Source organism: Nannobrachium achirus (genome assembly GCF_963921795.1).
Source record: "Nannobrachium achirus genome assembly, chromosome: 13".
Lineage (NCBI taxonomy): Eukaryota > Metazoa > Chordata > Actinopteri > Myctophiformes > Myctophidae > Nannobrachium > Nannobrachium achirus.
In genome coordinates this window covers 2,577,249-2,829,250 of record NC_137833.1, presented here as the reverse complement: position 1 = coordinate 2,829,250, position 252,002 = coordinate 2,577,249, and the positions used below count along the sequence as shown (strand labels likewise).

General features: G+C 43.3%; 2 protein-coding genes across 2 annotated transcripts in view; one reads left to right on the top strand and one right to left on the bottom strand.

Moving 5' to 3' along the window:
- tarbp1 (TAR (HIV-1) RNA binding protein 1) overlaps positions 1 to 25,146 on the top strand; it is a 62,775-nt gene extending 37,629 nt beyond the window's left edge. Inside the window, exons 18-31 of the mRNA XM_080741058.1 lie at positions 2,307 to 2,489; positions 2,999 to 3,210; positions 3,588 to 3,659; positions 4,101 to 4,221; positions 7,272 to 7,382; positions 8,120 to 8,269; positions 10,089 to 10,175; positions 11,096 to 11,316; positions 12,316 to 12,397; positions 13,597 to 13,768; positions 17,169 to 17,354; positions 19,214 to 19,338; positions 19,794 to 19,930; positions 24,031 to 25,146. Coding sequence (XP_080597184.1) covers positions 2,307 to 2,489; positions 2,999 to 3,210; positions 3,588 to 3,659; positions 4,101 to 4,221; positions 7,272 to 7,382; positions 8,120 to 8,269; positions 10,089 to 10,175; positions 11,096 to 11,316; positions 12,316 to 12,397; positions 13,597 to 13,768; positions 17,169 to 17,354; positions 19,214 to 19,338; positions 19,794 to 19,930; positions 24,031 to 24,184 — 2,013 coding nt within the window. The 3' untranslated portion in view covers positions 24,185 to 25,146. The remainder of the gene's footprint in view (positions 1 to 2,306; positions 2,490 to 2,998; positions 3,211 to 3,587; positions 3,660 to 4,100; positions 4,222 to 7,271; positions 7,383 to 8,119; positions 8,270 to 10,088; positions 10,176 to 11,095; positions 11,317 to 12,315; positions 12,398 to 13,596; positions 13,769 to 17,168; positions 17,355 to 19,213; positions 19,339 to 19,793; positions 19,931 to 24,030) is intronic.
- A 31,462-nt stretch (positions 25,147 to 56,608) lies between these two features.
- On the bottom strand, positions 56,609 to 223,622 carry slc35f3b (solute carrier family 35 member F3b; the record flags this gene model as incomplete). The annotated part of the gene is made up of 9 exons (XM_080739995.1): positions 56,609 to 56,850; positions 61,040 to 61,129; positions 63,684 to 63,876; positions 67,585 to 67,710; positions 81,000 to 81,219; positions 92,679 to 92,893; positions 93,700 to 93,836; positions 220,768 to 220,982; positions 223,510 to 223,622. The coding sequence occupies 9 exons, from the start codon at positions 223,620 to 223,622 to the stop codon at positions 56,609 to 56,611; spliced, it is 1,551 nt and encodes a 516-aa protein (XP_080596121.1).
- Positions 223,623 to 252,002: the final 28,380 nt, after the last annotated feature.

The window sequence follows — 252,002 nt, the reverse complement described above, 5'->3', positions numbered from 1 at the left end:
TCCAGCCCATGAACTTACCCACACCGGCGCCGTCAGACGCGTGCAGCCGCGGGTCTGCCGCCTCGCCTGCCGCGCCGATACACCACTGTTCTATTTCTCCAGCGTTGCCGCGCGGTGAACATGTTCTCCCATGGTTCTCCCCGTCCCCACCGGGGGAAATGGATGTGCTGTGTGGCAGCGCGACGCATCCAGTTGGGGTTACCGCGCGGCACTTAACGTGCGTCGATACCGAGGCGCGACGCTGCGCAGCCGCCCGCGTCCAGTGTGTGCTCCCCTTAACACTGTGTAGCGTTGACATGATTTTCCCATCCCAACTAGGTTTGTAAAGCTCTGTTAACTCCTGTATCTGTGCTAGGGAAGGTAGGGCTGAACATTATTGTGTGTTGCACTATTTATTGTAATGTGATAAAAAGCATTAGTTATGGAATTTCAGCAGATATTTGCAGATCTGGGGGACATTTCTGTTCTTTCAATACCTGGTCATCAAGAAGTACATTTGTTTTAAGACAGTCTGACTGGCTCACTGAATTTGCCTATACGTTGCACGTTCTGTGTACATTCCAATGTCAGTGGTGAAACTACATACAGTATACAGGTATATATTTTGGGGCACATTTGGGTTACAATTTGTGGAAACTCAGATTAATATACGATCATCATTCTAGAATGTTTCAATTGTATTTGCTGCATTGTCTCTCTACCCCATTACGGTGTAAGTCACTATTGAGTTTGTTTAAGGACAAAAATCCCCTTTTCAGGTCAATCTCACCAAATATAATTCTGCTTTGAAAGCAGAAGCATTTGAGTTCATGTGGTTCAAACAGTCTGAGGTTGAAGTGAGCTGCCACCATTTTCTCCAGCCTTTGATGTGGGTGTAGGCAGAGAGACAGAGAGACCTAAGATGATGCTGGGATCTGAAGAATGGCATCATCAAAGAGAGACAGAGCTTCAGAGAGGGCCTTTCACCAAGTTGCTGCTGTGATGTGCTTGGAATCATTCCAGTTATTACATCACCTTTTCCAAACACCATTCTTTAATTGTAATTTCGTACAGATCTCTTAAAGACAGGGTGAAATCAAAAACATGTTTTTCACACTTTAGAGCATATCTGTAGTGATAATATGGCCATACCTAACACTAGATGCCAAAAAATAGAAAATAAACAATGTTTGTGTATATTTATATCAAAGGTCCCTAAATTCCTGTGAACAGAAATTCAAAAAGTGATGACATAGACAGGTCCGCCTGCATATAAATGAACCTTTGATTACATTCACCTGTTTCCCATTGCTGGCTCCCATTACTCCAATTACTCAGATTTTAAATCCCATTGCCTGAAGGGCTGGTCCCCTCGGATTGGTTCGGAAACACACGGGCTTCCTTTTCAAACTGAAACTTCAAAATAAAATACCCAAAATAGTCATTTCATTGGGTCTTTAAGAACTTTCCCCGCATCAATATGGGTGGTTCTGTCGGGGTGTTATGATGCTGTAGCCACCAGGCAGGGGTTAACCTTTCACTAAGGAAAGGATCCGAATGAACTGTCAGGACTCCAGAGTCCAGACTCACTCCTTTTCTGCCACACTCGGAAATCTCACCTCTTCAGACTCTACTTCACCTCAGGAGTTATTTTTCTCCTCATTCCTTTTAGTCCCCTTCTACGACCCTAATGCCTGTCCAGGTATTCTCTGGCCCAGTGCTAAGTGTGCACTGCATGCTGCATCTCAGGGACGTGCAGAGAATGTTAGAGAGGCAGGGGCTGACATTTCCAAATGGACGTTTTGGCGGAAATATCAAAAATAGCAGACCTTCAAGCTCTCGGTGCGATGCGTTGTGAGCTTGGAGGTTGGCTATTTTCGGTGCTTGATACCACACTGAACTAAGCATAATCAAGTCAATACTGGAGATGTGGCGTAACGTAACGGCATGGATTTCTACACAGAGAGGGTGAATATTTCAACATGCGATGCTGCATTCAAGTTGAGGAGAGTTTGAACAAGGCAATTCTCTTGAATTCAGGTATGGCATGGAAAGAGGGGCATTTGCATTTCTTTCACCATTGTAAAAACTCCATTTAGGGTTTCCTGCAGCGCTTTATTGGCCATGTGGGCCACCCGGCCTAAAATCTGTAGCACCGGCTACCACCTGGCCAAGCCTTTTTCCTGCAGGAAACCCTGCCATTCATGGTCTGGAGAGGGCACGTTTTACAGACTATAAGGGCAGGGGCTCAAGACTCTTTTGATGTCTATGTGTGCATGTACGTGCCTGTTCTCTGGCCCAGTGTTAAGTGTGCATCTTGCTGGCAGGTGGTGCGTGCGGAGGAGGATCTGTGTGCGGAGGCAGTGGGCGTCTCCTGGGAGCTGGTGCAGGGCCTGAGCACCAACCCTCATGACTTCTGGCCTGCGCTGAGAAGCTTCGTCTCCATGGCCTACCACCGCCAGCTGCTGGCTCTGACGGACAAACCCAAGTTCACTGCCGTCCTCAAGCAGGTGAATAAAGAAATGTTTCCCAAAAGATCACAGAGGGAGGGCGCTTGAGGTCTGGAGGAGATTGTCCAAAATGTTAAAACTTGTTGCAAAAAAATCTGAAGTTTTATTCAGCTTTAATCCATGGGCATGGTGACATGTGTTGTTGGGTGTGTGTGCGGCTGGTGTGTGTCTCTATGGTTGGGTGTGTGGTTCTCTATATTATATTCGTTCTCTATATTATATTTAACTCTATGGTTGGGTGTGTGTGCGGTCGGCAGGTTGCCAGTGAGCTGGTGGAGCTGTCTCAGTGCAAGACGTTCTCTATATTATATTTAACTCTATGGTTGGGTGTGTGTGCGGTCGGTGTGTCTCTCTTGTACCCAGGTTGCCAGTGAGCTGGTGGAGCTGTCTCAGACAGTGCAAGACGTTCTCTATATTATATTTAACTCTATGGTTGGGTGTGTGTGCGGTCGGTGTGTCTCTCTATGGTTGGGTGTGTGTGCGGTCGGTGTGTCTCTCTTGTACCACAGGTTGCCAGTGAGCTGGTGGAGCTGTCTCAGTGCAAGACGGGTGTGTTCAACGTGCTGATCCAGCACTGCTGCCACACCTGGCTGCCCGGTGCGTCCGGCCCGCCGCCGGGAGGCCGGCGAGACACCGACCAAACCTTCTCCAGCACCTTCGTCCACCTGGACATCCTGACCGAGGCCTGCGTCTACGGCCCCGTGTTCAGGAGAGACCAACGGTATGATAACCTTCAAAACACGTTACCCATTAAACCCCATTTCGATTTTAGATGGGTTTTTCAGAGCTGTAGGTTTTTCAGATAAATGTTTCCAGGGGGAGTCCCCCTAGCAAATGTGTTAATACAGCATCACTGTCAATTTAACCCCTTTATCCATATTTCTTTTACGTTGGCTGTTCAAAAATAGCAGATTTACAAGCGCACAGCGAGTCATGTTGTGCCACGCTGCAAGCTTGTACATCTGCTATTTATAAACATTTTTGAAAAATCTTGAAAGTGTTTGGACATTTTTTAATTATGTTGCATCTTTTAATAGGGATTCAAATTCCTCTCTCCTGCTGCTCATGTTTGGCTGATTCATCTTGGTTGTTCTGTAGGCTCATTCAGGAGGTCCAGACGTATGTGGAACAGCTGGGAGAGGAGTGTTCTGCTAACGCAGTAGTTACTGGGTGAGTCCATCAGCCCTTCCTCAAGCCCAGGGGTCTTCAACAGGGGGTTCGGGACCCCTAGGGGGTCCTTAGAGTTACTACAGGGGGCCACCAAAAATAGCAATATACAAAATATGTATTGGGGGTCCCTGCTTCATCTCTCTCTCAGCTAAGGGGTACTTAGCAGTGGTGCAATGGTGATTCATTGTTTGGGTGGGTCGCGAACGTCGCTCAACACCTACTATACAGGTCTATTGATATGCATATAGGCTCGTTTCTTTGTTAAAACAGTTGTCGAGGTGTGAACTATGGGTCGACCCAAGACTACACTGGTCCTTAGCCTGAAAACATTGAAGACCCCTGCTCAAGCCCTTTTTATTTTTTGTGAATTTCTGCCACTAGAGGGTGCTCCTGGCCCACAGGTGTTACAGAGCTGTCTCTTTCTGTTCTTGTTGGTTCCAGTGAGGACAGGGATGAGCAGATGGCTCGTACGTGTGTACTAGCCTTCCTCAGCCGTCTGGAGGGATCCAATCCACTGCACGAGAAACTGATGGAGGAGCTGGTCACCCTTCTCTTGAAAAAGGTGCTTTTGACATGTTAACAGTGTTTCTCAAACTTTCAAATTTCAAGATATCCCCATAACTCTTGACCGTGTACAAATGGAACCAATTGGTTCCATTTGTACACGGTCAGAGTTACAGACTTGTGTGGGTCAATTTAGACCCCCCTAAAGGGACCCACAGAGTCCCTGGAATCCACTTTGAGAACCAGTGCCTTAACACATCAACTCTGGCTGGCATCTCTATTTCAGCAAGAGCCGCTGATACAAACGACCTACGGCCTGGTCGCGACTTAGGCCACGACTTGGAGGTCGTAGGTCCCGGTTCTGGAGGTTTTGCGCGATCTCGGTCGTAATTCAGCGACCTGGGAAGTCCGCGATCGAAACTCTACGCTTGCTAAGGGAAGGGACGCGAGTTTAGAAACTCTACGCTTGCTAAGGGAAGGAGCGCCGCGATCGAAACTCTACGCTTGCTAAGGGAAGGGACGCGAGTTTAGAAACTCTACGCTTGCTAAGGGAAGGAGCGCTCGTTTTCAACAGCGTCGGCAGGTTAGCTACTCAGTGTCGGCAGGTTAGGGTTAGGGTTAGGGTTAGGGTTAGGGTTAGAGTTGGGGTTAGGGTTAAGGTTAGGGTTAGAGTTAGAGTTGGGGTTAGGGTTAAGGATAGGTTTTGGTGCACCTCGCGCGGTCCAAGTGACTACAATGGAGCGCTTCCTACCTCCGGTTCAGCCAATCACAAGCTTCAAAAGGTTGAATAGCGCTGCTGCTCTAGAATATTCTGCAAAAAGACGGCCCGGGGACGACCGAGGTGGCGCAACCACGGCCGGGGGTCGCGAAACTAGACCGGCCGCGACCTAACAAGTATGTACCGCGAACTACGACCTCCAGAACCGGGACCTACGACCTCCAGGTCGTGGCCTAGGTCGCGACCAGGCCGTAGGTCGTTCGTATCAGCGGCTGTCTCTCCTCTATTTGGCCCCACACTTTCAGACATTTTCTAAATCTTTCACTTTTTGTTGTTGTCATTATATTCAATCAATTGGTCAGTCGCCCAGATTTTATTTTCACAACACGAATACATAAAAAGGGGGAGGTGAAATGGCTTTCACAGTTACAGTTTAAAATAATTAGATTATAAAAGAAGAGAATAAAAGGAGCGTAACAAAGCCTGATGCTGCATTCACACTGGAAGCTACCAAGCCACGCAGCAGAGTCCCAGAGTCACTGTAGAAGTGCTGATCAACGGACTTGTGCACATCAAGCATGCGTCTGACGAGTGAGGAAAATATAAAGCCTTGGGTTAAAAGAACGTGGAACTGGCTGACTGAGATAGATTTCCCCCGTTAAAAGCAGGAAATGTGTGAAGAGAAAGGGGGAGTGGTGAATGGTAAAACCACTTGTTGTAGCTGCAGTGGAAGCCAGCCCAACGTGGACTGAAGCTTTGTACGTTTTGCTGCAAACGTCGGGCATGGCTTTGTATCTTCATGTCACTACTGGTTTCCATTGAAAATGATGAATAGCAGCCTCTAGCATTGTAGCTGGCAGAGTGGACGCAGCATGAGAGTAGCAGCATGTTAAAATCTGGATTGTGTATTTAAAAAGTCCTAGATAAAATGTAAGAGTATTCATTATAGTGAGAATGGATAAAGGCACAGGCGACTGCTTAGGTTTTTTTTCACCAGTATAAATAGGGGAGTAGATGGAGGCTCCGCCAAATCTCATTGTGGCTCTCAATAGCTCAATAGCAGATCTACAAGCACACACTAGTTTAAATCATTTTTTAAATGATAAATAAAAAACGAACGGTTTTGGACATAAGAGGTTTCCACCCGACAACGACGATATGGGTTTTATGTTTCAGTGGTTAAAAGAGGGACAACTATGATTTGATTGTCGAAAATGTATTCATTTATTCATTCAACTTTCTAAAAACGTCCTCTTAGGACTGCAGGACATGTTGTTGACCTTCAGGTATAAGGCACGTCTCCACAGGCTCCAATGGAAGCCTATCAGACAGTCACGTTTGTGTGTTTTATACAACGGTGCTAATCAAAGTCACGTGTGATCCCTGAGGATGGGTTTTCATTCACAGCATATCAATGTAGCAAGATAGGAACCACATTTAACCCATTTAGACTGGGAACTAGTGAAAAATAGCAGATATACAAGCTCACAGCACGGCACCGAGTGCCGCGCTGCGAGCTTGTAGATCTGCTATTTTTGAAAAATCTTTAAAATTTGTGCAAGTCTTTGAATATCTTTGACTGGATTCTATAAATGTCTTCTAAATCCTAAGGTTTTTAAAAAGCACATGTTTCTGTCAGTGGTTCTCAAACTTTTTCATGTCAACCTCCATCTCAAAATATTAACACATATGGTGCCAACCCCGAGTTTCCCGAGTTTGTATTGGTACTAGTGCTGTGCCAACCCCGAGTTTCCCGAGTTTGGGCCGTTTTTGAAAAAAAAATGTTTTTTGGACCTCCAGAAATGTTAGGCATGAACGCGATCGCGAAATTGCATGTTTAACCCCCATACCAACCCATTCTTTCAAACATGGCAGCCATGTTTGTTTACATCTGAAGAAAACATAATGGCTGATAAATCATGAATGCCTGAACGGAATTTCCAAGCGGATTTCTTTGTTTGAAAGCTGTGAACAGCATCTACACACGTGGTGCATCATCTAGGCATGGGCGTGCACTTTTTACACACTTGCACAAATACATGGAAGTCTATGGTAACCATGGCAACGCGGGACATTGGCCGGAAAAAATCATTGCAACATAAGTGTTAAGTATCAGGGACCCCCACAGAAGCAAATATTTGAGTTACAAATGTTCGCTTCAAAAAAGATATATTCAAACTTTTGCACACATTTTCATGATTAGAAAAAAAAAAGCAGATCTACAAGCTCGCAGCACGGCACTCGTTGCCACACTGTGAGCTTGTATATCTGCTATTTGTTAATAGATAAAGCATAACATATTGGTTAAAGTGGTTAAAATCTAGAGTGACGCAAGCAGGTCTTAAAGGGTTAATAACATCTGACACGTATCTCTCCCCCGTCCCCTCCAGGACAAGGAGATATCAAAGTCAAAAGTACGTTACTATACCAACTCTCTGCAACATCGTGTGAAGAACCGGGTGTGGCAGACACTGCTGCTGCTGCTGCCCAAACTGAAGGAGGTGAGACTCACTCATCTGCATGCAAAACATAAAACCAACTAGGGTTTAACTACCAATTATTTTCTTAGTGGTTATTCTGTCTATAGATTACTTATTTTAGAGTTTTAGAGTTATCGAATAATCAATAAAATTGTTTCATATATATTAATCAATGAATCAATTAACCTTAAGCGTTATTTTAACTTTGTTAACTTTTTGTACTTCATATTTTTATGCCCATATATGGAGATCCATGTCTGTAGAACCAGCCACACTGGTTAGACTGACATCTATAGTCTATAGGTTAGAAAAGAGATTACTTTTCGCCCTTAGGCGGCTTACTAGTATTATGCAGTGTTGTGTTGTATTAGCTGATCTACAAACCGTTGCGACACATTTTGAGCTTGTTAGATAGGCTATTCGAACTATTTATTTTTGTGTGCTCTGTGTGTGCGTGCGTGTGTGCGTGCGTGTGTGCTTGCGTGCGTGCGTGCGTGTGTGCATGTGTGCGTGCATGTGTGTGTGCGTGTGTGTGTGCATGTGTGTGTGCATGCGTGTGTGCATGTGTGTGTGCGTGCGTGTGTGCGTGCATGTGTGCGTGCATGTGTGTGTGCGTGTGTGTGTGTGTGTGCATGTGTGTGTGCATGCGTGTGTGTGTGTGTGCATGTGTGTGTGCATGTGTGCGTGCATGTGTGCGTGCATGTGTGTGTGCATGTGTGTGTGCATGTGTGCTTGCGTGTGTGTGTTCGTGTGTACAGGAGTTTGTGGTGACGGTGCTGAACCAGGTGTTGGAGGCAGGGTTCTGCAGTAACCAGGCCTCCGTCAAGTACCTGATAGAGTGGATGATGATCCTCATCCTCTTCCAGTACCCACAGCACATAGAGCGCCTGTGGGCCTGCTTCACTGTGGTGAGGACATGCACACACACACACACACACACACACACACACACACACACACACACACACACACACACACACACACACACACACACACACACACACCTACCAGTCACTTAAAGGTGTATTCAGTGATAATGAAAGTGGCCGGGGGTCATCTTGTCCCTTACTGGCCTTACAGCGTGGAAATGTTTAGTTTTGTATAGATTTTTTACACCATTATAATGTTCTCGTTTTGATCATTAGACCCAATCACTGAATATCGGTAGGCCAACGTCTCCAGCTTCAGGATATGTATGATACTGATTTACTACGAGACTGTGGCATTTCATGAGTTCAGTAGTTTACAATCTAGGCATTTAGCAGACGTTCTTAATTCAGAGCGACTGTGGTTCTCAAAACCTTTATTTTGACCATCATAACTAAACATCAAAACATAACTACGGCCATACTCTACCCTGATTGGTCAAGGACTGGCTGGCCACCTCTGAAAACCAAATCTAGCTATGCTCGTAACACGGGCCATGGTGGAAGTCCTTATATGGTCAGCACACGTTCTAGTGAGGAGAATGAATGGAAAATGTACCAATTATATTTTTATTTGAATGAAATACAATCACTGAATATACCTTTAAACCAGGGGTCTTCAACGTTTTCAGGCCAAGGACCCCTTAGTTGAGAGAGAGATGAAGCTGGGACCCCCACAACCCGTTAATAGATTACATATAGTTTCATCGTTTGACAGCACAATCATCAGTGTATGTTGGATTCATGTTTTCAGTTATCTAACCACTTGAACTGTCAATACTTAATAAACTTGACCTTTCGAATACAGCCTTTCTCCAGGAAGCCATGAAATACGCGACACCTCTGTACTTGCTCTTTTTCCCCTCTACACCAAAGCACTTTGCCAAAAATAGAAGGTCTGCACGAGGCGTTGTGAGCTTGTAGATCTTCTATTTTTGGTCTCGATTAAAAAATAAATATATAGCAGATATTTGTGTTGTGCTTGTAGATCTGCCATTTCTTGGAAAATATTTTGAGATGGCGGTCTGTGGCCAAATACATATACTTTTAGGGGTCCTTGGACATGAAAACGTTTGAGCACCACTGATATAGTAACGTATGTTTTTCAGAAACATTTCTTCGTACTGTAGAATCGGCCTCAGGTCTTAAATGGGGGGGGGGGGGGGGGGCGAGGGGAGACTGTTGATATAAGAACTAACCAGAGTGTGCAGACTTCTTTTCATGAGGTCCCAGATAAATCCTTTAATCTTTCCCCATCTCCAACTGTGATGTATTCATGATTTAGAACTTTGCTTTCCTTTGATTTGCTGTTTAGTATTTTCCCCCTGCCTGGTCCTCTGTGAACAAAATAACTGGCAAAACGAGCGAATGGGTCAGGCTGCCCCGAAGAGATGATTACCGTAATTGCCTGACTATAAGCCGCACCTGAATATAAGCCGCACCAGCTAAATTTAGAACAAAAAACAAATGTTTACATATATAAGCCGCACCTGACTATAAGCCGCAGGTGTCCTTCCTGCTTCCTGCTAGAGCGCCCCTGGTGGCCGTTAGCTGTAAAAATCTGTAGATAAATCCTTGTTAAAGACCATTGTAAAACTAACTAACTGGCCGTTGGCTGTAAACATCTTTATGTAAGCCGCACCGTTGTATAAGCCGCAGGGTTCAAAACATGGGGAAAAAAGTCGCGGCTTATAGTCCGGCAATTACGGGTAAGTATTGGGTTGAAATGACAATCAGTCATCTCTCATGAACTCAGGGTTTACTGTATTAATAATGCTCCTGTGCTTTGCTTTTGTTTCAGGATCAAGAAAAGACCAAGACCAGCATCTGCACCTTCCTGTCTGTCCTGGTTCATCTAAACATCATTCTGCCCTTAACTAAAGATAAGGTACATCATCCTGCCCTTAACTAAAGATAAGGTACATCATCCTGCCCTTAACTAAAGATAAGGTACATCATCCTGCCCTTAACTAAAGATAAGGTACATCATCCTGCCCTTAACTAAAGATAAGGTACATCATTCTGCCCTTAACTAAAGATAAGGTACAGTATGGTCTCATGTGATGTGATGTGTGATCATATTAACAGGACTAAAGCATCATATCTGAAAACAATTGTGTACTTGAATCTGTAGTTTCAACACATCAGATCGACTGTTTTCACTATTCGTCATACATGATGATTGTTAACTCATTTGCTGCCATTTAGCAATACCTTCGTACTCTCATATGCCCCTGTCTCCATAGACTTCCATGTAATTCATAGTGCACGGATCATGCACACCCATGCCTAGATAATGCACCACGTGTGTCCACATTGCTCACAGCTTTCAAACAAAAAAATCCGAATGGAAATCCGTTCAGGCATTCATGAGATACAAGCCATTATGTTTTCCTAAAATGTAAACAAAGATGGCTGCCATGTTTGAAATATGGGGTTGCTATGGGGGTTAAACATGCAATTTCGCGATTGCTATCATGCCTACTACATTTTTTGGGGTCAAAAACGGGAAATTCTCCTCATGCCTTAACATGGCAGGGCCGTACATCGGGATTTTTTCGGGCTCCTCGGCCATAGCAGCAAATGAGTTAAGATGATTGTGGTTGTGTGTGTGTGTGTGTGTGTGTGTGTGTGTGTGTGTGTGTGTGTGTGTGTGTGTGTGTGTGTGTGTGTGTGTGTGTGTGTGTGTGTGTGTGTGTGTGTGTGTGTGTGTGTGTGTGTGTGTGTGTGTGTGTGTGTGTGTGTGTGTGTGTGTGTGTGTGTGTGTGTGTGTGTGTGTGCGTGCGTGCGTATATGTGCGTGTGTCAGGCAGTGCAGTGGCGCAGGGCGCTGGACGTGAGCCTGCAGTGGTGCTTCTGCCATAACTTCAGCGTGCGTCTGTACGCGCTGCTGGCCCTGAAGAGAGTGTGGTCCCTGGCGCAGGTGCGCGAGGAGGCCCAGCAGGCCCAGCATGGAGGTGATGCTCTGGGGGGGCTGGCCTCCGTCGTGGAGACCTGTCTGAACCAGGCTGAGGCCATGCAGAACTCTGGGTGAGCATAGCAACCCATTTAGACCCGGAACCACTTTAAACCATTATTTTATGCTTGCACTATTGAAAATCACACCCGTGTGAACTGAGCGGTGGTCGTGGGGGGGGGGAGGGGTGCCTGTGGGGGGGGGGGAGGGAGGGGTGCCTGTGTGTGGGGGGTGTGGGGGGGGGAGGGGTGCCTGTGGGGGGGGGGGGGGGGTGCCTGTGGGGGGGGGGGGGAGGGAGGGGTGCCTGTGTGTGGGGGGTGTGGGGGGGGTGTGGGGGGGGGGAGGGGTGCCTGTGTGTGTGGGGTGGGGGGGTGTGTGTATTGCAGTTGATGCTCAGGGCGGGCTAGACTCAACAGCACCTCTCTGGTCACCCAGGGTACTCAGGCTACACCAGAGGCTACATACAGACAGACAGACAGACACACACACAGACACACACGGCCACGCTATGGAGACGGTGTGACCACCGCTCAAAAATAGAAGATATACAAGCTTACAGCACGGCACTGAGTCCGAGTGCCGTGCTGCAAGCTTATAGATCTGCTATTTTCGAAAAGTCGTGTTTTTCTTTTTCTTTTTTTTCTTTCTTTCTTTTGCAAATCTTGGAATATATCTTTTTAATAGCAAACATTTGTAACTCAAATATTTGCTTCTGGGGGGTCCCTGGAACAACATATTTTGAGATGGGGGTCCGCGGCCAAATACATGTAATTTTGGGGGTCCTTGACATGAAAACGTTTGCCACTGATTTAGAAGAAGGATTTGGAAGACATTTATAGAATTGGGTCAAAAATATTCAAAGACTTGCACAAATTTTCAAGATTCTTCAAGTTCTACAACTCGGTGCTGTGAGCTTGTTTATCTACTATTTTGTAATACTTAAAGCATAAAATAATACGGTAGCCCCCTCATTTTTCCCTGTGCAGCAAAGCTCTTCGGTGAAAACGTGTCTGTGGGTGATATTACTTCACTATGTTTGCGATGATGTGATAAAGTTTTGTTTTTCACTCTAGAAACGCCAACAAGAACTGGATCAGAATTCAGGAGCATTTCTTCTTCGGTGCCTTCCATCCTATCAGGGACTACAGCATCGAGGTGCCTCTTTATATCACGTCAAATGTGTGGGTATTAAACCAAGGGTCCTCAACAAGGGGTCTTGTAGATCGGCTATTTTCGGCAAAGAGATTTGGTTTAGAGGGGAAAAGAACAGAAGATGAACGTTTATTAAGTATTGATGGTTCAAGTGGTTAAATATCTGAAAACACAAATTGACATGAATCCAAAATACACTGATGATTGTGCTGTCAAACAATGAAACTATATGGAATCTATGAACAGGTTGTGGGGGGTCTCTGCTTCCTCTCTCCCGACTAAGGGGTCCTTGGCCTGAAAACGTTGAAGACCCCTGAATTAAACCCATCATTCACCTGTTACAACAACAGAAAGCGCAGTACTACTAATTAGCGGTTGTCCTCTCCTAGACCATATTCCACACTAATTAGCAGTTGTCCTCTCCTAGACCATATTCCACACTAATCAGCTGTTGTCCTCTCCTAGACCATATTCCACACTAATCAGCTGTTGTCCTCTCCTAGACCATATTCCACACTAATCAGCTGTTGTCCTCTCCTCCTAGACCATATTCCACACTAATTATCTGTTGTCCTCTCCTAGACCATATTAGTACCACTAATCAGCTGTTGTCCTCTCCTAGACCATATTCCACACTAATCAGCTGTTGTCCTCTCCTCCTAGACCATATTCCACACTAATTATCTGTTGTCCTCTCCTAGACCATATTAGTACCACTAATCAGCTGTTGTCCTCTCCTAGACCATATTCCACACTAATCAGCTGTTGTCCTCTCCTAGACCATATTCCACACTAATCAGCTGTTGTCCTCTCCTAGACCATATTCCACACTAATTAGCTGTTGTCCTCTCCTAGACCATATTCCACACTAATTAGCTGTTGTCCTCTCCTAGACCATATTAGTACCACTAATCAGCTGTTGTCCTCTCCTAGACCATATTCCACACTAATCAGCTGTTGTCCTCTCCTAGACCATATTCCACACTAATCAGCTGTTGTCCTCTCCTAGACCATATTCCACACTAATCAGCTGTTGTCCTCTCCTAGACCATATTCCACACTAATCAGCTGTTGTCCTCTCCTAGACCATATTCCACACTAATCAGCTGTTGTCCTCTCCTAGACCATATTCCACACTAATCAGCTGTTGTCCTCTCCTAGACCATATTCCACACTAATCAGCTGTTGTCCTCTCCTCCTAGACCATATTCCACACGTTTCCCAGCCTGTCAGAGTTGGCTGATGACGAGTGGATCTCGCCGTGGAAGTTTGAGAAGCTGGAGGGTTTCTCTGAGAGTCCCACGCTGCCACTCAGGAACCCCGTCCCCGACCTGAGCCAGCTGCCACCGGGAGACTGGGTCCAGCAGGACAGAGGTACAGTAGACTGGAGACTGGGTCCAGCAGGACAGAGGTACAGTAGACTGGAGACTGGGTCCAGCAGGACAGAGGTACAGTAGGAGACTGGGTCCAGCAGGACAGAGGTACAGTAGACTGGAGACTGGGTCCAGCAGGACAGAGGTACAGTAGGAGACTGGGTCCAGCAGGACAGAGGTACAGTAGTAGACTGGGTCCAGCAGGACAGAGGTACAGTAGTAGACTGGGTCCAGCAGGACAGAGGTACAGTAGGAGACTGGGTCCAGCAGGACAGAGGTACAGTAGGAGACTGGGTCCAGCAGGACAGAGGTACAGTAGTAGACTGGGTCCAGCAGGACAGAGGTACAGTAGTAGACTGGGTCCAGCAGGACAGAGGTACAGTAGTAGACTGGGTCCAGCAGGACAGAGGTACAGTAGGAGACTGGGTCCAGCAGGACAGAGGTACAGTAGGAGACTGGGTCCAGCAGGACAGAGGTACAGTAGACTGGAGACTGGGTCCAGCAGGACAGAGGTACAGTAGACTGGAGACTGGGTCCAGCAGGACAGAGGTACAGTAGTAGACTGGGTCCAGCAGGACAGAGGTACAGTAGTAGACTGGGTCCAGCAGGACAGAGGTACAGTAGTAGACTGGGTCCAGCAGGACAGAGGTACAGTAGGAGACTGGGTCCAGCAGGACAGAGGTACAGTAGGAGACTGGGTCCAGCAGGACAGAGGTACAGTAGGAGACTGGGTCCAGCAGGACAGAGGTACAGCAGACTGGAGACTGGGTCCAGCAGGACAGAGGTACAGTAGGAGACTGGGTCCAGCAGGACAGAGGTACAGTAGTAGACTGGGTCCAGCAGGACAGAGGTACAGTAGACTGGAGACTGGGTCCAGCAGGACAGAGGTACAGTAGTAGACTGGGTCCAGCAGGACAGAGGTACAGTAGTAGACTGGGTCCAGCAGGACAGAGGTACAGTAGGAGACTGGGTCCAGCAGGACAGAGGTACAGCAGACTGGAGACTGGGTCCAGCAGGACAGAGGTACAGTAGGAGACTGGGTCCAGCAGGACAGAGGTACAGCAGACTGGAGACTGGGTCCAGCAGGACAGAGGTACAGTAGTAGACTGGGTCCAGCAGGACAGAGGTACAGTAGTAGACTGGGTCCAGCAGGACAGAGGTACAGTAGTAGACTGGGTCCAGCAGGACAGAGGTACAGTAGTAGACTGGGTCCAGCAGGACAGAGGTACAGTAGTAGACTGGGTCCAGCAGGACAGAGGTACAGTAGACTGGAGACTGGGTCCAGCAGGACAGAGGTACAGTAGACTGGAGACTGGGTCCAGCAGGACAGAGGTACAGTAGACTGGAGACTGGGTCCAGCAGGACAGAGGTACAGTAGACTGGAGACTGGGTCCAGCAGGACAGAGGTACAGTAGGAGACTGGGTCCAGCAGGACAGAGGTACAGTAGGAGACTGGGTCCAGCAGGACAGAGGTACAGTAGGAGACTGGGTCCAGCAGGACAGAGGTACAGTAGACTGGAGACTGGGTCCAGCAGGACAGAGGTACAGTAGACTGGAGACTGGGTCCAGCAGGACAGAGGTACAGTAGGAGACTGGGTCCAGCAGGACAGAGGTACAGTAGACTGGAGACTGGGTCCAGCAGGACAGAGGTACAGTAGTAGACTGGGTCCAGCAGGACAGAGGTACAGTAGAGTAGACTGGGTCCAGCAGGACAGAGGTACAGTAGACTGGAGACTGGGTCCAGCAGGACAGAGGTACAGTAGGAGACTGGGTCCAGCAGGACAGAGGTACAGTAGACTGGAGACTGGGTCCAGCAGGACAGAGGTACAGTAGGAGACTGGGTCCAGCAGGACAGAGGTACAGTAGACTGGAGACTGGGTCCAGCAGGACAGAGGTACAGTAGACTGGAGACTGGGTCCAGCAGGACAGAGGTACAGTAGGAGACTGGGTCCAGCAGGACAGAGGTACAGTAGACTGGAGACTGGGTCCAGCAGGACAGAGGTACAGGGGGGCGTCCCCCAATTATTTTGGGGGGTCCCCAGACAATTAACTTAATGTGCAACATTGTTTTCTCACTCAACAGTAAACAAACCAACATAATGTTTAAGTACTGTATATAGATCTGCACATTTCTAAAGTGACATTTTAAGGACCTTTTAACACCTTGACGTCCGAAATAGAATGGTGGTTGGTAGATTAGCCGTGACATTTCTATTATTGTATTGTGATCTGAGACATAATATTATGTTTATAAACATGACCCCGCAGCCCCTCCATCTTGAACAGCGCCGCTGTTTTTTCTTTTTTTTTTTCCCCCAGGCCAGTAACTCACCATGATTTTCTCGATTTCCGTTGGGATAGAATGGGGGTTTTGGCCGATCGTCGATGTCCCCGTGCGTTTCGCGTGCGCGATCCTTTCACGTAAATGTCCCCGCAAATAGTCCATGTGTGACTGAAGAACAGAACTGAAAAGTTTCGCTAGCATAGCCCCAAGCATGGCTGCAGGAGGAGCTCGAGTGTGTAGACAGTAAACGGATGGGTGGAAGGTGCCTTGGAGAAGGAGAGGCGCTGACGTCACCTCTGCTTCATGCACGGTCTGCATGAGCTATCAGTGCACGAGTGGTGACTAGGGAAGGTTAGACGATCGCCGATTTTCGGATCAAAAGCTTTTATTCCGGTTTTAAAGACAAAGTCCGGGAATGTACGACGTGGCTGAGAGTCCCTGGGGGGATGTGCGATATAGTACGGTTTTAACATTAAGGGGCTCCCCTTGGCTTAGAAGGTGTTAATACCTCTAAAATGACAAATGAAACATTGGCCAAATTGTCAAATATTAGAGGCAGAAATTGTGAAAATAGACGATCTACATGCTCACAACGCCTCGCGTTGCAAGGCGTTGTGACTTGTGAGCATGTAGATGTTAGTATTGTCGGGGAGGTGTCTCTGTATGGTTTATGATAGTCAGTCACTCATATTTGATACAGTCTGTTTCTGGTGAAAATTTAAGTAATTCAGTGACAGTAACATTAGTGTTTTCTCACCATCATTTGGAAACTTCATATCCATATGAGTCAAACCGCTGAGATCATTTGTTTATGTTATTTGGAACACAGTTCTTATGATGCAATATGAAAAAAGTCTATGGGAATTCAGAATGAGGGAAAAAACGTGAAGCAGGTAGGATGTATAAATGTCTATGACGTCAAACTTTGTTACTCTATACCAAAATGTATAAAACTGTTGTTACCTGAGTAACAAAAGTATTGGCATAAAAAGTACTAAAAATGTTTGAAAATAGCAGATACTGACAATGCTTCTCGTGATCATTCTTAACTGTAATCATGCAACCTCATGGCATGCATAATCACGATCATACCTGGATGGTGTTTGTATCCAAGCAGGTGAACAGGACAAGGAGGAGCGCTGGGCGGAGGTCCAGAAGAAGATTACGCCCTGGCGTCTGGGCATCCAGGAGCAGGAGCCCGAGCTGCTGCTGGTGCCCCAGCAGAGGGCTGCCCGCCTGGGCAAGCTCCACGGAGCCCTCCTGGTGGTGGCCTCGCTCATCGACAAGCCCACCAACCTAGGAGGTCAGTACGTGATGTGACGATGTGCCATCTGCCATCCGTAGTGTCTGTGACAGATCAGTGATTCTCTACCTTTCCCAATGGATGGATTCTACAAATGCCCTCTAAATCAGTGGTTCTCACACTTTCAAGAATTATTAGCAGATGTACAAGCTCACAGTGTGGCACGAAGTGACGTACTGCTTGTATGTCTGCTATTTTGAATGGCCAAGGCTTTCCTGTTTTCAATGGGTTAATGTCAAGGACCCCTAATTTGATACACATTACTGTAGGCCACCGACCCCAATTCATATATGTATAGTATACAGTATATGTTTAAAATCCTCAGTGTTTATTTAACTCTGAGAATGTACAAATGTAACCATTTGGTTCAGTTTGTACACCTCGACTTCAAACTCAATGTTAACCATAAACTGATTGAAAACACAATCAGGTTCTGGTGACTGATATGGTCCTAAAATAAAAACTTCCCTCCACACATTAGATGGACAATATCAATCACCGGAACCAGGAATGAGTGTTTTCAATTTAATTTCAGTCTGACATGACATGGTTGAAATGTATTGAGTATTGAAGTTCAATGTACTTAGGAGGTGGGGTGTCTGTCTGAAGTTAATATCAAACATCTGAAAACAGCTGATCTATGAACAGATATAGTAACATAAGGTTTTCAGAATACTGTTTGGATTTAGAAGACCTTTGGTAGAATGAGCCTCAGGTCTTACTGGGTCAAACACAGCTGTGCCACCATAAGAAAACAATCTCTTCAGTCCTCTCTCTCAGTTTACACAGTGAATGTAAGGATGTCCTCTATGTGGCCGGGTATTGTCCCACTGCTACTGTACCTCGCATGATAAGCAGCGGAATCTATTTGAAGTGTGTGTGGACAGAGAGAAGGACCTGTGCTACAAATCAATATTGATATTTGATGTGCTCTTAGGTCTGTGTGCAGGGCAGGCAAAGCCTGTGTGTTGTATAAATATTGACTATGAATTCATTCACTCGATATTCCACATTATAGTGGCCTCTTTAGGACTATAGACCTGTATTAATGATCTATACCTGTTTAACGACAATCAGCAATGGTTGATATCTTTGGTAGGAATTCACACATGACTCATGATTGGAAAATATGGTCTGTCGGATGGAAACCCCATATATCCAGAACTGTTACTTTTCAGGATGAACCACTTTAAACATTATTTTAAATTGTGAACATTTGTGCAAGTCTATTTTTGTCCCGATTCTATAAATGTCTTATAAATCCTTCTAAATCAGTGGTTCTCAAACTTTTTCATGTCAAGGACCCCCAAAATTACATGTATTTGGCTGCGGACCCACATCTCAAAATATGTTGTTCCAGGGACCCCCCAGAAGCAAATATTTGAGTTACAAATTATATTCATATTATTAATAGACAGGCCCCCTTCCTATACAAACCTATTGTAACTTCAAACTGCATTTTAACCATGATAGATTCATTGAAAACACCCGCCCCGAATCTATCATTATCATGGTTAAAACTGAGTTTAAGGTTAAAATTACCCTAAGCATGCCTGAAACCCGAGTTAAAACTGTACTCGAATGTTCCCCTCAGATTAGGCAGCCTGGGGTTCAAGAGAGGTTAAAAGGCATTTTATTAAGTGAATGGGGTGTCAGGATCACCTTCAGAGAGCCTTCTTTGCCCTGTGAATCACGTGGTTTCTTTCAGGTCTTTCAGGACTATCTTTGCATCCAAAGAGTCTCAATTTTCATTTTTTTCTCTTTATGGATTGCATGCTGGCCTTTAGCACCTGTCTTCAGCCCTAGTGCTGTAAGCCTGGAGTTTAGAGCACCAACCTCCCTGCCTCCTTGTCCTCCAGGTCTGTGCAGGACGTGTGAGATCTTCGGTGCCAGTGCTCTGGTGTTGGACAGCCTCCGTCATGTCCAGGACAAACACTTCCAGGCCCTGAGCGTCTCCTCGGAGCTGTGGCTCCCGTTGCAAGAGGTATTAACAGCTGTCCATGACTCATCGTCTGGCTCTTAGAGAACATATACTATATATAAGTGTATAGAGGGTATCTGCACATTTCTAAAGTGACAATGTAAGGACTTTTTAATACCTCTAAAATTAAACATTGGCCAAATTGTCAAATATTAGAGGCAGAAATTGTGAAAATAGCTGATCTACATGCTCAATGCGAGGAGTTGTGAGCATGTAGATCTGCTATTTTCACAATAGAACTGTTATACAAAATGTAATTCTTCAACTTTTAGTGCTTGTCAGGGTGGGGAGGGGGTCCCCAGGGGGGGGGTCCCCAGTTCAAATATGATTATTTTGCGGGTCGCGGCCTGAAAATGTTGAGAACCACTGTCCTATTGAACGATGTACACACTATAGTTGAGTCTGACTGAAATGTTCAGACGTGTAAAGTAATGTTGGCATGTTTCTGGTCTGTTCAGGTGAAGCCTGTGGAGCTGCCTGACTTCCTGCAGCTGAAGAAGAGCGAAGGCTACTGCATGGTGGGAGTGGAACAGACGGCCAACAGCCAGAGTCTGCAGGATTACCAGTTCCCAGAGAAGACACTGCTGCTCCTGGGGTAAGAGAGAGGACATGGAACGGCACCAGATGACGTTCATGTGTTAAAAACCCATTTAGGCCTAGAATTATTGAATGCTTTAACCAGTGAAAAATAGCAGATATACAAGCTCACAGCGCGGCACCGAGTGCCGCGCTGCGAGCTTGTAGATCTGCTATTTTTGAAAAATCATGATTTTTCTTTGCAAGTCTTTGAATATATCTATTTAAAAGCGAACATTTGTAACTCAAATATTTGCTTCTGGGTGGTCCCTGGAACAACATTTTGAGATGGGGGTCCGCGGCCAAATACCTGTAATTTTGGGGGTCCTTGACATGAAAAATTTTGAGAACAACATGATTTAGAAGAAGGATTTAGAAGTCGGGTCAAAGATTGGGTCAAACATTTTCAAAAATAGTTAAAGCATAAAATAATGGTTAAAGTGGTTCAAATCTAACGCGACTCGGGCGCGTTCCAGGTATTTGAGAGTTAAAATTGTCAAGTCACCGACGGCGGCGTCAGAGTACAGGAATAACTCGGGGAAACTCGTGAGGGGGCAGCAAATGAGTTAAAGATACAGAGCCCAAAGGTGATATAGTGATAAATGAGTTAAAGATACAGAGCCCAAAGGTGATATAGTGATAAATGAGTTAAAGATACAGAGCCCAAAGGTGATATAGTGATAAATGAGTTAAAGATACAGAGCCCAAAGGTGATATAGTGATAAATGAGTTAAAGATACAGAGCCCAAAGGTGATATAGTGATAAATGAGTTAAAGATACAGAGCCCAAAGGTGATATAGTGATAAATGAGTTAAAGATACAGAGCCCAAAGGTGATATAGTGATAAATGAGTTAAAGATACAGAGCCCAAAGGTGATATAGTGATAAATGAGTTAAAGATACAGAGCCCAAAGGTGATATAGTGATATATCCAGGCCTTGGACCTGCCACACCGCCCTACAGCAAAGCAAAGAGATGAGTCGTCCTGTCATAGGATAAATAACTTGTACCGTGCCCTGACCACATAAGATCCCGGTTACAGGTTGGCTATAATACGTATGTAGAACAGCATGAAAATTATGACATTTTACATGACGATTAATTGTCACACGAATAATTGTGATTCAACGATTTCATTGTGTTTTTTCTATTGCACAAAAGCCCCCCCCCAAGTCCTGATTTTTATAATTCCCTCACAGATCTACTCTCACGGCCACTGCTTGCCCTGAGCTGTGCATGCTTTGCAGTTAACATGCTGTTACATGTTTATGTCCCCTCCTGGGAGCGTGTTCCCATGGGTGTTTACCAGAGAGAGAGAAATGCTTGTTGAGGCACGCCGGGCTGTAATTGGCTCTCCCTCAGGAAAGGACTTAAGCTGGTTGCACACTGCACTGCGGTCTTTCGTTGCGTTTTGGAAATCCGAAATCCGGAGGCCAGGGAGAGAGAGAGAGGAAAGAGAGAGAGAGCAAGGGACTCAGTGGCGACAGCTGCGAAAATCGGAAAAAATCAACCCTGGTCCGAAAAGTGTGCAAACGACTGACATAACGTGAGGTTGATTAATTTATTTACACGCTCCGAAATTCACTCCGGTTTGAACCTTCACCGTGCTCTGTAGCTTAGATCTCAAACGGTTTGGGTCCCCATTTCCCTATTTCCCTGTATGCCCATTTTGCTTAGAAAACCATATTGTGCTGTGGTTATGAAATAACGACCCTTTGAAAATTATTGTTATCGTCACATTTTAGTTTTAACAAAGATATGTATCACTTACAGTAACACAACAAATCGTATATGTCGGGTGGAAACCCAGCCCAAAACTTTTCAGGATTCAAATTCAAAAATTGCAAAAGCAGCAGATCTACAAGCTCCATTTTTAATACCTCTAAAATGACGAATTAAACATTGGCCAAATTGTCAAATATTAGAGGCATTGCGAGGCGTTGTGAGCATGTAGATCGTCTATTTTCACAATAGAACCGTGTTATACAAAATGTAATGCCTTAGATCTTAGTGCTCGTCAGGGTGGGGGGTGGGGGGGGGTCCCCAGTTAAAATATGATTATTTTGAGGGTCGCGGCCTGAAACGGTTGAGAATGAGCGCTTCTTCCACCAGTGCCCGGCTAGGTTGCATGCGATGCACTGTTTGTTTTAGCCCAGCTCATTCATAAAGGTGTGTTTCAGTTTATCTGTAATGAGTCCATTATGCTTCCTTTGTGCTCACAGCAGAGCTTGGTGTGTGAGCAGCTGTGCTGTCCCCAGCAGCACAGCATGCATGGCCCTGCTGCCTTAATGGACTATTACATTATTACCCTATTTTCTATCTCACCCAATTTACCTCAGGATGAATGGGGTTGGTATGGTATGTGTTTATTGCTTAGTCCCCAAAGGGAAACACGTTTTGCCACCAGAGCGAATACAAATACACAAAATCAAAGACAACATATAACAAACATACAATACACAACAAATAACAATAACAGACTTTACAAATTACATGACACCCTCCCAAAACCAAGCTAGCAATGTACGTTAACGTTAAGGAATCTAACAGCAGCAGGAACAAAGGATTTCTTCATTCGCTCAGTAGATATTGTAGACATCAAAAACCTGTTGCTAAACTTGCTACGCAGGTCATTAAATACCTTATAGAGAGGATGGCCTTCGAAGGAAAGAATAGTGTTCAGCAACTTGTCACTGTTGGGCAGAAACCTCTTAACATATACTAACTCTGGGGTCTTCAATGTTTTCAGGCCGAGGACCCCTTAGTTGAGAGAGAGATGAAGCAGGGACCCCCACAACCTCTTCATAGATTCCATATAGTTTAATCGTTTGACAGCACAATCATCAGTGCATTTTGGATTTTTTAACCGTCAATACTTAATAAACTTGACCTTTCACTGTACTTAGTCTGACCTTTATCGCCTCCAAAGCTCTTTGCCGAAAATAGCCGATCTACAAGCTCGTAGATCTGCTATTTTTGGCAAAAGTTCTCTGAATATGGACGCTAGGGTTCAAGTGGTTAATATAAAAAAGGAGGAAAAAACAAGTTTCTATCACACAAAGATGTTCAGGATCCCCTGTAGAAGACCCTTACCATGTTCTATGTTTTTTCTTCTTAAATTAACTATTGTACTTTATAAATTTGAATTCAGAAAATGAACAGTTTTGGACATGAGGTTTCCACCTGACAGGACCAGATCTTTCCCTTTGAACATTTCCTTCCAACTCCATGTGTGTTAATAGGTGTTGTTCAACAGTTAATGATGTATATTTTAATAAAACAATTGATTTTGTCTCCGGTAGGAGACTTGCAGAGTTTCACTCTGACCGTCATCAAATTAGCATTTGACAAAACCTCAAATTGGTTCTTGAGAAGAACCCTCACGTTATTGAAAGAGGCAGAAATCTTGGCGTCCATCGCTGTTCGGTCTGGATAGAAGGCGATTGTCTCCCCTTTGTATTGGTATGGGCCATGCTGTCGGGCTTGGCGTAGCACCTCAGCACAATCCTGGTCGTAGTGAAGAAAATGGCAAAACCTATGACAAAGCATCAAATGTGCCTTGCAGGCCTGGAATTTAGTCATTTTAGGGGCAAGGCCACTTGGGCTTCGGTGAGTCCTAATGTCAGGGCAGGAAGGACATCAAATAAAACTAGATTTTAGTTCATTGAAAGAATTTGTTGAATTTAAGGGATAGGGATGATAATCTAATCTTCAGTGAAATGGATAAATGATGGTATTTACAATCTGATCCATGCTCAGCCCTGCACCAATCAAAATCACTGGATTGGTTTAAGATGGGGACTCGGGGGAGTTCAGATTTCAGAATCTCAACAAAAGACACTGGTGTCTACATGACAAGAAGGAGACACCCGTCTCTACTATCTACATTGTGACCAGAAAGAGACAGGAGAAAGTGGTACTGTCGGCCGGGGCATTAAGGCCTCAGGGCATTCCATTGGTTTGAGGGGCACAAGGCCAAACTGAGGGGCAAAGGCTGCCATGGCCTCCGTGAAAATCCTGATGGCATGCATTTGTGGTACCAGTCTTCTGAGCTTTCCTTCCCTGCTTCTCTCTCTGTCTCTCTCTCTCTCTCTCTCTCTCTCTCTCTCTCTGTCTAGTAACGAGCGGGAAGGCATCCCAGCCAACCTGCTGCAGCTCCTAGACGTGTGCGTGGAGATCCCCCAACAAGGCGTGATCCGTTCGCTCAACGTGCACGTGAGCGCCGCCCTGCTGATCTGGGAGTACACCCGGCAGCACTTCACCTCTGGCTGAGCTGGACTCACAGCCTGGGTTTGGAAACACTGCCCTTCTGTGGCCTTAAGAAAGCTATCAACGCACAGTAAAGCCTCGCCACATCAGTAACGGAAGCGTTACTTTTGTCCAGCGAAAGCCCAAATTTGGTTTCTGAACAGCATAAAAACCACAGCAATACAGATTATTGTGAATCGGATCTAAACCAAATTCCCTAGGTTGCTTGCCACAAATAGCCGATGCACAAACTAACGATGCGTCGCAAATGCGACTTGAGATTTTTGCTGCTGTCTGAGTAACACTAATCTAATTTGTAAAAATAACATTGACAGGGAGTCAGACCTGAAGATCAGATTGGAGAAACAAATGGGATTCATTTGCAACGTGAACAAGGCCTTTGTTGCAGAGATATATCAGGCTTTAGTCTTACCTTTTGCAGACTTCACTCTCAGAAGTTATGCATTCTATTTGGTGAGGAGATTTGACCTCTTGTATCAAAACGATAACGCTACATAATGTTACGTAACTATGTATGTTAAATAGTTCTACAGAGGGTGGTCTCCCTGTCTCTCCCACTTTTTAGTGAACAGAAAATACATTTTCAGGTCGGGATACCATTTTTATCCCATCAGGAGGGAGAACTCATACAGGATACATGGGCAACTGGCGGCCCGGGGGCCACATGCGGCCCCCACCTTCACTTAATGCGGCCCACAGGTTAATACCAGAATACTGATATATTATTGATTACAATTACAAACATGATCTGCTTTAATTCCGTCAGTCTATATTAGTAGCTTAATGACTAGTATAGTAGTATTAAAATGTATTTTTTTTATCTGTTGTTTTTGTATTTAGGTTCATAAAGTTAACATGAGTATATCACTAAATGTGTTTGAAATTAAATCAAAATGTTACATTTCAGGATTCCAATTTAAAGATAACAAAAAATAATTCAGGATTCCAATTCAAAAGAAGCAAAAATAGCCGATCTACATGCTCAAAATGAGCTTGTAGATCTGCTATTTTTGCTTCTTTTGCATGAGATACTACTAGAATGACAAAGTAGGACGTAGCAATATGCAATGTGGCCCTCTGGAGTGAAGGTGGAAATATATTGGCCCTCGCCATCATCAAAGTTGCCCACCCCTGTCATACAGGATACAGTATCTATACATAAATGAAATGGAAGTGATGACTCAAAGAAACCGCAGAATAAATGGAACACTATCAAACTGAAGCTGATAAATGTGTATTCTGGATGGAATTGGCAACGCACCTGAAAATGTTTCCTTTTTTTAAAGAGCTACAGAGACAGGGAGACTCTCTATGATTGCAGAATATATGGATTTAACCTAACAAATACATACAGTAAAATCACTTGCACTACCTTTAACCACTTAAACCCAAGCATCCTTATTGTGGATAAGGCTTTCGCAGAAAAATGGCAAATCAACGAGCTTGTGTCGCTCGGTTAGTTTCAGCCAGAGCTTTCTCCACAATGGACACCAAAGAGAAAATACACTAGCATAGAGCCCTGAGGGACTCTCGTGTACCCATATATGGAGTCTAAAGTGGTTAAGATTTGGTCACTCGGTGCACAGTGAGAGGACAGGTGTGATGAATGAGTTGTATCTCTAGGGCCAGATGTGATTTTAATTTCCCCAAGGTGTGTTGCAGTTAATGGCCGTTCAACTCTCCACGTGGCTGTTAACCCATTTAGAGCTGGAATTGTGTCACTTTAGATTGTAACCATTATTTTATGCTTTAGAAATTAAAAAATAAATAGCAGATATACAAGGTCACAGTGAGCTTGTAGATCTATTTTTTGAAAAATTGTCTTTGAATATTTTTGACCAGATTCTATAAATGTCTTCCAAATCCTTCTTCTAAATCAACGGTTCTGAAACGTTTTCATGTCAAGGACGCCCAAAATGACAGCTATTTGGCTGCGGACCCCCACATCTCCAAATATGTTGTTCCAGGGACCCCCCGCCCCCCCCAGAAGCTAATATTTTAGTTAAAAATGTTTGCTTTTAAAAAAGATATATTCAAGGATTTTCAAATATGGCAGATCTACAAGCTCGCTTATATATCGGCTATTTTTTTATACGGTAGTTAAAGCATAAAATTATGGTTAACGTGGTTCCAGATTGTAATGTGTTAATCAGGGCGACAGTGGAGAATAAATACATACTGGATATTGGTATATTACATTAACATATTCCAGTGGGCTCGTTTAAATGGAAACTTGATATTCCTCTATCCTGAGTTTCTTGTTTGCATGAAAACTGCCTCTAAAAGACTGCAATAAATACACTTTTAGCTCTCGTCTTAGTTTAGGTATCGTTCATTTTTTAAGTCGTACAATAACCTAAGATATTTTGCAATGTTTCATATGCAAATGTAAATTATGAATTACTTTTTTTGAATAAATTGAACTATAGAAGGATTGGGTATTATGTTTATTTCTCTCTCTCTCTCTCTCTCTCTCTCTCTCTCACACGTCTCAATTTGCAATACGACACATTGTAGTATGATCAAGTTAATTTACACAAAAAATAAAAAATAACAAAAATGTAAAATATGGAGATTGGAGGTTCCTGAATGACAAACACTAAATAACTTTTCTGAAAACCCTATGTTGCCATGTTTCCATATTATACATATTCTACAGTTAAAATGTAAAATGACAAATTACACAGATGTTTTCCCAGTGGTAATGGGTTTACCCATTAAGACCTGCATGGGGCCGTTCTTACAAATGTCTTCTAAATCTGAAAACTCCTATGTTGCTATAATATGGGTGGTTCTCAAAACGCTTTCATGTCAAGGACCCCCAAAATTATATGTATTTGGCCCCATCTCAAAATATTATGTGCCAGGGACCACCCCAGAAGCTAAGATCTGAGTTTAAAATGTTCGCTTTAAACAATTTACTGTATGTATTCAAAAAATTCGAAGATCTATGAGCTTGTAGATCTGCTATTTTTGAATAGCTAAAGTATAAAATAATGGTTAAAGTGGTTCAAATCCAATGGACATGGATGTAAAGGGTTAAAGGTGGGCTGAGCTGTAACCCCTCCCCTCCCCCTCTATAAGACACACAGAGCCCAGGTGCCCTGACACTGAGACCCACCCGCAGGTGGAGATGAACTGGAACACAACCATCCTCCTCGTCTGAGGAAGGACCCCTGGGAGCCTGCTGAAAGAATGACTGGATTTTATTATGTGGAATTAGAGCTGGGCTAATTAACTTGAACATACATCAAAACCAATTTAGAACTAATAACCAACTTAATCTAATCAGATACCGGTAATCAAGAAGCAATTTTTTTTTAGTGTGTTTTGTTTCTTATATCAACGAATCAACATAATTTTCTTTAATAGTTGGTTCGTCTGACTAACAACTGAAGCCCTCTGTTATTGTACAATGGAGGCGTGCGAGAATAGCCGATCTATTTGTTTAGATCTGCTCTTTTCACAATTTGTATTAAAACTAATCGTTTTTTAATCATAGTTGAGGCAAAAGTTTTAGATATCTTTTATTTTTCCAAGATTTGTTTAAGTAAGAATAATCCTTCATTTTAATGTAAGCTAGGAAACATTTTAAAACAAATTGTGATATTGATCTGAGGCCTTTATTGTGGAACATGGACATTCTAAACGGTGTCTGGCTGGAGTCCAAGGAAGCCCTTGTGATGCAGTCGTTGAACATCACGTCTGCAACGGATGCTTTCTCACCCCGGACTAAACTCCTTCTGGAAGCCCTCATGGCCATGATGTGTATCGGTGCCATAACAGGTTAGTCTATATAAAACTATAACACTTGAATCAGGTTTTTTTTACATTGACATTTAAGTTCTTTATTAACTGGGCATGTTGTGCAATACATCTCTGGATCCGTCTTAATAATAAGCAACACCCTTATTAATAATAAAATCATTATTCTCACCATGCTTTTTTTTAACCACACAATTTAAGCATTTTTACATAAAGATTTGTTTTCAAATGATATCTACACACACACACACACACACACACACACACACACACACACACGTATAAAGAGGGAAAAAAACGCTGATATGCAGTTTGTGTGTCTGTCTGCGTGTGTGTGTCTGTGTGCGCGCGTGCGTGCTTGTGCAGGTAACATCCTGGTCATTGTGATCGTGGCTGTGTGTGTGTGTAGGTAACATCCTGGTCATTGTGATCGTGGCTGTGTGTGTGTGCAGGTAACATCCTGGTCATTGTGATCGTGGCTGTGTGTGTGTGCAGGTAACATCCTGGTCATTGTGATCGTGGCTGTGTGCAGGTAACATCCTGGTCATTGTGATCGTGGCTGTGTGCAGGTAACATCCTGGTCATTGTGATTGTGGCTGTGTGTGTGTGCAGGTAACATCCTGGTCATTGTGATCGTGGCTGTGTGCAGGTAACATCCTGGTCATTGTGATCGTGGCTGTGTGCAGGTAACATCCTGGTCATTGTGATCGTGGCTGTGTGCAGGTAACATCCTGGTCATTGTGATCGTGGCTGTGTGTGTGTGCAGGTAACATCCTGGTCATTGTGATCGTGGCTGTGTGTGTGTGTAGGTAACATCCTGGTCATTGTGATCGTGGCTGTGTGTGTGTGTGTGCAGGTAACATCCTGGTCATTGTGATCGTGGCTGTGTGTGTGTGTAGGTAACATCCTGGTCATTGTGATCGTGGCTGTGTGTGTGTGTGCAGGTAACATCCTGGTCATTGTGATCGTGGCTGTGTGTGTGTGCAGGTAACATCCTGGTCATTGTGATCGTGGCTGTGTCTGTGTGCAGGTAACATCCTGGTCATTGTGATCGTGGCTGTGTGTGTGTGCAGGTAACATCCTGGTCATTGTGATCGTGGCTGTGTGTGTGTGCAGGTAACATCCTGGTCATTGTGATCGTGGCTGTGTGTGTGTGCAGGTAACATCCTGGTCATTGTGATCGTGGCTGTGTCTGTGTGCAGGTAACATCCTGGTCATTGTGATCGGGGCTGTGTGTGTGTGCAGGTAACATCCTGGTCATTGTGATCGGGGCTGTGTGTGTGTGCAGGTAACATCCTGGTCATTGTGATCGGGGCTGTGTGTGTGTGTGTGTGTGTGTGTGTGCAGGTAACATCCTGGTCATTGTGATCGTGGTGCTTGTGCAGGTAACATCCTGGTCATTGTGATCGTGGTGCTTGTGCAGGTAACATCCTGGTCATTGTGATCGGGGCTGTGTGTGTGTGCAGGTAACATCCTGGTCATTGTGATCGTGGCTGTGTGTGTGTGTGTGTGTGTGTGTGCAGGTAACATCCTGGTCATTGTGATCGTGGTGCTTGTGCAGGTAACATCCTGGTCATTGTGATCGTGGTGCTTGTGCAGGTAACATCCTGGTCATTGTGATCGTGGTGCTTGTGCAGGTAACATCCTGGTCATTGTGATCGTGGCTGTGTGTGTGTGCAGGTAACATCCTGGTCATTGTGATCGTGGCTGTGTGTGTGTGTGTGCAGGTAACATCCTGGTCATTGTGATCGTGGCTGTGTGTGTGTGCGCAGGTAACATCCTGGTCATTGTGATCGTGGCTGTGTCTGTGTGCAGGTAACATCCTGGTCATTGTGATCGTGGCTGTGTGTGTGTGCGTGTGCAGGTAACATCCTGGTCATTGTGATCGTGGCTGTGTGTGTGTGTGCAGGTAACATCCTGGTCATTGTGATCGTGGCTGTGTGTGTGTGTGCAGGTAACATCCTGGTCATTGTGATCGTGGCTGTGTCTGTGTGCAGGTAACATCCTGGTCATTGTGATCGTGGCTGTGTCTGTGTGCAGGTAACATCCTGGTCATTGTGATCGTGGCTGTGTCTGTGTGCAGGTAACATCCTGGTCATTGTGATCGTGGCTGTGTGTGTGTGTGCAGGTAACATCCTGGTCATTGTGATCGTGGCTGTGTGTGTGTGTGCAGGTAACATCCTGGTCATTGTGATCGTGGCTGTGTGTGTGTGTGTGTGTGTGTGTGTGTGTGTGTGTGTGTGTGTGTGCAGGTAACATCCTGGTCATTGTGATCGTGGCTGCCACCAAGACGTTCCACTCGGTGACATCAGTGCTGATCATCAACCTGGCCATCAGTGACCTGCTGGTGGGGATAGGAGTCATGCCCTTCGTAGCCCTGTCCATCATGTACAACGGCTGGGTAGAATGCACCGTATGTTATGTTACTACACTTTAATTTACATGTACAACGGCTGGGTAGACTGCACCGTATGTTATGTTACTACACTTTAATTTACATGTACAACGGCTGGGTAGACTGCACCGTATGTTATGTTACTACACTTTAATTTACATGTACAACGGCTGGGTAGACTGCACCGTATGTTATGTTACTACACTTTAATTTACATGTACAACGGCTGGGTAGACTGCACCGTACGTTATGTTACTACACTTTAATTTACATGTACAACGGCTGGGTAGACTGCACCGTACGTTATGTTACTACACTTTAATTTACATGTACAACGGCTGGGTAGACTGCACCGTATGTTATGTTACTACACTTTCATTTACATGTACAACGGCTGGGTAGAATGCACCGTATGTTATGTTACTACACTTTAATTTACATGTACAACTGCTGGGTAGACTGCACCGTATGTTATGTTACTACACTTTAATTTACATGTACAACGGCTGGGTAGAATGCACCGTACGTTATCTTACTACACTTTAATTTACATGTACAACGGCTGGGTAGAATGCACCGTACGTTATGTTACTACACTTTAATTTACATGTACAACGGCTGGGTAGAATGCACCGTACGTTATGTTACTACACTTTAATTTACATGTACAACGGCTGGGTAGACTGCACCGTATGTTACGTTACTAACTATACTTGTATTGTATAGCCCAATGCACCGTATGTCATACACTACACCAGGGGTCTTCAACATTTTCAGGCCAAGGACCCCTTAGTAGAGAGAGCGAGATGAAGCAGGGACCCCTTCATAGATCACATATAGTTTCATTGTTTGACAGCACAATCATCAGTGTATTTTGGATGCATGTCAAATGTGTTTTCAGATATTTAACCACTTGAACTGTCAATACTTAATAAACTTGACATTCTTTTCCCCCTCTACACCAAACCTCTTTGCCGAAAATAGACGAGCTACAAACTCACAACGCCTTGCACCTTGTAGATCTCCTATTTTTGGCTAAAGTTCTCAGAATATGGACACTAGGATTCAAGGGTTAATATAAACAAAGAGAAAAGGATTTCTATCACACAAAGATTTGGAGGACCCCCTGTAGTAACTCTGAGGACGCCCTATGGGTTCCAGACCCCCTGTTGAAGACCCTTGCACTAAACACTTTAGTTTTATACCTCAACCCTTGATGTTGCCGCTCAGCAAAAGTAACAGATTGCTTTTCATGGTAACCAATCTGTTCGCCCTCCTGGCCGTTCACCCGAATTCTATCCGCTGGCCTCTCGGTGGGGTGGTTTTTGTATTACTTGTAGGCTTTTTGTTTTACTGAGGATAAGATGAGAATTAAGTTTAGGGTTAGACCGTTTAGAGTTAGGCCTACATTTTTGAATATTTTTGACCCGATTCTATAAATGTCTTCTAAATCAGTGGTTCTCAAACCATTTCATGTCAAGGACCCCCAAAATTACATGTATTTGGCGGCGGACCCCCATCTCAAAATTGTTGTTCCAGGGACCTCCCATAAGCAAATATTTGCGTTACAAATGTTTGCTTTTAAAAAGATATATTCAAAAATCAAGATATTTTCAAAAATAGCAGATCTACAAGCTCGCAGCCGCTGTGAGCTTGTAGATCTGCTATTTTTGAAAATATCTTTAATCTAGCATTAAATAATTCTAACCCTAAAAGGGTTAAAGCGCTTCAAGTCTAATGCTGTACCTCTCATCTCTTCCTAAAGAGGTTCAAGTCTAATGCTGTACCTCTCATCTCTTCCTAAAGCGCTTCAAGTCTAATGCTGTACCTCTCATCTCTTCCTAAAGAGGTTCAGTCTAATGCTGTACCTCTCATCTCTTCCTAAAGAGGTTCAGTCTAATGCTGTACCTCTCATCTCTTCCTAAAGAGGTTCAGTCTAATGCTGTACCTCTCATCTCTTCCTAAAGAGGTTCAGTCTAATGCTGTACCTCTCATCTCTTCCTAAAGAGGTTCAAGTCTAATGCTGTACCTCTCATCTCTTCCTAAAGCGCTTCAAGTCTAATGCTGTACCTCTCATCTCTTCCTAAAGAGGTTCAGTCTAATGCTGTACCTCTCATCTCTTCCTAAAGCGCTTCAAGTCTAATGCTGTACCTCTCATCTCTTCCTAAAGAGGTTCAGTCTAATGCTGTACCTCTCATCTCTTCCTAAAGAGGTTCAAGTCTAATGCTGTACCTCTCATCTCTTCCTAAAGCGCTTCAAGTCTAATGCTGTACCTCTCATCTCTTCCTAAAGAGGTTCAAGTCTAATGCTGTACCTCTCATCTCTTCCTAAAGAGGTTCAAGTCTAATGCTGTACCTCTCATCTCTTCCTAAAGAGGTTCAAGTCTCTCATCTCTTCCTAAAGAGGTTCAAGTCTCTCATCTCTTCCTAAAGAGGTTCAAGTCTCTCATCTCTTCCTAAAGAGGTTCAAAGTCTAATGCTGTACCTCTCATCTCTTCCTAAAGAGGTTCGGTCTAATGCTGTACCTCTCATCTCTTCCTAAAGAGGTTCGGTCTAATGCTGTACCTCTCATCTCTTCCTAAAGAGGTCCAGTCTAATGCTGTACCTCTCATCTCTTCCTAAAGAGGTTCGGTCTAATGCTGTACCTCTCATCTCTTCCTAAAGAGGTTCGGTCTAATGCTGTACCTCTCATCTCTTCCTAAAGAGGTTCAAGTCTAATGCTGTACCTCTCATCTCTTCCTAAAGAGGTTCAAGTCTAATGCTGTACCTCTCATCTCTTCCTAAAGCGCTTCAAGTCTAATGCTGTACCTCTCATCTCTTCCTAAAGAGGTTCAAGTCTAATGCTGTACCTCTCATCTCTTCCTAAAGAGGTTCAGTCTAATGCTGTACCTCTCATCTCTTCCTAAAGAGGTTCAAGTCTAATGCTGTACCTCTCATCTCTTCCTAAAGAGGTTCAAGTCTAATGCTGTACCTCTCATCTCTTCCTAAAGAGGTTCAGTCTAATGCTGTACCTCTCATCTCTTCCTAAAGAGGTTCGGTCTAATGCTGTACCTCTCATCTCTTCCTAAAGAGGTTCGGTCTAATGCTGTACCTCTCATCTCTTCCTAAAGAGGTTCAAGTCTAATGCTGTACCTCTCATCTCTTCCTAAAGAGGTTCAAGTCTAATGCTGTACCTCTCATCTCTTCCTAAAGCGCTTCAAGTCTAATGCTGTACCTCTCATCTCTTCCTAAAGAGGTTCAAGTCTAATGCTGTACCTCTCATCTCTTCCTAAAGAGGTTCAAGTCTAATGCTGTACCTCTCATCTCTTCCTAAAGAGGTTCAGTCTAATGCTGTACCTCTCATCTCTTCCTAAAGAGGTTCAAGTCTAATGCTGTACCTCTCATCTCTTCCTAAAGCGCTTCAAGTCTAATGCTGTACCTCTCATCTCTTCCTAAAGAGGTTCAAGTCTAATGCTGTACCTCTCATCTCTTCCTAAAGAGGTTCAGTCTAATGCTGTACCTCTCATCTCTTCCTAAAGAGGTTAAGTCTAATGCTGTACCTCTCATCTCTTCAGTCTAATGCTGTACCTCTCATCTCTTCCTAAAGAGGTTCAAGTCTAATGCTGTATCTCTCATCTCTTCCTAAAGAGGTTCAAGTCTAATGCTGTACCTCTCATCTCTTCCTAAAGAGGTTCAAGTCTAATGCTGTATCTCTCATCTCTTCCTAAAGAGGTTCAAGTCTAATGCTGTACCTCTCATCTCTTCCTAAAGAGGTTCAAGTCTAATGCTGTACCTCTCATCTCTTCCTAAAGCGCTTCAAGTCTAATGCTGTACCTCTCATCTCTTCCTAAAGAGGTTCAAGTCTAATGCTGTACCTCTCATCTCTTCCTAAAGAGGTTCAGTCTAATGCTGTACCTCTCATCTCTTCCTAAAGAGGTTAAGTCTAATGCTGTACCTCTCATCTCTTCAGTCTAATGCTGTACCTCTCATCTCTTCCTAAAGAGGTTCAAGTCTAATGCTGTATCTCTCATCTCTTCCTAAAGAGGTTCAAGTCTAATGCTGTACCTCTCATCTCTTCCTAAAGAGGTTCAAGTCTAATGCTGTATCTCTCATCTCTTCCTAAAGAGGTTCAAGTCTAATGCTGTACCTCTCATCTCTTCCTACAGAGGTTCAAGTCTAATGCTGTACCTCTCATCTCTTCCCCAGGACCTGTGCCTGTACGTGGGCTACACCTCGTCGGTGTACTGCACCGCCTCGGTGTTGACGCTGGCCGCCATCGCCTTGGACCGCTACTGCTGCATCGTGGACTGCCTGCGCTACGCTTCACGGTCTGTACTCATACTGAAAGTCTAGATCAAGCGGGCTTTTGCCCTTCTGCTCCACGGGAGGTTTCTGTCCTCCCTGAGCCCGCCTTAGGACACCTGCGTTACCGTTTGACAGGTGTACGCTGTGGCGCACCGGCGGCGTGGTGTTGTGGATCTGGATGCAGGCCCTGGCCACCAGCTGTCCCCCCCTGCTGGGCTGGAGCACCTTCAGCTACGTACAGCCCATGTACAGCTGCGCCGTCAGGTGGGCAAACGCTGGAACTGGACTATTACAAAGACTAAACACAAAGTAGGCCTATAAGCAGTATTATTTACAGATCCCTCTAAAAAAATAGAATGTTGTGTATTTTCCACCCGAGGTTTCCACCCAACAGAGTCTCTTTTACTAGGAAAGGTGCTGTTTTTATTTGGGGTATTTGCATCGAAATATACAGTTTTCTTTTTTCCAAAATGTATCTCACGTCACAACACCTCGCCATTCGACGTGTTATGAGCTTATAGGTCTTCTATGTTCAGTGCTGTGTTCTACCTGTAGCGTCTGCCCTTGTGAACCTTTCAAAGTAGCGTATTTGATAGGCATTATGCACTGGTGTATGCCCTGCCCACACGAATAGCCGCGGATCATATAGTATGCCCTCAAAAAAAGTCTAGAACACACCACTGTCTATGTTTGAATATTTATAGTGGGAAAAAGTATTATATTTTGCCTCTGAGATGTAGTGAACTAGAAGTACTTTTTTCATTTATTTGTAATCATTTTTGGGAAACAATTGGAAAATTAAATACAATAAAAATATTATTAAAATAAAAGAAACGTATCAGGAGGGCGTCTGGAGTCACCAAAAAAAAAAAGTTTGAAGTTACAACGGGTTTGTATAGGAAGTGGACGTGTCTGATAAAATGAATATCAAACGGTAAACATTTCCGTACTTGTGCAGGAAAGCGGGTTCAAATCCGGGGTAGAAGAAGAAAGTGACTTGTATGTGCCACTTTAATTACAATACCAGTTCTTTCCACCACTAACAGGTGGGCCAGCAGTCCCAGCTACACCATCTTCATGGCCGCCCTCTCGTACGCCGTGCCGGCGGCGGTGATCCTCTTCTGCTACGTCAATATCGTCCGTGTGGCGCGCAGGTAGGTTACTGTTGTAATGTTAGCGGTAATGTCCGCATTAAGATGACGTTCAAATTACATTTGAGTTCGTATAAGAAAATAACCTGCTCTGTTGGTAAAGGCTGCGATGCACGCTGCCTCCCCCCAATATGAGGATCTCTGTTTTGTTGTGACGGACCGTTAGCGCTCCGTTATACCATTATCAAGGATACAAATTATTACTACTTATCCTTTTTTGCTAAAACACGCTGTTTATAGCGTTGTTTTCCTGTTTCACTCAGCCACGCTCGGAGGATCCACAGCCTGGAGGAGTACCTGCAGAGACGCTCCACCAGGGACACCTCCCTGTCTGCTGAGCCCAGCACGGTGCACCTGCCCTGGGGGGACCACCATGGAACCCCCTCCAGGGACACCTCCCTGTCCGCTGAGCCCAGCACGGTGCACCCGCCCTGGGGGAACACCACCAGGGACACCTCCCTGTCTGCTGAGCCCAGCACGGTGCACCTGCCCTGGGGGAACCACCATGGAACCCCCTCCAGGGACACCTCCCTGTCTGCTAGGCCCAGCACGGTGCACCCGCCCTGGGGGAACACCACCAGGGACACCTCCCTGTCCGCTGAGCCCAGCACGGTGCACCTGCCCTGGGGGGACCACCATGGAACAACCCCCTCCAGGGACACCTCCCTGTCTGCTGAGCCCAGCACGGTGCACCTGCCCTGGGGGGACCACCATGGCCCCTCCTCCTCCACGCTGGTCTACCATCTCAGTGGACGCTTTGTGTCTGAGGTTTGTAGCCAGACTAGGGATGGGCAGGGGCATAGTTCTGCCGATTTAAAATGACTCCAATACGGAAGTAAAACTTCCTATGATTGGCCGCTAGTTGCGCTGTTTTCCCCCCCGGCCGATCGCAAAAAGAATTGTTCTCCATTGGATCCCATTCATTTTCCCCTTTCGTGTTCTAACCTTAATTAACATTTTCATGAATACTTTATGGTTCCTATCGCTAGTTAAAAATTGCCTTTCAATCACCATCATATGCGTTTTGCCAAAATTTGGTCCAGTTTATTTTAAAATAAATGATAAAGTTGTGGGGGGCGTGGCCAACTAAACTGATACCAGCCGGCTGTGTTCTTCTTCGTGTGCTGTATTTCGGGAGGCTCCGACCACATTCTCCCATGTATCCATGCGTTTGCACGTGACCGTTGGCAGCCAATAGCATCCTTTGGTGCCTTTACAATCTATGATGGCAACACCCATGCCAAGGACCCATATTGTGTCATTTGCGCTGCATAGAAACCAATGGCTTCGCTTTGTCCATATATTTTATACAGTCTATGGGGATGGGACGATAAGTGTGATATCGTGAAAAAAAAACCACTCACAATAATCGTATTGTGGAGATTTAATGTATCGTGATATCGTCCTCCGTCATGTACTGGGATCAATTCACCTTTTACTTGCCGAGCTGCATATCTGGTAACACTTCCCTCTATAATTGGTAAAAGGTACTTGATATACGTACTTGATAGTCTTTTTTTTTCACTCTCTATCAAATGTCTTTGCCAAAAGAAAATAGCCCATCTACAAGCTCACAGCGCGTCACTTTGCGACGCGTTGTGAGCTTGTAGTCTGGCTATTTTCTTTTTTTGGCAAATGTTCCGCCCCACGATAATGGATTTTGATTATCGCGAGAATATCGTAAATCGCGATTTCCAGACCAAGTTCCTTGAGACTCTGGAACAGTTTTCCACCCGAACCGAGACGATATGTGAATGTTTTTAACTCTGGTAAAATCATTTTAGTTACCAATTCCCTTGCATATTTGGACACTTAAAGGAGTAGTTCACCCCCAAAATGACTTGAGTTCAATAATATTTTTCTTTTTGTATTTGTCGCATTCCAAAGACAAAAAATTGATTATAGTAAATTTACCCCCATTGATTACCCGATTGGGAACCCATATGCATTTGGGTCCCCATCCGGAATCGATAGAAAAAAAGTCATTTTGGGGGTGAACCTTTAATTGCAAGCATCAGAAGTATTTCTACATTGTGCCACCATCGCTACTTTTTTTTAACTTGAGTACTTCTTCCTCCACCACCACCACTGCCCCCCCCCCCCCCCCCCCCACAGTCTCCTCCATCTAATCCTCCACCCAGACTCACGCTGTCCTTCCCGGCTCAGGGTGGAGCAGCAACAGCGCCCCGCCCTGGCCACAACAACAACAACAACAACAACAACAACAACAACTCCCACCAGCATCACAGTCTCCTCCACCACCAGCAGGGTTTGCTGCGTCTCTTCCTGGTAACCTCCTAGAAAGAGTAGAGAAGGAAAAGACAAGGTCATTTTCTCTACCCCGCAAATCCTTGCGCGGCAGATTCATCGCACTCATTGGCAAATTCACACTGGAAGTTCGGTGTATAACATTAGAGTCTATGAGAGCCGGCTGGACAGAATATAAAAGAAAACATGTCACACCTTGTTTTCTGCTGTACGTTTCTGAACTAGCTAGTATCGCAAGACTCTCCACCATTTCCTGTCTGGAAACCAGATCTCGCGATAGCTCAGAAACTATATCTGCCGCTGTTTAACTGCCTCAATAAAAGTATGTACTGTGCACATCGAAAAGCAAATGATTGTAAAAATACCTGTGATGTGTCTTCTTTTATATTCCTGTACCAATTATATGACCTCAGTCGTTCATAAATAGTTTTTGTTCGTGGAACTTAATGAGCTGATCCAGCCGGCTCCATTAACTGCCATCCTACTTCCGGTGTGAGTTTGCCACTCGGTGCGACGAATCTGCCGGCTGTAATCGAATGGTAGAGAAAATCCTCTTTTCCTTGTGTCTGTTTCTAGGTCATCTCGGCCTTCTTCCTGTGCTGGACGCCCTACATGGGCGTGGCTGTGGTCCAGGCGGCCGAGAAGGCGCTGATGGGCGATGGCGTGCGCTCCAGCCGCGTGCCGCCCGGTGCCATCACCTTCTCCTATTGGCTGGTTAGTCTGGGTGTTTCGGGCAATATTTTTGATGGAATTGTGCACTTTATATAAATAAAAAAATGCTTTTCGTGATTCAGAATCCAATAAAAGCATTTGTTTTGCACGAAAAACATTCCTTGGGCTAAAAACGGCCCCCACAAAACTATAGTTTAGTGATGAGTCATCACTTTTCACAGTTTTGTGGGGGCTGTTTTTCGGAAAGGAATGTTTTTCGTGCAAAGCAAGAGCTTGCATTGGATTCAGAATCCCCAACAAAAATCCTAGTTTGACCCCTCACATGCTACTTAAAGAATTTCTTTTTTATTATTATTTCACTGTATAAAGAAAAAAGTTCCATATGGCGTGTTCTAACTGTGTGCCAAATATCATGCTTTTATGGTAAAGTGCACTCTTTTTGCCCGTAACGCCCGGACTAGGTGCTGCTCAACTCTGACATCAACCCGCTGCTGTACGCGCTGCTCAGCAAGCACTTCCAGAACGCCCTGCGACGCCTGCGGAGGAAGCTGCGAGCCAGCGTGGTGCTGGTGGTGCACGGGAGAGAGGAGGCAAGAGACCGAGGTACGCTTTATTTACGCTTTACAATTTAGGCATTTTGGTGCAGTGTTTCTCAGCCTTTTCAAGCTGTGACCCCCAAAATAGTCATGTTTTAACTGGGGACCCCCCACCCTGATGAGCACTAAGAGTTGAGGCATTACATTTTGTATAACACGGTTCTATTGTGAAAATAGCTGATCTACATGTAGGTCGGCTATTTTCACAATTTCTGCCTCTAATATTTGACAATTTGGCCAATGTTTAATTTGTCATTTTAGAGGTATTACAAAGTCCTTAAATTGTCACTTTAGAAATATGTGCATAAACCAAACTTTATGTTAGTTTGTTTGCTGTCGAGTGAGAAAACAATGTTGCACATTAAGTTAATCATCTGGGGACCTCGCAAAATAATTTGGGGACCAGGTTAACTGTTTTAGTAGACGGCCTGTTAACAATTACAGTAAGAAAAAAATCGCCTGATCGCAATATTTTGAGTATAATTATCATCTCAATTAGCAGCCTCTCCTGTGGCAATTTGTATTCACAGAGCCTAAAAGGCATGATTTATAAGCCAAAGAAACGCAATAAAATAAATAAATAAATAAATACAATTCTTCGCAATTATTTAATATGCAGGGGTTAAAGTTCTCAGTCCTGGGGACGGATTTCAGTCTTGAGGATTCCATAGGGGCCATTTCTAAGATCAGTACATGAGTGTCTTCCTCTGTGTTTTTAACTTTAACACACTGCTGATATGCACCATGTGGCCGTAAAGTCAATACCTACAGTTACTGTAGGTACAGTAATCATTTGTTGGCCAGATTAGCAATAGAATAACAATACTACTTATAAAATATAAAAAATGAAGCATGGATTAGCACACACATTCAGTGAAGGCAATTCAGAACTTCAGGGAAAGGGAAACACCCCAAATATTGGTGTGCGCTGCGCACGCCATGTTTTAAAATCACATATTGGGACATGGTTTGAAAATAATTTTCAGTCTTCTTTTTTTTTTTTGCTTCAACCCCTAAATATGTCATGATGGTGGTGGTGCTCCAGGCGCAGGGAGAACCGGCACTGGTCCCAGTACGGTGACGTCATCCAACGCTGACCTGCGCTCCACCTCGGTGACGAGTACAAACTGTGAGCAGGACTCCAGGCGCTGCTCCTCCGTGTTCACCGTGGACACCGAGTTCCAGCGTCCGTCCGAGGAGCATCTGTGTGGCGGCGTGTTGGTCCCTGGCAGCACATCGTCTGAGGAGCATCTGTGTGGCGGCGTGTTGGTCCCTGGCAGCACATCGTCTGAGGAGCATCTGTGTGGCGGCGTGTTGGTCCCTGGCAGCACATCGTCTGAGGAGCATCTGTGTGGCGGCGTGTTGGTCCCTGGCAGCACATCGTCTGAGGAGCAGCTGTGTGGCGGCGTGTTGGTCCCTGGCAGCACATCGTCCCCGTCATGCTCGTCCTACTGGGACCAACAACACTCCAGTGGTGGGGGGAAGACAGACGCCACAGAGACACTGGACAACCTGCAGGTCCCCTCTCAGACACAAGAGGGCAGTAGACTGCCACGCTCCGCCTTGACCACGGAGAGACAAGCCACGTTCTTCTATGGCCAGATTACAGTGAGGGTAGAGCACGATGTCTGCTAAGTGCAAGTGTTTCTCAATCACTAAGGGGTCGTGACCCGTGTTTGGGACACCGGACAGTTTTTTTTTTTTATGGGTTTCAGGTACAGGTTTTTTTTTTAAAGGCAGAAAAAAAAGAAAAGGGGGGGGGGGGGGGGGGAGCATGGGGGCTTAGTCTATTTACAAGTCACGGGTAGCAGCTGTCTGAAGGTGACTTTTCATACCAATTTTGAAGGAGGCTAGGGATTTGGATTGGATTTTAAGGCTTGTGGAAGGGCGTTCCACATGTTGATGGTATAGCAGGAGAACGAGTTAGAGCCTTGTTTAGTGTTAAATCTACGTTGATGATGATTAGTGGAGCTGCCTCTGGTGTTGTGATCGTGAACATCCTTGACCTTTAGGAAGTAGTTTGCCAGGTACATGGGTATCTTGGAGGTGTAGTGAATCTTGTACACCAGGCCCATTGCAAGATGCTGTTCTCTGTCAGCTACTTTGTAGTCAGGGGATATCTTCCGAAATAGTGTCAGATCCTGGAATAAATTCCTTACCAAAATATTTCTTCACCAAAGTGTTTGTAAAGGTCTCTAGTAACACATCTCACAAAGACTGAAAATCAGTTTCCCTAGGAGAATCCTTGACAGCTGATGAAAGTTGGAGTCCCATTAAATTAACTATACAGGATAAAACACACCAAAATAAATATGCTTTAAGTAGCATGTGAGGGGTCAAACTAGGGGTTTCTCATCATTCTGAATCCATTGCAAGCATTTGTTTAGCACAAAAAACATTCCTTGGCCTAAAAACGGCCCCCCAAAAAAACTGTGGTTTAGTGACGAGTCATCACTTTTCACAGTTTTGTGGGAGCCGCCTTTACCTCAAGGAATGTTTTTCGTGCAAAACAAATGCTTGCAATCGATTCAGAATGGTGAAAAGCCCCTAGTTTGACCCCTCACATGCTACTTAAAGCATATTTATTCTGGTGTGTTTTATCCTGTATAGTTAATTTAATGGGACCCCAACTTTCATCAGCTGTCAAGGATTCTCCTAGGGAAACTGAATTTCAGTCTTTGTGAGATGTGTTACTAGACACCTTTACAAAGACATTGGTGAAGACATTTTTTGGTAAGGAATTTATTCCAGGACTTTTTAAGATATCCCCTGATTATTGAGCCACCCCACGCTTTCGTGGTGATGATCGGTAAGGTGGGTCAGAGGTGGAAGACCAAGCACAACCCTAATTAGTTTGTTCTGGGCTGTAGGGCCTGTGGTGTCCATATGGTGTTCTCCCTGTATGTGTGCTTCTCCCACAGAGCCTATGGGTGTCGGCCAATGGGGCTTGATGATTAGGTGCATTGGGAGCACCTGGCCAGTCCTCCCTGGAGCCCTACATAAGACTGGGTGGCAAGCCGGGTTCTCTCTCCCTCTCCAGATGACAGCACCCCTTTGTTTGCTTTCCCTTATGTTTGAGTTTGCACACTCTACAACACCCCACACTACACCTACCACACATCCATGCGTTGCTGACACTACTGATTACTGATCTACACATCTGTTATGTGCCTGCACATATGCACACCTCACTATACAGCATGATGACCATATTTGTTCACTGATGATTATTTGTCCTCTGGTTTAGTGTCCACCCTGGCTGGCTGGCTCTGATCTGCTCTGCTGCTGTTTCTATGCATGGCTATTGGCTAGACATTCAACCTGCAACTCAACTGATGATTGCCTTGGTTTCTCCGCCCTGTGTCAGCTGCTCTCCATCTATGATTAGGGCCTAGGCTAGAGTGTTTGTCAGCTCCCATGAGTCCCCCAGCACCCCAACAGCGAACACCCAACATGTGGTTCCTTACGTTTTCCTGTATTTGTTAAGTTCTGATGGGTTGGTCGTAAGTATTATTTGGTTGTTTTTCGTGATCATAGTTTAGCTTTTTACTTTGTTTTGGTAGTTTATGGGAGCTGTGGTGGGTCGACGGCCACATATTGGCTGGCCCACCCAGCTCCCCTCTTTTGTTAGTGGCCAGCCTGTCCTTTTCCTTTGTTTGGTTAGGATTTTTGTTAGGTCTTACAGTAGTTTGTTACACTTGTGTTTCTTTGCAACATATTCCACTATTTGGTGTGTAACAATAAAAGCACTTGAATTATGCACCAGCTTTTATGTAAAATAAAGATTCAATGCTTTTTGAGACCTGACTTTGTCTGTTTATTATGTTATAGCCCTTGGTATTTGAGCCATATTTAAACAGCCCAAACTCTTGAAAGTATTACTTAAACATTTTGTTAAGTTATTTTTACATTTAAAACCACTACCACGTGTCCTCCTCAATTTGTCATGACCCCACAGGCTGGGCTAGCCGCAAATTGCAACACTAGATTTTTTTTATAATCGGATGAATCTAGGGTTGCAATACCTCCCATCAATGCATCAAAACAGTTTTTTGCTATCTGATTGTATTAAACGACTTCAAACTCACCAATATTGTGGCTCTATGGAAAGCTTGGAATTTACTCTTTCTATCTGCAAAGTGTTTGTTTCAGAAAAATCCACAGTAGACATGTTATGAGTTACTTTCTATCCAAGCAATTTGGTTCAGGTGATAATTTTTTCTAAGTCCTGGAGTTTGGAAGCGCTCATGGAAAATCCCTCAGCGGTCCTGTGACCACCTGGTTCTAAATGTCACATTATGCAGGAGGCAGCGGGACGTTGCGTTATAGAAGACGAGCGCTTCCGAAGTTCAACACTTAGAAAATAAACCGTGTCTGCTCGGATTTCTTGACAGAAAATAAATCATAACAATTATACGGTGGATTTTTCAGAAACAAATGTCACATTATGCAGGAGGCAGCGGGACGTTGCGTTATAGAAGACGAGCGCTTCCGAAGTTCAACACTTAGAAAATAAACCGTGTCTGCTCGGATTTCTTGACAGAAAATAAATCATAACAATTATACGGTGGATTTTTCAGAAACAAACACTTTGCAGATAGCAAGAGTAAATTCCAAGCTTTCCATAGAGCCGCAATATTGGTGAGTTTGACGTCGTTTAATACAATCAGATAGCAAAATAACGTTTTGATGCATTGGCTGCCTATGGGAGGTATTGCAACCCTAGATTCATCCGATTATAAAAAAAAATCTAGTGTTGCAATTTGCGGCTAAGGCTGGGCTGTGACACATACACATTTAATTATATATTTAATAATTCAGTTAATTGAGAAACTTTATAAACTTTAAAGTTTCTAAATGTTTTTTAACAGTGTGATGATACTTCCCTATTGTAGCACTTTGAGATTGTCACAAATGTGAAGTGCATTATAAATATTGTTAGCCTTTTTTAATGTAACTGTCTAAAGTGAGAGGCAAAACAAGAAAAACTTCTGGCCGAAACTGCTATAGTTTTGATCATCTGAAACTAAGAAAACCATATGACAAAAAGGGTATGAATTTTAATGACATTACTTGGGCTAAAATGAAGAAAAAAAACTGTTTGCTTTAAAGTGCTTTCAAGTGTAAATGCAGGTGCAGACTCAGTAAAAGTACAAATGTTCAAACAGATGGTTTTAAACAACCTGGAATAGAACTCAGTTGTGTCAAAATGAACCTTGATCTTCAGGGGGTGATCTAGTAGATTCAGTCATTCTATCAGGGGTAGAGGTGTTTGCAGTGGATCTTCATCTTTTGACCTGTCATCTCTCCTTTCAACTTTAAATATAACCTCCAAAATTCTATTAGTGTGAAAGGCCTGGTGGCGCAAGAGTAAAGCAGATGCCTCACAACCTGAAGGTTGAGGGTTTGAATCTTGGTCAGGGAACGTCTTCATTTTTCTTGTTTTTAAGGCGATGAGGGCGGAGAGAGCCCAGCTCCCTCCTCACGCCCTCTTTTAGCCCCGGTGGAAGAGGGAGGAGTCTGCAGGTGCCACACCTCCAGGGGGAGGAGCTTTTCGAAATTTACATATTAAGTTAAATTATTTTTATTCAACATTTTCTTCAATTTATTGTTCCTTTTATATTTGTAATTTCTCCCAAGCACTTTTGTGATTAAAGTTTATTTTTATTTTTTATTTTTTTATTTGTTGGTGATCTGGTCCATGAGCAGTTTTATTGTTTCACTTTTTGCAGGGATATTTGAGTTCATTGCAGTGCACTTTTGAGTTTGGTTTATTGGCTTTTGATGTTGTTTTGAGTTTTGAGATTCTTCAGTTTTGTTTGGGGTTTGAACCTGGAACCTTTGATTTATAAACCTTGGTTTTAACCATTGAGCCATGCTGGCATGAATGTTACAATGGCGGAGTTAATATTTAACCCAACTTTTAGAATTTAGATGGACAGTGAAAATATCCAGTGGGGAATTGAACCCTTCAACCTTGGTTTGTTAATCCTGTGATTATCTCTTGAGCCACACTGGCATGGATGTTACAATGGCGGAGGTAATATTTAACCCAACTTTTAGAATTTAGATGGACAGTGAAAATATCCAGTGGGGAATTGAACCCTTCACCCTTGGTTTGTTAGATCTGTGATTATCTCTTGAGCCACACTGGCATGGAGGTTACAATGGCGGAGGTAATATTTAACCCAACTTTTAGAATTTAGATGGACAGTGAAAATAACCAGTGGGGAATTGAACCCTTCAGCCTTGGTTTGTTAATCATGTGATTATCTCTTGAGCCACACTGGCATGGATGTTACAATGGCGAAGTTAATATTTAACCCAACTTTTAGAATTTAGGTGGACAGTGAAAATATCCAGTGGGGAATTGAACCCTTCACCCTTGGTTTGTTAAAGCTGTGATGATCTCTTGTGCCACACTGGCATGAATGAGCCAGTGGCGAAGGTAATACTTAACCCAACTTTTAGAATTTAGATGGACAGCGAAAATATCCAGTGGGGAATTGAATTCCTCACCTTCGGTGTGTTAAACCTGTGTTCATCTATTGAGCCACATTGACATGAAAAACTACTTTAGAGTACGTAATACTCAATCCACGGTGGGTTCTTCAGGCTTCAGTATTATGTTGATCATGGCCAGTAATAATGTCAGTATCATGTCCAGTATCATGTCAGTAATAATTATGGTCAGTATCACTATCAGGGGTAGAGGTGTTTGCAGTGGATTTTAATTTTCTGACCTGTCACCTCTCATTTCAACTTTAAGTATAACCTCCAAGATTGCATTAGTGTGCATGGCCTAGTGGTGCATGAGTGTAGTAGATGTCTCACTACCTGAAGGTTGAGGGCTTGCGTCTTGATCAGGGTATGTCTTCATCTTCTGTGTTTTTAAGGCCCAGCTCCCCCCTCACAACCTCTTTTAGACCCGGTCGGTGGAAGAGGGAGAAGCTTTAGAAATGTACATAAGTTAAATTGTTTATTCAACATTGTCTTTATTGGGGCTTTTTATATTATTATGTTGGTGTTTTACCCAGCAGTTTTGTGGTATTTGTATATGTGACAGTCATTGATTTTCCCATTACCATTTTATTTGATACCGGTAATTGTTTTGTGGAGACATTTGAGTTTCATTGTAGTGCACTTTTGATTTACCAGCTATCTTAATTGTTTGGTGGGTTGAGATTCTTCAGTTTTATTTGAACCTGGAACCTTTGATTTGTAAACCTTGGATTTAACCTTTGAGCCACGCTGGCATGAATTGCTCAATGACGAATGTAATACTTAACCCAACTATTAGAATTTAGATGGACAGCAAAAATTTCCTGTGGGAGATTTGAACTCCCTGCTTCAGTGAAAAATTATATTCATCCAGATTTTGGACTCCAGAGATCTTAAAGTTGTGTGTTTATCAGCCTCTGTGATTATCCGACCCAACATACTGTCAGGGGCAGGGACTTGAACCTCTGACTTCTCGACCTCAAGGCAGTTACTCTATTCATTGAGCTGCCATGACACAGATATCTACAAGCCATTGTCAAGTAAAATCTGATCAATACAAATTTGGCCGCAGACCTATATCTGAAAACATGTAGTGCCAGGAGCTCCTATAAGAAAGATTTGTATTAAAAGATAAGAAATGTAAGGTGTTGGAGACAAATAATCAAGCTGGGGAATCAAACCTGTGACTCCCAATACGCCCAACACCATGCAATGACCCTCAAGCACCACTGGAGATCACTAGACACCAGACTATATCACCAAATCTCCCGTAATCATGATGCTCTTTGTGTTGAGTCAGGCAGAGTTAATCTGGCACAAAATATGCTGAGCCCCCTAATAAAGCTGATAGAAATATAAACATAAAACATTGAAAATGTAGGTCATACAGATCGGGTCAGGGGAGGGGAGGGTAAGGCTGGGCGAGGTTTGTTTTGTGTTTTCCCGGGGGAAGCGAATGTCGCTTCTCTCCTCCGACCCTCCGAGCGGCGGTCACACGTGGCCAAGTTGTGCATTTTGTTCAACTTCTACAGGTGTGACCGCCGCTCGGAGGGTCGGAGGAGAGAAGCGACATTCGCTTCCCCCGGCTCCACCCATTACGTCCTGACAGCCAATCAGCGCTGCTCAGACACAGTCAGAAATATTTGGGACTCACTTTTTTTCTGCAAAAAAACGTCTCGATTCCCATTGAAAAAACATTGGCAGAATTCTGGATTTTTACTTGTAACAGAGTTGTTATTGCAGTATTGATACTTTTACTTTTCACTGGAGTATTTTACATGTTTGGAGTTAGTAGGATAATAGTAGGCTATAATCTAGAGATAGCAGTCACAGACTGCATTATCAGTCCTGTCCAGCACGGCGAGGTCGCATTACAATGCTTTCTGTGCTGCTATTGAAGTTATTCTGCTGGAAATCAGTCTTTAAAGTAAAGACTAAAGTGGGAGTTGAACCCACAGCTTCTGGCTCATAAGATCAGCATTTTAACCCATTGAGCCACTTGCTGCTTAAGCCATGATGGTCTTTTTCTTATTAGAGGAACAACAAACAACGTTACAAAATAAATAAGCCATTTAACACCATGTTTGTCTATGGTTTGTTGTTGCTGTTGCTTGTCTGGATGTTTGAATGTCATGATTATATTCTACGCTGAATGAATTGGTGCTTTTCTCATCAGCCGAGCAGCAACCTGCGAGCTGCCTTAATTGGAGCCTTTAAACGTTAAACGGCTCTTCGGTCCGTTCATTCTCCTCATAAGTGTGTGTGTTAGTTGACCAGCCACAGTCCATCTGGTAGTTATTAATGTCAGCTGGTTATGGTAGAAATGCTGAGTGAAAACCCAGCACCAAACACAAAGACATGCTGATATATCCACACTGATATGCATCCCTTGCTCTTCATTTGGTGACAACATTTAACAGATTAATTAATTTATATCTCCGTTTACACCTGTTTCTCTCACTGTCAGTACTGGCCAAAAGGTAGTTTTGCACAAATTGGCCTCCTGGTGGCACTAGAACAGGCCCATGTGAAAAATCTGTGGCAGAGGTTCTGAATTGGCATCCAGGGAATGTGTGTGCTCAGTTTGGCAGCGACCGGGCCAGCGGCGCCGGAGATAAGCTGGTAACAAACTGGAGGACACACGGACCCACGCACGGACGGACGGACAGGGGCGAAAACATACTCTCCCCAAGCCTCCGGCTGGTGGAGACAATAATGTCACGCTATATATATATTGTCATAATCAAGGAGAAAACACGCTTGCACAGGGAAACTGTATTTAAAAGAAGTATTTTTTAATGTAGGACATGTGATTACACTCGAGGACAACCAACGGTAGAACTAATACATTTTATTTTTACGTTCTAAATATCTCTCTCTTGTTTTCTCTCTCCTCAAATGTGAAAATCATATGTTGCATTTCAGTGTAAAAATCATCATTCCTTACAAAGGTTTACATTTATGTCTAGCAATAATTCCAGAGGAATACAATATCATTATTTATTGTCATAGAGCATGACAATGGGAAACAGTGCTGATTTAAACCCGGTTTTATACTTTGTACGACAGCGTCCGTACGCCACACTGTCATACAATGAAGTATAAAAAAGGGTATTCATTTATGAATTAAAAAAAACAGCATTACTATATTGCAAAACAAATCAAAAGGCAGTGAAAGTGGACTTCTCAGATACGACCTCTGGTCATATCCGCATGCGTAATCCTCTATATTAAGTCTCTCACTGTCCTCTCGGATTAGTCGGCAACCAGCGGAAAAGAAACACAAATAGAAAATGTCTCGCTTGAGTCTGATGATTCTGCACCAGTTTGTTAGTATCTAAAATAGTACATACTGTAGTAGCTACATAGCTAGCGTGCATGGTTGAGTGATGGCAATACATTCACAACGAGGCAGTTGACACTCATCTGTACACCAGTCTTCGGTGCCTTTTTAAAAACAGTGGTTCTCAAACATTTTCGTGTTAAGGACTCCCAAAATGAATATGTATTTGGACGCAGAACCACCATCTGAAGACCCCTTGGGGAGGGTTCCCAGACCCCACTTTGAGATACCACAGCCTTAAAGAGGTGGTGCCATGATCCCCCCCCCCCCCCCCCCCTCTAAAACATGATTATCAGGTATTATGATATACTAGGAGGAAGATTTTTTCCAAAAAAGTATACAGAAAGAGTTAAAATTGGGTTTTGTATGTGGCCACACCCCCAGTTCATTAAGTATGCATGGATGGCATGGTGGGTGGTGACACAGCTGATATAGCCACACCCCACAGTGTTGGGTGAATGGCAATTGGGGAGGAGTTGATACACTTAGTATCTGTGTTTTTTAACTGACACTTTGACAAATACAAACAAATACTAAGAGAATACATCATTTCTCAAAAAAAAACACATCAGGGGGTCTAATGAAGTACTTTCAACCTCCTAGACACATGAAAAACAGAAAAAGTACAAAACTATGGCACCACCTCTTTAAAGGTACACTTCACCCCCCCAAATAACGTATTCTTCTGTCAACAAGTCAACCAGTGAAGCCCTGAATTCAAGGAGTAACTTGTTGCTGTTATTGCATTCCTTCACAGTGAATGAAGTAACAGAATAATATACTTGATGAATTGAAGAAAATAGCGGTCCAGGATTAACAATGGCGTTCTGAGCTCCTACTCTCACCACCCGTGTGCAACATTCTGAAGTAGAGGATTAATTTACAAAGAAATATATAGAACATTTCTGCCTTGGTCAATGTAGAAGGATGCCCCCCAAAGATATACGTAAATGTATCCATGAATTGAAGGCTTCACCTGATTTACAGTACACAGTTCACCAAATGACAGTGTCTCGCACCAAAAATAGTGTGAGACAGTAGATCTGCTAGTGTACTGCTATCTTCCATGTGCAACACCGTACGACCGACGGTCGGAGCGTACATTTTGAAATATTGCTTTGTTTATCACAATCGTTAACCCATTAAAACCATCTGTGTCGTTTTACATGTTCAACCATTTTAACCACTTTAATTATTATTTCACATGTTGGATATTCAAAAGTACCACATATACAAACTGTGTGCTTGTAGAACTGTTATTATGTTAGTTGTTATTGTTGTTGTTTTTCTGGGGGTCCATCGAACAAAACATTTTCAGATGGCAGGTCAGCGGCCAAATAGCCTACATATAATTTTGAAGGTCCTTGACATGAAAGGACCCCCAGGTTTGAAGGTCCTTGACATGAAAGGACCCCCAGGTTTGAAGGTCTTTGACATGAAAGGACCCCCAGGTTTTGAAGGTCCTTGACATGAAAGGACCCCCAGGTTTGAAGGTCCTTGACATGAAAGGACCCCCAGGTTTGAAGGTCCTTGACATGAAAGGACCCCCAGGTTTGAAGGTCCTTGACATGATAGGACCCCCAGGTTTTGAAGGTCCTTGACATGAAAGGACCCCCAGGTTTGAAGGTCCTTGACATGAAAGGACCCCCAGGTTTTGAGCACCACTGACATTATTTTCAGAAAAGTGTTAATGGGTTTCCGTGCCTCCTGGGGATGTGTCATGAATGAACAGAGCTACGGTAACAGAGTCTTTGACCTCATGTTGCAGAGCTGGACACACAACAATAGCCATTCGCAAAGTGAAACTAAAGCCACAGTGAAACATTGTTTTTTGCATCAGTCGCAAGTTATTCTTCTCCCAAAAGAGAACAATGAAACTGATCATTACCACTGGCTAGTGTTAGTGGTTCTGATATTAGAATGATCATTACCACTGGCTAGTGTTAGTGGTTCTGATATTAGAATGATCATTACCACTGGCTAGTGTTAGTGGTTCTGATATTAGAATGTGAAGGGCTTTCCCACAGGGGGAGCGATCATCCACCTGCCTTGTTATTCATTTTAGCCAGAGCAAGCAAGTAGGAAAGCACCTGCGTAATCCGCCGGCGATGAGCGGGCACGGTCCTGTGGAAACGGTTGCATTCGTCTGATGTTTAAAAAGCGTCTAATCGCATGAGCGTGGTGGTGGTGCGACCTCGCAGATCCAAGCAAGAAGGCAGGCAGGCGTCGTCGCTCCCCGTCTGAAAAACTCTTTTAAGTGTAAACTCTTGTTATTGGAATCCAAAGGGAGGCTACTATACAGTACATACCTATGGTTGCATTTAAAAAATAAATACATAAATAAATAAATCAAGGTATGGTTCAAGTATTCAAAGCGCTTATCTTGCTTCTTGTGAGTCTTTTTGGTCCGTCCAAAATGGTACCTGTTCGCCCCCACATTACAGAGGAGTTTCGTCTATGTATGAGTTAATTGGAAGCAGAAGCTGTGAGTATTGTTACCAGTCTGAGATGGTTGCTGCTAGTGTGATTAATGTCATGTCACATAGAGTAGTTAAGCTGAGTTTGGAAGCTGCTGCATGTATAATCACCCAGAGAAAACAGTGTTTTTTCTCCTCTTATTTACACTACCATTACTAACATGCTCTAAAGTTAAAAGAAAATCCCCAATTTCAATAAGAATGTTCAAGAGACCAAGTCAGCAGGTGATCTGACCTAGCAGGTATTTGCCATCATCAGCTTAAAACATTTTGACCAGTTTAGCGCTGTTTACACCAAGCATAAGAACTATGACTGTTGTTTTATACCGGGGTCTTCAACGTTTTCAGGCCAAGGACCCCTTAGTCGAGAGAGAGAGAGAGAGATGAAGCAGGGACCCCCACAACCCATACTGTAGATACCATATAGTTTAATTGTTTGACAGCACAATCATCAGTGTATTTTGGATTCATGTCAATTTGGGTTTCCAGATATTTAACCACTTGAACCGTCAATACTTAATAAACTTTCACTCTGTACTTAGTCTGCTCTTTTCTACACCAAACCTCTTGGCTGAAAATAGCCAATCTACAAGCTCACAATGCCTCGCAGCGCGAGGCGTTGTGAGCTTGTAGATCTGCTATTTTTGGCTAAAGTTCTCAGAATATGGACACTAGGGTTCAAGTGGTTAATATAGAAAAGGAGAAAAAAAGGTTCTATCACACAAAGATTTTGAGGACCCCCTAGGGGTCCCGGAACCCCTGTTGAAGACCCCCGTTTTATCCTATTAAAACCCGGGGAAAGAATCTGTAATTATTTATTTTAGACATTGGCTTTTCAAAAAATAGCGGATGTACAACATTACACAAGATCGTGACCCTGTACGTCCACTATCTTTGAACATTTTAGAAAAATCTTGAAAATGTTGAATAATTTTGAATCACAGAAAAGTTTGAGAACTACTGATTTTGTAGATTCGGCCTCAAGTCTTAATGGATTAAAAACGGTTGTAACTGAAGAGGATGGCACAGTCATCTTTACACAGCTGCTGTATAACGACCGATTGGATCACTTTCTTCATTCACTTTCAGGGCAATTCCTTGACGACAGAAACTCTGACAGCCTATCAAAATCAATCAGAAGGACATCTGGGATGCAATCGCTCTCACTTCTTGTCGGAAATCAGTGGTTAGTTTTGTTATTATTAACCCATTAAACTGGGAAAGCATCCGCCGCAAACATTTTGGAAAGAATCTTGAAAGTGTACGAATTTGTAGACTCGTTATCAATGGGTTCATGGCTATGAGGAGACTGTTATGAATAGCTGGCATTACCTCCTCCTCCTACCTCTATCACACATCCTTATAATGAATCATCAGATTATCAAGATGATCCATATGTCTTGCATGTGTCCTTCAGCACTACGGAAGCAGAGCTCCATCTGCCTGTGTGTGTGTGTGTGTGTGTGTGTGTGTGTGTGTGTGTGTGTGTGTGTGTGTGTGTGTGTGTGTGTGTGTGTGTGTGTGTGTGCTCTGACACAGCAGGCCCATACTGTGCGCTCTGGGTGCCGTTGTTTGCATTAGTATGAGAAACGGCACATCTCGTCTCCGTCTGTCTGTGTCAGGTTTTCTACGGTCTATGGGTTTGATGCTCTGACATCACACTCTGACATCACTGTGATGTCAGGGGAACCACACTAACAGATTCCCTTTATATGGAGATCCCTGATGTCATCAATATTAAGCCATATATGCACTTAGCCCATATATGGAGGCCACATCGGCCACATACCGCACTAACAGAATCCATATATGGCCAAGACAGATGGCCACGACGGCCCATATCTGTGTGGCAGGTTCTACAGACAGGGATCTCCATATATGGGCATAAAAGCGATTGTATGTATGATGTCAGATGTCATAGAACATCACAGGACTTTCACATAACAAATAACTGAGTAAGCATGTTTGGGGTCTCACAGTATATCTCCACATGGATCTCCATATATGGGTACCGGGGGTCTCCATGTATGGGTAACTGGTCTGATATACATCACTGGCCAGACGGGTCGCGCCATAATAGTTATGCTGCTTGGTGTGAACTGACCTATTATTGTCCTGTAGGCATTTGGTCTTTGGAATTGGGTGCATTTTGTCAAACAGAAATAGCTTCTGTGTCCAATGTCTCAACAACCAGAACGACAAGACGGATAACTGCAAGATCTCACCCTTTCGCAGTCAGGCTGGACTCACACATGCGCTTCCCTGTTCACTTCTGTTATATATTGGAGAAAAATAGGCGGAGCGATGGAGGTCCGATGCGCGTGACACAACGGCTTTGACATTGATCAACCTCGACGGGGTGCCAAACCAATAGGAAGTGCTGTGCGCTGACCCCACCTGGGAGCCATTTTGCCTGTGGTTTTCTATTTCTCACAATGTAAATAAAACCAACTACACGCTCCTGCTGACACTGCCCACCCCCCACAAGATAACATGGGAAACATTGTTGAAAGTCACACGGTCGATGCATCGGCTTGCGTTTCAGATGCGTGGGCTCTTGGCTGAAGCGAATGCGTCAGAAAGACATCTGACAGACCTAAAAAGAATACAATATGTTAATGCAAACGTCCTTCATTGGGGTCCTCTGTGACTTCAGAGGTGAGACAGACAGAGCCGTGGGTGTGTTGACATCGGCTGTCCAGAGAGCCTGGGACGGCGTAATCACAGCAGGTGTGGTCAAAGACGGCCTGAACTCCTCTCACCTGCCCAGTGTAGAGAGAGGCAGGGGCGTCACACCAAATTCTGTGCCCTGGGTACAAGGGTTCACTGCGGGCCCCCCATGAATGTTAACTATCGAAAAATCGTGAAAATGTGTGCAAGAAACCTATGTTTCCATGTCAGTGGTGTTCAGACTTTTTCATGTGAAGGACCCCCAATATGATATGTATTTGGCCACGGACCCTCATCTCAAAATATTTAGTTCCAGGGACCCCCCCAGAAGCAAACTTTGAGTTACAAATGTTCGCTTAAAAAATACATATATTCAAAGATTTTCACATATTTCCACGACTTTTCAAAAATAGCAGATCTACAAGCTCGCAGCGCGGCACTCGGTGCCGTGCTGCGAGCTTGTAGATCTGCTATTTTTCAATAGCTACAGTTACTAGGGCCCCTCCACCTTGGGCCCTGGTAACTCAGTCCCACTTTCCTACCCCCATTGTGACGCCCCTGGAGAGAGGCACACACAGTGACAGCTTCACTCCGCTCACAATGACACGTCCTGGCATTGTCTCTTCACGCCGCCAGGTCACAGCAGCAGGGACATCCGTCCACCCGTCCATCCATACGAGGTGTGAATGTATGCATGCATGCATGTGCACAGTGCACGCAGAGGCAGGCAGATACAGCTATGCCATGGAGTTTACACCTGAGCGGATGCCACCGGTTTCTCCTCTTGTTCGTTGCTTTGTTAGGCATTCAGTATTGTCAGGCATTCGTCTTTGGATCTTAAAGGTAGGAGGTGATGGGTAGGTGTTTGTCGTTAAAAGCCACCGTAAGGTTGACAGGTTTTCAACTGCCTCGGTAAAACAAAGTTCTGTTTCTTCCTCACACCTGAAAAATAAAAGAAAAAAAAATATATATATATATTTAGGCAATCTTGCAAGTTTTCCCTGGTAAACGTATGTAGCGACCTGAAATGGTTTAAGTATGACAAAATGTAAAACAACAAATGGCTCATACGTCTGTTAGCATAGCATAGATTAAGTCTGAAATAAATTATTTCCTTCCTAGCCAATGAAAAAGAGGTCAAGCTACCTCAGTCCAAATCCCAGACATGCTGGATGTTAAGGGGAGGACATCTCCTCTCAATCAACTAACTGTATTGTGTGTTTGCAAAACTAAATAATAAACTCAAATCATAGTATTTTGGGTGGATATGAAATATTATATTTAAATAATTTACCTATGCAGGTTTTAAGCCCTGTTAACTCATTCCCTGCCAGGCCCGATAGTCCCGAGATTATTCCAATGTCTTTCCCCGCCAGGCCCGATAGTCCCGAGAATTAAAAAAAAAAAAAAATCAAAAATGTTGTTTTTCAAAAAAAAAATTTGACTCCCAAAGATGGAGTAGGCATGATAGCAATCGCGAAATTGCATGTTTAACCCCCATAGCAACCCCATCTTTCAAGCATGGCAGCCATTTTGGCAGCCATCTTTGTTAAACATAGTGGCTGTTATCTCATGAATGCCTGAACGGATTTCCATTCGGATTTTTTTGTTTGAAAGCTGTGAGCAATGTGGACACACGTGGTGCATTATCTAGGCATGGGTGTGCATGATCCGTGCACACCCAATTACATGGAAGTCTATGGAGACGAATGGCAGGTGGGAGTACGGAGGTATGTTAAAATGGCGGTCAATGTGTTAATGTCAAACATTATCAAAAAACCTAAAGAAATAGTGAAAATAAAAATCTACAAGATTTAACCCATTAAGGCAAATCTGTGTTACTTTAGATCTGAACCACTTTAACCATTATTTTATGCTTTAACTATTGAAAAATAGCAGATATACAAGCTCACAGCGCAGCACCAAGTGCTGCCCTGCGAGCTTGTAGATCTGCTATTTTTGAAAAATCGTAAACATTTGTGCGGGTCTTTGAATGTTTTTGACCCGAATCTATAAATGTCTTCTAAATCCTTCTTCTGAATCAGTGGTCCCATCTCAAAATATGTTGTTCCAGGGACCACCCAGAAGCAAATATTTCAGTTACAAATTAACTTTTTTCAAAAATAGCAGATCTACAAGCTGTAGATCGCTGTGAGCTTGTATATCTGCTATTTTTCAATAGTTAAAGCATAAATAATTCTAGCATAAATAATTCTGACCCTAAATGGGTTAACAAGCAACCCCATTTCAAGAACTAACCACAACTGAAACAAACAGAACACCATTATAATAACCTTAGCTCTGAATCAATGTGCAAACGTGGACATGGAGCTCCTGGCCCTCCGGCTCCAGTTGAGGCCCGTGCTGGCCCCCGGCTCTCCGCTGACCTCTGCTGGCTCGTCGCGCCGGCGCATCTTGGTCCTGAGCTGGATGAGGCACTGGTCCCAGTCCTCAGGCAGCAGCAGCATGAGGAAGCCCACGCAGATGCTGAACACGGCGATGAGACGCACCATGTTGAACTGGATGTCACACGTGTACAGGTCCACCACTGGAACACCACCAAGTACAAGTACATGTTTAGAGTCAAAATACCCAGCACAAGTAGGGTACTATTAGTCCATGGGCCGTACATACGAGATGTCGCTATTAGTCCATGGGCCGTACATACGAGATGTCACTATTAGTCCATGGGCCGTACATACGAGATGTCACTATTAGTCCATGGGCCGTACATACGAGATGTCGCTATTAGTCCATGGGCCGTACATACGAGATGTCACTATTAGTCCATGGGCCGTACATACGAGATGTCACTATTAGTCCATGGGCCGTACATACGAGATGTCACTATTAGTCCATGGGCCGTACATACGAGATGTCACTATTAGTCCATGGGCCGTACATACGAGATGTCACTATTAGTCCATGGGCCGTACATACCAGATGTCACTATCGGAAAGGTGGCAAAGGTTACTTAGCATTTTTGAGAAGCTCTATATCTGTAGATTATATTTTGGTATGATAATTGATAACCCTTCCTGAGTCACAGCTAAATTGGTGTTATCAGCTGCTATCGAGTTGGTGTCGCATTAACTTTACCATACAGGAAAAATATGCAAAATATGAATCTGCTTTAAGTAGCATATGAGGGGTCAAACTTTTTTTTTTTTTTTTCATAATTCTGAATCCATTGCAAGCATGTGTTTTGCACGAAAAACATTCCTTGGGCTAAAAACGGACCCCAAAAAAGTAAGGTTTAGTGATGAGTCATCACTTTTTACAGTTTTGTGGGGGCCGTTTTTAGACCAAGGAACGTTTTTCGTGCAAAACAAATGCTTGCATTGGATTCAGAATCATGAAGAACCCCTAGTTAGACCCCTCACATGTTACTTAAAGCAGACGTGTTTTTTGTATTATTTTCCAGCATAGTCAATGAGACCCCAACTTTGATTGGCTCGCACAAAGTTTCCCACGGGAGTTGGGTTTGACAAAGTTCAGAGGTGATAGTAGACACCTTTATGAACACAAAGTTCAGAGGTGATAGTAGACACCTTTATGAACACAAAGTTCAGAGGTGATAGTAGACACCTTTATGAACACAAAGTTCAGAGGTGATAGTAGACACCTTTATGAACACATTTATACAGAGGTGATAGTAGACACCTTTATGAACACAACGTTCAGAGGTGATAGTAGACACCTTTATGAACACATTTATACAGAGGTGATAGTAGACACCTTTATGAACACAAAGTTCAGAGGTGATAGTAGACACCTTTATGAACACATTTATACAGAGGTGATAGTAGACACCTTTATGAACACATTTATACAGAGGTGATAGTAGACACCTTTATGAACACATTTATACAGAGGTGATAGTAGACACCTTTATGAACACAAAGTTCAGAGGTGATAGTAGACACCTTTATGAACACATTTATACAGAGGTGATAGTAGACACCTTTATGAACACAAAGTTCAGAGGTGATAGTAGACACCTTTATGAACACAAAGTTCAGAGGTGATAGTAGACACCTTTATGAACACATTTATACAGAGGTGATAGTAGACACCTTTATGAACACAAAGTTCAGAGGTGATAGTAGACACCTTTATGAACACAAAGTTCAGAGGTGATAGTAGACACCTTTATGAACACATTTGTGAAGAAAGCTATTGGTAAGCATTTAGTTCCCAGATCGGTCCAAGACTTTCCCTAACTATATTCATATACATGTACAGAGTGGGAGGAGCTTACAGCCTATATTCATATACATGTACAGAGTGGGAGGAGCTTACAGTCTATATTCATATACATGTACAGAGTGGGAGGAGCTTACATATTCATATACATGTACAGAGTGGGAGGAGCTTACATATTCATATACATGTACAGAGTGGGAGGAGCTTACATATTCATATACATGTACAGAGTGGGAGGAGCTTACAGCCTATATTCATATACATGTACAGAGTGGGAGGAGCTTACAGCCTATATTCATATACATGTACAGAGTGGGAGGAGCTTACAGCCTATATTCATATACATGTACAGAGTGGGAGGAGCTTACAGCCTATATTCATATACATGTACAGAGTGGGAGGAGCTTACAGCCTATATTCATATACATGTACAGAGTGGGAGGAGCTTACAGCCTATATTCATATACATGTACAGAGTGGGAGGAGCTTACAGCCTATATTCATATAAATGTACAGAGTGGGAGGAGCTTACAGCCTATATTCATATACATGTACAGAGTGGGAGGAGCTTACAGCCTATATTCATATACATGTACAGAGTGGGAGGAGCTTACAGCCTATATTCATATACATGTACAGAGTGAGAGGAGCTTACAGCCTATATTCATATACATGTACAGAGTGGGAGGAGCTTACAGCCTATATTCATATACATGTACAGAGTGAGAGGAGCTTACAGCCTATATTCATATACATGTACAGAGTGGGAGGAGCTTACAGCCTATATTCATATACATGTACAGAGTGGGAGGAGCTTACAGCCTATATTCATATACATGTACAGAGTGGGAGGAGCTATACAGCCTATATTCATATACATGTACAGAGTGAGAGGAGCTTACAGCCTATATTCATATACATGTACAGAGTGAGAGGAGCTTACAGCCTATATTCATATACATGTACATGTACAGAGTGAGAGGAGCTTACAGCCTATATTCATATACATGTACAGAGTGGGAGGAGCTTACAGCCTATATTCATATACATGTACAGAGTGAGAGGAGCTTACAGCCTATATTCATATACATGTACAGAGTGAGAGGAGCTTACAGCCTATATTCATATACATGTACAGAGTGGGAGGAGCTTACAGCCTATATTCATATACATGTCATGTACAGAGTGAGAGGAGCTTACAGCCTATATTCATATACATATACATGTACAGAGTGGGAGGAGTTTACAGCCTATATTCATATACATGTACAGAGTGAGAGGAGCTTACAGCCTATATTCATATACATGTACAGAGTGAGAGGAGCTTACAGCCTATATTCATATACATGTACATGTACAGAGTGGGAGGAGTTTACAGCCTATATTCATATACATGTACAGAGTGGGAGGAGCTTACAGCCTATATTCATATACATGTACAGAGTGAGAGGAGCTTACAGCCTATATTCATATACATGTACAGAGTGGGAGGAGCTTACAGCCTATATTCATATAGAGCATCGCAGTTGAAGCCCCACCCCGTCCTCACTCTGGTGTCGGAAGCGTTTTCCGCATTCATTTCTTCCATAGACATTTCATAAAGTATTTATTTAAACGTTTTTAAGCCTTGGACAAAGCCACCTCGGCTGGAGAGGGATCATGTCAATATTAAACATTTTTTGAATGCAAAGATTAATTAGAAAGCTGAAAAAAAGGACAGGGTACAAGACTGTGTACATCATTACTTTTAAAATCGTGGAAACTACACTCCCAGAATGCCTAGCGAATGTTGTTGTTGTTTCCTGAAATACAGCCCTTAAATCACGCTCAGTTTAGTTATCCAGGCCAGCATATGGCCTGAAATGTAGTGATTGTCATCTCTGTGGACTCTCTTATCGTCATCTTTAACACAGTGCATCATATCTGTAAAAGAAAGTATTCGCTCACGCAGTTCTGCTGATGTGCAATAATCTGCCGGGCAGACAGGGGGCAGTAAGCTACTTCCGCGGTAACCGCAAGATATGTGAAAGAAGAAGAAGCTAGACCAATCACAGACGTCGTTTTTACGTTTAGCAGCATGGGAAATGCAGTTCTTCTCCGTGCGATCTCGATTAAAACGTGTTTTTACTAAAACTAGAGTGATTGCATACATACTCGGGGGTTCTACAGGAGCATATGGAACCATTTTACAACCACCAGCCTAGTGGTAAGTGTACATTGAATTGCTACGACTTTGTGGCTGATAATGAAAAACCCTATGGTAAATATGAATGGCCAGCTTGCTTCCGACACCTCACTGCGATGCTCTATACATGTACAGAGTGGGAGGAGCTTACAGCCTATATTCATATACATGTACAGAGTGGGAGGAGCTTACAGCCTATATTCATATACATGTACAGAGTGGGAGGAGCTTACATATTCATATACATGTACAGAGTGGGAGGAGCTTACATATTCATATACATGTACAGAGTGGGAGGAGCTTACAGTCTATATTCATATACATGTACAGAGTGGGAGGAGCTTACCGCCGTTGACAGGCACACTCAGGACGATGCCCAGAGAGATCAGCTTGGGGTAGGTGATGGCGATGCCAAAGTTCACCAGGATGTTGAACGCTGCAGGGAGCAGCAGATCAAAACCACCTCAGCACCTCAAAACAGTAGTCAGGGTTCCCACACATTTTTACCAATTAATTTCAACAAAACTTTTGCAAAACTTTTCCAGAATATTTAACCCAATTTCCAGGACTATATAACCATAATTCTGCTCAATAACAGGTTGCTTACTCCTATGCGCAATGCCCAAAGACAGGTAGTGTATGCCAGTGGTTCTCAACCTTTTCAGGCCGTGACCCCCGAAATAATCATGTTTTAACTGGGGACCCGGCACCCTGACGACTCCGAGCACTAAGAGTTGAGGAATTTTGTATAACACGCTTCTATTGTGAAAATAGCAGATCTACATGCTCACAACGCCTCGCAACGCGAGGCATTGTGAGCATGTAGATCGGCTATTTTCACAATTTCTGCCTCTAATATTTGACAATTTGGCCCATGTCTAATTTGTCATTTCAGAGGTATTAACAAAATCAATAACCAAAGACAATGCATAGAAACCTTTTCCAGGACCTTCCAGGACCCTTGATAAATTCCAAAACTTTTCCAGTACTGGAAATATATTTTTCTAATTTCAAAATATTTCCAGGAATTTCATGACCGTGGGAACCCTGAGTAGTTCACCCCCAAAATGACTTGTTTTCATCAATTACACGAAGCCTTGAGTGCATGGAGAATGTTTAGTTTTTGTCATTCAATCATTTGATGATCGGTTTGGAGACTCAATCAGTCTTCCTGTCTCTTCAGCTCTTTAGTGAATAACAAATAATAACCTGTTTCATTTTCAAAATTAGGGAAGGGGAATCATGCAGGATGCAGGATAAATATGTGAAACTGAAATTGATGAATACAATTAAGACAAAATGAGAAGTGGAACATTAGAGCTGATGAATGGTTTCTCTTTCCTGATGAAAACTGGCAGCCCACGTGAAAACGCATTTCCTGTTCATTAAAGAGCTGCAGAGACAGGGGCATAACATGCTGGGGTGGCAACAACAGAGCAGGTGACACGTTTAACCTAAACAGACTGGTGAAGAAAGCAGGCTCTGTCGTTGGGTCCTCTCTGCAGGGGGTGGAGGAAGTAACCAGGGTGCGCACTGCGAAGAAGCTAGATTCCATCTTGGAGAACTCCTCCCACCCCCTCCATCTAGAGATCACCAGTTACTGGAGTAAGAGAGGAAACGACCGCTTTACCTACCCAGTACGGAGATGTGAGAGATTAGGAAAATCTTTTGTACCGGCTGCCCTTAAGCTGTACAACGAGACACATAACGGACGCTTGAAAAGGTCTCCCTTCCTAACTTAGACTGACGGAACCATTGCTGTATTGACTTTGACCTCTAAGGAACAATTGCTGTATTGACTTTGACCTCTAAGGACCTTCCAGGAAGAGTGCTCATGTGCGCCTTGCGGTGACACGCTTCCTAGTTTCTTCTTTTTTTCGCACTGATTTTTGACACTGCACTATTAGGTTGTTAGTGTTGGTAGTTTCTGAGTATTTTTGCTTTGTTTAACATTGACAGTGAGATACTTGTTTGCACTAACTAGCATTGACTGCTATGGTCTCTTTTGCAAGACACTTTATGTATATATTCTTATATATTATTCGCCCCCTCTATTGATGCACCTTCTCCTTATTGGTACTGTACTGCTCTTGTCTTTGTTTTGTTTTTTTCCCTCTTATCTATCTTTCTTACCTCTGTAACTTTGTAAATAACTGTATACTGCTGTGCTACTACTGGACAACTAAATTTCCCCCTTGGGATAATAAAGGTATCTATCTATCTATCTGTTACTGAAGCGACCGCACGTTTACCTTTTTTTAACTCAAATCTTTGCTTCTGGGGGTCCCTGGAGCTAAATATTTTGAGATGGGGGTCCTTGACATGACAAAGTTTGAGAACCACAGATAGCAACACACACACACACACACACACACACACACACACACACACACACACACACACACACACACACACACACACATATATATATTTTCTTTTCTTCTTCAGAAGAAGACATCTAGAATATATAGAATCTGCCTATGTGTGGTTAAGGACTCCCAAAATATGCATTTGGCCGCAGACCCCCATCTCAAAATATTTTGTTCCACGGATGGACCCCCATCGCAAAATATTCTGTTCCAGGGACCCCAAGAAGCAAAGATTTGAGTTAAAAAAGTTCACTCTAAATTTGGGTCGATTCTGCATCTAGCTTAAGGGCACAGACTTGTTGGTAAAAGCGCGGTCGCGTAAACACTATGATTCACAATCAGTGATTACTATGAGAACAGAGCTTCAAGTTGTTTATACATTTATGGACTACATCGTCTGTCAGGGTGGAAACAAAACTATTACTTATATTATTCGAATTCAAAAGCATCAAAATTAGCAGATCTACAAGCTCAAAACACGTCGCTTTGTGCTGCATATCGTGCCTGTGCATCGGCTACTTTTGCTACTTTTGTGTGGACGCTGTAGCATGATCAAGTAGAAACACAAACAGTTAAAATATGGAGATGGGAGGATTCAGCAGCGACACAGTACTTCCATACCTAGAAGCAGGCCCGCCACCCCACACGCGTAGGCCCAGGGGACGTCTTCTAGCGAGGCAATGTACTCCACACGGAGAAAATACAGCAGGACGGGCACGAAGCTGATGAAGACAAAGTTGGCACAGCCGACGATGCTCATGAAGAGGGCGGCCTCTCCGAACTTGGCGCTGCCCAGGACCATCTTGAACAGAACCTACGTAGTGGACGGAGGGATGTAAGAGCAGAGAGAGGCGATCGATACGTTAGACACTTTGTGAATTCACTCTTTGTTAAGTCCCGCCCCCTGTCGCTCTGTTACTAGGTGGGACAAAAAAGTCAGGGAAGACTTTTTTGTCCATCCACTCCCATTGTAAAAACAAGATTTTTCATTGCCTCGCTATTTAAAGTACCAAAAGAAAAATGTATTCAAGGCAATTTAAAATTACACTCTATCCATTTATATGAATGAAAGAATGAGGACTTTGTCCCACTGCATAGAAGATTTTTTTCTGGTTGGCCAGTCAGGGACCAATCAGAAGGCTGACACGTTGTGAATTCATAGCAGGGGCCTGGCCCGTGGTGGGGAGTAACTGAAAGGGATGTTTCACTTTCACATAAAGTATATCGTCACTGTCGGTTTTTCGTAAAGTAAAGCCTTTGCTTCATCATACAAGACTGGCACAAAACTAGTGAAAACAGCAGATCTACAAGTGTGTGCTTGTAGATCGGCTATTTTCACTAGTTTAAATCACTTTTAAAATGATAAATACAAAACGAATGGTTTTGGACCTGGTTTCCACCCGACAACAACGATATTCATATAAAAACATATTTAATATAGTCATATTAAAATACATTGAAAATAATAAATGGGGAAAAAAAGTAATAGAAAAATCACTGCCCCCTCACGCATTAGAAGGACATTCTAATGCGTATTTATATTACTTTCCATTACTTTTTTTTTATGTTATTTGAAAGTGAAATACGGTATCCTTTTAAGTACATTTCCCTCAAGCACTCTACTTAGAATAAGGAACAGAACATTTACTTGAATGTTTCAGTGTCTTGACGCTAGTTACTAATTACCTACATTTAGATTATAAAACAAAACATACATCAACCACCAACTCGGCATTCAATCAAATATAGCTGATCTAGGAGCTCACAACGTGTTGTATTGCGACGCTAAGCCTCTAAGCTGTGTCGATCAGCTATTTGGAGCATAGCAGAGCGTGTGTGGCCTGTGGCAGTGCCAAGCGACCGCCACGTTCCCTGGCACTGGGTCAGCGATGTGTTGTTTATCAGCAAGACACGAGCGCCACCAGGGAGGGAGCGAATAGCAATCTCTATAAGACATGGCTGCCTGTGGGCCGGGCCGCAAAGCAACCCAAGCACCCTGCGTCTGTCGGAGCACACGGCACACGTCAACCGGCTTATACACCGCTGTCAGGTCAGGGTGGAAACCTGGTATTGTACGTCCAAAACTGTTTGCTTGTCACTCAGGTATTCAAAATGCAAAAGTAGCAAATATAGCCGATCTACAAGGTCACAGCGCGTCGCAATGCAACAGGTTGTGAGCTTGTAGATCATTTTCGCAACTTTTGTGGGGCACTGTAGTATGATATGTTTTTTATTTAAAAAAAAAAAAAAACATAAAAAGTTGAAATGTGGAGATACAAGGTATCTGCCCGACAGCGATGTTGTGTAAGCCAACAAGGGCTTTTTGAGTTCAAAGACGAAAACCAAGGTCAAGGTCATTATACTATAACATCACAAGATTGTAGTTTATTCGTTTTTTTAAATCATGTTTTGTGTTTTTGAAGCCTTCCCATAAAAAAAAAAAAAAAAATCCCAAAAGGTCACCACTCACTGAAAAATGTTTTGATGCAGTGCAAACAGTGTGCTTTCGAGCTGTGTGTGTGTGTGTGCGCGCGTGCGTGCGTGCGTGCGTGCGTGCGTGCGTGCGTGCGTGCGTGCGTGCGTGCGTGTGTGCATGTGCACGTGCGTGCGTGCGTGTTGCTGTGGAGAAGAGAGAGGACACTAAACCTTTATGGGGCTGCTTGATTGCTAACTGCTGTGCGTGCATCTGCTGCTGTGAGTATTTATGACATCACTAAACCTCACTGATGCTCACATTAACAATGAGTATATGAATGGGCCAACATAACAACCTACTGTACTCTATATGACAGCCTGACATTCATCCTGTCTTCTCATGACATCAGGCTGTTTGTCCTAATATTCTTGCTTAATGTTTGCACAGAAGCCATATAATATTATGGCAAAAGCTAAGGTAATATATACACTTACAATTAATTTGTAACTTGGAAATTCTAAATATAGAATACAAATTGGCTATCAAAGTGAACAAATGAAGATGTGCTTGGAATCAGTGTAGACTACAAGGTCCTCTGGAGTGATTCTCACAGTACTGGCATAAGTAATAGGTTCTTGAATGCTCTATGAGGGCAAAGACAGAGCCAAGTTTGAGGTACTATAAAACTCATTTATGGAAGTTATTTGGGGCGAGAAAAATACATTTATTGATCAGGGGTTGAACCACCTTGAATCTAAAGAGATTTAAACCACACTTTGGATGTGGGGACTGCAGCTATAAATATATTATAAAAAGATGTGACTTTAACACTTATGTTGCAATGATTTTTTCTCTTCAATGTCTCGCGTTGCCATGGTTACCATAGACTTCCATGTAATTGTGCAAGTGTGTAAAAAGTGCACGCCCATGCCTAGATGATGCACCACGTGTGTAGATGCTATTCACAGCTTTCAAACAAAAAAATCCGCTTGGAAATCCGTTCAGGCATTCATGATTTATCAGCCATTATGTTTTCTTCAGATGTAAACAAACATGGCTGCCATGTTTGAAAGAATGGGTTGGTATGGGGGTTAAACATGCAATTTCGCGATCGCGATCATGCCTAATACATTTCTGGAGGTCCAAAAAAAAAATTTGAAAAAAAAAAAATCTAAAACGGCCCAAACTCGGGAAACTCGGGGTTGGCACAGCACTAGTGCCAATACAAACTCGGGAAACTCGGGGTTGGCACCATATGTGTTAACACATTGGGTGCCCCAAGATTGAGCCCCATTTATCCCCTCTCGATGCCCAGGCCCACCACCATTGTATTGAATACGGCCCTGCTGCGTCAATGCATGCGTCATTACGTCACTTGGTCTTCTGTAGTTCAAAGGAGGCAATTAAGAACTCTGGTGAGCCACCCCTCCCTCTGTTGATTTTCAAAAGTTAGACGCACCCCTCCTCCGTACGCAAACGCGTCGTGGGCACCCGCTGAGTTAACCACCTGAACCCTCCATATTCAGAGAACTTTAGCCAAAAATAGCAGATCTACAGTACTCACAACGCTTCGCAGCACGAGGCGTTGTGAGCTTGTAGATCGGCTATTTTTGGCAAAGAGCTTTGGTGTAGAGGGGAAAAAGAGCTAACTAAGTACAAGTTTTATAAGTATTGACGGTTCAATGGTTAAATATCTAAAAACACAAATGGACATGAATGCAAAATACACTGATGATTGTGCTGTCAAAAGATGAAACTATATGGAATATATTAACACATCTCTCTCTCAACAAGGGGTCCTTGGACTGAAAATGTTGAAGACCCCTGCCGTAGTACTGTATGTTCAAGTAGGACATTAATTTACTAAAAAAAACACAGGTTAGGATTGGAGATAAGAGCCTAGCGGTTTCTGCCGCAGAGCAAGGATATTGTGGTATTGTGTAATTGTAGATAGATAGATAGATAGCTTTATTATCCCACGGGGGGAATTCAGTTGCCCAGAGGCAGCACAGCAGTTAAGGTTACAAGTTACAGAGAAGTAAGAAAAAGAAAAAGAGTACTGTAGTGTACAGTCCAAAGAGCAATTGTGTGCCTCATATACTGTACCTTGTAAAGTGCTGATGCAGAAGCTGAAGACACCACCAGGGTGATTCCGATGACAGAGCGACCGTGGAAGCCGTCCGCGTACGTCATCATCACTATGCCTGCTATGGCCAAGATGGCCGCCACTATCTGGAGAGGGAAGACAGGCAGGGTGCATTGCTCACAACAGTGTGCTCGCTCTGAGAATAATAAGTTCCATTGTGTTGTTTTGTTGCTGTCGGGGCGAGACCTCTTATCTCCATATTTTAACACAATTGTTTTGTTTTTTTCAGAAATGAACGCCCTTCTTGATCACACAAAAGCATCTAAAGTAGCAGATCTGCAAGCTCCAAACACATGCAAGGCATTGTACTTTTAGCTTGTCCATCTGCTACTTTTGCTATTTTTTTATTTGAATCCTGAAAAATAAATGTTTTGGACATATGAGGTTTCCACCTAACCCAACAGAGATAATTTATTTATTTTCAAACATTTTCTCAATGTCCTAACATTTTCTTTAAAAAGTAGCATGTCTACGAGCTCACAATGCGTCACATCGCCACGCGTTTTGAGCTTGTAGATTGGCTATACTGTAGGTTTGATACTATATAACTGATAGTTGATGCTATATTGCTGGGGCAGTGCCACTAAGACAGCTACAACACAAGTCAACATTATCGGTTTGTTACAGTCAAAATCTTATGGGGTTATCTTTGTGCCATAATTAATTCGTATTCGTACTTTTCCTTTTTTTTACTCGTAAACATTTTTACCAAAAAAATTACACGTAAACAAATTAATTCGAAAAAACTATACGTAAAAAAAAAAAAGTATGAATGTTTTTTTGGAAGCTGCAGTGATTATTATGCCAAAACTAAAAAGGAAAGCCAAAATACGAATATTTTCTTACTGTTTTACGAGTTGTTTTTTTGGTTACTTCATCACGAATGCTTTCATCAGATGCACGACTGCAAATCTCAGTCAGCAGTTAGGAAACTGCCAAAAATCACATGATCAGCAGAGAGCCAATGATGTGAGGCCTGTCCCACTAGCCAATCAAAAGGCTCCGGAGTTGGCATGGCAACCAGCTGTTGCCATGTCTTGTAAAAGTGAGTACTCTGGGCTTTCTTATACATCATTTTAGCTAATTCCATCACCAGTCCCTATGGAAGTCTAAATGCTCAAAAAATAATACATAAATACTACAATGAAATGAAATAAAAGAAATAACAAAATGATATAAATAAAAAATAAATAGTTCTATAGATCTAATCATTTGTATAATTGTATTAAATAAGAGAAGTACTCTTTGTATTGTACTTCTTTTAAATAAAGGGGCCTCGGCATCGGCCAAGGGACCCCCCGGGGACCCCCTGGAGCTCTGGGGAGCTCCGGGGACCCCCGCGGACCCCCTGGCGCTGCCGCAAAGGGGCTCCGAAGGGGCCCAAAAATAGGAGCGGCACTTTCATGGGAAATTTGGGACTTTGACCGTGCGGACCCCCTCCATGGGTGACGGGACCGGGGCAAACGTGACAGCGCGGCCTGGTGGCGGCCCCCCGGTACTGCAGCGCACATAAAAACTCATAACTCGGGCTAGGAGCGACCGTTCGAGACGGGACTGGTACCCACATGTCCGGCTCGGGGCCCCGGAGCCGGCCGTGGAGGAGCGCCACCTGGTGGCCGAACGCCGGTACTGCAGGCGGGTAAAAAAGGCCGTAACTCTGCCCCCGAGCCACCGGGAGAGACGGGGCCGGCTGCGGGGGGGTCCTTGACCTTAATTGGTGCGACAGGAAGTGCCCTTCGCCAAACAGGAAGTGCCTCTATATCTCATGAACCGTTTGTCGTACAGAAGCGTGGGTTGCGTCATGTGACTTGATTGGGAGTCCTTGACCTTAATTGGTGCAACAGGAAGTGCCCTTTGCCAAACAGGAAGTGCCTCTATATCTCATGAACCGTTTGTCGTACAGACGCGTGGGTGGCCTCATATTACTTGATTAGGAGTCCTTGACCTTAATTGGTGCAACAGGAAGTGCCCTTCGCCAAACAGGAAGTGCCTCTATATCTCATGAACCGTTTGTCGTACAGACGCGTGGGTGGCGCCATATCACATGTTTAAGAGATATAGAGGCACTTCCTGTTTGGCAAGGGTACTTCCTGTTTGGCGAAGGAAGCACCAATTAAGGTTAAGGACTCTTAATCATGTGATATGACGCCACCCACGCATCTGTACGACAAAAGGTGCATGAGATATAGAGGCACTTCCTGTTAGGCAAAGGGCACTTCCTGTTGCACCAATTAAGGTCAAGGACTCCTAATCAAGTAATATGAGGCCACCCACGTGTCTGTACGACAAACGGTTCTTGAGATATAGAGGCACTTCCTGTTTGGTGAAGGGCACTTCCTGTTGGCGAAGGAAGCACCAATTAAGGTTAAGGACTCTTAATCATGTGAAATGACGCCACTCACGCGTCTGTACGACAAACGGTTCATGAGATATAGAGGCACTTCCTGTTTGGCGAAGGGCACTTCCTGTTGCACCAATTAAGGTCAAGGACTCCTAATCAAGTAATATGAGGCCACCCACGCGTCTGTACGACAAACGGTTCATGAGATATAGAGGCACTTCCTGTTTGGCGAAGGGCACTTCCTGTTGCACCAATTAAGGTCAAGGACTCCCAATCAAGTCACATGACGCAACCCACGCGTCTGTACGACAAACGGTTCATGAGATATAGAGGCACTTCCTGTTTGGCGAAGGGCACTTCCTGTTGCACCAATTAAGGTCAAGGACTCCTAATCAAGTAATATGAGGCCACCCACGCGTCTGTACGACAAACGGTTCTTGAGATATAGAGGCACTTCCTGTTTGGCGAAGGGCACTTCCTGTTTGGCGAAGGAAGCACCAATTAAGGTTAATAAGGACTCTTAATCATGTGATATGACGCCACTCACGCATCTGTACGACAAAAGGTGCATGAGATATAGAGGCACTTCCTGTTTGGCGAAGGGCACTTCCTGTTGCACCAATTAAGGTCAAGGACTCTTAATCATGTGATATGACGCCACCCACACGTCTGTACGACAAACGGTTCATGAGATATAGAGGCACTTCCTGTTTGGCGAAGGGCACTTCCTGTCGCACCAATTAAGGTCAAGGACCCCCCCGCAGCCGGCCCCGTCTCTCCCGGTGGCTCGGGGGCAGAGTTACGGCCTTTTTTACCCGCCTGCAGTACCGGCGTTCGGCCGCCAGGTGGCGCTCCTCCACGGCCGGCTCCGGGGCCCCGAGCCGGACATGTGGGTACCAGTCCCGTCTCGAACGGTCGCTCCTAGCCCGAGTTATGAGTTTTTATGTGCGCTGCAGTACTGGGGAGCAGCCACCAGGCCGCGCTGTCACGTTTGCCCCGGTCCCGTCACCCATGGAGGGGTCCGCACGGTCAAAGTCCCAAATTTCCCATCAAAGTGCCGCTCCTATTTTTGGGCCCCTTCGGAGCCCCTTTGCGGCGGCGCCAGGGGTCCGCGGGGGTCCCCGGAGCGCCCCAGAGCTCCAGGGGGTCCCCGGGGGGTCCCTTGGCCGATGCCGAGGCCCCTTTATTTAAAAGAAGTACAATACAAAGAGTACTTCTCTTATTTAATACAATTATACAAATGATTAGATCTATAGAACTATTTATTTTTTATTTATATCATTTTGTTATTTCTTTTATTTCATTTCATTGTAGTATTTATGTATTATTTTTTGAACATTTAGACTTCCATAGGGACTGGTGATGGAATTAGCTAAAATGATGTATAAGAAAGCCCAGAGTACTCACTTTTACAAGACATGGCAACAGCTGGTTGCCATGCCAACTCCGGAGCCTTTTGATTGGCTAGTGGGACAGGCCTCACATCATTGGCTCTCTGCTGATCATGTGATTTTTGGCAGTTTCCTAACTGCTGACTGAGATTTGCAGTCGTGCATCTGATGAAAGCATTCGTGATGAAGTAACCAAAAAAACAACTCGTAAAACAGTAAGAAAATATTCGTATTTTGGCTTTCCTTTTTAGTTTTGGCATAATAATCACTGCAGCTTCCAAAAAAACATTCGTACTTTTTTTTTTTTACGTATAGTTTTTTTCGAATTAATTTGTTTACGTGTAATTTTTTTGGTAAAAATGTTTACGAGTAAAAAAAAGGAAAAGTACGAATACGAATTAATTATGGCACAAAGATAACCCCATAAAATCTGGAACAGATTTTTGTAAAACTTGTGACCTGGAACGTATCTGTGTCGCGTTAGACTTGAACCGCTTTAAACCATTATGTTATGCTTTTTATCTATTGAAAAAATAGCAGATCTACAAGCTTAAGCTTGTAGATCTGCTATTTTTTAAAAGTCTTGAAGATTTGTGGAAGTCTTTGAATATTTTGACCTGATTCTATAAATGTCTTCTAAATCCTTCTAAGGTTTTAGATAAACTCATGTTTCTATGTCTGTGGTTCTCAAACCTTTTCATGTCAACCTCCATCTCAAAATAGTATTTATCAGGGACCCCCTAACCCCCAGAAGCAAATATTTGAGTTACAAATGTTTGCTTTAAAAATTATATATTCAAAGATTTGCACAAATGTTCATGATAAAAAAGAAAAAAGAAAGAAAAACTCGCAGCGCGGCACTCAGTATTCTTTTTTATAGTTAAAGCATAAAATAATGGTTAAAGTGGTTAAATCTAGAGTGACAGGTCTAAATGGGTTATAGTGGTACAAAGAGTTTTTGAGAAGCATTCAACAACAAATGAAGTCCAACGCACTTAAGCCAAAGGGTTTTTGGGCTGTGCAACAGTAAAAAACAGCAATGTTGTACAGGCAAAACATTTCACCTGGGAATTTACAGTGTCATTAATTTACAATTTACAATTTGAGCATTTAGTAGACGCTCTTATCCAGAGCGACTTACAAGTGCGAGATGGGAATAAACAGAAGTAAGCATGAACTCTAATCAATAAATGACAAAGTAAACAGTCACACCAGAGTCTCAGAGTCAGACTTTTGTCACACCATTAGTCTGTCTGTCACCCTCTGCAATTCATGTCTAGACTCATTTACACTTGATTACGTTTTCTTTATTTTTTTTCGGTCATGGATTTATACAGTCGCCTTGTGTCCTGGCAAAAAATGGTTGAGACTCCCTGGTGTGCGCACGCGCGTACACACACACACGCGCACACGCGCACACACGCACACATGCACACACGCACACACGCACACACACACACACACACAGACGCACACACTCTTGTGCTGCATTAAACAGTACAGATGCATCCCGTCGGCAGTGAGAGCTGAAGGAGTGATATACACTGTTTTCAAGCGACATACAGTATACAGGAGTTCCTAGTATACCGGCACAACTCACAGTCCATTTACGAAATCATACGAAAACGACAGATCTACAAGCTCACACAACACGTTGTGGATGTCCGTTTTATAAATATTTAACCAATGAAAAGTTTTGAGCTTGTGACTCAATAATAAAGTTATTGGATCCACTGGATCAAATGCTCTTTTTTCCCCATTTCCTGAGAAGAAACACTGTTGGACATACAAGGTTTCTATCCATCAGCGATGGAAACCTCACTGCTGATAACGATCATGTTTGTGGAGGGCTGATCATAAAACATTATTCTATTGAATTATGTGAACACTATACATTTTGTAATTATGCTTAAAAATGCATTAAGCTTTCGGACATACAAGGTTTCCACTTGACAGTGCTGTTCTAAAGCACTACAGCAGACACATGCTGGCTCAACAATACTCAAACATTATACACCTTATCCTTATACACCTTATCCTTATACACCTTATCCTTATACACCTTATCCCACTCAGCCAGCCGTGAATAACTGAGCCTGCACTGGAACGAGGGCTTAAAGTACCTGACGTGCTTCCACTGTTCTTCATCCTTACACAGTGCACAAAGATGGGCCTTTAGCTTTACTGAACTCTACCAGGTGAGTTCGTAGAGCACTGTAGTAACAACTGCTATGTTCAATCAAAACTAATCAACTAACTGATTAAAAAATACTTTCTGATTAATGTGTTTCCCCATGTTTGATTTAACAGTTGTTCTAGTTTGGTTTAATTTCAATGAAATCCTTTGATTTATCATTTATTTGTTTTTATTCTCATCTCCTATTATCATCAGACAGATTTGATGTTTGTTGAATCATATCATATCAGTTTGCTTGTATAGCTGTTTTAGTTCTTTAATGAGTTTTTCTTTTTTTGTGCCAATAACCTTCTGTTTATAAACCCCTGTCATATGCAAGTGAGAAGGCAAGATGACACATTTAGAAAATCTCATTTTAAAGTCACGCATCAGGTTTGTTTTGTGTCATTTCAAACATACTGTACTATTTTCACAATGAACATGACAGAACGTGTATGACAATATCAAATGGTGCAACCTAATGAAAATAGAAAGCACCAAGTTGCTTATAATAAGCGTAAATGGCAACACTGGTGTGTGTGTACCTTTCCTCTTCGTGGCAGGGGCACTGTATGCATAGCAGGGACGTGCAGAGAATGTTAGAGAGGCAGGGGCTGACATTTCTAGAAGGGCCTTTTGGTGGAAATATCGAAAATAGCAGACCTCCGCGTTGTGAGCTTGGAGGCTGGCTATTTTCAGTGTGTGATACCACACTGAACTAAGCATTATCAAGTCAATACTGGAGATGTGGCGTAACGGCATGGATTTCTACAGAGCGGGCAATTATTTCAAACATAAGCTGCTGCATTCAAGTTTAGCAGAGTTTGGACAAGGCAATTCTCTTGAATGCTGCCTTCAGGTATGGCATGGAAAGACGGGGCATTTGCATTTCTTTCACCATAGTAAAAACCGCATTCATGGTCCGGAGAGGGCACTTTTTACAGACAGATAAAAGGGCAGGGGCTCAAGCCCCCTTGGATGTCTATGTGTGCACGTGCCTGATGCATAGCAACTCAACTATCCCAAAGAACTGCAGAAGAACGACCGTTTGTGTGTGTCCTGGCATGTGGGTGAAGAGAGGAGCAGGAGATGAATGGTTTTAGTTTGGAGTTAATCTCCATCTCCCCCCAGACCCACTGCTGCTCTGGCTGAGACGCTTTCATCACATCTTCATCTGTTCTCCACACACGGATTCATCCCCCTTTCCTTTTACTCTGTCTCTCATTCAGTCCATCTATGGATTCATCCCCCTTTCACCCTCCTTCTCTCATTCAGTCCATCTATGGATTCATCCCTCTCTCATTCAGTCCATCTCTCCCCGAGGCTATACCCCAGTGATTCTCAACTAGGGATGTACGATTATTGTGGCAAAAAAAAAAATCGCGATTTACGATATTATTGCGATAATCAAAATCCATTATCCTGGGGCAGAAACATAGCAGATCTACAAGCTCACGTTAACGCATCGCAACGCTATTTTTTACACTCTCTTCACTCTCTATCAAACGTCTTTGCCAAAAAATAGCAAAGACATTTGATAGAGAGTGAAAAAAGACTGTATCAAGTACGTATATTATAACTTTTTACCAATTATAGAAGGTTTCAGTGGTACTGGATATGCAGCTCAGCAAATAAAAGGTGAACTGAACACAGTGCATGATGGAGGACGATATCACAATATGTTAAATCTCCACGATACGATTATCGTGAGTGTTTTTTATCACGATAAACGATAATATCGCTTATCGTCCCATCCCTATTCTCAACCTTTTTTTTCTTCTCCATATCAAGTTTTAGTTTGATATGCATCAGGGTTAGTTTTATTTTGATATGCATCAGGGTTAGTTTTAGTTTGATATGCATCAGGGTTAGTTTTATTTTGATATGCATCAGGGTTAGTTTTAGTTTGATATGCATCAGGGTTAGTTTTATTTTGATATGCATCAGGGTTAGTTTTAGTTTGATATGCATCAGGGTTAGTTTTAGTTTGATATGCATCAGGGTTAGTTTTAGTTTGATATGCATCAGGGTTAGTTTTAGTTTGATATGCATCAGGGTTAGTTTTAGTTTGATATGCATCAGGGTTAGTTTTAGTTTGATATGCATCAGGGTTAGTCCAATCCAATCATCCTGGTGAAACAGTGATGTCATGTCGGCTAGGTGTGGTGAAGGACTGCTACAAGCCCCAGTAGGTGCCATTCATCATCACAACACGGACGCTTCTAAGACTATAACAAAACAAGTTAGTGTAGCGTGCACAGAATTATTTTTAGCTGAATTATGACTCATATCTGGATTGGAAAGCCGTGAAGTGAGCAGAATCTAGCCCCTGGTTTGCCTTGCATTATTCTCATCAAGGTCATAGAAGTTGTGTGTAGGCCTGTCACCATTATTACATCGTTAATTGGCTAATTATTTTTGTCATGGTTGTCATAAGTCATGTATGCCCTGCAAGCCAAATGACGTCATGATGACGTTATGATAACGTCCTCTGGTGACTCCGGTGACGTTCAGAACTCAGCCAGATCACAGCCCATATGGGGATGGTCTTGACGTCATTACCAGGACGTCATATGGACTTTTTTGTTTGACAGGATTATTGTTATTTTTTGTAATGTTAGTTGAACTATGAGCATGTAAGATTATATTCTGGGACATATTTGACTAGTTATGATATTTATCTGGCCTCGATCGGACCCTCTCTGATTAATCCAGGATGTCCGTTTTCGTGGGCAGGATTTATGTTGGTTGAAATCAGGTGCTATTCTAGGCCAGATCTGACTAGTCATGGTTTGACTTGATCAAGACATCACTGATTGGTCCAGGTCCTGACCGTGCTTGCTGGCTTATGACGATATACGTATTGTATAATACGTATATCGTCCTAGGTGTACCTAGGTGTGTGTAATTACCTTGACCGTAGAATAGGATGTTTCCACAGATATGTATTGGTGTATCTTTATTCTACTACTTGAATGAGTGCTGCACAAACGTAGACTTTGCTTCAGCCATGATTAATTTCCTCTCTGACGCTTGCATTGTGCAGAAACACCTGAAGTCGGGGTCTTTCTGACCCAGAATAAAACACTGACACATACAAGGTCTCTGACCCGCGGTGAAAGAAACGGCTCGCACCAGGAATCCAACGGTCCAGTTTTCTGACTGACAGGCAGGCTGCACTGCAGTGAGAGGTCGTGCCGGGTACCTCTGGGTACCTCTGGGTTCTGGCCAAGCAGCAACAACAAAAACCTGTCTCGTTTATCTTGCTGTCAACTCCCTAATGCAGCCCTAATCCACTCCACTGACCTGCACCTCATCCCTGTTACTCAACGTAGACATATTTGCTCGCCTGCACATTGTAGATATGTGTGTACCGGTACATACACACCCAACATTCAGGCAGCCTATATTATATGCCCAAACAATTCTTCTATGCGTTCTATTGTCAGTGGGCGGGACTAACATAAAAGAAAATAGGAAAGAAGTGTAGGAAATAGGATCTAGTTTAAGGTCTTGAGACACAGCTATAGGCAGACCCATTCATTCCTAGACAGCTTGCCTCGTACAAAGCCACAACGTGACAAAAACAAGACGTAATAGTACAGTACAGAACACACCGTACTGTAGCTGGTGAAGTACTGTGGCTCATTTTGGTAAGAGTAGGCATTCTCTCAATGATCCCAAGGTTATCAGTTCAAACCTCACCAAGATTGTTCTACTCTTGACTCTGACACATAATTGTAACAGCGCCTGAGTCATTTTCATTCTAACAAAACATCCGGAGAACTGTAACAGAACAGCAAGCACTGTGGCTCACTGTGTTAAGATGTTGGGCCTGGGTCTCTCATAGATGGAAACTCTGTTCTGAGAGTCTGAGCATTAGACCATTACAACATCACACATTTACAACAGTTGTCCTGAGTTGTCCTGTCCTTGTTTGGTCTGGGAGTCAAACAAGGAAGCTTTGTATTCAGAGAGGCGTTAGACCACTGCACTACAGTGCCTTCACAATGGTCAAATGAAGTGTTATTTTGAATGTTAGCCTCAAAACTTAAAAAAAGAAGAAAAAAGAAAAGAAAAGAAAACAAGTGTTAGGACTTGGAAACGCTGTGCCGAGACTGCGCACTACTAACCCAACATACTTTGATACCGACCATGATACTGACATGACACTAATGACACTGACATTATACTGACCATGATACTGACATGATACTGACCATGATACTGACCAATATACTGACATTATACTGACCATGATACTGACCATTATACTAACATGATACTGACCATTATACGAACATGATACTGACCAAGATACTGACATGATACTGACATGATACTGACATGATACTGACCAAGATACTGACATGATACTGACCAAGATACTGACATGATACTGACATGATACTGACCATGATACTGACCATGATACCATGATACTCAAGTATGCAAAAGTAAAACATTTACAAAATGATTAATAAATGTGAAAATAGCAGATCTACAAGCTCACAGTGTGTCACATCCCGATGCGTTGTGAGCTTGTATAACCGTTATTTTCACAATAGGCATAATTGAAATACGGCATTCATAATGTACCTTTTTTCCTCTTTCTACAAATGTAGTGGAGTCAAAAGTACAATATTTGTCTTTGAAATGTAGTGGAATCAAAGTCCTAAGTATCCAACAATCCAAATACTCAAGTAAAGTACATATCGTCTCTGTCGAGTGGAAACCTCATTATGTCTAAAAAAAAAACCTGCAAAATTAGCAGATCTACAAGCTCAAAACATGGTGCGAGCTTGTAGATCTTGTACTTCTGTTTGATCATGTAGTAGGGCATTAATTTACAAAAAATAATAAGCTTCCCAACAGCAATGACATACTCATACATCTTTTTGTTAACATTCTGTTATTGTCCACCCCTGACAATAAGCTATTTGAACTGCATGACTACCAGATAGGCTGACATTGACGCTGGGAGAAGAGGAGGAAAACCAAGGAATTTGAATGAATGAATAAATGAGGGTCAAAAATGCCACGTCTCTCTGGCAGCCTGTGTGATGAACAGACATACCTTCTGATGATACACTGTTTGCATACACAAACATGACACACCGGTTGCATACGCAAAACATGCAAACGCATTTCTAGGTGCACCCACCTCACGCACTCCAAGTCCCTCTCTGACTTTCAACTCTTTTCATATCAAGGTCCATTATTTATTGGGAATTTGAGCCACGGACCACCTAATGAAATGTTGCCTCTCAGACCAAAGACTTAGATATATATATTTTGTTATCATTGGATAAGATTTTGTCCACAATTCCATGCTGCATTGATGTGACTGGCACCATAGGAGAGATAACAAGCATGTGACTGGCACCATAGGAGAGATAACAAGCATGTGACTGGCACCATAGGAGAGATAACAAGCATGTGACTGGCACCATAGGAGAGATAACAAGCATGTGACTAGCACCATAGGAGAGATAACAAGCATGTGACTGGCACCATAGGAGAGATAACAAGCATGTGACTGGCACCATAGGAGAGATAACAAGCATGTGACTGGCACCATAGGAGAGATAACAAGCATGTGACTGGCACCATAGGAGAGATAACAAGCATGTGACTGGCACCATAGGAGAGATAACAAGCATGTGACTGGCACCATAGGAGAGATAACAAGCATGTGACTGGCACCATAGGAGAGATAACAAGCATGTGACTGGCACCATAGGAGAGATAACAAGCAAACGTTGATCAAAACAACAATTCTTCTACATTTTCTAATCGAGTAGACTTCTTGTAAATTAAGTAATGCCAATGTAACAATCATTTAAAGATTTATAAGGGTCCATTTGGTTACCAACTCTCCATCATTTAGCTGGGGACCACCTGGAACCCCCTCAGGGACTACTGGTGGTCCCCTGACCACTGGCTGAACACCACTGCTCTAGTTGGACCCCTTTTTATAATAGTATATAATTACACAAACTATTACACAAATAAGTGCTTATACCTGACTATTCTCCATTATGTACTGTTATAGTAATGCACCGATAAGGAAATTCTTGGCCGATACCGATGTTTAAAATAACAATTTAGCCGATAGCCGATATCGATACCGATGTTTGTTTATTTTGTTTTAAGTGTTATAATTTCCCCCTTTTGTGCAAGGGAAACAAATACATCTTCATTATAAGAAATAACTGTTCATAAATACAGCTTGGTAGGCTGCAAATAACCAACACACCAACATGACCAGCGTAAAATGTGTGCTTATCAACAACAGATAAATATCGGCCACTGCCATCGGTTAATGTTAGCTTTATTTGCCGATACCGATATTGACCGATATGGGAAATATCGGCCGATGCCGATGCTGTGGCCCAGAGCCTTAGAATGGAGAGTTAGGCCAACTACGTTCACTTCATGGGGCGAGTCCAATGGCGGCTCGGGAGGAGCTTCTATAGTGACAAATATCTAACCGGAAGTCCTCTAAATGAATGAGAGCAGCTGCTCAAAACATTATTTCCTAACGACTTTGACCTTTATAAAAATAATCGATTCAGACAAATGAAAGAAAAAATATCACAGGTTATTTCCTGATATCTTATTCGAATTTTATTAACCATGTTATTTTACATCGTTTTTTGGCAATAGTACCAAGTAAATATTACAGAGACTTTAGTTGTCACTGTAAAATACTTTAAAACCGTTCTAATGTTGTATATTCACCTAAAAATGCCGATATTCGCGACGCTGCATCACTTTAGAGCTGAAATGGGTGACGTAACGAGTTCATTTTCGGACCCCTCGGTGACACCACTCTCTGATTATACTGCTCTGATGTGGCCGATACATCTGTGCATCCACTATAGTGTAGTAGTGGTCACAGCTCCTTTAAGTCACCTCCTTCTGCCCCCTGTATAAATGCCCTGCCACACCTCCACCTCTTTCTTCTGTATTTCCACATTGAATGTGGTGGGTGGCTTTTGTTTTCTTCTCTGTAAAACAAATTAAGAATTGAAGTTACAAATTACTTACAGTGTTTGTTTGTCTTTGTAGAGAGAAAGGAGCTGTGTGTGCTAAAACCACTCACTTGGAGACGTGTGTGTTTCTGTCTTTTGTCAGAATTAAAAGAAGTGTTGTCTCCAAAGAGCGTCCTGGGTCTGTCTCTACTTCACACAACGCAGAGAGATACATATAGTCATACAGTACAGACTGACTCACCCGGACCCCCATGAAGTGGTCTATCTATAGTCATACAGACTGACTCACCCCCATGAAGTGGTCTATCTATAGTCATACAGACTGACTCACCCCCATGAAGTGGTCTATCTATAGTCATACAGACTGACTCACCCGGACCCCCATGAAGTGGTCTATCTATAGTCATACAGACTGACTCACCCGGACCCCCATGAAGCGGTCTATCTATAGTCATACAGACTGACTCACCCGGACCCCCATGAAGCGGTCTCGCAGGACGATCCAGGACAGCAGGAAGACGAAGGCCTTGTTGCAGCAGAAGAGCGCCGAGGCGTCGGTGCTGTGGATCTTCCGGAGGGCCTGCAGGTACAGGTAGTTGGTGAGGATCCACAGCAGGGCGAACGGCGCCACCCTGGCCACAAACACCCTCCCTGTGAGGCCCTCGTCACCGAACAGCCGACAGCACTCTCTGCACACAAACACACAACACAATTCACCTTATTCCTGGTCCTCTCTATCGAGGCAGCCATTGCCTTTTACAGGGGGTGCTAGAGAGTTTTTCTCTGTGTGCTGCTTCAAAAACATCTTTTCACTTCCTCCCAAGTAAGGAAGTGACACGGAATTGTCTGTTGCCAGATTTTGCCAAAGAAATAAGCCCAACAGAAGCAACTAGAAGCAGTGCTCTTCCGAGCACAGGTCTCCACCAGGCCACACAAATCGGCCTGTTATAGCGCCACCATGAGGCTGATTTAAAAAACGTGGGGCAGAGGTTCTGAATTAGCATCCAGGGAGTGTGTGTGCTCAGTTTGGCAGCGATCGTGCCAACGACGCCGGAGATTAGCTGGTAACAACCAGGCCACACAAATCGGCCTGTTATAGCGCCACCATGAGGCTGATTTAAAAAATGTGGGGCAGAGGGTTCTAGATTGGCATCCAGGGAGTGTGTGTGCTCAGTTTGGCAGCGATCGGGCCAACGGTGACTGAGATTAGCTGCTCACAAACTGCGAGGACGCACGGACGCACGCACGGACGGACGGACGCACGCACGGACGGACGGACGGACGGACGGACGGACGGACGGACGGACGGACGGACGGACGGACGGACGGAGGGGAAAACATACTCTCCCTCAGCCTTCGGCTGGTGGAGACAACTAGGCTCAGTTTTACTACTTTACATTTACATTTACATTAATAGCAGATCAGCAAGCTCACAATGTGTCACATTGCGACACATTGTGAGCTTGTATATTTGCTATTTAAAAAATATTGAGGAAAAAAAAAAGACATTTTAGAAACATTTTAAAGGTGATACACCATGAAATTTCACTTTTCCTATTTTAAAACCTTTTTTTGGGGTCCCACTAGCACCTTCTATCCTCACAAAGTCCCATTTCTGACCGTTGTGTCTTTCTCTGGTTTTGAGAAGGCGAAGGTTAAAAGTATCCCACGGGTTCTCAAAACAGGCTGTCCAGATTTGCTGCCGATTTTTCAAAAAACAAAATTCTTTAAAAAAAAAATGTTTTTTCAAAAAGATTTGGGGGGGTGGCGCAGTTCAGGCCAAAGGTGGTACTGCAGCTGAAAATGCTCTGAGAGCCATTCAAAATGAAAGAGGCTCTCTATTTAGGAGTGGTAATATAGCCTCAAAACGTTTTTGGTACATAAACAATATGACATACATACTTTTTAAATGCATGGTGTATCACCTTTAACAACATAAATCTGTGTGGAGGTCCCTGGCACCGCATATTTTCAGGTGGGGCTAGACAGGTAACATTGTCAATCATGAAGGATATTGGCAAGATCTTTGCTCCAGCAGCCAGGAATGACAATGACTCCATGAATAACAAATACAGCAGACAATCAGTAGTTAACATGGGCAGGAGCACATTCAGTACTGCAGGTGCTACAACTCTACAATAGCTTCTTCAACTAGAGCTCCACTTTATTACTCAGACATTTGCTAACCCTAACCCTTACACACACAGGCCAGCAGTCAGCAGATGTAATGTGTTAAATAAAGTGATGATGGTTATTTGGGCACATCTTGCTCTGCTGTAAATGTAAATGCAAACCTAAATTGACTGCAGTGAAATTGCCTGCAGTCTGCAGTCAATTTACATTAGCATCTATCTGAATAGGCAAGAGTCATTCGATTGAAAAATCCTTTTTGAATGACTCGACAAACTGAATTTAGATTAAAAACAGTTACCGGCAGATAGCTAATGCACACTTTAAAACATGAATTTTGACTTCTTCCAATTATATAAAAAAAAAAAAAAAGATTAATTGATTTGTTGATACACTGTAAAAACAAACAAAATAATTGACCACGCTCCTCGATTAACTGATTCATTGAAAAAGTAATCAATAGAATAATAGTTACCAATAGTTGATCGATGTAGCACTACTCTCTCGTTCTGAATACTTGCAACACAACAAAGCCAATACATTGCCTGTCTACATGCACTTTTAGACATTAGTTGCGTTTCCATAAAGCTGTTTAATGACGTTCTGGTCCATTGTATTATTAGTGTTAGCCCACAAAACAAACCATCTGAACTCTGTTTTCACAATGTGCCAGCTCAGCTGTAGCTCTTTACAGACCGTTGTACAAAGACAACCTCCGACAGAACTTAAAACGAACATTTGTTCAATGCAAACTTATACCAAACTGTCTCAGTATCACGTTCAGTCTCTGTTTATGTGTTGGTTGTTTGTGTCGCTCTTCTGCGACCTGGCGTTTCCCAAGGACCCTGAGCACAACTAGCCTGGTTAATAAACCAGACTGCACAACACCACCCCCTGTTGGTAGTGGTGGTGTTGTGTAGTCTGGCCCTTCACATTAAATAAGCTTTTTCCACCAGCCCTCAGAGAGGACGAGCCAATCAGGGCTATAGGCTTGGGGCACGTGGTGGGTGGTGGCCTGGTTCAAAACCATTCAGCCAATCAGGCGAGTCTGTGTATATTCAAACACATTCCCCCCTCCACTCTTATTACAGACATCAAACAGATTGTAGTCTTTGATGCTTTCAGTGACTAACAAGCTATTGACACTTGTATGGCTCAATCAATTACAGCAGCTCACAAGCCCTTTGAAGTTCAGAGGGAGCAATTAAAAGCAAGTCAACTTAACATGTTTTTAAAACACCCCCTGCCCGCCCCCCCCAGAAGTGGAATGTCTGCCCGAAATCTCAGACTCTCTTCCCAAAACGAAGTGTGTGATAGAGTCTGACGCTTGCAGTCAGGCTAAAGCACAACAGTGGGGGCCAGTGGTGTGCAAGGAGGTAGGGAGCGCTACACTAATTCCAATGACACCCACAGATGGAAACAGACTAAATTCACTTTGTCTCAATGAGCATTTCTGATAATTCGCTTCCTATTTTTCGAATATGTTTATGGAAACGCAACTATTGTCTCTGTTGTGTGGAAACCTCATACAAGAACTGTTACTTTTCAGGATTCAAATAAAAAAGTAGCAAAAGCGGGTTGCCTGGTGGCCTAGTGGACCAGGTGCATACCATATAGGCATTGCCATTTCGGCATCAATGCCTGTCGGCGTCGCCGGTTCGATTCCCGATCCAAGCGACCTTTGCCGGATGTCACTCCCTGTCTCTCCCCCATTTCCTGTCAGTCTAATGTCCTATCCAATAAAGGCAAAAAGCCCAAAAACAAATCTTAAAAAAAAAAAAAAAAAAAAAAAGCAAAAGTAACAGATCGACAAGCTTGAAATGTGTCGCTTATGTTATGTCCTGGCCTTCACATTGTGCTGTGTCGCCCTCTTGTGGCACAGCACGCCACTGCAGACCTCTGACTTCCAGTCATCTGCACACCTGTCTTCCGTTAACCTCGCCTATACCAGGCTTTCTGGGGGAAAGCCTGGTGTTCGTTCACAACAGGCCGTTTGGTTTCCGCCTAAAGCGCGGCCGGAAACCACTAGAAGAAGCGGCGTCGCTTTGATTTTGTTCCCCAGTTTGTTTCCCCAATCCCAATTAAAATGCTGGAGTAGCCTAGTGTAGTCTTTCCAGTCGCTACGAGTTGGACTAAAAGATGCATATACCAAACGAATTTTTCAAAAACAAAACTACTCCGCACCAGTAAGGCTCCCTAATCGGGAGATAAGCGACCGTAGGTCACTTATCTCCACAAATAGGGCAAAAATGTGTTTTGCCAAAATCTTCCTGATCCATGTTGATGACATGAGTGTAGACATACTGTGTAGTGATTTTCGTGATTTTCGGGCAAAATCTGTAGGAGCAGTGTCCAAAAATGTGTTTTTAAAAATCGGCCTGGAGGTGGCGCTATATGGGAGAGATTCATGTTGATGGGATGAGTGTAGACATACTGTGTACCGATTTGCGTGATTTTAGGGCAAAAATTGTAGGAGCAGTGTCCAAAAATGTGTTTTGCAAGAATCGGCCTCATGGTGGCGCTAGAAGAGGGCCATGTGAGAAATGAGGGGTGGGGTCTCCGCGCCGGCAAGGCGGACGAATAGGTACCGGCCCCGGCTGTCCCGGTCGCTCCTAGCCGGAGTTACGGCATTTTATGTGAGCTGCAGTGTAGGGGGTCCTCCACTGGGGGCGCCACCACTTTTGCATCCGTTCTGGAGCACCAGGAGTCGGTGGTCCCCGGGAATTCCCCGTGAGCAGCCCCGTTGGGGTGGTCATTTGGTCAGTTTAGCACATTTGGTAATTTTTTTACATCTGGGGTCCCCCAGGGACCTGGGGGTCCCTGGAGCTCCGGGGGTCCTTGGAGGTTGTAGTTTGGCAGGTAAGGAGTGTGTGTGCAAAATTTGGCATGGATCGGGGCAACGGTTGCGGAGATATGAGCAGGGCAAAAGTGTGACGTGTGAGGTGTGACAGACAGACTGACTGACGGACTGACGGACTGACGGACTGACGGACGGACTGACGGACGGACTTACACTTTGTGCAGGGTTTGATAGTAAATGCGACCTACGGTCGCAATCAAGGAGTTTATTAGGTAGGCCATTGAGTGCAAGGGAATTATTTTGGGTTAAAACTGTTTCCGGTGGATAGTTCCGGACAAATTGTAGTCTTTGAGCACTACAACATGACGTGTCCAGACCGGTTACAAGCCCGAAAAGTGAAGTGATCCCAGTCAGACTAGTCTTCCGTTGCCAATCTCCACACTTGGGCTGAGTCTGCAAGTACCTTCTGACTCTACAAGTACCTGGCCAGCACACAGCTCTGCGCCAGAACCTCACCTTTCCACTCGTACGGTAAAGTACAGCTTCCAGACTAGCTCTCCCAGTTTAGCAGAGCTCTTAGCCTGTTCACCTCATCCAGTGGCAGTGCACTCTAATCATTGTGGATTTATTGCTGCCCGTGCTTCTCCTCTCCTTCCCAGTTTCTCAGGACCACGGACCGAGTCGGAGCTGCAGCCGAGCCCATTCCCCCCCTTGTGAATTAACTCTGTGGTTAATAAACACGCCCGGGTGGGCTTTAACCCTGTATTGCCTCGTCCTTGCTGAGCGTTTGGGTCACAATCACACAGCTTCGCACCGTGGCCCGTGCATCGCACTTGTGGATCCGCTACTTGTGGTACTTTTGTGTGACGCTGTGTTATGATCAAGGAGGGCATTCATTTCCGAAAAAAAAGTAAAATATGGAGATAGGAAGTTTCTGCTCAACAGTAACAAACATCTAAGAATAGTTGATAGTTGTAGCCCTACCCTCTGTCTGAATGCATGCAACACAGCAAAGCCAATATGTTGCCTGCCTACGTGGGGTCCGTGTCAATATGCCGACGGGCCGATATGCCGACGACCTAAACCTAACCTTAACCCTAACCTCAGTAAAACTAATGCTGGTGAATGCTAACCTGGTGAAATACTAACCTGCCGACGCTGGTGAGTAGCTAACCTGCTGACGCTGCTGAGTAGCTAACCTGCCGACGCTGCTGAGTAGCTAACCTGCTGACGCTGGTGAGTAGCTAACCTGCCCGACGGTCATCCGACCTACTCGGACCAACGGTGAGTTATCCCTACATGCACTTTTGGACTCACAGTAGTGAGTCATCAATAAGTGCAGAACCACAGCAGGTACAGCTCCAGCCAGACTGTCCCGCCGTGCACCGTGGATGATGAGCGTTGTTTAGACGTGGACCCAGCAGGATGATGAGCGTTGTTTAGACGTGGACCCAGCAGGATGATGAGCGTTGTTTAGACGTGGACCCAGCAGGATGATGAGCGTTGTTTAGACGTGGACCCAGCAGGATGATGAGCGTTGTTTAGACGTGGACCCAGCAGGATGATGAGCGTTGTTTAGACGTGGACCCAGCAGGATGATGAGCGTTGTTTAGACGTGGACCCAGCAGGATGATGAGCGTTGTTTAGACGTGGACCCAGCAGGATGATGAGCGTTGTTTAGACGTGGACCCAGCAGGATGATGAGCGTTGTTTAGACGTGGACCCAGCAGGATGATGAGTGTTGTTTAGACGTGGACCCAGCAGGATGATGAGCGTTGTTTAGACGTGGACCCAGCAGGATGATGAGCGTTGTTTAGACGTGGACCCAGCAGGATGATGAGCGTTGTTTAGACGTGGACCCAGCAGGATGATGAGCGTTGTTTAGACGTGGACCCAGCAGGATGATGAGCGTTGTTTAGACGTGGACCCGGGGAGCTGAGTGGCCACTTGAACACGCCGAACGTAGCTCACGTTACACACAGGTCACACAACCTAAATGAACGGCGGGTCGAAGCCTATCTTCGTTGCACTACTTGAAACTGGCCAATATACTGCAGAAATCGATAAGAATAACAGCTTGCTGTTTTTGCAGCGGGTGTCATTTCTGCTATCGTGTGTGTGTGTGTGTGTGTGTGTGTGTGTGTGTGAGGGTGTGTGTGTGTGTGTGTGTGTGTGTGTGTGTGTGTGTGTGTGTGTGTGTGTGTGTGCGTGCGTGCGTGCGTGCGTGCGTGCGTGCGTGCGTGCGTGCGTGCGTGCGTTGGGACATAGTACTATATAATGTGAGGTCTTCCATCTCTGGTAAACCCATGCCTTGATATATTGGACATTTGTGCTGAGGATAGCATGCAGTGCAGGTCTGTGTGTAGCAGAGATGGACAGTGAAGAATGACAGGTATGATTTACCCTGGGCTCTGCACAGACAGCATCTCATCTTAGAGTCAACACAGTATCCTCAGACAGGCACTCAACAAGCTGTATGTTACCAATATGACTCTGTCATCTGTCTATCTGTCTCTGTCCCTCTATCTGTCTCTCCTTCTGCCTCCCTCTCTCTCTCTCTAACTAGGGGTCTTCAACGTTTTCAGGCCAAGGACCCCTTAGCTGAGAGAGAGATGAAGCAGGGACCCCCAGATTCCATATAGTTTAATCGTTTGACAGCACAATCATCAGTGAATTTTGGATTCATGTCAATTTGTGTTTTCAGATATTTAACCACTTGGAACCATCAATACTTAATTAACTTGACCTTTCACTCTGTACTTAGTCTGCTCTTTTTTCCCCTCTACGCCAAACCTCTTTGCCGAAAATAGCCGATCTACAAGCTCTGCGAGGCGTTGTGAGCTTATAGATCGGCTATTTTTGGCTAACGTTCTCAGAATATGGACGTTAGGGTTCAAGTGGTTAATATAAAAAAAGAGAAAAAAGGTTTCTATCACACAAAGATTTGAAGGACCCCCTGTAGTAACTCTGAGGACCCCCTAGGGGTCCCGAACGCCCTGTTGAAGACCCCTGCTCTGGCAGATGTACAAGCTCACAAGTTTTCGTGGACAGCTCATACTGTACCACAGATCTCTAAAAACACAGTGTTGAAAACGGCAGGAACGGTTGGGTGAATTGCAGGGCTTCTATCTAAGGATACTTTGAAAGTTATATCCCATGGCCTAATTTACAGTCACATAAACTATTGCTGTGCAGTCTGGGGCAATGCAGCTCAAAGAGACCTGAGGAGACTACAGATTACACTGAACAAGGCAGCCAGAATGATTTTAAGATGAGGATATGAAATGGGTACAAGTGAACTGTACAGCATAATGGGATGGCCTGGGACGTGCTGGCCACTGGGAAAAGCGGGACAATTCCCAAACGGCCGGTTCATTCCCGGCCGGTCCAGGCCGGCCATTAGGAAAAAAATAAGATGTTTGCACAAAAGTAGTGAAAACAGCCGATCTACAAGCACACAACGCCACACAAGGCGTTGTGTGCTTGTAGATCGGCTGTTTTCACTAGTTTAAATCATTTTTAAAATGATGAATACAAAACAAACGGTTTTGGACGTACAAGGTTTCCACCCGACAATGACGAAATATAACTCAAGAAATTGGCCCACTGGCTTGTCACTTGTCATGATCTGAAATGGCAAATCTTTGAGTAGCAGCAGCGCTGTAGAGAGAGATCTCTCTCTACAGCGCACAATGAGGGCCTCTACAACTCTTTTTCCCGGGCTGAATCAGGGGCCCAGCACGTCCCTGGGGAAGGCCCACAGTACTGGGATGTGTTAGACAGCAGTCTCTTCTCTTGCATTCATTTCCAAAATTCATCTATCTAACAAACCAGCTACATGTAGTATAAGGAATAGATAGAATAGTCAACACAAGATCAAGAGACAACGATCACTATGTTTTACCCCCAATAAAAACTTTCATGGGAAGAAGAACTTATTTAAATTATGGATAACTAGGATGACTTTTTATTTAGTATTATCTTGTTTTATGTTTGTATAGATCGGCTATTTTCGGCAAAAAGAGCAGACCAAGTAAATAGTGAAAGGTCAAGTTTACAAAATATTGACGATTTAAATGGTTAAATGTCTGAAATCCAACATAGACTGATGACAGTGCTGTCAAACAAGTCTATGAATCTATCAATGAAATCGATGAAAATCTGCATCACACATTTATACATGTAGAGGGGGTCCCTGCTTCGTCTCTCTCTCAGCTACGGGGTCCTTGGCCTGAAAACGTTGAAGACCCCTGACTGTTGTATGCTGTAATGTAATGTATTGTGTTTGCTTGGAAGATGGCTAAAAGAGATCAAAATGAAATCGAATCAAAATGTCCCCCGGTTGTCGGGAGGGGCGTAACCCGACCTCAAATATCCCAGATTATCTTGGACAGTAAAGGTGGGTGAGAGGAGAGCCCACCTTTACTGGATTTAAAAACCATTTACAATCACCTGCCGTTACGGTGCTGGTGCAGCCTCTCTCCTGCCCTACTAAAAGTGGGTGTTTGGGGATTCCGCGCACGTGCACACGTCCTGTAGACAGCGAGGGGAGGGGAGGGGGAGTCTCTGGGGCCGCCTGCCTGCCTGCCTCAAGCGGTCCCTCCAAGACATGAGGGGCATCAGAAGAGCGAGGCTAACAGTAACTCTGACTACCATGTCCAGTATGCAATGTATTTCTCTCTGTGTTGTCTTGCTCTGTCCTCTCCGTGCCAGAGGAATGCAGCAGAGTACAGTAGCATAGATAAGATCCCTGTCAGAGTGCTCATAATTAATCTGTTTAGGCCTAGAATTATTCAATGCTTTAACTATTGAAAAATAGCAGATATACAAGCTCACAGCGCGGCACCGAGTGCCGCACTGCAAGCTTGTAGATCTGCTATTTTTGAAAAATCTTGATTTCTTTTTGCAAGTCTATGAATATATCTGTTTAAAAGCGAACATTTGTAACTCAAATATTTGCTTCTAGGGGGTCCCTGGAACAACATCCCTGGAGATGGGGGGGGTCCACGGCCAAACGCATGTAACTTTGGGGGTCCTTGACATGAAAATGTTTGAGAACCACTGATTTAGAAGACATTTATACAATCGGGTCAAAAATATTCAAAGACAAATGTTCACGATTTCTCAAAAATAGCAGATCTACAAGCTCGCAGCGCGGCACTCGGTGCCGCGCAGTGGGCTTGTAGATCTGCTATTTTTCAATAGCTAAACCATAACAAGACACAGATTTGCGTTCCCGGGCTACATGGCTTAATGGACGGATCCGACTTTGGAGGCGATGCTGTGGTCTCTAGGCCTCCAGACCTCGGGTCACAGTGCTTTGTTAGGAAGGTGAGACTCCCTGCTACAACCTCCTGATAAATGGGCTTTGAATCTAATTAAATGATAAGCCTGCGTTAAGCCAGCACATAACAAACAGGGAAGAGGCTATTCGTAAGTGGAGATAATGGGGCGAGGGTAAACGTGATCGTACACAGGTCTACGTTCGTCTACTACTGTAATGTCCATGAAGAAACCAGATGTCATTGACTCCAGCCATCAGGCATAAATCTGGAGGTTCTAGCATAGAATGTTGAGTGTGCACTGCGTGCGCTGAACCTATGAGGAGTTACAGCTGCACACTGTGTAACTTCTTCAAAGACAAAAAAGTACATTTTCATTGAATCTTTTAATTGGTATATTTTTCACAATATCCAACATAAACGTTTTTTTGACAACTTCCCTAAACACTATTAAACACCTTTTTGTTGGGATGCTTATGTCCCATAAGTACATAAACTCAGACTTTTTCTTGTAAAAGAGTAGTTCTGCAGTACTGATACTTTTACTTGAGTAAAAAATGGGCACAACATTGCTAGCCAAGCCATTCGCAAACACAATGGAAACAAACATCACGTCTGTGTGTCTGTGTGCGAGCGTGCACACACAAGACCGCGTGCGAGTTATCGTAACACACGCCGTGTGTGTGTGTGTGTGTGTGTGTGTGTGTGTGTGTGTGTGTGTGTGTGTGTGTGTGTGTGGGTGTGTGTGTGTGTGTGTGTGTGTGTGTGCCCACAGATATTAAAAGCTAGATACCTCCTCCGCCGCTCAGTTCATTGGAGCGAACCGTCAAACTTGATAGGCAGAAGTGCGGAAGTGCCAAAGCACGCTGCCACTCAAAGTGACTACTGGCCAATCGCAGCACATGTTTTCCGGGACACACGGAAGCGTCCACGCCTGCAGCCATACAGTCTTGGAGAAGTTGCCTATCAACCAAGACGGAGGCCCCAGATCCGAGGGAGGCGTCTGTCTACCTTTTTATGTCTATGTGTGATGTGCCTGCCTGGTGTGCACTTCCTGAAATGTAATCGTTTCAACTGCTGCGCGGATTGGATATTCGTTAGACCCACCCCCCCCCCACCCCCACCCCCATGCACTCATTGAAGGAGCCGCCATTTCGGTGGATAAACTGCAGATTCATAAGACAACACCAGACCAGAGAAACAGTCCACTCAGAGAGTGGGCGGTCTATGTGGCTGGAGTGGTCCGTGGCTCAAATGCTGATAGCCGGGGAGCCACTGTGCCAAAATGAGAGAAGACCTGTGATGTCATGACATACTCCAAATTTTAGTTTTTCCTATTAATTTGGTCAATAAGGTACACAGAATGAGAGGCCTGCTCTGCCGGAAACACTGCGAAAAAAAGTTTCCCATTGACTTCACTATACTGGAAAAAAACACACCAAAAAAAGTAGCATGTGAGGGGTCAAACTAAGGGTTCTTCATGATTCTGAATCCATTGCAAGCATTTGTTTTGCATGAAAAACATTCCTTGGGCTAGATTTCAGCCTCTCAAACCCGTTATTTTGGTCCGTTTTCTAGCCCAAGGAATGTTTTTCATGCAAAACAAATGCTTGCAATGGATTCAGAATCATCAAGAACCCCTAGTTTGACCCCTCACATGCTACTTAAAGCATATATTTTTTGGTGTGTTTCTTTCCTGTATATTGAAGTCGATGGAGTGAATATACAAATGGCCATAACTCTTTTTCGCAGAGTTTCCGGCAGAGCAGGCCTCTCATTCTGTGTACCTTAATGACCAAATGAATAGAAAAAACAAAAACGTCACAGGTAAAACCCTATTCTTTGAGCTTTTGGGCCTGTGGCTCCCCGGCTATGAACAAATAATGCTCCTTGATATGAAATAGGTTGAAAACCAGTATAGGGCCTGCGCTCTCACCTGAACCTCTGCCTGGGCGTCTGTCTCTCGGGGTTCTTGCACGCGTGGCCGATGTAGTAGATGGGGAAGAAGAGGCAGTTCCAGGAGGTGGCGAACCAGGTGAGGGTGAAGGGCGCGTCGTAGCGCTTGAAGGTCAGCTTGGCCAGCTGCGTGGCTCCGGCCCATGACGAGCACACACACATGACGATGAACACTCCCCACAGGACCCTCCGCACCTGCACATGAACACAGCACCATGAACTAGGGGTGGGCGATATGGAAAAATACAACATCGCAATATTTTTCCAAGCTGTATCACGATACACGATCTTATCGCGATTCTTTTTCATGTTGGTTTTTATGGTTATTTTTCAAGTTACTTACAACCACCTACAAGGTAGCCTCGGAAACCCAGGCTTCATTTGGCGATCGGAAAGAAAAAGAAGCCTGGGCGATCGCGTCATGATCACTGTTGGAGGAAGTGTAGAATTTCCCTAACCAATCAGAGTGCAGAGAGCGTCACACCGAATGTGTTGACGTCATGACGCAGCAGCGTTCTCTGCGCTGAGCAGAGCAGCAGAGGGGGGAGGGGGGAGGAGAACACATGCTGTTGGTCGGAGACTTGCGGTGAGACTCGCCGCGCCCGCCCATCTGCCTACACGAACTGGTCCGCGTTAGCCTAGTGTGCCTACAAGGTAACAAAAGCTAAAAGAAAAATGAGTAACAGACCATTTAGACCAGTGGTCCTCAAAGTGGGGTCCGGGGACTCTCTGGGTTCCTTTTGGGAATTTGACCCTTACAAGTATGTAACTCTGACAGTGTACAAATGAAACCAAATGGACCCTTACGGGTCCATTTGGTTTCATTTGTACACTGTCAGAGTTAAGGGGAGACCTTGACAATTTCAAGTTTGAGAACTACTGATTTAGACCAAAATGCAGGTTTATTAGTAACAAGTGATTAATTTACTATATTCATATTGTATGAATAGAAACTATTGTGACGACTGTGTAATATGGTGTGTCAGGGTGCAGTAGGGTACCTGCTGGGTGCTCACTCTGAGGCAGCAGTGTGATTGACACCTCCGGTGGTTGGTGGTGGAGTCCAGCGCTGTCCCGCTGGAGGCCGTCTGTCCATCTGGACCTGCAGCCGCCACACTCTCCCTGACACGCTCTTCTCCTGTAGACACACACACGCACACGCACACACACACACACACACGCACGCACGCACGCACGCACGCACGCACACGCACGCACACGCACACACACACTGAGGTTAGATTCACAAGCTCAGGCCTTCTACTATAGGCACATACGCACATTAGGGATTGGACGATAATCGCTATTATCGTTTATCGTGATAGAAAACACTCAAAAATCTTTGTGCATTGTGCATTTTTTTACACAAAACTTCTCTTCTGGGGGTCCCTGGCGCAAACGTTTCCAGATGGGGGTCCGCGGCCAAATCTATACATACATTTGTAAACCGCAGCCAGCGGTTTTTATTTATTTGTTAGACACGACCAAATGCAGCACTCCAATTGGCTATAACGTCCGCCCAGTCCAGGGGATCTTAACGTCCGCCCCCGCCCATGGATCTGTAACCCTACACCAGCACATATAACAAGCCTGCAAGCAGCTGTTGCCACGTTTACGCTCCACCCAGCCCACGGCCAGCCCACTGAATCTCACAGCTGATCCACAAAACCATTAGCGCGACAAACAAAACAACTCCGGCAGCAAGCACACACAGGAGGACAACAAAACAACTCCAGCTAACAAACTAACTCCAGCAAGCGCACACACTGGAGGACTCCCTTTGCAATCCTGCAATGACGAACTTACATGCTGCTTCAGCTAAAAAAGGTAATTATTGTATTGCATTTCTTTAACAACGTGGCGAGGGGGGCTAGACAGGAGCGCCGCGTAGCGGCGCGAGTTTCTAGTATAAATACATTTGGAGATCCTTGTCACGAAAAAGAGAACCACTGATTTAGAAGGCATTTGTAGAATGGGCCTCAAGTCTTAATGGGTTATATATACGGTATAACCTGTCACATAATTCCTATCTTTAATTTCCTTCATTCATGAGAATCTTCCAACTTGTTCCAACGACCTGGGGTCATCCAGTCTAAAACTAGCTCCTCCTCATGCTTTAATTGACCTGTAACTTAATCAATACGACATCTGACCAGGACTTCACATGATCAGAGTGGCAGGCTGAGGATAAGACATCTGACCAGGACTTCACATGATCAGAGTGGCAGGCTGAGGATAAGACATCTGACCAGGACTTCACATGATCAGAGTGGCAGGCTGAGGATAAGACATCTGACCAGGACTTCACATGATCAGAGTGGCAGGCTGAGGATAAGACATCTGACCAGGACTTCACATGATCAGAGTGGCAGGCTGAGGATAAGACATCTGACCAGGACTTCACATGATCAGAGTGGCAGGCTGAGGATAAGACATCTGACCAGGACTTCACATGATCAGAGTGGCAGGCTGAGGATAAGACATCTGACCAGGACTTCACATGATCAGAGTGGCAGGCTGAGGATAAGACATCTGACCAGGACTTCACATGATCAGAGTGGCAGGCTGAGGATAAGACATCTGACCAGGACTTCACATGATCAGAGTGGCAGGCTGAGGATAAGACATCTGACCAGGACTTCACATGATCAGAGTGGCAGGCTGAGGATAAGACATCTGACCAGGACTTCACATGATCAGAGTGGCAGGCTGCGGCCCAACAGAGGACAGGGGAGGACAGGTCTGACATCCAACACTGGGGTGGAAAGTAGCTAAGCAGTGACTACATTTACTCAAGTATAAATACACTTTTGAGGTACTTTTACGCTATCATTCTATTGTATTATTCCTTATACTTCTACTCCACTTCATCTCAGAGGTAAAGGTTGTAGTTTTTACATTTATCAATACAAAAAACACCCAAGAGCAATGTTATACTTAAAATAGCTGATCTAAAAAGCACCACCAATTAGCTGATCTGAAAAGCTACAAAGCACCACGATATGACGTGCTGTGAGCTTGTAGATCGAATATTTTCAAAAACGTGTGACTTAATTTGGGATTTCTTTCTTTTTTTCTTTGCTACTGTAAGTCTATTTTTATGCCAATACCTTTGTACTATTACTCGTGTCAAATTTAAATACAGGCCTTGTACTTGTACTATTTTCGTATTGTGGTACTGAAGTAAAAAAGCGGAGTAATTCTTCTACCACTGACTCAATACAAGGCGAACAGTGACAATGACATAACTGCGAGTGGTCACACATAATGGCGCTTACATCCTTACAATAATGTTTCTGCAGTCATTCTGATAATCTATGCTGACTGTGACTCTGTATCTCTCCGTGTAACTCAATAACTTAAATATATAGGCTACTGTAGCTGTACATTGTGAATTCATTGAGGATGTGTCTGTGGCTTAGCCAGGCATGTCACAAATCCTTACATAATCGCAAAATTGCGATTATTTGAGCTGATTGCCGGTGTTTTGCATTTTGCCTGTCGTCTCTGTGGAAACCTCATTATTCCAACCAGTTCCTCTCCCCTCCATCAGGAACCCCGGCAGGCCAGGGGGAGGCAGTATAGAGACCAGGATTACTGCATGTTTGTGTGAGGGTACCTACCCTAGGGGACATGGGGAGAACATGCAAACTCCACACAGAAAGGCCCTTTCACCAACCCCACCTAGGGTGTGGGCACTGCTGATGACGTGGAGCTGAGCACACGCCCCCAGCATCCCCTGTAGGACCTTCTAGCTGTGAGGCGACAAGCGATACCAGATTACGCTAACGTGCCCCCTTTAGATGGACTAGTTTTGATGCTTTTGTGTAGTAATGATCAGTAACGAATTAAAAACACGAGCATTAACGAAAAAGCACAAAAAGTTAGAATATGGAGATCAAGGTTTCTCCCATTATTCCCGGGTTGGGGCCCACCTAAAGTTCCATGCTCTTTTAACCCATTTAGGCCTAGAATTGTTTAATGCTTAAACTATTGAAAAATAGCAGATATACAAGCTCACAGCGCGGCACCGAGTGCCGCGCCGCGAGCTTGTAGATCTGCTATTTTTGAAAAAAGTTGTGAAAATGTGTGCAAATCTTTGAACGTATGTATTTTTAAAGCGAAAGTTTGTAACTCAAATTTTGCTTCTGGGTGGTCCCTGGAACTAGATATTTTGAGATGGGGGTCTGTGGCCAAATACATATAATTTTGGGGGTCCTTCACATGAAAAAGTGTGAGAACCACTGATATAGTAGTCTCTCAAGAACAGACTAACTGAGCTACAGTTAAGTGAAAAGGACCTTTTCTTTGACGATGGCTAGCCAGATTGCTGACATAGAAACATAGGGTTTTTCCAAAAACCTTAAGAAGGATTCAAAAGACAAGGTCAAAATTCAAATTTTCATGATTTAAAAAAAATAGCAGATCTACAAGCTCGCAGCGCGGCACCCTATCTGCTATTTTTCAATAGTTAAAGCATAAAATAATAATACACTATAATGTGTACCCGTTCTAAATGGGAAATCCACTCTATTTTGGAAATTTAAGGCCAAAAAAAACAAAAAACGTATTGTGGTGTTGACTGCGGGTCAGTGTACCTCCTGGGGGAGGGGTCTTTTACAAGTCTGTGCCCAGGGGGCGGGGCCCCATTGTGTCCTAATCCGCCTGTGTTCAGAGCACCATGTCGTTCAGACAGCTTTCTGCATCTCAACCAACATGTGCACTGAAGATGATAACACACATGTTGTATTTACCAGCATCACACAACCAACCTTTATCTAACACATACACACAACACAACAACCTCCAAACAAGCAGAGACTGCCAACGTAACACACGACACGACACCGCTGAAAATTACTTTTTCACTTTTGTGCTCCTGGGCTGACAAATGGCACCATAACCTACAAACTGAATGCCAAGAACACGGAGGCCTTACGTAATTGGAAATGAAATGTCCCCTATCAGTTTGGTTATGTAACAGCCTTATAAACCACATCATGCATTTCCGTTGGCTTTAACCTAACTTAACATCCTCAATACAATAAAAGGAGTGAATCCTGATGCGTTTAAATGATTTGTATTCTAAATAAAGAACGAACTTCAAAGAACCTTGGTGAACTCTGCGTTGAATTGTATGTGTGCCCAACATGACAATGTTCTGCCTGATGAAGACTGACTCAGCGACATGGTCGGAAACATCATTGCACTTTACAGCAAATCATTTTTTTTTTGGGAGCTTTGACCCAGTGTGCAGATAATTAAATTATCTCTTGCCTGGTTATCCAGCAGCTGGCCTAAATAGTAAATACAGGTACAAGATGTGCACAATCTGCAAACTACGGTATCTCCTCATTGAACTGCACCGTGGCATTTTAACCACAAGTGCACAATCCTATCAAACATCTAGGTCGTATATCTTTCACACAGTGACAAAAGTCATACATCACTTTGTCTCTGCTGGGTGGTAACCTCATATCCCAAACTGTTCAGGATTAAAATTAAAAATAATTGTAAGAGTAGCAGATCGACAAGCTCAAAACACGGCGTGTTTGGAGCTTGTGGATCTGCTACATCTGATGCTTCAGTGCAGGGGTTCCAAAGTGCAGCCCGGTTTATACGCCAGTACCGTCAAACAAGAACATTTTCCCAGAGTATAATTGGTCAGGATTCCTTGTTCCCTGTTGTCTCATTCTGAAGGGGTCAAAGAAAATGTTGTATTTTCTACCTTGCACTTCTGTTTACATTTGCTATTGTGAAATAAGGCTCTTTTCTGTTTTGTTCGGAGCACACACCTGACAAAAGACCATTGATATTAAATATTGATGATGATAGTTGAATAAAATAGTTTAAATGCAATGCGTATGTACAGTATGTGACTTTGTTATGGTCCGACCGAAAGCACATCTGGAGATATAGTGGGCCCTTGGGTGTTTTCATATTTTCTAATGTGGCCCCCTTTGAAAAGGATGTGGACACCCCTGCTTTAGCGTGACACGGCAGTATGATCAATCGGCCAAGTGGGGGCGCTCATTTACCAAAAACACAAAAGCTAAAAGGAGATAAGAGGGCTTTGCCTGACAGTAACCATTTAGTAGTTTATTGCTCTGTATTGATTTGTAGCCTGCTACTCTTTGTAATTACTGCACAGTGCACACTCAACAGAGGGACATCACTAGTAGTTGATAGTGTAAGTCTGGCACCACCATTTACCATTTAAAGACCCAGTGAAATGAAAAATAAGTTTTTCACACTTTTAGAGCTTATCCGTGGTAATCATGGGCATTCCTAACACTAGATGCCAAAAAATAAATAAAAAAACAATTTGTGTTTATTGTTATACCAAAGGTCCCTAAATAGGCCATTCTTAATTATTTCCTGTGAACAGAAACGTGCTGCGTGATGACATAGACAAGTCTTCTTGAATATAAATGAACCTTTGATTACATTCACCTGTTTGATTCCCAATGCTGGCATTCCTCCAAACACAGCTGTTTTTTAAGAGCTACTCCGTTTTGAATCTCATTCAAGATGACGTCCAGATTACTCATTGTAAACTTAAAGAGCACAATAAAATTTGTATCTGTAAACATTATAGGTTAGAATAATAAGCAACTTGTAACAAACATTCTGTACAAGAGGCAGCCTGGTCGTGTCTCTCTGCCTTGCTAATGAGGGCTACAAACAAACAAGCATCACATGACTCAGATTTTATGTCCCATTGCCTGAAGGTCTGGTCCCTTCTGATTGGTTGAGAAACACACAGGCTTCCTTTTCATTCTGAAACTTCAAAATAAAATACCAAAAATAGCCATTTCACTGGGTCTTTAACCAGTTTACAGTTTACAGTTTAGGCATTTAGCAGACGGTTTTAATCCAAAGCGACTTACAATAAGCAGATACAAAACATTTCACTTTCAACGTGCCGTTCCTGTTTTCATTTTCATCATCAAGGACCCCCAAATCGATGTGTATTTGACCGTAGGGCCACCATCTGAAAATATTTTGTGCCAGGGACCCATTTTTTCCAAAGATTGTCACTAATGTCCAAACATACTGTAGTAGCATATCTACAAGCTCACAACACACTGTGAGCTTGTAGATTGAAGCAATAAGCCACAAGAGGCCTCTGGGTACCTGGTATTTTATAACGGCTGAGAGGCGTGGTGAGACCAATCTCCAACCAATTATGTACCAACATGTACCAATTAAAACTGTTCTATTTCACTAATAATTCACTACAAGGTCTAATAGCCAGGGATCCAGTCCCTCAAAATGGGAGAGGACCTGTGATGTTCTGCCGCACTTTTTATTTCTGTTTTATCTATTAGTTTGGTCATTAAGGTCCACAGAATGAGAGGCCTGCTCTGCCGGAAACATCGCGAAAAAAAGTTATGGCCATTTGTATATTCACTATCCCATTGACTCCACTACACAGGAAAGGAAATATATTATAAAAAAGAAAAAGTCTGCTTTAAGTAGCATGTGAGGAGTCAAACTGTAGGGTTTTCATGATTCTGAATCCATTGCCAGCATTTGTTTTGCACAAAAAACATTCCTTGGGCTAGAAAACGGACCAACACAAGTGTGAAAAGTGATGAGTCATCACTTTTCACAGTCATCACATTCCTTTCTAGCCCAAGGAATGTTTTTTGTGCAAAACAATGCTTGCAATGGATTCAGAATCATGAAAACCCTCCAGTTTGACCCTTCACATGCAGATTTTTCTTTTTTATATATATTTTTCTGTTCCTGTGTAGTGGAGTCAATGGGACAGTGAATATACAAATAGCCATAACTTTTTTTCGCGATGTTTCCGGCAGAGCAGGCCTCTTATTCTGTGGACCTTAATGACCAAACTAATAGATAAAACAGAAATAAAAAGTGCGGCAGAACATCACAGGTTCAACCCTATTCCTTGAGCTTTTGGGCATGTGGATCCCCGACTATAAGTAGTTCCCGGCCAGGCTGCAGAAACAACACACCTGTTACTTGCAATCAGAATGGTGAATAGGGGGCGCTTGCTGTTTTTACAAGCCCCGCCCGGAGTCACTCAGGTGCCGGCTACACAGAGCTGGATATTTCTGAAGCTAAACATTTGCTAGACATTTTTTTTATGCAGTTGGGGCTTGCAGCCACACGAAGCTGGATATTTTGGTTGCAAAGCTGGATATTTTTGAAACCGGATAAATAAGTGGAGACATTTAAAAATATCCGATTCACTGGATCCGTGTAGACATGGAACCCGATATCTCTGAAGACTTTACTGTGTGTGTGCTACTGTGCTTGTCCCCCCTAGTGGAGGTCTGGATTATTTTAGACCTAGATATAGTATCTTTCTCATGTGGACCTAGATATTTTTCTATGTGGATATCTGAAAAACTGGGATATATGAAATATCCAGCTCCGTCTGGCCTAGGCCTCAGTTACCGTCCTATGTGCACGGGCGGTGCTTAGAAGCCCCACACGGCAGGATTAGAGAGTAAACTAAAAACTGATTTTGATGCTATGTTAGTGCTATAACAACGCATTTTGCTGGGGACCCCCTGTAGATCCCTTCCAAGGACCCCTGGGGGTCCACGGGACCCAATTTGAAAACCGCTGGCTTTAAAGGGACTACACCATGAATTTTCATTTTTCCAATTTTTATGTATTTTCTTGGTGTCCCACAAGCAACTTCTATCCTCACAAAGTCCTATTTCTGACCATTGTGTCTTTCTCAGTTTATGGGCAGATCTATGTTAGCATGTCTCAGAACGGTCCTGATTGTGAAATGTCAGATTTGTGATGTCACAAGGCCTGAGAAGGAGACAGGAGGAGCTGGGAGAGGGTTGGGGAGGGGTGGGCAGGCCTGAGAAGGAGGCAGGAGGAGCTGGGAGAGGGTTGGGGAGGGGTGGGCAGGCCTGAGAAGGAGGCAGGAGGAGCTGGGAGAGGGTTGGGGAGGGGTGGGCAGGCCTGCTGAGCAGGAGGTGGGGAGGAGTGTGGGGCCAAAACTGGCTCAATAGCGCAGTCCTCCCACTCAGGACAAGGTGGTACTGCAGCTGAAAATGCTCTGAAAGCCAGGCAGAAATAACAGGGGCTCTGTATTCAGGAGTGGTAATTTAGCCTCAAACCTTTTCAAAAACGTTTTTGGGACACAAACAGTGTTATATAAATTATTTTTAAATGCATGGTGTAGGACCTTTAAGTCAGAACTCATCAAGCTCAATCAACCAGTCTCTGATAAGAGAGTCATGTCCAGGGGCGTCACAAGGGGGGGGGGGGGGGGGGGGGGGGACTGAGTTACTAGGGCCCAAGGTGGAGGGGCCTTCATTACTTTAGCTATTGAAAAATAGCAGATCTACAAGCTCACAGCTTGTAGATCTGCTATTTTTGAAAAGTCGTTAAAAATGTGTGCAAATCTTTGAATACAGTAGGGCTTACTGTATTCAAATGTTACAAATGTTCGCTTAATTAAAAAATGTATATAGCCATATACTGAATGTATATAGCCTAATGAGTAGGCTATATACATTTTTTAAGCGAACATTTGTAACTCAAATTCTGCTTCTGGGTGGTCCCTGGAACTAAATATTTTGAGATGGGGGATTTTGAGATGGGGGACTTGAACAAATGTTCACAATTTCTTTCAAAAATAGCAGATCTACAAGCCCGCAGCGCGGCACTCGGTGCCGCGCTGTGAGCTTGTATATCTGCTATTTTTCAATAGTTAACGCACAAAATAATGCGTAATCATGCGCTCCCAGTCTAAATGGGTTAACCCCCCCCCCCCCCCTATCAAGAACATTCATGGGGGGCCCGCAGTGAATCCTTGTAGCCAGGGCCCAGAATTTGGTGCGACGCCCCGGCCTGTCTCTGATAAGAGAGGGACTTCCTTTGTGATGCCGGACGGTGCAGCGTCTGACCTTGACAAGAGCTTCCGTCTGACCGCAGATTACCTTCCATGATTACTATCGACTCTGGCTCTGCCTGGAAGAGACCCTGCCTCTAATATATGCTCTCCAGGGAGCCTCCACACACCCCGGTGGAAGAGACCCTGCCTCTAATATATGCTCTCCAGGGAGCCTCCACACACCCCGGTGGAAGAGACCCTGCCTCTAATATATGCTCTCCAGGGAGCCTCCACACGCCCCGGTGGAAGAGACCCTGCCTCTAATATATGCTCTCCAGGGAGCCTCCACACACCCCGGTGGAAGAGACCCTGCCTCTAATATATGCTCTCCAGGGAGCCTCCACACACCCCGGTGGAAGAGACCCTGCCTCTAATATATGCTCTCCAGGGAGCCTCCACACGCCCCGGTGGAAGAGACCCTGCCTCTAATATATGCTCTCCAGGGAGCCTCCACACGACACCCCGGTGGAAGAGACCCTGCCTCTAATATATGCTCTCCAGGGAGCCTCCACACACCCCGGTGGAAGAGACCCTGCCTCTAATAGATGCTCTCCAGGGAGCCTCCACACGACACACCGGACGGACACTATGGACCTCTCAATCTAGAGTAATGACCTGCTGTGTGTGAATTACTGCAAAAGCACTGAAAACATCATGCCGGCCGGATACTGTATATATACTGTACTGTACTGTACTGTATATATACTGTACTGTACTGTATATATACTGTACTGTACTGTATATATACTGTACTGTACTGTACTGTACTGTACTGTATATATACTGTACTGTACTGTGTACTCAGGGGCGGCTCCAGAGAATTGTGACTGGGGGGGGCTTTTGTAGAGCAGGGGCGAATACATTTTAGCAATAAACAATAATGAATTGTACTAATATGACAAATGAGATTATCTCGCTTAGGGTATTGATAACTGAACAGATCAGATCATTGGCAGTTTCCATCTCCAAATCTGAGGACTGTAGGTGATTGGATAGGGTTTTTTACTTTTTCTTTTCTTTTTTTTCTTAAGGCTGAAGATGCTTTCCAGCATAAACATTACGATTTTATAGTATGATTTACATAGAAGACAGTCAATTGTCTTTCACATATTCATGTATTTCATTTATGTATTCCTTAAATATTCATCACAATTGGGTTTGTGGGATGCAGGGGCTAAGGGGGTGCTGAGCCTTCACCGGGGGGGCTGACGCCCCCTCTAGCCCCCCCTGGAGCCGCCTCTGTGTGTACTGCAGGTTAGAGTTCTCAACAGGCCTGAAAATTAAGGCCCTGCCCGAACTGGGCCCTAACTGGGCCCTAACTGGGTCGGCCCGAGGCCCATACATTTTAGGCCCTACCCTACCCTAAATGTCGGGTCGGGTTCGGGCAGAATTTGAGAACTCTACTGTAGGTCTGTTGGGACTGGTGAGGTTGGAGAGGTTAGAGTATGGCTGCATAAACGATGTTCCCGACCAATACAATTAAATTGATCGTTGGGGCAGATGCCGATACTGATATTAGGGAGCAACGTTCGATAAAGAAATCTGATTCTGATTCCAAACCTTCAGTATTGATAGATCAGCTTATACCTTCAATGCGTTATGTGTAAATCGGTGCTACAAGTACAGTATGCCAATATGTTTTTGAATAGAGCTGAGTCGACTAGCATTTTTTGCATTTCAGTTTTTTCATGTCATCTGAAAGCAGGAATCGTAGCAAAAGAATGAGATGTTGGTTAATTAGATTGAGTGAATAGTTCACATTCAGAGATTAAAGTACTATGCCCAGCCTCTACTAATCTATCTATCCCATCATGCATTGCGGGGGTTGCAGTTCTGTTTACTGGGCTTTGTTCCCTGAATGCTCTCTGAGACAAAGCGTTCGCCACTGCCCCGAGCAAGAACAAAGGCTAACATCGCCCGATAAGACGGATATATTCGATCATATCGATGCCTGGTCCTCAGCAAACAACAATGATTAATACAATAATACACATTTACCTTCACTGACAGGCCTATAAACCACACTTGGCCTTGGGAGTGAAAGATAATTCTTGTCTGCTATTGTGATGACGAGAAATGATGAATAGGCAGACTGCACAGTGTGTGTCTCTCTCACACATCACACACACACACACACACACACACGCACGCACGCACGCACGCACGCACGCACGCACGCACGCACGCACGCACGCACGCATGCACGCACACACACACACACACACAGCATGAGAGAGCGAGAGAAAGAGAGGTTTATCAGAATCTTTACCCACAAGGGTGAGAACTGAGCTTTATTCTATTCTGAGCTCTCAAAGAGTCTTTCTCTTCATTTGAAGGTCATTTCTGGCCAGCGCCAGCCGCTAGGGATGTGACGATATGAAGATTTCATGTCACGATTTATTGTGACCAAAGAAATCGCGATTTACGATATTATCGCGGTAACCAAAAAACATCCCCATTATCCTGGGGCGGGACATTAGCCAAAAAAATTGCCGATCTACAAGCTCACAACGCAACGCGTTGTGAGCTGCCTTTGTAGCAAAGACATTTGGTAGAGAGTGAAAAAAAGACTGTATCAAGTACATACATTATACCTTTTACCAATTATAGAGGGTTTAAATGGTACCAGATATGCAGCTCGGCAAATAAAAGGTGAATTGATCCCAGTGCATGATGGAGGACGATATCACCACAAATTAAATCTCCACAAGTCTTTTTTTATCATGATGAACGATAATATGGCTTATCGTCCCATCCATCCCTACTAGCCATGCAGCACCCGCCCAGTTTGTCCTTCGAGGACCTTTTCTTTCTGTCTCCCTGCCACATCCTGTGGGCCGAGCAGCTCCGTCCGTACTGCACCACAGTTTAATCTTCCAAATGCAGTGACGGGCCGGGCCAATCAGCTCCCCAGGAGCCAGAGGAACCCAGCTAAGCACTTTGATTCCTGGCACACGTCCACGCGGCTAACAGGAGTGTCACGGCGACATTAACCACGTCCACACGGCTAACAGGAGAATCACGGCGACATTAACCATGCCCCGCCGTCAAGTTTCCTGTCATACTGTCCACTGGCTTCCACTGCACTAAATATTGCACCACTTTAGATCATTGGTTCTCAACGCTTTTCGGGTCAAGGACCCCCAAAATGTGTTTGGCCGCGGACCCCATCTGAAAATGTTTTGTGCCAGGGACCTCCCAACGTTGGCTAGTTGTTCAACCACTAATTAATAATGCTCACACATTTGAAGATGAAAACATCCCACAAAAAACAACACAGAACACTGGTCTGTTGCAGAAGAAACACGATGTTAAGGTGGACATGTTAAAAGTTACCACTTGAATGGAATATATATATCTATGAGGACTCGGAGGCTGTCCCCACAAATGCTTTGTCAACTCCAAAAAGCTGTCCTGACTCCTATTAAACCATGGACACTGGATGGCATCCACTGCCTCTATCTATTACAGTACCAGTAAGACTCCCTAATCGGGAGATAAGCGACCGTCAGGTCGCAGCGTGATTTTAGGCCAAAATGTGTAGGAGAAGTGTCCAAAAATGTGTTTGTAAAAATTGGCTTGATGGTGGCGCTATATGGGACAGATCCATGTTGATGAGATGAGTGTAGCCATACTATGTACCGATTTGCGTGATTTTAGGGCAAAATCTGTAGGAGCAGTGTCCAAAAATGTGTTTGAAAAAATCACATTTGATGTGGTGGTGGTGCTATATGGGACAGATCCATTTTGATGACATGAGTGTAGACATGCTGTGTAGTGATTTGCGTGATTGAGTAGCCTACAATGTATTACTTTAACAGGTCAGCTGAGCCACGCTATGAGAGACGAATCCCAACATTCTGAAGGCAGGCTATAGTGTATACCCTTTGTTTGTTTTTGTGAAGGAAATGTGTTCTCAAAGGCAACAGATTATTGAGCAACCATTACGCATACCAATGCGCAAATGGTATCGTGGCTAATTAAATAAAGTATTTGTGCAATATGGCCCAAACATTTGTGTATTGATAATTATGTTCAAACAGTTCAATCCAAAATATAATGCTTAGGCTGTGTTAGACTCAGCAGGTCAGCAGGTGAGCAACGTTATGAAGTTGATGAAAGGAAGTGCATTAATGAGAAATCATATAGCATGCAAACAATGCACACATTAATTCATCTATTTGTGTGAGTCACGATGGCTTGCCACAGTGCCCATCATTACCGCGGGAAGTATGATTATGTGAAACAGGCACATAAAATATACTGTAGTCAATGTTGATAAACAAGAAACATGTCATGCTGGCGTGGCCACTGTGCGTGTGCATGGGTCATTGAGGCTCTGATTTGTCTCCACAGTGTGTGGAGAGGTTTTGTAAAACAGAACAAAATAAACAGTTTTGTTCCCCACGCGTGTGCACACGCGCAAATCACGAGCACGATGAGGAGCCTATTAGAGCTCCGGCACCTATTAATTTACAAATTAAGCACTGACTATTATGTAACCTCTGGAGCCTGTATCAACAGCATGCATAGTGTGTCACTCTCCAGAGCCATTAGTAATGTGATCTAGTGGTAATGTGATCTAGTGGTAATGTAGTAGTAATGTGATCTAGTGGTAATGTAGTAGTAATGTGATCTAGTGGTAATGTGATCTAGTGGTAATGTAGTAGTAATGTGATCTAGTGGTAATGTGATCTAGTGGTAATGGGCTTCTTTACTCTCCAGAGCCATTAGTAATGTGATCTAGTGGTAATGGGCTTCTCTCCAGAGCCTTTAGTAATGTGATCTAGTGGTAATGTGATCTAGTGGTAATGTAGTAGTAATGTGATCTAGTGGTAATGTGATCTAGTGGTAATGTAGTAGTAATGTGATCTAGTGGTAATGTGATCTAGTGGTAATGTAGTAGTAATGTGATCTAGTGGTAATGTGATCTAGTGGTAATGTAGTAGTAATGTGATCTAGTGGTAATGTAGTAGTAATGTGATCTAGTGGTAATGTGATCTAGTGGTAATGTAGTAGTAATGTGATCTAGTGGTAATGTGATCTAGTGGTAATGTAGTAGTAATGTGATCTAGTGGTAATGTGATCTAGTGGTAATGGGCTTCTTTACTCTCCAGAGCCATTAGTAATGTGATCTAGTGGTAATGGGCTTCTCTCCAGAGCCTTTAGTAATGTGATCTAGTGGTAATGTGATCTAGTGGTAATGTGATCTAGTGGTAATGTGATCTAGTGGTAATGTGATCTAGTGGTAATGTAGTAGTAATGTGATCTAGTGGTAATGTGATCTAGTGGTAATGTAGTAGTAATGTGATCTAGTGGTAATGTGATCTAGTGGTAATGTGATCTAGTGGTAATGTAGTAGTAATGTGATCTAGTGGTAATGTGATCTAGTGGTAATGGTTATGTTATAGTAATGTGATCTAGTGGTAATGTGATCTAGTGGTAATGTGATCTAGTGGTAATGTAGTAGTAATGTGATCTAGTGGTAATGTGATCTAGTGGTAATGTGATCTAGTGGTAATGTAGTAGTAATGTGATCTAGTGGTAATGTGATCTAGTGGTAATGGGCTTCTTTACACTCTGGTTGATGCTGACAAATGGTACAGTATCGACCATGACTGTGATTGTGTACACTGACGGCGAGCAGTGGTGTAAAGTAACTAAGTACCTTTACTCACTTTTCAGTAATTTTACTTCTACTCCACTACATCTCAGAGTAGTGGAGTAAACATTCTACATTCTGCGTGATGAATACTTTCTGCTTTTTGTACATTAAGTACATTTTGATTCCAATACTTTTAGTAGTCAGGTAAATTCCAGACATTTGCAACAAAGGTTTGTTAGGGTGCCCTCACACCAAAATACCTGAGTGGAATCCGCCAATGCATTTCAATGAGAATGGAGCGTTTTTTTTTTTTTTTTCATTCATTCCATTCTCATTGAAATGCACTGGCGGATTCCGCCTAAGGGTGCCCTCACACCAAAGTACCTATGAGAGTGGAATCCGCGTTCCGCCTATGCATTTCAATGAGAGTGAAGCGGTTTCATGCCAGCAGAGGATTTCTGCAAAAAACGCTCCCTTCTCATTGAAATGCATTGGCGGAACGCGGATTCCACTCTTATAGGTATGTTGGTGTGAGGGCACCCTAACAATTGCAATATTGATACTTTTACTTAAGTAAAATGTGTGAGTATTTTTTCCACCACTGCTGACGGAGTGCCACGAACATGCAGACTGAACTCACGAATGTGCAGTGGTGCAAAGTAACGCCATTGACAACTATCAGAAACTTAGGAGTAGTATTCGACCCGTCACTATCCTTCACACATCACATAAAAAGCATCACAAAATCTGCCTTCTTTCACCTACGCAACTTAGCTAGAATCCGCCCAATATTATCACTCCCAGACGCCGAAACCCTGGTCCACGCATTCATCACATCTAGATTAGATTACTGTAATGCACTTTTCTCCGGACTACCATCAACAGCAACAAATGGCCTCAGGCTAGTTCAAAACGCTGCAGCCAAAGTATTAACCAGGAAAAAGAAATATGATCATATCACACCAACACTCATAGCACTTCACTGGCTACCAATACAGGCAAGAGCCGACTTCAAGGTCCTACTCCTGACCTTCAAAGCCCTAAACGGACTCTCCCCATCCTACATGTCGGACTTAATAAAACCATACATCCCAGGAAGACCACTACGGTCTCAGGATGCCGGTCAGCTCACAGCCACAACACCCAATAAAGTAACCGTCGGGGGCAGAGCATTTACACACCGTGCCCCTCATCTCTGGAATGCTCTCCCTCAAGCTGTCAGGGATGCCAACTCCCTAGACACTTTTAAATCTAAGCTAAAAACCCACCTCTTCTGCCTGCACTACGGTTTGCCATAGTCCATGAACACTGTCATGACCAAATCCTATTACCCTATGGTTTTTAACATTGGATTTTAACACTTAACATCGTGTTGCCTTATCTCTATATGTCCTATTTTGGTTGTTCTTCACAATTGACTGTTTTTTGTTGTTTTTCACATTTGATTGTTTTTATTCTTTTGAAATTGTGTTTGTATTGACCTGTTGTGAAGTGCACAGAGACCCCTCGGGGTGATTTTGTACTATAAATAAAAATAAACTGAAACTGAAACTGTTCTCGCGATAATAAAAATCTTTTTTTTTTTTCAAAAATATTGATAAAAATTTTTTTTTTGGAAAATGATGATGTCACAAGACTATGGATTCTGAACTTCCCATAGCTCTCCTAAGAGACTTGGACTAAGTAGAAAAAAATTGTGATATTTTATCATGACCATTAGTGAGGACCTATTATATGAAGACAGGTTGAAAAGTGGTGAACTACTCCTTTAAGTAAAATTTTGAGGTATTTGTACTTTACTTGAGTATTTCCCATTTGCAATACTTTTACTTCTACTCCTACATTTCAGAGAAAAATATTGTAATTGTACTCCACTATAATTATTTGACAACTTTAGTTACTAGTTACTTTGAAGATTTTGATTATTATTATTACAAAACATACATTAACCACTTTAGCTCTGTATTCATTTTCAGCCATTTGAAAATAGCTGATGTACAAGCTCACAATGCATCGCACCGCGACACATTGTGAGCTTGTAGATCTGCTATTTTTTTTTTTTTTTTTTTTTTACAGATTTTTATACATTTGAAAACTTGAAATGGGTATAAGTTTGAAAACTTATGCATTCTGCATAACGAGTACTTTTATTTTTGGTACTGTAAGTACATTTTGATACCAATACCTTTGTTCTTTTACTCAAGTACATTTTGAATTACGGACCTTTACTTGTAACAGAGAATGTCTACATTGCAGTATTGATTATTTTACTTAAGTACCTTTTACTTAAGTACAAAATGTGAGTACTTTTTCCACCACTGTGTACAGTATGTGTGAGCTGAGTGAGTGAGAGGCTGAGTGAGAGAGAAGAGATCCTCCACTAATGAAGTGGCAGAGAATGAGGTTCACACTCCAGAGACTGAATGATGAACCTCAGCATCCCATAATGGAAACTCAACCGTCAAGGTTAACTTTGTCTCCAACAGGGTCAACTGCTTGGCCGACACACGACTACATGCATGAGACTGAAGAATTACATGAAGTGATATGAGATATTATTTTTACCCCTGGGCCGTGGGAGTGTTGGTCTGTGTAGACGTGTGTAACCAGGTGGGATTGTGTAGCGGTTGCAAAGGGGATTATGTAGGATTAATGTGGTACTATGAACTGCCAAGGGGGGGAAAAGGAAATAAATATTGAACATAAACATTGTTTCGGTTCAGCCCTGGCTTCCTAGGGATGGAGCTTGTTAATTTTTATTGATAATGAGCACCTTATCAATCCAGCTTATTGAGCCGGGTTTTTATCGAGACCACTATTGAGCGTTTTCTCATATTTTGTGGAAAGACATGAGATGGCAAATTCTGAACTTAACTGGAATATTTTTTAACTTGTGACTTTAAGTCTATGAAGATGACAATTGACAAAAGTAACACATATTATCATTAAATATCATCAAAACAATCATTCATTAGTGTGCAATATAATAAGTGTATAATGGCTTAATATTATGAACAATACTGTAATAAGTCTTGATCACCTCTTGTCTTGATTGTTTAAACATGACATCATGGGCCGCTATGCTCAATAACAAGCCCAAAGCTTATTGATACTGGCTACTCAATAAATCTGTTATCGGGTTATCAAGATACCCTTGTTTCAAACTCCATCCCTGCCTAAAGCTATGATCCTCCCATGTGCTCATCACAGTTCAGTTAAACTATGATCCTCCCATGTGCTCATCACAGTTCAGTTCAGAATTACATTTCAGCATCAATTCATTCAGGGTTAACAGACTGTGGTTAGTGCATAACTGCATATGCCCTTCATACGGAAGGTGAGTGGTTCAAACCCTGCCTAAGCTGACGTCAGCAAGGGGGGAGAAGACAACAGCCAGCCCCACGGCCTCCCCTAAGTAACAAGAAATCTTGTGAAATAAAATGTCGTCAACCAATCATCAAGGATGATGATAGACGAAAGAAGAAGAAGAAGAAGAAGAAGAAGACTGTCTAATGCAGGGGTTTTCAAAAAGATTTTCAGTGTAAGGACCCGTGCCCTACTGTGTATTGGATAAACTTGTGTTGCAGGTGAAACCATTTCATAGATCTCATACATAGCTTCGTAGACTTGGTTGACACACATTATGTTTTCTGTACTTGTTCTGCTCTTGGCCCGCTCTTTTTCCCTCTACACCAACTCTCCCAAAATAGCCGACGTACAGCTACAGATCTGTAGTAACTCTGAGGACCTCCTAGGGGTCCCGGACCCCCTGATCGAATGCATCATTGTGCACACAGCACCTCTCTCACACAGCTGACGCAGTCCACAACTTGCCTATCAAATCAAGTAGATTTTTGAAGGGCAGTTCATTATGAAACAGGCTACAGTTTTACTTGAGCAACAATAAATCAAATGTTTTATGTCTGTTGTCTAATATGAGAGACAGAACAGAGCAGTGGGCCAAATCTCTCTCCGCTCTGTTGACTGGAAGGTCAGCCAACAACAATGAATAACAACCAGCCCTCTAAGGGCCCACAGACAGGCTGTATTCCCACTCCACCCCCTGCTAAATATAGGTTTAGGAATACCACAAGAACAACACAAACTCCATGAATGCAAGGCTCCATGGGGTGTATATTTGATAGAAAATATGTAATTTTTTGGGGTGAACTACTCCTTTAATTTGGCCTGATGCATGGTAAAATCCAAATGCTTAATTGCATTGTGGTCCATTTCGACTAACACTTGATTAACAGGGTTTTGTGTATCGTGCGGCTTGTAATCAGGACCAACAGTACAGTAAGAGCACTCAGATTGATGCTGATGAGGTTTGGCTCATTAGCGACTACAGCTGAGTGGTTCTCAAAGTGGGGTTCAGGCCAGGGACACAGCATAGCTGTACTTGAGGGGGTCCCAGGGGGTCCCCACACACATTCATTAATATGGCTTTGAGGTAAAGCTCTGCTATTTCCGAAACACTTTGTCAAATCTTGAAAAGTTTAGAATAATTTGGGAAGGAGGAAAAAAGATTATTACACAAATTCAACATCATTTCAAATCCGCCGGCCAATAATAAAAATTGCACCAGTCACTTTGGCACACTGAAGCAGGTTTCTAGTTACGGTAATCACTTGCCAGTGATGAGCAATTATCCCCCCACCCTGGCTGATTGAGGGAGATTGAGGACACTGGGGGCGTGTCGATATTGCGAGAATTTGCGACATAGCGTCTGTTCCACCGTTCATTCTTTTGACACGGGTGAATGTTAAAGGTATATTCAGAGATTGTATTTCATTCAAATAAAAATATAATTGGTACATTTCCCATTCATTCTCCTCACTAGAATGTGTGGTGACCATATAAGGACTTCCACCATGGCCCGTGTTACGAGCATAGCTAGATTCGGTTTTCAGAGGTGGCCAGCCAGTCCTCGACCAATCAGGGTAGAGTATGGCCGTAGTTATGTTATGATGTTTAGTTATGATGGTCAAAATAAAAAAAGTTTTGAGAACCACAGTCGCTCTGAATTAAGAACATCTGCTAAATGCCTAGATTGTAAACTATTGAACTCATACTAGTCTCGTAGTAAATCAGTATCATACATATCCTGAAGCTGGAGATGTAGGCGGTGATTGGGTCTAATGATCAAAACGAGAACATTATAATGGTGTAACAAATCTATAAAAAACTAAACATTTCCACGCTGTAAGGCCAGTAAGGGACAAGATGACCCCCGGCCACTTTCATTATCACTGAATACACCTTTAACCTGGTGAAAAGCTAACCTGCCGACGTGGGTGAATGTTAACCTCTATGCCTAAACCTAACCCTAACCCTAACCCTAACCTCAGTACTCTGCCGACTCCCTTAGTCGAAATGAAGGGACGTAGAAATAGCGAGATTTCCCCGAGGACACTCCCCTGAGATTACCTCACCTTTGTCCCTGTACCTTTAACCCATTCAGAACAGGTACACTATATTGTGTATCATTATTTTATGCTTTAACTATTGAAAAATAGCAGATATACAAGCTGACAGCGCGGCACCAAGTGCTGCGCTGCGAGCTTGTAGATCTGCTATTTTTGAAAAATCGTGGAAATTAGAATTTTGTCCCGATTCCATAAGAATTTTGTCCCGATTCTATAAGTGTCTTTTGAATCCTTCTAAGATTTTTTGAAAAACCTATTTTTCTATGTCAGCAATCTGGCCAGCCATCGTCAAAGAAAAGGTCCTTTTCACTTAACTGGAGCTCAGTTAGTCTGTTCTTGAGAGACTACTATGTCAGTGGTTCTCAAACCATTTCATGTGAAGGACCCCCAAACTGATATTTATTTGGCCACGGACCCCCATCTCAAAATATCTAGTTCCAGGGACCACCCAGAAGATTTGCACACATTTTCACAACTTTTTCAAAAAATAGCAGATCTACAAGCTCGCATCGCGGCACTCGGTGCCGCGCTGTGAGCTTGTAGATCTGCTATTTTTCACTGGTTAAAGCATTCAATAATTCTAAACCTAAATGGGTTTAAAAGGGATGTGTTTTTCATGTCCTTGTAAACCTTGAAGAAGACAGAAACAGTCGAAACGTTGGTTTAAATTTAAAGATTGTGCATCGTGGCTGAAGAGCTGTGCGGCCTCTTTCTTTCTTTCTTAATCGGCCGGCCAACACACTCCTGATTAACTCTCCTACTGCCAGATCATTTATTTATTTATTGGGTCTGGCGCCATCAAAAAGCGGCTTACCTTTGCGACGTTATAGTAGATAGACAGACAGACATTTATTTATTTATTTTTATTTTTTTTGGTTGTGCAATAGTGCACTTTGGTCTGCCAGGCAGCAGAGGGCGGCGTCATGCGAGAATGAATGTGAATTGTCCTGCTATGTGTTGCCGTACATTCAGAGCAGTCACTGGCTACAGAGCCTCCGGGCCAGAGGAAATCAACAAGGAAGTGAATTGTTCTCCGTTGATCTAACGCATAATGGATTTTTTACACCATCACAGCGGAAAATGTGTTTACAGTAAACGGCCGCGCGACGCCTCATCAGCTTACAGTCATCAGACGAACGAACCGAACGAGCGCCGTATTGGCATCGACGTTCTGTAAAAAATGGGGCGAGCGTTATCGTTCGAAGCGTGGGGAGAGTTAACAACACTCCTGTGTTTTGCTGTGTGGAGCACAGCTTGCAATCAAGACCAGCAGCACAGTTAGTACACTGTAAGCACTCGGACTGACGCTGATGAGGGTTTTCTTTTTGCGTGGCTCATTAGCGACTACAGTATTCTTTCCAGGGACGTGCAGAGAATGTCACCTTCAGGCGGCTGCTACCCGTGACTTATAAATAGACTAAGCCCCCATGCTCCCCCCACCCTTTTGTTCTGCCTTTGTATTTGATGTTATGCTTTTGAAACTGATATTATCCTAGATAAAGTACTATGTTCTATCCGTCTGTCTTTCAATGTTATATGAGATACTTAAAGTGTGGTTCCTGTGGAAATAAGCCTCGGCCATGAAACTGTACTTTTTTCTATTGCAAACTTCTAATAAATTCTTCAATCAATCAATCAATGTTAGAGAGGCAGGGGCTGACATTTCCAAAAGGTGGCGATATGGAAATTAGCAGCGTTGAGCTTGGAGGTCGGCTATGTTCGGTGCTTGATACTACACTGAAATGATACGTAGCCTGCAAAGTTAGTTCAGGCAGGTATACTCAAGAGGGTACATTGCATTGCAGGTGTATAAGGACACTAATACACACTATTATGCCAGACCCTACGTCATTGGCCGACATGGCAGTCAGCTGATCATTTGCCAACTACTTAAGCTCGCCAAGTCTGTCATTCTCCCTGCTGCTCTTGCCCGGACTGTTGCTTATGTTTGCTTGCCCCCACCATATCGTGAGTTACCTGACTGAACTAAGCATAACCAAGTCAATACTAGAGATGTGGTGTAACGGCATGGATTTCTACACTAGGGAGGGCAATTCTTTCAGCATAAGATGCTGCATTCAAGTTCAGGAGAGTTTGGACAAAGCAATTCTCTTGAATGCTGCCTTCAGGTATGCATTTCTTTCACCATAGAAAAAACTGCATCCATGGTCTGGAGAGGGCACTTTTTTTTACAGACAGGATAAAAGGGCAGGGGCTATTGTTAATTGTGGCACGTTTACTAACATGCCAAGTTTAGCTGCACTTGAACAACCGTTCCAGGCTGCCTTACCCAGCCCAAGAAACCGTAGAAACGGGGAAAAAATAAAATGTACTTCTTAAAATAAATGTATCATGCCTTGTTGCTAAGGTATGTTGCCATACCTTAGCTTTTTCTGAACTGACGCCACTGCTCTCCTTCCTTCCTTCACCCCCCCACACACTCCCCCCCTCCTCCTCCCCCCACCCCCACCCCCACCCTCAGGTTCTGCAGTGCAGATCTCTCCTGCTGATAAGTGCAGATCCCAGGTCCATGAAGCAGGGTACAGAGTCCTGTCTGTCTGTCTGTCTGCCTGTCTGTCTGCCCACAGGTCCATGCCAGCAGAGTATAGAGTCCTGTCTGTCTGCCCACAGGTCCATGCCAGCAGAGTAGAGTCCTGTCTGTCTGCCCACGGCGCTCACACTACAGCGCCTCCTGGTGGTGACAGGCCCACAGAACAGGAGCCCCGCTACTGTTAAACCCTCTACTACACTATACTGACATACTGTAGTAGCCTCGCAACAGCCAGACTCTCCCAGGGGAGAGTCTGGGAGTCCTCCGTAGACAACGCATTACGCAATGACGTAGTTACTCACTTTGACTGACAGGTCCAGTCAGTAGTCATCAGCGCATCAAAACATCGTCGGGAGAACATCAAATACGTCTTTTCCAGACAGAAATTCCAAAGGTGCAAACTGTTGTTCGTTTTTAAGTTATGAGATGCCGTTGATTTCAGATAAAACTTCGCTTAATGCAGCTTTTATTTGCGTTTTGTGAACTCGCATCGGACATGGGGTCCGCCATGTTTGTTGTCATAATGCGAGAGCTGTAGCAGCCGCTCGACCAATCAGGAGCGGTGTGAGGCGGGTTCGCTTGAAATGCAGCCTTTTGATTGGAAATTCGAAACACAATTCTAAATAATGAGTCTCTATGGGAGGGACACCAGACCGAGAAAGGAAGCACATTGGTGATGACGTAACTCGGGATGGCTTGCGAGGCTAATACTGTATAGCCTCTCATTCAGGCACTGCCACCGTTGTTACATCATCGCATGATGATCTCCATCACAATTGCCTGGTAAGTCGGAAAACGTTTCCCCGTCTCCGCCCGTATGAATCGGTTGGAAATGAGTGGAAAGAAACGATCTACATAATATAAGACGCTATTTTTTTTTTCTTTCATCGTTAAATGTGTGGCCTGTTTTGGTCGTATTTATTTAGATTACAGGTAGCGGTCATTGTCACTCATTTCTTCTGTACAATATATTTAAGTTATTTGTAATAATCTTCCCTGTGTAGAAATGAAATGTATTTATATGTTTATATGTTGTAAATTGTCAAAAAACTCATTCATTAATCCTAATTACAGGATTTGTATGACAATTACAGATGCCATTTCAAAACATCAAACGTTTCAGGGGATTTGCTGAAAATGTAGAATGTAGATCAGCTATTTTTGCTAGTTTCAAAAAAAAAAGAAAAAGAAAAAAAAAACTCCATAAAAATTAGAAAAGCAAAACAGGGAAAGAAACCGGTGAAATAATGCATTTGCAGGACATTTCCAGGAAAAGAGCAGTAAATAATGAAGAGTTGAAACGGCACATCTGTAACCAGGGGCGTCACAAGGGGGGGAAAGTGGGACTGAGTTCCTAGGGCCCAAAGTGGAGGGGCCCTAGTAACTTTAGCTATTGAAAAATACCAGAAATACAAGCTCACAGCGCGGCACCGAGTGCCGTGCTGCAAGCTTGTAGATCTGCTATTTTTGAAAAGTCGTGGAAATGTGTGCAAATCTTTGAATATGTATTTGTTAAGCGAACATTTGTAACTCAAATTTTGCCCTGGAACTAAATATTTTGAGATGGGGGTCCGTGGCCAAATACATATCATTTTGGGGGTCCTTCACATGAAAAAGTTTGAGAACCACTGACCACTTCTGTCTTTTTTAGACATCTCCTGAATGATTTCACTGTCGTGAGCCTGCACCACCACAAGGACGTGGTGTGCGTAGTATTCCTGTGCTTAGTGGTCATCACTGACATGGAAACATAGGTTTCTTGCACACATTTCCACATTTTTTCAAAAATAGCAGATCTACAAGCTCGCAGCGCGGCACTCGGTGCCGCGCTGTGAACTTATAGATCTGCTATTTTTCAATAGTTAACATTCATGGGGGGCTCGCAGTGAATCCTTGTACCCAGGGCCCAGAATTTGGTGTGACGCCCCTGTCTGTAATTGATGACTGGAGGTGATCTCTCTCACCTTCTGTGTCCTACTGCCCCCCCCCCCCCCCCCACCACCACCATAACCACATATAAATAGTGATTCTCGGGTCACAATAGGACCGTAGATCACGTCGGGCGCAGCGCGGACGGAGCGCGGCGATGGCTCCTCGTCACGCCTGGTCTGAGCCGCGCGGCGTCGTTGAAGGTGACCAGATGACAAACTGGTTGTGATTGTCAGTGTTGATAACGCTTAGCCCAGCCCAGGACCTCAGCACAGCTTAAACAGGAATCAGCGAGATGCCGCCTCCTGGGTGTGTGTGTGTGTGTGTGTGTGTGTGTGTGTGTGTGTGTGTGTGCATGCGTGCGTGCGTGCGTGCGCGCGTGCGTGCGTGCGTGCGTGCAGGGGCGTCACAAGTGGGGGGAAAGTGGGACTGAGTTACTAGGGCCCAAGGTATAGGGGCCTTATAATTTAGCTATTGAAAAATAGAAGATATACAAGCTTACTGCAAGCTTGTAGCTCTGCTATTTGTGAAAGTTGTGAAAATGTGTGCAAATCTTTGAATATACTGTATATATATATGTATTTTTTGGAACTAAATATTTTGAGATGGGGGGTCCGTGGCCACATACTTGAAAAGGTTTGAGAACCACTGACATAGAAACAAGGTTTTTCAAAAAAAAAAAAAAACTTAGAAGGATTTGAAATATTCAAAGACTTGCACAAACTTTCAAGATTTTTGAGCGGTGGTCACACCGTCTCCATAGCGTGGCCGTGTGTGTATCCGTGTCTGTGTGTCTGTCTGTCTGTCTGTCTGTAGCCTCTGGTGTATGTAGCCTCAGTACCCTGGGTGACCAGAGAGGTGCTGTTGAGTCTAGCCTGGCCTGTGCATCAACTGCAATACACACACACACACACACACACACACACACACACACACACACACACACACGCACCCCCCCCCCCCCCCCCCCCCCACCGCTCAGTTCACACGGGTGTGATTTTTAAAAATAGCAGATCTACAAGCTCGCAGCATGATGGCACTCGGTGCCGCGCTGTGAGCTTGTATATCTGCTATTTTTCAAGAGTTAAAGCACAAAATAATGTGTGAATCCTTGTACCCAGGGCCCAGAATTTGGTGCGACACCCCCCTGGGTGTGTGTGTGTGTGAGTGTGTGAGTGTGTGTGTGTGTGTGTGTGTGTGTGTGTGTGTGTGTGTGTGTGTGTGTGTGTGTAACACGGCTCAGTGGTTCAGGGGAGCCAACAGATCCATCACTGACTGTCACACTGCATACAGGAATGCTCTCTGCTTGTCTCAGCGCTCCGATGCTCCCAACGTACATCACTGTGTGCTGATGAATATGAATTCATGGCTAAATGGTGCATTTACACTGTATAGCGCCTTTATCCAACCTGCTTTATGATGTCGTCGGTTATCTCAGTCCATAAATACCTTTACCTTTTATGTCATTTTCGTATATCAAGTCCAAGTCCAAGTCAGTTTATTGTCTGTTTACACCGACATGTGTTGTAATGTGCATAAAGTGCCTACTAAAAACAACTAAAAAGAAATACACCACAGTAAAAACACAGACACATACAGACTACAACACAAGACCAGCAATAAAACAAATCCACCTGGAAATTGTCCAATTCCAAAATTCTAAAAGTTCATTCACCTATCTACCCATCTTCTTATTTAGGAGGGTGATGGCATGGGGCACAAAAGATTTCTTGGTCCTTTGCAAGTTGCACCGCGCGGCTCTGAGCCGCCTCCCCGATGGGAGAAGAAGCTCGAACTCCTGGTGGAGGGGGTGGGAGGGACTGTCTGCCATTTATGCCCTACTTGATCATACTACAAACAAGTATCACAAATAGCAGATCTGCAAGCTCAAAACGCAGCATGAACAGACAGTTAGTTGTTGATTTGTCAATGAACGTTTTCTCCAATCTGCCTACATTTGCTGGTTGTCCTAAGATATCTGCACTGTCAATTCCTGACACTGCGTTGTTCCACACCTACATTACATTGTTGAATCCTGAGTCAAACAGACGAGAAGATCCCCTCCCTTTCTAGGCTCTCCTCTCCCTGCTCTGGTGCAGAGCAGAAGCCGTTTGACAAGTAAGGGTGCGTGTGAGGTCAAAACAGTGGTTTGGTTGGTCTCAGGACGTTGTGAAAACACAATCCAATAAAAAAATACTAACTTTGAAGCCAAAGAAATAACCGCACTAGAATAAAGTCTATCTACTCTGTTAGTTATGAGAGGGCCCGCAAAATCTAGCAACAGGGGCAGCCGAAATCTAGCAACAGGGGCAGCAATGAAAAAAATGGACTAAAGCAGGTATGAAGGGGTATGATAAAAGGCAGATTTAACCCTATATGTGTTTTGGTCTGAACGACTCCTTTAATTTATCTCTGAGAGGGAACAAATGGAACCAACATAATTATCTGCGGTAAACAAACACTCCATCATTCATTCCATCAATTCCTGGCACTGCTTTGTTGCACCTGCTGCACATTACATTGATAAAACAGACAGACAGACAGACTGACCGACCAGTGAGGACACGCAAACTCCAGAAGTAAAACAGATATAGAGCTAATATATTAGGGAAGTGTCGTTCTTGATCTTGATTAAGTTACATTTATAGGAAGAAAAAAGTCTCTGTGCACTGTGACATGTGCACATATAAAGGGACAGAGCTAACCGTGAAACGATTCAAAATCTCGCCGTTGTGATGCACGTGCAGAAAAGATGATTTCACAGCCAACTCCAAGTGTTGTCGTGGGGAAAGTCTTCCATGGGGTGATAGAATACACTGCCCTCTACAGGCTACCTCCTGAGCCACTGCTTCAACCACTTTAGTCCCCTTTTAAAAGCAACAATTGGACTCGAGTCAAAGAGACTCGACTCGAGTCGGACTCAAGTTGCAAATTTGATGACTTGCAACTCGACTCGGACTTAAGGGCAAAAAACTTGACTCGACTCGACTTGACTTGGAAGACAACGACTCCAGACTCGAATCGCCTCGACTTGAGACACGCTGACTCGTACGACTTGTAGCATGTTGTTGTTTTTTCATTGTAGGCTTTTTTTTTTATGCGGATATCATTCTAATATGACCGGCAGGGCAGTCGTTAACGTCAACGCTACGCCACTCACCAAAGCAGTCGTGAACGCCATGCTATAGGTTCACACTTTTATTGATTGATTGATTGATTGATTGGAGACAGGCATGTAAGCGACTAAAGCGAGAGCACAAGCACGGAAGCAGCCAAACACTCTGATCAGTGGGCACCAACAACCTTGTGACTTGACTTGACATAACCTTGTGACTCAACTAGACTTGACTTGACATAACCTTGTGACTCAACTAGACTTGACTTGACATAACCTTGTGACTCAACTAGACTTGACTTGACATAACCTTGTGACTCAACTAGACTTGACTTGACATAACCTTGTGACTCAACTAGACTTGACTTGACATAACCTTGTGACTCAACTAGACTTGACTTGACATAACCTTGTGACTCAACTCGACTTGACTTGACATAACCTTGTGACTCGACACGACTCGACATAACCTTGTGACTCAACTAGACTTGACTTGACATAACCTTGTGACTCAACTCGACTTGACTTGACATAACCTTGTGACTCAACTCGACTTGACTTGCCCACAACAGAAAGAACTTGAGACTTGCTTGAGACTTGGACCAAATGACTTGCTACTCAACTTGGACTCGGATCAGAGGGACTTGTACAATTGTCTGATGGGATGAGAGATGGGGCATTCTCTGTACTAGACGGCGACCTGGCCAACTCGGAACAATGTAAATAGGGAATGAATGCCCCGCCCTTTAATGCAAACCCCATTATACCTGTTGTCATAGGACCCGTTTTGACCATCTGTCTGCCTGTGTCCATTTATGCCCATATATGGAGATATCTGTATCTGTCTGTCTGTCTGTCGGCGTCCATTTTATGTCCATATATGGAGATCACTGCAGTTATAGTTCTGGGTCCATTGTATGCCCATATATGGAGATATCTGTCTATCTGCGTCCATTTTATGCCCATATATGGAGTATCTGTCTGTGCCTCCAACTGTGTTGCAGACACAGTGCCGGTTCCCCCTTTAATGCAAACCTCATTATACCTGTTGTCATAGGACCCGTTTTGAACATCTGTTTGCCTGTGTCCATTTATGCCCATATATGGAGATATCTGTATCTGTCTGTCTGCGTCCATTTCATGCCCATATATGGAGATCTTTGACCATCTGTTTGCCTCTGTCCATTTATGTCCATATATGGAGATATCTGTATCTGTCTGTCTGCAATCCATTTTATGCCCATATATGGGGGCATTCATTTTATGCCCATATATGGAGAACGCGCGTGCCCGTGGGACGAACGGTTCTCGAGATACGCGGATTACATACATACATACACACTCACAGAGATTTTTTGTTGACTCATGTGGCGTACGTGATGTCAGAGCCTTTTATGAAGTGATGTCACAATGAGTCAGAGCTTTCGCCGATTTCCTCCGGAACAGCCTGATGTCAACAATCAACCCCGCATAAGGAGATTCCGAACGTTTCGCGCCGGTTCGGGAAAACCGCGCGTCGGGTCGGGTCGAGACCCGGCACTGCACTCCGTGCCGCGGCGGGGAACGCGCGTGCCGAATCTGAAGCCGGTGGGACTAACGGTTCTCGAGATACGCGGATTACAGACACACAGACACACAGACAGACAGACAGACACACACGCAGAGACTTCTCGCATTTATAGATAGATAATGAGCAGCTACTTTTACTCTTGACAATGTACATATTGGTACAGTATGCGGTATTGGTATTTTACTTGCATAAAAAGGGTTAGTAGTTTGTAATTCTTCTATCTTTGCTTTACTACTTGTTTTAATGGAACATCATCATCATACTCCTCCTGCTACTGAAAAAGGTTAGTAGTTAGTACTTCTTCTATCTTTGCTTTACTACTTGTTTTTAATGGAACATCATCATCATACTCCTCCTGCTACTGAAAAGCAGTGCAGCAAATGTTGGCAGAATTTGGCTGGCACCGCTCCGCACTGCCGGCATGCGGGCTTGCTGGTATCTTGACGTCTTTCCTTGTTAATTCGCCCTCGTGCTGTGTTCCTGGCCGCTGTGAGACAAAATGTCAAGCCAAATCACGCCGCAGGGCGAGATTGAAAGAGGGAGAAGATTAATGGACTTTTTTGTCCAGAACACACTAGTCTCATATTGTCAGTCAGACAAAGACATGCAAACTATCTTCAAGTGGAGCAAAACGAGACGGGCTGAGTTATGAGAGCTGAGAGTAGGACCGTGAGCGTGCGTGTGTGCGTGTGTGTGTGTGTGCGTGTGTGTGCGCGCGCGCACGCGCGCACGAGCAACTGTCAGTGCGAATCTCTTTTCCACTAGGCCTGGGAAAGAAGAGTCACGGAGAATGCACGGCTTCAGAGTTGCCATGCATGTCTGCTTATTATAAGTGATTTCGGGCTACTTGTTTTTCTGTAAAGTTGCTTATAATATTGGTAGATGCTAGGGATGTTAACAATTAATCTAAATTATTAATTATTAATTGCCATTAAGAAATTATTCAAATAAAATGAACGATTATATATATATATATATTTTTTAGAATTATTATTATTATTTATTTTTTACTTTGTTTTGCCTCGTGAGAGTTGCAGGTATAGTGTGTGTGATATCAAATTTGAGCTTAACATAATCACATTATTCCATCATATTCAAAGGCTTTTGGAGAGAAATCAAATGAGACAGACTCCAAATAGCACTGCAAAGGGGCGGTGTGTGTGTCTGTATCCAGCTGGAGCTCGTTGACGCTAGTTAATGTTATATACATCAAGGCAATTATCAAGAAACCCATTCCATTTAGTCCTAAAAAATCAATCAATCAATCGGTTAATCGATCGATAAGGTCAATTAATGAATTCAGCAATCATTTGCATCCCTAGTAGATGCGGGTTGCGTTTTTTTTAGCTTGTTTCCCATTTTCATTAATTATAGTTTACCCCAGTTCTCAAACATTTGCGTCTCGTCAAGAAAGACTAAAATGTATTTTTCCGCAGTAATATATTCCAAATATTTCACATCTTCTTTTCAAGATCTTTCTAAAAACAGCACAACCCATTGTGATGTGACACATTGTGAGCTTGTAGATTGTCTAGTTTCCAAATATAGTCTCTTTGGCCTTGTTTTCATAGACCTGGCATGCTTATTTATCTCACAACATCTGGCAACAGTGCACGGCCGGTGTCGCGCAGCAATAACAAACAACACTTCCAGTCCTGTGTTGTCGCAACATTTCTAATTAATTACCTACATTAACGCAATAATTATCTTTCCCGGCTGTAATTAACAACACATTAAGGCGCACATAATATGTTCTAGAAATATTCATGAATGTGCTTAGTGTGTCTGTTAAGTATCACTCTCTTAATAACAAGCAAAGGCCGCAGGGCGGGAGCGAGGGGAAGCTAATGGGCTCTGAACATCTCCTTTCAGAAGATGGATGGTGTGTGATGCTGTGAAGAGGCACATAGATGGATAGATGGATGGTGTGTGATGCTGTGAAGAGGCACATAGATGGATAGATGGATGGTGTGTGATGCTGTGAAGAGGCACATAGATGGATAGATGGATGGTGTGTGATGCTGTGAAGAAGCTCTGGCACCACAACCACAGGTGGTGGAGAGTAAACCTAGTACTTTACTTTACTCCTGTGAGAAAAATAGGACAAAATGTGCCACAGAGGCACAAAAATACACGTCCAGGCACTCAGGTAGATTAAAAAGTACAAGGCCTTTATTTGGGTAACAGGCAAGAACATTAAAAAACAGGGATACCAAAAGCGCCACTGCTATCTTCTTTCTCTAATTTACTCAAGTACTGCACTTAAAACCACTGAAACCTCAAATGGTTGAGCAAATGGACAGTCATTTTCGATCAATTTAAGTAGGAAAATGAGCATAGAAGTGATTTAAGGCGGAGTTGTCCTTCAAGTACACAAAATATGAGTACTTCCTCCATCATTGATAGATGAATAGTGTGCTTCTGGTGTTAAGAGTCCCACAGACAGCTCTCACACACACACACACGCACACACACACACACACACGCACACACACACGCACGCACACACACACACACACACACACACACACACACACACGCACACACACACACACACACACACACACACACACACACGCACACACACACACACACACACACACACACACACACACACACACACACACACGCCCGCAGGCCGACAGACAGACACACAGCGTGGCCAGGGGCGTCACACCAAATTCTGGGCCCTGGGTACAAGGATTCACTGTGGGCCCCCCATGAATGTTAACTATTGAAAAATAGCAAATATACAAGCTCACAGCGCGGCACCGAGTGCCGCACTGCGAGCTTGTATATCTGCTATTTTTGAAAAATCGTGAAAATGTGTGCAAGAAACATATGTTTCCATGTCAGTGGTGCTCAAACATTTTCATGTCAAGGACCCCCAAGATGATATGTATTTGGCCACGGACCCCCATCTCAAAATATTCAGTTCCAGGGACCACCCAGAAGCAAAATTTGCGTTAAAAATGTTCACTTAAAATAGTTAAAAAATACATATATTCAAAGATTTTCACACATTTTCACGACTTTTCAAAAATAGCAGATCTACAAGCTTGCAGCGCGGCACTCGGTGCCGCGCTGTGAGCTTGTATATCTGCTATTTTTCAATAGCTAAAGTTACTAGGGCCCCTCCACCTTGGGCCCTGGTAACTCAGTCCCACTCCCCCCCTTGTGACGCCCCTGAGCGTGGCTCAGTGACACGCAGCTGTGTGACAGCAGGCCGGGCACCGCTGTCAGTCAGGCCGGTCGGCCCACATGGCCTGTCAGTCAGGCCGGTCGGCCCACATGGCCTGATTAATCTGACTGGCCCGTCCCACTCCACAACACACCAGGGAGACAGCGGAGGGAGGTGTTGGGGTCATATTGGGCACAGATCTCGGGGGGACAGGTAGCTCTGGTCCAGAGCGTCAGCTGCACTGACACTCTGACAGGTGGCTGGCTTAAAGACTAGACCAGGATTTCTCTACCCCTACGAGGACTCAACTTCAGTCAAAATAAACAAAACTACTACCACTACCAAACCAAAGGTAGTTTTGCGTTGTTGAAAGTCTACTCTCCGCAGTGGGAAACCTCTCAGCAGAGTCAGCACCCCACCCACTCTGTAAAATACGTTATTTTTGTCATGAAATAAAACGCACCCACCCCGAGCCAGGAGCGGGCCACCGCAGACACAATCCGGAAATAAGCGGCGGTGGAGTTGGATGCGTGACCACTGTGTGTGTGTGTGTGTGTGTGTGTGTGTGTGTGTGTGTGTGTGTGTGTGTGTGTGTGTGTGTGTGTGTCCAGTCTGTCACGCCACAGATGTGATGAGCAGATGTTGATGGTGCAGGTCAGCGCCACGGCGGCACTCAGACAGACAGTGTTCAGTGACATGGCAAAACACTGCATGCACACACACACACACACACACACACACACACACACACACACACACACACACACACACACACACACACACACACACACACACACACACACACACACACACACACACACACACACAGAAATGGATGTAGGCTTACAATTAGGAAAAGGTTCAGGTTTATGTGTGAGGGTTTAGAGTGTAGAGCAGGGGTCTTCAACAGGGAGTCCGGGACCTCTAGGGGGTCCTCAGAGTTACTACAGGGGGTCCTCCAAATCTTTGAGAGATAGACACCTATTTTTCTCCTTTTTTATATTAACCACTTGAACCCTAGGCGTTGTGAGCTTGTAGATCGTCTATTTTCTGCAAAAAGAGAATACTAAGTACAGAGTGAAAGTTTATTAAGTATTGACGGTTCAAATATAAAATATCTGAAAACACAAATTGACATGAATCCAAAATACACTGATGATTGTGCTGTCAAACAATGAAAAGGTTGTGGGGGTCCCTGCTTCATCTATCTCTGAACTTACTGTAGGGGTCCTTGACCTGAACACGTTGAAGACCCCTGGTTTAGAGTCATGCCTGATATAAACGTATGATTATTATTATTATTTTTTTTTTACTTTTGTAAAGAAGTGAATGACAGGTAGATTTGGACACTACGTGTAGTGAGATGAGTCAAGTGAAGGACAGCTAGGTACAGTATGTGGACATGGCAGTGAAGGACAGACAGGTTGATGAGAGGAAGTGGGACGGAGAAAGGAAGTGTCAAACACACAACACTGTGAGTCACTGGAGGAAGAGAGCAGGTGGCCGCCCATCTCAACACCTGCTCTGAGACATGGACAGACACAATGTGAACCCCCTCACCCTGAGACACAATGTGAACCCCCTCACCCTGAGACACAATGTGAACCCCCTCACCCTGAGACACAATGTGAACCCCCTCACCCTGAGACACAATGTGAACCCCCTCACCCTGAGACACAATGTGAACCCACTCACTCACCCTGCTTCACAGCATACTGATTCAACTCTGCTGCTTTATGCAAAGCCCACTCAACCTGTTCTGTTGTACAGCTCTACATGTTTCTTGGCTATACTGTCCAGTCCATGCCAATGACACTGATCATCCTCTGCATCGCTACTTCCACCTCTTGCCATCAGGGCTAAGATACAGAACCTTGAAGTGGCACAAGGTTGGGTTTAGCAGGAGTTTTGTCCCCTCAGCCATCGCTGAACTTAACAATGGAGTTTGAAGATAAATGAGTTGCATAGGTCTGATAAAAATGAATATCAAAATCTAAATACTGAAGCAACTTAAAGACTGTCTGGGGTGCTCACCAAAGCCAGAGTAGATGTTAAAATGACCCTTAAAGGAGGACTTCACCACTTTTCAACCAAAATATTTAGCAATTCTATCGTGAACATTAGTGAGGACCGATATGAAGATAGGTTGAAAAGTGGTGAAGTCCTCCTTTTTTAAAACATTTGAAAGTGAAATATCCCTTTTACACAGATTTTACAGATTGGGGTCCCAGAGATAAAAAAAAAGTATCCCTGTGGCCCTCCTTCTGGTCTATCTCCTGCCTGACAGGACACCACTGTCTCAGTCTCTGTCTCTATCCAGAGGATTAAATACTGTCTCAGTCTCTGTCTCTATCCAGAGGATTAAATACTGTCTCAGTCTCTGTCTCTATCCAGAGGATTAAATACTGTCTCAGTCTCTGTCTCTATCCAGAGGATTAAATACTGTCTCAGTCTCTGTCTCTATCCAGAGGATTAAATACTGTCTCAGTCTCTGTCTCTATCCAGAGGAGACCACTGTCTCAGTCTCTGTCTCTATCCAGAGGAGACCACTGTCTCAGTCTCTGTCTCTATCCAGAGGAGACCACCGTCTCAGTCTCTGTCTCTATCCAGAGGAGACCACCGTCTCAGTCTCTGTCTCTATCCAGAGGAGACCACTGTCTCAGTCTCTGTCTCTATCCAGAGGAGACCACTGTCTCAGTCTCTGTCTCTATCCAGAGGAGACCACTGTCTCAGTCTCTGTGTCTATCCAGAGGAGACCACTGTCTCTGTCTCTGTCTCTATCCAGAGGATTAAATACTGTCTCAGTCTCTGTCTCTATCCAGAGGATTAAATACTGTCTCAGTCTCTGTCTCTATCCAGAGGATTAAATACCCTGACAGGCCACTGTCTCAGTCTCTGTCTCTATCCAGAGGAGACCACTGTCTCAGTCTCTGTCTCTATCCAGAGGAGACCACTGTCTCAGTCTCTGTCTCTATCCAGAGGAGACCACTGTCTCAGTCTCTGTCTCTATCCAGAGGAGACCACTGTCTCAGTCTCTGTCTCTATCCAGAGGAGACCACTGTCTCAGTCTCTGTGTCTATCCAGAGGAGACCACTGTCTCTGTCTCTGTCTCTGTCTCTATCCAGAGGATTAAATACTGTCTCTGTCTCTGTCTCTATCCAGAGGATTAAATACTGTCTCAGTCTCTGTCTCTATCCAGAGGATTAAATACCCTGACAGGAGACCACTGTCTCAGTCTCTGTCTCTATCCAGAGGATTAAATACCCTGACAGGCCACTGTCTCAGTCTCTGTCTCTATCCAGAGGATTAAATACCCTGACATGAGACCACTGTCTCAGTCTCTGTCTCTATCCAGAGGATTAAATACCCTGACAGGAGACCACTGTCTCAGTCTCTGTCTCTATCCAGAGGATTAAATACCCTGACATGAGACCACTGTCTCAGTCTCTGTCTCTATCCAGAGGATTAAATACCCTGACAGGAGACCACTGTCTCAGTCTGTCTCTATCCAGAGGATGAAATACCCTGACAGACCACTGTCTCAGTCTCTGTCTCTATCCAGAGGATGAAATACCCTGACAGGAGACCACTGTCTCAGTCTGTCTCTATCCAGAGGATTAAATACCCTGACATGAGACCACTGTCTCAGTCTCTGTCTCTATCCAGAGGATTAAATACTCTGACAGACCACTGTCTCAGTCTGTCTCTATCCAGAGGATGAAATACCCTGACAGACCACTGTCTCAGTCTCTGTCTCTATCCAGAGGATTAAATACTCTGACAGACCACTGTCTCAGTCTGTCTCTATCCAGAGGATGAAATACCCTGACAGACCACTGTCTCAGTCTCTGTCTCTATCCAGAGGAGACCACTGTCTCAGTCTCTGTCTCTATCCAGAGGAGACCACTGTCTCAGTCTCTGTCTCTATCCAGAGGATTAAATACCCTGACAGACCACTGTCTCAGTCTCTGTCTCTATCCAGAGGATTAAATACCCTGGATTTTAACTTCCTCTTGTGCTGCTCAAGTCCACAAAATATGAATTATTGATTTATCTTCAGATGTATTGCCATTGCCTGTGGCTACGGGGAATGTGTACGCTTTTCATCTATCACCACAGAGATGGCATAAGGAGTCTATTAAAGTCACTTTAATCTCATTTACAGGCTTTGGAAATAAATGTAAAGCCTTTGACAAATCATGTTTTTGTTTCTCCTATAAGCGGATCATATTTGACTTAACTGGCTTACACTAGTAGACTGATAACTGGGCCTTGTCACAATTCATAATTTACCATCACCATAGATTATATCCATTCCCAGTAAAAGTTGCTTAGATTCGAGGGTCTTTATACAGCTTTGACTTGTGGTTAATAAAGAGTGATTAATGGCCGAGCGATGTTGAGTGACTGTCTACCCTCCACTTGATGCACCGTGCAATTGTCTTTCATAATCTAACATGGACATTGAATGTGTTAAAAATGTATGATTGGTGATTTTTAGAATGACACGTCCCTACCTCACACGTATAGGCCAACATTCAATAAAAACTGTTAAAAAAAACTTGTAGCTTGTAGACTATGTAGGCTATTTTCAACAAAACCAATCTGGCAATTATTCATGGAATTGTCAAAAGGTTATTCTTCCTTTTTTTAATTGGATGTGCGTGTTCTTCTATGTGTTGAATACTTGATACATTTTCATATTTTAAAACAGACTTTAGTTGCACATTTGTTGTGCTGCATGCTAACTCTGGTCTTGTGTGATCAATGATGACAACGTAAGCATGACTTGAGTGGTTATTATGTCTGTTTGACCCTGGTCTGTGATGTGAGTCAGACTGCTGGATTAAATGGTGGTTTTCAGCCGTATACTGTTGAAGCTTGTCCTTTACAAAGACTTTGAACCCATTAAAACCAGAAAAGCCTCCGTGTCATTTTGGATTTTAGCTATACAGTACCTTGGTTCTCAAAGTTCACTTTTAACCATTATGTTATACTATTATGCTATTCAAAAATAGCAGATCTACAAGCTCATTAACTCAAGTGTTTTTCTATCAGGACTTTTGACTCAGAGGCTTTCAGCTTTCAGGAAGTAACCAAGAATACACAGGGAAGACATTTGCACATTATAACCCCACCCGGTGGTCTGTTAGAGTAATGTTAACTCCATAGACACATATAAAACAGAAAAAGTACAAACGTATGGCACCACCTCTTTAAATGTGTGCGCCGTGCTGAGCGGCTACACGTCCCTGTTGCTCTGTACAAGCACACTGTGTTGTTGTATGTGTAACGCGTGTGTGTCATTTTGAAGGAGGATCTCCTTCTGCTGCAGCGGAATAAATATGGAGTTAATCCTAATTTGATCCTTAAGCTTCCGCCAACAGGCAATAAGTCCTGCACATCCTCTCAGAATGTCTGTTCCATCCAGAGGACTGGATGGAGCCTCTGTTGGCTGTCTGGCGACTGTTAGCTTATTGGCAATGAATGAAAAATAATGTTTACTAAGCCTAGCAGTCCTTGGGACAACGCGGTATCAACGGACTCGAGTAAAAAGTTCTGAATCTGTACGTATAGGCCTATATGTGCCTTAAATCAGTGTTTCTCAAAGTGGGGTCCGGGGACCCCTAGGGGTCCTTGAGGGGTGGGGGGATCCAGGGGGTCCCCAGCTAAAGTAGTTCATGTAGCCTCACAATCATTTCAACCACTTTATATATTTATATCTTGGCTATTCAATACACACATACATGTACATATCAAAGTGGGGGTCCTTGACACGTGAGAACGGACTAAATGTATTCCATTTATGAAATGACTACACTGGCTGCTTCATGCTTTTGCATTTAGTTTTGACTGTAAAGAAACACATATTTTTCAACATTAACCACATCACAGCCTGATTCCTACTTAGCTGCACGACGGCTTTGTTGTGCCAAAAATAGTCAACCTTACAAGGCAGCTCACGACACGTTGCATCCATGACGTGTTCTGAGCCAGGTCTGCTACTGTACTGGAGCATACATTTGGCTTAAGCCTGGCATCAATATTTTAGGCACACCGCTAATTATAAAACAAAGAATATAATATAAAACATAAAACATTCAAAAATCTAAAAGAGAAAATTGCAGATCTTCAAGCTTGACCCCTTGTGAGCTTGGCTATGTTTGAATGTTTTTGGATAGGGGCTTGTTTGGTTAAAAAAAGTCCTTGTCCTCTTCTGTCTCCCATACGTTGTAATGTGTGCCGCTAATTCAACGGGGGTATTGTGGCCAAGCTCTTCCATATTGATTTGTAAGGGGAATGTGTCGGGCGACTGGCCAGGCGGTTAAGCTGCGGGCCCATCGTGATGCTATATGCCTCGCTCCGCTTGCTGCTAAAGGCAGAGGGGGCTGAGCAGGAAGAACGCTGTGCCATCTGGGCACGAGGTATGAATGCCAAATGCTGAGTAACGGCCTTACAGGATCGCTTAGTAATAGTAATGCAATTCAATACGGTGATGCAGTCAGTGCTGTGTTCTACCTGAGTCTACAGGGATATACGCTGTATGCTGTGAAGAAAAATATTAGAAAAAGCGTATGCCCTAGTGGACCTTTCAAAGTAGTGTATCTGACCGGCATTATGCACTCACTGACGTATATGCGCTGGCCACAGGAATAGCCAAGGATCGTAGATTATAGCATGCCCTAAAAAGAATCTGTAGTAATGCACAAAACGTACGCACACGTACACCCACTCATACAAACACACACACACACGCACGCACGCACACACACACACACACACACACACACACACACACACACACACACACACACACACACACACACACACACACACACACACACACACACACACACACACACACACACACACACACACACACATTATAGAATTAAAAAAAAAAAAACTTGATTGCACATTTGAGAACAGAAAGGAAACAAGACTTGAACTTCATCTGTGTCTATTAACGGTAAATACTTAAACTGTTTAGTTCACAAAGTTAACTGGATAAGTGAACGATACATTAACCAAAGTTAACTGGATAAGTGAACGATACATTAACCAAAGGGACCAATCAAGGTACAGAACCTCCTATCATGCAGGGGATGTGTTTATTTCCATTTGTACATTTCATGACCCTAAATGTAGAGGTCTTCAACAGGGGGTCTGGGACCCACCTAGGTGGTCCTCAGAATAACTACAGGGGGTCGGCCAAATATTTGTGTGATGGGGAACAATAGCGGAAAATAGGAGATCTACAAGCTCACAACACGCTGCGAGGCGTTGTGAGCTTGTCGATCAGCTATTTTCGGGGAGTTGATGGTGTAGAGGAGAAAAAAAGCAGACTAAGTACAGAGCCAACGGTCAAGTTGACTAAATATTGAGGGTTTAAAAGGTTACTGTCTGAAGATATGAAATAATATGAATTGTGTGTCAAAACAAGTCTGTGAAATCTATGGAAAGGGTTAATCTGCAAAACTCAATATATAAAGGGGGTTGGGGGGTCCCTGCTTCATCTCTCTCTCAGCTAAGGGGTCCTTGGGCTGAAAAAGGTTGAAGACCCTGCCCTAATGGGTCAGTAATCTTTGGGATTACTGACTTCTGCTCTGACCCTGGTGAACTTGCACATGGACAAGGGACAAGGGACAAGGGACAAGGGTCTTCAACGTTTTCAGGGCAAGGACCCCTATGTTGAGAGAGAGATGAAGCAGGGACCCCCATAACCTTTTCATAGATTCCATATAGTTTCATTGTTTGACAGCACAATCATCAGTGTATTTTGGATTCATGTCAGTTTGTGTTTTCAGATATTTAACCTCTTGAACTGTCAATACTTTATAAACTTGACTTTCACTCTGTACTTAGCCTGCTCTTTTTCCTCTCTACACCACGATCTACAAGCTCACAATGCCTTGCAGTGACATTTTTGGCTAAAGTTCTCCGAATAGGCTATATTATGGACGCTAGTTTTCAAGGTTAAACGAGGTTCGAGGTTAATATAAAAAAGGAGAAAAAGGTTTCTATCACTCAATATTTGGAGGACGCCCTGTAGTAACTCTGAGGACCCCCTAGGGGTCCTGGACCCCCTGTTGAAGAACCTTGACATATAATATTAATATACTGTACACCTCTGTTTCTCAACCATTGGTCCACGGACCACAAGTGGCCCATGATATGATCACAGGTGGACCGTGGTCAAATGTGATTACATGTTAATCATTGGTAAATACCAATGAACTGCATCTATACAGCGTCTTCCACCACTGAAATGGACTTCATAATGTACCAACTACACATTCACAGACGGAACACTAACGTGTTGCACATTCACACACTGATGGCAAACGCAACCATGCTGTCGTTAGGGGTTCATTGGCTTGCTCAAGGACACGTCAACATGCAGCCAGGAGGAGCGGGTTTCGAACCGGGAACCATCCGGCTCCCAGGCGTCCACTACCTCCTGAGCCACAGACTTCTATATTCACTTGTCTCATAGTCATTGTTGATAGGCTGTACATATTATACTCATTAATTTATTCACTGTTGATTGAATGCTACCAATCATGAACACAGCGTCCATTTGCCATGAAACTTTCAAATTGGTTCATAGCCCACTTCACATTTTGGCACACAACTCTTGAACCATAGTTCGTACAATCTACACTGTTCTCCCTGGATTCCATGACGCAACTCCCCACCCATACAGGCCCTGTCCACTTGTGCCAGACTACCGTATAATACCGAATATAGGACTATATTTTAAACTATTAAACATATCCTCAAAATAGGGAGTCGTCCTATAATTGGGGCTTAGACTTTTCACCGGGGATATACGTTATGTACCTTTCAAGACCTTTCCCTGCTCTCTCACAGCCCCCGCGAGCTCCTACAGTTACCGTACACTACATGATTGATGCGCAGCGAACTTTGGACCTCGGCTCATTTCACCTCCCGTTTGGCAAAGTCGGATGGCTTTGGCATTGGACTTACCGGGCCGCGTGCGTGTGCGTTGTTCTCGCGAACATCGGTGTGGATGACGGGCGCACATGTGATCTTTAGCGTGGAAGTTTAATCCCAACAGCAACTGAATAGCCTAGGCTAACGCTGGCTGCAATGGTTCCTGTTTACAATGGACCGTCGCATCTGAATGATGAAACGGGCCGCAAAGCTTGATGAGAAATGTAGTGTTTGTTATTGTGCTTTTCACAGTCTGAATTGTGAATGTTGTTTTTGAGTAGAAGTTGACTTTGATGGTTAATGCAATACATACAGCAGAATGTTATCTCTGTATGAGCTTTTCTATAATAATTTTACAATAATAAAGTTTTTCTTTATAAATAACTTAACACATATGGTGCCAACCCCGAGTTTCCCGAGTTTGTATTGGTACTAGTGCTGTGCCAACCCCGAGTTTCCCGAGTTTGGGCCGTTTTTTCGCGAAATTGCATGTTTAACCCCCATACCAACCCATTCTTTCAAACATGGCAGCCATGTTTGTTTACATCTGAAGAAAACATAATGGCTGATAAATCATGAATGCCTGAACGGATTTCCAAGCGGATTTTTTTGTTTGAAAGCTGTGAACAGCATCTACACATGTGGTGCATCATCTAGGCATGGGCGTGCACTTTTTGCACACTTGCACAATTACATGGAAGTCTATGGTAACCATGGCAACGCGAGACATTGAAGAGAAAAAATCATTGCAACATAAGTGTTAATATAATATAATATATAATATTTTGTCTTCAACATATTTTTTTCCCCAAAATGATAATTGAAAAATAGGGGTCGTCTTATAATCAGAGTCGTACTAAATTCGGGCTAATACGGTACATTTGCTGCCATTTCACATTTGTTTCAACTCACATTTTTTGCTAATACTCCCACAAACTTTGTACAAAAGTCCCACAAATCAGTATCTCTGGAGTCATGTTATCACTAGCCTCGGAAATCCAGGCTTATTTTGGCGATCGTAAGAAAAATAAGCCTGGGCGATCACTTTAAAATCACTGTTGGAGGAAGTGTAGAATTTCCCTAACCAATCAGAATGCAGAGGGGCATCGCACCTAATTCGTTGACATCATGACGCAGCAGCGTTCTCTGCGCTGAGCAGAGGAGCAGAGGGGGGTGGGGGGGAGGAGAACACAAGCTGTTGGCCGGAGAGATTCTCCGGGTCCGCCCATCTGCCAACAGAAACTGTCCGCGTTAGATCAGAGCGTGTTATCACAACATATTTTTCATATTCCATTCTGGTCCATTCATCATTTTACATGATGATTAATTTTCTCTCAAATAATTGCGATTAACGATTTAATTGTGTTTTTGTCGTTGACAATTACATTTCTGTTTGGCTTTTAGGCTTTGAAGTTGCACATGGCAGATATGACACATAACCTTAAATATACAATGAAATTACTGACATATTTGACAACTTTATACTTAAAAAAGAACATTGATAGTGGAAATAGCCAATCTACAAGCTGCTATTTCCACTATTTTTGACTTTCTTAAAAATATATGAACATTTTTCAACATGGAAACGATTATGACGATTATGAAAAATAATCACGATTATGTCAAATAATCACGATTAGACGATTATATAATAATTGTGACAGCCCTAGTTGGCTATGATGACAAAAATATGCAATTGCTGGGGAGGCAACCCGGCATGGCGGAGCCCACTTTTCTAGTTTTATTTGGATTCACCATTATTCTTATTTATCTTGGTTTGTTTCTTAACTCTTACATAGCTGTATTTCTTCCGTATTTGGCTTGCACTGCTGTCACTGCTATGACGTCTGAATGATAACCATCCCCATCCCGGGCCCCGGGGATCAATAAAGGTTTATCTTATCTGATCTTATCTTACCTGAAGCTACAGTAAGAGGCGGATAATCTGGGGTTTATGTTTAGAGTGTTTTCCCGGGAAGCCGTGCTTGCTTGTCATTCCTTCAATGCTGTGACATCAATGACAAATTCCGCAGCGGCTCAATATTTACTTGGCGGTTTCACAAAACAAATGATCATTCCAGCGGGGCGAACCATAATCCTCTGCGCTATGAGATTTAAATATGCAAATCTATTTAGTCCCCCAACAGCAGGGGTGTCACACCACATTCTGGGGCCCTGGGTACAAGGATTCACTGTGGGCCCCCCCCCCCCATGAATGTTCTTCATAGGGGGTTTAACCCATTTAAGCTGGTTGCACACTGCTGCGTTTTTCGTTGCGAAATGCGTTTTTCAGGGCAAGGAGAGAGAGAGAGAGATAGAGAGAGCAAGGGACTGAGTGGTGCGCGAAACGGGCGGCAGTGTGCAAACGTGACTGACAATAACGTGAGGTTGATTTTTTTATTCACGCACTCCGAAATTCACTCCGATATTCGGCCCGAAAAACGCAGCAGTGTGCAAAGACCTTTAGACTGGGAACGCATTATTATGCATTATTTTGTGCTTTAACTATTGAACAATAGCAGATACAGTTACAGATGTTCGCTTAAAAAACACATACAGTGTATTCAAAGATTTGCACACATTTTCACGACTTCTCAAAAATAGCAAATCTGCAAGCTCGCAGCGCTGCACTGAGATTGTATATCTGCTATTTTTCAATAGCTAAAGTATTAAATAATGAAGGCCCCTCCACCTTGGGCCATAGTAACCTCGCCCACCAGGCTTTCTGAGCGAAAGCCTGGTGATCGTTAACAACGGGCGGTTTGATCCGGTCTAGGCGGAAACCACAAGCCGAAGAAGTGGCGTCGCTTTGTTTTGGTTCCCTCCCCGTTTGTTTCCCCAATCCCTATTAAAATGCTCGAGTAGCCTAGTGTAGTCTTGCCAGTCGCTACGAGTTGGAATAAAAGATGCATATCCCAAACACATTTTTCAAAAGCAAAACTACTCCGCATCAAGGAGTTTATTAGGTAGGCCCTAAAAGTATGTCCTTGAGCGCAGGGGAATTATTTTGGGTTAAAACTGAATCCGGTTTGATAGTTCCGGCAAATTGTAGTCCTTTGAGTACTACAACATGACGTAAAGTGGTTTCCTCTCCCGACCGGATCAAACCTCTAAAAGTGAAGTGATCCCAGACTAGGGCCCTTAGTAACTCAGTCCCACTTCCCCCCCCTCCCCTTGTGACGCCCCTAGCAGCATGAAAGCATCAGTCAGAACAGAACGGCACGCTGCGAGGCGGACTCTTCTGCACAGCAATGACACAATCCTTCAGAGGCAAGCGCTTGATCACATCAAAGCCTATTGTGTCCAGAGTGATTCAGCAATATAAACAGAGCTTTGAGAAACGTAAATAAATACCCACCCACGCGGACACGCTCTCTCGAGTAATACACACACACACGCACGCACGCACACACACACACACACACACACACACACACACACGCACACGCACACGCACACGCACACACACACACACACACACTAGAGTTCCCAATGCCCCACTTCAGAACTTTGGATCTTTTTTTTTTTTTTTTTACACGCTTTTTTTTACAAGCCATATAAGCCGTAGGACAGGAGGGTCTGAAGGTGACCCTTCATCAAACCCCCTTCCCTTCTGATTTCAGTTATTTTCTGATAACTGCTTTGAGATTACATTTTATACTTTTATGTATTGATAGACAATCCCACCCCCTTGTTTCCCCCTACCCTGTACACATTGTGTTTTTATAACTGCCATGATTTTTGAATGTTTTTTTTTTTGCTTGCTATTTGTTATGTCCATGAAATGAATACCAAGTCCAATACCAACTCCTTTTAGGCAGGGTGTTTAACTGGACTTGTACTGTTCGTCATTCTTGTCTAATAACGTACTCAATCTTGGTTCTTGGTCATACTCATGAAAGTAATTCAGTAAATGTACTTAAAGGGGCACTCCACCACTTTACAACCTATGTTCATATAATTGGTCCTCACTCAAAAATATATATATATTTTTTTTTTTCAGAGGAGGGCTGTGGGCAGGTCAGAAACCCATCGTCTTGTGACATCATCGATTGCCAATCCAGCTTATAGAAACTGCAGGCTTTCTATTCCTGAAAAGTTGCAATTTTAAAGTGGAAGCCATTGTTCTCGCGATAATAACAATCTAAATATTTTTTTCAAAATTTTTGATTCATCTTTTTTTTTTGGAAAATGATGATGTCACAAGACGATGGATTCTGAACTTCCCACAGCTCTCCTAGGAGACTTGGACTGAGTAGATTTTTTTTTTGATATTTTATCATGAACATTAGTGAGGACCTATTATATGAAGACAGGTTGAAAAGTGGTGAACTACTCCTTTAAGTACAATTTTGAGGTATTTGTGTGCGAGTAGGCTATTTCCAATTTCGAATACTTTCACTTCTACTCCACTACATTCTCGGATGAGTCGGATCCAAATAATATTGTACTTTTACCCCACTACATTTGCTTGAAAACGTACTCTACTTTGTAGATTTTGATTATTTCGGCCAGCTTGTAGATCTGCTATTTTCAAAAGATTTTTTATACATTTGAAAACTTGAAATGGGACAATTGCCAATACTTTTGTAGCATACAAGAACTTTTACTCATAAACAGAGTATTTCTGCATTGCATTGCAGTATTGATACTTCAACTTGTAAACATTTGTGTACTTTTTCCACCACTGTTCTACTCTAGCTCGTTTGTACCAGAAGGATATCCTCACAGATATACTGTAGATGCAATGCACGTCTTTGCTCGATCATGGACTGTGTCTTTCAGGGTGAGGGAATCCCGACCCCACTGCAATAACATACACACTCGCCGCACGCACGCACGCTCTCTCTCTCACGCGCCAAGCCGCCAAACACACGCAAGCGCGCGCGCGCACACACACACACACACACACACACACACACACACACACACACACACGTCAGGTGGAGCAGGCAGAGGACATTAATCATCTAGTACACGGGAGGAGGGCAACGCGCGTCGTGATTAAACTGCAACAATAATGTTCTCTTCTACCAGCCTATAGCCTAGCCTACATCACTACTCAGTTTGCATGTTTTATTTATGATGAGCCATCTTTTTTTTAACACATTCCAGTAAAACGGACGGATTCGTGAATTAATTAATGAAAAACATCAGCGGTTCACAGCGCGCCACGGCACGGCGCGGCACGCATCTGGTTACGCGCGGCGTGTGCTGTGCGTGTTCCCCCGGCTGGCGGCTGCTGGTGCATTAATTCTGAATCTGAACGTGCCGTGGTCGAATCAATAAATTGATCGATTGGACAACTTGATTCCTCTCAGTCTCACCACGGTGTTGGATGGAAACTTGATCCATGTCTGTGGTGTTGGGGGGGGGGGGGGGGGGGAACGCCGACATCAGCCTCACGCACGACACACTAGTAATTTGCAACTAAAGTGGAACTATATGGGCTACAGATGGAATGTTAATACACGCACTGTACGGTCCAAAATGTGGTCATTTTGTCAGGAGGACATCATTTCATTCATCCCGGGACGAAGGAAGTCTTTAATATGACAAATAATGAATGAAAAGACTTTCTGCTTCATCATACAAGGCTGTCGCCCAAAACTAGTGAAAACAGCAGATCTGTGCTTGTAGATCGGCTATTTTCACTATTTTAAATTATTTCTAAAGTGATAATAGGCTTTGGACATACGAGATTTCCAACGACGTTATCGTCTCCCCTATAATGCTGCATGACCTGTCCTGTCGGTGGTCCCCGGACCCCCCATCCCCCCCAGTCCCATACCTTCTACTTTGGTGAGGGTGAGCACCGGACTGTTGCACGCGGACAGCGGGGCGACCCTGGCGGAGTGTTTCTTCATAGCTGCTGACTGCAAGCCCCCTCGGGAAGGTCAGAGCTCCATGCCCGCTCCCCCCTACATCCCTGCGGGCTGGTCTGGTCCGGTCCGGGGTACCCTGCCTTCTCCTCCTCCGGTGATTCCTCCAGCAGTCTCTCCTCTCCTGCTGTCTCAACTCCTCCTCCTCCCGACCGTGTTGTTTTTATTATTTTAATTCCCCCTTCTCCTCCTCCTCCTCCTCCGACGTCTAGGTGCGCGCACACACAAACGCACACACACTCCTCCAATTGCTGCAATTTGCCACGTCACTGACGGCTCCATCCATCGGCTTTCCTTTCGTCCTCTCCTCTCTCCCCCCTCCTCCTATTCCCCCTCGCGTCCCAAACCGAGCAAGCCCACCACAGTGTGCCCCCCCCCCTCCATCATCCACCTCGTGGTGGGAGGGGAGGGAGTGGATGGGGACTGAGAGAGAGAGAGAGAGAGAGGGAGAGGGGGGGAGAGAGAGAGAGAGAGAGAGAGGGAGAGAGAGAGACAGAGAGAGAGAGAGAGAGAGAGGGAGAGGGGGAGAGAGAGAGAGAGAGAGAGGGAGAGGGAGAGTGAGAGTGAGAGGGAGAGAGAGAGAGAGAGAGAGAGAGAGAGAGAGAGAGAGAGAGAGAGATGCCAGGCAAATCTAGAAATACTGCTTCCTTCATTAAAATGTATTTTGATCCCCATTTGCAAATATTGTTTAAAAAATATTCAGATATATACATTTTTAATAGCAGATCTACACGCTCACAATGCATTACGATGCATTGTGTTGTGAACTTGTAGGTCGGTCGGCTACTTAAAAACAATAAAGCAGAAGTAGGGATAAAGAGGTTAAACAGATTTTGATATTGATGTCAACTCATTTCGCTGGGATCCCCTATAGCTGTCTTAAATGAATTCCAGGTTTGTCTAGCTATAGCTACCAAAATCACAGTTATGTGAAACACTTTTGTTGCTGGTAGCTGCGAGTGTGACACTATCAGAAGTAATGTTTGACATCATTATTTCAACAATGTTTCAATTAATCCTCCCACTGTCAGCTGTCATTATGGGTCAATTCTTACACACTCTCAAGTTAAACCGACTCTGTATTTTGATTTGACGTACTCAGACACAGAAAACAAGAAACAGACAGACATGTAATATAGTTATCATAGCAAACTAGTAAGACGCCGCAGGGCAACATGCGACCTTGCTAGAGGTCGCGCCAATTCTTGGACATCTGCCAGTGATGTATATCGGACCAGTTACCCATACTGTATATGGAGACCCCTGGTACCCATGGAGATCCATGTACTGTATATGGTACATCCCTTTTATGCCCATACATGATGGAGATCCCTGTCTGAACCAGCCATACAGATATGGGCTGCCTTCCTCCATATATGGGCATTCCCATATGAAGTCCTATAGATATGGGCTTAATATTGATGACATCAGGGATCTTCATATATGGGCATAAAAGGGATTCTGTTAGAGTGGTTCCCATGACATCACGACAGACAATCCCTTTTATGCCCATACACGGAGATCCCTCCATGTCTTGGCCATCTGGCCAGTGATGTAAATCGATGGATCTTCATATATGGGCATAAAATGGATTCTGGGGAATACCCATATATGGACTTTTACATATATGTGACATCACCTGTGATGTCACAGTGATGTGTCAGGGGAACCACAGTGTCAGGCGTGACCTTCAGACTAGCCTCGGAAACCCAGGCTTTTATTTTGGCGATAGGAAGGGAAAAAAAGCCTGGGGTAACCTGCTGCAATTTCTGGCATAGGAAGTGGGAGGCGGGCCATGGCACAGATCGTGAACCAATAGGATCCAGCGGCTGTTTTCAGCCGGTGGATCCGCCCCCTCTAGACCAAAATCAGCCTGTTAGGGAAGGCTACCTTCAGACAGACAGACAGACAGACAGACAGACAGACAGACAGACAGACAGACAGACAGTTGTCATAGTAAACTTGCAATCAACAAGCTCACCAACACAATGTGACATGATATGAGCAGATGTTATTTTAACTAATATATTTTATATACCAGTAAGACTCCCTAATCGGGAGATAAGCGACCGCCAGGTTGCAGCGTGATTTTAGGCCAAAACGTGTAGGGGCAGTGTCCAAAAATGTGTTTGAAAAAATCGTCCTGATGGTGGGGCTATATGGGACAGATCCATGTTGATGAGATGAGTGTAGACATACTGTGTACCGATTTGCGTGATTTTAGGTCAAAATCTGTAGGAGCAGTGTCCAAAAATGTGTTTGAAAAAAATCGGGTTGTGGTTTGGCAGGCAAGGAGTATGTGTGCAAAATTTGGCATGGATCGGGGCAACGGTTGCGGAGATATGAGCAGGGCAAAAGTGTGACTGACGGACGGACATCCGGTGGAGATTTTGATAGTAAATGCGACCTGACGGTCGCAATAATATATAGAAAAACCTGGATAAGAAAATGATCAATAATTGCAGCCCTAGTCCACAGTACTGTTAGTCTTTTTGCCACTGTGTTTATTGCTAGATCAACGTTGGCTAACTGAAATGTTGATCTTACAACAGAGTGGGAGGCTGGGAGCAAGGAGCAGGTCTAACAGTGTTGTGCACTCTACGTTTTAATGCTGATCTTGGTTGTCTTGCACCTGCTTTGATTTGGAGTGGATGTGCAGGTTACTTTCCTGAAATAAGGTGACCGTTTTCCAACAACCCTACATCTACTGGCATACGTGAGCATGTGTGCGTGCATGTGTGTGTGTGTGTGTGTGTGTGTGTGTGTGTGTGTGTGTGTGTGTGTGTGTGTGTGTGTGTGTGTGTGTGTGTGTGTGTGTGTGTGTGTGTGTGTGTGACTACTTCCATTACTGTTCTTGTTTGGGCCCCAAATGAAGTAGAATTTGGCAAATAGACTGTGTGGACAATATTCCTCACAATGGTTGTTGTATGCTTAAAAACAAAGATTTGCAGATATGCAGTATACGTATACATAGCCTACAATTAATAAAAGATTCAGGTTTGAATTAGGGTTAGGAATAGATATTTAAAATGTGTGTTTAAGGATTTCAGTTGGAGTTATAACCGATATACTTAGTTGCACGCCTGTGCCGCGCAGCGGAAATAGCCGAGCTTTATTATAGATCGGCTATTTTCAGCTTTAGAGTTATGGGTTGCAAAAAAAAAAAACTGTAAAAATGGCATTCATAAAATCACAATCCTAAAATGTTTATGTCCTCACACACGTGTGTGTGTAGTGTATGTGTGTGTGTGTGTGTGTGTGTGTGTGTGTGTGTGTGTGTGTGTGTGTGTGTGTGTGTGTGTGTGTGTGTGTGTGTGCGCGCGCGCGTGCGTGACGTGTGCATGCAGCCGTGCATGTAAAAGCTGTGGGCGTCCCATTTATGCCCAAAGGGAGCTAGTGTGAATAATTCAGCGGTTCAGATTCTAAAACGCTGAAGGTACTGTAGACCCCCCTGCCTGGCCCATCAAACTAGGGCAGGACACGTAAAAAGACTCACCACTCAGACCCATCACGGCGTCCCCAGAGGCCCCATCCCAACCCGCAGCGCTGGAGGAAGAACCTCTCTCAAGCTTTACTTTAACTAACGCCTCAATTTAGAGAATGCAAAGTAAAATCCTGTATATTCAAAATGAGACTTCGGTAAAAGTATTAACATATTGGCATCAGCAAATATAGTATCAAAATGAGAAGATACCGTATTTTCAAGACGGGGATTAAGCGGAATCTGAATCTGCAAAGTAACTAACTAAAGCTAAAAGTAAATAAGTATCCAATATTTACCTTTGAGATGTAGTGGAGTAGAAAAGGCCGACAGCAAAATTAACATACTCAAGTACAGTACCTCTAATTTGTATTCAAGTACACATAATTTACTGTAAGTAAATGTACTTTGTTACTTTAGCACGCACGCACGCACGCACGCACGCACGCACGCACGCACGCACGCACGCACGCACACACACACACACACACACACACACACACACACACACACACACACACACACACACACACACACACACACACACACACACACACACACACACACACACACACACACACACACACACACGCTTTAGTGATATTTTGTAGTTGTTTTTTACACCGCTGCCAACCCCTGACATCCCAGCCTTTATCAAGCCATTTTCCACTGTTCCCTGCAGTCTGCTGTGTTTGGGTTTGGAAATGGGAGATGTCAGAGCCAGCGGATGGAGGCTAATAGATGAAGTGAGTGGACTCATAGTGGATGAACTGCAAGCACTGCACAGGATGTTTGATGGATAAACACTAGCAACGGGTCACCACCAAAGACCTGTGTGTGTGTGTGTGTGTGTGTGTGTGTGTGTGTGTGTGTGTGTGTGTGTGTGTGTGTGTGTGTGTGTGTGTGTGTGTGTGTGTGTGTGTGTGTGACGCACCAGTGATGGAAGAAGTAAAAATATCAATACTGCAATGCAGAAATACTCTGTTACAAGTAAAATTCTAGAATATTTTTTTTTACTGTATGCAGAATGCTCCGTTTCATACGTTTTCAAGTTTCTTAAATGTATCTTCAAGCTCACAACGTGTTGCATCGTGGCAGCTTGTAGATCGTCTATTTTTCAAAAAGCCAAAGTTTAAATACAGTATAAGCTAAGGTGGTTACTGGTTATTGGTTAATGTATGTTTGTAATAATAATCAAAATCTAAAAAGTAGCTATAGTAACTAAAGTTTACATATAATTGTAGAGGAATAAAAATACAATATATTTGAATTAAAAGTATTACAAAAATTCAATACTAAAGGAAGTAAACAATACCGCTGTACAGCACTTGAGGGAATGACCCAGCAAGCACGGTCAGGACCTGGACCAATCAGTGACGCCTCGATGGATTGAGGCCAGATCAAGTCAAACCATGACTAGTCAGATCTGGCCTAGAATATCACTTGATTTCAACCAACATACACCCTGCCCACAAAAGTCGACGTCCTGGATTAATCAGAGAGGGTTCGAGTCCAGATAAATATCATAACTAGTCAGTTATGTCCCAGAATATAACCTTACATGCTCATATTTCAACTAATTTGGAAACAATTACAACAATCCTGTCAAACAAAAAAGACGTGATGTCGAGATCGTCCCCATATGGGCTGTGATCTGGCCTAGTTCTGAACGTCACCGGAGTCACCGGAGGATGTTATCAGAACATCATCATGACGTCATTTGGCTTGCAGGGGTGTTCGTGTGTGACGCACGCATGCACGCGCACGTGTGTCATCATGTACGGCAGAACAGTGTCCCAGTTAACTGGAAGCCTAATTCATGCCTTGTCACTCGTCTGTGTCTCTCGCCCAAAGCAACTGATAAAAAAAGGCAACTCGCAATTGAGTTGAGAGCTCTCTCCAGTCATTAACACAGACCAGGAAAATAATTGGACTCACTGGAAAGAAGACACCTTCACATCAGACAGAGCCAGGAGTACTAAACCCCTGTCATCATCTCTGTTCCCTGCTGCCATCTGGAAGGAGAAGGTGCTGCTACAGGGTCTTAAAAACACACACTCCTAGCCTGATTTCAGACTCAGCTGAAGCTTTAGTCTGACATTTACCAACGATTTACAGGGGGAGGGACTTTGACTTCCACTAAAACCAATCACTAAAGATCAGTGGATCCGCCTACTAATCTACCTAATCCACAAAACACATGTAGACCGGGCAGGGACATGCAGAGAATGATAGAGAGGCAGGGGCTGACATTTTCTAAAAGGGCCTTTTGGTAAAAAACATCGAAAAATATTTGGTGAGGTCGGCTATTTTCGGTGCTTGATACCACACTGAACTAAGCAATAATCAAGTCAATGCTGCATTCAAGTTCAGGAGAGTTTGGACAAAGGCAATTCTCTTGAATGCTGTCTTCAGGTATGGCATGGAAAGAGGGGGCATTTGCATTTCTTTCACCATAGTAAAAACTGCATCCATGGTCTGGAGAGGGCACTTTTTACAGATGGATAAAAGGGCAGGGCTCAAGCCCCCTTTGATATCTACATTATGTGTGCACGTGCCTGAGACCGGGTATGCATACTCCCTGGCCTTCTCCTAGTCAGGCGGAAATTCTGGAAAAAGGCCTTCTATAAGCAGGTTAGAGGCATTTGGGGGTAAAAGTGGGTAACCAGGCCATTTTACATAATTCAGGGGTGCAGAATCTGAAAAACCTGGTTAAAAAATCAAAATTTTGAGTTTTTGACCTTCTAATTTGCATAATAAAGTGGCTACCGAATTGTACATTTTGAACTATTTATTCAAGCAATATTTCTCTTTCAAAAAACTTTTCATTATTTTATCATATAATCAGGGTTTTGCGTACACCCAGGACAGTTTTTGAGTTGCTTGATTTAGTTTATATTTAGATATTTGATATTCATTTTATCAGACACGCCCCCTTCCTATACAAACCCATTGTAACTTCAAACTCCATTTTAACCATGATAGATTTAATGAAAACACCCGTCCTTTTTTCTGGTGACTCCTGACGCCCTCCTAATACATGAGCAGGTCGTGTTCTTTCGATAACTCCTTTCATTTCTTTTTAATAATTTATTTTTTGTATTTATTTATTTTTAATTTTCCCAAATAATTATTAAAAAGAAACTAAAAAACAGTTATCGAAAAACACTGCCTGTTCGTGTATTAACTCATACAGTGCCAGGCGACTTTTAGAGCAACTTTCTCACTATGGGCTTCCCTGCCAAGCGACTTTGGGCGACTTTTACTTAGAAAAAAAACAAAACAAATTTTTTTTTTTCAAAAAAACTTTTTGGACCCCAAAAAATGTAGTAGGCATGATAGAAATCGCGAAATTGCATGTTTAACCCCCATAGCAACCCCATCTATCAAACATGGCAGCCATCTTTGTTTACATTTTAGGAAAACATAATGGCTATTATCTCAAGAATGCCTGAACGGATTTCCAATCTTTTTTTTTTGTTTGAAAGCTGTGAACAGCCTGCACAAACATGGTGCATGATCTGTGCATGGGTGTGCATGATCTGTGCACTACAAATTACATGGAAGTCTATGGAGAGGGCTGGCACTAATGCCACTCGAGGGCATTTTTAATTGGCAGTAAGTGAGTTAAGAGGGCGTCAGGAGTCACCAGAAAAAAAGGATGGGTGTTTTCATTGAATCTATCATGGTTAAAATGTTTTTGTATTTAAGTGAAATATCTCTTTTAAATAAAAATAAAACATTTTAACCATGATAGATTCAATGAAAACACCCATTATTTTTTCTGGTGACTCCTGATGCCCCTCTAATACACGAACAGGTAGTGTTCTTTCTATAACCTTTTTAGTTTATTTTCTTTAATTATTTGGGAAAATGAAAGAAATAAAATACAATTAAGAACTTATTAAAGATAAATGAAAAATGTTATTGACAAAATGACAAAACATAACCTGCTCACGTATTAGGAGCATATCAGGAGTCACCAGAAAAAAGGATAGGTGTTCTCATTAAATCTATCATGGTTAAAATGGAGTTTGAAGTTACAATGGGTTTGTATAGGAAGGGGGCGTGTCTGATAAAATGAATATCAAATATCTAAATCTAAACTGAATCAAACAACTCAAAAACTGTCCTGGGTGTTCCCAAAAGCTTGATTAGACGATAAAATTACTAAAGGTTTTTTGAAAGTGAAATATCCCTTGAAGAAATAGATTAAAATTTACAATTCTGCAGCTATTTTGTTATGCAAATTAAAAGGTCAAAAACTAAAAATTTTGCTTGGTAACCATTTTTTTCAGATTCGGCACCCTTGAATTGTGTAAAATAGACTGGTTCCCAACTTTTACCCCAAAATGCCTCTAACAATCAAATTTTTCAGAAATACCACCAGACTATCCAGAATGCCTGCAAGAGCTGGTCAGTTGTTCCAAGACCAGGATGGAATCCACATAGCTCCTCTTGAATCTGATGGTTACTCTTTTCCAGTACCTTGGTGTAAACCTTCCTAGGAATACAGAGCAATGAGATGCCTCTATACTTGGCACACCCCTCTGGTCCCCTTCCTTAAAGAGTGGCACTGGTACCACTACCCCAGTCTGCCACTCAGAATGTTGAAAGACGTCTCAACCAAGACAGCGTCTCAGAGAGCACCCAGAGCCTCTCTGGATGGATCACATCAGCCCCTGGGGCTTTGCCACTCTGGAGTTTCTTAACTACCTCAGTGACTTCCTCTCAGGAGGTTGACGCTGGTCCCCCATCATCCTCAGGCTCTGCCCCTGCCTGGGAGGGTGGGAAGCCTACAGTATATGATTAGAACTATATCACTGAGAGAGAGATGAAGCTTGAATCCCCAAACTCCATATTCCATATAGTTTCATTTCAAAGATTTGGAGGACCCCCTGTAGTAACTCTGAGGACCCGCTAGGGGTCTCAGACCCCCTAAGGATCCCGGACCCCCTGTTGAGGACCCTTGAATATATTATAGCTTATACTGTGTGACAGCAAAATCCAATTATTGTTTTGGTTATTTTACAGATAAGCTGTAAATATTCAGAGCATTTCATATTTTTCATTACGAGAGCTGTGTGTAACCATAGCGTAGCTGCTCTGACCTGCTGACTTTACGTCAGTTTAGTTCTGCATTCCACACGTCTTGTTGGAATCTCTCTCCCATCGGATGTATTGATGAAAGAGAGATGATATTGATTGAATGATGATATCTGTCTGTGTGTGTCTGTCTGTCTGTCTGTCTGTCTGTCTGTCTGTCTGTCTGTCTGCCTGTCTCTCTATCTTTATCTATTTCCGTGTGCTTGAACACAAACCGTTTATGGCTGTCCCCCCGGCACAATGTATTTTCAGATGCAAGTCCGTGGTCCAAATACATTAATCACATTTGTGGGTCGTTGACATGAAAAAGTTTGAGAAGCGCTGTGCTGTCTGGGAGTAATAATTAAGAAGACGTTGGAGTGTCTTTGATATGATTAATGATGAGACAGGGAGGTGGAAATAAAGCACATGAAATAACATGGAATAATAGAATCATAGAGGGAGATCAGAGGCACTGAGCTGCCTCTCTCTCTCTCTCTCTCTCTCTCTCTCTCTCTCCCAGCCCCCATCCATACACACACACACACACACACACACACACACACACACACACACACACACACACACACACACACACACACACACACACACACACACACACACACTATATATTTACATCACTTGTGGGGACATTACATAGACTTCCATTCATTTTTATGCAAGTCCTGTGGCCTTACCCTAACCTCTAAACCTAACCCCTAAACCTAACCCTAACCTTAACCCTAACCGTTGTGGGGACCTACTATTTTGTCCCCACACTATCAGAGGTCCCCTGCAGGTGACTGTGTGCACATGCGTTTAGTCCCCATAAGTATAGCTAGACAAACTCACACACACACACACACACACACACACACACACACACACACACACACACACACACACACACACACACACACACACACACACACACACACACACACACACACACACACACACACACACACACGTTCCGCCTGTGATCGCATTACAATGTTCATTGTCCATGATGCATATTACACACACGCACGCATGCCTACAGACATGCACGCACACACGCATGCACTATTACATTAAATTAAATTACATGGGTTGTGTGTGTGTGTCTGTGTGTGTGTGTGTGTGTGTGTGTGTGTGTGTGTGTGTGTGTGTGTGTGTGTGTGTGTGTGTGTGTGTGTGTGTGTGTGTGTAGCATACTGTTTATAGCCTTAGTTTACTGCTTTTGTGTATTATTTATGTTTATTATGGATGATGTGTGTGCAGGCATGTCTATGACTGCCTGACCCTTAAGCATCATTAATTCCCACCAGGCACGATAAAGATAAAGTTAAACATATGTTTGTTTGTTTTTTACTTTCTCAACTGAAGTGGATAGTATTGTCCTGTTGTCGGCAGCAGGACAATAGGACGGCAATGGTTGTTAATTATTGTTAGTTATCTTTATCGTGCCGCTTTACAATGTCCCATGGGGTCCCCAGTTAAAATATGATTATTTTGGGGGTCACAGCCTGAAAAGAGTACCTCATCATACCACATCGAAGAAAAAAAATGTGTTCTTCTAGATCCTAACAGTTTTCTGACACGATAGCAGTTTTTCAGTGGTCAAGGACCCCCAAAATTATTTGTACAGTATTTGGCCGCCGTCCCCCTCTCAAAACCTTTTGTTCGAGGGACCTCCAGAAGCAAAGATTTGAGTTGAAAATGTCTCCTTTAAAAATACTTATACACCGGTATATTCAAATATTCCAAAATAAATAGCAGATCGACAAGCTCATAGCGAGGCACGATATCTGCCAAATAGCCAAAGAATGAAATGACACAGATGCTTTCCCTGTATTAATAATCTATTCTGTTAAAATACTGCTTGCCTTTGTTTGAAATCTGCTAGATTTCAAACCAGATTGAGACACAGCTACTGTATGTGGTTACTGGTAATGACTCATTACGTGGGATTAACGACACAAAATACCAAACTTTAACACCCAGCTGCACAACTAACATCGCTGCCTTCCTCACAGACGAGCTGAATCATTTTATAAGCCTGGTGTGAGGTTATTAAAGGGACATTTCACATTCAGACATGTTCGGGGTCATTATAACGACTATACTCTGGCTTTTGTGAGCACTCCAGACAGACCTTAGGTTGCTAGATTCAGAAGTTAGACATTAGATATTCATTTTAGCAGACACAGCCCCTTCCTAAAGTATATAAACCACCCCAAAAATGGCCACCCAAACTGTTTTAGCAGCTACCATCTGGCGAGCACCACTGTGCAGACCAGCAGGCTCTGGGACAGCTTTTTATACCAGGCTTATGAAACATGGACACAAAGCGCCTGTTGCCTGATGTCCATAACATTAAATAACTTTTATTCTTCAATCTTGAACTCAGGTCTCCAGAATTCAAAACGGATCTGATCACCGAATAGATACAGAATGTAAATAATAAGCAGTGTGTGCACATGCACGAACGCGCGCACACACACACACACACACACACACACACACACACACACACACACACACACACACACACACACACACACACACTTGACTGTGCATGGAATCTTCTTTTATTGGAACAGAAAAGCGGTGATTAGAAACGGAGAAGGGTGTGTTTGCGTACTCTCTAAATATTCTGTTTAGTGTCAGTAAAAGTGCTTTGATTTGCACGCACAAGTTGGCAGGCAGTGATTTCAGCTGTCGCATTGGGATAGTACAGTACATGTGGACACGTGAAAGAACACTTTATAGATGTAGTGTGTAGTGTACAGTTAGTAGTACAATATGCATCAATCTACTCACGTGGAAAACACATCAGTGCACATTACACTCAATGGAAACATGCCCTTGAGCTTTATTGTGTTTTATCATTTTGACAGATGCTATAGGCCTATATTATGTTCATGTACTGTAAATGATGTTTTGTCAACCACCATTAAATCAATCAATACTTGGCACTATGGTATGGTGTGTTTGCTCTTCATATGACAAGCAAGCAAAAAACAATACCGTGGATTATCACTCTGTGCAAAAGAAACGGCTTATGTAAAGGATTTAATATTAGAATAGTGGTATTAATTATTGATATGAGCTATCTGCCCACGGCTGCGGCCCACTGAGTTTCATGGACAACAGGAGGACTGTAGATGTACAGTAACTGTAAGACAGCTTCCCTCTGGGGTAAAAAGGGTGGCAGGAGGAGGTGGAGCGGCTGCTTGGGAATGGGAAGATTCCGGGTTCGATCCCTGGGTAACTGTCGGTACTGACAGTTTGACAGCACTATCATCAGTGTATTTTGGATTCATGTTAAAGGTGATACACCATGAAATTTCACTTTTCCTATTTTAAACCTTTTTTTGGGGTCCCACTAGCACCTTCTATCCTCACAAAGTCCCATTTCTGACCATTGTCTCTTTCTCTGGTTTTGGGAAGGCGGAGGTTAAAAGCATCCCACGGGTTCTCAAAACAGGCTGTCCAGATTTGCTGCCGTCGCTGACGTCATCGACGGCCGTTTTTGAAGACAAAACTTTTTCTTTTTTTTCAATTTTTTTTAAATAATGATCCTATCACACAAGGATTTGGCGGCCCCCCTGTAGTAACTCTGAGGACCCCCATGGGGTCCCAGACCCCCTGTTGAAGACCCCTGCTGTACTGTACTGTATTGTACTGTACAAGTACAATTTTGAGGCATTTCTTTACTTTACAGGAGTATTTCCAGTTTTCAGTACTTTTGCAAAGCATTGTGAGCTTCTAGATCTGCTGTCTTCAAAGGATTTTTACAAGTTTCATTTCATACTTTTGAAAAGTGTGGACCCAAAAAACATGTCCGGTTGGCTGTCTTCTGAAGCCGTGCCGCTGTGTTTGATGGTACAGCTGAGAAGCTGAATGAGTTTATGGTCTAAATATGAATTTGATGTTACCTTCTATAAAATTCACTTTGGAAGCCAGTCAAGAAACTGTTCCTTTCTTAGATGCCTGTGTTAAAAAATCAACTAGAGGGATCCAAACTACAGAGTACCGGAAGAAAACTGACCGAAATAACTATCTACACTTTTCCAGTTATCACCCTGTTGTTTGAAGCCACCCTGTTACAGCCAATTGTTAAGACAGAAGACAATATGCACCACTGCATCTGAATTTGAAAGTCAGTCTACAGAGATGTGCAATGGGTTTAGAGAGAAAGAGGGTTTAATGAACACATTTTAACTATAAGTAAGTCTACAGTTAGAGAGAACTGGTCTCCTTGCTCCTAAATCATTTGTCAAATCAAGTCATGACAACTACTTTTTCTCCTATATCTCAATCTACTAGACAAATAGTCAAGAAACACTGGCATATATTGTCGAGCGATCCTGAGGTAGGACCTGGCTTTTCGACTCCCCCTATTTTTGCAAATAGGAGGGCCAATAATTTAAGTGACAAACTAATAGAAAAAGACATGTCTATACAACCTAAACACTTTTTATCTACCATACCTTCAGGAAACCTCCCGTGTAAAAACTGTATTAACTGTAATGCCAAGATTGCAGGAAGAATAACATGCAAGACTAAATATGTAGTTTATCTTTTGAAATGCCCTGTGGGTTCTGCTATGTAGGCAACACTAAAAGAGAGCTGATTATTATTGAATTATAGAACACAAGAGCAATATTAGAAATAAGGATGAGAAGTCTCCACTCCAGTTGCCAGGCATTTCAATACTGTTAAACATGATAGATGTACACTTGAGGTGATAGAGACCAGTTATTGCTCCAAAGGGAGGCTTATTGGATCCATACACGGAACACAGAGTGTCCTAAATGAGAAATTATTATTGGACTGTTTTTTTTATAAATTGATTTTTGCAAATTGATTTTACTGTGATCGTGGAACCTGCAAGAAAAATGTAAAATACTTGAATATTTTCTACTCACTGATTGTTCAAAGAAATGTAAACATGATGAAATGTGAAATGTATTTCCTGATGAGACACAGCTGTACACAACTGTATCATAGCTAGTCTATATACTGTATGTCACTTCCGCCCAAGGAAGTTCCGTTTTGAGACACTGAGGAAGGCAACAGGCCGAAACTGGTCCGTCTACTGATGAGACTGCTGCTGTTGTGCTGCTAAACTAATGAATAAAACTGCAAGAGAGAGAGAGAGAGAGAGAGAGAGAGAGAGAGAGAGAGAGGTAACAGAAAGGTCACAGAATCCTGAATGATGATGGCCCATTTAATTTCAACCGCATTTAATTCAACCCTGGCATCTCTGTTTTGTGCAAATGTGGGCATACATTACAAAAATGGTAAAAAATAGAAGATCTACTGTGGGAGTGGGACTGAGTTACTAGGGCCCAAGGTGGTAAAGTTACTAGGGCCCAAGGTGGAGGGGCCTTGATTATTTTATACTTTAGCTATTGAGAAATAGCAGATATACAAACTCAGCGCGGCACTCAGCTTGTAGATCTGCTATTTTTGAAAAGTCGTGAAAATGTGTGCAAATCTGTGCGAATATATGTATTTTTTAAGCGAACATTTGTAACTAAAATTTTGCTTCTGGGGGGTCCCTGCAACTAAATATTTTGAGATGGGGATCCATGGCCAAATACATATCATTTTGGGTGTCCTTCACATGAAAAGGTTTGAGCACCACTGATATAGAAACATAGTTTTTTCAAAACACCTTAGAAGGATTTGAAATATTCAAAGACTTGCACAAATGTTCAAAAATCTCCCCAAAATAGCAGATCTACAAGTTCGCAGCACAGCACTCGGAGCACAAAACAATGCATAATAAATAATGCGTTCCCAGTTCCCCCTATGAAGAACATTCATGGGGGGCCCCACAGTGAATCCTTGTACCCAGGGCCCAGAACCCCTGGTCCTGTTCCATGTGTTATGAGGGTCTAGCCTGGTTAATAAACCAGAGCGCACAGCACCACCCCCTGGCAATCCCACGACGCAGGGTGTGATAGAGGCTGGCCCGCCAGGCTAATGAGGGTCAGCTCAGAGGTCTTCAGCACCACAGATATGTCACATCCCTAGTGGCAGTGGTGTTAAAGGATTAGTTCTGTACAAAAGCATTATACAACCTGTTCTGTTGTACTGCTCTGCATGTTTCTTCACCATACTGTCCATGCCTAACAGAAACAAACTTTACAGTATTACCCGTATTGCTTCCAAGATCATTGGACTTCCCACCCCCACACTGTCTGATATGAACAATAAGGCCATTACACGCTTAGCACTCTCAATAACAAGTGACACTGACCATCCTCTGCATCGCCACTTTGACCTAATGCCATCTGGGCGAAGATACAGAACCTTGGCGTGGCAAAAAGTTCGGTTTAAAAGGAGTTTTGTCCCCTCAGCCATTGCTGCACTTAACAATCTGCTAAACAATCGCCCCCGTCGCTAAGAGGGTCTTTTTCTGTGTACAGTGGGGTACTGATGACTTGTCTATGTGATATGTTGTGTTGTCTTTTTGGCTATGTGTTGTTTCTTGTTTGAACAGACTGTGAAGACAAATTTCCCTTTGGGGACAATAAAGATTATTATTATTAGTTCACCCCCAAAATGACTTTTTTTCTACTGATTAGTGATTACTCACGCCATGGAGACTTGAGTTCAATAATATCTTTAGGTTTTTGTCGCATTCCTGAGACAAAAAATGTATTACAATACATTTAGCCCCACTGATTCATTTGGGTCCCCATCCATCAATCCAGAATCCAGAATCCAGAAATGGGGGTAAATTTACTAAAATCTATTTTTTCGCCCAATTGAAAATAGACGATTTACAAGCACACAATGCGGGGCGATGCGATGCACTGTGAGCTTATCTGCTATTTTCAAAGGATCTTTATACATTTCATACACTTGAATGGGACATTCTGCATAATTGGTACTTTATACTGAAGTACATTTTGATACCAATGCCTTTGTACTTTTACTCAAGTACATTTTGAACAACAGACTTTCTACATTGCATTATTGATACTTTTACTTGGGATTTTTTTTTGGTACTTTTCCCACCACTGCTGCAGTCTGTAGAACCATATGAAAGATACGTCAGATGAGATGCCTGCTGGTGGCAGCAGACGGTCAACGGCTACGCAGTGAAACAGCACTTCATTAGATTCATTGTCTTGCTAAAGATCCTCTGAGGAACACAGCTAACCACAATATGTTATCACCAAATTCTGGGCCCCGTGTACAAGGATTCACTGCGGGCCCCCCATGAATGTTAACTATTGAAAAATAGCAGATCTACAAGCTCACAGCGCGGCACCGAGTGCCGCGCTGCGAGCTTGTAGATCTGCTATTTTTGAAATATTGTGAAAATGTGTGCAAGAAACCCATGTTTCCATGTCAGTGATGCTCAAACCTTTTCATGTGAAGGACCCCCAAAATGATATGTATTTGGCCACAGCTAGACACCCATCTCAAAATATTTAGTTCCAGGGACCCCCCCGGAAGTAAAATTTACGAGTTACAAATGTTCGCTTAAAAAATACATATTCAAAGATTTGCACACATTTTCACGACTTTTCAAAAATAGCAGATCTACAAGCTCGCAGCGCGGCACTCGGTGCCGCGCTGTGAGCTTGTATATCTGCTATTTTTCAATAGCTAAAGTTACTAGGGCCCGGTAACTCAGTCCCACTTTCCTACCCCTTGTGACGCCCCTGCTTACAGTGAATGGTCTGGCCCACTCATAATCTCCTCACCACCTTACAGTGAATGGTCTGGCCCACTCATAATCTCCTCACTTACAGTGTATGGTCTGGCCCACTCATAATCTCCTCACCACCTTACAGTGTATGGTCTGGCCCTCTCATAATCTCCTCACCACCTTACAGTGAATGGTCTGGCCCACTCATAATCTCCTCACCACCTTACAGTGAATGGTCTGGCCCACTCATAATCTCCTCACCACCTTACAGTGAATGGTCTGGCCCACTCATAATCTCCTCACTTACAGTGTATGGTCTGGCCCACTCATAATCTCCTCACTTACAGTGAATGGTCTGGCCCACTCATAATCTCCTCACCACCTTACAGTGAATGGTCTGGCCCACTCATAATCTCCTCACTTACAGTGAATGGTCTGGCCCACTCATAATCTCCTCACTTACAGTGAATGGTCTGGCCCACTCATAATCTCCTCACCACCTTACAGTGAATGGTCTGGCCCACTCATAATCTCCTCACCACCTTACAGTGAATGGTCTGGCCCACTCATAATCTCCTCACCACCTTACAGTGAATGGTCTGGCCCTCTCATAATCTCCTCACCACCTTACAGTGAATGGTCTGGCCCACTCATAATCTCCTCACCACCTTACAGTGTATGGTCTGGCCCACTCATAATCTCCTCACCACCTTACAGTGAATGGTCTGGCCCACTCATAATCTCCTCACTTACAGTGTATGGTCTGGCCCACTCATAATCTCCTCACCACCTTACAGTGTATGGTCTGGCCCACTCATAATCTCCTCACCACCTTACAGTGAATGGTCTGGCCCACTCATAATCTCCTCACCACCTTACAGTGAATGGTCTGGCCCACTCATAATCTCCTCACTTACAGTGTATGGTCTGGCCCACTCATAATCTCCTCACCACCTTACAGTGTATGGTCTGGCCCACTCATAATCTCCTCACCACCTTACAGTGAATGGTCTGGCCCACTCATAATCTCCTCACCACCTTACAGTGTATGATCTGGCCCACTCATAATCTCCTCACCACCTTACAGTGAATGGTCTGGCCCACTCATAATCTCCTCACTACCTTACAGTGTATGGTCTGGCCCACTCATAATCTCCTCACTACCTTACAGTGTATGATCTGGCCCACTCATAATCTCCTCACTACCTTACAGTGAATGGTCTGGCCCACTCATAATCTCCTCACTACCTTACAGTGTATGATCTGGCCCACTCATAATCTCCTCACTACCTTACAGTGAATGGTCTGGCCCACTCATAATCTCCTCACCACCTTACAGTGAATGGTCTGGCCCACTCATAATCTCCTCACTACCTTACAGTGTATGATCTGGCCCACTCATAATCTCCTCACTACCTTACAGTGAATGGTCTGGCCCACTCATAATCTCCTCACCACCTTACAGTGAATGGTCTGGCCCACTCATAATCTCCTCACTTACAGTGTATGGTCTGGCCCACTCATAATCTCCTCACCACCTTACAGTGAATGGTCTGGCCCACTCATAATCTCCTCACTTACAGTGAATGGTCTGGCCCACTCATAATCTCCTCACTACCTTACAGTGAATGGTCTGGCCCACTCATAATCTCCTCACCATCTTACAGTGAATGGTCTGGCCCACTCATAATCTCCTCACCACCTTACAGTGAATGGTCTGGCCCACTCATAATCTCCTCACCACCTTACAGTGAATGGTCTGGCCCACTCATAATCTCCTCACTTACAGTGAATGGTCTGGCCCACTCATAATCTCCTCACTTACAGTGAATGGTCTGGCCCACTCATAATCTCCTCACCACCTTACAGTGTATGGTCTGGCCCACTCATAATCTCCTCACCACCTTACAGTGTATGGTCTGGCCCACTCATAATCTCCTCACCACTTTACAGTGAATGGTCTGGCCCACTCATAATCTCCTCACCACCTTACAGTGAATGGTCTGGCCCTCTCATAATCTCCTCACTTACAGTGTATGGTCTGGCCCTCTCATAATCTCCTCACTTACAGTGAATGGTCTGGCCCACTCATAATCTCCTCACCACCTTACAGTGTATGGTCTGGCCCACTCATAATCTCCTCACCACCTTACAGTGAATGGTCTGGCCCACTCATAATCTCCTCACTTACAGTGTATGGTCTGGCCCACTCATAATCTCCTCACCACTTTACAGTGAATGGTCTGGCCCACTCATAATCTCCTCACTTACAGTGTATGGTCTGGCCCACTCATAATCTCCTCACCACCTTACAGTGAATGGTCTGGCCCACTCATAATCTCCTCACTTACAGTGAATGGTCTGGCCCTCTCATAATCTCCTCACTTACAGTGTATGGTCTGGCCCACTCATAATCTCCTCACTTACAGTGAATGGTCTGGCCCACTCATAATCTCCTCACTTACAGTGTATGGTCTGGCCCTCTCATAATCTCCTCACTTACAGTGAATGGTCTGGCCCTCTCATAATCTCCTCACCACCTTACAGTGAATGGTCTGGCCCTCTCATAATCTCCTCACTTACAGTGTATGGTCTGGCCCACTCATAATCTCCTCACTTACAGTGTATGGTCTGGCCCTCTCATAATCTCCTCACTTACAGTGAATGGTCTGGCCCACTCATAATCTCCTCACTTACAGTGAATGGTCTGGCCCACTCATAATCTCCTCACTTACAGTGAATGGTCTGGCCCACTCATAATCTCCTCACCACCTTACAGTGAATGGTCTGGCCCACTCATAATCTCCTCACTTACAGTGTATGGTCTGGCCCTCTCATAATCTCCTCACTTACAGTGAATGGTCTGGCCCTCTCATAATCTCCTCACCACCTTACAGTGAATGGTCTGGCCCTCTCATAATCTCCTCACTTACAGTGAATGGTCTGGCCCACTCATAATCTCCTCACTACCTTACAGTGAATGGTCTGGCCCACTCATAATCTCCTCACTACCTTACAGTGTATGGTCTGGCCCACTCATAATCTCCTCACCACCTTACAGTGAATGGTCTGGCCCACTCATAATCTCCTCACCTCCTTACAGTGTATGGTCTGGCCCACTCATAATCTCCTCACCACCTTACAGTGAATGGTCTGGCCCACTCATAATCTCCTCACCTCCTTACAGTGAATGGTCTGGCCCTCTCATAATCTCCTCACTTACAGTGTATGGTCTGGCCCACTCATAATCTCCTCACTTACAGTGTATGGTCTGGCCCACTCATAATCTCCTCACCACCTTACAGTGAATGGTCTGGCCCACTCATAATCTCCTCACCACCTTACAGTGTATGGTCTGGCCCTCTCATAATCTCCTCACTTACAGTGAATGGTCTGGCCCACTCATAATCTCCTCACCACCTTACAGTGAATGGTCTGTCCCACTCATAATCTCCTCACCACCTTACAGTGAATGGTCTGGCCCACTCATAATCTCCTCACCACCTTACAGTGTATGGTCTGGCCCACTCATAATCTCCTCACCACCTTACAGTGAATGGTCTGGCCCACTCATAATCTCCTCACCACCTTACAGTGAATGGTCTGGCCCACTCATAATCTCCTCACCACCTTACAGTGAATGGTCTGGCCCACTCATAATCTCCTCACCACCTTACAGTGTATGGTCTGGCCCACTCATAATCTCCTCACTACCTTACAGTGTATGGTCTGGCCCACTCATAATCTCCTCACCACTTTACAGTGAATGGTCTGGCCCACTCATAATCTCCTCACCACCTTACAGTGAATGGTCTGGCCCACTCATAATCTCCTCACCACCTTACAGTGTATGGTCTGGCCCTCTCATAATCTCCTCACCACTTTACAGTGAATGGTCTGGCCCACTCATAATCTCCTCACCACCTTACAGTGTATGGTCTGGCCCACTCATAATCTCCTCACCACTTTACAGTGAATGGTCTGGCCCACTCATAATCTCCTCACCACCTTACAGTGAATGGTCTGGCCCACTCATAATCTCCTCACCACCTTACAGTGAATGGTCTGGCCCACTCATAATCTCCTCACCACCTTACAGTGAATGGTCTGGCCCACTCATAATCTCCTCACTTACAGTGAATGGTCTGGCCCACTCATAATCTCCTCACCACCTTACAGTGAATGGTCTGGCCCACTCATAATCTCCTCACCACTTTACAGTGTATGGTCTGGCCCACTCATAATCTCCTCACCACCTTACAGTGAATGGTCTGGCCCACTCATAATCTCCTCACTACCTTACAGTGTATGGTCTGGCCCACTCATAATCTCCTCACCTCCTTACAGTGAATGGTCTGGCCCACTCATAATCTCCTCACCACCTTACAGTGTATGGTCTGGCCCACTCATAATCTCCTCACCACCTTACAGTGTATGGTCTGGCCCACTCATAATCTCCTCACCTCCTTACAGTGAATGGTCTGGCCCACTCATAATCTCCTCACCACCTTACAGTGAATGGTCTGGCCCACTCATAATCTCCTCACCACCTTACAGTGTATGGTCTGGCCCACTCATAATCTCCTCACCTCCTTACAGTGAATGGTCTGGCCCACTCATAATCTCCTCACTTACAGTGTATGGTCTGGCCCACTCATAATCTCCTCACCACCTTACAGTGAATGGTCTGGCCCACTCATAATCTCCTCGCCACCTTACAGTGAATGGTCTGGCCCACTCATAATCTCCTCACCTCCTTACAGTGAATGGTCTGGCCCACTCATAATCTCCTCACCACTTTACAGTGTATGGTCTGGCCCACTCATAATCTCCTCACCACTTTACAGTGTATGGTCTGGCCCACTCATAATCTCCTCATCACCTTACAGTGTATGGTCTGGCCCACTCATAATCTCCTCACCACCTTACAGTGAATGGTCTGGCCCACTCATAATCTCCTCACCACCTTACAGTGAATGGTCTGGCCCACTCATAATCTCCTCACGACTTTACAGTGAATGGTCTGGCCCACTCATAATCTCCTCACGACTTTACAGTGAATGGTCTGGCCCACTCATAATCTCCTCACGACTTTACAGTGTATGGTCTGGCCCACTCATAATCTCCTCACCACCTTACAGTGAATGGTCTGGCCCACTCATAATCTCCTCACCACCTTACAGTGTATGGTCTGGCCCACTCATAATCTCCTCACTTACAGTGAATGGTCTGGCCCACTCATAATCTCCTCACCACCTTACAGTGTATGGTCTGGCCCACTCATAATCTCCTCACTTACAGTGAATGGTCTGGCCCACTCATAATCTCCTCACCTCCTTACAGTGTATGGTCTGGCCCACTCATAATCTCCTCACTTACAGTGAATGGTCTGGCCCACTCATAATCTCCTCACCACCTTACAGTGAATGGTCTGGCCCACTCATAATCTCCTCACTTACAGTGAATGGTCTGGCCCACTAATAATCTCCTCACCACCTTACAGTGTATGGTCTGGCCCACTCATAATCTCCTCACGACTTTACAGTGAATGGTCTGGCCCACTCATAATCTCCTCACGACTTTACAGTGAATGGTCTGGCCCACTCATAATCTCCTCACCACCTTACAGTGAATGGTCTGGCCCACTCATAATCTCCTCACGACTTTACAGTGAATGGTCTGGCCCTCTCATAATCTCCTCACTTACAGTGTATGGTCTGGCCCACTCATAATCTCCTCACCACCTTACAGTGAATGGTCTGGCCCACTCATAATCTCCTCACGACTTTACAGTGAATGGTCTGGCCCACTCATAATCTCCTCACCTCCTTACAGTGAATGGTCTGGCCCACTCATAATCTCCTCACCACCTTACAGTGTATGGTCTGGGCCACTCATAATCTCCTCACCTCCTTACAGTGAATGGTCTGGCCCACTCATAATCTCCTCACCACCTTACAGTGTATGGTCTGGCCCACTCATAATCTCCTCACCTCCTTACAGTGAATGGTCTGGCCCACTCATAATCTCCTCACCTCCTTACAGTGAATGGTCTGGCCCACTCATAATCTCCTCACCTCCTTACAGTGAATGGTCTGGCCCACTCATAATCTCCTCACCACCTTACAGTGTATGGTCTGGCCCACTCATAATCTCCTCACCACCTTACAGTGAATGGTCTGGCCCACTCATAATCTCCTCACGACTTTACAGTGAATGGTCTGGCCCACTCATAATCTCCTCACCTCCTTACAGTGAATGGTCTGGCCCACTCATAATCTCCTCACCTCCTTACAGTGAATGGTCTGGCCCACTCATAATCTCCTCACCTCCTTACAGTGAATGGTCTGGCCCACTCATAATCTCCTCACCACCTTACAGTGTATGGTCTGGCCCACTCATAATCTCCTCACCACCTTACAGTGAATGGTCTGGCCCACTCATAATCTCCTCACGACTTTACAGTGAATGGTCTGGCCCACTCATAATCTCCTCACGACTTTACAGTGAATGGTCTGGCCCACTCATAATCTCCTCACCACCTTACAGTGTATGGTCTGGCCCACTCATAATCTCCTCACCACCTTACAGTGAATGGTCTGGCCCACTCATAATCTCCTCACTTACAGTGAATGGTCTGGCCCACTCATAATCTCCTCACTTACAGTGAATGGTCTGGCCCACTCATAATCTCCTCACCTCCTTACAGTGTATGGTCTGGCCCACTCATAATCTCCTCACCTCCTTACAGTGTATGGTCTGGCCCACTCATAATCTCCTCACCACCTTACAGTGAATGGTCTGGCCCACTCATAATCTCCTCACCACCTTACAGTGAATGGTCTGGCCCACTCATAATCTCCTCACTTACAGTGAATGGTCTGGCCCACTCATAATCTCCTCACTTACAGTGTATGGTCTGGCCCACTCATAATCTCCTCACCACCTTACAGTGAATGGTCTGGCCCACTCATAATCTCCTCACCACCTTACAGTGAATGGTCTGGCCCACTCATAATCTCCTCACCTCCTTACAGTGTATGGTCTGGCCCACTCATAATCTCCTCACCACCTTACAGTGAATGGTCTGGCCCACTCATAATCTCCTCACCACCTTACAGTGAATGGTCTGGCCCACTCATAATCTCCTCACCACCTTACAGTGAATGGTCTGGCCCACTCATAATCTCCTCACTTACAGTGAATGGTCTGGCCCACTCATAATCTCCTCACCACCTTACAGTGAATGGTCTGGCCCACTCATAATCTCCTCACTTACAGTGAATGGTCTGGCCCACTCATAATCTCCTCACTTACAGTGTATGGTCTGGCCCACTCATAATCTCCTCACCACCTTACAGTGAATGGTCTGGCCCACTCATAATCTCCTCACTTACAGTGTATGGTCTGGCCCACTCATAATCTCCTCACCACCTTACAGTGTATGGTCTGGCCCACTCATAATCTCCTCACCTCCTTACAGTGAATGGTCTGGCCCTCTCATAATCTCCTCACCACCTTACAGTGAATGGTCTGGCCCACTCATAATCTCCTCACTTACAGTGAATGGTCTGGCCCACTCATAATCTCCTCACTTACAGTGAATGGTCTGGCCCACTCATAATCTCCTCACCACCTTACAGTGTATGGTCTGGCCCACTCATAATCTCCTCACTTACAGTGAATGGTCTGGCCCACTCATAATCTCCTCACCACCTTACAGTGTATGGTCTGGCCCACTCATAATCTCCTCACTTACAGTGAATGGTCTGGCCCACTCATAATCTCCTCACCACCTTACAGTGTATGATCTGGCCCACTCATAATCTCCTCACCACCTTACAGTGTATGATCTGGCCCACTCATAATCTCCTCACCACCTTACAGTGTATGATCTGGCCCACTCATAATCTCCTCACCACCTTACAGTGAATGGTCTGGCCCACTCATAATCTCCTCACCACCTTACAGTGTATGGTCTGGCCCACTCATAATCTCCTCACCACCTTACAGTGTATGGTCTGGCCCACTCATAATCTCCTCACCACCTTACAGTGAATGGTCTGGCCCACTCATAATCTCCTCACCACCTCGATGTCGGGTTCCTGTTATACAATTAGTACAATGCTTTAATGACCATGTAACCATAATTCCACACTCCCAATTTAATAATTAGATTTATCTTCACTTGGGGCTTTGGAAATGAATCCATTGTTATCTGGAAGAAGGGACGCTATAATATATTAACTATATATCTTCTCTCCAGGACAAGATTAATTTGATTTATTGGTGCTGTAAGTGATTTATTTTTGTGTTAAATAGCTCTATATTCCCTGAGTAATAATATGAAGCTTTCAGCGTAAATCCAATAAAAAAGCCACATTTGTTTCAGTCTATGTCATTTCCTTTACCCACGATGTCAAACCCTCTCATTCACAAAACTAAACGTGACCTCCTCTGCAGCCAGCCAATCGACGATTAGGCTCCTTTCTATGAAACAGCACTGTCTGCTTCAAACATCATTCTCTTTCCTGAAGGCATTCAAGCATCCCTCCTCCATCGCCAGCTCCACCTCAGTCCCAGACAGGGACGCGCTGGCCATTGGGAAAAGCGGGACAACTCCCGAGCGGCCGGTTCATTCCCGGCCGGTCCAGGCCGGCCATTAGGAAAAAAATAAAAATAAAATGTCGGCCTTCGTTCCATTTTGGGGGCTGGGCGGCCAACAAAGTACATCATCACTGTCGGGCAGAAACTTTGTATCTCCAAGTTTGTACAAGTAAAAGCCCTGCTTCATCAGACAAGGCCGTCGCACAAAAGGCGAGGCGTTGTGTGCTTGTAGATTGGCTGTTTTCACTAGTTTAAATCATTTTTAAAATGATAAATACAAAATAAACGGTTTTGGACATACAAGGTTTCCACCCGACAACGACAAAATATAACTCATGTAATTGGCCCACTGGCTTGTCACTTGTCATGATCTGAAATAGCAAATCGTTGAGTAGCAGCAGCGCTATAGAGAGAGATCTCTCTATAGCGCGCAATGAGGGCCTCTCCAACTCTTTTTCCCGGGCTGAATCAGGAGCCCAGCACGTCCCTGGTCCCAGAGTCATAGGGAAGATGGTTCATCTGAAGTCCTGCTCCATCACCACCAGTGTATAGACTCCACATGTATGGGGGTCTCTCTCCTGTTCATAATCTATGCTTCTAAATGCTTATGGAGTCTAATTGCCAAATCTGTTCTCCAATCTGTGCTTTATAATTAAACATTCGCTTGCTCAAATCACTGTGATCTCTTCTTTATTGAAATCTTAGACTAGAGTGTTTGTTCAGTAACAGGGGTCTCTCCAGCTATGTTCTGACTGGGATAACCTATTTAATCCAAGGAAGAGAGAGAACTCATACAGGATGCAGGAAAAACAAGTGGAAGTGGTGTGATACTAAAAATAAAAGAGCAGACAACATTAGAACTGGAACACTATGAAGCTGATAAATGTCTGACCTGGTAATGTACTCTTCACATAATGTCTGACCTGGTAATGTACTCTTCACACAACGTACTGTATTATCTCCACCAGCCAGTTCCCTGTTCTTTTTAACCCCATGGCTTCATACTTTCCTTCATGTTCTTCTCGTCGCATGCTTGACATTAATGAGTGTGTTGATCAATACACTTCAACAGCGACTCAGCTGCGTCGCTTTAAATATATTTGATTCTTTGGTAAATGCCAGTGAATGCAACATTACAGACTCAACTTTAAGTAGATTGTAATCTAAATCTTTAATTTGCCTGGCTCCAGCCCCTGAATCGATAGCCAATGTGTTTTGGTGATTCAGGGGTCTGGTGACTCTCTCAATGGAGAGGCTTGCTCGGTTGAAAATCTGTACAGCAAATCAGCGTTGTTTCAACTTGATGACGTCGGGGCTTGTGAGCAGCGTGGGTGGGGTTTTCCCAGAATTAATGGGGGATTCCAAATAACGCAGGCAGCGCCGGACCGTACCGCAGTACCGCACATTCCCAAACATACTGTAAACAAACGTGGCGTCGCCCGCCGCGGTAACATCCAATCGTATTGATCTCGCTATGAAGTAGCAGACATGTTTTACTGTGTTTGATTACTAGTTAGTAGCACTCCTATTCTGTCAGTGTCTTTGATTAGCTAGTAGCAACAGTTAGACAGCCACATAACAACACCAAAAATGATTAGCTAGTAGCAACAGGTTAGACAGCCACATAACAACACCAATAAGGGTCGCTTAACAATGAGTAGCTTTGCTACTGTTGTGATTGATCAGGCGGTTAACCAATCGCAGAAGACTGCCCCTTTGGCCACGCCCATCCCAGAAACGGCTGTAGTAGGAACTAGGAAGGGCTTTCAGACTGAATAATGGAGTGAAACAAAATGTAAATTCAGGCTGAGTGTCAGGCTAATCCTAACCCTAACCCAGGCTAATCCTTAGTAGTTTATACTGTGAAAGCACAATTACAGACTCACCTTTAATTAGGCGGTTTGGGACTTGTTTAAACAGTCCCCATGCTGTTACCTTGTCCTGTCTGAACACAGGGACAGTTCAAAGTCAAACCATTACTGCACTAAACTACTGGCAGACCATCAAAAGAGCTTTACTCACTGTGAAAACACATCACTGATCTGCTGGTGTAGCGACACTCAGATCAATGAGCTCACATGTACAAGCACACACAGGCACGCACGTATGCACACATGCACCGACATGTGGACGGTGGACGCACACGCTCACTCACGCATGGCCTTCTCTACTGCTGCCCTGATGCTTGGGAACGGAATAGTTTCACCACTTAAACCCTACGATACTTCATTGTCCCCCAGGGGTCCATAACAGGCCCCCTCCTTTTTTACCCTCCACCTTAATCTAAAGAATTATGCAAAATAAATGCTATTTCTGCCAAATTCACTTTGTTTGACACACACACACACACACACACACACACACACACACACACACACACACACACACACACACAAGTGCTGTCCAAGCAAAGGATGCGTGTGTTGGACATATAATTATAACTCTACTTAACTCTGAGCTGCTTGAGACAGAAGCTGTAGAATCACTAGCAGTTTTACCAGAGTTGAGCTCCTGCACATGCAGCAGCATCCAGACAATTAATTACCATCTTACAGCCAATAAAACCCTTCCAGCTCGATCAATTAAAGGCGATGGTGTTGAGATAGGCCCTATAATCACATGCAGTCCCTGTGGAACACACTTAATTAGGAGGAGAAAGTCTATCTAATTCATGTCCCACCAGAGACATCACAGCATGTGACAGCACATTTCCCTGTTCAGATTAAGCTGGCTTTGACCACATGAACCCTGGTGTTTTGGGCATGGCATCATAGAGGAACGTTCTCACACATCATTTAATTTAGGCATCACTTGCTTGCTTATGGCAGTGGTTCTCAACCTTTTCAGGCTGTGACCCCCAAAATAATCATATTTTAACTGGGGACCCCCCCCACACACACACACACACACCCTGACGACCCTGGGGACCTCCTGAGTTTTTCTCAGGGTGTTTTGTTACATTTTGTATAACACGGTTCTATTGTGAAAATAGCCCACAACGCCTTGCAATGTAGATCTGCTATTTTCACAATTTCTGCCTCTAATATTTAACAGTTTGGCCTATGTTTAATTTGTCATTTTAGAGGTATTAAAAAGTCCTTAAATTGAAATGTGTGTGGGTGTCTGTACAATAGAAATGTGCAGACACCCTCTATACACTTAAACTTTATGTTGGTTTGTTTACTGTTGAGAGAGAAAACAATGTTGCACATTAAGTTAATCATCTGGGGACCCCCCAAAATAATTTGGGGACCCCCCCTGTGGGTCTCGACCCACAGGTTGAGAACCACTGGCTTATGGAAGTCCATCCCAACGATGACTTCATATCTTCCAGGGGCATTGGAGGTTTTCAGTGCTTGGTGCGCTCACGCCACCTTGTGGTTGAATATAATGATGACCAGTGATCACAGGCCCATTGATCAACTGTATACTGTCTCAGACCACTTTTCATATATAATATTAAGATCTTATGCTTCTGCACAATACCTGTAATATCTTATATCAAATATATTTAAGTTTCTTATTTCTTTTTCCCTAATTGTCTCCACCAGCCGAAGGCTGAGGGAGAGTATGTTTTCCCCTCCGTCCGTCCGTCCGTGCGTGCGTCCGTGCGTGCGTGCGTGCGTCCGTCCGTGCGTCCTCGCAGTTTGTGAGCAGCTAATCTCAGTCACCGTTGGCCCGATCGCTGCCAAACTGAGCACACACACTCCCTGGATGCCAATCTAGAACCTCTGCCCCACATTTTTCAAATCAGCCTCATGGTGGCGCTATAACAGGCCGATTTGTGTGGCCTGGTTGTTACCAGCTAATCTCCGGCGCCGTTGGCCCGATCGCTGCCAAACTGAGCACACACACTCCCTGGATGCTAATTCAGAACCTCTGCCCCACATTTTTTAAATCAGCCTCATGGTGGCGCTATAACAGGCCGATTTGTGTGGCCTGGTGGAGACCTGTGCTCAGAAGAGCACTGCTTCTAGTTGTTTATAGAATTGGTCCATTATGGATAAGTAATGTTAATATTCACTGCATACACTGACACCCTCTGTTGTACAGCAACATTATAACCATTACTTCTCTCCATTTTTCATTTGTTTTGCACAAAAAAAACATTCATTGGGCTAAAAACAGCCCATAAAATGATGGTTTAGTGATGAGTCATCACTTTTCACAGTAGTATGGGGGTCCATTTCTAGCCCAAGGAATGTTTTTGGTGCAAAACAAATGCTTGCAATGGATTCAGAATAATTAAAAACACCTAGTTAGACCCCTCACATCCCACTTAAAGCATATTTTTTGGGAGTGATTTTTTTCCCCTATAGTATAGTGTATAGTGAGTGAATGAGACCCAGAATTACCATAGCTGTCAAAGATTTTCCTAGGGAAACTGAATTTCAGTCTTTGTGAGATGTGTTACTAGACACCTTTACAAACACATTGGTGAAGATTTTTTTTGGTAAGGAATTTATTCCAGGATTTGACACTATTTCTAAAGATATCCCCCGATTACACCCTGAGTTGAGGCATTACATTTTGTATAACACAGTTCTAGTGTGAAAATAGCAGATCTACATGCGATTACAACGCCTTGCGTTGCGAATCTTGTGAGCATGTAGATCGGCTATTTTCAGAATTTCAGCCTCTAATATTTTACAATTCGTCCAATTTTTAGTTTGTCATTTTCAAGGTATTAAAAAGCCCTTAATGTGTCACTTTAGAAATGTGGATAAACCCTCTATACACACTTAAACATGCTGTTTACTGTTGAGTGAGAAAACATTGTTGCTCAATAAGCTAATCATCTGGGGACCCTCCAAAATAATTTGGGGACCCCCTGGGGGTCCCGACCCACAAGTTGAGAACCACTGCTCTACAGAGAGACAGATATCTTACCGTGCAGGCTCTAACTGGAAGGTCTAATGTATTTAACCTGTAAACAATGCTGTGCTGACATACACTGAATTCTTATTTTCTTTTTCTGTCAAACCTCATGCACATATTACTTTGCATTATATGGCAGGTAAATAAAACTTTCGGGCAGGTGAAGTTTGCTTTCAGGTTGCCCGACCGGGCAAGTGCTCATTTGAGAGGAGACGCAACCGTCTATAAACACAACACTGACACCAGAACGTGGCCAGCACGCTCTGTCTTCTGATCTGTGGAATGTAACAATTGTGAACCCATAGCCATATTAAATCATAGCTATGTAGGTATTTGGATTTGGAGGTATTGAGGTGTGACATTTTTTATCACAGAGCCTCAAAGTAAAAAAAAAAAGTGTTAAATTGAGCGGTAATTCACCTATCATTTTATATTGGACAATTTACTTTTCGGGCTAGTGGTCTTGACCTTTGGGCAAGTAGAACATGACCTGTACTTGCCCGATGGACAAGTGCCTATGAGACCTTAGTGTCAACCCCTGTATTGTATATGTATGTTGCTGCTGTGTGTATGTACAGAATATGATATGTATTGTATATGTATGTTGCTGCTGTGTGTATGTACAGTATGTGTGTACAGTATGTACAGTATGTGTGTACAGTATGTACAGTATGTGTGTATGTACTGTATGTACAGTATGTACAGTATGTGTATATGTACAGTATGTGTGTACAGTATGTACAGTATGTGTGTACAGTATGTACAGTATGTGTGTACAGTATGTACAGTATGTGTGTATGTACAGTATGTACAGTATGTACAGTATGTGTGTATGTACAGTATGTACAGTATGTACAGTATGTGTGTACAGTATGTACAGTATGTGTGTACAGTATGTACAGTATGTGTGTATGTACAGTATGTACAGTATGTACAGTATGTGTGTATGTACAGTATGTACAGTATGTACAGTATGTACAGTATGTACAGTATGTGTGTATGTACAGTATGTACAGTATGTACAGTATGTACAGTATGTGTGTATGTACAGTATGTACAGTATGTACAGTATGTGTGTATGTACAGTATGTACAGTATGTACAGTATGTACAGTATGTGTGTATGTACAGTATGTACAGTATGTACAGTATGTACAGTATGTGTGTATGTACAGTATGTACAGTATGTACAGTATGTACAGTATGTGTGTACAGTATGTACAGTATGTGTGTACAGTATGTACAGTATGTGTGTACAGTATGTACAGTATGTGTGTATGTACAGTATGTACAGTATGTACAGTATGTGTGTATGTACAGTATGTACAGTATGTACAGTATGTGTGTATGTACAGTATGTACAGTATGTACAGTATGTGTGTATGTACAGAATATGATATGTGTATATGGAGTCTCTGGAGCACATCACAACACTACATGTCACTGCATAAATAAACTACATACCATGGACAGTTCCCCTGCTGTACCACCAATCTGCCTGCAGGGGTCACTGTGACCCTATAGAATCTGGTCAAAGGGGGAAATATTAACCTGCAGCTCAGGTCCTTGCAGGCTTTGTTTCTCTCTTGCATGGTTAAGCAGCAAGGATTTAAAAGAACAAGTTATGTATCAGCTGTCACACCCACAATCTTGCAGATGATTAACTGCCCGTGCGACATGTACACAGCACACAGGATCAGTACAAGTGTGTGTGCACATGCACGCAGGCAGGCAGGCAGGCAGGCAGGCAGGCAGGCAGGCAGGCAGGCGGGCGCGCCTGCACGCACACAGATCTAACACGTCAGATGTAATTGACAATAATATAGTCACAAATGTCAAAATAACAGCAATGGAATCTACATCATACATATGCATGCAGAACACAGCCCACAGCGTAAACACAGACAAACTGACAGATTTACAAAGTAGATCTGCTATTTTCAGTGTGAGTATAAATCACGCATAACTCCAAATCTGACCCTTTATCTATCCTCTAAATCTATCCTCTAAATGCCTAACCCTTTCCAGGGACGTGCAGAGAATGTTAGAAAGGCAGGGGCTGACATTTCTAAAAGGGCCTTTTGGTGAAAATATTGAAAAAATAGCAGACCTCCAAGCCTACACGTTGCAGTGCGACACGTTGTGACACGTTGTGAGCTTGGAGGTCGGTTATTTTCGGTGCTTGATACCACACTGAACTAGCATAATCAAGTGAATACTGGAGATGTGGCGTAGTAAGGCATGGATTTCTACACAGAGAGGGCAATACTTTCAATATGCCGCATTCAAGTTCAGGAGAGTTTGGACAAGGCAATCCTCTTGAATGCTGCCATCAGGTATGGCATGGAAAGAGGGGACATTTGCATTTCTTTCACAATTGTGAAAACTGCATTCATGGTCTGGAGAGGACACCTTTTTTACAGACGGGTAAAAGGGCAGGGGCTCAAGCCCCCTCCTAAATGTAAGCCTGTTTCTTTTTCCAGTGAGACAATTGTCTCACTCGTGAGGACCAGGAAAACGGTCCTCACAATGATGTTGTCTCTAATTCTACTATACTTGTGGGGACATTTGGCGCACACACACACACACACACACACACACACACACACACACACACACACACACACACACACACACACACACACACACACACACACACACACACACACACACACACACGGGGGCGGCTGTACGGGGCGGCTACACGAAATGTGGATAACACTATATATGGAGATAGTCCAGTCCATCATGTCATATGGGACTACCGTCATAGACAGTAGCCAAAAGAGAAGGATACACAAGACTAAGAAAGACAAAAAAAGGAGGAGGAGGATAAAGATACCAAAAGGAGAGAGAAGAAAGGGTGGATGAGGTACAATGTGTCTCAGAAAAGAAAAGGAGGTGGCAACGGGGGCGGCTAGATAAAGTTATTAGTGTAGCGCTTATTCGCTCTTGTATCAAACTGGTACTCGAAACGTTCTTAGAATTTAATATATATATATATATAAGTAAATATGAGGGCGGCTGTGAAAAAAAGAGAAGAATAAAAAAGAAAAAAAGGAGGAGGAGGATAAAGATACCAAAAGGAGAGAGAAGAAAGGGTGGATGAGGTACAATGTGCGGTATCCTCCTTGTCAAGCTCGACGTTGGTCATTTGGACCTATACATGGAGAAATGGAGCGAACCTGTTTGGCCCAAACATGGAGATGTGGTACAGAATGACTCATATATGGGCATAAAAAGTATGTCATGTGACATCACTTCCTGTACAGACAGTCAGACAGACAGCCATTGACTCCGGCCTAACAATGGCTACTGTCTATGACGGTAGTCCCATATGACATGATGGACTGGACTATCTCCATATATAGTGTTCTCCACATCTCCATGTTTAGGCCCTATCGCTCACACCCTAGGTGGGGTTGGCGATAGGGCCTTTCTGTGTGGAGTTTGCATGTTCTCCCCGTGTCTCCTAGGGTTGATACCCTCACAAAAACATGAACAAACTCCCCCCAGAATGATAACAACTAGAATCGTCAGAGAAACGCTGTGGTTGGCCAGATAGTCAAGAATTGGCGCGACGTCACCCTGAGGTCGCATTCCACCCTCAGGTGTCTTACTAGTACTGTACGTCCAAAATGTACTTTTAATGAAATGTTAAAGAAAAGAAAACATTTTTTCAAATGAATCCAATGTAGTTATTATTTAGTCACAAATCCACAGACACCCATAACCGCTTTCACTGTACAAACATTGTACAAGAAAACTGAAAACTAACTATATACAAGCTATAGGACATTAATTTACGGAATAAAAACAACATAAAAAAGCTTGAAATATGGAGATACGAGGTTTCTGTGCAACTGATATTTCCAATTAATTAATCCATTTTCAAATCTTATATTACCATCTGCTGTTAGTGATGCTCATTTCAGCACGGCTGGCGAGCCTATTTCAACCAATTGCTGGGTCAGAACGACCTGAAAATATAATATCAACTGACTTGACTTGAGAGAAGTGTGGGCACTCCGTACCCCCGCGTTCCCCCCCCACTAGCAAGCGTCCACGTTTTTTAACATCTACTGCAGACCGCGACACAGACATGCCAAAGAAAACAAGTAGGACATTATTCTCTCCCAGACGCAAGCGCTAGGGTTTTGCGGCCTGCAAAATTCTAGTACTATACAAATAAGATTGCCTTGGCCTTACAAAAAATACACCAGCCATTCAAAAATACACACATTATTTTGAAAATAAATGCTTTAACTTTTGGTACTTTGAGTATATATTTGATTCCAATAGTAAACATTTTAATACGGGACTTTGACTTGGTGTTGCTTTTATTTACCCATTTAGAACGGGTACACATTATTGTGTATCATTATTTTATGCTTTAACTATTGGAAAATAGCGGATATACAAGCTCACAGCGCGGCACCGAGTACTGCGCTGCGAGCTTGTAGATCTGCTATTTTTGAAAAATTGTGAAAATTAGAATTTTGACCCGATAAGTGTCTTTTGAATCCTTCTAAGCTTTTTTGAAAAACCTATGTTTCTGTCAGCAATCTGGCCGGCCATCGTCAAAGAAAGGGTCCTTTTCACTTAAATGGAGCTCAGTTACCGGTAGTCTGTTCTTGAGAGACTACTATGTCAGTGGTTCTCAAACCTTTTCATGTGAAGGACCCCCAAAATGATATGTATTTGGCCACGGACCCCCATCTCAAAATATTTAGTTCCAGGGACCACCCAGAAGCAAAATTTGAGTTACAAACGTTCGCTTTGAAAATACATAATATTCAAAGATTTGCACACATCTTCATGACTTTTTCTAAAATAGCAGATCTACAAGCTCACAGCGCGGCACCGAGTGCCGCGCTGTGAGCTTGTAGATCTGCTATTTTTCACTGGTTAAAGCATTCAATAATTCTAGGCCCTAAATGGGTTTAAGTAAATAAAGTCAGAGTACTGACCACCTCCACCACTGGCCTCTTCACCCGTGTGACAAACAATCAACAGAGCCAGGCTGCTGGCTGCTGGAGAGCCAGAGCTGTGGCTGAGTGCAGGCACAGCTGAGCGGGGACGGCCAGCTTCCATTAGTGGCCATGTACCGTAATGGTTCATTCAATGGTTCCCACACAATGGCTCGATGGGTCACAACAAGTAAATATTCCCCTTGTTTACCTTTCTATATTTGTATTTCAAAAGTTTTTTTTATTTTTATTTTTTAAAGGATTTATGTAATACAGGGGTCTTCAACGTTTTCAGACCGAGGACCCCTTAGCTGAGAGCAAGATGAAGCAGGGACCCCCACAACCTTCTCATAGATTCCATATAGTTTCATCGTTTGACAGCACAATCATCAGTGTATTTTGGATTCATGTCAATTTGTGTTTTCAGATATTTAACCACTTGAACCGTCAATACTTAATAAACTTGACCTTCCACTCTGTACTTAGTCTGCTCTTTTTCCCCTCTACACCAAACCTCTTTGCCAAAAATAGCAGATCTACAAGCTCACAACGTTGTGAGCTTGTAGATCTGCTATTTTTGGCTAAAGTTCTCAGAATATGGACGCTAGGGATCAAGTGGTTCATATAAAAAAAGGTGGAAAAAAGGTCACAAAGATTTGGAGGACCCCCTGTAGTAACTCTGAGGACCCCCTAGGGGTCCCGGACCCCCTGTTGAAGACCCCTGATGTAATACATAAAGAAAAAGAAAAAATAAATAAATCCATACATTATTATTATTTATTTTTTAATTGAGAAATAGTAGTCAAAATTGTAGATCTACAAGCTGTATTTAATTCAACATAATGTATTTTTTACTTAAAAAACTTAAAAGTTTGGGAACCACTGCTGTGTAATGCTTCACAATCCATCACACAAAATAGCAGATCACACAAAATCGCAGATCTACAAGCTCGTAGCTTTTTTTGGCGAGCGCATCACCATAAAGTACAAATTGGGCTTAACTCATCGGTGTACGGGCAGATCTCTGCATGCTTAATAATAGATGAGACAGCCTTCACTGTCTGCTAGCGCTGGATGAGTTGTTTTGATCCATGTCCCATGTTAACACAGCTACAGTACATGGTCGTAGGCCATCAAACTGCAGTCATTTCATTGAGCAGTGATGGCTGAGTGGTTAGTGTCCATACCAGGACTCCGGAGGCCCCAGAGGTCGCAGGTACGATTCCCCGCTCCAGCTATCACTGCTCCCCTCTCCCCCGCGCTCCTTGTGAGCAGCACTGGGTTCAGCTGGGTTAAGCTGAAGGAAAAAAAGCAGCTGGGTTGGGCTGCGATATCTGAATTTCCCTCGCGGGATGAGTAGGTATTTCATTCATTCATTATATAGGGAGAGCTCTATACCCAGGGGCCCCTGGGGTCCATGTCCTATATTATATAGGGAGAGCTCTATACCCAGGGGCCCCTGGGGTCCATGTCCTATATTATATAGGGAGAGCTCTATACCCAGGGGCCCCTGGGGTCCATGTCCTATATTATATAGGGAGAGCTCTATACCCAGGGCCCCTGGGGTCCATGTCCTATATTATATAGGGAGAGCTCTATACCCAGGGGCCCCTGGGGTCCATGTCCTATATTATATAGGGAGAGCTCTATACCCAGGGCCCCTGAGGTCCATGTCCTATATTATATAGGGAGAGCTCTATACCCAGGGGCCCCTGAGGACCATGTCCTATATTATATAGGGAGAGCTCTATACCCAGGGGCCCCTGGGGTCCATGTCCTATATTATATAGGGAGAGCTCTATACCCAGGGGCCCCTGGGGACCATGTTCATTATATAGGGAGAGCTCTATACCCAGGGGCCCCTGGGGTCCATGTCCTATATTATATAGGGAGAGCTCTATACCCAGGGGCCCCTGGGGTCCATGTCCTATATTATATAGGGAGAGCTCTATACCCAGGGCCCCTGGGGTCCATGTCCTATATTATATAGGGAGAGCTCTATACCCAGGGGCCCCTGGGGTCCATGTCCTATATTATATAGGGAGAGCTCTATACCCAGGGCCCCTGGGGTCCATGTCCTATATTATATAGGGAGAGCTCTATACCCAGGGCCCCTGAGGTCCATGTCCTATATTATATAGGGAGAGCTCTATACCCAGGGGCCCCTGAGGACCATGTCCTATATTATATAGGGAGAGCTCTATACCCAGGGGCCCCTGAGGACCATGTCCTATATTATATAGGGAGAGCTCTATACCCAGGGGCCCCTGGGGTCCATGTCCTATATTATATAGGGAGAGCTCTATACCCAGGGGCCCCTGAGGACCATGTCCTATATTATATAGGGAGAGCTCTATACCCAGGGGCCCCTGGGGTCCATGTCCTATATTATATAGGGAGAGCTCTATACCCAGGGGCCCCTGGGGTCCATGTCCTATATTATATAGGGAGAGCTCTATACCCAGGGCCCCTGGGGTCCATGTCCTATATTATATAGGGAGAGCTCTATACCCAGGGGCCCCTGAGGACCATGTCCTATATTATATAGGGAGAGCTCTATACCCAGGGGCCCCTGAGGACCATGTCCTATATTATATAGGGAGAGCTCTATACCCAGGGGCCCCTGGGGTCCATGTCCTATATTATATAGGGAGAGCTCTATACCCAGGGGCCCCTGGGGTCCATGTCCTATATTATATAGGGAGAGCTCTATACCCAGGGGCCCCTGAGGACCATGTCCTATATTATATAGGGAGAGCTCTATACCCAGGGGCCCCTGGGGACCATGTTCATTATATAGGGAGAGCTCTATACCCAGGGGCCCCTGGGGTCCATGTCCTATATTATATAGGGAGAGCTCTATACCCAGGGGCCCCTGAGGACCATGTCCTATATTATATAGGGAGAGCTCTATACCCAGGGGCCCCTGGGGTCCATGTCCTATATTATATAGGGAGAGCTCTATACCCAGGGGCCCCTGGGGTCCATGTCCTATATTATATAGGGAGAGCTCTATACCCAGGGCCCCTGGGGTCCATGTCCTATATTATATAGGGAGAGCTCTATACCCAGGGGCCCCTGAGGACCATGTCCTATATTATATAGGGAGAGCTCTATACCCAGGGGCCCCTGAGGACCATGTCCTATATTATATAGGGAGAGCTCTATACCCAGGGGCCCCTGGGGTCCATGTCCTATATTATATAGGGAGAGCTCTATACCCAGGGGCCCCTGGGGTCCATGTCCTATATTATATAGGGAGAGCTCTATACCCAGGGGCCCCTGAGGACCATGTCCTATATTATATAGGGAGAGCTCTATACCCAGGGGCCCCTGGGGACCATGTTCATTATATAGGGAGAGCTCTATACCCAGGGGCCCCTGGGGTCCATGTCCTATATTATATAGGGAGAGCTCTATACCCAGGGCCCCTGAGGTCCATGTCCTATATTATATAGGGAGAGCTCTATACCCAGGGCCCCTGAGGACCATGTCCTTTAACTCATTGACTGCAAACATTGTTAATTTCTTCAACTAAAACTATGACGAAAAATGTTTGTCGACTACCTTTTTTAACTGACGAAAACTAAATAAAAACTAAGCTATGATGAGTAAAACTAAGACTAAATATATTGACAATTTCATCAACAAATAAAAACTAAACAAAAATGTTAAGGAGGGACTAGTGAAGAAGGGATCCAGTCGAACGACAAGACAAGTCATATTATATTTGGTTCATACAGATATCTCACGATAAGGATTTAAACAATGTTTATTATTGACGAGTAATACATGTATATGTCATATTAATATTGGCGTCTGACTCTGCTTCTCCCTGCTCAGCGCAGCACAAAAGAACAACGTCATTAACCATTAGGAGCAGGGAGATATATAGATATAAACACCCCCCCATGGGGAGGAGAATTAGCAGCAGAGCCTACTGGTGGTGCTGGGGAGGCGGTGGGGGCAAGCAAGTGCAAGCGGCCAATCAGCAAGGCAGGAGGAGAGACAACTGAGCAGGCTTTAACCTACACAGGGAGGGCACAGAATGTGGTGCTACGCCCCAAAACTATCTGCTGTCAAAATAAAACAAAATGCTACTAGATGTTTAGCAATCAGCCACTCACATTTCATCAATTCAAGCACCTAATTCATCTGAACTTTATGCAGACAACAGTGTTGAAAACACTCCAGAGAATAACAGAAAAATGACTTCCCCACAACGACAGAGCAGAATATCAATTATTCAGTTACAATGATGAGAGATATTTTACTTAGAGACTGGCCAGACAGACACTGGGAATAGTTCTCTCTGCCTTTCCGTGGTAAATAATTCACTGCCAGAGAATAGCTTCAACCAAAAAACACAGACAGTGGTGGTGGTACTTTCAGATTTGTTGCTAAAGTAATAGTAACCACCAGTAAAAGTGCAAAAGTATTGCCATCAAAATGTACTTAAATTGTACTAAACGTAAGAGTAAGAGAACATAATTTATTTTCTAAAATTGTCTAAATATTTCAAAAATAGCAGAACTATAAGTTCGCAAAGTGTCACATTGTGAGCTTGTTGATCTGCTATTTTCGAATAACAGAAGTATAGAGAACACAAAATGACCAGGTGCTCACAGAGAAAACAGAATGACCAGGTGCTCACGGAGAAACATGTGGTCAGAAATATAAAAAAAATATATCAGCGGTGCTCCTGGATAAAGCGGGATGCAACCTCGCCCACCAGGCTTTCTGAGAGACAGCCTGGTGTTCGTTCACAACAGCCCGTTTGGTTTCCGCCCAACGCGGAAACCACTAGAAGAAGCGGCGTCGCTCTGATTTGGTTCCCCCCGTTTGTTTCCCCAATCCCTTTTAAAATGCTCGAGTAGCCTAGTGTAGTCTTTCCAGTCGCTACGAGTTGGACTAAAAAAAGATGCACATACGAAACAATTTTTTCAAAAGCAAAACTACTCCGCATCAAGGAGTTTATTAGGTAGGCCCTAAAAGCATATCCTTGAGTGCAGGGGAATTATTTTGGGTTAAAACTGTTTCCGGTGGATAGTTCCGGACAAATTGTAGTCCTTTGAGTACTACAACATGACGTTTTGTGGTTTCCGCTCCAGACCGGTTACAAGCCCGAAAAGTGAAGTGATCCCAGACTAAGCGGGATGCAATCATGAGAAATAACTCAAAGGTTTAGGAAGAGTATAGGAAGCAACCTTTATTATTCAACATAAAAAAAGGCGTAACCAGGGCGGGACAACGCAGAAAGGAGCCTGCTGGTTGGTCAGTTAGGGACTAATCAGAAGGCTGACAAAGGGTGAATTAGAACTGCGCAGGTCGAAAGATGTTCGAGATTTAATAATAAAGGTTGCTAAAGGTCCTCATTTTGAAATAGTATAATATAGAAATAGCCCCTCGAATGAGGAGTGAACTTCAGGCCGGAGAAAAGAAACAGAAACTGGAGATTAAGGCAGGGTTAGGGTTAGGGTTTACTGAGCCATAGTCACCTATGGCTCAGTAAACAAGTAAAATGTACTCATTCCACCACTGGTCTTCAGATCTTCTTCTGTTTGGTCTTTGAAGTGTTCAGAGTGGATTGGAGGCTCAGGCTGAGGGCTTTCAACAAGGATCAAACTGGTTCTGATCACGTGCACTGAACCCTTTCACCACTGCACCAGGCTGGCTGGGGGGCCTTCAAAAGCCGCCGGCAGCAGCAGGTGTGCGTAAGTGAGAGAGAGAGCGAGAGAGAGAGAGAGAGAGAGAGAGAGAGAGAGAGTGTATATGTGTGTGTGTGTGTGTGTGTGTGTGTGTGCGTGCGTGCGTGCGTGCGTGCGTGCGTGTGTGAGCGTGCGCGGCTGCTTGTGTGTGTGTAAATCTTCTCTTACAGCGGTCCCAGGCACAAGACCTTTTCAGATGGGGGGTCCGTGGATATCACCGTGGGGGTCCTTGACTTGAAAAGGTGTGAGAACCACTGCTATACAAGCAGCTGTCTCTTAACATCAAGGACATTATGTAAAACAAAACCTGTGTTCCTTACATCCACTCATCAGCAAAACAACATGGTGTAACCTTCGACAGTAATTTCAAATTCAATCAACATATTAGTTCCGTCGTAAAAAAAACAGCTTTTTTCAGTTAAGACTTCTGGCCAAGATCAAACCATAACTTCCTCGTCATCAACTTGAAATAGCTATTCACACATTCATCACGTCTAGGCTGGATTACTGCAGTTCATTATATAATAGAGCAGGCGTGAAAGGCGAAAACGTATTAACGAGAGCTGGTAATTGAATAATAACTACAGTACATTGATCCATTGGAACACACAGGTTAATAATAATAACTACATTGATCCATTGGAACACACAGGTTAATAATAATAACTACATTGATCCATTGGAACACACAGGTTAATAATAATAACTACATTGATCCATTGGAACACACAGGTTAATAATAACTACATTGATCCATTGGAACACACAGGTTAATAATAACTACATTGATCCATTGGAACACACAGGTTAATCATAACTACATTGATCCATTGGAACACACAGGTTTGGACATACAAGGTTTTTGCCCGTCAGCGACGATGTAGGGATGGGACGATAATAGCTATTATCGATTATTGTGATTAAAAACAAAACACAATAATCGTATCTTGGAGATTTTAATTTATCGTCGAATTACTCCGTCATACACATTAGCTTTTGTTGAGCTACAAATTCAGTATCACTTCTTAAACCCTCTACTTCCTACCGTACCTGTAAAGAGCACATTCTGGTACACTCTTATTTCACAATAGAGCAGGGGTTTTCAAAGTGGGTGACGGTGCACCCTGGGGTGCCGCGACGGCAGTCAAGGGGTGCCGCAAGATAATTTGATAATATTTGGAATTTATTTGGACACTTGAAGAAATATTTAGTATAATTTTAAACTTAAAGTACAAACATATTTTCAGTCAGTTCTAACCAAAATGGCTGTTATCTCAATGTTTTCCTCGCAACATAATCACTAAAATATTGTAACTGTCAGGCAGAAACCTGTCGCACAAAACTAGTGAAAACAGCCGATCTACAAGCACACAACGCCTCGCGATGCGAGGCGTTGTGTGCTTGTAGATCTGCTGTTTTCACTAGTTTTATAGATGATAAATACAAAACAAACGGTTTTGGACATGCAAGGTTTCCACCCGACAACGACGATATGCTATAAATATAAGGTGCTGGGAGTGAAAATTATAATGTAGGGGTACCTCGGATTAAAATAATATTTATAGGGGTGCCCTGAGACAAAAAAGTTGGAAAACCCCTGCAATAGAGGGTATGCACATGCATAAAGTGAATGGCAAATCGAGTGGCAAAGTGAGTTTAACATTTATGCAATCAGATAGGACCTTTCTGTTTGGATGTACGGGCACACTGACGAAAAAAATAGAAAATGGGAATATGTATTTAGTGCTATGATCAATGATAAACTAGACCAGGTCAACCTGGTTGTGCCAGACCCCCTGTCTGTCATCATCATTTATGACATCATGCCTTTTGTAGGCATGTCATCATCATGTCATCATCATATATACCCTTTATATAGAAAACCCGGACAGACATTTGCTTATGTAGGCCTACCCATTTCATGGGTCTGGCAAACATTGACAGTCTTTGTGTGAACCTGCTCATCTGTAGATTGTTAAACCAGATTACATCAATACCTCGACTCGTACAACTGTTATTGAATAGGAAGCAATGTTTATTTGCCATTATGTTGTTTTGTATTGGCATGGAAACTGGACTTTTGATGTCATTTTTTTCTAAGCAAAAGGCTGTGGTCAGGGGGAAGGGGTGCTCGGCTTCAGACATCAGTATAAGGTGGTACTGAAGCCCAAGAAGTTTGAGAACCACTGGTGTAAGGTATGAGAGGTCACACAGAAGTACAGACATGCTTGAAAAGATTGGAGAAAATCTGTGGAGTAAACAGAACTGTATTGGAGGTCAGGATGTCAAGAAAACGCTGGAAAACTTTACATCCCAAAGGAATAGAGTATCAGTGCACCGTACTGTACTGTACGGGTGTACTGTATATCTGCTGACTGGATTGGACTGGATTCAAGCTTTTCAACAACTCCACCTCGCATGGTCCTACTGGTTGCTGCAGGGTTGTGCAATAATAGTACTATTATTCTGTATCTCTCTCGCTCCTCTCTCTGTCTCTCTCAGTCTCTCTTTCTCTCCCTCTCCCTCCCTCTCTCTCTCTCTCTCTCTCTCTCTTTCTCTACCTCACCCTCTCCCTCTCTCTCTCTATCTCTCTTTCTCTCCCTCTCCCCCCATCTCTCTCTCTCTCTCTCTCTCTCTCTCTCTCTCTCTCTCTGTGCATGTGTGATACCAAGAGATGCCACTTAGCCCCAAGGAGATGATGATCAGTGTTTTGTATGTGTGCCTGTGTGTGTGGCTGACATTGCAGCCTTAAAGGGGAAGACCATAATATGTATTCACAAAGAAATGACAAAAAGTTAAAATATGGAGATGAGAGGTTTCTGCATGACATGTGAAAAGGTAACCAACATATATTTGCATAGTACATCTACCATTTATCAAACATACAGTAGTATCACATCAACAAGATATGATACAATGGATGAGGAGTGCTATAAGGGGTGAGGGAGTTTTGAGACTGGATGATGATACAATGGATGAGGAGTGCTATAAGGGGTGAGGGAGTTTTGAGACTGGATGATGATACAATGGATGAGGAGTGCTATAAGGGTGAGGGAGTTTTGAGACTGGATGATGATACAATGGATGAGGAGTGCTATAAGGGTGAGGGAGTTTGAGACTGGATGATGATACAATGGATGAGGAGTGCTATAAGGGTGAGGGAGTTTTGAGACTGGATGATGATACAATGGATGAGGAGTGCTATAAGGGTGAGGGAGTTTGAGACTGGATGATGATACAATGGATCAGGAGTGCTATAAGGGGTGAGACTGGATGATGATACAATGGATGAGGAGTGCTATAAGGGTGAGGGAGTTTGAGACTGCATGATGATACAATGGATGAGGAGTGCTATAAGGGTGAGGGAGTTTGAGACTGGATGATGATACAATGGATGAGGAGTGCTATAAGGGGTGAGACTGGATGATGATACAATGGATGAGGAGTGCTATAAGGGGTGAGACTGGATGATGATACAATGGATGAGGAGTGCTATAAGGGGTGAGACTGGATGATGATACAATGGATGAGGAGTGCTATAAGGGTGAGGGAGTTTGAGACTGGATGATGATACAATGGATGAGGAGTGCTATAAGGGGTGAGACTGGATGAAACTAGGGAGGGAGTGAGTCTGCAGTCCTGCCATCCCTCCTTATCATGTTTCTGCAGTTACTGTTTTATTTCATAAGCCTGCAGTTATATTGTTATTTCATAAGCCTGCAGTTATATTTCACTGACATTAATCAACCTTCAGAGCAGAACTAGTGGATACCAGTAAGACTCCCTAATCGGGAGATAAGCGACCGTAGGTGGCTTATCTCCACAAATAGGGCAAAAATTTGTTTTTCCAAAATCTTCCTGATCCATGTTGATGACATGAGTGTAGACATGCTGTGTAGTGATATTCGTGATTTTAGGGCAAAAACTGTAGGAGCAGTGTCCAAAAATGTCTTTTAAAAATCGGCCTGAAGGTGGCGCTAGAATAGGGCCATGTGAGAAATGAGGGGTGGGGTCTCCGCATTGCCTTGGCGGACAAATAGGTACCGGCCCCGGCTCTCCCGGACGCTCCTAGGCCGAGTTACGGCATTTTATGTGCGCTGCAGTGGCAGGGGGTCCTCCACTGGGGGCGCCACCACTTTTGCCTCCGTTCTGGAGCACCAGGAGTGGGTGGTCCCCGGGAATTCCCCGTGAGCAGCCCCGTTGGGGTGGTCATTTGGTCATTTTTTACATCTGGGGGTCCCCCTGGGGCTCCGGGGGTCCTTGGAGGTTGTAATTTGGCAGGCAAGGAGTGTGTGTGTAAAATCTGGCATGGATCGGGTCAACGGGTGCGGAGATATAAGCAGGGAAAAAGTGTGACGTGTGACGTGTGAGCACATTTGGTCATTTTTTACATCTGGGGGTCCCCCAGGGACCTGGGGGTCCCTGGGGCTCCGGGGGTCCTTGGAGGTTGTAGTTTGGCAGTCAAGGAGTGTGTGTGCAAAATTTGGCATGGATGGGGGCAACGGTTGTGGAGATATGAGCAGGGCAAAAGTGTGACGGACTCACTCACAGACAGACAGCCGGTGGAGGTTTTGGTAGTAAATGCGACCTACGGTCGCAATCAGTTGAAGTTTGAAAGGCAAAGGATTTCGAAGCTATAGAGGAAGTTTGATTAACAGTTTTACTGCCAGATGTTGTTATTTATTTATTGGGTTTTGTGCCAACAAAAGCACCTTACCTTTGCGACGTTATAGACAAAGATGTATTCATTTTTTTCATCATTATTATTTTCTTTTCTCCTTAAATAGGTGTACTTTCGCTATACTAGCAGTAGAGGGCAGCCTCATGCAAGAATTAATGTGAAATGGCCGCGGTAGGCTACCGTCCGTCAAGACAGCTCAATCGCTACAGAGCAATAGATCCAGAGAAAATAACAAGGAAGAGTGTTGTTACTCCATTGATGCTAAAGTCGAGTGGGTTTTTGAGAGCACTTTTACGGGAGCTGTCTCTACGGTACACACCCGCGCGACCCCTCATCAGTTTACAGACATCAAAACAAGGTACAAAAGAACGAGCCAAAGAACGTACAATTGGCATCACGCCGCCGGGAAAAATGGGGCGAACGGGAACGTCCAAAGCGGTTATAGAGTTAAAGGCAATTTTACGATCCACAGAATATGACCAGCATCATCTTCAAAGGGGTGTTCTGTGCAAAGAAATTATATATAACAAGCTCATATAGTGCAGCACATATGAACTTGTAGATTATTTTTCAAATATATTTTGAATCTTTGAATAAATATTTTTTGCAAAGCGAAAAATTTTAACTCAAATATTTGCTTCTGTGGGTCCCTGGAAACAAAAATTTTGACCTTGACATGAAAAGGTTTTGAGAACCACTGATATACTGGTGGTAACATACCGTACGTACATACATACATACATACATACATACATACATAATCTGGGATAAAGTAGAGAGGATGTGAGGGATTTATGGAAGCATAATACAGTATATCTTTTCAATTACGACGACAAAACAAAATTGTAGCACATCATTATTTTCTCTTGCTTCAACTGTCTCACTCCCAGTCCCAGATAGCGCTCATTAGAAAAGGTGTCGTTTCTGGGGGGAAAATAATTGCAACCGAAGGTCGCAGTATACCATGAGAAATGTCGCAGCTTGTCTCCGTCTGTGTCAGTCAGTCAGTCAGTCAGTCAGTCAGTCAGTACACATTTTTACAGTCTATGGTTCTATGGGTTTGTCACTCTGACATCATGCTCTGATGTCACTGTTCAGGGGAACCACTCTTAACAGAATGGGTTTGCCACTCTGACATCACGCTCTGGCTTGATGCCCCTTTTATGCCCATATATTTTATGCCCATATATAGTCGACATTGTGATGTCAGAAAATGCCCATATATGGGCATTCCCAGACACATTTGCAAATAAAAGTGACCAACCACTGGTCTCAGATGCAGAGACAGGGTTCTCAGACTCAAGCACGAAGGAAGAAGGATATAATCTGCTCCTAAAAGTAAACAGACAGGTTTTGACAGCTCTTGCTTAATATGAATAAAATAACTGTACTTTACAACTGTTGGTTCTTTTTCGCTGGACATACAACTGAACATACTGTGTATATAGCTGCGTCAGCCTGTGCGACGCACGGCAGCCTGTGTCTCACTGCGAGAGTGATAGAACCTTCTCCCAAATAGGTAAGAGAGACATCATGCTATAAATTAACCCGATTATATTAAGCCTAAAATGGTTCCGCAGTCGTGCAGAACCGTTTTTAACAGTTTTTAACCGTAGAAAATTTTAAATCTGAGAAAAAAAAATGACATTTGGGACCTCCCGCAAATGCTGATCTCCAAGTTGGGATGTCAATGATTACTAGTTCGTAGCGCTCATATTCTGCCTGTTTCTTTGGTTAACAAGTAGCAAGCAACATGCTAGCCAGCCACATAACAACACTAATAACAACTATGTCATCTGCTTTGCTACTGTTTTGTTTGGTCAGGTGGTGAACCAATCACAGAAGACTGCCTCTTTGGCAACGCCCATCCCAGAACTAATGTGTATGGAAGCACTTTCAGACTGAATAATGGAGTGAAATGAAATGTCAATTCAGGCTGAGTGCTATTGTCCACCAGCATGCCGAGAATGGAGTCACAGAGGCTGGCTGGCTAGTGAAACTAAAACATGCTTAAAAAGTTTGTGTCAACCGATCAATTACTTTTTCAGACGGTCGGAACTACCTATGCATCCCACGACTACCATTCCTGTTTTTGATACGGATACAGAAAAAGGCTTTCACTTCAACATGGAAGGAGTGAAAGTCCCTTTGCTGCAGCTTAGAACTGCTGCTTGCAGCAAGTGGAGAGGGGGAGAGGTGATGATGATCACACAGAGTCACAGACAGAGAGTATAGACGTTGGATCATCATAATAAACATTATCATCTATTTTCAGTTGTCGGCTATTTTCACAGTAACGAGTATACTAAAGCAGTCATTAAACTTTCAGTAGCCTGACTGTTATGGATGCGACCGGCCACGGTAGCGAAACGAGGTACTTAGTTCTGCATTAAAAAAGAAAATAAAAATCACACCCAATGTGAAGTGAGCGGTGCCTTTTTAGTTCATTTCAATATGTTCCGTGAAGTTTGGCCAATGCCAGGCTTTGCGGGACATACGGATAGGCATACACACAAAGCCAGATGTAGGAACGGTTATCACCGGTCAAATAACCGGTCAAGAAGGTTCATTTGTTTCGTCTCCAGTGTAAACACTGGCCCTGCACTATTGGGTTGTGTTGGTTGAACTGAGTACTATTGCAGTGTGATACTTGTGTTGCATTGACTAGCATTGACTGTTATGTGCACTTTTTGTTTGGCACTGTTTGTTGTGCTTTGAGTATAGCTTTTTTTGTGTGTGACGTGTCACTTATGAGCGTTGAATGTTTCATGGTCACTTTATTTATATATTATTATTATTATAATCTTTTGCAATAGCTTTTTTTTGTGCCTTTCTCTTTGGACTGTACACTACAGTCCTCTTTTTCTTACTTCTTTGTAACTTGTAACCTTAAACTGCTGTGCTGCCTCTGGGCAACTGAATTTCCTCCGTGGGATAATAAAGGTATCTATCTACAGTGGAAAGATTTTCCCCCGTGTGGATAAGCTGGTGTGCCTTCAGGTTACCTACCTGACTGAAACTCTTATCACACTGTTTACAGTGAAAAGGTTTTTCACCAGTGTGAACACGCTGGTGTATCTTCAGGTCACCTAACTGACTGAAACTCTTGCCACACTCTTTACAGTGAAAAGGTTTTTCTCCAGTGTGAATACGCTGGTGTATGCGTAGGCCATCTAACCGACTGAAACTCTTGCCACACTGTTCACAGCGGAAAGGTTTATCTCCTGTGTGAATACGTTGGTGTTTGTTCAGGATGCCTAACTGACTGAAACTCTTGCCACATTGTTCACAGTGGTAAGGTTTTTCTCCATTGTGGATACGAAGGTGGTTGCTCAGGTACCTGACTGACTGAAACTCTTGTCACATTGTTCACAGTGGAAATGTTTTTCTCCAGTGTGAATACGCAGGTGTGCCTTCAGGTAACCTAAATGACTGAAACTCTTCTCACATTGTGTACATATGTGAGTTTTCTTTCCTGTGTCAGTCAGATGATGTCTCTTTACTTCCGATTTGGTAGACTGTTGTCTGCTGTAAGGTCTTGATTCGTCTGGGTTTCCTTGCTGCTGGCTGGTTGTTGGGGACAGTGGGTTCATCGTCAAAGCTGCTGAAATGATGTGACCTTACGACTCAGGATTGGTTACAGGGTAAATACCAGTTGAATATCAAGTGTATGGACATCTGCAGGAATAGTTGCTTTTGTAGATTTCCACTGCTTGTAGGGTTCACCGGTGTATCTCTCTGTGTGTGTCATTCACACACTGTTCAGTCTGGTTTTATGCCGAGCTGATTCAAAGCTCACGTCATCATTATGTTGTCACTATGATGTCAGCCATATACCTAAATAATGGAGTTCCATGTCATTTACCAATATAAAGCTTCATTCCAGTCAAACCTCAATTGTTTTCCAGTATGAAACTAGAAAAATGCAATTCTGGGAAATTGCAAGTGTGGTTGCCCTGACGCGAGTCACGAGGAATCCGCTGGGAATTGTATTCCGTCTTACCATTTGTCCCTTTCATGCCCATATATGGATATCTCTGCATCTGTCAGTCCTTGTCCCTTTATGTGTGGTGCTAACCATCCCGTCTTTGTCCCTTTTATGCCCATATATGGAGATCCCCGATGTCATCAATATTAAGCCCATATCTTGGAATGCCCATATATGGACATACTGTGTCAATCGCATGTGGTCTATGACGTCTGACATCTATGATGTCAGTCATCTCCATATTTGGAAAAGTTTATGTTTTGCATTTTCCCATTCAAGTCGAAAAATTATTCACGAATAAATTAATATAAATTAATATAAATTATATGTATAATATATATATCTTAGCAAAATGCAAGTATGGCCTGAAAGATGGAAAGAAGAATTGTAAATTGTAAGCGTGCTTGCCAAGACACGAGTCACACTTGCAAATGAATTCCGGTCTTACAATTTGAATTTTCCCCATTCAAGTCAATGGGCAAAATGTATTCACTAATAAATTAATGTCCATATATGGATATCTCTGTGTCAGTCCTTGTCCCTTTTATACCCATATATGAAGATCCCTGATGTCATCAATATTAAGCCCATATCTTGGAATGCCCATATATGGATATACTGTGTCAGTTTCCATGTGGTCTATGATGTCAGACATCTATGATGAAAAGTTAACATTTTAATTAAAGTCAATGGAGAAAATTAATTCACGAATACATTTATATGAATGAAACTAAATAAAAGTTGGACAAGTACTATATATAGTCTGGTTGCCCTGTTAGGACAGGGCAGAGAACTTCAAAGCTTCACTGGAAGCGTGACACATAATAAGAACTGGTACAGGGCCAACCAAGGAACTCCATTAAATAGCAAAGGCAGTCATTAGGCCAGCAGCTCGCAGCTGCGAACCCGGGTGGAATCCAGTCTCTCAATCTCTACAGGGGAGGGGCAAGAAGGGCATGACACGGGACGTGACAATGGTGTGAACATCCCCGGGGAGGTTCTCAGGAATACTCGCCCCAAAACACACCCGCCCGACCTCGGAACGGTCGCCACCAGGTATTCCTAAGCGTAACCTCAATATATGCCTAATAAACTTAGTCCTAACCTTATACCTCAGAATGAAAAAATATGTGAATACAAAAACCGCTGGGGACAAGCGGTCTGCCTGCGGTCTGGGGCGAGTGTCCTGGTTATCGTTCTCAGTGATGTGGACACCAAGCAGTGTTGAAGTAGTACTCAGATGTAGTGGAGTAAAATTATAAAGTACTGCAAAATGGAAATACTCATGTAGAAGTACCTCAAAAGTGTTCATAAGTACAGTACTTGAGTAAATGTTCTTAGTTACTTTCCACCACTGATAGCAAGACATGTGACGTCGCTGATGCTCTCTTGACTGGACGGTACAAAATGATCTTGGGAGTCACGTGACAGTGAGCGTTTGATTGAGTTATTACACTTCATTATTTATAGTTTTCAGCAGAGCAGTTCAGAGAACACACATTCACGCATGAAGCGGTTGTCACTATCGCTTTACATCCACTTTCTTAACAACTCTGCAATCTGATTATGGGTGTGTTAACCCACTGTTTCCCAAGCAGTGGGTCGGGAACCATCTGTGGGTCGTGGACGTGGACACATTCTTATGGGTTCCTTTGTTTTTTGTTTCCTACATTTTGTTTAATATATATATATATATATATATATATATATATATATATATATATATATATATATATATATATATATATGCAGGTATATATAAAACTTCCTTTTTTCTTCATTAATTAAAAACAAAATTCAATTAAATGCCTTCTAAATAAGTAGTTCTCAAGGACCCCCAAATTGATATATTCAATTCAATTCAATATACGCAGACCCCCCATTTTGAAAGTGCTTTGTGCCAGGGACCCCCAGAAGAGAAGACTCAAACCCTGTCAGCTATATGAACTTGTAAGATCTGCTAATTTTGAAAAATCTTTTGAGATGGTGGTCCGCGGCCAAATAGATATAATTTTTAGGGGTCCTTGACATTAAAAGATTTGAGAAACACTGACTGATATACTGTAGCAACATCAGTATTTTTAGAAAACTGTTAGGATTTAGAAGACATTAAGAATCGGCCTCAGGTCTTGAGACAAAGTTGTTTTCTTGATTGCTTTGCCTTGTGTCTTAGTCTTGTTGTTGTGTTGCTGCAGTGTACGGATTCTGACTGCCTCAGACAGATGGTGTCTCCCACACCAGGCCTACATGAATAAATACTGTTATGTAAGCATTGTCATCTAATTAATCTACCGTATTCAGGAATGTCTATCATGCAAAATGAGCTTCTGGGAAGTACTGAAGGTATAATGTTAGTCTTTAAAAGTTGTTGTTGTCAGCAGCATTTTTCACACTACTTTTCGATGTGTTCACTGTCCAACGATTTGTCTTCATACAGCCTGTCACAGCACTGTGATTATGTACTGACAGGCCTCTATTAAATGTCTGGCCTCCATCGCCTTTCCATCAGTGGTGTACATTTACTTTAACCCATTATGACCTGGGGCCCATTATACACATTTGCACGCTAACCAGTGGGCGCGCTTCCAGAACATCAACAACAACAAAAAGCACCATTAGTCAGGTTCACTATGATAATAAAGATTTATTCGTTGGGATTTTTTTGGAGATTTGTAAAACTATACATTTTTGGAATCTTCAGAGCATGGGGAATCCAAAAATCTGTGTTGGCATTTGCACGGACATGTGCAAAGCAGCCAATTTGGACGTTCAAAATGGCCGACATAAAATACATAATTTGTGCTGTCTTGGCTTCTAGACAACCTAGAAACGTAATTAAACATGCCAATCCTATGTTTTCTGGGTCAAGGAATCGAATGAGTGAATGGTGGATGTAAAATGTTCTGGACCCCCACCCCCTTTCTGGGGGTTATCTATTTTGGGACCTCCCAGAACAGTACGCCAGTTAATGTCCGATTTTCATAGCATTAGAGTTGTTTTGTAGGTTTTAAAACATCCTGAGTTCATTTATTAGACTTTTAAAGCAGCCAGAATAACCTTTCTGACTTTTGGTTAGGGTCTTTCCTCACCTGGGACCCCCGAGACAGACCCCTGAGCCTCGGGGGGTCCGGGACCCCGGGGGGTCCTCAGAGTTACTACAGGGGGCCCGCCAAATATTGATGGGATCTTTTTTTCTTTATTTTTGTTACATTTGAAACTGAAACTTTGAATGCTTTTATGTGTCCTGGGTTTATTGCGACCATAGGTCAGAACCATAGGTCAGAACTATCAGAACCGTCACATCTTGACCGTATCTGTCTGTATGTCTGGGCGGGTACACTTTTCTTTTTTGCTGATTGACTCTCACACTCTGACATCCCACTCTGACAACACTGTGAAGTCAGTGGAACCAAATCCCCTTTATGCCTATATATGGAGATCCCTGTGATGCCAGGGGAACCAAATCTCTTTTATGGACAACTAGGTAGTCATCCGGCAACAGCTCACAGCTGTGAAGCCGGGAGGAGTTCAGATTGACAATCAGGTTCACAGGAGGGGAGGTTGGCGAGCAAAGTGTGGTAGAACAGGGGAAGGGCCAGATCCAGAATTTTACATAATGAAGGTATTGCAACTTCTCACTTTGGGTGCGCAGAACAACATGTCCATTTATTGCACTGCACTCACACTGACAACACAACACACACACACACACACACACACACACACACACACACACACACACACACACACACACACACACACACACACACACACACACACACACACACACACACCTTTGTTATTGTCACCCCAAAACCCTCACCCTATGGTGAAATGGCCCATGGTCAATTATGCCCAAAAATATTCACTACAATGGAGTCATTTCAGACATGCAGGATCTATTTGTCTTCATCATTGTCATCTTCAATGTCCAACCTAATAGTGTTGACAGTGTCTCCACCATAGCATAGAGTGAAAGGCAGCTTATTTGAGCAGCTGGACTGTCCCTTGCAAACTGCTTTGCAGCCATATTTGAAGAACTCAAGTACTGCATTAGGAGCAGGGAGGGCAAGACACCTGACTGGAACATACACTCCACTCTCCGAATTCCATCTATTTTCTTTGATTGGTGGAAGCTCAGAGCAATTTATCAGGTATGATTTATCCCACATTGTGACATAGTTGGCACAGAGGATTCTGTGGTAGCAGTGCAGCACAAGTTGGAGGTAGCCTCTCACCCTCCAAGTTCTTTGACAGAAATAGTTCCCATCTGAGTAATCGCAGGGTTGTTGGATCTTTTGAACCGTAAACATGGCATGCAAAATGCTCCAAAGACTGCAATGTTGAATAAGCTTGGGAGGAATGGAAACCTTGCCAAGGTCCTTGAAGTGGATCAACATCATCAGGCTTCAAGTAGGCATTGACCCATGTCTTTTTGGAGATTCCAACAAATGCTCTTCCCCAGCCAGCACCAGAAAAAATGTGTAGGCCAAGGAACCCTTGACATTTGTGACACTTGAAATCGCTCGAATATATCTATTTCTTTTTTTCCAGTAACAGCAGGAGGACATCGGTGTTGGGTGACCAAACACATATGTCTTGCAAAGCACCATAAGCCGCAGAGGCAAGGACTTGATGAGGAATCAGGGTATCAGCCTCTTCATGTGTGTGCACTTCCACAAAATCATGTCCCTTGATGAAGGTATCGTATTATGATGACTACTTCGTCATACTTGACAAAATGCCACAAGCTTCGATCAATCGAAGAAAATAGATGGTATTTAGAGAGTGGAGGGTATGTTCCAGTCAGGTGTCTTGCCCTCCCTGCTCCAAAGTCAGTACTTGAGCTCATCAAATGTGGCTGCAAAGCAGGCTGCACTCCTCCCTGCAAATGCTATGGTGGAGACTGTCAACACAATTAGGGAGGACATGTAGTGAATCTCTTTGGGCATAATTTACCATGAGCTCTTTAAGAGGATAGGGTGCTTTGGGGTGACGATTAACAAAGAGGTAGTGTGTGTGTGTGTGTGTGTGTGTGTGTGTGTGTGTGTGTGTGTGTGTGTGTGTGTGTGTGTGTGTGTGTGTGTGTGTGTGTGTGTGTGTGTGTGTTGTGTTGTCAGTGTGAGTGCAGTGCAATAAATGCACACGTTAGTCTGCACGCTCGAAGTGAGAAGTTGCAATACCTTAATTCTTGCAATCCCTGCAGTAACACCTGTCAACCATAACTGTCTAACACAAAAATGTTATAAATAATACTGAGAATACTAATAAATCATCGGAGTACAATACATAAACCCAGGATACATAAAAACAAAGTTTCAAATGTAAAAAAGAAAAAGAGAAAATCCTTTCCCATCAAGAATTGGCGGCCCCCTGTAGTAACTCTGAGGACCCCCGGGGGTCCCGGACCCTCTGAGGAAGACACCTGGCCCTGGTATTTTGCTAACCCATTTTTGTTTTCAGAGCCCAGCTACAACAACTTTTATGCTTAAATTATTATCTAATTTAACATTGTTCTGGAGCAGGAGCAGAGTGATTACTGAGATACTGTAGGCTCAGGGGTCTGTCTGGGGGGTCCCGGGTGAGGAAAGGCCCCAAACAAAAGTCAGAAAGGTTATTCTGGCTGCTTTAAAAGTCTACTGAATGAACTCGGGATGTTTTAAAACCTACAAAACAACTCTAATATTATGGAAATCAGACATTTATTGACTGGTACTGTTTTGGGAGGTCCCAAACTAGATAACCCACAGAAAGGGGGAGGGGGTCTGGAATATTTTACACCCATCATTTACTCATTCGATTCCTTGACCCAGAAAACATAGGATTGGCATGTTTAATTAGGTTTTTAGGTTGTCTAGAAGCCAAGATAGCACAAATTATGTATTTTATGTCGGCCATTTTGAACGTCCAAAATGGCGGCTTTGCACATGTCCGTGCAAATGCCAACAAAGATTTTTGGATTCCCCATGCTCTGAAGATTCCAGAAATGTATAGTTTTTCTAATCTCCAAAGAAATCCAACAAAAATACATAGTGGACCTGACTACATGAACGCAAAGCCATTGACAAGGCCCTGCAGCGAATGCATGCCATGCTGCTGCGCCACACTCTGCACCCCTAAATATTAATGCTTGCTTACTTTGCCTACGCCATTCCGTTGCTCGGACTCTGCACCTGCACAAATTCTCCTCTTCACTCTTCCACAACCTCAACACATCCGCTCTCCTCTGTCTCTCTGCCTGCCTATATGTCTACTTTAAATATCCTTTTCTTTCACAAACTTGCACAACTGCCAGCCATATTAATGGGAGACACTCTGTGTGACACCTTGCATGTGTTGAACTTATGTCTTCGCTGTGTTCTTTGCTACATGTCACTCACTGTCAAGCTGCCTCTTCAACAATAAACACCATCTAAATGAATACGCCTGTCTGCTTTCTCATCAATCTCCCACTGTGCTCCCCACAACATAATCTGTGCCTGTCATATTTCTCATCATTAACTCTGTTACACATTTGCAACAGCTACATATTACACGTTTCCTGCCCACATAAACGCAACCATGTCACAGCTAGCCCCACATTTTCTCAGCCAACCAAAACTATACATTGCCCACACAACTAGGAACCAATGTTCCTAGTTACAGCCCTCTTTGTGTATACATGTGACCTGACGGTCGCTTATCTCCCGATTAGGGAGTCTTACTGGTAAATCAGTAGTTCTCACACGTTTTTTTCCAATTCAAAATTAGTCGCTTTTTCAAACACTTCCATAGACACATTTCCAGGTCATTGTGTTTTTCGTGCAAAACAAATGCTTGCAATGGATTCAGAATCATGAAAAAAAAACTCTCACATGCTACTTAAAGCAGAATTATGTTTTGTATTTTTTTTCCCCTGCATAATAAAATGAATGGTACCCCGACTTTCAGCAGCTGTCACACATTTCCCTAGGGAAATTTAATTTCAATCTTTGTTAGATGTGTTACTAGACACCTTTACAAACACATTGGTTAAGACAATTCATGGTAAGGAATTCATTACCAGATTTTATTAATATCCCCTGATTAAAAGGGTCCGTTTTGAATTAACTCCCTAATAGGAATCGTTAAACGGAATCGTTAAGGACCCGGAATCGTTAAAATCCTAAAGGATCTCAACCTTAATAATAATATAGCAATATCAGATTCTCCAGAAAGAAATAAAAACGTTTTTGCACGTGTATTTGTGTGTGTGTGTGTGTGTGTGTGCGTGCGTGCGTGCGCGCGCGCGTGTGTGCATGCCTGTGTGGCAGTGCAGTGTCTATTACTGTATCCATGCATTGTGTATGGTTTATTGCTGAGTGTATTGTTTATTGTGCACTTTTATTTTTACTCTTTACTGATGCTTTGACAGCCTTAATTTCCCCCCCGGGGGATCAATAAAGTGTAATCCCATCCTGTATGCAGGGCTGCACTACCCAGCAGCGGAGGGTATTGCTTTACCAATGGAAAATAGATGCTATATAGTACGCTATATTAAGTGGCATGTGTCTATTGTTGGCCATAGATGAAACACAAGAATGCAGCCTAGTGTTTGTGTTACATGGCAGCCGGTGGTTTTCACTCGGCCGTTTAAATCTGTGGATATTCTTTTACACTTTTGAAGAGAAACCCGCACACTCTGCTCCAAATTTTTTATTGAGTATTGTGTATCTGTAAAGCACTCTGTGCACTCGTGCTGTGAAGATGTGCTATATAAATAAAGTTCATTCATTCATTCATTCATTCCAAATGACTGAATTTTATTGACAACGTTTCGAGCACTAGCTCTTCATCTGGTCAAAACTATTCTTTTACACTTGCAATTTATTTCCAAGGAGCCCTAGGACACAACAGACAAGCTTTTGACAAGCAAGACATGCACGACAAGACAAGACAATGAAACAGAAATTAAACTATATTTCAAAAACCTAGCAACTAAAGACAGTTCATAGAATCTGCCTCCAGCTCTTTCATTCTGGATTTTAAAGCATTCAACAGGATCAGCTTATCTGACTAATTTCAAAGTACTTTGAAGATCATTCCATGCCGATGGGGCTAAACATGCAAAAGCCCCCTTTTTCCAAGTTCCATCCGGGCTTGTGGGATGGAAAGCATAAGGAACTTTTTTTACTTTATATGATGTGTCTGTACGACAGCCGTCTTCATGCCACTCTCTCGCACCACTCACTACCTCCCTCCCTCTACTGCTGCTAGCCAGCAGCTATACACTGTGGTCTATCCTTGCCCCCCTCTTTTTCCCTCTACACCAAATATGTTTGCCACAAATAGCTGATCTACAATGCATTGCAATGTGCTGTGACAAAATGAATAGGGATAATGACGCTTAGGTTCAACTCAGAGTTATTGTTTTCCAAGTCACAAGTATTTCCTTGCACTCAAATCCCAAGTCAAGTCCTGAGTGAATTAAATGATTTGTGCCACACGTTTTAAATAACATACTGTAACCTTTTACCTTTTAATTTTCAAGCAAAACGTCAAAGTCCAAGTGAATTCAGGAGTCACTGGTGTTGAAGTCCAAGTCGAGTTGCAAGCCTTTTTTTGATTTGATTAAGATGAATCAAATGTGTGATTCGAGTCCAAGTCATATGGTTCAAGTCTGGTTCAAGTAGTTAAAAAACAATAGACCCCCACACGATTGTGGGGTCTGGGGACCCTCAGGAGTCCTCGAGAGGGTTCTGGTGGTTTCCCAGAAAAAAAAAAAGTTTAAAAAATGTTTAATGTACACAGACTATTTGAAATTACCTAAAGATTTCAGTACAGTACAGTACATGTACTTAGTTACATTAGGATGGGTTCGCTGAGGGTGTGTGAGTTGGTGAGAGCAGTGATAAGTGGGTGAGACAGATCAAGGCGGTGTCAAAAAGAATCAGATCCAATTTCCCTTCTCCCTCCTCATCAATCTCTGAGCAGAAGCTACAGTTGTACAGAAAATGTGGTCCAGTGGTTTGCAAGATTGGCAAGCAGCGCGCGCGCGCGCGCACACACACACACACACACACACACACACACACACACACACACACACACACACACACACACACACACACACACACACACACACACACACACACACACAAAGATGGTTAGCCTCCTGCAAAGCTAACCATCGCCAAAAAACCATCATACTGTACATTATGTTAAAGCATTATTTGCAAACTGTCCACAACACGTTGTGGAGCAACATGATGTGAGCCTGTAAATCTGCTATTTTCACTAGTTTGGGTCCCGGGTGACAACAAATCTCTCTTTTGGGTTACGGGCTAAAAAGTTTGGGAAGCACTAATCTAATGGCTTAAAGGAGTAGTTCACCCCCAAAATGACTTTTTTGGAGCTGTGTGGAACACAAGCTCCCTATACGTGGCCGTGTGTGTAGGTATGTGGGTGGGTATGTGGGTGGGTCTGTGGGTCTGTATGTAACCTGTATGTAGTAACCCTGGGTGACCAGAGAGGTGCTGTTGAGTCTAGCCTGCCCTGAGCATCAACTGCAATACACACACACACACACACACACACACACACACACACACACACACACACACACACACACACACACACACACACACACACACACACAGCTCCACTTCGAACAGAGGTTCGATTTTTTCTATTGATTGCTCATGCCATGGAGAGTAGAGTTCAATAATATTTTTTAGTTTTTTGTCACATTCCTAAGACAAACATTTTATTCGAGTAAATTTACCCCCATTGATTCTTGTTTCGAAACGGGTCACCATCCCGAACGAATGGGGGTACATTTATTGTTATCACATTTTTGTCTTAGGAATGCGACCAAAAACTAAATATATTATTGAAATCTAGTCTCCATGGCATGACTAATCAATAGAAAAAAGTCATTTTTTCCTCCTTTAAGCCTCCTATTAGTTCCACTGCAATCTGAGTCCCCAGAAGGTATTTAGTTCCACTGAGCCACTATAAACATTTGTTCCTCTCCAGTGTAGGGATGGGACGATAAGCTATATTATCGTATATCGTAATAAAAAACACTCATGATAAACGGGTCCCCATACAGACAGACAGACACACACGCAGACACACACGCAGAGACTTCTCGCATTTATAGATAGATTAACTGCATATGAGAGGGAGTGAGGAGGAGGAGAGAGAGGTGGGCACAGGAAAAAGCACTTGGTGGCATTTCCATTTCAAGGAAGAGTAAGCACTGAGAATATACTGTCACTGTGCCCCTGCAGCTGGAACTGTCACATAGATAGACCAGTGTTTCTCAACCACTGTGCCGGGGAACCTTTGGTGTGCCCCTGAGAAGGGTCAAGTGTGCCTCTTGAAACTGCTTGAAAGCCAGTATTGTATTTATCATTTTAAAAATGATTTAAACTAGTGAAAACAGACGATCTACAAGCACACACCGCCTCGCGGTGCGAGGCGTTGTGTGCTTGTAGATCTGCTGTTTTCACTACTGTTGTGCGACAGCCTTGTATGATGAAGCAGGGCTTTACTTTGCGAAGAAACATACAACTTTGAAACTTGGAGATCCAAGGTTTCTTCCCGACAGTGACGATATTTACACCCCCGTATTATGTTGGTGTGCCCATGGATTCTTGGGACATGAAAAGTGTGCCCATGCAGAAAAAAGGTTGAGAAACACTGAGATAGACCACTGTTTCTCACCATCACAGGTCTGTAACTCGGAGAGTGTACACGTTTGTGTATTTGTGTACACATTTGTTGGTGTTGTTTAGTTCTTTTCCTTGTCAGGCAGGCTGGAACTTTTGTTTGTTACTTTGGCCTACCCGAAGATTCATAGTGCCATTCTTTAGTTTCCTATTCAGTTTCTGCAACCTTATCTTCAGCACTGATAATAAATGTATACTTATTTTCTTTATCTGTGTTTATGGTTGATTGTGTTGCTCCCTTACTGGCCTTGCCTCTAGACTATATAGGGTTGTAGTAACACATAGGAACCCCAATCTACACTGTAAAATAAGTCACACAAGGGTCTTTTTGTACACTCAGAGTTAGACCTGTAAGGGTCCATTTGTACCCCTGGAGGTCCCCAAACCAAACATTGAGAACTAGTGACATAGAATTGTTATAGAATTCTAAATAAATGTAATGTAAAACTGTTAAATATGTGCAATATGTGTCTGTCACCTTTACCTCAGTAAGTTAAAAATACAATACTTGACTGACTCAACGAAAATCACATTGTGTGTGTGTGTGTGTGTGTGTGTGTGTGTGCGTGCGTGCGTGCGTGCGTGCGTGCGTGCGTGTGTGTGTGTGCATGCGTTTTGAGTGGACAGTTTTGAGTGTGCAGTGCAGTTTTGAGTGTGCATGTGTGTATACATCGCAAAAGGGAAAGAGGAGCACTCGTCAAAAAGTAGTTCCACAAAAACACTTGTCTTGGTTGCACGGTTCAGCCAAACAATGAACAAGGACACCAGCTCTCACTTTAGACTGAATTCTTGACGGACAAGCGGTTCGACCACACAGGGTCTTCAGCCGGCAGGCCGTATACGCAGACTACGCAGACTACGCAAGGCCCCGCCGACCAAAAAGGCCCCCACCGCCCCCTCCTCAGCAGAAAAGAACTAGTGCTGCATGGTTAATCATTTTCAACCCAAAATCGCGATGTGAAATCTTGCGATTAGCGAATCGCAAAGGCTTCCCAAGCAATATGGAGACGTTTTAATTTTAGAAATCCCTTCATAATTGACTAAGCAATGATCAAATCAAACTGTGGTGACTTTCTTTGCTTCCACGCATCGCCACACCGCTGAAAGTGAAAGTGAATGATGGCCGGAGCCACTGTGCAGGACTCTGCCACAGCGTGGGAACTAGGGGTGCTGCAGGTGTTCCAGCACCCCTATAGGGAAGTTTTCATTTTTTATTTAAATAAGAAAAGAACAAATCAAACATAGCAAAAATACGTTGCCTGTTGTTGTCGTTTTTCATTTATTCATTTATATATATTTTTTAATATATCAATATTTCCATTATAAAACGGGTTAAAAAACGATAAAAAATATTAGGCCTATTATTTTTTCGCCGCTCGCGCCCGCAGGAAGGCCCCATAGCAGAATCATGCTTAGGGCCCCCTGGGCCCAGAAACGGCTCTGCACGCTGAGGAAAGAGGAAACGTTCGTCCGTCTGTTTACTGCTGCTGGGGGAAACCTACAATAAATGTGGAAGAATTCAGTCTAAGGTGAGTGCTGGTGTCCTTGTTGTGAAGTTCATGTGTGTATACAAACAACAAGTAGTGTGACTCATGTGATTCTCTTAGGGCACATGCATATTAAATTATTGCGTTTGCGCTCAAACTGCAGAATGTCATGCAGAAGGAACTGCATTAGTAGATCACGTGTGTCCACGGGGCATCTATCTGCTGCTTAATAATGCCCTCTCCCCCTGTCCACGGGGCATCTATCTGCTGCTTAATAATGCCCTCTCCCCCTGTGTTTACACATTCTTCAACACACAGCCCTGAAATCGGACGGTTGGGAGTGAGATTTAACCCGCGCAGGGCTTTCTACCACAATGTTTCATTGCCTGCATGCGGATGAATTATCACCAACAGTGAACCATATGCTTTTGCGAATCAAAACTACAGTTTGTATTTGTTTGTTTAATCCACAAAAGAATACACATGCGTCTTCATACCAGCCCAAACAATGCGCCAGTGGCAGGCGGTGCATTTATACCCTCAATGGCAATCCTCCCACAAGCTCAACGGTTAGAATTGCACACAAATTCACATGATTATAGTGTGATTTGACACAACCAGGCAACAACAGACAACACCTATATCCAAACCAAGCTGATGAGATCGGAGACTGACTGAGTTACACACTGCACGAGCGCACACACACACACACACACACACACACACACACACACACACACACACACACACACACACACACACACACACACACACACACACACACACACACACACACACACACACACACTTCTCCTCCTTCACTCATCAGCTCAGAGTAAACAGAAGAACTTGAAAACAAAGGTTTGGTTTGGAGGAAGTGGTTCCCGTTTCTCATTGGACAGTTAGTTCTTTCCAGGGATGGGATCCATCCCTGGAGGCAAGCAAGCAACGTCATCAGGGTCAGCTAGAAGGCTCTGCTATCTGAAAGAATACGCCCAGCATGGCAAACTCCAGATCTAATTGGTTAAAGAAGCTGACAATCTAAATGTCAGCCCCATTCACTTGTACTGTGGCTGGCTTCAATGGAGATCCTGAAGGCTCACGGTGGAGATTTCTACCCAGAGACAACACAACAAAAATCTGATTGGTAAAAGAAAAACAAGCTGTGTTTTTAGACCTGCAGGGAGTGGAAGCAGAGACCAGCCTGACTGAGAGAATGAGAGACAATGATGGCAGCGAAATAAATACAATATGTTTGTGGAAAAATAATTATATATTATGAAATATAAATGTCTTTATCAGGCAAGTGCAGGGCCAGCAGAGAAGGCCTTGCAGGCCCTGACGGCCCACCACTGCATTGCGCATCTTCCGACAATGTGCTAGCTAGCTACAGGATTTGTTTTAATCGCTTTAAAACATGCATGTGTGATTGCACCCTTACTTAATGGAATAATCTTGAAACTCTTTTAAAACACAAACTACATTAAATGAAATAAAATAACACTCTTCCTCTTAGCACATATTTGTCTTAATTAACTAAATTCATTTCATGGAATATGTTTGTGCAGGGCTGCTTTCCAATGCAAGGCATATAGCAGCAGAATTCAACAACAGTGCAAATCAAAGTGCTTCATATAAAACATTAAGCACTGAGACATTAAGAGACATGGCATTCAGAGAATGCCATGTGCTACCATTGTCATTAGTAGGGACAAGGGAAAGGACTACATTTGAGCAGTGGGTTTCAATATTTTTCATATCATTATTTATTCTGCATTAAGAGCCATGGACCACCATTTGATTTTGAGATATAGCCTCTCAGACCCAAAACTTTGAATATTATTGTTGTCATTGGATAAGATGTTTTCCCACAAATCCATGCTGCATTGATGTGGTACCATGGGAGAGATAACAGGCCAACGTTGATCAAAATAACAATTCTTCAACATTCTCCAACTGCGTAGACTTCTTGGTGGTGCCATAGTTTTGCACGTTTTTTGTTTTATATTTCTCAAGAGTTAAAGATCTCTACGGGGCCATTTTGTTACCAACTCTCCATCATTTAGCTGGAACTCCTTCAAGGACCCCTACGTAGTTAACCACTGCATTAGAGGATCAGACCACAGATTAGAAGGTTGGCGATAAAGCCAGAGAGGCTTGGTTGAGATGGACATGTGAAAAAGGAGGGATGGACGCTGAAAATGGAACTGCCAGGTAAGAGGAGAAGAGGAGGGCCAAAGAGGAGACTTGTGGAATGCAGTGAGAGGGTCTTTGAATATTTCAAATCCTTCCGAGGTTTTTTGAAAAACTTACAGTATGTTTCCATGTCAGTGGTGCTCAATCCTTTTCATGTGAAGGACCCCCAAAATCATATGTATTTGGCCACGGACACCCATCTCAAAATATTTAGTTCCAGGGACCCCCCAGAAGCAACAATTGAGTTACAAATGTTCGCTTAAAAAATACATATATTCAACGATTTGCACACATTTTCACGACGAGTGAGCTTGTATATCTGCTGTTTTTCAATAGCTAAAGTATGAAACAACTAAGGCCCCTCCACCTTGGGCCCTGGTAACTCAGTCCTACATTTCCCCCCTTGTGACGCCCCTGCATGCAGGGTCACAGAGGAAGACGCAGAAAACAGAACCAGATGGAAACAGATGATCTGCTGTGGCGACCCTGATGGCTATTAGCTGAAAGAAAGACAAGACAATTGTCTGACAAAAACCTTGTATACTAAGTACAACACTTTATGTAACAGTATTAATTATAAGTGTAATTACACAAAATATTACATAAATAATAAGTGCATATACCTGACGATTCTCCATTGTGTACTGTATATAGTGTATTAGTGGTCACAGCTCCTTTAAGTCCCCTTCTACTTTCGCCTGTATAAATGTCCTGCCACACCTCCACCTCTTCCTTCTGTATTTCCACATTGAATGAGGTGATTTTGTAGAGAAAGGAGCTCCTATGCACTAAAAACCACTCACTTGGAGACGTGTGTGTTTCTTTTGTCAGAATTAAACAGAGTTTGTCTACAAAGAGAGTTCTGGGTCTGTCTCTACTTCAACACATGTTATACAACCCACAGACACACACAATCACTATCACTTTCAAAGTATTTCCAAAATAACAAAATACAAAATACGCCCCTGAAGCTCCCAACACGTGGTGAGCTTGTAAATCGGCTATTTGCACAACTTTTGCAAGACACTCTCAACGCAGCGAAGTACATTAGGGTGTTAATTTACAAAACAAAACGCAGTAAAACGAGATATGGAGATATTTTATAGTTTTCTGCCCGACAGCAACGAAAAGAAACACGTTATTAAGAGGATTTGTATCCAATTAGTTTCCCAGTGAGCAGAGTGTCTCCCAGAGGACGTCTATGAAACCTTGATGTCTGGAGTGTTTTCATGTCATCCTTTTCAGTGCCACTGTGGTTGTTTGTTTCCCTTGCACGTCTATAGCAACCCTCTCCCCTACAGTGTATGGTGCATTGGAGACATGCTAACTCCACTCTGACAGGAAGGACTGGTCATTAAAAACAGATTAGTTTTCAAGGAGATAACAACCGACTTTGTTCTGGGCACTGCATACCCAGAGTCCATGCAGGAGCAGATGCAGGGACGTGCTGGCCATTGGGAAAAGCGGGACAACTCCCGAACGGCCGGTTCATTCCAGGCCGGTCCAGGCCGGCCATTAGGAAAAAAATACAAATAAAATGTCTGCCTTCGTTCCATTTTGGGGGCTGGGCGGCCAACAAAGTAAATCGTCACTGTCGGGCAGAAACCTTGTATCTCCAAGTTTCAAATTTGTAATTTTTTTCGCAAAGCCCTGCTTCATCATACAAGGCTGTCGCACAAAAGTAGTGAAAACAGCAGATCTACAAGCACACAACGCCTCGCGGTGCGAGGCGTTGTGTGCTTGTAGATTGGCTGTTTTCACTAGTTTAAATAATTTTTTAAATGATAAATACAAAACAAACGGTTTTGGACATACAAGGTTTCCACCCGACAACGACGAAATATAACTCATGTAATTGGCCCACTGGCTTGTCACTTGTCATGATCTGAAATGGCAAATCTTTGAGTAGCAGCAGCGCTATAGAGAGAGATCTCTTTCGTAGAGAGAGATCTCTCTCTATAGCACGCAATGAGGGCCTCTACAACTCTTTTTCCCGGGCTGAATCAATGGCCCAGCACGTCCCTGAGCAGATGTCTAATTCTAAAGGTCATGTTATTGCCGTCAGTCAGCCAGAAATCTTGTTTCAGTTTTTTCGTGAATTGATGCCTTATTTCATCATTAAAAAAAAGGCGTCTCACAAAAGTATTGAAAATAGCAGATCTACAAAGCTACATCTGTGGAGTCTTCCTGTGCCTGGTGTGACACGACTGGTTGATATTAATAAGCGGTACATATGCCTGAAGGTCAAAATTGTATTTCTCCCCTGAGCAAGCAGCATAGGCTCTATTAATCAGCACTTGCGCAGGAGACCCAGGTTCAAATCCACATGGTATGGTTTCAGTACTAGACCTCAACAAATCTGGAGTAGAATAGGAACGTTACGTTTAAGTTATTCAGTCACAATGTGTTTTCGTAAGTCTGGGTACCATGCAGGGAGACACCAAATCTCTCTTTTGGGTCCGGGATTAAAACATTTGGGATTAAAACATTCATGGATAATCACTAATGCATCGTGGCATATGCAGGCATGAACGCTGTACGGTTTCAGTGCATAGCAGACCTCACACATGAATCCCCCTGTCAATTCTACCCACTTACATCAAATATTAATTGTTTCTTAATGCTTGGAGTCCTGTGGGCATATGGATGTGTTTTCAGAGTGCTATCCATCTCCCACACCACACCACATGCAGCACTGCCCCAAGCATTATGTTTGCATTTGAACTTATGAGAACATTTCTGCAAAGAAATGGATGGTTATTGGTTATTGGTTGATGGTTATTGGTTAATACCAGTCATGGAAAGTAACTAAGTATGTGTACTGAATCAATGTATTTAAGTACAATTTTGAGGTACTTTTACTTTACTTGAGTACCCCATAACCCAAACTCTGCACATCATTCGGAGCAAACATGTTCGAACGGGCAGGGCTAGTTAATTACATATTGTAGTTTTTACTCCACTACAATTATTTGAAAGCGTAGTTACACGTTTCTTTATATATTTGGATTATTATTACAAAACACACTAATATTTCTATATAACTAAAATAACTGATTACAAGCTTGCGTGTCACATCGCGTCATGTTGTGAGATGGCTTGTACTGTAGCTACTTTTGAAAAAGTTTGACACATTTTGAAAATGTTTTGTACTTTTACTTTGGGTTAGGGTTTGTAAACATGTACCTGTATATACATGTTTTGATTTTGTTTTTTTGTTTTTCAAAAGTGGGTAGTGGTGCAAAACACATTTTCATGCACCTTTATCTTGTGAGCCTACTCTGAAGTTTTGCAAAGAAGTGTAGTCTTTTCTTAAGATGGCATTAGATGACCGGCTGATATCTAAAAATGAATATGGTTTTATGTTTCCAGAACATCCTGTACTCCAGTTTTTTTAATCACTTCCTAAAATAAATAAGAGTGTTGTTGAAGCTGTCCCTGTGCGTCCCATCATGGTGGCACCTCAGACTGCTACTGAACCTACTGTACACAAACAAGAATCACAAGGGTTTTATTGTCACTCACTCACACATGTACTGTAGCCTACAGCAGGGGTTTTCAAAGTGGGTGACGGGGCACCCTGGGGTAGCCTGGTTAATAAACCAGACTGCACAACACCACCCCCTGTTGGTAGTGGTGGTGTTGTGTAGTCTGGCCCTTCACATTAAATAAGCTTTTTCCACCAGCCCTCAGAGAGGGCGAGCCAATCAGGGCTGTAGGCTTGGGGCACATGGTGGGTGGTGGCCTGGTTCAAAACCATTCAGCCAATCAGGCGAGTCTGTGTCAAACAGATTGTAGTCTTTGATGCTTTCAGGGACTAACGAGCTATTGACACTTGTATAATTACAGCAGCTCACAAGCCCTTTGAAGTTCAGAGGGAGCAATTAAGAGCAAGTCAACTTAACATTTTTTTAAACCACCCCCTGCCCGTCCCCCCAGAAGTGGAATGTCTGCCCGAAATCTCAGACTCTCTTCCCAAAACGAAGTGTGTGATAGAGTCTGACGCTTGCAGTCAGGCTAACCCTGGGGTGCCGCGAGATCATTTGATAATATTTGGAATTTATTTGGACACTTGCGAAAATATTTCGTATCATTTTAAACTTGAAGTACAAAGTTATTTACAAAGTACAAAGTCAGTTAACCAATATGGCTATTATCTCAACATTTTCCTCGCAACATAATCACTAAAATATCGTCACTGTCGGGCAGAAACCTCATATTACCAAGTTTCAAATGTGTACGTCTTTTGGTAAAGCAAAGCCCTGCTTCATCATACAAGACCGTCGCACAAAACTAGTGAAAACAGCCGATCTACAAGCACACAACGCCTCGCGATGCGAGGCGTTGTGTGCTTAGCCCCACCCCCTTCTCTCCCCTACCCTGTACATATACTGTTTTTATAATTGTGATGATATTTGAATGTTTTTTCTTTTTTTCTTTTTTTCTATATCCATGAGTTGAATACCAAGACGTCCGACGTAAAAAAGACCATAAAAGGACGTATTTGGGATGTTCCTTTTATGCAGGGAGTTTAACTGTACTTGTACTGTACTACATTCTTTTAATGTATTGACTATACCTGTTATGTTCTCTACTTTTGTCTAATAAAATACTCAATCAATCAATCACATCGGCTATTTTGATTTAAAGAGGGGTTTACCCTCCAGTGTCTGATATACAGTAGATCTAAATATTGAATTAAGCAACTTAAAAACTGTCTGGGTTGCCTACAAAAGCCTGGGTGGACATTAAAATGACACCAGAGGTGTTTTACACCTTTAAGAGAATTTGTAGTACTGGAGCGCCCGCTGGCCTTGCGGTCCAGTCCCATATCACATACAGTAGGCTCTGATGCCTGACCACGTGTTGTGGGTTTGAATCTCGATCCCCACGACCTTTGCTGCGTGTCACTCCCTATCTCTCTCAGTCTACTGTCCTGTCCAAAAAAAAGTTGTAGTACAGACAGTACCTTTGAGAGACAAGCAGCATACTTGAGTACACTTCATAATGCTATAACATGAATAACATGATTATAAATAACTGTCTACAAGGAGTAAGAAATAAGAGAGAGAACAACTTATTGACCTCTAAAACTCCTCTTTCAAGAGACTTGGATTCATCACCATTCACCACATTTCCCCGATATGTACAGGTATTAATAACTCTATGAAAGATCTGCACAAAAACTGTACCAATCCAGTGAGACAAATGTAGGTCATTATGAGGCCTCCTGTTATTCTAAAATGTTCCAGGAATTTATCCTGATGTGACTATGTTGGACAAGTTTGAACTTTCTTTAAATTTTAACAAACATTTTAGAAGGTCTAAAATTGTGTCAGCCATTGTCAATTAAGTATAGAAGTATGTAGTATATACACAAGACAGCTTCTCTGTGGCCTAACCAACCCATAACAGGGGTTCTTGAAATGATAAGGCTTGAGAATAACTGTCTTAAGAAGAGAACAAGCGTCCACGCCGTTGTCTCCTCCAGGCTGGATTACTGCAGTGCACGTCTCTTCAGGATCCCCAGCAAGAGAGGCTTCAAATACACCCAGCCAGAACAGAACAGAACAGAACAGAACAGAACAGAACAGAACAGCGCTGCGCTGCTATAGGATCCTGATGAGAAAGCGTAAATACCAGCACATCACAGCACAGCCCTCCTTGTGTTCGCTGCACTGAGTTCCCATCTCCTCCTAGTATATACATGGGCAACTGGCGGCCCGGGGGCCACATCCGGCCCCCACCTTCACATAATGCGGCCCGCAGGTTAATACCGGAATACTGATATATTATTGATTTCAGCTGTTACAATTCCAAACATGGAAACATGACCTTCTGTCAGACCTTCTGTAATTCTGTCAGTCTATCTACTTAATGACTAGTATAGTAGTATTAAAATGTCATTTTCTATGTCCAATGTATTTGTATTTAAGTTCATAAAGTTAACATGAGTATATAACTAAATGCGTTTGAAATTGAATCAAAATGTTACATTTCAGGATTCCAATTAAAAAAGAACAAAAAAGAATTCAGGATTCCAATTCAAAAGAGGCAAAAATAGCCGATCTACAAGCTCAAAACGCATCGCAGCTTGTAGATCTGAAGGTGGAAATATAGTGGCCCTCGCCATCATCAAAGTTTCCCACCTCTGCCCTAGTATATTAGATCTCCCTGTTCTCCCATCAGTGCATCCACCGTAACGCTCAATCCTACGGTAACGCTCCATCCTACGGTAACGCTCCATCCTACGGTAACGCTCCATCCTACGGTAACGCTCCATCCTACGGTAACGCTCCATCCTACGGTAACGCTCCATCCTACGGTAACGCTCCATCCTACGGTACCTCAAAGAACTACTCACCCCACAAACCTCCACTTACAACCTCCGCTCCAGTGGTGTAAAGTAACTAAGTAAATGTACTTAAAGGAGTAGTTCACCCCCAAAATAACCTTTTTTCTATTGATTAGTCACACCATGGAGACTTGTATTCGTCGCATTCCTAAGACAAAAGAAATGATTATAGTAAATTTACCCCCATTGATTCTGGATGGGGACCCAAATGCATGGGGGGTAAATGCGACGTGACGCGTTGTGAGCTTGTAGATCTGCAACTTTTCAAAAGATTTTTATACATTTCATACGTTTGAAAACTTGTGAAAACTTGCATGAGTACTTCCTATTTTTGTTACTTTAATAACATTAATTTGATACCAATATTTTTGTACCTACTTGACCACCCGCAGTCTGTTGTTTTTAAGGAGGAAAAAACGTTTTAACACATTTTTATAGCTACCGTACACTGGTTTGCCTTCGTGTGATTTTAATGTGTTACAATAATGTGCTAGTTGTGTGATGTTCTTTTATTTCAACTCTGTAACACTTTGGGATTTGTTTTCAAATGTAAAGTGCATTATAAATAACAACATGTAGTATTATTAAGAGACACTTCAGCTGTAACAGCATGATGTGGAGACAGGCTCTCTCTGAGGATCCCACCCTTCTCCTTGGAGTCCCACCAGGCCGAAATATGCACAACTCAAAATAGAAACCAGCAGCTCATTTTGTGCCTGGTGAAGCTGTAAACTTCCCCCGGGGGGGTACATGCTGTTGAGTTGTCATCAAGCATGTATAAATTAAGGACAGAATATGACTCCTTTTGGAACACAAATGTACCACTAACATGATTTCTTAACCAAAAGAAATCCCTAGCGTCCCTATTCTGGGGGGCGAACGTTTGCTGATAACAGCCTTGCATGAATCAGAATCAATCTTTATTGTCACTTTACATTTACATCATGGTGAAGTGGGTGAAATTCCTATTTGAGCAGGCTGGTCAATGTTGCAGTTAAAAGCAGTAAAAGAATTAGAGCAAAGAGAGATTTAGGGGAGACGCATAAAGTGCATAAAATATAGATTCCCCCTTGGGATAATAAAGGTATCTATCTATCTATAGCTAATTTTAAAACACGTGGATTAACAGTAAAGATACTGTGACCTATCCACTTTGTGCCGTCATGGGTTACATACAGGCATGTAGAAAAGGAGAATTGATATAATTTATATTTTTCTTCTGTTCTGTTTGAGCAACGGAGACAGTACTGTATATAAGCTCTTATTCATAGCAAGATCTGATTGTCGCTAGTAAAAAACAGCTCAGAAGGTTGGTGTTCTTGCTCCTGATAATACTGTGAGTTTGCAGATCAGCTATTTTTTGCCCAAGATAATTAGTGTAGAGCGAAAACAGGAGGGGGCCTGGTGTATAATAGCCCTGGGGGACTGCAGTCAAAGTATTGAGGGTTTAAGGGGCTAACGTGTGCCAGAAAATGATAAGGCCTTGTCTTTGACGACACTACAGAAAATGGCTCTAACAAGACGTCTACATGAAACAAGGATTTCAGTTAGAGCTTATCCACATTTCCATGAGATCAATCTTAATATCGTCGCTGCCAGGTGGAAATCTTGTATGTCCCAAACCAGGACTTTTCAGGTGAAAAAGAAAAGAAAAAAGAATGGATCCAATGTAGTTATTATTACAGTCAAAATCTCGTATTAATACTTTTCATGGGTTTTATTTTTATAAAACGAACAGACAAGCCATGAAGTGGGGGCATTAACAAACCACATGAAAAGTTGAAAGATGGAGATGCGCGGTCTCTGCACGACAACGATATGAAATAACCAGCTACAGCCGTTATGTTTTACAACATGACAGCTGGAGAAATAGGATTTAGTTCACTGATCAAATGTATATAAACACGATTAAGAGCGAGCAGGGGTGCAATGAATATTCCTTTTTTTTATCGAATGGGTTCCCAGATTGCCCTAATGTCACAGTTCTGCCTTCAAGTACCTAGGGAAACAATTTGTGGTTCCAGGGGACAGCAACAGCCACCCCGGCCTTTAGCATTCGGCTTTATCTCAAATTCAACTCTTTTATGCATTATGTTCTCCATCTTTCTCCACTTTTAACCTGGCATTCCTATTTTTATTATTATTCATGTATGTATCAGCTCAAGCAGATCCCAGAGTTGGTGTCGCGGAGTCCTTGAGCAAGACTCTGAACCCCTAGTTGCTCCCGGTGAGCAGGTTGGTGCCTTGCATGGTTTCCTCCGCCATCGGTGTATGAATGTGTGTGTGAATGGGTGAATGTAATGAATGTGTGTGTGAATGGGTGAATGTAATGAATGTGTGTGTGAATGGGTGAATGTAATGCACAATCTATGTAAAGCGCCTTGGATAGAAGCGCTATATAAATGCACCATTTACCATTTAGTATGTGCACTCGTTCAGTGGTTCTCAAATGCTCACAACATTGTGAGTGTATTGATCTGGTATTTTTGGAAAATGTATGAAAAAGTCTTGAAAAATTGTGAAATTTAGATTTTCTTTATTTTAAACAAATCCTTTCTTTTAGGAGTCCCCTTGCCAAATTCACATGTCCTTGCAGAAAAGAAAAGACAAAGGAAACACCTTTTGTCTCCATTCTGACACAGTGAGTGGCCACAGCTAAAGAATGATGACCCTGGTCTGTACGCAGGGAGGTGTCCACTGTAAGCAAATAGGTCAGAGAAGAATAAACTATGCAGTAAATAACAGGGGTCTTCAATGTTTTCAGGCCAAGGACCCCTTAGTTGAGAGAGAGAGAGAGAGATGAAGCAGGGACCCCCACAACCTTTTTGTGGATTACATATAGTTGAATCGTTTGACAGCACAATCACCAGTGTATTTTGGATTCATGTCAAATTGTATTTTCAGATATTTAACCACTTGAGCCGTCAATACATACCGTAATAAACTTGACCTTTCACTCTGTACTTAGTGTGCTCTTTTTTCCCCTCTACACAAAACCTCTTTGCCGAAAATAGCCGATCTACAAGCTCACAACGCCTTGCACTGTGAGGTGTTGTGAGCTTGTAGATATGCAGTGTTTTGAGCACCACTGACATATGAAACATATGTTTTTCAAAAACCTTAGAAGGATTTGAAATATTCAAAGACTTGCACACAATTTCACGATTTTTCAAAAATAGCAGATCTATAAGCTCGCTATCTTTTGTTGAGATTCTGAAATCGTAACTCCCCTGAGACCCCATCTTTAAACCAATCCAGTGACTTTGATTGGTGCAGGGCTGAGCATGGATCAGATTGTAAATACCTTCATTTATCTATTTCACTGCAGATTAGATTATCATCCCTATCTCTTAAATTCAACAAATTCTTTCAATGGACTAAAAACTTGTTTTATTTGAGGGCCCAAGGTGGAGCTATTAAATAAATAGCAGATCTACAAGCTCGCAGCGCGGCCCTCGAATGTGTGGAAATCTTTAAATATATGTATTTTTTAAGCGGACATTTTGTAACTCAAATCTTCACTTCTGGGGGGTCCCTAGAACTAAATATTTTGAGATGGGGGTTCGTGGCCAAATACATATCATTTTTGGGGTCCTTCACATGAAAATGTCTGAGCACTACTGACATAGAAACAACAAAAAACCTTAGAAAGACTTGGACAAATGTTCACGATTTTTCAAAAATAGCAGATCTACAAGCTCGCAGCGCGGCACTCAGTGCCACGCTGTGAGCTTGTATATCTGCTATTTGTCAATAGTTAAAGCACAAAATAATGCGTAATAATGTGAGGGGGGCCCTCAGTTAGGCCTGTCACAATTATTACATAATCGTCTAATCGCAAATATTTTGTCATAATCGCAAATATTTTGTCATAATCGTCATAATCGTGAATGTTGAAAAATGTTCATACATTTACAAACATTTTCGGAAATAGTGGAAATAGCAGATCTACAAGCTCACAACGTGTCTCATCGCAACGCAGTGTGAGCTTGTAGATCGGCTATTTCCACTATCAATGTTATTTTTTAAGTAGAAAGTTGTCAAATATGTCAGTAATTTCTTTGTATACTAGGTTGTGTCATATCTGCCATGTGCAACTTCAAAGCCTAAAAAGTAATTATAACAACGTATATTGTAACGACAAAAACACAATTAAATTGTTAATCGCAATTATTTGAGTGACAATTAATCGTCATATAAAATGTCATATCGTGACAGCCCTACCCTCAGTGAATCCTTGTACCCAGGGCCCCGAATTTGGTGCGACACCCTCATCTCATCAAAAAGAGAAAAGAGATTGGTGCAGAGGGAAGAAAGGAAAGGGCCAAGCACAGAGCCCTGACCTGTGCTTGTGTTGGGGAGTTCAGCCATAAAGATTCCATATGATGCCAGTGTCACTATGCTAAACCTGGTCAGATTAAATGTATTCCATATGATGCCAGTGTCACTATGCTAAACCTGGTCAGATTAAATGTATTCCATATGATGCCAGTGTCACTATGCTAAACCTGGTCAGATTAAATGTATTCCATATGATGCCAGTGTCACTATGCTAAACCTGGTCAGATTAAATGTATTCCATATGATGCCAGTGTCACTATGCTAAACCTGGTCAGATTAAATGTATTCCATATGATGCCAGTGTCACTATGCTAAACCTGGTCAGATTAAATGTATTCCATATGATGCCAGTGTCACTATGCTAAACCTGGTCAGATTAAATGTATTCCATATGATGCCAGTGTCACTATGCTAAACCTGGTCAGATTAAATGTATTCCATATGATGCCAGTGTCACTATGCTAAACCTGGTCAGATTAAATGTATTCCATATGATGCCAGTGTCACTATGCTAAACCTGGTCAGATTAAATGTATTCCATATGATGCCAGTGTCACTATGCTAAACCTGGTCAGATTAAATGTATTCCATATGATGCCAGTGTCACTATGCTAAACCTGGTCAGATTAAATGTATTCCATATGATGCCAGTGTCACTATGCTAAACCTGGTCAGATTGACAACGTGCTTTGTGTGCCTACAGTGTTTTTGAATGGCTCAGAGATGAAACGCATTCAATTTCAATTCCATGCATAATGATTACATCAGTTTCAGACTAGAATATCAAATATATATCGTCATTATGCAAGTATGAAGACAGCAAAAATGTAAATAGTTACATGAATACTGATAGCCTGAATGTGTTACTTCAACTTTATGATGCATGTATAAAGACAGTAACATTTTATATACTGGTTAATAATACATAAATAAGTAAGCAGTTCATCATTAAAATGTGCACGGCCAACCCACGGCCGACCCACTTAACAGGTGGACAGATGGGTGGACATAGAGGCAGGAATTGCAGGGCCGTCGTTGCCCCTCGGTTTGGTCAGTTTGTGCCCCTCAAACAATAGGCTCTATGCATATACGCCATTTTGTTCTACTTCCGGGTGTCTTTCGACTTCCTTCACAGGTGTTACCGATGATACTAATGAAGGGTCTGTTCCATTCTGGTCAAACAGAGTCAGGGTGCAGATATTGTGCATGTTGGCTCACTGGAAACACTCTGCTACACCAGTGGGCCTCAAAGTGTCCTTGAGTGGGTTTCAAATGTCCCCATACAGGTGTGTAACTGAGAGTGTACAAATCGAAGCAAATGGACCCGCAAGGGTCCATTTGATTCCATTTGTTGATTCCATTTGTGCAGAGTTATGGGGGTCCTTGAAATTAAAGAACCACTGTGCAATAAATCAAACAGAGCCTTCATTAGTATCATCAGTAACACCTGTGAAGGAAGTCGAAAGACACCCGGAAGTAGAACAAAATGGCGTATATGCATAGAGCCTATTGGCATGCCCTGAGGCCACAGTGGCCTTAATGCCCCTCAAACAATTGGCATGCCCTGAGGCCACACTGGCCTTAATGCCCCTCAAACAATTGGCATGCCCTGAGGCCACACTGGCCTTAATGCCCCTCAAACAATTGGCATGCCCTGAGGCCACACTGGCCTTAATGCCCCTCAAACAATTGGCATGCCCTGAGGCCACACTGGCCTTAATGCCCCTCAAACAATTGGCATGCCCTGAGGCCACACTGGCCTTAATGCCCCTCAAACAATTGGCATGACCTGAGGCCACACTGGCCTTAATGCCCCTCAAACAATTGGCATGCCCTGAGGCCACACTGGCCTTAATGCCCCTCAAACAATTGGCATGCCCTGAGGCCACACTGGCCTTAATGCCCCTCAAACAATTGGCATGACCTGAGGCCACACTGGCCTTAATGCCCCTCAAACAATTGGCATGCCCTGAGGCCACACTGGCCTTAATGCCCCTCAAACAATTGGCATGCCCTGAGGCCACACTGGCCTTAATGCCCCTCAAACAATTGGCATGACCTGAGGCCACACTGGCCTTAATGCCCCTCAAACAATTGGCATGCCCTGAGGCCACACTGGCCTTAATGCCCCTCAAACAATTGGCATGCCCTGAGGCCACACTGGCCTTAATGCCCCTCAAACAATTGGCATGACCTGAGGCCACACTGGCCTTAATGCCCCTCAAACAATTGGCATGACCTGAGGCCACACTGGCCTTAATGCCCCAGCTGACTGTTCCACTTTGTCCTTTTTCTCTTTCTTGTCATGTAGACACCAGTATCTTAACTCCCCTGAGTCCCCATCTTTAAACCTATCCAGTGACTTTGATTGGTGCAGGGCTCATCATGGATCAGATTGTAAATACTATTATTTACTTATTAAATAAACTCATCATCCTTAACCCTTAAATTCAATTAATGATTTCAATGGACTAAGATCTTGTATTATTGTATGGTCTTCCTGCCCTGGCATTTGGCCTTGTGCCCTAAAAACACTAAAGGCCAAGTGGCCTCGTCCCTAAAATGAGGAAATTCCAGGCCTGGTGGACACTTTCCAGACTTTCATGATGAATCATGATCATATAACCTTTGATCCTATGTGAAAACATATTTTAATATTACATTATTTGATATACTACATTTAATAACTACCCTTTGTTTAGTGATTTTCAAAATGTTCTTTTCATAGAAAAAAAGGTTATATGGTCATGATTCACCTCCATCCTGGATGGCTTGGTTCGAGGCTTAACATAATTGTTATAAATATTTTTGTAAAAGTCTATGGCGAAAATGAATGGGGAATATTAAGTGACCCCAGGAATCCACTTCCGCTGCGATGCTCTATAGGGACATATACGGATAGGGACATACATATTCAGTATTCACATACATGGACTTACACACAAAGTTGCGTATTGGAGCGCATTGGAGTAAGTAACCATTTTGTCAGAGATGATTTGAGTCTTTGAGCTATAGAGTCCAAGTCAAGTCTCAATATTTTGACCAGGAGTATCATTCTATACTTGGTCTCAAGAACTGTAGGGCTTGAATGCTTTGTCCTCCACTGCAACCGACGACCGCCTGATGAGAACATTGTGATTCCAATCTATTCCCTTTCTATCTCATCTTGCCTTGTTGTTATGACTCAGATACCTCCCGGTCGTGTAATGGGACTCGCCTCGGGCATAATATATTCTGTGCATGTGCTCATTAAACCTCAGAACTATTGTGTAGTGATCAGGGGAGTCACAGGAGGGAGGGGGGAGAGAAGTGGGACTGAGTTACTAGGACCCAAGGTGGAGGGGCCTTAATTATTTTATACTTTATCTATTGAAAAATAGCAGATATACAAGCTCACAGCGTGGCAATGACTGCTACACTACAAGCTTGTAGATCTGCTATTTTTGAAAAGTTGTGAAAATGTGTGCAAATCTTTTAATGTATATGTATTTTTTAAGCAAACACTTGTAACTCAAATTTTGTTTCTGGGGGGTCCCTGGAACTACATATTTTGAGATGGGGTCCTTGCTTGGTCAAATACATATAATTTTGGGGGTCCTTCACATGAAAAGGTTTGAGCACCACCAGAAACATGTTTTTAAAAAAAACCTTAGAAGGATTTGAAATATTCAAAGACTTGTAAAAATAGCAGATCTACAAGCTCACAGCACGGCACTCGGTGCCGTGCTGTGAGCTTGTATATCTGCTATTTTTCAATAGTTAAAGCACAAAATAATGCGTAATAATGCGTTCCCAGTCTAAATGGGTTAAACCCCCTCCCCCTGTGAAGAACATTCATGGGGGGCCCGCAGTGAATCCTTGTACCCAGGGCCCAGAATGTTGGTGTGACACCCCTGCTAGTGACAGTGTGGTGACTCTACCTTGGTGTCGCCTGTGCTCTCAGAGCCATGGTGCCTGCTTGCAGATGACTAATTCAAGTGCAAAAGGTCACACTACCTTTAATAGAGAAGATTAACGCAAGATTTCTGTTAAAGGAGTAGTTCACCCCCAAAATGACTTTTTTTCTATTGATTAGTCATGCCATGGAGAGTAGAGTTCAATATTTTTTTTTGTTTTTTGTCGCATTCCTAAGACAAAAATGTGATAACAATAAATTTACCCCCATTCATTCCGGATGGTGACCCGTTTCGAAACGGGTCCCCATCCGGAATCAATGGGGGTAAAATTTACTCGAATCAAATTTTTGTCTTAGGAATGTGACAAAAAACAAAAAATATTATTGAACTCTACTCTCCATGGCATGACTAATCAATAGAAAAAAAGTCATTTTGGGGGTGAACTACTCCTTTAACCTCTGAATTTCTCTGTAGGCCATGCATGGGTTCTTCAATGTGGGATCCGGGACCCCTAAGGGGGTCCTCAGAGTTACTACAGGCAGACCGCCAAATGTTCGAGTATTATAAAAAAAGATTTACAGTAGTAAGACGCCTCAGAGTGACATGAGACCTCGCCCTAAAGGTCGAGGTTGTGCCAATTCTTGGTCATCTTGGTGATGTATATCGGACCAGTTACCCATATCTGGGGACCCCTGGTACCCATATATGGAGATCCAGGTACTATATATGGAGATGTGCTGTGAGAGCCCAAACATGCTTACTCGGTTGTAACAGTATTAATTATAAATGTGTATAATTACACAAAATATTATACAAATAAGGGTTTCAACCTGACTCAATTCTCCATATGTAAATAGTGGCTCCTCCTCCTCCTTAAGTCTCCTCCTTCTGCCCCCTGCCACACCTCCACCTCTTCCTCCTGTACTTCCCTGTTGAACGAGGTGGGTGGCTTTAGTTATCGTCTCCGTATACAACAAAATAATATCGGAGTCCATGCTTTATTAAAGCCACTGACTTGGAGACGTGCATTTTCTGTGTTTCTGTCAGAATTAAAAGGAGTGTCGTCTCCAAAGACAGTTCTGTCTCCACTTCATTACAACGCAGAGCGATCAAAGCTACACCGGTTAAACAAATAGTCACTTGAAAGAAAAACCTGAGGAATACTTCCAAGCTAGTCTCAAATCTCTCAGCGGCAGCCGCAGCGCTCAACAGACATTGAGGAAAGCGTCTCAAAAGTTTCATAATTATGCAACACGGTTATACAATAGGCCTAGTACTAGTTCTCTCTGTCTGGTGACCAAAAGCCTCATATCGGGGGCGTCAATTGGGATGGCAGGGGTATGCAGCTGCTTTTTACAGTTACTTTTAAATATAAATCCATGAATGTCTCTTTGTCTATCTGTGCTGGTTATTATGTTGTTAAATTACAGTAAAATAACTACAAATGCAACATTTTACAAAATAGTCACTTTAACAAGGTATTATAATGATATTCTCCACACTTGTATTCTCCCTCTCTTGACAAAATGGTATATTCCCAGGTTCTGCAGGTCAGCTGCACAGGTGAAATGCATTATTGTTAATTGTGGCTAGTTTACTAACATGACAAGTTTAGCTGCACTTGAACAACCTTCCACAGCCCAAGAAACCGTAGAAACCCGGGAAAAAAAACCCAGATTTCTTTCCTGCAGGCGTGCGCATGAGGACTCCATGTCCCATCTTTGCCATACCCTAGCTTTTGCTGAACTGACGCCACTGCCTCATATGTTCCCCTTAGGATGTTGGCACGCGGGAGACCTGGATTCGGTTCCCGGGGGCGTTACATACTGTATGTACAGTATGTATATTTAGAAATGTCATGGAAATTCAACAGTCATTCACCAGCAACCCCATGCAACGTAACGTATGTGTTCTAGAAATGATCCACTTACTAGTGTTGCACGTATTCCAGGGTTGGTATCCATAGTAGCCAGTTATTCTCAGTATTCTCTCTTCTATGGAGACGCTGCTGATGTCCTCCACCGAGCGGGACGCCCTCAGGTCCTCCTTTAGGTTCTCGTCAACCACCAGGTATTTCAGTTGTCTGAGTTGAGGGCTGATGTCCGAAAGCCTTCTGGGGCTCAGGTCAGGTGACCTGCGCATCCCGCTGGGGAGAGAAGACAAAAGGGGGGTGGGATTTTAGCAGTGGTCCTCAAAGCGGGACCACCAGGGGTCCTTGAGGAGGGGGGTTTCCAGGGGGTCCCCAGCGATATTACTGATAGTTAGGGGGTTAGAACTGGACCCTTACAGGTCAGTTTGTATATAGCGACATCAACATCAAACATCAAAGCGGGACCACCAGGGGTCCTTGTGGTTAGAGTGTCCGCCCTGAGAGTGGGAGATCGGGGTTCAATCCCTCGGCTGGGTCATATATCAAAGAGTCAAAGACTATAAAAATGTGGGGGCGCCCGTTGGCCTACTGGTCCAGGTGCATACCACATAAGACATTGTCACACATAGGCATTGATGCCGGACGGCGTCGCCGGTTCGATTCCCGATTCGGACGACCTTTGCAGCGTGTCACTCCCCATCTCTCCCCCATTTCCTGTCAGTCTACTGTCCTATGGAATAATTGTGGCGAGTCCCTGCGACACTACAGTATGTCCAGGGGATGTACTAGTATCAAAACGCCTCACACTGCATGGGACACAACAAGGCTTACTTAACTTACATGCCAGTAACTCAGTTATGGGGGTCTGTGGCCTACTGCACACCAAACGGTAGGGGTCCTTGAAATTAAAGCGAGAAAAAAAGAGAACCACAACCACAATAAAGCCCATGGAGGATAGAAGCTGAGAGTCCATCTAGTGGGTCCCCACCAGAGGTGTAAAATAACAAAGGACATTTACTCAAGTACTGTACTTACGGTACGTACAATTTTGAGGTACTTTCACATTACTTGAATAGGCTATGTCCATTTTACTAGTTCACATCTACACATTATACCATGTAAGCCCTAATTTACACTTCAGCAATTCGAAAATGTTATGAAACTTTCACTTTGATCACATTTGGCACAGTATGTTTTGGTTCCAAGACTTTTGCACTTTTACTCAAGTAAAATGTCCTAGCCTTACTTGTAACAAGAGTATTTTCTGCATTGAGGTACTATAAAAGATGTGCCCGCCTGCGTCAGCTGCGTGATGCGTGTCCAGTGAGGAATCAGCATCCTTCACTGGCCTTGCGTTCACACTTGGTGAAAGGGACTGACACTGAACCAAAGTGACCCCATTTGCTGGTAGTGATGTATACAGTCACACAATATAGGCTACAATAATAAGATGGCTAAAGATATATGCTTCATTGAGGAATGTGCGTGTGTACTGTACTGTAACTGTACAACTAATGACTCCATCCTTTGGGAAGCATTGCTTCCGAAGCAATTTGAAGCGGCGAGGAAAGCACTATTGTGACAGCCGGCGTTCCAAATGCACTAGAGCACAAAACCTTGCTTGAACTCGAGTCGAACCAAAAGCCTACAGCCTTTTATGGGGCAGCTCTCCATTCCTAAAAAACCTGCCATTCCTACCCACTGCCATGCCTACTGAAGTTAGGGTAAGGGTTTGGTTTAGGTGGTCAATGCGTCCATAGGAATGGCATGTTTAGGAGCTGCAGTAATCTATACCTGTCACACTTACTTAACATTTGGTCATTAGGTGGTAGTTGATATTTGCTTTTTTAACAGGACAAACACAATTCTGTCCAATAATAGGCTGCTGTATAGCTTAATAGCGTCATAATGAAACAAACATTGGAGAATGGTGGTGGTCTGAACTCATGTTGTGTTTAAATTAGGTAGTCGCCCAATCATCAAATTACACTGTATTTTCGCTTCACTTGTTATAACCTACGTCTAGTAGGCTATCTACTTATTTAGTCTTATGTATAACTGGGTGACAAACAGTGCACTGCCACTGTCACAGCAATAATAGGCTAAGTCCTCGATGCACGTCCCACTGGGAGGAGACCCTGTGGCAGACCAAAGACCAGATGGAAGGATTATATCTCCAAACTGGCCTGGGAACGCCTCGGTATACTCCCAGAGGGAGTGGAGGAAGTTGCTCGGGATAAGGAACTCTGGAAGTCTCAGTTGGAACTGTTACCCCCGCGACCCGATTCCGGATAAGCGGTTGAAGATGGATGGATGGATGGATGAATGAAAACAATGCGAGAGTAGAGTAGATATACTATCTTCCATATCCACACTATTGCATAGAGTAGGCAAGCGTAGGTTATTTTGTTCTTCATTTTTGTGTTATGATTTAGTTATATTTTTATTATTTAGTTATTTTATTGTTAATTGGATGACAACACATGCACTGCCACATAAATAGTAGCCTAGGCTATAAATATTGAAAACAAAGCTGCTAAGAAGAGAGTATTAGCCTACTATCTTCCATATCCACACTAGGCTATAGAGTAGGTTATTTTATTCAACATCAAGTGCCCCAATGGGCAGGTGTAGGCCTAATTGGATAGGCTAAACTAACTGACGTGGGCAGCTAATAATCTAGCCTATCCAATACACCTGCCTGGCAGCAGTGGTGGCATGCCAATTCAGAATGTTATTTAGGCTCTAAAGGAAATTACAATATTTATTATAACATGGTAAAAGTTAAACACACTCTTCTTACATGGGGTCGGGGGGCTCCAGGCTGGTAGGGGGTCCAAGGAAGCACATGCAGTCGCTTCGGGGCGCAACAACTCTGTCCCACATGGTCCCAGTGGTCTCTCCATCCCCGTACATGATTCAAAGCCGCTCCAAAATGACGGAGTTTTAATTTTTTAGACCCGCTGCTGTCGTGGATAGAGTTAATGGTCCTCCGGCGGAGAGGAGCAGCCTTCCTCCGCTTGCCGTCCGCCTCAACATGATCGCTGCCTGGGCATATCTGAGCTCAGAGAGGAGAGGAGAGGAGGACCGGAGCGCAGCGCTGAAAGTGGGACTGCGTTTGTGGACGCATTCAGTCAGACTCAGTGCGTTGCTGCAGACAGGGGCGTCACACCACATTCTGGGCCCTGGGTACAAGGATTCACTGTGGGCCCCCCATGAATGTTAACTATTGAAAAATAGCAGATATACAAGCTCACAGCGCGGCACCGAGTGCCGCGCTGCGAGCTTGTAGATCTGCTATTTTTGAAAAATCGTGAAAATGTGTGCCAAGAAACCTGTTTCCATGTCAGTGATGCTCAAACTTTTTCATGTGAAGGACCCCCAAAATGATATGAATTTGGCCACGGACGGACCCCCATCTCAAAATATTTAGTTCCAGGCACTATACCCCGGAAGCAACATTTGAGTTACAAATGTTTGCTTAAAAAATACATATTCAAAGATTTGCACACATTTTAACGACTTTTCAAAAATAGCAGATCTACAAGCTCGCAGCGCGGCACTCGGTGCCGCGCTGTGAGCTTGTGTATCTGCTATTTTTCAATAGCTAAAGTTACTAGGGCCCCTCCACCTTGGGCCCCGGCCGGTAACTCAGTCCCACTTTCCCCCCCTTGTGACGCCCCTGCAGCCTGCGAAGAGCGCACCACCACCACGGGGCTCTTTAAGGACACCGCAACAGTGCCATCTGCTGGACACAAGGCCGAGTGCGGTGGGCGCCTAAACCAGTCTTCAATGTTTTCAGGCCAAGGACCCCTTAGTTGAGAGAGAGATGAAGCAGGGACCCCCACAACCTGTTCATAGATTCCATATAGTTTCATCGTTTGACAGCACAATCATCAGTGTATTTTTTGATTCATGTCAATTAGTGTTTTCAGATATTCAAAAAACCTGACCTTGGCTTTCACTCTGTACTTACTTAGTCTGCTCTTTTTCCCCTCTACACCAAACCTCTTCTATGCTAAAATGAGTAAGGAGTCCGTGCTGGAGAACTGGTGGTTTATAAGTAAACACATGAACAGCCATGGTTCTATTATCTTCAGTATATCACTCGTAAACAAATACAATATCACTGCTTAATATGCGTGGCCACACCACAGGGCCACACTCTTCTCTACCTGAACAAAAAGTAAACACCGCACCAAGCGCATCCCATAATGCCCCTCGCTATTATTGAATCCACCTTCTAATTTATTCAACACCGTCTCCTACGGATTCCATTATCGCGGGGTGTGTGCCTTTAATATACCCCTGGCTCTGTGTAGGGTTACACAGGGTTCAAGTGGTTATTATAAAAAAGGAGAAAAAAAGTTTCTATCACTCAAAGATATGGAGGACCCCCTGTAGTAACTCTGAGGACCGCCTATGGGTCTCGGACCCCCTGTTGAAGACCCCTGGCCTAAACCATTGGTTCTCAAAGTGGTTACAGGGAACCCCGGGGGTCCTTGAGGGAGTTCCAGGAGGTCACCAGCTAAATGCAAGTTGTGGGGGAGCTTCCTCACCTCTTTGATTGGATCCGGTTTTCATCCTTCCAATTAGAGACCTTTTTGGCTGCATTTTTCTTTATAGTCCACTTGCCAGAATCTGAACCCTGGCATATTGAGTACACCAAGGTTTTGTGTTATAAATGTTGAGTAAGGGTCCCCAGCATGTAGAAACTGCTGCTAACTTGCATATGTTGAGCAATTTTCAAAATTTGCATAATTAGCTATAATTAGCATAATCACCTATAATAATATGTCAAAAACTGATTGGCCGATTTGAACAATATTGGAGTGGTTCTGGGGGGTATTGAGGATGCTGAATCCATTTCTGACATTTTCTAAATTCAAAACCGGAAATGGCCATATATAAACTTAAATTGGGATGATTTTGACACTTTTTTGTTGATTTTCCAAATGATGAAGTGACTATTTTTGATAGGCTATTGTGGAAGTCATTGTTCTAATAATTAGTGTTGATTGTCTATATTTTGCTTTTGAAATGCAGATAATGTATAAGCATATAAATAACCACATTTATAATTTAATTCATAATCAAAATCATATTTAGTATAATTTTAAACTTGTAGTACAAAGTTATTATCAGTCAGTTCTAATCAAAATGGCTATTATCTCAACATTGCTAAAATATGCCACAAATATAATGTGCTGGGAGTGAGAATCATGAATATAATGTAGGGGTGGGTCGGATGAGGAACCCCTGATCTAAGGGTCCATTTAGAGACCCCCGGTGGTCCCCAGGCCCGACCATGAGAACCATGCAGTGGATTCAAACTAAATTATGGACAATCAGCAATTATGTAAAACCAAGTGTTGTCCTGCAGCTTCCATATCATCTCTGTCGGGGGGGAACCTCATAAACCTCATTGTGTCCAAACTGTTTTCAGGATTCAATATTCTAAAGTTGCGTCAGATTTACAAGCTCAAAACACATTGCTTCGTGCCATGTTTCGAGCTGGATGATGGATCTGCTTTTGTTGTGACGCTGTAGAATGATCAAGGACATTAACAAATAAAAGACACACACAACAAGTTTAAATATGGAGGTTGGAGGTTTCTGCCCGACTGCAACGGTATAAAGGCTCAGCTCCCTTAATACGCTTCCTTTCCTCATATAATATTCATCTATCAGGTAGGAGGCAAAGGGCCTCTCCCTTAGTGCTGCTTTGAAACCATTACATATTCTTTTATCATCTCAACCTCATCACCGGAACCTTTTATTATTATTATCATCATCATTATTTATTTCACCAGGAAATCCCATCATGATCAGACATCTCTTTTAACAGAGACCTGACCAAGGTAGCAGCCATAATGAAACCAATGTTGTGAAACATACAAACTAAAACCCACAATAAAACATTAAAGAAGATTGTTCAAACATAGCCTATTGCTTCACAGGGGGAAAAAATGAAGAAAAAAATGACATGCCTTCTTCACCAGCTCCTCTATTATTCCCTATAGCTTAAATGCATCAATGCATATTAATTTGACTAAGGTTAGGTTATTTATGTTTTGGTAGATTGTTGCATTCATAGTAGGAAAAAAAATAGATCTGTTCCAACTTGGGGAACGTTAAAAAGTAGCCACATGGAGGAGCAGAGATTATAACTACCAGAGCAATTCTGGAATTAGTTTGGATGTCCAAGCTCCTCTGAGAACTTTAGCCAAAAATAGCAGATCTACAAGCTCACAATGCCTCGCGCTGGAAGGCTTTTAGATCGGCTATTTTCGGTAAAGAGATTTGGTGTAGAGGGGAAAAGGAATGTCAAGTTTATTAAGTATTGACAGTTCAAGTGCACGGTTAAACATCTGAAAACACAAATTGATGAATCCAAAATACACTGATGATTGTGCTGTCAAGCAATGAAACTATATGGAATCTATGAAAAGGTTGTGGGGGTCCCAGCTTCATCTCTCTCTCAGCTAAGGGGTCCTTGGCCTGAAAACGTTGAAGACCCCTGGTGTAGACCTCTCTTTGAGCATCTGTGCCATTTAGGCCCTCCTCTGCATCGGAATGCGTTTTCTTGCTCAGGATCATACTCCACATCTGTGGAGTACGTCTGTCATCATCATCATTCACATCTTGAAGGATTTGACGAAGGGCCTCCGGCCCGATGCCGAAAAATGTATCCATGCCTTTATCTCCTCCAGGCTGGATTACTACAATGCCCTTCTCATCAGGACCCCTAGCAAGAGCCTTCAAAAGCTCCAATACATTCAGAACAGAGCTGCTAGGGTCCTGATGAGAAGGCGCAAATATGATCATATCACTCCCATCCTCCACTCCCTGCACTGGCTCCCCATCGCCTCCCGGACTGGATACAAAACCAACCTGCTAACCCACCAGTGCATCTACGGCAACGCCCCCTCCTACCTCAAGGAACTGCTGGAGCCACAGCCCTCAAGCCGCAGCCTCCGCTCTGGAAACAGTAACCGCTTAAAGGAACGGAAAACCAAGCTCCGCTCTATGGGAGACAGGGCTTTCTACGCAGCCGCCGCCCTGCTGTGGAACTCACTCCCAGACCATCTAAGAGCTCCACAGTCTGTTGACGTTTTTAAAAGAGGACAAAAGACTTTCCTTTTTAACAAAGCTTTTGGTTAGCTAAGCTTTTATGTCTTTAAACCCTGCCCTTTTAACTTGTTTTAACTTGTTTTGATTGCTTTTTGCCAATGTTTTATCTTATGCTGTTTTAATTTTTTTTTCTGTACAGTAGCACTTTGAGGTTTGTTGTCAAATGTAAAGTGCGTTATAAATAAAATGTATTATTATTATTATTATATCTCTTGCTCATGGTGAAACAGACCGATTCTGCTGTAGAATCAAACCGACAATCTCACACAAGCCTTGTTTATAGATACTAGATCTTCAGGTTAATATACGCAGCCTATATTGCGCTGGTCATTGAGTTCAAGTTCCATTTGAAATGTTATACACTGCTGTATCACTGCTTTAGTTCACAGAAAATAGCAGATCTACAAGCTCACAATGCATTGTGCTGCAACGCGTTGTGAGCTTGTAGATTGACTTTTAGCAGAGCCTGTGGTCAAGTTTACAAAGTATTCAGGGTTTAAAAGGGAAAATAAACCAATGATAGTGCATGCTGCCGTCAAACAAGTCATAAAGCCATCTATGAAATATGAAAACATTTAATCTGTGAAATAACATGTTGTGGGGGGTCCCTGGTTCATGTCTCTCTCAGCTAAGGGGTCCTTAGCCTGAAAAACATCCAAGACCCCTGCACTAAGCTAAACTGCTCACTGTGTATTATTTTTAAATCACTGTGTATTATTTTTAAATCACTGTGTATTATTTTTAAATCACTGTGTATTATTAAAAAAAGGTCAAGTTTATTAAGTATTGACATTTCAAGTGGTTAAATATCTGAAAATACAAATTGACATGAATCCAAAATACACTGATCATTGTGCTGTCAAACAATGAAACTATATGGAATCTATGAAGAGGTTATGAGGGTCCCTGCTTCATCTCTCTCTTGACTAAGGGGTCCTTGGCCTGAAAACGTTGAAGAACCCTGCTTGCTGCACAGTATATTTGAAATCTGCCTTCTGATGACATCACCGGTAGACGGTAGGTAGAAAAGGTAGGTTTCTGAACTATCCACAGCCATCTCATAACGAGCATTATTTAGGACCAATTATAAGATACGTTTGGTGGAATGTAAAGTAGCACACTGCACATCTCAGGCTACAACAACAACAATGATGGGATGTTATGTAAGTTTGTTGACTCCAGTGACTTCATACACAAACTTATTGTGACAAATGTGACTCTTGTGTCATGTGGAATATTCCCACCATAGCAGCAAAGCACCCTAAAATTGTCAGAAATGATGCACAGCCAGGCGTGTATTTCCCAACGGTCAAAGTACATTATATGGCTGCACCTGCACAATTAGATGAAAGTGATGCGTGCCATGAGGCTCCAAATAAGCAGTGGAACCAGGAAGAGTGGTGATGCCGCCTATAGGAGTGCAACAGTTAATCAAACTAATTGATTTAATTGATTAAAAATAAATATAAATATATTCCTTGTTACAGAAAAAAATACTTTTTCCACTAGTTTGCACGACACCGCTCGGAAAAGCTGTGTTTAATCGATTTGTTGATTCAGGCTCGTGCACACATAGACATCAAAGGGGGCTTGAGCACCTGCCCTTTTACCCGTCTGTAAAAAGTGCCCTTTCCAGAATGCAGTTTTCACTAAGACTTTATTAGAAGTTTGCATAGGAAAAGGTACAGTTTCATGACGGTACAGTTCACTGGTACAAGGTCTACTAAAAGGAGATCCATGAAAAGACTAAGCTTATTTCCACTGGAAACCATTGAAGTATCTCATATAACATTGAATGACAGACAAATAGAACACAGTACTATGCAGTAAAAACAAAAAAGAAAACAGTAAGTCTAAACAAACAGTATATACAAAGAAGGGGCAGGGGAGGGTAGGGTTGGGCTAGGTTAGTATTTTTTACCAGTTGCAAACTTCTAATAAAGTCTTCAATCAATCAATCAATCAAAGAAATGCAAATGCCCCCTCTTTCCATGCCATACCTGAAGGCAGCATTCAAGAGAATTGCCTCATCCAAACTCTCCTGAACTTGACTGCGGCATCTTATGTTGAAAGAATTGCCCTCTCTGGGTAGAAATCCATGCCGTTATCGGCGTTATGTCCAGTATTGCCTCTTTATGCTTAGTTCAGTGTGGTATCAAGTACCGAAAATAGCCGACCTCCAAGCTCACAACGCGCCGCACAGCGACGCGTTGTGAGCTTGGAGGTCGGCTATTTTAAATATTTTCACCAAAAGGCCCTTTTAAGAAATTTCCTCTGCCTCTCTAACATTCTCTGCACGTCCCTGTGTTGATTCATATTATACAAACGCTTTTCATTTACTCGATTAATTGAAACATTTGTCAATAGAATAATGGCGAAGACTACGCTGTCAGTACCTTGCATGGCAGTGGTGTTGGGGGCGTCCAGAAGGCTCTGTGTCTCTCTGGTCCTCTTGCTGCATTGCGTCTTCATGCTCATCTGTTAGGCTGTCTGCAGGGGAGCAGCACAAGTACAATCACTTTTTCTCTTCTTCTTCTGTGAGATAGATTTGAGGGTGGGTGGGGTAGGGGTGGTGTGCTTACTCTGGCCAAAAACACACACGCACGCACGCACGCACGCACGCACGCACGCACGCACGCACGCACGCACGCACGCACGCACGCACGCACACACACACATTGGAATCCAATCATCGATCGGCAGGTCAGAGCCTGTGGTCGTAGAGGTGGATCAGTCTCTTCTCAGCATATAAAGCAATCTGTCAAGATACACTGTCTCACTTCTTCTCAGCCAGAGGCATAAACATTGGTTTCTTACACTACTAGCTTCTGCTGTGGATCTTAAAAATCAAAGAAAAAACTAAAAACTAAACTAAATCAAAGCTTAGAGATGGGAGCAGGAAGCAAGAAACGGAACCATCAGGGGTGTGGCACTAATTTCTGGGACCTGGCTACTTTAAGTATTGAACAATGGCAGATATACTGTACAAGCTCGCAGCGCGGCTGTGAGCTTGTAGATCTGCTATTTTTCAATAGCTAAAGTATACAATAATTCCAGGCCCCTCCACCTTGGGCCCTCGTAACTCAGTCACACGTTTCCCTCCCTTGTGACGCCCCTGCGTACCATTATGTCATTGGTGTGGTGCCCAACATCAGTTGTGGACCGCCAGGGTCTATTTATTGATTCATGTTGACGATACAGATGTGAGAATTAGCATCCTTTCTATATCCGGCGTATTCACATTATACAGTATGCATTTTCATTAATATGCACTGTCCCAGAACAAACAAAGTAAAGTAAAAACAAGTTAATGGACACTTACATTTGTATACTGTCAGAGAAACAGTGAGTATTACAGTGTAGGCTGGGGGGGTCCCAGAGATTAATATTGGTATGAAATGTAATGCATATTATTCTATTCTCTTTTTTTTTTCCTATTATCACGACAGAGATTTTTTTGGAGCATATTTATTTTTTCCATGGTACTGTGACAGCTTTGACGTCCCCTCCAGTGTCATACCATTTCCAAAGTGAGATGTAAATCCCCTCGCTTTGAATCAATATTTAATGCAGCACATGCAGCCTGGAAACCGTGTGATAAGCCAGCCTCACCTGATTGGCTGAAGCTGCAGGGGATGGTGTGCTACCATGTAGGTGTTCAGGTACCGTGTCAGGGCATATAATGAACCCAAATGCAGAGACAGACCAAGGAGAAGACAGGGTTCCCACACATCTTTACCAATTAATTTCCAAAACTTTCCAAAACTTTTCCAAAACTTTTCCAGAATATTTAACCCGATTTCCAGGACTATATAAGAATAAGTCAGCTCAATAACAAGTCGCTTACTCCTATGTGCAATATGCCTAAAGACAGGTAGTGTATGCCAGTGGTTCTCAACCTTTTCAGGCCGTGACCCCCGAAATAATCATATGTGAACTGGGGACCCCGGCACCCTGACGAGCACTAAGAGTAGAGGAACTTTGTATAACACGGTTTTATTGTGAAAATAGCCGATCTACATGCTCACACAATGCCTCGCGTTGCGAGGCGTTGTGAGCATGTAGATCAGCTATTTTCACAATTTCTGCCTCTAATATTTGACAATTTGGCCAATGTTTAATTTGTCATTTCAGAGGTATTAACAAAATCAATAACCAAAGACAATGCATAGCTATTTATATTCAAAATATTTCCAGGAATTTCATGACCGTGGGAACCCTGAGAAGATGTAGAACGCTAAACCTACAGTCACCCCAACTCACAGAGTTAACTAAAAGCTTCTCAAGCTGCAAAGAGCACAAGCAGCTCGTCCTTGTTGTATGTACAGTAGATCCTCAGGCCGCATGTTCCATCCATGTTGGAGTTGCGTGGGAGGCTGGCTGTGGGAGGAGACCAAGAGGCAGGAGTTACTAAAGGTCAGGCATAAAACAGGTTCAAACTAGAAAGATCAGCTGGAGACTTCTGACCTAATAAGGGCACAAGCAAGCATGTGCACTAGGTGGACGTTATAACCAAGCACATAGAGTACATGCACAGCCAGGTAAGGGCAGTCACGGGCGTCACAATTATTTTATACTTTAGCTGTTGAAAAATAGCAGATACACAAGCTCACAGCGCGGCACCGAGTGCCGTGCTTTTGAAAAGTTGTGAAAATGTGTGCAAATCTTTTGAATATATGTATTTTTTAAGCGAACATTTGTAACTCAAACTTTGTTTCTGGGGGGTCCCTGGAACTAAATATTTTGAGATGGGGGTCCGTGGCCAAATACATATCATTTTGGGGGTCCTTCACATGAAAAGGTTTGAGCACCACTGACATAGTAGTCTCTCAAGAACAGACTAACTGAGCTCCAGTTAAGTGAAAAGGACCTTTTCTTTGACGATGGCTAGCCAGATTGCTGACATAGAAACATAGGTTTTTCAAAAAACATAAGAATGATATAGAATCGTGTAAAAAAAATATTCAAAGACTTGCACAAATTTTCATGATTTTTACAAAAAATAGCAGATCTACAAGCTCGCAGTACGGCTGCGTTCCCAGTCTAAATGGGTTAAACCCCTTCCCCCTATGAAGAACATTCACCCACAGACAGTGAATCCTTGTACCCAGGGCCCAGAATTTGGTGCGACACCGTGAGCAGTGAGCAGTGCTCACGATGTCCAAGACACCTTCTTGGACTGTGAAACAGAGTTTGAACATACATGTTGGTTCAGCTGTAGACACATAGCGTCCTCCCACCATGGCTCAGTGTTTCTTCAGGGTAATGTTTGCTCTTCAGCTGTGATTGTTGTTGCTGAGGTTGACACACAGCTGGAGGCTCTGAGGAGGAGAGGTCCTGTGGATACAATGGGTGCGTTTATATGCACAGATGTATTCCACTTATATTCAGAATGACTGCTCATTCAGAATAGAAATGCTCATATAAACGTTTAGGAATGGCCATTCCGGTCTGACCCGAAGGAATTTTCATTCTGGTCTGAAGAGGTGGTTTATGCCGTTTCAATCGGGATACATTTGTCATATAAACGCTCCATTCGGAATGAACTGCTGTCTGAACTGCCCCCCCCTTCTCCGACCTGAAGTAGGCCTACTTTGCGCATGCCCAAAGTTCTATTCCGAATGTATCCTTTGGTCATGTAAACGACAGTGGAATGAGGGATACTTGTATTCAGGTCCCATGTAAACGTTTGGGAATGAAGCTCTATTCAGAATAAGTTCATTCTGAATGGCATTCTGAATGTGCATATAAACGCACCCATTGTGAACCAAACAACAACATACAGTAGGCCTACACCTCTCTCCTATGCGTGTCTTATAATATTCATATATGGGCCTATATATGTAAGCCATTTACCATGAGAGGGAGTGGCTTCACCTCGGCTTCGCCTCGTGCCACAACCCTGAAACAGTGGTAAATCAGCCAAAAACCCACGACCCGCGAATGGTAAATTGCTTTTCTACCACCTCTACCATATAAATGAAAGAAAACACAGTTGTAACTTGCAAGGTTATTTAGTTACAATCATTAATTGTTTCAGTGGGCGGGGTCCATGAGCCACCTCAAGGTTGTTGACTGATTTACCACTGTTTTAAGCCAATCAGAATCCAGTATCTGAACATGTGACCACAAAAAGTGATATAAATATATATATATATATATATATATATATATATATATATATATATATATATATATATATATATATATATTGCTGCTGACATGTGTCACTGTCACACCAAAAAAGCAGATCTACAGAATAAGCTCACAATAAATTGCATTGCGTTGTGAGCTGGTAGATCTACTGGTAGAGCTGGTAGATCGGCTACTTTTGTGTGACAGTTTTGTGGTAATCAAATAAAATCAACCCTTATTTCCAAAGACCAAGGTCGAACCAAAGTGCTGCACAGTCAGAGCATATTAAAACGCAGAGAGGCAAGAAAAACAGAAAATAGACAGAGAAAAAGAAAGATGCACATAAATTGATTGTGACGCATCGAGAAAATAAAACAACATATGCAGTATGTATGGCCATGAGGGCTGGGGCAATTACACTGACAAACAGCGTTAAAAGCTAGCGAGAAAAAAGAAGTATTTGGTAAGGATGAGCAGAATGCATGTGGATGGCAGAGTTATTATGATGAAGTACTTGTAGTTGTAGGGCATTCATTTACCAGAGAATATGGAGATGCAAGGTTCGGTGTCTCATGAGACAAGCACAAATAAGAGTTTTTGGGAGTAATTGGCCCAACACTGTGAGCTTTTAATCTTTAACTCCCGACTGGGGGTGCTTCTTCTTTTAAAGACAGATCTCATTATAACATACAATTCTCCCAATTACAAGATCCACAGATAGGCTACTGCAGTTGCTGCAATGTTTTGAATCCCCACACCATTTGACAGTGGAATTCAGTAGACAGGTTTGTAATAGCATGTTTCATAATCTGACACCTATGAGAATTGTTATAGTTGCTAGAAATAAGCCTACGCCTCTGGAATACGTGAAGAATCAGAGCAATTCTTATGATAATAATTGATGCAGGGTTGCACGTCTATCTCCAGGTGTGTTGCCCAGTGGGTACAAGGATTCACTGTGGGCCCCCCATGGATGGAAGGGGTGGAAGGGGGGTTTACCCATTTAGACTGGAAACACATTATTTTGTGCTTTAACTTTTGAAAAATTGCAGATATACAAGCTCACAGCGTGGCACTGCTATATTTTTGAAAAATTGTGAACATTTGTGCAAGTCTTTGAATGTTTCAAATCCTTCTAAGGTTTTTAGAAAAACCTATGTTTCTATGTCAGTGGGGCTCAAACCTTTTCATGTGAAGGACCCCTAAAATGATATGTATTTGGCCACGAACCCCCATCTCAAAATATTTAGTTCCAGGGACCCCCCAGAAGCAACATTTGAGTTACAAATGTTTGCTTAAAAAATACATATATTCAAAGATTTGCACACATTTTCAGGACTTTTAAAAAATAGCAGATGTACAAGCTCGCAGATATACAAGCTCACAGCGGTGAGCTTGTAGATCTGCTATTTTTCAATAGCTAAAGTATAAAATAATTAAGGCCCCTCCACCTTGGGTCCTGGTAACTCATACTTAGACTGATTATTATTACAAAACCACTTTAGACCTAAATATATACAGTAGATACACTTTAGCTATTTGAAAATGGTCGATCCGTTGCTAGCTTGTAGATCTGCCATTTTCAAAGGATTGTTAAACATTTTATATTCATTTGAAATCTTGTGAAATGGGACCTTTTGCTACTTTAGCTAGGTACATTTAGGTGACAATACTTTTGTACTTTTACTCAAGTACATTTTTTATGCCGAACTTGTACTTGTAAAAGACTATGTCTACAATAGGGTATTGATACTTTTACTTAAGTAAAGAATGTCAGTACTTCTTGCATCACAGCTATTTTCGGCACACTGACACAAGACAACGTCAGTATGTGTTGCTTAGGTATACAGTAGTACCTGAATGGCTATAAATAGCCTTTAGTTTTTTGCTGCTCTTGCTAAATCGTCAATTCACAGCTCACAAACTGTCAAAAGTGCCCAGATGTGTGAACTTTAAATTTTAAATTTTCTTGAAACAGACTTTTCCCCCTCCCACGCAATCACGCGCTTGCAGTTGCATCATTACTGTGCATAAAAAAATTAAATCTCCTCATGCGGATGAAGGTGGTGGACAGGGGCGTCACACCAAATTCTGGGCCCTGGGTCCAAGGATTCACTGCGGGCCCCCCATGAATGTTCTTCATAGGGGGAGGGGGTTTAAACCATTTAGACTGGGAACGCATTATTACGCATTATTTTGTGCTTTAACTATTGAAAAATAGCAGATATACAAGCACTCACCGAGTGCCGCGCTGCGAGCTTGTAGATCTGCTATTTTTGAAAAATTGTGAAAATGTCTTCGATAGGAATGTTTCTATTTCAGTGGTGCTCAAACTTTTTCATGTGAAGGACCCCCAACATTATATGTATTTAGCCACGGACCCCCATCTCTAAATATTTAGTTCCAGGGACCCCCAGAAGCTAAATTTGAGTTACAAATGTTTGCTTAAAAAATACAGATATGCAAAAAATGTCACAACTTTTTTAATAATTAAAGCAGAACATAATTAAGGCCCCTCCACCTTGGGCCCTAGTAACTCATAAATAAATAAATTGCCCAAGCTGTGATCCTGGGCTCTGCTCTCCCTCTGCCAACCTGGGGAGAGCCCTGAACTGAGCTCATGCTTCCTTCAGTACACGAGGAGTGAGCAGGTCTAGGGGATACGGGGAGAACATGCAAACTCCACACAGAAAGGACCTTTGGACAACCCCACCTATAGGGTAAGGGCATTGATGACGTGGAGGAGAGAACACGCCCCCAGTGCCCACTGTGTCCTTGGTGGAAATCGAACCCAAGACCTTCTAGCTGTGAGACAGCACTACCGACTGCACCTCTGTGCCCCCCCCCCCCCCCCTTTTTAAATGTGTTTGTGACTAATTGGAATTCTATCTAGCACTAAAAAGAGAATAACTGAGCACGGTAAACAACCCAAAACTTAGGAAAGCCTTGACTAGGTACAGACTCTGCAGCGAACACAGCCTTGCGATAAAGAAAGGCTGCCACAGACAGACCCCACTTTCAAGGGAAGACAGACTATGCACCCACTGCACACAAAATGTGGTAGAAACAGAGCTACACTTTCTAACCACCTGCCCACTATACCAAGACACCAGAGACACATACATCCCACAGATTACACACACCCAAAGTGAATTTGAAACATTACCAAAGACAAAAAAACTCCCAAAATACAACAATGTGCGAACACAGCAACAAGATGTGTGAACTGTTGCATTAAAAGAAGTCTAAAGAATGGAATACAACCATCCTAAGGACTACAAAACATTGAGTGACATCTAGACCTACTGCACATATAAAAAAAGCTGCTACCTTTAAACACATTTAAAAAAAAATAATAATAATAATGAGTTATACACTGTATATATATAACATGTTTACCAGTAAGACTCCCTAATCGGGAGATAAACGACTGTCAGTTCGCATGTATACACGCAGCTTCATGGTGGCGCTAGAACAGGGGCATGTAAGAAATCAGGGGCGGAGGTTGTGGTTTGGCATCCAAGGAGTGTGTGCAATGTTTGGCATGGATCATAGGGGCAACGGTGCCGGAGATAAGAGTAGGGCCAAAAGTGTGACGTGACATGACGGACAGACAGAGGGACTGACGGAGGGACTGACTGACTGACAGACAGCCGGTGGAGGTTTTCATAGTAACTTGCGACCTGATGGTCGTAATAACGACACAATGTGACATAGCTCTGATTACACAATACTGTACCAATGTACGCAATTATTTCGTCGATAATAAAAGCATACTTCTTGTAGATCAGCTATTTCTGCAATTTTCTATATAAAATGAATAAAGGTCAGTAATTTCTTTGTATATTTCAGTTATTTGACATTTCTTCCCTGTTTTTATTATGAAATATAATTAATTTGTCATATGCCAGAGATATTTGGAGCATACTTCTTTTTCCATGGCACTGTGACAGCTTCGGTGGAAGTAGGCAGAAATTACGTTTTATTCATATTAGGTTCCAATGTTCAATGCCAAAAGCACTATTAAATCGTTACTCGCATCAAATTCGTACACGCGTAAGAAATGCACAGGCTACTAAAATGTCACACTGTCACCGTCACTCTGTCACTGTCACTCATGAGTGCACTGTCACACTGTCACTGTCATTCATGAGTGTACTGGTGGAGAAAAAGTAGGAAAATAATGTGACGGGTCTAGCTCACAGCTCTACACACACACACACACACACACACACACACACACACACACACACACACACACACACACACACACACACACACACACACACACACACACACACACACACACACACACACACAGAACTGAAATAAAGCGGGCACATCGATGCTGTCATTAATATTTCCATCTGATCTGCCTCGATCGTTCAGAGTCACAGAGGAAATATACAGGCCTATCAGCAGCTCTGCCTCGCCAGCAGTGAAGAGATGAAGGAATCAAGTGAAAATAAATCATCATTATCGGATCACATCGTGTCCACTGGAATAACAGACACTCAAGAGTGATGGTAAAGTTGCATTCATGCGGTCTCTAAACTATACAATAAAATAAACTAATGCCATGAAATCTATAATTAAATCTCATTCATTTCAAGGATTCACAGTATACAGTTAGGCCATTGATGATCTTTTGTCTCATCCCTGTTTATTTAAATCTGAGTGTACACTCTGAGTTACAGACCTAAGGGTCAATTTGGACCCCTGGTGGTCCTCAGACCTGACTTCAGAAACAGTGATCTATTATAGTACAGTGCCTTTACTTTATTGCGACCGTCAGGTCGCAGTTTAGTATCAAAACCTCCACCGGCCGTCCGTCCGTCGGTCGGTCACACGTCACACGTCACACCTTTGCCCTGCTCATATCTCTGCATCAGTATGACATCACACTGCTGACATCAGTATGACATCACACCGTACACAAATGACCCTTATATAAGACCGGCATTATCTACCGACAGATTAGTAACAAGATGTCAAAATCGTCTAGGAAGGATGGTGTCAGTCATGCTGGCACCCTTCGCGGCAGGAGGAAGCTGGTGCAATCGACCCCTTGGCTTGTCGGGACCCCTGCCTACTAACGGGGTGGCAGGCTATCACCTCAGACTAGAACCCGTACGGGGTGGCCGACACCAGCCCATTGACAAGAGAGAGGCCTTGATGTCCCTTTACTCTTTGATGGGGTGGCCAGTTGACTAAGAGTTTCCGTTCGGGCCTTCTCGATATTGTACAGATTTCCACGGGAAATCTGGGGGTGGCTGTTACAAAGACCCTCACTCACCTTCACGTCATGTGGCTAGTCGTTAGGTAGCCATAGTTACACGTTGAAGGTTGAATCTCCAGATATGGAGATAACGAACACATCCCTCCATATATGGAGATAACCGACGAATCTCACTAAGTCTGACCTCACAAGCCCCATATTTGGACACGAACAACATATAACTCCATATATAGAGACATAGCTGCTGACATCAGTATGACATCACACTGCTGACATCAGTATGACATCACACCGTACACAAATGACCCTTATATAAGACCGGCATTATCTACCGACAGATTGTGGAGATAAGCGACCAACGGTCGCTTATCTCCCGATTAGGGAGTCTTACTGGTATTATACTGTTTATAGACTAATGATAAGGTCTTGGTTTACCTATGATCCTAGATTACTATTGTTCTATGCATTTGATGTGTTACCACACCTTGTATTTTCCTTGTTTACTGTAAATGGCTTTAGATTAGTCTGCTAAAGGCCTAAATTGTAAAGCAATGATGTTACTGAGCGCCTGAGCTTTTAAAGTTTGCTGTGCTGTAAACAAGTGGTTCCATTATCATTATAATGTATGTATTATATGTATGTATTATCATTATAATGTAAACAAGTGGTTCCATTATCAGCAAATAATAATAATAATAATTCCTTTGGATTAATAATAATCCAAAGGAAGTCCACTGCAAAGTCCTTAGAGTTTTCTTTAACTTTCACAAAGGTCATCCACAACGGGTCGCACTGCGACGCGTTGTGAGCTTGGAGGTCTGCTATTTTCGGTGCTCGATACCACACTGAACTAAACAAGTCAAGAACAATCAAGTCAATACTGGAGATGTGGCGTACGGTATGGATTTCAGAGAGAGGGCAGAGAGGGAGAGTTTAGACAAGGTAATTCTCTTGAATGCTGCCTTCAGGTATGGCATGGAAAGAGGGCATTTGCATTTCTTTCACCAGAGTAAAAACTGCATTCATGGTCTGGAGAGGGCACTTTGTTCAGACGGATAAAAGGGCAGGGGCTAAAGCCCCCTTTGATGTCTATGTGTGCACGTGCCTGAAAGTAGCTCAGATTTACAGTATATTTAAGTACAATATAGTGGGTAAATGTGCTTAGTTGCTTCCCACCGCTGGCCACTCTGCCAGTGACAGGGGTTGGCTTGGGTTGAGAGGAGACTGTCAGCTCCCCCATAGTGCTGGTGGTGGAGGAGTTCTATTTATATCCTCCTGACAGTGCAGGAGGCCTCAGGCTCAGACATCTCCCCGTTCGCTGCATGTATGTATTCAGTTGTAACCGCGCTCAATTTACCTCCCAAGACAGGAAACACTAGCTGCTTCCGTTTGCTAGTTTACAGACCGACTGGAAGATTAGAGATTTAGATTTATTGTGCAAGGCATTAAAAGTTGCCGTTAACTGTGCCTATAAGTGTCAGTATAAAATGCTTACTGTATATTGTGGTTGTGCAGTGTGCTTTTCTATCTCTCTCTTTGTCAGTATAATGTATCGCTTGGTATACTGTACGTTTTTGTTGCTGTGTGTAGCTTTGTGCACACATGTGCACACACACACACACACACACACACACACACACACACACACACACACACACACACACACACACACACACACACACACACACACACACACACACACACACACACACACACACACACACACACACACACACACACACACACACACACTGCAGCCATACAGTAGGTGCTATACTGTATTATTCTGACAGCTCTGCAGTGACACCTCCAGCTGGTCTGTGTGAATCTATCCTACAGACTTACAGTACACAGCCGTCATTGGGGGTCCCTGGTGTTTTCATATTAACCTCCAATTCGCTTCTTTCGTGCATATTTTCTACACCTGAACATTGTGTTATACCATTTCAGATCCGTGCTGAGTGCATCCCAGCCCTCTTTCTTTTTTGTTTTCAATTCTTTTAGAAATAGGCTTACTGTTAGAAAACATGCTGGGGTTAGGGACATTTAGAGCTTAGGTTTAGCGGTTGGGGTTAGAGTTATGCTATTTTTGGTTTTGGTTTTAGGGTTGAAAATGTCAACAACATAAAAACCTGCACAAATGGCATTCATAAAATCATTGTCTTAAGATGCTGTTGTCCTTACAAGAATAATAAATGCAAACCTGTGTGTGTGTGTGTGTGTGTGTGTGTGTGTGTGTACGGTACATTAGTTTTTTTCGGGCACACAGTCAACAAGCTGATGGTGTTCATTTTTCATAAGCTTGGTTGCATGTTGGATGAAGCCGTCTCACCACACTGCAACATTTATGCCTGACTTGTTAGTTTGTTTGCACATGAGCATCGAAAATAACACGTTCATAAACTTACAATGCGATGCTGGATGCACAACACTGGTATGCAACTTAGGCCTTAAAGCAGCGATTTATACAAACCTCTTTCTGGATCAGGACACACTTGAAAATCTAAAAAGTGTTTGTGGCCCATATGACGCGTTAAGTGGTCAGATCCCCATCTTTTCAGGGACCCCCAGAAGAGATGAAAACATAATAATTAATCATTAAAAAATGTCCAATATCTTCAATTTGTTCAAAGATAGCTGTCATACAAGGTCGCATGGCAGATGTACAAAACAGCAGGTGTACAAGCTTGTAGATCTGCTATTTTTGAATAACCAATGTATAAATGGATAAAGTGGTTAAGATGATTGCAATGCTGTATTAACTACTTTTGCAGGGGACCCCCTGGATCCCCCCTAAGGACCCCTGGACCCCCCTTTGAGAACCAATGCTTTCAAGCATAATCCTTTTCACTTTGGCCTGTTATAGCGCAACCAGCAGGTCAACTTTAGCTAAACAATTTTTTGGAACAAAATGCCTCAAATGATGCATGCAGCGTCCGATTGACGTGAAAAGCCAAAGAAGACATGGCACCCTTTCCACATTGGCCTATTATAGCACCACCAGGAGGCCACAATAACATACCTGACCTGGTGGAGACCTGTGCTCGGAAGAGCACTGCTTCTAGTTAATTATAAGTCTTCACTCTCGTGCAGGAGAGACACTGAGACAGACAGGGTATAAATATTCAAAAGAAGCCACAAATCCCCTTCTCTCTCCAAGTGGAGAATAACACATCACCTCTTTGGGATTCAGAGATGCATGCACAAATATTGTTGCCGTCAGATGGAAAACTTGTATGTCCAAAACCGTTTCTTTTGTATTATTTAGGAAAAAGTTACAAAAATAAAAAATAAATGAAACTATCTGATCAACAAGATCTGTCGTAGAACTAATATGTTCTCTACTTGTGTGTGAAACTCTTGTATGATGATAAAGGTAAGGCAATATTAATACATGAAAAAAGCATAAAAAGTAGAATTATGGAGAAACAAGGTTTCTGCCCATGTCAATATGCAAAGCAGAGGATGTTCAGTTAAAAAAAGAGAGAAGAAAATAGGCAGACATGTCTTAATACCTTAACTAGGTATTTACTCCTCTTAATACCTTAACTAGGTATTCACTCCTCTTAATACCTTAACTAGGTATTTACTCCTCTTAATACCTTAACTAGGTGTTTACTCCTCTGCATTGTTTATGCATTGTGTCTTGTTCTCTGTCCATTTGCTGTTTCGTGACCTCTGTAAAGCACTTTGTAACACAGTTACTATATAAATATAAGATGCTTATATTTTGGTTGTGCATTCATATCAATAATGTGCTTTTCCATCTCTCCCTGGGTATCACTGCAGTACTGTAGTATCACTTAGTATACTGTATTGTTTTGGTTGCTGTGACGCACGCACGCACGCACGCACGCACGCACGCACGCACGCACGCACGCACGCACGCACGCACGCACGCACGCACGCACGCACGCACGCACGCACGCACGCACGCACGCACGCACGCACGCACGCACGCACACACACACACACACACACACACACACACACACACACACACACACACACACACACACACACACACACACACACACACACACACACACACACACACACACACACACACACACACACACACACACACACACACACAGCAAAATATATATATGAAAATATACTGATCAACAAGATCTGCTGTAGAACTAATATTTTCTCTACTTTTGTGTGACACTCTTGTATGATGATAAAGGTAAGGCATATTAATACATGAAAAAAAATGAAAAAAACATAAAAAGTAGAATTATGGAGAAACAAGGTTTCTGCCAGCGACAATATGCAAAGCAGAGAGGATGTTCAAGAAAATAGGCAGACGTGTCTTAATAAAACAGGGAAACGGTGCATGGGAAAATGTGAAATTAAAACAAGCACAATCGTTCAGAGAGGGCTAGAGCCGAGAGGAGTCAGGCCTGGGAGGGTGCGTTTCATTTCATGTCAGGGGCGTCACAAGGGAGGGGGGGGGGGGGGGGGAGTGGGACTGAGTTACCAGGGCCCAAGGTGGAGGGGCCTTAATTATTTTATACGTTAGCTATTGAAAAATAGCAGATATACGAGCTCACAGCGCGGCACTGAGTGCCGCACTGCAAGCTTGTAGATCTGCTATTTCTGAAAAGTTGTGAAAATGTGTGCAAATCTTTGAATATATGTATTTTTTAAGCAAACATTTGTAACTCAAATGTTGCTTCTGGGGGGTCCCTGGAACTAAATGTTTTGAGATGGGGGTCAGTGGCCAAATACATATCATTTTTGGGGGTCCTTCACATGAAAAAGTCTGAGCACCACTGACATAGAAGGATTTTCAAAAATCCTTAGAAGGATTTGAAATATTCAAAGACTTTCACAATTTAAAACAAATAGCAGATCTACAAGCTCATCTGATATTTTATAGTTAAAGCACAAAATAATGCGTAATAATGCATTCCCAGTCTAAACGGGGTAAACCCCCTCCCCCTATGAAGAACATGCATGGGGGGCCCGCAGTGAATCCTTGGACCCAGGGCCCAGAATTTGGTGAGACACCCCTGTTTGATGTTATACTGTAACTGGCCAATAGTCACACTGCAATTATAGACCGGGCTTTTGAAGAACGTTTAACATGTGATTTATTCATCAGCTACAGTGTTTTTGTCTGTGTACTGAGAGACCACGCACACACACACACACGCACGCGCGCACGCACGCACGCACGCACACACACACACACACCACTACATCACTTTCTTTCTTACGATGAGGGGCTTAAAGAGTTTTCACAGCCCGTCTGAAGTGCAAATTGTTGCCTTTGATGTTTTCTACGAGGAAGCACTTCCTTTTAATGGTTTTGTAGGGTTCATCTTTAATAGGAGCTCTCATTCAGCAGGGCTTCATAATGAGTGCTCTTCAGACAGCAACTAAGAGATGGGCAGTATTTGAAATACATGTATTTGAAATACTTTTTTGTATTTTGTAATTTGTATTTGGCTGGGATGGAAAAAAATTGATGTAATTTGTATCAAAATACTTTCAGGTCTAGTATTTTCTGTATTTGAAATACAAAATACTTTTTAACTAATTTTATTCTCAAATGGACATATTTTAAACATTCACAAAGGTTTAAACTGTAGGGGGAAAGATACATTTTCTTCCAATCTAATTTGCTAGTGGTTTGTGTGCGTGTGATACTGCCATAGCACTTGACTTTGATTTGCTTCAAATGTAACGTGCATTATGATTACAATTTCGAATTACTTGCGCGCAAGTACTGCGTTCATCTGCGTATGTATGTATGTAGGTTGGTAGGTAGGTAGCTGTGTGTGCTTAAGCACGTAGCACAATAAGGGACCAGCATTTCTGGCAATGTCATCATTAACAGCCAGTGGTGATGCCAGTGGTGAGCGCACCTCATGGCGCGCTCTGCTGGCGCACAAGCAGGCCATACATGGCCTACTTGTGCACAAGGCGCAAGTTGGCACCTCGACAGAGAGCAGTTTTAGTTATTATTATAAGGCTGGCAGAGCGGTTTTGCACTCTATGAAGTACTGGCGCAGCGGCACCTGTGCATTCAGTCTAATGCCATAGTTCCTTTAGAAGATACCGGTACAGTGGGTTCCAGACGATACGCGGTCACCGCCTCCTAGTAATTCATTTTCAATGAGAGGCGGGCGGCTATTTCTGCCGCGCAGCGAAGTTTTGAAGTGGCGAGCGGGCGCAGTCCCGTGAAAATCCCTGTGAGCATGCTCGTTTGTGCATGCGTACATGGGCAGTGAGAGATGGATTGTGTTCATCTTTGTGAAATACCGTGTGACGTTTACTCACTGAGCAAGTGTGTTTGTGTCTCACCGCGGTGCGGTAACCGCTAACCCAAGCGGCAGCCATAGCGGTGACCGCGTATCGTGTGGAAGGCACTTCTGGCCTGAGCTCTCACACACTGGCACACAGTGGTAAACATTTAGGCAGCCTGCTCAAGACAAACACCATATGGTATCAATTTAAGTGCCTTCCACACGATAAGCGGGCACCGCTATGGCTGCCGCTTGGGTCAGCGGTTACCGCACTGCGGTGAGACACAAACACACTCGCTCAGTGAGTAAACGCCACGCAGTATTTCACAAAGATGAACACAATCTCTCGCCGCCCGCATATGCATGCACAAGCGAGCACGCTCACGGGGATTTCACGGGACCGCGCCCGCTCGCCTCGCCGCCCCAAAACTTCTCCACACAGCTAAAATAGCCTCCCGCCTCCCATTGAAAATGAATTACTAGGAGGCGGTGACCGCGTATTGTCTGGAAGGCACTTTATTCTTCGAAATTCGGACGGGCAATTAATTTAATATTTGGTAGTCAATCTATAAAATTACTAATCATTACATCAATTTTTATAAAAAGTATTTATGTATTTTCAAAATACAAAATACGTATTTGAATCTTAAATACATTTCTCTGGCCTGTATTTATATTTTGTATTTTGATACATTTTTTGACCCAGTATTTGTATTTTGTATCAAAATACTTTTCAATGTATTTTCGCCCATTTCAGCCCGGGAAAAAGAGTTGGAGAGGCCCTCATTGCGCGCTATAGAGAGAGATCTCTCTCTATAGCGCTGCTGCGACTCAAAGATTTGTGACAAGTGACAAGCCAGTGGGCCAATTACATGAGTTATATTTTGTCCGTTGTCGGGTGGAAACCTTGTATGTCCAAAACCGTTTGTTTTGTATTTATAATTTTAATAGTGATTTAAACTATAGTGAAAACAGCCGATCTACAGTGAGAGGTGTTGTGTGCTTGTAGATCTGCTGTTTTCACTGCTTTTGTGCAAACAGTTTAATTTTTACTTTTGTGCAAACAGTTAAATTCCTGGCCTGGACCGGCCAGGAATGAAGCGGCCGTTCGGGAGTTGTCCCGCTTTTCCCAATGGCCAGCACGCCCCTGACTATGAAGCTAAAGGCTGTCCATTGTGTGTAGAGAGCAGCAGCAGCAGCAGCAGCACATCTCTTCATCACAAGAGCAGGGATCCCCAACCTGTGGCCCGGGGTCCACTGGTGGGCCACGGGGTATCCCAAGTAGGGGTGTAACGATAATAGTAACATCTATGGCTCTCGGGGGAAAGCATGGCTCTCTGGGGAGATTTTAATTCTTTTTTTTTTTAAAGATTTGTTTTGGGCTTTTTATGCCTTTATTCGATAGGACAGTAGACTGACAGGAAATGGGGAGAGAGATGGGGAATGACATGTGGCAAAGGTCCTCCGGATCGGGAATCGAACCGGCGACGCCAGCAGGCATCATAGCCTAGTATGTGGTACGCGCCTTGACCACCAGGCCAGCGGGCGCTCCGGGAGATTTTAATTCTGGGGAGATTTTAATTTACAATGATCCGCAAAAGGAAATATTGTACCGTTTGGCTCTGTATATCGTACCGTTTAGTTTTACAATGCAAATAATCGATTGTATGGAAACTAAGTATTTGTGCCTTGTATTTAGCAATTCTAAGAGGGAAAATGAAAAAGAGGGGTCTACATACAAGGTTTCCACCTGACAGTAGATCAGGGGTCTTCAACAGGGGGTCCAGGACCCCTAGGGGGTCCTCAGAGTTACTACAGGGAGGCCGCCAAATCTTTGTGTGATAGGATCATTCTTTTAAATTAACAACTTGAACCCTCGCATCCCTATTGAGGAGAACTTTGGCCTAAAATAGCAGATCGAGGCGTTGAGAGCTTGTAGATCTGCTATTTTCGGCAAATAGGTTGGGTGTGGAGGTAAAAAAAGAGCAGACCAAGTACCGAGTGATAGGTCAGGTTTACAAAGTATCGACAATTTAAGTGATTAAATGTCTGAAAAAACACATTAACACGACTCCAACATCAACTGATGACAGTGCTGTCAAACAAGTCTATGAATCTATCTATGAAATTGATGAAAATCTGCAGCATAGTTTTATACAACATGCTTCATCTGTCTCTCAGCTAAGGGGTCCCTGCTTCATCTGTCTCTCAGTTAAGGGGTCCCTGCTTCATCTGTCTCTCAGCTAAGGGGTCCCTGCTTCATCTGTCTCTCAGCTAAGGGGTCCCTGCTTCATCTGTCTCTCAGCTAAGGGGTCCTTGGCCTGAAAACGTTGAAGAGCCCTGGTGTAGATTGATTGGAAACTCAAGTTCACTCATTCAGATTATAGAATTCAGTGAATCAATCAATCATAAGCAAACATTTTATTTACAGTATCTTTGACATGACATTATTCTACATTTACCACGTTTAACTCTAGAACACGTGGTGTGCATGTCACTGATAGAATCTTGGTGTGGCGTAACAGGATTCAAAATATCTTTTTCAACAATTGGTGACATTTATTGAGAGTTTTTCACAGCCAGTCGTCAAGACAAAACATCACCAAGTGCACAAATAAGGAGATAAAAACACACTGAGGCAACAATGATGATGATGAGACAATGTCCTCATTAGGATGACAATATCCCTTCTTCACTGTGAGCAAATAAAAGTGATATGTTTGGGTTAAAACAAAATGATGAGAACATTGCTACGTTGTTTGTTCAGGAACAGGTCTGTCTCCCTGTCTCTCCAACTCTTTAGTTAACAGAACATACATGTTCAGGTGGGTTTTTGCCAATTTCATCCAAGCAGGAGAACCCAATTATTAGTGTCAATCAGGGACATGCAGGGAATGTTAGAGAGGCGGGGCCTGAAATTTCGAAAAGGGCCTTTGGTGAAAACATCAAAAATAGCAGACCTCCAAATTCTCAACGTGTCTGTCGCGCTGCGACGCGTTGTGAGCTTGGAGGTCGGCTATTTTCGATGCTTAGTTGATTTCTCCACATTTCTTGATTTCAACATAAGATGCTGCATTCAAGTTCAGGATGCTGCCTTCAGATATGGCATGGAAAGAGGGGGCATTTGCATTCCTTTCACCGTAGCAAAAACTGCATTCATGATCTGGAGAGAGCACATTTTACAGACGGATAAATGGCAGGGGCTCGAGCCCCCTTTGATGTCTATGTGTGCAGACTGTGAACATGCCTGGTGTCAAGATTATAGGGTTCCAGTTCCAATTTTGTCTTCTTTGTATCATCACTTCCAATTTCACTTCTTAATCTTTTATTTGCACTACTAAGTTCTCACTCCCGATTGTGATCTGAATTTCTAAACATGTGTTTTGTGTTTTTACTAAAAGAGCTGGAGAGACAGAGACTCCTGCTACTGAACAAACACTATAAATGATAACTATCAGAACAGCCCATCCCAGCTCAGAATTTATAGAGCAATTTAACACTTATTAAAAAAAAAAAAAAAACTATCACTTACTGCACCTTGAAGCTGTATTAAAAATGCACAACAAAATATTACATCGTCGTTGTCGGGTGGAAACCTTGTATGTCCAAAACCTTCCTTTTTTGAGTTATTTTTAAAGCGATTTAAAGTAGTGAAAATAGCCGATCTACAGGTGCGAGGCGTTGTGTGCTTGTAGATCTGCTATGTTGACTTGTGCGATAAAGCAGGGCTTTACTTTATGAAAGAACGTACACATTTGAAACTTGGGAGATACAAGGTTTCTGCCCGACAGTGACGATATCCTGGTATGAGATATACCGTTACGCACCACACTCAAGAAATAAGTCTGCGTTACAATCAATCAAACTATAATACAAGCCTGTAGAAAAGTGTCTTCGGTTTTCCAAAAAGAGGAAAAGTGACATCATGACACACTTAGCATTCACACAGTCAGCAGCACATCTCTCTGAGAAAGATTTCCCTGTTCAATTAAATCCAACATTATAAAAATAAAATACAAAAGTTGATGGAGTGGAGAAACATCCTACTACATGCACAAAATTAAGTTCCCCAATGAAAGCTTAAAAATTCCCTTATGTACACAATAATAAAATGTTTATAAATAAAACTGGAACATACTACAATACAAGAGCATTCCTGTTTCAAGTTTTCAACTTTCCCTTGTTTATTAAAATGTATTTTCTCAAGCCGGATTTATATCTAGTTGTGTGTCACTCACTGAAAACATGTATACAAAAGCAGCTCTAGATCTGCTCCGCTCTACTCTAAAAGTTCACCTTGTGAGCTTGTAGATCAGTTTTTTTTCCGATGCGTGACATCGCACGCAATAAAGGAATATCAAGCCAGTCAGAGTACCTTTTATGCAAGCATCTTCATGCACTAGGCCAGTGGTTCTCAACCTTTTCAGGCCGCGACCCCCAAAGTAGTCATATTTTAAACGTTGACCCCCCCCCACCCTGATGAGCACTAAGAGATGAGGCTTTACATTGTGTACAACACGTTTCTATTGTGAAAACAGCCGATCTACATGCTCGCAACGCGAGGCGTTGTGAGCATGTAGATCAATTTGGCCAAGGTTTCATTTGTCATTTTAGAGGTATTAAAAAGTCCTTAAATGATCACTTTAGAAGTGTGCAGATACCCTCTATACACTTTGGTTTGTTTACTGTTGAGAGAGAAAACAATGTTGCAAGTTACTCATCTGGGGACCCCCCAAAATAATTTGGGGACCCACCTGGGGGTCCAGACCCACAGGTTGAGAACCACTGCATTAGGCTACACACTAGACAGCCTGTTTCGCGACATGTTTTAAAAATATATTTCATCTTTCGGTTTCAAAGTTCCAGTACAACCAGTGAAAACTAAAAAGATGTTTTCAAATTGTGTTTGAAAGATTACAAATTCTCATATGTTTTTAGTTCTTGCTCACAGCAAATTGTCCAACCCCTTGTTTACACATTATCCAAAACATTACTAAAAAATATATAATTTCTCATAAAAATTGTCTACAGAACGTAACCGATTTAGCCGAAATTGATTCAAGAATACCGTCAGTTCTCCTACATTATAATGACACTTTTACAAACACACAAATCCCTTTCAGGCAAAGTCAATACATTACATGATAGTTGCTAACTAAATATTAACGGCTTCAAATTTGCATTGCAACCTGTTGAGGTAATACTCCATACACCAGTAAACGTTTGCTTTTCCCTCTTCCGTTTGTTATGAAATGTGATCGCGAGACTAGACTTAAATAATAATTTAATGACAGTTCACCGATGTCAGAGACGGATAATACATACCAAAACCTCCCTACTCTTCCAATAAATAATAATACAGCGAGTCTCCTTAATAAAGTAATGTTAAATACAATAGAAGGCAGTTCCTTTGTCCAGAGCTATGACATCGTTGGAACTCTATAATGTATGTACTGCATCTGTGGTCTATCCCAGAGCTTTTGGCTCAAGACCCAAAAGAAAAATTACAGAGAAATGGATTGGTTTAATCTGGGTCTCTCAGAAGCCATATTCAGTGGTGAAAATGGCTTGTAGATCTGATATTTTCACTATTTATTTTGTTTAAATTCGTGGCATTTTTTAATAATTTGTGAAAAATGTAATGTTTTGAAATAATAAAATGTTATAAAATATTACGCTGGAAAAAATTACTATTCACGTATCAATTTGGGCGATCCCTTGACAAGAAAACATTAGAGAGCCACTTCCCTGGAGCCTAATCAATACTGCGTCGCAAGGCGATGCTGCGCGCCCTCAAATAGTCGACCTTCAAAGCGCATACATAACGCATGAGCTTGTAGGTCGGCTTATTTTGACCAAGTGTGCATTATGGCTAGTAAATTAATATTTGAATCTCGAAAATTCCTCGACTATGGGGGGGAAAAAAATCCCTCTTCCGCTGGTATCCTGTTTTTACAATAACAATATTTAGTTTGTTTTTATAACTTGATACATTGGTTTTGTATTGCCCCTGTCAAATAAACATGAAAAAAAAGAAAAAAAAGAAAGAAAAGAAAATAATAATATTCAAATATATTCGATATTCGGGGCAATATTCAAATGTAATTTCTGAGGAATGTTGACAGCCCTAGTGTGCATTCTCCCTTACATTCAAACACAATAAAATCCACACACTGGATCAAGCTCCGATGTTTACTTTAGCCATCATTGGACGTGACGTTTCCAGCCTCATCAGACCTGATGAAGAGCCGATAAAGGCATGTCCATACTTTGAAAACTTTTCGGTCAAAAGGTCCGGTTCGACTTCAAAATGACGTCACTCGTGACTTCTGAAAAGCATTAGACCGAATTAGAGTTTGGAAATTTGCTCGTTGGAAAGTCCAACTCACCGAACATTTCGGCGATACTATGGACAGGCCTTTAGAATAGGGATGGGTATCGTTCACCTTTGAATCAATACGATACCTTTTTTGATACCTGGGAATCGATACGATACCCTTTTCGATACCATTTTCGATACTTTTTATT